This window comes from Pezoporus wallicus, unplaced genomic scaffold (assembly GCF_028554395.1).
Source record: "Pezoporus wallicus isolate ANWC-B61680 ecotype Strahan unplaced genomic scaffold, APGP_CSIRO_Pwel_v1 scaffold_3294, whole genome shotgun sequence".
Classification (NCBI taxonomy): Eukaryota; Metazoa; Chordata; class Aves; order Psittaciformes; family Psittacidae; genus Pezoporus; species Pezoporus wallicus.
This window is the reverse complement of record NW_026635478.1, coordinates 5,561,137-5,849,494: the sequence shown is the minus strand read 5'-3', so window position 1 is coordinate 5,849,494 and position 288,358 is coordinate 5,561,137. Positions and strand designations below refer to the sequence as shown.

The 288,358-nt window shown below is 38.1% G+C and overlaps 1 protein-coding gene across 4 annotated transcripts; it reads left to right on the top strand.

Moving 5' to 3' along the window:
* The first annotated feature begins 62,686 nt into the window (after positions 1-62,686).
* On the top strand, positions 62,687-183,981 carry CCDC91 (coiled-coil domain containing 91). Of its 4 annotated transcripts, none has more exons than XM_057426249.1 (13): positions 62,687-62,711; positions 95,062-95,122; positions 95,223-95,301; positions 105,084-105,241; positions 108,186-108,374; positions 112,100-112,204; positions 127,997-128,074; positions 137,352-137,459; positions 150,959-151,051; positions 151,245-151,313; positions 152,950-153,126; positions 164,296-164,409; positions 183,566-183,981. In XM_057426249.1, the coding sequence occupies exons 2-13, from the start codon at positions 95,093-95,095 to the stop codon at positions 183,686-183,688; spliced, it is 1,323 nt and encodes a 440-aa protein (XP_057282232.1). In that variant the 5' UTR covers positions 62,687-62,711; positions 95,062-95,092; the 3' UTR covers positions 183,689-183,981. The 4 variants fall into 4 exon arrangements, with proteins under 4 accessions (XP_057282232.1, XP_057282249.1, XP_057282241.1 ...); XM_057426266.1 differs by lacking the exon at positions 183,566-183,981 and adding an exon at positions 174,844-175,072; XM_057426258.1 differs by lacking the exon at positions 151,245-151,313.
* The last annotated feature ends 104,377 nt before the right edge of the window (positions 183,982-288,358 follow it).

Below are 288,358 nucleotides of genomic sequence, written 5' to 3'. Positions count from 1 at the left end.
ACTCAAAGACAAGCACATGAACAGAGAAAATCCACTTCCAGATGATGAAAAAAAAAGTGTTCTCTAAGTAATCCTGGTCAATTTGTACTGCATTTTTCCTTTTTCAGCCAATACAGAGGTGGTATTGCTTTGTTACATTACCCAGCTTGCAAGGCTGCCTCTTTAATTACTGCTGTACCTGCACAAGCATCAGGCTCTATAAATCTATAAGGTGATGACTGATACTTGGACATATCATCCTAATTAAGTGCTCGCTCTTCTCGTAGGGAGAGGTTAGATCGTTTCTAACGAATCTAGTTAGTCCTTCTGTCATAACAAACAGTGCCCAGTCTTGCACACAAATGTTGTAATACCTTATCATCACCCTCTCATTAATATATGAAAATCATAGAATGTAGAAAGGTTTATCAGGCTTCTGTTGTGTAACTCACCTCTGATGAGCAGAAGTGTGTTTCATCACCATTCCTTAGGGAGGGCAGCAGAGAGGAGCTGCTATTGAGATAGATGAATTTGGGCCATCTCTCCAGATGTAGTCTCCTCTGTTTTACATCAAGTAAACTATAAAAGTTTAACTCTTTCAATGAATAACTGAATGTTAGAAATGTAATCAGCAAAATGCAACACATAAGAACCAAAAGTTGGATGTTGCTACTTTTCAATGACCCAAAATAAAAGGCCTCAAAACGTATTACGAGACACAGACGGGTTCAAATGTAAAAGAGTAGAAGTACAGTGAACATAATTATTAGACATCCTTATGGCCTCTGAGGCAGTGTTTCCTGCTTTGACTAAGGTCAAGAAAGTTACAAGTTTGCATATGTATTATACATGCATATAATTGAAAGGGATGGTACTTGAAGAGTTACAATACAGAAAGAAAAGTCTTATGCAGCTGAGGGAGGATCTAGTCTCTTTCTCTTTGAAGTCTGCAGAATTCCCCTTTGATTCGAGTGGAAGCAGAATTTGGCTCTAACTACTAAAGCAAGACTGAGACATTTAAGAACCACAATATCACTTGGTGACACTCTTTATTATAATAATTATTGTGTTGCTTAAGGCCAACTGAATAATATTGACTCTTACAAAACAAGGGTTTTTTTGGAACCGTTCTTATTGTCATCCAGAAATGGGTTTGCAACAAATATCTGTCCCACAACTGTTTGTTAGAATTTTTTAAGCTTAGCAGTACTTTATTGTGCAGCATCAGTTTATAAAACTGTTCATAACTGTATGCATTATAAAACAATATGCACATTGACCATAAGTGTAATTGTGCAATAGGAAAAGACATTTACACATTCATCACAGTTTGCTTCAAATGAGAAAAAAAAACGTAAAAAGCTATCAATAAGCAGATAGGGTTTTTCACATGAATGAAGCAGATCTTCAGAGAGGAAATTCTTGAACCTGAACTTGTTAGCTGCAGTATACAATGGCTCTGTAAAGAAAGAGTTCTTGACACCTCCATATTGGGTGGTGGCCTGCAATATGAAGTGAGAGCAAGACTTCATGTATATGAAACACAGTATGAGATTGTTCTAGGAGCAAATTCACCTATTCCACTTGCCAAGCTGTTAGTAGCAACTAGAAAAGTAGTTTTCAAAGAAGGGACTGTCATGGACCATGTGACGTTGCCTTGCTGGTGGTTTCATCAGACCATGTATAGAAGTTTCATTGATTTGTGGAATTACTCCAACTCATTAAAGAATTAGACAACTGCTGAGAGAGATAAACCTGCTTCCCAACATCACAGCAACGGAGGGAGTATGGAGAAGCCTAGAGAAATTCGATGGAGGGAAGGAGTAGGAGAGAAAAGACTCTTGAGGTGAGGCAGAGCCAGGTTACAGGGTCATGACAGAAAGGTGGAGGCAAGCCCACCAGCACATACAGGACATGTTGCAAAACCTTTTCTTGAGCATACCTACATCTACTGGGGACAACATAGCTAGGGCCTCCACCTGTAGGGTAGAGGGTCTCCAAAGAACTCAAACTTCCAGTATTTGCTCAGGCTGGACAGTTTTGCTGCTATCTTCTTGTGGGTTACTGACAGAAGATAGAAGACATCACTGTGATCCTGCCAGTGTTCTTCATGCTGATGTCCAGCTGATTAAGTAGGAAGCAACAACTGTCCTTGAAGACTCCACAGAGGTCAACAGACAGAAGCTGAGGACCAAGCTGCACTACATGTTGTACTGCATGTAGCACAGGGTTGTTATGGTAAGCCCACAAGCAAAAAGTAGTGGGAGATTGACAGACATACACATGCTACTAACCTCAGGATTTAAAACTTGATATTGACAGTAGGGGCTGGATTTTCTTGTAAAATTGATATTGGATTTGAGAGGAAAATAAATACCGTATGAAAGGTGGCCCAACCTGATGTAATTAAGTAGCATAGATTGTTGAGATGTAGACTCTGACTCTGAAGTAAATTGGCATTGTTAAAGTCGTTAGAATAATTTGGAGACCGTTCTGACATACAGAATAATTTGGGGACCCTTCTGACATACAGCAAATATGTATTGTTTAAGGCTGCTGCAGAGCTGAGTGTGCTGAAGCCCAAGATGCTCTCTTGATTAGCAGACACTTACAGGCAGACCTGCCAGCATGTGACCACCAAGGTTTCTGCAACAATTACAGCAAAATGGACTGGCAAAGCCCAGCTGCCTTCTCTGATCTGTATGAGGATACCTGTGGGATTATATACATGTGTCAGATATTTAACCACAACTACTAGGACATGGTGAATGTTATCTTGGTGGTGGTAGTAGCTTGAACAATCTAGTTGTGCTTTTGACATATGAGAGAGTGGCCTTCTTGGAAGAGGCCAGGGCAGCACAGTATTTGGGATGCTTGTAGCCATGTTTGAGGCTCACTGGGGGACAGAGGCTACCAGAAGTAGGTTGGAAAAACAGTTCTAGCAGAGGAGGCCAGACAGAGTCACTATTTCTGGGCCAGAAATCAAAATCTATGCTGATAAATCAAATGGTTCAGAGAGGAGCCAGGAGAATGACAAACAATAACTAGAAGGGATCCCATATCCTCCGTTTAACAAAAAGAATGATATGGAAAGACTTGTTAGATTATATGCACCTACATGGAGTGAAGAAATTTGCTAATAGAGAACATGCTTCTGAAGATAGCATTTTAATGTGATGAAGCTGAATATGTATGAAGTCTGGAATTTGAGTGTGAATTTGGAAACAGTGTATTAGGGACTGCCATGGATGGAATTGTGTAATTCATCAGATAACAGTAAGTCAAAAGTCCTCACAAAGAAGAGAGGTGGATATTGCCCTCTCAGTCCTCATTTCACATGGCTGTTTGTGATCCCAATATTATAGCATTTCTATCCTCATCAGCCTCCAGGCTTCAATACAAAGAAGTAGAATCTGCTTGCTAAACTTGTCTAAAGATTTACATTCTTACTAACTTCACATAAGCAGTGCCAGTAGCGGGAAGAGAATGGCTTTTCCAGATACATTTCCTTCAGTACAACTCCTGTAGGAAATTTAAGTCTCTACTCCAAAAAAATTATAATTATAATTTATAGAAGAGACTGATTGCTTTACAGTATGAAACTGAAAGCTACATTTCATTAAAACAAGTTGGCTGTTCTGGGAATGGGGCTGTTACAGTTATAAATCATAACAAAGCCTTAGTAGCATTGGTCTGCTCTAACAGCTGTTAGGTTTTACAGTGTTTGCAGGTAACATTTGCCTGTGAATAAAACAGAGACTTTTATGATGCCAGAACTTTCAGTAATCTGACTGTTATCTTGAAAATTTTCATTACTCAGAACTATTTCAAAAGGCTTTCATTCTGTAACAGTGAAGAATTATGCCCTGGGATGGCTTTTCCATCAGAGTAACATTTATTAATCTTAAGAATGGTCCAAATAGCATCAAGATATATTCTTATGTTCCTTACCTTATCTATAGACTAGTGAGAAATGACATGAAAGACACTGGAAAATTGTCTTGCTTCTTAGATGAAGATCTGATCATACAATTGTATTCTTTTATAAAGAGAAAACTCTTTTATGAAGAATTTTCTTGGTCTGGAGAGCCATGTTATCTTGAATGGCAAAGCCAGTTTTTTAAAGTGTTTTTTTTATTTTCCCCATGGAGGCATATCAAGAGCACTTTACCACCTGCATAGGTCTAATTGTAGGATTGGGATCTTGGTTCAGCTACTTGTATTTACATTTTCACAAAATTGAAGGTTCACTATTTCAAATTCCAGAGTTTTCAAACTCTGTTAATAGGTATATCAGCCTGTAATCACTTCAGACAAGTTGCAAGGCTTACCCAGTTAAAAAAAGGAAATCTGTTAAGAAGAATGTTAGAAAGATCTGTTAGGAAGGAATTAAAGAAATATTCTTACCATTTTTACCATTCCTACAAAACTTCTGAAGAATTGTCATATGGGACATAAAAAAAAATCAAATACTAGTTTTCCCCTTGAGAACCTGACTTGGTTATGCTGACACATAAACTCAAGTGTTACTGTTACTGTTTGTGCTGTACTATATGGAGATGATTATATAATATATATTATAAGGATTCTATTAAATATTTCTGTTGCCCCAGATATGCTTAAAGCACAAGAAAGAACCAAAGCCTTTTCAGGTATATAATCTTTGCCAGTCTGTTGGTCTTTCAACCCATGTATATCTTGTTTCACAACAATAAGTGTAATTACTGGACCAAATTGTGGCTGGTATAGATGGCAGCCAGATGAGTTTAATATAAAAAAAAACAAAACATACAGATGAAAAGTAATGCCAAACTAATTAAACCTGAGAAAGATATAAATAAATACTACACAACCTTTTCCCTTTGACACAATTCTGATTCAGATTGCCTCCCAATACAAGACTGTACTTGTCCCAAATAAACAAAATCAATGCCATATGTAATAAACATTTTGAAAAAAAACTACTGCAACTGAAGGAAACTGAGAGTACACTGAAAGCTATTTCACTAAATAAATAATGTCTCAATTATGTGTATTAGCATCAAAAGAGAAAGCAAATTACTAATTTGAAACACAATCCTAATATTTTACCTTACATTATTTTGCAGTCATTTTAACAAGGAAAGCAAATAAGACCTTTACAAAAGAGGTTTAGTGTACAACTAAATAAGAAACAATTTAAAATAGCTTTTTAAGATATCTGATATGGTAACAGAAGTTTTTTATTTTCACTGCAGTTTGGGCCTATTTCTATTGTTTTGTCAGCATAGTGGCTTTTCATCCACTGATGGTCCGCATTCATTTCAGGACAATAAGAAGATAAGACCTTTATTAGTATAGATACATTCCCTGAAGACCAGTGGCTTTATCGTGTATTTCTACTAATGTTAAGCAAGAGTACTTTGGCATCTATGTTTTCTACAACATACAGGAGCTTAGTAGGCAACGCCACTAAATTACAAATTTAGATCCCCTGACCTCTCTATTCTGTCCATCTTCCTTCTACTTGTCTTTTTCTCTGTCTCCTCTTTATCTTTTATTTTACATTTAATCTATAAATGGAGGAAAAAAAGGATACCTCTTCACAACAGCTGAGTGCATTCAAGCAAGCTGAAAGAGCCTTCCTTACCCTGAAGATTTGGAACGAAGAAACTTGAAAATAGCCATGCGGTCAGGATTTCTAGCCAGGCGCTTCTGAAATGTTAGGCAAACAAATGCAATATCTAATGTCAGAGCTGATGTTGCATCACAAGTCATTGGGAAGCTATTTAGTGCCTTCTTTTTTCATTGTATTTGTTGTTAGAAGAGTGGTATTTACTGCTGCATCTTTGTGTATGCAAGTACACATAAACTCACCCTCTTTTTATTATCCTAATATTCCTATCATTCACAGTATGATTGAAAATTTCCTGGAAGGATAAATCTAGACTAAGGGAGGTGCCTTTTGTGGGTTCCAAAAATGTCGGTTTACATTTGGTTGATTTATAATTGTGGAACAAGCATTTTTCAGCCCACAGTTTGAACAGTATAGGAGGTTTGGGTTTTTTTTTAGGGGGGGATTGGAAACATGTCAAAACCATTCTGTGCTACATTCAGTAGCACTAAGCATGCCCTATTGTGGTGCTTCATATCCCCATCTTAGCAGAGTCCAGACTCTGTGGCTACATGAAAAATGGCCCCTTCTGTTTCCTTCTGTGTGTATGCACTGCAGAGTGCTGACAAGTATTCACCAGTAGAGATGACACTGAGTTTCCATCTTGGTGTGTGAGTGGAAGAGTGATGAGAGAAGTAGGCTGTGCTGGCACTTGGGCTCAGAAACCTCTTAAGAAGTTAATGGTGCTGCCTGCCTATCTCACCTTAATGAGCTGAGAGGAAAGAATGAGAATTTTACAGATGTATTTTCTGAGAAAAAAGCCCTTCTTTTAGCTGTGGTACATGGCCCAGAGAGAATGGAACAGCTGTTTGAAGGTGCTGAGAATCATGGAATGGTAGAAATAGTCCCAGAAGAGACAGGTTAGTAGGGAAAGGCCAGATGAGGTATACAGAAGCACATAATAAATTGTGAAGCCATGTAATAAATATTATTTAGTGCATGATTCCCCAGCTTATCTTATGATTCTAAGTTTACTGTGAGGTTAACATCATCTATATATTTATGCATATGCTGTATATATTTACATAGACACATAAAATACTTCTGTAAATAAGACCCCATTTATACATAAATATCCTGCTGTGTTTTGAAATACTCCTGACTTTTTGTTTTTTTTTATTAATATAAAAATAACAGTGACATGGATAAATGTTCCTTGGCATTGGCATAACTTCATCCTTGCGTGTTTACAACTTTTGCACACTTGTATAAACCAACTGGTATCAAGTTGAAAAGGATACCACACCAATGATTAAGCAAAATCAAAACAGATGATCCCTGCATTTGTCTAAGATAATATTAATCAAATCTGCCATATTTTGTGGACAATTTTTCTGACATTTGCAGAACAAAGCAAATACAGTTAATCCTCTACAGTGTTTAGTTTGTAGGTTAGATATGGCCTCTCAAGGTTATTGTGTTTGGGTTTAAAAAGCTTAAACTAAGTTTAAAAGCAAAAAAGCTGGGAATGTTGATTTTTGTGGCCTGAGATAATCATCCTTCCTGAATTTCAGTTATTCTAATTTCAGGTTTACACTTGGATGGAATAACCAGACTCGGCACAAATAATTCATATGCAGCTGGATGGGGGAAAGGGAACTCATGCAGGGAATTAATGAATTTAACTGTTACCTCCTGAGACAAGAGAGGAGCCTCTGCCTTGAATAGATCTGTCTCAGAAAAAAGACATGCCTATGTGTCTCCAGAGAAGGCATCTGTCTTTGTGGCTGTACAGTTTGGCTTGATTGGAGATACTGATACTTCTGCCATACAAGAGAAAGGTACACTGGCAGGTCGGTAACAATGCTCGCTATTATAGAATCATAGAATAGAATCATAGAATAGTTAGGGTTGGAAAGGACACTGAGATCATCTAGTTCCAACCCCCCTGCCATGGGCAGGGACACCTCACACTAGACCATGTCACCCAAGGCCTTGTCCAACCTGGTCTTGAGCACTGCCAGGGATGGAGCATTCACAACCTCCCTGGGCAACCCATTCCAGTGCCTCACCACCCTAACAGGAAAGAATTTCCTCCTTATATCCAATCTAAACTTCCCCTGTTTAAGTTTTAACCCGTTACCCCTTGTCCTATCACTACAGTCCCTAACGAAGAGTCCCTCCCAGCATCCCTATAGGGCCCATTCAGATACTGGAAGGCTGCTATGAGGTCTCCACACAGCCTTCTCTTCTCCAGGCTGAACAGCCCCAACTCTCTCAGCCTGTCTTCATACAGGAGGTGCTCCAGTCCCCTTATCATCCCCGTGGCCCTTCTCTGGACTTGTTCCAACAGTTCCATGTCCTTTTTATGTTGAGGACATCAGAACTGTACACAATACTCCAGGTGAGGTTTCACGAGAGTATAGTAGAGGGGCAGGATCACCTCCTTCAACCTGCTGGTCACGCTCCTTTTGATGCAGCCCAGGATACGGTTGGCTTTCTGGGCTGCAAGCACACACTGAAGCCAGCTCATGTTCATTTTCTCATCGACCAACGCTACCAAGTCCTTCTCTGCAGGGCTGCTCTGAATCACTTCTCTGCCCAACCTGTAGCTGTGCCTAGGATTGCTCCGACCCAGGTGTAGGACCTTGCACTTGGCATGGTTAAACTTCATGAGGTTGGCATCAGCCCGCTTCACAAGTGTGTCAAAGTGTGTCAAGGTCCCACTGGATGACATTCCTTCCCTCCAGGGCATCAACCAAACCACACAGCTTGGTGTCATCGGCAAACTTGCTGAGGGCACACTCAATCCCACTATCCATGTCAGCGACAAAGATGTTGAACAAGACTGGTCCCAACACCGATCCCTGAGGGGCACCACTTGTTACTGGTCTCCAGCTCGACATTGGGTCATTGACCACAATTTGTTATTCTTCATGTCTCAAATTTTCTGAGTAATAGGATAGCTCAAAGGTTTATCCTTTATTAGGTATCTAACCACACCCTCCCACTCCCATACCAAATCTGGTGTGGTATCACTGTGTTTGAAATCACACAGGGACCTCAAAAATGCTGAGATAAAACAACAGAAGATGAGACCTTGAATTTGATGAGACTTTCCCATAGAAAGCTTGCTAGTAAAATGCAGCAAGAAGTGACTGGATATGTAGACCACATGGTGGGAAAAAGCCTGCTTAGATTGTTATACTCAAACAGCAGTGGTGAGAGGTTTGAAGATCAGCTGGCAGCTGCTTACTGGGGCTGATACTGTTCCTTATCTTCACCAGCAACTAGGCTGACAGGATGGAGTTGCCCACAGAAAGTCCATAGATGGCACCAAACTGGAGGAGCGGGTAATGTGCTGGAGGGGACATCTGGAGAAAGTGGGACAGGATAACTCCATGCCTCAGTACATTTTGGGACTCACTGGCTGGAAAGCTGTTCTGCAGAAGAGGTCTGGGATGTCCTGGTGGTAAGTTGAATCTGAGTGAGCACCATGTTCTTGTGATGACAAAGGCCAAACACATCCAGGGCGTATTAGCAAGAGTATTGCCAGTGGACCAACAGAAGTGACTTCTCCCTTCTACCTAGCCCTTGCCAGTACCATGAGAAAGTACCATGTCCCATTACAGGCTTCCCATGCAAGAAAAGTGTTGGCATATGTCAGTTAGTCCATATGGTATGCAAGGGGCTACAAGAGTTGAATTTGTTCACTTTGGAGAAGAAAAGGCTAAGGGAAGGGCAGCAGGGAATCTTGCTTTTGTCTTCAGCTATCTAAAGGATGATTACAGAGAAAATAAAGTTAGACTCTTCTCAAACTTGTGCAGTGAAATGCAATGGATTTCAGCAACAGATGTTCTGGTTAGACAAATGTATTCACTTGAGAGAGGCGCAATACTGGAAAAGATACCCAAGAAGCTGTTGGATTTATTTAAACTTTTAAAATTCATTCATACAAGGCCCCAAGCAACTGGATCTAGCTTCAAAACAAGCCCTGTTTTGTGCAGGAGGTTAGTCTAGAGATTTCCAGAGGTTCCTTCCAACCTCAACTGTGCTACAACTCTATGGAATTTGCCCTGGGTTACCACCACATAGTTGTTTAGGAATTTCCCTATCTCCTCTTCTTTATCTTCACATCTCCCAGATCTGGAATCTTCCTCTCTCCCCTCTCCCACAGTTAAAACAATTTCACATTTGGAGAAGACAAATACAAATCAAGAGGCTAGAAGTCGGGTATTTTATGTCCTATTCAGATCCTAGAAATGGGAGATACATCTTTGACCTTATTCACAAATTGCTAACTCCTCATAGACTGTTACTGCAGCAACAAGTTACTCAGTCCTACACTCTATGAAGTTTCTTTAATCTTAAAAAAAAAACACAAACCTTCAAATCTGTAGTAACATGGACCAGATTGTGCTTCATTTTTTGTGGGGGGAAGGAAAGAAGTTGCTGTAAAGGATATAATCAGTGCAAGATTGTTTTCTGAGGAGTTAATATATTTGGGGGAAATCCATAGAGAGTCAGAAGACCGGTGGCTCTGATCGGGCTTATCTTGTGAGTCAGTCTGTGCAGCCTTTCCCATTAGAGTTTGACTATTAAGCTGCACAAGAAAAACAGAGCAGTGAACTTGTAATTCCCATGCATGCCTGGAAACTTGGGAAGGAATCCCCCTCCTTGGCTGGTAAGGCAGCATCAAGTGGAGTCCTCTAAACAGTTTTTGCTGTTATCCACATTTCCTTTCACTGTGTCATTGTCTGTGGGAATTTCAAGGAATTAATGCATGTACTTATAATGTGAAAGTTGATGATATAACTTGCTGATGGATCTGCTTGGGTAAACTCTTTTGTCTTACTGAATCTCTGGGTTGAATAGTATCATCCATTGTCAGAGGCTGTCAGGAGCATATAGTACCAATAAACCTTCAACATATTTGTTGATACCAATAAACCTGCAACATATATGAAGCTGAACAGACCATTAAGAGATTTTCTTTTGAAAGAAATATTAATGATTAAAAAAAATTATTTTCAATAAGGTAGATCTCCAATATAAAGTAAGTATAAAAATATCATTCTTTAGGTATAGTCTATGCTAGGTATGGAACATTGTTTCCTTTTTTTTATGGTACTTTTAGTTTTGAAACAGAATGGTTGGGGTTTATTGAATACACAGGCCTTCAGGGCTCTTTTCTGGTAATTAGGCAAATAACTAAAATCCATAAAAATGCTTTTTTGGAACTACTGTTCCTAAAGGGGTGACGATTTACTTTTGCGGTTGGCATGAGTCCTTCAAGCAATATATACCATTTTATTTCAGGATGTGTATAAACTACACATTATTGTCAACAGTAAAAACAACTATAACCAGACTTGCTTTTTCATGCTAACCCATAATATCATTACAGAATGTGTTGAGATTAAAGCTAAGAATATTAAAATAATACATTTTATTTTTATACAGAATCCATAATAAATACTGCTATAAAAATCTCTGCAGAGAGTTAATAGATTTAATAGGGAAGGTCAAATTTATGTGCGCAACCAGAAATATCAGGTTTGCTATATACTATGGTTTAAGAGGGAATGGTTATTTATAAGTTAGTTATACGAGAGTTATTTATAAGAGAGGAAAGACACCTTCTGATTACAAAGTTGTAATTAGCCCTACCGGCTGAAAGCTTCTACTACAGCTTCTCATGTCAGCCCTGACTTCCCCTTGTTAGAATGAACATAAGCAACAATTTTTCAAGAATAAGTGTGCCTCACCTCTCTCTGAGGCCATCTAGAAGATGGTTAGAAGATCATATTTTGAGGTAAAGCAAGGAGGATGTTACCTTTTGAACCAGAATTTTTATAAACTATGTATTGTACCTTGTAAATGGCAATGCGACATCATTCATGTAACATCTAAGTGCAAACAGACCTTGACTTCTAACTAGTTGCAGACCAGTTACACTCACACTTGGCCATTACCTAATATTGCATAAAGTACTTTACTCTTTTTTTTTCCCTAAGGCAGGTAAATAAAGAGACATCTGATTCAAATCAGTTTGCTGGAAGCTCATACAACCATTGAAAATATGCTGAGTACTGCACACTTAAAGAAGATATCTGAAGTATTTCAGATTTGGTCAATCTTATTTAGAATGTCAATCTAATTTAGAAACCAGCAGTGGGATCAGGAACTCAAGGAGTGAAGGAATCTAACTAGCATTTAATGGTGCCTATTAGAAAATGATGTATTATAATGTTTATCAAAAGACCAGAAAGCTTTCACCTCTGTTTTGGTACTTCCTTTCTCTTATCAAGTGCTGCTTTACGTCTATTTGAGAGCCTGCAAGAAGCTGTTCAAGTTCTAGTACAAGGTTGTCTGTACCATAAATAAAATGGTCCATACTGAAATTGACTACTTTCTCCACAGGCAGTCTCAGAAAAAAACATTTAATGAGCAAGGAAAATAAATGACTTTTTTACTCTTTGGATATGGTCTGTCACAACAAATTGCAGGTGCATTGTCAAAATAATGGTGAGAGAGTGTATGATTCTGCCCCCCGTGTCACACAGAAACACTTGTGCACAAATAGATATGTCCACTCTTGAGACTTCTCAGATTGTCTTCTTTCACTGGGAATCAGCTCCATTTTTCTACAGAGAAAACCATGGAAATACCAGCACTTAAATTGTCAATCTCTGTTCCATAAAGTGGGAAGTAGTGCTTCAATATTCTCCCTAAGGCACTCTGAGGCACAGTCCAACTGCTTCTCTGCACAAGAGACATCTGCCACTCAATAACAACATATCTTGAGCCTTTTGCCTCTGCTGTGTCAGACTGAAAATGAAGCAGGAATCAGAGAGCACCTAAGTCTGGTGTCAAAAGACAAAGACTGAAGTATAGGAGAAGCCAAAAGCTACAAATGAAGGCTTGAAGCACCAGCTAGCTAGGGAACAATGTGGGCTGCTCCAAAGGTTACATGTGGTTAGGCTGTGGATACCAAAGCTCAGGCTTGAAAGAGCAATTCTTTGATCCTGTCTAATGAACCAGAGCTAATGAGAAATGAGGCCAAATTCAGATACCTGAAAACAAACCACAGTAGAGCAGGCTCCTAATTTAAGGGCACAGCTTAATCCAGCATTTGAGGAAAACCACACTCTTTGAAAGGCTGCATCAATGGCTAGACAGTTGCAGTCTGTTTTGGTGCAGTATTCTGTTTAAGTATTTTGCTATTCTGTTTCCCCAGTAAGAACCAGATGTTGAAGAGAATGTGAATACCAGTTCAGAACTCCCTATCCAGCAAGTCATGGAAAGGATTTTGTTCCTTTCTATGGTCTTTGGATCAGGTTCACTAGGCCTTTGGGAACTCAGTTTTTTTGGGTGATCGTGAATCATTTTTTTTCTTATCCTACAGGTACATCCTCTAATTTGCAGACTGACTGCTTCTGCTTTTCAAAGATCTTGAGGAACTGAATTAAAGGAAGCAAGCATTAGACAAAGTAACTTTTCTGTGATCCATTAGGGCTGGGCATTCATTTTTCCTTTTGAGAAATCTTTAATCTGTTTTATATCTTAATTTTCCTTGATGGGAAACAAACTGAGCTTTCGTTATGTTGTCATGAGCAGGGTAATACCTGTAGCTTAAGTTGCTTACCTACTTCCAGTATGCTTAATGATCTTCTGTTTCCCTCAGACTCCTGAAAACTTCAGTAACTTGCTGTAAGGCAGGGAAAAGAGGGGAGCAAGAATAGTATAGATCAGCACTTTAGGCCATGTTATAAACTATGTGGTAATTAGGACTGCTGAATTTACAGCTAAATTCTACCAGATGACACATACTGAATGAATCATAACATATATCCTCCTCTTGCTATAGGGGAGGGACAAAATCACACAGAATGAGAGTTAGTTGAGAATTCACTGTTCCCTGACTGAAGTCAGCTTCAGGCACTGAGAAGATGGGTGGCATGTTTTACTGTAAGGTGTCTCTGCCCGTGGCAGGGGGGTTGGAACTAGATGATATTAAGGTCCTTTCCAACCCTAACTAGTCTATGATTCTATGATTCTATGACTAAATCTGCACACCCTTCTGAGTGCAGTGAGCTCAGGACAAGAAGGGGCAAAGGAATTAAGTACGGTGTTGTCTCCTTCCTCAAGAGGCCAAATCAAAGACCTGCCTGCTGCTTTATGAATCTCCATTTTTTTTGCCACAGATAAATTCAGTGTCAGTAGTTTTATATTTATTTCTTTACATAAGTATTACATATATTTACATATTTATACATACACACACAGTTTTAGAAGCAATACATACATTCTAACTTCCACGATTTCAGCATTGTTTGCATATGTCAGATGTGTGGCTAGTATTACAAGGAATACTGCCGGGGAGAGAGTTGCCATTGCTGCACATAAGCTGCTGGTGAAAGCTGCCTCTTCCCTCCCCAAAAGCTTATGTCACAAAATGATAGCAAGGAAGACAAAGCTCAGCAGACCTTTCTGAAATGACATTGTTGCCCTTTTGCTGACCTCTTTGTTGTTCTTGGGTGACTGGTAGTACTAAACTATTAAGAAACAGGGCATGAACATTGAACCCAAAAATCTTTCATAAACATGTCTATCATGGCTTCTTAGAAGGAAAATGTACTTTTGCCATTGTCCTGGCATCTTGGAACAATATCACACACCTTTTAGCTCTCTGACCTTATCAGCTTTCTCCTGTAGGTCTTGTTGAGACAGGAAGGTGAAAATAAACACCCTTTTGGTGGGTGAATGGATGTCTTGGGAATCTGTAGTAGGTTTAAAGAGATTTATTCTTTCTTCTTTCTTTTCAGTCCTCTCTAGACTTCTGTTGCATATGTAGCAATTGCCTTCTGCATAATGAGATGACATTAGTGTTCAAGAGTCATTTTTTATTTCACAGCCTACAGAACACACTTTGAATATTCTTTTGAAAACACTAATTTCAGTCTTCAAGTTACACCAAACCTAAACAAAAGCCTGAGAACAATGAGGTTTATTCTTTTCAGCTGAAAAGCAGCACTGGGGTGAAAAGCTTAAGTCTTGTTCTTAGCAAAAGTACCTCATGCACTCTGTGCGGGAGCTCCTTCCCCATTCTCTCTCTTCTCCCCTGCTACCACCAGCTATCATCAGATGACTGCTGCAGTGGGCAATTTTATAGCTTCTCATGGAGAATCAAAGGGTAATTCAGGGAATTCTGTGAGCTCAGTTTATACCCTTACATACGGTCAGTAAGGCCTGCCTGGGGCAGTTTTACAAGAGCTTACTTAGTCTAGCTCAGTGACAGCTATTTCTTTCATCATCTGTTTTTTTGTATGTTACATTTCTATTTAACATTGCTTTCTGTCAGGTCTAACAACTCTTTTGAGGGGCTGCTTTCTGAAAGGGGCTAAAGAATTTATTCTCCAGGCTAAAAAAAAAACCTGCATTGAAAAAGAGCTAAAGAGAAGTGTATTACCCTGAAAGCAAATTTTGTTTTGGCTTTAATGCCTGGAAATGGGGTAGCAGAAATAGAGGTAGATATCTTAGTGGAATTAGGCATTAGCCTCTCCACTTCCCCTCTTACAAGAAGACAGAAAGTTCAAGGCAAGTCCCTGGCAGCAGCTGCAAAGTTGGGTGGGGATTCCCTTCCATAACAGAAAGAGCAATTATTCACAATCATTACTTGATCCTTTTCAATTAGCCTTTGAACATCTATTTTACAACGCAGTTTCTCTACAATGGCGTGAAGTAGTGTTGGGGTCATGTGAGTGCCGCTGTTCCTTCTCTATTTTCTGTTCCTCAGAAAGCCCACTGACTCCCACACAGAGGATCATCAACCAGTAAAGATGAACTAATTCTCAAAAAAAGGAAAAAGTTAACCCTATTGACGTGTGTACTAAATTCGGAGGTAAAAATTTTACGCTGAAGTTGCAAGTCAGTACTTGAGCAGATTAGGTTCACATGCAAGAGTTTCTCACTGCTCAGTACTATTCAATTCTGTACCAAAAGAATGATACTCAATTTCTGTACCAACAGAAAAAACAGGAAAGCTGAGGAGAAAAACAAAAGGCCAGGAAATCTTCTGAGAGAAGTCAGGGGGGTGGCGGTAGCTAACAAGGAGATAAGAATCTAAGGCAAGGTTTTGCTAAGTTTTGATATATTGGTCTTATTTGTAAAAGCAGGCTAATTTGTGTCAGAATGACCCAGAATTACAGAGACTTTTCCATCTATGTACTAAAGGGCTTTATTTCATGCCATTTTTATGTATTAGAGTTCTTATATCTCATTTCACCACCCATCCACATAAATAAGCTTTATGCAAACAAATGCTTGAGATTTCTGAATTGCTTTGTTTTCAAAGGTCTGACAATGCACTAATCATTAAAAAAGGGTAATGATCTTATAAGAGATTTTCTATATCATCATTCAGAAAAAGACTTAGTAAACTTCACTTCAGATCTGACCTAATTAAAACCAGTATCAGACACCTCTTCAGCTCTGATTCAAAAACCAAATCAGATTCTAATTTCCAAACATAAATAAGAAGCTGGTTCTATAATTGTGGAGCACAAATATGAAAGGCTTCAGCCACCAAACATTTTTAATTTTTATTTAGGACAAGTTAATAAATCAGACTCCGACCTCAAAGTATAACTAGAAATATAACATGAAAGTAAATTATAAGGATATTCTGGAGTAATGTGAAGAACCAGATAGGTAAACAGAAATGTTTTAAAAATATCAGTATAAAATATTACTGCTAACTGATGAAAGCTTTTCACCTCCAGGGTGTTTTATTCCAGGACTTTTCCACAATTTTTTGCTTCACAGTAAAACAGATGTACTTATGCAATCTAGCAGGCTACAGTATTGTATCAGCAAATTAACTGAAAGTGTGTACCAGTTGCAAGAGTTTTCTTAAACCAGCATACAAAGATTTGAGGTCTAAATGCTGCTGACTGATAGAATCTGTGCTGAGTAAACAAACTGTAACTGAAGACCCATCTCAGCAGTGACATCATTATAAAAACTGCAGGATGATCTCTTATGGATGTAATCTTCTGTGATCTCCATGCACTTTGCCAAAACAGGTTTTTAATATGTTATTTAAGAATTCATTTCCAATCTTAGCTGAAGCAAGCAGAGTATCTTCATCTAGAACTCCCATCCTGGCATCTAAGGCATAGAATTCACCCTTGTTTTTCTGTTGTTCACTGACAATGAATAAAGCCCTGCTCTTTAACTTCATTTTTCCTGTACAGTTCTCCAAAGAGAAGGAAGAGTTTTGTGCCAAATATTGCTGTCAGTCTGACATAACCGTGGGCTTGATTACATGAAAATTGAAAGTGTTTCTCTTTTCAATTGATTAAATGACTGAGTACAGACTTCTTTAACAGGATAGTCAGCATAACTCATCCATAAACTCAGCGTGGAGCAGTGTGTTCACTGTGCTGTAAATTGCTGACAAACGGTTTATGGTTTGTCACATTTGGCAACCTCTGTGCAGAAACAAAGTCCAGTCCTAAGCTGAAATAAAAATAGGTGCTTTAACCAGAACTTGGAAAGAGCAAGGTCGTGCAAACACACATCAAAAGCGTTCAGCTTTTCATTTCTCACTTTACTAGCTTTAATTTTATATATCATCATAACTAACTGTCCTTTCTGGTCAAGTTACCATCTGCAAACCATGAAGCATAAGCAATGTTAAGATTTTCTCCTGTGTGCATTTCTAATAGACTCAGCTAATGTTGGGACTTAGTGAAATGTAACGGTCATGAAAGGTGCGAGGGTGAACTTGGAACATCTTGACTGTATTATCCTACTGCCATAAATCTTGTCTCAGGTGATACAGGCCTCAGAGCATTTTTAACACCTCTCCACCTTCTGGCAGCTTTTGAAAGTTGACAATTATGATTTCTTTTAGAAAAGTGTTTTGTTTTGACTTTCTGCAAACATCTACCATTTTTAATAAATATAAAATCATGGTAAACAATTTTAGCTACTTGGACAGATATGTGGTTCCATTTCCGTAACTCTGGGGCTTTGCACTGTTGTAGCTTCCAAAGAAGCTGTGTAGAACCAGGATGTCAAATTGTTACATGTTTTACAGACTTCCAGGAAGGTGCATCTTCAAGTAAACCTCTTACATACTTATCCGCCTCATTTCTTCTAAGATGGTCTAGGTGAACAGGTCTTCATGGCAACAAAAAACTGCTGAGATTAACGAAGCCACATCGGGGCATATGGAACCATCCACTTAAAGTAGTTCACTCAATCATAACTCAAATGGCAGCAAGCAGCAAAAACAAAGTGCAGGAAAAAGCAGTAGTAACACGGGGGAGATATGTATACACTTTGTGTATGGTTTTGAGTTGTAAGAAAAATGGAATCTGAGAATACATGGGTAATTGCTGACTTTTCAATGGCAGCTAATGTATCTATTGGTTAAAATTATGATGTTCTAGCAAAGCCATGTGAAGATTAAAGATTAAAATAGCAAAAGTGTCACACATCAGAATTCAGCATCTTCTTTATATACTAGACATACCTTTAAAAGCCAAAATAATCTTGACTTGATTATATCTGATCTTTAAAAAGCACTGAAAATCTGCACAGCATAAAAGTGCCCCAAGAATAATGTTTCTGGGAAGTCTTGTCTCTACTTAAGTAGAATACAGATTCAGGGCAGGATTACTGATTTTTTTTTTCCCCAGTTTATTTAAAGCAATTACTTTAGAGGTTATTGTAAACACTGCCTTTCAGTTTCTGTGGCCATATGACAAGGATTAAGAAGTATTATCAACACCAGAACATGGTCTGGCATTGCAGCATATCTAGCCGTTAGCTGATACAGGTGGCTCATAGACTGAAGTATGCCACCAGCTGACAGACATTTACAGCCCTACTCAGGATGAAAGCTGACAGATGAGGAAGTAAGGAGACAAGATAGGACAAGGAAAGGTCTTCAGCGTTTCTGCTAGCCTCTTAGCTGCCTTTAAATCCAGAGAAACTCTTTTGAAGGTATGACTGTCTTTTCAGCATTTAAATACATACCAGAAATCTGTGGATCTCTGAGGATAAGGGGTCTACAAAAGCTGCCTTTCTCTGCCTTCTGTTTTACTTTTGACATAAGAGTAGCTTTGCAGGAAGTCTTCTTCCTGCATCGGGAATATACAACATAACATGTAAAAAGCTGCAATATTTCTAGAGTCTGAATAGCACAAGTCATGTTTACAAAATGCTTCCTCTTTCAGAAGCTCCTATGATCCTGAAACATGCTGTAATGCGAGATTACAAAAGGTAATTAACCTAATTTTGCTGCTGTTCTTCATAGTGAATGATATTTATACCATTTAGTACAATTTGTCCATCCAGTCACAGAGAAACCACTTTCTGCACTGTAATCCCTGATTGCAGAATAATACAAATATGTTTTTTAAATCTTTACTTCCATCTGCCCTTCATGTCTGTTAATAAAACACTTCTTAGCATAGAAATACGTTATTTGCTTCTGACACAAAGAATGAAAAGAGCTCCATAACTGACCATTTTCCTTACATCATTTATTTTTAAAGGATTTTATAGATGCTAACAGAGTGTTGTGAGTGTCATCCAAATTTTAATGACATAAGTGAAAAATCTCCCACCATTTCAGTGACTTCAGTGAGTTTTGGATGTTATATGAGTAACATTCATTGCATAAATCTGGACAGATTTCATTCAGAGAGCAATTTTTTTATTTCAAACTTTATTTTTAACCAAGAATCACTTTGCAGTTGTTTCTGTTTCATGTAGGATTTTTGATGTTTAATATCTGATCCAAGTCGAAATGGTCAAATAGCTTTGATGATACTGACATTTTTGTCAATGTCTGATGTGTAGAACTACTAGACATCAAGAAATCAAGAAGCAAGTCTCTCCAAAACTCTACTTAAATTTGGCATTCTTTTATGCATTATGTGGATGACAGAAGAGCACATGAAAGTTGAGAGCTTTACCACATTTTATTTATTATGCAAATGAGCATGCACAAGCAGTACTTAGCTATTTGCAGGTAACTTCTTAGTTATGGCTCATTTGGAAACTAGGCATTCCCTTTAATGCAACAACTCAAGCACACAGATCACAGAGGGGGAAAGTTTTATTTGGTGTCTGTGCTTTTTCTGTTTTATATTTTATTTTTTCTAATGTTTCTTTTCTCCAAAATCTTCATCAGCTTTTACACTTCCAGAGCACTGGAGGGGCCCAGTGGACTAGATACTTGCCCATACTGTCCCACACACCCTGACACTCATGGCTGCCCAGCCTCGGGGAAAACCTCTTGGTCCCCTCCTATCGTTGTCTAATCCTAGACGAGGCCCAAACCCAACTCTGCTTAACTCTTGAGATCAAACAAAATGGTCGTGGGTAAAACACACTCTGTATGTGTGCCGACATGGTGATCCCCATCACAATCAGCAGGCAGGTCTCAAGGATACCCAAAGGCCATTCAAAACCTTCAGAACTCTCAAATGATGCTGCTGTACTTGTCACTGGGGCTGGTGTAGCTGCTGTGCTTGGAGCTGGGGTAGCTGCGCTGTCTGTTGTAGTCAGAGTTTGAGTAGCTGCTGTACTTGTCACAGGGGCTGGTGTAGCTGCTGTGCTTGGAGCTGGAATAGCTGCGCTGTCTACTGTGGTCGGAGTTTGAGTAGCTGCTGTACTTGTTGCAGGGGTGTGTGGGAATGTCTCCCTCCTTGGCTGACCACCCAAGGAGGGAAAAAAAGATGTGTAATTGCTGTACAATTCTATTATATACCTCCCAAAGTATAGAGGTGGTGACCACACTGGGAACGCAGGCCAGATCAGTTTCACAATCAATGATTCTATTGCATTACAAGTCATTACCATAAAGTACGATGAAACAAGAACCTTAGCCCAAAAGCCCCAGCCGATAAACACTAATACAGCAAATACTGGATGTAAGTAAGGTATAACATGCTGAAACTGTGAAATCAGGAACAACAACTTTGAGAGCCAATAAATCAGCATTGTGAAGAGTGACTATTAATCCAAACAATGAATGCTTATCACAAATACGATTAGACACACTCTGGTCAGATCTGTCGTTATCTCAACCTTCTGTGCCTCACGTTGGGCACCAAAAAGAACTGTCATGGTTTAAGCCCAGCTGTAACTCAGAACCACACAGACACTCTCTCCTGCCCCCCTTCCTCCCCCAGCTCCCAAAGGAATGGGGAGGAGAATCAAAAGAATGTAGCTCCCATGGGTTGAGATAAGAACAGCCCAGTAACTAAGGTATAACACAAAATCACTACTTCTACCACCAATAATAATAATGATAAGGGAAATAACAAGGGAGGAGAATAAAACCGCTCACCATCTGCAGACTGATACCCAGCCCGACCAAGCAATGAACTCGTCCTTCCAAGGTAACTGACCCCCGTTTATATACTGGGCATGACGTGCTGTGGTATGGAATACCTCTTTGTGTAGTTTGGGTCAGGTGTCCTGTCTCTACTTCCTCCCGGCTTTCCCTCCTCCCTGGCAGAGCATGAGACTCAGAAAATCCTTGGTTAAACGTTACTGAGCAGCAACTAAAACCATCGGTGTTCTCAGTGCTGTCCTCAGGCTGAGAGTCAAAAACACAGCACTGGACCAGCTGCTAGGAAGAAGAAGAAAAATGACTGCTACTGCTGAACCCAGGACACACATCAGGCTATTTAGGCTATATCAGGCTATATCAGTAGGTTCAGCTAACCTACTGCTTAGAGCAGAGTCATTGTGGGTGACATCATGAGATACCTTTATTTTTAGGCTTCACTATTCCTTGAGAGGAAAGAAGTTAAAGGAAATGAGAAGGGAGTGGCCAAATAAAAACTATGGCCATCCATCTGCTTTCTTACTATCCATCCTCAAGTGGCAGAGGAAGTAAATAATGAAAAACTTGTGGGTCCAGTTAAATACAGAGAGAGCACAAAATAACAATAATTTCCAGTTATTGTCAATAGGCAAAACAGACTTGATGGGGAAAACTAATTTAATTTATTGCAAATAAAAATTGAGTTGGATAGTGAGAAGTAAAGAAAGAAAATAAATACCCCACGTCCCCCTTTTTCTTTTCCTTGGCTTCAACTTCACTCCTTCAGTCCCAACTCCTCTGCATCCTCCCCTCATGAGCAGGGCAGAGCAAGCGGATGGGAAATGTGAGGTTATGGGTGAAATCCATAACAGTTCCTTTCTGCCACTCATTTCTCCTCACACTTTTCTCCTGCAGGTCACCTCCACAGTACTGTAGTCAGGATAAACCTGCATCAGCATGGCATCCTCGATGGGCTGCAGTGTGAATATCTGATCCAACATGGTCTTCTCCATTGGCTAACTGCAGGGAAATATCTGCTCCATTGTGGTCTCTTCCACATGCGGCAGGGGAATCTCTGCTCCAGCACTGAGCATCTTTTTCTCCCTCTTCCTCTCTGACCTTGGCATTCACAGTGTTGCTTTCACACTTATTTTCCTTACTTTCCACACTGCTGTGAGTGAATTTTGACCTTTTTAAAACGTTTTTCAAGAGATGCCACCAGCTTGGCTGGTATGCTCAGCTGTGTGCTGCAGCGGGCAGCCTCTGGTCTTTTCTCAGGCAACACTCCTGCAGTTCCCCTCTTGCCAAAACCTTGCCAAGCAAACCCAGTGCAATTACAAGGAAAGCTCACTGTAGCTTAGAAAATGTAGAGTTCCTCATTCAGCTCCACTTTTTCTGCTTCCAAACTGCACATGGGAATCTTCTTTCCAAGCCAGAGGTTACAGGTTGCCATCACAATGTACTTCCTCATTCCTCTGTATCATTGATGTGTTGCTCCAGAAGTGAAGTGCCAGAAAGAGAGAGACAGAAAGGCATAAGCCAACAGAGACCTTTTGGAAAGTGTCAGAGCTCAAGAAACTTCCAGCCAGAATCGTTATATGAAACATTTCTTTGCTGTTCATTAATATTCAGGAAAGTGAGAAAATCTAGTTGAAAATCACATAGGAATCAGACATTCTGGGGAGAGGAACAGCATGACCTGATTCTCTGCTCACCTGACCTTCCTCATATATCTCCAAAGAAAAAATGGAGCCACATGATACCATACTAAATATCTTATAACTTATAACTCAGACTCTCTTTAAGCAGAAAAAGCAATCCTGCTATATGTAAACAGAGTGTAACAGACAGAAGTGCTTTCTAAAGACTGATCTTAACCTTCTGTAACCATTTAAAGCATCCAGGTAAGAAGAGTCAAAGTACCTATGCTTGTTATGACTACTGCCATCTTGATACTCTGAACGGAGTTGAATACATTTTTCAACAGCTGTGACAAGAGGTCATTGTGCATCCTCTTACCTCATTTCAGATTCTTGTTCAGGTACTTGTTTTCCCCTTTTATACCTTCTTCTGCTTCATCTCTTTTTAGCTCTGGCTTCTTCTGGAGGCATTCTTCATCTCTCCACTTTACTGCTCATTCCAGCTGTTTCCTGGGTTCTTTTACCCGGTGTTGTCCCTGTTTATGCTCTGGCTTCTTCACAGGCATTGTTCTTCTCTATCTCTTATTTGACTTCTTTCTGGCAAATCTTTTCTCTTTTCCAGACCTTATCACGGTGCCTTCCAGCCTCCACTACCTGCTCGACTTGGCAGTGGCAGCAGCAGATGAAAAACAGGCATCAGATGTACTTACCCTTATATGGTATCCCTTGTGTGATGGTCATGATGTTTATCCCACTCTTGCTGTGGAGTGGTCAGCATATGTGTTTACCCTGGCCAGTTGGTATAAAATGAAAACAAAAACAAATCCCAGGCACTGTAAATCAGATTAATACAATAGAAGGGTTTCTAATCTTGTTTATGTCAGTTGTACAAAATTGACGTAAGTGCGGTCACTCCCGATTTACCTGGTTGTTTGTACAATAGGAGTAAATAGCTGTGAAAATGAACTGCCATGGAAGAATAAGGTGAATTTGGGCTTAATGCCCGACTCCATTATTACACCAGTGCAATGCCTCTGAAGTCGGTGTCATTGTTCTAGCATAAAACTGTAATAAGCTGCAGAGAATGAAATCCTTTTTTGTTGCCTCTGAGAATTTTCAGAGTCTGCCTGAAATGGCATGAGTCAAAAATATTTTGTTATTCACTGCTTTTTCTAATTATCAGATTTGTCTCCAGTCCATTTTGTGGTGCTGGCCAGGCACTTGATCTGAGTCAATTTTTCCATACAATCCACACTGCTTTATGTTTCGGTGGTTTTTTTCTTCTGCCTTACAACCAGAACAGAAGAGCTGTCTAAGCATGTACAAACCTGCCTGATGAAAAGACTTGTTTTTCCTTTTCGCTCACCCCTTCTTTTCCACTTAATGTTAGTACAAAGACAAAATACAGCTTAAGTAGCATAGTGGCTTTCAGAATTATGCATCAGGGAAAATGAGTAGCACATTATGAATCTGTTCACTTGTCAGTGGACCACTTCATTCACACAAGTCATCTTCATTAAAAAAAAAAAGTGTCTTGGAGATAGCATTGATTTTGATAATAAGGAGTTATGGTATATGTCTGATATTGTTTTGAGAACACTTGTTACAGCCTACTTTACTGCTGGGGTTAGTCTATGGAGAGTTACTTAGGGTTGAAAACCATCTCTAGTTGTTTAAAAGTGTGTGTGCAACACAAAAAACTGGAATGAAGAAGGAACAAATCCTCCTATTCCTCATTGCTGACAGGTCTCATCACTTGGCCCAAGATTACTTATATTCTTCCCATTATGTACTTGATGCTAGCATTGCTTTCCCCGCCCATTTCTGCATTTGGAAGAAGCATGCTCACTGTTGAAGTTCAGGTGAAATTTCATGTGCAAGTTGCTTGCTCTCAGTTTTATACACTACAGTCTGAAACTGTGACAGAAAATTTGGTAGAACAAAGCAATTATTTGGTCTGGCTAGCATGAGTGTCACTGAATTTTCTGAGTATGGGGTAGACCTAAGGTGCATCATTGCAAGCATTGATTCAGACAAACCTATTTCCTACTGAAGAGCACTTCTGCAGTTACATGGCTCCCAGGCTTACTATGCTGTCCTTTTTTGCAAAAATAAACATAGAAACCTGTTTTAGTGTACAAGCATGGCGGAAGGAGCTCCACACTGATGAAACTAGCTTTTGGGCAAAAAAGTAAATGGTCTTTTGCTTATGCATTATATTAAAAAATTCCCAGTGACGCTAGCTTTGGACATCAGAGACTATCAGAAGTCTGGTTTAAAACCCCTTTATTCTAAACCGGCTCATCCTGAAATCTCCATCTCACCAGAAATACAAGGACCCAGTAGCTGCTGTTGTGCTTCAGTTCCTTTTATTTTTCGGAGTGTGTCTTGAGTTGTGTGCTGCCTTTGTCTTCTCCAAGGTCAAAGACATCAAAACAAACCAAATGTTTCTGAAGCTGAAAAAAAATATTAAACTTCTGGTCCAGGTGGAACCTCATTTTTTTTCAAGACACCAAATAGATACAAGTGTTACATCCGGCCTTAAATGCTCTGGTTTAGCTTTACACTTTTGAACTAAAATCTTTTTCTTACCCTGACTGATGTCAGCTGAAAGGAAGTTCCAAGTAAAACGCCCTTTGCAGTGCTATTTTAGGGCTGAGGCCATTCTTTCTCTCCTCTCTTCATCTTTCCATTTTCCTGATGCAATCCTCAGTCTGGCCTTGGGCTCACCTCACAGCCATTAAAAAAGAAAACCAAAAACAAGTAAAACCAGAGGGACCCTTCAAACCTCAAAATTTTTCTTTCAGAGTAGGCTCAGAACACAGTGATTAGCTTCCTCTGAAATAGCTTTTCTGATTCCCAAGCTTAGAAAAATTGGAATCATCAAAAGGCCTGGTGGCAGATTTTGTTTTATTTTTTTCATTGGGCCTATAACTCAATCTGGCAATGGAGGAGTCTAGAAAAGAAACACTGCAGAGAGGGGAAGTAGTTCAGTAAGGCTTGGCAAATCCCTTCAAAGAATAACTGTTCCTCCAAGTCTGATCACTAAAATGCAAACAAACACATATTAGTGTAGTGCCTTACAGAGGATTTTTTTGATGGGCAGAGGGAGTGCTTAGGGGGTACTATCTTACCCCAACCACATTTGGCTTTACATTGCTTTACAGCTGGCCTCACCACAGTTCCAGAAGGTCAGACTGCTTGTCCAAGGTCCCCAAATGACTCAGTAGATTAAGTGAAAACTGAACTCAGAGGACCACCCTGCTTTCTTGCTTTTGTTTTAGGGATTCGACCGATACAATTTCTCTGGCATTTCATACATTCCATTAATCCCACTGGCTATCAGCCATAAATATATTGCAGAAATACTCAAAACATGTAAATGTGCACAGTGATATATAACTGTGAGATGATGGAAAATACACTGGACAAGCATGATTTAATTCCTCTGCATTTGAAATACCCTTTAGGCCTGTGGCTCAAAAGTAAAAAGAACATGAGAGAATACTATCTGTGGCTTTCCCTGCATTTATTAAGATGCATAAGATGAATCTTTCACCTTATTTCACTCTTACCAACCACACATTAAATATCCCATGTTTTTTATCCAACTTCTCAATTTACTCCTATCTGAAAGCATAATTAGTAGCTTGACTGTTATAACTATTCTTCTATTGGTATCCTCTGGATGCAGAATAAATTCCAAATTTCAGGATAAGGTATATATATATATAGTTTTCCCCTTTGTAATAACGGAGATCTAGAGACATGATGAAGTCCTCAGTCCATCAATAGAGCAAGCAAGGCAAACTTTCATCTAAGAACTTGTTCTGTAGCCAGTTGTGAAAGGCTTGTAAAAGTGAGAAATTCCCTCATCTCATTCTAAAGCACAACATATTCTAAAGAAACTGGATTTGTAAATGGATGACTTAAGAAGCAGCTACTTGTTATTACATTTAAGTAAACACCAACAGCAGTAACTGACCCTTGTGAAACTGTGTAAGAGGATAAAGCCCTGTGCTGCCATAGCATGGTCTGTCAGGGTTTCCTAGAGCATTGCAAGGTTGTTAATTAGCACGAAAAGGATCTTGCTATCATTTCCTTCTTTGTGACATCATCCTTTGACTTTTTATCATAAGCATTAAGTTCCCTGACCTGAAAGTTTGCGTAAACTCTCAAAATAGTCAATATATCATTTGGATTAAAGAAACCTGTTTCTTGCCTGAGGTTCTCTATGCTTCACTTCACACCTCCCTCTACAAAAACAAGTCCAACCTCATTGGTAAGCCTCATCCTTTTGGAAGCTTTGGTGAGAATTGCCCAAGATTGGGCTTTCTATTGCTATTTCCAGTATTTTAAACTTTTTTTGCTTTGGGTTCTGTGTGGAATAGATAAGTTGCCAGTAGATGGTGGTCAGGATTGGTAACAGAATTCCCAAATATTTTAGTACCATTAAAATGTATGTAAATTATTTCCTTCAATTTATGTATTAGTATATAGCATGCCCTCCTGGAAACCCCACTGCATCCCCTGTCTCCATGAAGAAACACTGCCATTTCCTCTACACTGAATATCTCTTCATATACTCCCAGCTTCATCTGTAAGCCATATTACCTAGAGGGCCATAGGCAAAGCTCTGGGGAGGAACAGACTTGCAGAAAATTCTGCAGTAAATTATGTGATCCTCCTTACTTATGGATCAAAATATACGTGCAGAAGTGCTGGGGGATTGTGGTGTGCTGTGAAAACCCCACTGTCAAAAGTCCACAGGGACTTGTGTAGATCTACCAGGCAACACTGCACCCATCAAACTTCTTTGTAGGAGTCAGGGTACAGCCTACCATGTGATGCCAGTCAATTAAAGAGGGCAAACTTGACTGTAGTTGCTGTCATGGAGCCCCCAGGAAGTGGGGTCAGAACCTCAATATTCAGTGCTCTGGATCACAGTTCTCTGCTCCATTCATTCTCTCTGCCACTTCTCATTCCTTCTGTCTTTTTTTAGCAGCTAGCTGGCTTGAGAGATGCTTGCATGATCATCTGCTTAGTACAAACATTTCTTTTTAAATGAAGCCAGTTACAAGATATAAAATGAATTACAGAGATTTTCTTGAGCAACAGAAATTAAAAGAATGTTTGCTTAGAGATTTTCTTTCCAGGACAGCTAAGTAAGAGCTTATTAGAAATAGCATGACTGAAAACTAGCCATGTGAGAAAAGATGGGTTTACCTGCATGTGGAGTTTCCATGTTTACTATGAAAGATTACCACAGCATTTATCCGTTCATGGCTTTACTTGACTTGTTTAGGTTTTATTTCTTGGTAGCTCTGGAAAAGTATTTTAATAGCCAAAAAATATGTACTTAATTAGTCATACAAAAAACCAGCAGACAGGATGTCTATTTCCTCACAGAGATACTGTCGTTTATATATTCTGCCCTAATATGAACAAGTCTACTATTATTTTCTGATGTCCCTCTTGTTTAAGATGCTTTGAGTAACATGAAAGCTCTTTTTTTGTACACCAATTGTGAAAGAAGACAAGATAGAGGCATGCTAGATGTTTCAGTACTGTATGATTCCTAATTCCATTTAAGAAAAACTTCTGTGTGGTTGTATAGAAGTTTATCTTGTTTAAAGGTATTTAAATGTAACTGTGGATATGTGTACAGGCTGAGGGGAAAAATCTGATAGCAACTTCGTACCAGTGCTCCCAGCCTGAATTTCACCAGTCTTCTAAATGATGGTTTTATTTTCTTGTTACTTGGGGTTAGTCCAAATACCTAGTGACTGGAAGCTGTTTAGGACAAGGGCTCTGTGATCATAAAGTATCTCACAGAAAGGGCCATCAGAGAGCTGCTGTAATAGAATAACTAATGAATAATAATTATATCTGCAACTAAAAATAAGGTGAAGTCTTAAGGGTTGTTGACTCTCCTCACTTAAATTTAGAAGCTGCGAGGGAAAAGTAAAATTTGTACCCAAAAAAATTTTTTAAGTTACCTTAGGACTGAAAGCAAGCGTCAGAAAATGTCTGAATTTTGCTATTGATTTTGATTTTGTTCAGAAAGTACCCAGATCTTCACTGAAGAGCGGCCATACAACACCCACCCCCTTCAAGCAAAGGAGAAATTATTGTGGGTTAGAAATTAGCACTACTTCTTAAATATTGAATGCAAATTAAAGGTATGAAGCATGACTTACATGGCATGACAGCTATAAACAACCTACTCTCACTGTGTTATTCATCCTTGTTTATTTTTGAGGCGGGGTTGGGTTTTTTGGTTTTGGTGGTGGTGGTGTTTGTTTGTCTGTTGTTCCTATTTGGCTTGTTTTTCTTGGGCTAATTATTAGAGCATCATTAGTTATGTCTTTGAATATTCCAAATTTGCTGACCTTTCAAGTCCCTTCTTGTGATTCCACAGACCTTCCCACTCTACTTTGAAGGTTTGTTGCATCAAACATTTTGCTCTACTTTTTCTCCTCAATGTCTCCTAGCTTTATGTCTTTGTTACTATACGCCTTCAGTCTTTAATCTGATTTCACTCTTCCTCCCACAGAGCTGAGACAGAGAGAGCAGTATATTCCATGATCATCATGAAGGGAAAACAAGGACTAAAAAAAAAAATAAATCCTGGAAGATGAGACCAGTGTTGACAGCTCTTCAACACAAACTCTTGAAAACCTGATCCATGCCAGGAGATGTGGAAATAAAGATGAGTCTATTACTCAGATATCATCCTACTCCATCACTATTATAAACATATCTGAATGAGACCTGAAGTTAAAAATAAACCTCTCTTCAATCACTTCATTGCATTGCTTGCATTGATTCTTCAGACCGGTCTCTTTCCTCTAACTAAAATCACCTATTCAGTATTTCCCATCTGAAATCACAGCCTTATCTAAGCCTAATGCAAGTCCTGTAGACCATATGAGACTTCTCTCTAAATATCATGTCTAAATGAACAAATACATTAATTTTCCAACTGATATTGGCTGTCTATGAGGTAGCCACATGGTTGGAAAACAGCCAAGACCTCGAGAATCTTGTGTTCATGGGTCCTCTGCAAGTCATCCTTTTGTTGGGGTAGCCAGTAAGACTACAACACAAATAATTAGTAAAGGTGATACAGTCCTGTGTCTCCTTTCATCTTACATCTGTCTGATGCAGCTAAGGGATGATGTCTACCAGATACAGAATAGAAAGGATGTGCATGTGGAAGAGTTCAGGTCTCTGAATGGTTCTTGTCAGATCCATTTGGGGTAGATGCCATAAATCCTCAGAGAGACTTATTCTTCTTAATATATACCACTTCAGGTAGGAAAAAAAAAAAATAGTTAAGCCCATTTACAAGTTACATTCATGTACCTGTGTAATGGCAACTGAAAACTTAAGAAGAAAAATAAGCCCTCGCTTATCAATGGTGATCTAGCCTTCTGCAAGGCAGCAGATAGTCTGGCAACGTTCAAGCTGAGTAATCCCCTCTCTCCATATGTTTTTTAGATTCAATGTGGGGTATGTCTGAGGAGACTTCCAGTACCAAAAAGTATTTAAGTTTCTTAACAACTCTAGTTTTCACTACCTTTCTTTTTCCAGAAGAGTTAATGCTTATTGATGGCTTATTAAAATACATGGCAGGTGGCCACTACCCTGCCTCACCACCCTAGATCCCCCAATGCTCTTTTATCATCAGTGAAGGAAAACTGGGAGAATGGTGGAACTTTTAACTATGTTGTTTTGGACAGAGAAGGAAAACATACAGCTATCAAAGTGCCAGTGAGCTGTACAGTCCTTAATTTGATAAAGGCAGCACAGATGGATGGTGCTTTCCTCCAAAAAGAAACATGCTCTAAAGTAATCACTCAAGCTTTCGTTGTGACTTAGTGTATTGCAAGCTGTTCTGAGAGACCTAACTCTGCAGTATGTCTGAATTCTAGTATATTCTTTGCTACAGGCAAGTTAAGTGACATGAAAAAAACAGACCCAGTGGTAACATTATTGGAAAGCAGATTCCTGTTCAAACAAGCTTAGAGATTAATAAGATAGATTTCTAGTGACTAGACTCATCCCTGGCTTTTGTCTTCCTTCAGTGTAAAATAGGAGACAGATAGTTTGATAGAGGGAAGTCTGGCAAAGGTAAATGGTAATGATGGAGCAAAGAAGTCATAACATTCTCATGACAAAGCCCGGGTGTCCAAACAGTGAAATACAGAGGAATGTTGATTAAGGTGACTGTTAAGCTTCCCATAGGCTGCCAGCAATAGCTATAGTATCCTCCCAAAAGCATACAGCGAAGTCAGTTCAAATCTTTCATTTCTACGCACAAAGTTTTCTAAAATGCAATTATCCTCTCTCATAGAGGGATATTCCATTCTAATTCCTCTTTGCTAGGTTGTGTGAATGTCATCTGCTTCCCCATGTTTTGCAAAGCAAAGCATGCAATTTGTTGTGGCTATTTCTTAAGGCTATTTTTTTTTAATATTTATTTCCATATTTCACAGTTCCTCTGGGAAATCTAAACCTATCTTTTAATGAAGATGCCTTTACAATTTACAAAAATTTTACAACTGTTTGTGTCTGTGCTTCACAATAAGCTGACAAAGTGTGTTATGTCTATTTTAAATAATCAGTAGATTGCTTCTTTCCAAACAAATATAATATAATATACAGTAATTGCAGGAATGTAGGCTGCACAGTTGTCTTTTCTAAGGATATCTTCCAGTACAGAGGCAAAGCACTAAAAAATGCAAAGCCAAATTGTTGTGCAGCTTCTACAGTTATAAAGAAAAGAAATTTAAAATTTATTACAGTATTTTCTGGAGAAAACAAAATGTACATTTAATATTGGATAGAATGTCAAAACAATGTAGGAAGAGATAATGATCTAGTAACACAGAATCCACTTTCAGTGGAAAAAAAAACAATACATTTGGAACATCTTGACTTGATCTCCAAATGACATATTAGGTGAACTTTTTTTTTCTTGTTGACAGACTTTTATAATGTTAACAGGAAGATATTTCCCTAGTCAAGCCATTTATATGAGCATAAGAGCCATCTTGCGCCATGGATTAGACTGACTCAGCACTAATATGGATTAAAAATGACATTTCTTCCTTGCTTCCTTGCTTCTTCATTCTAAAACTGACAATTATGTGGTAACTATTTTAATGCATTCAATTACCAGGAGACAAATATGGAGAATATTCCCTTCAGTCTGACTAGCAACTGGGTATGCCTCACCAAGTGACCTGTTACAGATACAAAGTAATACAACTAATTGCTTAACACTAAGCAGAAGCACAGAATGGCACAAGTTGTTACCTCTTTATGTAGAACTTTTGAATTCAAATCTGAACCCTGCTACACCAAAGGATGTTGCTTCTGTGTGTAAGAACCACATCACACTTTAAGACTGCAAATAAATCCATAACTCCTTTCTCCATCCCCCAGCCTCCCTAAATACTCTTTGATGTTTTGGAACATAAGACTTCTGACCTGCAAATATGCCTAAACCTCTGAGTTGTTAGATCTTGGATCAGGTAACATAAATGAATCAATGAATGTACTTAAAGCTGAGCATGTGCAGAAATATTTACAGCTGCAAAGTCTAAGATATCAGTGTTTCCTTTTTAGTCATGTAATTACCCCAAAATTCAGAGGCATGGGCTGGGGAGTACAAAAGGGAGCAAGGTTCCCAACTTCCACTGTAGCAAAGTGCTGGAATGCCTTTAAAAACAACAGTAAAGAGAAATTTCCTGATGTCTTTTACACTAAGCCATATATTATTTTGCAATAGTTCCTCTTACTTCACAACATGAGGGTTATAGCACATAGGCTAGAAAGCTCACATGGCTTTCTTTTCAGCACATCAGAAGAGAAAGAAACTAGGTTGACATCTTCATGCCCCTTGATGTAAATACTAACCTCTGCAAGAACATCTCTACTGGATGAATTCTCCATTATTCCGATTGGCCAGCATCAGGGAATTTGTAGTTCAGGTTCAAAAAAAATACTTAAACAAGCACACATTTCTTAAATTTCTTGGGTATGCAGTTTTGAAATTTTAGGGAAAAAAGAATACAGTAGTATTTCCAAACAAATCTGTATGATTTCCTCTAAGATGTTTCAGTATTTCTGCTTCTAATATTAGATGAAACCAGGATGCACAGATGATTGCAAAAATGGGGATCAACAAGAGAAACATGGAAATTAGTTTCTCAGAGCTCATAAGAGAGCTGAGGCTATGATCAAGTCTCACACCAATTGGTTGATACTCAAACTATGAGTCTCACACACGTGGCTCTTAGGATGTTTTCTACTGGAGTAAAAATAGTAGTGTGCTGAAAGGACACTTGTAAATTTTGATGCCATGCTAAAAGAAAGCTTTTGACTGCAACAAAAATTAAGCACCTCTGTATAAGACCTACCTTAAAATTGCACCAATTTTGCATGAGGTTTACCATTTGGCCTTAGCTTTCAGTGACCAGCATGGCTTTCTTTTCAGATATGCATCTGGTAGCTTACAAACGTGTTTGATGAGGTAAGAGGCAAGCTAATTTGTGAAAAGAAGAGAAACAGAAAACTCATAAAACAAAATAAAATGAAAACATCACCTGAAACAGATTCCCGTATATGCGTGTTACAACAGACCCCCTTTGGCATATATAACTTGTATGCATACAACAAAAGATAACTTAAACTGATGTTCAATTTGCCAGTTTATTGCAATGGTGCTATTTTGACTAATATTAAACAGTCTTGACTGATGACCCCTGTAATCTGTTTGGTGCAAACACTTTCTTTCAACATCAGACACTTATTTTTTTAACCATCTACTTATTTGAGAGAAAAAGCTACATGTGGCCTGTGCAGACAGTTCTGCTTTTTAATTGTCTTAAGCTTTTTCTGCATATGGTAGACAATGCATGAGAGCATTTAATGATGAGAGCATTGATTAACCTTGAAACATATAATATGGTTCCCAGGCTTGGTTCTAAAGAGTTTTTGGCTCTCCTTTCAAACATAATTAGCCAAAAAGCAATTACTAGGGAGCTGCAAAAAAACTCACCTTCTGGATTTAAAATTCACTTTCTTCTTTAATGTATTAGGAATCTGAGCATGCTGCCTCCTGCTTCTTATCAGTTAAATATATGCAGTGATACCAGAAAAAGAAACTGTGAATGCTGCAATTCTAGCTCATTAGAAGTAGTCATACAGGGAACATCTATAAAAGCAAACAGTGCCAAGCAAACAGCTAAGGCTGTTCATCAGCCCTGGATTTAATAATTACCTTATTTATATCCATCATGCTAGGAAAAATATTGTAATTGGGATGGATTATGTAGAACATGAGGAATGGAATAATTAATGGAATAATAATAATAATTTGGAAAAAAAAAAGCCAAGTCTGGTGTGGGGTTTTTTTTGGTTTTTTTTTTTGTTTGTTTGGGTTTTTTTGGTTGTTTTTTTTTGAGACTGGTTGATTCAGTGATATCAATGGAATACCATTAAGTTACCTAAATTCCTTTTGCTTTTCTGTGTGACATTAGTGTGCAGGTCTTTGTAAAGAGAGCTTTTCAATGGAGTACAACACTAGAAGATATTTTCTTCTGTCTTGCTTATAGTCAACAAGGCACCTGCGCAGCTTGCTGAAGATTCTTTTTTTTGTTGCAGAGTGCCTCCCTCAGCTGCTAGCTTGCAGCAGGGCAACCCAGAACATACACACTATCACTCGTGCTCCTTGTCAACGCCTTAAAACTCTCTGAGAGTATCTGTGCAGCAAAGCAGGACAGGAGGGTGATGTCCTGACTTCCACATTTCATCCTGTCTGGGTTTTGCAGATTAAGGGAATTTTGGTGTCCCTGACTGTCAGTGAGCCATCTTTTGTCAGCACTAATCAGCCCTGGAAACAATGGAAACAATAGTGTGTTAAGACTTGCACAGGTATCTGATGCAATCTACATGTCAGACAGTCCTATAGCATTACCTAATATGTCTAAATGAATGTCCCGTAACCCATATTTTTATGCTGGGGAACTGCTGATTGCAGTAGCTGTTCATTACATACACTTATATGTCTTCAGGTGATAATCCAGCAAATTCAGGACTATTTAAACCAAACAATTTAATATACTTCCTTCTTATTTAAGGACACCAAGAATATTGAGTGGTATTCTAGCAAAGGGGAACTTGCCCTGAAGTTCAAAGGGTGAACTTCAGAAAAGCGGGAATGATCCTTTGCCTTGTAAAAGTGCTCACACAGGTTTTAGTGTGAATGCAACTAAATCTTTGAGTATCAGCTGAGAAGGGCACAAAATTTCTGATAACCTTAAATAAAATTAATCAGAATATTTTACACATTTGGACTGGTTTTGTTGTTGGTTTGGGTTTGGTTTTTTTTTAATTTAGTTTTATTTTAAAAAGGAGAATGGTCATAGCAGATTAAAAAAAGCAACCAACCAACCAACCAAAACATGTGGAGATACATGCTTCTGCAATGAAATACTCAAAACATTCACTGACGTTTTATTAATATGTTTATTAAAGACCTACATTTTGTAATGTTCCTATCTGGATTCAGCTCTTTCTTTTTTGTTGTACATGGAGTATAAAAAATCCCCAACAAATTAGGTATTTGATCATGGAGACAAAAAAGCAGAGAAAGTAGTGTGTGTGCACATTACAATTATATTATCAAGGTTTTCTGTAATGTTATTATAGGCTGTTCCAAGTTACCATGTATGAAAACAAACCACACTGATTCCAAGCCCCAGAATGAGAGAAGTTAGGGAAATATAATCAGTGCAGCTGTGGCAACAATGCTATTGTTAAAGTACAGGGAAATTTCATAAACAGTGAGTAAGAAGTCAAGAAGGAAATAGTTGTAGACAAAATCATTGCTAGAAAACATGAAAGCAACTCTTTTTTTCCCATCCCATCCCATCCCCTCTCCACCCTGTGAAAAGATTATCCATGGAAGGGGAAAAAAGGGTGAGGTATTGGGTGGTGTCCTGCATAAGGCCATAACACACAAAAAGTATGCATGCTTTTTTTCTCTTGGAAGAAGATGAGGGAAAAAACTAGCCTGGAATTTCTTTTGGAACAGATACTGTACTTTCAGGTGCCATCTGTGGGCCATGATTTGTATGAAATAAGGCTGTGTTTAAACAAGAATAAAAGAGATAAAAGATTTGACAATCTATTGCAGCCATTGCTTGCAGCACGACATAGATGTTCCCAATCTGGTTTTAAAATGCCTAGCTGCAAGAACTGGTGGCACTTCAGATTTTGTGCCAGCAATGTGTAACACAGGGCTACAAATATTTCAACAAACACTAATTTATCCTGATTCTTACTGACAAAGCTACAGATACCTTAGTCAAAAAAAGAAATGCCACTGAGTCAACAGCTGTGCTTTGCAGTGGTTTTCATTCACTTCACTTTGGCATTGTTTTAAGAACGTCAGTGGAGCTGCTCCTGCTTGACATCACTGCAGAAGAATCACTCAAAGCCTGATCCCCTGATAAATACTGTTTCAAAAGAAATTGATGAAATATGCAACTCCCCTTAGCATAAGAGATGCCAGGATTTAACCCACACATTTTAAACTGCTTCCATGAGACATTCAAACCCAGAAGAGATGAAACTTGACTGGTGTATCACCAAAATTCACATTAAAGATAATTTTCCATCTTCAGGGAAAATTATTTGTCTGAAGTGCAAGCATAAGAAGCATGAGAGCAGGTGTTTCCTGATATCACCAAAACTACAGGCATATGAAAAGAGGTTCCCAGTCTAGCCAATTTTCACCATGCAGTTTTTAACAGTGTTTGGATCATACACTGCAGTTTAAAGCATTTCTGGATTGTATCTCAGGAGTATGGCAGTGTTATTCTTCTCTGCCAAAACAAGAGAGATTTTCACCATTTCTTTTGAAGTTAGGATCTATTAAGCACCAATATAACATTTTGGGAAAAAAAGGGTTCTTGTGAACTGGCAGGAAGCATAACGTGACTTTCTGGTAATTATTTCCATGACATCAAATTATTACCTTTTGAGATTTGTTTAGAATATATGTATTTGGTGCAGCTAGGAAAAATTATTGAACAATGTTCCTACAGATATGGGACAATAAAATTTTAAAAGCAAGAACTGGGTCTGTTGCTTCAGATCACTTTGATACATTGCTGGTATTCCAGGCCAGAACCCTGAGGTGAGATGTGCAGTGTCAATTCAATGCCAGAAGTTAAAAAGGCTGGATGGAACTTAATCCTTTAGATAGTACAGATATTCCCTGTAAAGATTGCTGTATTCCTTAGCGGTAAATATCATACCATTATCCTTATCTAGTGTCTTATCTTTTGTAGAATCAGGTTACTTTCCCTCCCTTTCCTCCTCCACAGTCAATTTACAGACTTCAATAAAATGATTTCAGCCCGTTTTGATTGTGCTTTCCCTTTACTACCTTCAGAATGTTCCCTGTCTTCTCCCTGCCAAAAATACTTCCTGTCTCCCAGATATATAAAACTGGCAGTGAAGAAGTTAGGTCAGCTGTGAGAGGATTTCCATGGAATCAATTAAAGCTTTCTGGCAGCAGGGAGGCAGACAGTGGGATGTGATGGGACTCATTTCACACAGTGTTTTGACCTCATCCAGTTTCTAAAAGTGCTCTTTAACCTCCAGCACAGCACCTCCATTGCTACTACTGCCCAGAACTTTTGAACACACAGTTCCCAGACAGACCAGGTGCGCAACGAGGGCTTTTTGCCTCCATTTGGTACCGGAAACTGTTTGGGGTTCAGTGGGATCCCAGAGCAGCAATTAACACTACTATTTTTTCTGACATGAATATAAATGGCTTAGGGCCAGACAGAGCATCAATACAGTTATTGCCAATTACTGCAAACAAATAAATCAACCACAATTTATTGAATTTTTCTGAATTAAATTAGTACATTTTGAGAGTTTTCAGAGAACACTTGAGAGAATTCAGCTGGACAAGAAACAAGGCTTGTTTTGCTGACATAATTTATCTGGATTTTTAAAGTGCTTTTGACAGTATATCTCACAAGAGGCTAGTAAGGAAACTACGAAGTGGGGAGGTGTAGATGTTTTGATCACAAAATGAATAAATAAAAACACAATAGAATAAATTGGTCAGTTTTCAATATGGCAGTGGTTAGCAGCAGAACACTAAGATTAACAGAACTTCACTATGTTCATTAATGTTCTGGAAAAGGGCTTAATCAGCATGGTGGCAAAATCTTCATGGAACTATTTTTTTTCTAAGAAGTAACAATTATTTAACTGGGCAGTTATTTAAGTTAGTCAAGACAAACTTAGGCAATTAGGCAGCACAATGGCAGAGGAAGTTCATGATGGAAAAGTCAAAATAAGGTGTGTTGGAAGGATATTACTAAGACACATTGTTGGGTTTTGAATTAACAGTAACCACCCAAGAAAATGACCTGTGTGTCACCTTGGAGAGCTTAATAAAAACATCTGTTTAATGTGGAAAGGCAATCAAAAGTAAATGAAATGTTACCATGAATAAAGGGGTGAGGTCCCACAGAACCTGCTCTGGCCAAGACTGCCCAGGATGTACAGTGAATCAGTGCACTTTCTCAGTGCTGCACAGTTTCTAGGATGAGTTGGCTGGTCCCCTGGAGGAGAGGAAAGTGTTGAGTACCTTTGACATTGCTTTCCGTTCTCTGCCCCCAGCTTTCTCCAAAAGGCCTTCCTGTTACTGGGAACCAGCTGTTCATAGATTTCTGCTGTTGGAAAGAAACTGAGTTCATAAAGCAAGACCACTGAAATGTATCTATTTAACAACATACAGCATTTCAAAACAGATGAATAACACTACATTCACTTAAAAATAAAAGAAAAAAGAAAAAACAGGTAAGGAGAGTTATTAAGTTCAATTGTGTTGAAAATTGGTCGAAATGCGATGACTAATGCTCCCAATTAGAGTCCAACAATCTCTTTTTGTCTGTTTTGTTTTAATTCTCAAATGAAACCAGAGTTAAGCAGTACAAAACCTCAAAAGCTAAGGATACTTACCATTTTGAAGAAAATTTCTTTGGGGAAAGATTATTTACCACAGGGCGGCAGGGTTTACTAATCTCTAAATGCCTAAATTAATAACATCAAGCACCCACAATGCCCAATTAATCACCAGGGTTTGTGTGTGGGAGTTCTTTGCACCTCTGTATAAACATAATCCCATAATGGCAAAACATTCCATTGCCTCTAAATTAACAGAATATTATTCAGCATGTAAAATCATATTCTCTTTGCAGTAAAGTGATACAGGGTGGGGACTAGGACTGATAGAACCAGCCCTGCTCAAACTTACAGCGTGAGGCAGAACTCAAATTCTGATTATATCTATTTAAGTGCATTTTTGTTCCTTATATAATCCACTTCACAGCATAGTGTGAGTGCTCTGTACATTTCTGAAGCCAAAATAGTGCTGAACTGTAGTAAAACAAGAAAGCAGCTGATCGAAATGCATATGGAGAGAACTCTAAGATTACCTAGTAACAGATCTTGTGAAACAGAGAGGCACTGGGAAGAAAACCAGTGGCCAGATTCTTTCATTTGCCAGGATTGCTTTGTGCTAGTGATACAGGTCAGCTCCAGGTATCTTGAGAGACACTCTGAAATATTTTGTCCCTTTAGCAAGCAAAGGCAGGGAGAAGTCAGGAGGGTACATGGGGAGGAGAAGAACAGGAGTTAAGTTGTGAGAGCTTGGAGAAGGAAGTAGAATTGAACTGGCCTTTGACAGGAAGATATTGAGAGATATTGGTGAGGTCTGGGCATAGGAGAAGTAGTAGATAAGCAGCCATTCTCATCACCTTGGAACTGGAACTGCCTGAGGCTGCAACTGAAATGCTTAGCAGGAAAACTGGGTTTATATATTCCCAGACTGCTGCATGTAGACAAGAGTGAGGGAAGAAAGATGAGCTGGACAACTCTACAGTGAGTATCAGCTGGGTCTTTCACGAGCCATACAGACAGGCAAAAAACAAGCAAACAAATCTGGGATAAAAAATATCACAGGGAAGGCAAAGAGACTGTGACTGGAAAGACAAAACTGCAGACCACAGTCATAAGTTGAACCAGGAATTACCAGGCATCATGCTGTTGCTTTGGTAGACAAATATATTATTTCTGGTTGTGCTGGTTCACCTAGAAAATGGTTAGTCATCCTGCAATCAACTACTCTGTCAGTTTATGTGGGACAAAGCTGTACAGTGGATCTAGATTCCAATCCTGCTGACATTTCACATGCTGCCAGAATACATTTTTTCCAGTTCTTTTCTTACAAAGCTAAAAAGAAATAAAATATTACATGACAATTATGCCTTATGGTCATAAAGTCAAATGTTAACATTTATGCAAAGCCCAAACTAGAATTATTTACGCAATCTTAATTTGGCCACCGCATACATACTCATAATATCATCTTTAATTACATAGTTGAAGAGTTATTTATACACAAGATCCCAGGGATTTTTTTTCGGCATAATGAAGGAAATTTTAGCTATAGCAGAAGACCAAGGCAAATGGAGTCATAAGGCAGAGAACACGGTGTCAGAGAAAGAATGTCTTCATGGTTATCGGATACTGATCTGGGGGATTCTCTTCTAGACTCTACAACTTCCCATGTAATACCAGGCACCTGACTTTATCAGATAATCAGTAAGCATGTTTTCAGTTTTCTAGGTATCTGCCTTAGGCATGATTTATAGAAATGCCTGAAGCTCAGGACCATATTTGACAGGTATCGGACCTATCCTTTGAGCACACTGACAGATAAATTCTTAAAATATTACTCCTAGGCATGCAAGATCTGACACAATCAGCAGAAACTTTTAACCTTGAGATCTTTGTGCTTCTGTTCTCTACGTATAATGCTGTTTTCCCCGAGGCTGCCTTGTGAAAATAATAACACAAATATTTGTGAAGCATTCATAAACTGTAGACATGAATATTAAAAGAAAATCCCAACCAACCAGCGAACACACACAAATAAAATACCAGAGATAAATGAGCAATTCTGGTTTTACATCATGTATCCAACAGTTTGCAGTAAACAGGACACAAAGTCACACACTGAAAAAAAACTCTATTACAGGTACTCCATGCCTGTTCATTAACTGAAGGCAGTCCACTATGTGTACTCATTGAGACAGATTCCCCCAGAGAAAATAAAAACCAATATGGTCTTTAATCTCATGATCTCAATGGATATACAAAATTCCAGCAGTTCCTCAGTTTGAATTCTTTATGATCTTGCAATCCTTCCTGATCTTTCAAGACATTTTACCCACTTTTACATGTGTAACATGCATGTAATAACTGGGTTTGTAACAAAGAACAACGGGAATTTGATGCTGAGTGTCATGATTAACCATTAACCTATTATTTGCATTAGATTTTTCATTAAAATCACAGCAGAGCCTGTGCTAAAAAATAAAAAAGAAATCCCAAATATCTACTCATCTCAGAGCTCCTTGATCCTTCTCAGTCCCTTTACTTGCACAGGTATGGGATGAAATGGCACTGATTCCACCAGTCTGAGGATACATTATGGTTGTATGCCTATGATAATAATGCTAGACTTCTCTTTCAAGTTTCCCTGACTTTTACATTACACAACTGTTGTGAACACTACTTTTGAATTGCTGCTTTCTCTCCAGATTTATTTTTCCCAGAATGTCTTCCATGAAAAACCCTGTCTTGAAGATCTGATTTGTCATCTTTCCTGTTTGATGTATATTTGAGATTGTTGGATGAGTGGGAGTAGAAGGATCCAAGTATTGTTTCTAACATGTTATCGCAATTTTATCACTCCTCTAACAGTCAGTGCAGTAGTGTCTTGCCAAAAGTCTGGGCAAGCTGCAGAGGGATAAATCTTGCTGATTCATCCGGTGCATCTGGAATTAAACTGATGGCATGGTTGGGCATAGTAACTGAGTTGTAAAACCACTAATTCCTTCTTTGTTTCACTATTTTTTACTTACATTTGCAAATCTGCAGTTATGTTGGATACCAGCTGCTCTTTGACCATGTAGCAGAAGTCCTGTATTGTCTGTGATTGAAACATTACCTTTGACTGAGAAATTTGCTGTTAGGATCCTTGTTTTTGTAATTCAGGACTGGATTACTTCAAAGTGAACTATATGGGGTACAATCCAAAATCCTACAAAACACAGAATACCAAAAGAAGAGCTGCTGGTTTTAGCAGCAGTATATGCCCTGGTGTTCCTTGCTGTGAAAAGGTGCCTAATTGGGATTTAAGAAGTAAGTTTTGGCTCTTAGACAGTGAGTCCTGGGTGCCTTGGTTCTTGTGGCCCGACTAAACACATTGTGCCAAGTCACCAGTGTCTCAGTGGAAATACTCTAATTAAATCCTTCGCTTGAAAAACAGAAAGCTAACCATAGTGTATCCTCTGTTAACATGCTTTGGCTTTGGTATGATCTATTTTCCTCTTCTGCTTTTCTGTCTTACTAAACAGAAATGTTAAAGATACCTGTGAAACAGAAGACTTCTGGCCTGTGCCACTACATGAGCATCCTTGGGCAATGAAAGGTCAAAACAGTTTCACATTGCAACCCTATGGATTAAAAAAAAAAAAAAAAAGTGGAAGAAATCCTTCTATAGAGAGAGAACACCACTACAGAGATTTATTTTCTTCTGTCATTTCTTTCTTTGAATCAATAAAACCCTGCAGAATTATGAGAACCTGCACTTGTTATTTCATCACTTTTGAGCAATGTAGTAATCCTGAACTCATGTTTATGAAACTGTTACATCCTTTCAACATCTGTTTCCAATATATATGAGAACTAGGTTTGTATTTGTTGTCTAGTGCAGTCTGGCAGTTTTACTTAGGATTAACATCTCTATTGAATATACCATTTTGTTGATCTGCTCTGAAATTTTGGACCAATACAATGAAGCTCACCTGGAAATAAAAGGTCTTTGTTTTACAGCTGAGGAAGATACACATCCTTTTGAACTTAGTAAAGTTCATTACATTGATTGAATAGAATATTTAATTATTGTCCTTTCCATCCCTTTTTCTTCTGCTGTCTTCCTGTATCATGATTACAGGGTCAGAATCCATTTTATGGTGGGAGAGTAAGGTGTCTTAGCCATATTTCCTACAACATTATGAGCCACCTGTTTTAACTACAAGTTGACCTTGTATAAATAAGTAAATACAGATTTGTCACTTCCTGTAGAATTATTTCAAAGTAATATGTTGTGGAAATTAATGCAGGCTGGATGATCTCTGAGGTAAATCAAACAGGTCTGATCATGTAAGATTTTATAAACTGAAAGTTAAAAGAAAAAAAAAAAAGCAAATTTGTCTTCAAATTCTGACAGTTTTCATTAAACTGATGGTTAGTATTTCCAAAAATGTTCAAAAATAGTGTTAAATTTAGCACTAGTTTCCTCTACCCAAGTACAGTTTTAAAATAATATATTCATATGGGTATATTCTTCCTTTCCTATAACATACTTTCTTTTTTCCTTATTCTCTTGACATCCACCTTGTTATTGTTTGTCACATTGGTCAGGCTTATGATCTCTATGGGGCAAACAAGCAGAAAGGAAAGAGCTTTTGCTTCAACATGACTTGTGCCTGCCAGCATAAATATAGGGCTGAGACTGAAAATATTATTTATGTTGTTTTTAAAAACCAGTCAAGAGCAGCCAACATATTAATTGATGAAGAAGCTCCAAAAAGTAGATGACCAGGGACAAAAGAAGCAGGACTAAATTTAACTCAATGTACTGTAACACACTGACATGACTACTTTTGTAACCACCTGGGATATGCTCTTACAGCTTTTCCTAGGTTTTATTCATTCCTGACTCAGGCAAAACTCTTACTAATTTCTCTCCCACGGTATTTTCTCTGACTAATATGTAAGTACAGTATATTTTTGTTGTCTTGTATGGTTCACACAGAACATCATCTTGCTCATTTAGCTTCAGGAGACAGTGTATTTCATTCAGAGACAGGCAGAGCCATTACAGTCTAAACGTGAAAAAGGATTAGAAACTTTATTACACTTATTACTACTTCACTGTGCAACTTTATACTTCCTTATGTAACAATTCTTCTTTTAAAAAGGAGAACTGCTTTCATTACACCTTTTTGACGAATAAGTATATAACCATATGATGGCAGCAATATGCTTAAATATGTGGCTTCCAATATGCAATATATTTTCCCGTGTCTAAAAAAAAAGAAAGATATGACTGAAAGCAGCATTCTGAAGAATAAGACTTGCAGCAGTAAAATGCCAAGTCCAAACTGCACCTTTCAAAATTTCTAAATAACCAGAAGACAAAGATCAGCTACAATTTTAGCTGCTGAATACAACTCTAATGACTCTGGTCATTCATTCCAAGGCCATTTTTACCTCTTCAAATGCAGAGATTAGCATTAAACATCAAAATGGGTCTTATATATATGCAGTTCCCAAAGATCTTCAGGAGAGTCATACACCCATGCAGGAAAGGATTAATAATTTTATTTCTTTAGTATTAGATGCACATTGTTATAGCAGTACATGTACTAGATGATACAGAATTACCTATGCACTTCCCCTTCCACAGTAACTGAAGGAGGATCATAATATATAATGGTATTAAACTGAGATGATCTAGAGTGAGAAGATGATGGATTGAATTTACACAGTTGGTCTAGACTAAAGGTTAGCGTAAATCAGAAGCTGAGCGGTCAATCCTCTCTAGCACCTGCTGCATACCTCCAAATAGACCTAAAGGGGGCTAACAGTGTTTAAACAACTTTAAGGAAACTAGGTTATATAGCTTTTACACCTTGTTTTTCTTTGTTCATTTTAGAGTGGTCTTTCAACATTTTTTGACTAATCCTGTACCAGTTTATGGTATTATTAAACAAAGAATAATACTATTTAAAGAACAAACCAAAACAAAATAAAATATACCTTCACTGACTTGATTTCTAGATAAAGAATTTTTGATTATATTAAATGGATTACAATAGATTTTAATAGTTTAAGAATGTTGAACACAATTTATCATCCAGGGATCCTCATAATTTCTGGAAATGGCTTTGTATCTAAGTTTCATCTATTGTGGTAGCAGAAGATCAAAGGTCAAAAAAAGACAAATGCATTTGGTCTGTATGGGTCTGTGAATTAAGAAAACCAAACACATAATTTTATAACAGATAGTTTCTTACAGATTATTTTGAGGATGCATCTGTATTGTCCACTTTCATGGCCATGAAAAAATTAAACTTATAAAGAGATGGAGAAGAAGAAAACTTTGTGGCTTAATAGATATACTTAAAGTCCAGAAAGATCCTGAAGACCATGTTCTGTCTTGTTCCTGACAAATATGTTTTTATGTATTTACCAGGAACTGAACACTGAGTGTATATCAAATGCTAAATATGTCCAACAACTGACCAGTCATAGAATAGTTAGGGTTGGAAAGGACCCTAAGATCATCTAGTTCCATCCCCCCTGCTACGGGCAGGGACACCTCACACTAGACCATGTCATCCAAGACTCCATCCAACCTGGCCCTGAACATTGCCAGGGATGAAGCATTTAACTGATACAACAATATCAGTAGGTGAAAAATAATAAAATATTATGATTTTCTTAAAAAGAAATTGTAGTGACTTTCAGAGAACCTAAATGATTTTCAGTATATCTTTCAAAATTTAAGTATTTGTACAGGTTTTACAAATCAATGTTCAGTATCAATGTGAGTTTACAAGCAAACAGAAAGTAAGTACAGTAAAATTTCTCATTGCACTAATCTCTTCTACATGAATGTTGTTGCGTATAATGGAGATATGTATGGATTTTTCACCTCCAATACTCCTTGTGCTACTTACTGATTTGATTCTGCAAGTTGCTGCTGAAAAGGTTGGAGTTCAAAGTCTTTCTAAATAAGTTGTACTTGCATAGAATAAGTACCTTGAGGGAAATGTGGACTTGTAGATTAATTCCCCAGTTATGCCTAAACCTCAACTATCGGCATCCTCACCTTTTTTTCATGAGTCTTACCCCTTCATTTGAAAAATACAGGCAGCATTTTCTTAGTTTATGGAATATTCTGGGAACAGATCTTGAACATAATCAGATCCTGTGGTGATGTGTGTTCTAAAAAAAAAAATGTAGTCTATAATCTGCACCTAAGTAATTTCTTGTCATTACAACAGTCCCATTTTATTAATATCTTAAAGCTACCAGCCTGAGTAGTTTCTGATCAACAAGTTCTTTATCCAAGAATACCATGAATGAAATAAAACTGAAAAATGCAGGACTGGGGAACCTGAAGAGAATCCAAGTGAGCAAATGGCAGCAATGCTTGGCTTGCTTCTTCCATGAGATCTTTGGTCTGTCATTTTTGATCATCAGGTAATACTCCCAGCTCCTCCAAGTTTTCACCTGTGTCCATTTAGAAATCACAGAATTGATAACTAGCCCATTGACATTGTTGGCCTTTGATTCTCGCATGTAAAGGAAATTTGTCTAAATAGATGTTAGTAATATCATCAGAACTGAATAACACCTATATAAGGTATAGCAACTCCACTGACGTTACTGAAAGCTCATTTCCACACCTAAGACTTAATAGATGCTGCCATTATATTTAGTTCTTTTTCCCCTTGTGTCTTGACCATTTCTCCTTAAACTATTACTTTTAATTTTCAGTCATTTACCATATGAGATAAAATCCACATAAAGTTCATAAAAGACTCAAATGGAGGTTCTGCTGCTTCTGTTTTCATTTTATTTAGGTTTATTTTTCTAAACCACATGTTACCTTATACCTTGCCAATGTAACTCATTTGGAAATAACGTATTAATTCAAACAGTGTTTGTTTGGAGGAACTCTCTGATAGCTTTCAGCTGGCTAAACACACGGCGATAGCATCCTGTTGGTTTCTAAGACAGAAGTGAAAGGCTGATATGCTTACCAAGTGACAGCTTTGATGCAGTATCTTTACAATATATGAGTACTTACAGTCCTATATCAGTAGTGATACTTTTTCTCAGGAGTCCTTCAAGTGCCAAAGTTCATGCAGTTCATGTTTATATTCAATTAAAACCTCAACTAAAATATTTGCAGACAAATGCTCCATTCTAAAGCTCTACGGAAGCCATTCAGACACATCTTCTACACAGATAACAGGGTGGGCTAAGTAGATAATTCTATGGCAAATTAGCTCTCCTGCTGTTTATTTTGGTAGAAAGTAGTTGCTAAAATTATTTGCATGCATCCAAACTGAAATGTAACTTGATAACACACCCACTGAAAATATAAAACATGTTCAGAAAATGAAACTGCAATTCAGATTTATTTTAAAACATTTCATAAACTGCCTGATTATTTTGCTTTCCAGGGGAACCAAAGAACTAAATGTGCCATATGCAAAACGCAGTGAAATTCAGTGTGCTTCTAAAATGAACTTGAAAACCTAGTAGTTACATATAATGATTCATAACCGTGTTTTGATAGTTTTTTTCTGGTTTACTGTGCCCTGAAAGACTTGTAGAAAAAATCAAGGAAAGTAATTGCATATAAATGAATGTTAAATTCTTTATGAAGAGCAGTATATCTCTTTAGTATAACAGCCTTTCCCCTCTTTTTGAAATAAGTGAACTTATTTTACTGATGTTGCAGCAGTATATTTTATTATCTATTTAAATTAAGTTTGAAACCCACCAAAGTTTAACTAGAGAATGGTCTGATAATATAAAATATCTTTACTATGTCACACCCACACATGAAATTGTTGCTTTTGTAGCTATGAGAATAGCACTTCTTTAAAGTCATTTGTAAGGGAAATATATCTAACAAAGAATTAATTTTTTAAAGTGTAAATACAATCATTATTGCAGCACTATGTTATTTGCTGCTAACCTGCTGATAGTTCAGGTTGATCAGTTACAAGCTAATTAGCTGGTAACTAATTAATCATAAATAATGTTATCTGGGTTCTACACTCTTACGACAAGTTAATCACAGACAAAGAGTAGTTCTAGCATCATTAGCCACCACTTTTCTGTCTCACAAATGTCCTATTTATAAATCTTTAAGAAAAAAGTACATAGGTAGTACAAATATAAAAGCTGAATGATTTGAAGAATCTTCAGTTTCAGTAGAGTAGGATCATCACTCATTTCTGGAAATTGCATGCAATTTCTTGCTAAAAAAAAAAATCTGTATCTGGGAATGTCCATAGTATGACTATCATAACTTGACATTTCCTCTTCTTTCAAAGCCCAGATAAGAAGCCATGATTGCCACTGACAATCCTTCACAACCAGACACTGTCTATACTTACAGATGATTCATGAGAGTTTTCTCATTTCATCTTTTGCTTCACAAAAGACTCATAACTGGCAGTGCTAATATAGTCTCATAATTTGTTTCAAAAAAATGTGCTTAATGAATGTCTTTTTTAGAAAATGCAAATTTTGACAGAAGAGAAGCTTCAGTCTAACCTCAGAATATTTATTGGAGAAAAGCCAAAACCAACCCACCCTAAACAAATGGAATCCCTGAGAAAAAATCCCTTCCCAAAACTAAGAACAGGTTTGGTCCTGTATTCCTGAAGCTGGTGAGATTCCATCAGGACCACATAATTACTCCCGTGGCTTATGACAATACCTGCTATAACAAAGCAATAGGCCTGAAATGTGTCAGTAGACTTCAGAATGACAGTCACCTCCTAAATAAAGGATGTTTTCTGTTGGTAGCCTCTGCTCTGGAGCATAAACTTTCCTGGTTCCTTGGGATACAACTGCACTGTCATGTTTGCACAATCTCAAGCTTAAAATTTAGTTCCTGTAACACCTTTATTATCTATCTCATTATTTATTATGAACATGTTAATACATGTACAATCTTAAATTTAGCATATGCTGATTTACTCACTGGCAGAGAAACTCTATGCTGGAGACGCATCAAGAACAAAGGATTGAGATCTGATTTATGCTTCAGCTCTATTGTTACAAAAGGTAATGTGCATGGCTGAATTAAGTTGCCCTGGCTCCAGTCCTCCAGAAGTGTGTCAGCTTGCTACGTCCTTCTGTCATGACTCAATATTAACATAATCTCAGTGTTCTATTAAAAATCTTTTAGGTGTGAAACAAACTTCTGCTTCTTGGGGAAGCCTTTATAAAATTATGTTACAGGTTAGTAAATAACAAGATAGAAGGGAACTACACGGGCCTAGAGAAAAACTGAATTTCTGGAAATAAAGAAAAAGTTTTCTTCTAACACACCTCTAACCAGCATACAAAGAAGACCAGAGGCAGTATGACTGTTATCTAGATGCAACAGGAGAATAGAACTATAAGACTAAAAATCAAAGAATTTATTCTTGCACATATGGAACCTGAACTAGCCCTGTAGGGACACACTTTTCTGGTCCATGACAAGCAGACTGGACGTAATCTACATGATGTAATTCTTGAGCATCTGTGATTCACTTGCATGACTGCAAGTGAAATAGGCAAGTTAGGCCAAAGCCTCCATGGTGCATTCAAGGTGTGAGGCCAGAGGGCATTGGTCCCTAACCTGCCAGCCAGGAGGTTGATTTTGGAAATCCCCTTCCCACAGATGTGTATCTTATACATGCTTCAGTTGCAGACCATTAATGAAGGTCTTTTAGATTAAACCTGGCTGACCACACAGGCATAATGTAGATGAACACAGATGGAGGGTCTGTCATGAAAAGTGCAGCACATATGGAGTAACTGTCAAGACCAAGTTCCTACTTGAAAATTCTCTGTTTCAGCCTAGGATGTGTTTACACATAGGCTATTGGGGCAGCCAGGGGCTGTACGTCTGCAGATCTTTCTGGTTTTGAGAAACACACAAAAATATAGAGATATTATAAGGGTAAAGTATAAACGAATAAGTATCCCATGATAGAAAACAGGTATTCAAACAACCATCTGATGAAAATTCCTATCTTACATATGTTTGTTGATTTCCTTGACATGTGGAAGAGAATGAGTTATCTATAATGCTGGTTAGAATTACTAAATACAAACACAAAGTAAATCTGAGTGAACAGAAAATGCACATAGAAATAGAAGTCACATTTTCCTTTATAAATAGGTGTTTAAGATTTGTTGAAAAACATTTATAATAACGTTTGCAGAATTTTAAAAAATTACAGGCATCTTTATTAGCGTGAATTATGTTTATCCAAACCATGTCTATGGAATGTGAAAAATTAGGTGGTGGCAAGTCTTACATCCTGTGGGGTCAGTCTTGCCCCTAGACATAAGTGTATTTGTCATTTATCTGCTACAATGCTCGCCAACACTTGCTGATTTTAGAAAGTATGTGCACACAACTGTGGGCAAGACTGAACAGTGATTTTTCAATTTGAAGTTTCTTCATAGAAATGCAAACACTTTTTGCAATCTGATTCTAATTAACAATAGAGTTATTCATTCATCTCTAACAAATGAGCAGAAATCCCCTTCTTTTAGCAGCACACAGACATTTGATAGTAACTAAATATATGCAGTGATTATGTGTTACAAGATCTGATTCTGTTGTACTTAATACTCAAGTATTTTGCATCTCAGTTATAGGCCACAAAACCACTACATTGTATTACTTGCTTAGGGGCACTGAAAGAAAAAATATCCCATCCACAGCTGCAAAGAAAGAAGTGGAGCCATTTTGTCACAGTCAAGAAAACTTCACAGCTGCTCTAATACTTGGCTCATAATCTACATAGCAGAAAAGTTCCTACTGGGTGTCAGAAGTGACAGGAGAATAGTCTTTTATGGTCTGAGTTCACTAAACAAATTTGTGTAAAACTGCCCCTCAATCTACTGGTAACACTCTTGCTAATACAGCCCAGTATGCAATTGGCCTTTTTCCCCATAAGAACCTACTGCTGGCTTAAGTTCAATTTGTTGCCTACCAGGACTCCCAGATCCTTTTCAGTATAACTGCTTCTATGAGACTCTTGTTTAAGAGTAGAAAGCAAAAGGCACAAAACCATGGGTTTGTTTTTTTTCGGAAAACTACTACCAGGGTGTCTGTGCTGTGTCCAAAGAAGAACAATGAATCTGGTGAAGGGTCTGGAGCCCAAGTCTTATGAAGAGCAGCTGAAGAAACTGGGGTTGTTTAGTCTGCAGAAAAGGAGGCTCATGGGGGACCTTATCACTCTCTACAACTACCTGAAAGGAGGTTGTAGAAAGGTGTGGGCTGGTCTTTCCTCCCAAGTAGTGAGTGATAGGGCAGGAGGAAATGGCCTCAAGTTGCACCAGGGGAGGTTTAGATTAGACGTCAGGAAAATTTTCTTCACCCCAAGGGTTGTCAAGTATTGGAACAGACTGCCCAGGGAAGTGGTTCAGTCACCATCCCTGGAGGTGTTTAAAAGACGTGTAGACATGGCACTTAGGGACATGGTTCAGTGATGGACTTGGTAGTGTTAGTTTAATGGCTGGACTCAACGATCTTGGGGGTCTTTTTCCACCTAAATAATTCTACTATTCTATGACTAGCTCTATCTGGTCTTATACACCAAACATTTATTAAAACTGCGGAGATTAGGTGCATTGCCTAATATCCCCAGCATCTTCCAGTTTAGTTTCATTCAAAATGAATACAGCTCATGTGTTTCAAGACTATTTTCAATTGCTGAGGTGAGCAGCTCGAGAGAGGACGCCTTCAACACCAGAGTGGGAGGGGGAGATCAGTGTCCAGCAGCCTCAACTCAGAGTGACAAGAGCCACCGAGGGAGCCTCAAGTGATCGACAGGACCTGCCCAGGAGCCGGCAGCTCAGCTGATGCGAGCAGCTGACTCACAGGGTTCAGAGCCAGGAGGAATGGCTGCAGATGGGCTGATGCTGACCTCATGAAGTTTAACCAAGCCAAGTGCAAGGTCCTGCACCTGGGTCGGAGCAATCCCAGGCACAGCTACAGGTTGGACAGGGAAGAGATTCAGAGCAGCCCTATGGAGAAGGACTTGGGGGTGCTGGTCGATGAGAAACTTAACATGAGCCGTCAGCGTGCGCTTGCAGCCCAGAAAGCCAAATGTATCCTGGGCTGCATCAAAAGGAGCGTGACCAGCAGGTCGAAGAAGGTGATGCTGCCCCTCTACTCTGCTCTCGTGACACCTCACCTGGAGTATTGTGTGCAGTTCTGGTGTCCTCAACATAAAAAGGACATGGAACTGTTGGAACAAGTCCATGAGGATGATCAGGGGACTGGAGCACCTCCCTTATGAAGATAGGCTGAGAAAGTTGGGGCTGTTCAACCTGAAGAAGAGAAGGCTGTGTGGAGATCTCATAGCAGCCTTTCAGTATCTGAAGGGGGCCTACAGGGATTCTGGGGAGGGACTCTTCATTAGGGACTGTAGCGATAGGACAAGGGGTAATGGGTTTAAACTTAAACAGGGGAAGTTTAGATTGGATATAAGGAGAAAATTCTTTCCTGTTAGGGTGGTGGGGCACTGGAATAGGTTGCCCAGGGAGGTTGTGAATGCTCCATCCCTGGCAGTATGCAAGACCAAGTTGGACGAAGCCTTGGGTAACATGGTTTAGTGTGAGGTGTCCCTGCCTATGGCAGGGGGGTTGGAACTAGATGATCTTAAGGTCCTTTCCAACCCTAACTAGCCTATGATTCTATTCTAGGATGTGACTTGAAGCACTGTAAGTGGTGAAAATTGAATCACTTTAAAAACACACTCCTCATCTAAATCAGAAAGCTAATATGGACACACCCATAGGATCCTTCTTAGAATAGGAATGGAAATTTGACCAGGTTATTGAAGCAAAAACCTTCATCTTGGAATACTTTCCCTGGGATTCATAAATCATAGAATCATAGAATAGGCTAGAAATTACCTTAAAGCTAGTATAGTTCCAAACCCTCTGCCACAGTCAGGGACATCTTGCATTAGACCAGGTTGCTCAAAGCCCTACCCAACCTATTCAGATGGGAAAACACTGAAAGATAGTACTGTCAGATATCAAAAAATGTCACTCAGCAGATACTTTGTACATGCGATTTCCACTTTATTATGTACCTTGTGATAATTTTTCACATAAATAAATTATACAAAGTGCAATATTTAAAAATTATAAGCATTTAATACAAATAAAAAAACATTTAAAACATGGTCTGGCTGAAATCTACATGGTGTGAGGGCTGCCATGACTAGTAGCAATCTGCTACTTCTGATCCAAGAAGTTAAAAAACTCTTTTCACCTCAATTTATTATTTCATCTTTGAAAAACATGCTATATGATAGAATCATAGAAACATTTAGGTTGGAAAAGAACTTTAAGATCATCTAGCTCAACTGTAAACCTAGCACTGCAAAATCTACCAGTAAAGCATGTCCCTAAGCATCACATCTACATGACTTTTGAATACTTCCAGGGATAGTGACTGAATCACTTCACTGGGCAGCCTGTTCCAATACTTGACAACCCTTGAGGTGAAGAAAATTTTCCTAATATCTAATCTAAACCTCCTCTGGTGCAACTTGAGGCTGTTTCCTCCTGCTCTATCACTAGTTGCTGTACAATAATACAAAACACTGAGATCTAACTTTCTGGTGCTGTGAACATATTGGCAATGTGAATGTTTCTCTTCTTATTACGGAAATGAAAAGTCTGGTTAATAAAAGTTGCCAAGAGTAGTGGCCATCCAGTTTAGGTAACTGAAACATCTCACCAGAAAGCCAATAGTCAATTTTTTTTTCAATTGCTTTGTTTTGGTAAAAAAAAATTATCAAGCATTTAAAGCACAATTGACAGATTATAAGTACAGATTTATTTCTAATTTTATATTGGCATTTTTTGAGGATAATATGCAAGCAGTCCTAGTGTACAGTGTAACAAACATTTTATTTTGTCTTCGTAATTAAAACACCTGCTAAATGGTCAACAGGATTTTTTTTTTTTTTTTTTTTTTTTTGAATGGCAAGAGCTTGGTAGTTGCATCAAAAGGAGCATGACCAGCAGGTTGGGAGAGGTGATTCTCTCTCTCTGCTCCACTGTCATAAGACCCCATCTGCAATCCTGCATCCAGCTTGTGGCCCCCAACACAAGAGGGATATGGAGCTGCTCAAGCAAGTCCACAGGAAGGCCACAAATATGATCAGAGGGCTGGAGCACCTCTGTTATGAAGACAGTCTGAGAGAGCTGGGTTTGGTCAGCCCAGAGAAGAGAAGGCTTCAGGGAGACTTTAGAGAAGCTAAAGGAGAACTACATGAAAGCTGGAGAGGGATGTTTTCCAAAGACATGTAGGGATAGTACAAGTGGTAATAGCCATGAACTGGAAGAGAGTAGATTTACATTAGATGTTAGGAAAAAATTCTTTACTGTGAGTTTGCTCAGACACAGGAACAGGTTGCCCAGAGAAGCTGCGGCTGCCCCGTCCCTGGAAGTGCTCAAGGCCAGATTGGACAGGCTTTGGCGACCCGGTCTAGTGGGAGGTGTCCCTGCCCATGGCAGAGGGGTTGGAACTGGATGACCTTTAAGGTCCCTTCTAACCCAAACCGTTCTCTGATTCTATTTTATGAGCCTATGATTTGAGGAAAAAAGCAAATCAATAAAAGAAAATTAACTACAGGATAATACCAGATCTTATTGTGTTTAACATCTGGTTGTTCCACTGGAAGCAGTGTAAGTGTAGAAGTTGGAAGCACTTGTAGCCTGCTCATCAACTTCCCAGGTTTGTCGAATGAACGTTTTTCTTTTTAAAGACAAATAAGGGGTGTCTTCTTGTAATAATTTCCCCAAGGTGATAACGCATTTCATGAATGTCAAAGGTATTCAGTGCTGCTTGTATTCCTTTGTTTGTCAGGCAGTTTCTTTGCTACACTTCCATATTAGCAAACATCTGATACTTTATCTATTTTCAACAAAAATATGTAGTCAAACTAACATTTTATGTTTTTATTTAGATTTTTGCATAGCAGCTGAATTATTTGGGCATGCTTCTAATAGAAAACAGGGCCCAGGAGACGGATAAATAATCAGGATTTGGATAGTAATCATCAATTTTCTTGATGATGATTACTACAATGTTATCCCAAAGAAGAGCTTATTACATGGATGTGCAGGGAGAAAATGCCATTTATACAAAACATTTGCTATGTGCATGTCATGGTCATGATTTTTTTGTATCAGACATTAATATAAGAAATTATTATTTCAAGTGTTCATTCCACAATTTTTGATTCCTTCCATAATAATACATAACTACATGGGCTATGTAAGTTCTTGGCTAGATGAATTCAATTAGCACTTAATTAACTAGAGATTAATTCACGTAGTACTGAAAGAGAAATGTAATTGCCCATCGCTACATTTCATCTATCTACACTTTAAATTATTCTGGACTCTAATATGAACGAATCCCTACTGTAGCTATTTTGCAAGTGGTCAATCACCAGAAATGATTGATTGCTTCTAATTCCAGAGGCAGACCCTCTGTCTCTTCATTAAAGAGATGGAAAAAAATATGTCTTCATTCAGAAAACAGGAGTGGAACAGAAATCTGTGTTCCTTTTACTATTGTAATTTCAAACTCAATCTTTGACTATATCAAGACATGGATACATAAAACCAGACTGAAATTCCTTGAGGGCTCCTACTTGGTGCAATTGTCTAACACTGTTGGATTACTGCTGAAGAAAGGAATGGTCAGTCCCCTCTGACTGCCCATGGAAAGAATGCCATTCCCTATGTAATAGCTGCTCAACAACAATGGGTGCAGCCACCACTGCTGACAAAGTCCAGAACTCAGGGAAGGATGCACACTTTTTACAAACAGAGCTAATTGAGGATTTTTTTTTTTTTTTTGTTCCAGAACATTTCTGGCTGTTTGTCTGCACCTGTGTCAAACATAACAAAGTCATAGTCAATTATTAGCAACTCCAGGATTGTGCAGAGGCTAGTCTGAAGATTTTAATGTTAGGTAGTAAGAAACTTGCTTGGAGTAATTTATGCAGTTCATCTGCAATAGAATTAGCAAGTTATTTTTAAGAGTGGATATTAAATTACTGAGAAGGAATGAGATGCTAATATCCTGAGCAACCTGGTGCTTGGTTCCAGCAAAGCTGGTGAGAGAGCATTGCAGGACTGACTGCATCTGGTTCAACTACTGTACTACAGTCGTGCTTTGCACTATAAGGGACACAGTTCCAAGTACCCATTCCAAAAAACAGTATATGTCCTTCTTTGCTGCTCAGGTGATGGATGTCTTTGATTACAGAATCCTGTGTTTGCACACTTGCAGCTTCCTAACTCAGCCCCTGACTTTGTAACTGGGACAGCTGTTCACTGAAGTTCTCTGATAAATTCTGCTCCTAGCTTTTAGCTGTTTGACCATCCATTCACCTGAGAGTTCTGAGATTCTGACGAAAATTTTATGAACTGTTTCTACGGCTGGGGGCAGGGGGCAGTGTGATGTAAAATCTTGCCAAAGATTCTAAGGTCATTAATGACTGTAGGCAAGATACACACATGTTACTGGGTATCATTTAAGAAAATGCTTGATGCTGTAAAGTGATCCTTGTACCATGTTATGTAAATGGTTGTGAAGGCTGTGTTTGTTTCATATTCTTCACTCCTAAGGCCAGAATTCAAATCTGTGGTAAAACTGAAAGTGAAACTTCAGTTTCACAGATGCCTCACAGGACACGCTTCTTTACACTGTCACATCTGGATTTCCATAGCTTAGAGAGAAATCTGTCAGTTCCTGCTTAAGGGAAGCTACTGCATGACTTCCTAGATTACTTGATGTATCAAGCAATTGCTATTAATACAGCAAACTTATCATTAGAAATTTTACCCATAATTTAGCAAAATATAAGTAAAAAAATTTTTATGATAAAGCTCTACTGTTCAGAAACTGGTACTCTGAGTAGAGGCACTACAAGTAAGTGAAGTGGCATGTTTTAACTGCTCTCTCATTCCTTGAGGTAGTCTCCACAAAATTGTACTAATGGCATAAATCCAAAAGTGCTGCAAAGCCTGTCCTTTTATGCATTTATTAAAAATTAAAATAAATACAATAAAACAACAACACAACAAAAACTTAGGAAGAGGACCAAAAAGGAAAACTTTTGCTCCATTGAATTTATCTCCTGCTGGGATTAACCTACAACATAAGCTTAATGTACTTTGGCAATACCGCAGAGAAGGTACAGATTACATTAGAAATAAAATTATGTTTCAGAATGACCCACAGAAGTCTTGAATACTGAAGTTCTAAGAAAGCCAAGTGGAAAAATAGAATTGTTTTCAAATGACAATACTTTTGTCCTCAGAAACTATTAGTTTTGGGTGACGTTCAGAGCTCTTCAACTTGGTGTTGAAAGAATTTATGGACCTTGTCTTTCAGATCCCCACAAAATGTGTGTACATTAGCTATCAGCTGAAGCATATAGCCCTAGTTCTTGCTGATGAGGATTGGTTGATTTAAAGCGCTGCAAGTGTGCCTGTATGGCTTTAAAAAGGACTACTTGGACATTTCCCTCACAGCTCAAGCAAACTCCCAGCACTTGTGCAGTTTTCCATGATTAACTAGGTGCTTTCTTTGCGCAATATTGTTTTGTCTAGAATTTCTATGAACTCAAATATTTATTTATTTTAACATTAAATAAGGGAAACTAAAATATTGTAGGAAAATACCACTTGAAGTAAGAGCACTGTTCATAAATTGTTCTTGCAGATGTACAAAAAAACTAATTTAAAAAGAGTTGCTCTTGTGAATCAAAAATTTGCCTTAAACCTTTTAACATGATTTCACAAAGAAGTCTCCAGTGTAGCATTGCTGCTTATACAAACGCACTTAACATACAAATCAAGTAAACCTGGAAAGAGGTAGCTGAAAAATAGATTACTGATTGCAAATTCAAAAGTACTTCCACAGGATTTAAAAAACAGCAGGACCGAATATTTAAAATAAAACCACCCAACCTAGGAAAACAAAGTCACCCAGTACAGTGTCTGTTTAGATACATAAAAGTTGCAACAACAAGGTTAGTAAAGTGGATACTATTAATTCCCTGCGTGCACAGGAATGCATGACTTGAGACAGCAGGAACAGTACAATACTTTCTCAGAATGCCTACTTGAGGAACCTGGAGAAAACTTTATATTTCTGCCTATAACTGCCTAAAGAGTTTGCCAATAGAGAGATTTCATAAATGAGAAAAAAAATACTTTAGAACTTGTCCTCCGGGTTCTCCTACTGTCATCCAAAAGGAGAAATATATGACAATAGGTTGGAGGAAAAAAAAAGTACTCAATAGCAGGATTTTTTGTATAACAGCAGGAGTTTTAAATATTTACTTTTTAATAAATTTTCCTGAAGGAAATCATAAGGATTTCTATACCATGATTTTTCCCATAAAACCTTAAAAGGCAAACAGGTACAGTATGCTTTGACTGTGTCTTTTTTTAAGCGGGCAGAAAATGGTTGCAGAATTTTTCTAAGCAGGTGGGTTGTGGTCTAAAAACAAGTATGCTTTTTGCTTTATTGCCAATTATGGTAACACCAATGACAACTGAACTAGGTGGTGATGGAAGCAGTGATCTCAAATGGGAAAAAATCAGAGATTTAAGTTGATGAAACAGGCTAATTATTATTCTATACCTGACAGCTAGTTTCAGGGCTGACAAAGTATTTTCTTCTCCTGCACATTCAAAGCTTAATTTTGGATCTTGCTCCTAATACTAACCACAAGAGTGAGGGAGTATGTTGGCTCTTATCATGGAAACAGTAGCTTGCTAGCAAGCTGAAATTGGTTCACTCTTTCCTGCTGATCACCAAAACACAGATTACAAGGACTTTAGATGCTGTAAGCCTTGACTCTATTTGAAAATGTTGAATGGTGCAGTATTAAAGTAGTGGTAATTTTTCATATAAAGTAACTTGTTGTCCTATGTCAGATTGTCTCAATCTGCTTCAGAATAAGAAAAGTGAATACTTAGTTTTGTTATCAGTTATATCACCAATTTCCCCCAGCAAGGAGGACAGCTTTTTAGGTTAATGATGGCACTTAATAGTGGTAAATCAATCCATGTCTACTTTATAAATCATGCTTGTTCAACAGAGTTTTTCTTATTTCTCTACAAAGATTTATCCAGTCCAGTAACATTACAAACATTGTTTGATTTGGAAGACCGACAAATATGACTGGCTTCATACCACACAAACTGCTATACTGAAGGGTGGTATTACCCACTTATTTATAACCACCTACTGTTACCATATAAAGCTGAATCAATTAAAAAAAAAAGTTCCAGAACTGACAGGAATCTCTATAAAATTTGCTCTCTAGGAGACATAACAATAACATTCAGCCCAAATTAAGAAGTGTTTGGTCTTAGATTGGTTCAAGTTATTTCGGGTTCAGTTATAGTGGACTTAATGTTTTTCAGTAATCTAAGTATTACAAGAGCGCTTTTTTTTTTTTTAAATGTTTCATAAAACACTAGAGAGAAGCATAGTTTGAAGTTGAGTACAGCTACCAAACATAAGCAGTCAACCTTTTGTTAATTGCTACCTTCAATCTTAAACCAAAATATGAGCCTCCTATACAGCTTCTACTTCCGAATTCCTTTAAAAAAAATGTAATTAGTGTATAGTTTGTAATGTGTTTCCTCCTCTAGCTTTTTCTTTATTTGCTGAATTTGCATTTATTAAATTATCTATTTCAGGCTGCAGGGAATGATTCTGATAGTGAGACAAATGGATTTGCTCGTTTCCTTTTGTTCCTTCATCCCTTAGTTTCTCAAAATATGGTAGCTGTCAAGAATCAGTACTACTTGGGAAGAATGACAACAAGTTATACTGGTGGTCTGTCCAAACTGGGGTATTCAATGAACTGCAGTGTTAGATAGGATTTTTTTCGTTTGTTGTATTTCCTCGAGGTGCATTACAATAGGAAATACTCCTAAAATATAAGGGGCATTATCCAGGGAGACTTCTAAAATTAACTGATGAGTGCCTTGAGACAGGTCAGCTGAAGTAAAAGTTGAAGTAGATTCACCACCAGCAGCATATTTCAAGGGCTACAGTGTGGCAACTCAGCAGGGAAGACGAGTATAAAAACAAAACCACATCAGACCCCAAGGAAACCATAAAATACAGATATTTAGAAAATTATAGACTTGAAGGACTTTTCCCACTTGAGTTAATTTGGGAGAAAAAAAAATAAACAACCGAAGATAGAAGCTTGTATTACAAAAATCTAAATTGTGCAGAATTGAAGTTGAAATTGATTTTTGGTCAAGCCAAACATTGTCGTATGTGAAAAGCCTTAATATTTGATTTCATTTTGGAACTGTTTTAGTGTACTAAGGACACTTTCTTATAATGCTGATACGTGAATTAAAGACAGAAGATACTTTGCATCCTGTTTCAACACATTTTTGACCACTTTACATCAAGGAAACATATTTAATAGTTGATTAGCTAATTTGGTTTTGGACCAGTATTATTTTACTGTACATGCATGCAGAAGTTGCATACCCAATTTTTAAAGACACTAAGAAAGTCTCAGAATATTAGTGACCTTTTAAATCATGGGCTTCAAGGAACTCTGTATGATCCTGTAATCTTACTGCATATCTACTTAATAAAATCACAGCATACTTTTTATCAGCCTTTTTCAGTTACTGACAGAAGGGCATTGGTGGTGTCATTTTCTTAGCACAGAGAAAATTTGGCAACTATATACCATCTTTCATTGATACTTATTACCTGTCAGTAAAATAGTATTGGAAAGTATTGAGATACAATATTAATGCAATGGTTTTAGCAGAAAATAAAAGTGATTTCATTTTTTTCTCATTAACCAAATTTTGACACAGAAAAAAGTACAAGACACTTGATAATGGTCAGTATAAAACATTAAAATTGGGGGAAGGGGGAAATTTATAATAAGCAATGCATTTCCTTATACTGATTTTCAAAATGGAGAAAATGAGTTAATTAAACAAAGTCTACATTTTGAAGAGACATTTTCCCTTACATAAGAAGAAAAGCATAAAGTTAAATATATTATATAGTAATTCTCATAACCCAAAAGATACAGCTGTGCTTTCAAAACACGGTGAAAATGTAATTACCTAATTTAGCTTGGTAAGAGCCACTTTTTCTTGGCTTTTTGCCCAGAATATGCTTATTCCTTCTACAAAAACAATATGGCAAACTCTAAAAAAGAAAAGGAACACGTTGCAGAGAGGCAAACCAGAACACATTCATTAAAAAATTTAACATACTTAAGGATTACTGCCTTCAGTAATCAGTAACTGAAACTTGCATTAATCTGTACAAGAGGAATAATGCTTAATAAAAGTGAAATCTTCTGTTTATTGACAAAACAGAAGGCAGGCCTGGCTGAAGAATGTTTTTGAACACCATTCTGGAAAAGATCACCTGAAGTCCCGAGAGCCTGAATTTTAACTTCTAGTATAGAAATCAATGAAATAACTACTGACTAAAACCTTATATAACTTCTTGAATGTCCACATATTAAAATATACAAACATTTCTCTTGAGAAGATTTTTCCACCCTTGTACATATTAGAAGGAACTCTACTATCTAACTGACCTATATTTATTTTACCTTTTTATTTATTTACAAAAAGTCATGTTCTACTGCCACCTTTGGGAACATTGCAGTCAGGTGTAATGGAACATATAGCCTAAACCAGATTATATTATGTTTCTTCATGTAGTATGGAATATGAAAATTGCTGCAGTACACTGTTCCGTGCCATAATCACAGTATCATAGAATGGTTTGGGTTGGAAAGGGCCTTGAAGCTCATCCAGTTCCAATCCCCTGCCACTGGCCCAGACACCTTCCACTAGACCAGGTTGCTCCAAACCCCGTCCAGCCTGGCCTTGAACACTGCCAGTGAAGGGGCAGCCACAGCTTCTCTGGGTAACCTGTGACAGTGCCTCACCACCCTCATAGTGAAGAATTTCTTCCTAATGTCTAATCAAAATATGTCCTCTGTCGGTTTAAAGCCATTCCCCATTGTCCTGTCACTACTTGCTCTTATTAAAGTCCTTCTCCAGATTTCTTGTAGACCACCTGTAGATATTGGAAGCTGTTCTAAGGCCTCCGCAGAGCTTTCTCTTCTCCAGGCTGAACAAGCTGAACTCTCTCAGCCTTTCTTCATACAAGGTGTGCTTCAGTCCCCTCATTATCTCACTCCAACTTGCCTGTGTTGCTCTTGCGTTGGGGACCCCAGAGCTGAATGCGGCATTCCTGGCGGGGTCTCACGAGGGCAGAGGGGGAGAACCACCTCCCTTGGGCTGATGCAGACCAAGATACAGCCAGCTTTCTGTGCTGCAAGTGCATACGGAGGGGTCATGTTGAGCTTCTCATCAATGAGCACTCCTTCTCCTCAGGGCTGTTCTCAATTCAACAATAATCTTATATCTTATTAAATCTATGTCTTTTAATACACTGTTCATTACACGTCTATTTTATTAGATATTGAAACTTTTGTCCACAGAATCAGTTCAGTCGTGATAACTGTTAAGTTTCCCCTGTGCATCACAATACGCTTTGTCATTCCCTACTTGGACACTCCTCACCTTAGGTTTTGCCACTTTACACCATGCTCATACCAGGGGATGGTTTGGTCTTCACAGTTCTTGATTCTTTTTCTGTGATGATGCAGGAGGGTGGCAATTGGTACTAACTAAGGGTGTCACTGCTGTTTCAGGACAACGAGCCTAAATTCACCACGCAGGTAGGGCGAGCAGCCGCGTTTTGACAGCAGAACCAAAGGCCGAGAGGATGCAGCGGTGTCGGATTTCCGTGCCGGGCCCGGTAAAGAACGATACGGAGCCGGGGAGCCCCCGAGGGTGACCAGCCGCTCTCCGGGGAACCCGGCGGAGGCGCCCCCTACCTCGCTCCCGGTTACCACAGCCCCCGGCGGTACAGCCCCTGCCGCCTCCTCCTCCCGCCCTCCCCGCGCGCGCACTCCCGCCGACACCCAATCAGCGATAGCTGGCTGCAAACGCGCGGGGCCGGCAGCACGTGACTCGCGGTGGGGCGGGGAAGCCGCGGGAAATCCACATCCGGGTGAGCCGGCGTGGGTTGGGTGTCGCGCGCGTGTCCGCTCGTTTTTCCCGCGGCGGGTGGTTGGGGGTTGTGCGGCGGCCGCGGAGAGGGCCCGGGTGTGGGGGGAGCCGCCGTCCGCGGAAAGGGCTGCCCGGCTAAGCCGAGCAAAGGGGCGGTAGGCGTTGCTCCACCGCCACCGGGGCGGCGGGGGGTGCGGCTGGCCTGGAACTGGCGGTGGCTGCAGGGTGTCTCGGCGAGGCCTGCCTTCATCTGTCTGGGTCCTTCTCCGGTGCGGCCTTTGTGCCACAGCTACGGCCCACCAGTGCTGATGCCCATGTGCTGTGGTGCCTGTTCTTAGTGATGTGACATAAGGGTTACTGCAGAAGTAGTTTAGAAAAACAGCAGGAACCTTCCTTGTCTGCCCCAGGAAATTCGTGTCCCTGTCCAAAGGAAGGAGAATGGTTTGAGTCGTTCTATAGCCCACAGGTTTGGGAATCTTGGCTGTGGCTTCTCCGGTTCTGAGGCCAAATTGTGCATGGCCAGATTTTCAAAGTAGTCTGGTTGTTCAGAGATGCCTATGTGCCTAATATCTGTTACTATAAATGGTGTTAGGTGTATTTCTGAAAATCTGCCTTAATCATCAGTCATCCAAAAATGTTTCTGTAAATCTGGGTTTTGTAAATCATTTTAGGTTTTGCATCATCTGGCATGCATAATGTAATAGAGTTAAACTCTGCAGCGTTAGTCCTTCTCAAGAGTCTGTAATTTATCATACTTTTCTTTTTGCTTATCAACTACACACTGCGAATGCATTTCTTGCCATCTTACTGCAGTATTTTAGCGTAGCTTTGTGTAGTTTTAGTCACAGTGCTTGAACAGCTGTTTCTGTAGATGTTCTTAACAGGTTTTTCTCAGTGTTTTCTGGCTGTTTCGCTTTCTCCTGTTCTCCAGATTTTGCTCTTTTGCGTACATTTAAAAAATTTACTTCTTCTGAGAGCCTGCACATCCATGGCTTGAATGTCTAAGTAATTGCTTGTGCTTATGTCTGTTAACAAGGGCAGTAGTGAACTCCAGAATGTGACACCAGTGTTCAAGCAGGTGATGCCTGTTCGGGCATATTCATACCTCAGTGAATAGCACATAATCCCAGTGTCTATTTCAGTCTTAAAGAGATTGAGAATCTGAGGCAAATTTATTTTATGCTGTTTTGAAAAGAAGATGATTAAATGCAGAAGACTAGGAGAGTAACCTACATGCTGTGTGCCTCAACCTGTCTTTGTGAGTAGCTTCACCAGTAGTGCCTTCTGCTGTGAGTGTGCAACATCAGTCTTCACATGCTGATTCCTTCTACCTTAAAGCTGAGCTGGTATGTTACTGTAGCTCACTAGAGAAGGGAGGTCAATTTTGTACACGCCGGATTGAGACAATGGATGTTAAATAGTCTGTCACCTTTGGATATGTTTTCATCCAAATCACTGTTTTGACTATTGCTATAATTAAGTCTTCCTTCCAGTTTAATACTACCTAGGGAGAGAAATGATTGAAAACCAAGGACATGTGTTGACACATTCACATCCGTGATGTTCATATAAAACCTCCATTTTGATCAGTCAGTGCCTCACGAGAGCTCTCAGTGGAGTTTAAGTACTTTTGCATTTAATTTCGTGGTCCTTGATTGTTTTCTGCATGTCTTTGAACACTATGGACTATTAGACCAGCTCCTTTACATTTATTTCCAAGTGACACAACTGCTGCCAGCTTGGTGAAGAATGTATGTTAGCTTTTTATGTGGTGTCAGGCTGATGTTCAGGGTGATGATAGCTACATATATTTGTAGGTGCCAAAATACAGTTAGACTATAATGCATATTTCTGGTCCAGAGGAACAATTGGATCATGATCTGAAGGGCAATAACTGGCATTCTCCAAATGTTTACAGAACTGCCAAGACATCTAAGTGTGGTGTGTATCTGAGCAGTTGGCTTGATTCCCCCTGGCTTACTGCAAACCAACTTCCAGGAAAGTTTGCAACACCAAATGGAAAAAAGTTTGTGGTACAGTGGAAATAGGTTTATTGTGGAACTTTACATTTACCGATTCAGAACATCTTCTTACACATCTTTATTTGGGACCATTCAGGTTCAGGAGGTGGTTGTTTCAGTCTCCAGTGGTCTTATACACTTGTATGTTTTGTAATCTGATATTGTCCATTTGTGCAGTTTTTGAGGCTTAAATGCCCTTACAAGAAAAGTTCTTTCTGCTTATGTAAATGAAGGAAAAAATTCAGTCCTGATACTTCTAGCTATGTTTTATTTCTTTCGCGTAGGGGCTTTGCCCTACGACACTAGAGGTTTTCGTCTGCAGTGTGTGTAAGTTTAAGTCACACAGGCAAAATGTATCTTTTAAGTGCAGGGTAAGTGGTAGATTATCTGAAGAATGTTGCAAAGTGACACATTGTATCTTGACAGCCAATTCATTGTATTTTAACATCCCAGTCATTGTACTTTAACATGTGATTCATTGTAGCTTAATATCTGACTGTATTTTAACATCTGTCACATTTCACTACTTAGTTACTCTGATATTTATAATCATAAGTATGCATTAGAAATTCAAGGCAGAGGTTATTTTTCCATTTTGGTTATCATACTTGTGAAGACTTAAGGCTACATGGAGACCTCATAGCAGCCTTCCAGTATCTGAAGGGGGCCTACAGGGATGCTGGGGAGGAATTCTTCATTAGAGACTGTAGTGATAGGACAAGGAGTAACGGGTTAAAACTTAAACAGGGGAAGTTTAGGTTGGATATAAGGAGGAAATTCTTTCCTGTTAGGGTGGTGAGGCACTGGAATAGGTTGCCCAGGGAGGTTGTGAATGCTCCATCCCTGGCAGTGTTCAAGACCAGGTTGGACAAGGCCTTGGGTGATATGGTTTAGTGTGAGGTGTCCCTGCCCATGGCAGGGGTGTTGGAACTAGATGATCTTAAGGTCCTTTCTAACCCTAACTATTCTATGATTCTATGTGGAAATAATCCTTGCTTCTCTTAGCAAAAATAAATACCTTTAAAATTAGAAAATGGATTTAGCTTTTAAATGAGGCTTATTGCAGCCTTAGTCTTCCTTTATCACTTTGTCTTTAAGCAATGATACCTGCTTTCCAGACTTAGTCTTCAGAAGTCATGCTATTTTTACAGAAAGGAATAAAGTGATTTGTAATTTTCTTAATGTAGAATAACATAGTATCTAGATTTTCTTAACATACAGTTAAGAATTCATATTCTTTCTTTCTGAAAAGTTTGGGATTGACCAGTATGAAGGATTCTGGTTTTCTCACATAGCAAGCTTTTTGTCTTTACACTGGTCAGCTGACAGTTTTATTTTTGGAGTGACTGAAAAGAATTCTGAGGGTTCTGTTCACTCTTATGATGAAGCCAAGGCTTAGAAATATAAGTTCTATTATAGGGTATGGTTGGTGAAGCAGAATTGCATACCCACAAATTTCTTCCTAAGCAATCACAGAGGACTTCTTGAATTAAAAGAAAATGAATTAAATTTATTACTTCACATATTTGAGAAAGTGTTGATGGATATTCCTAAAGAGATTTTTAGGGTATTTTTAGTTACAGAACTCTTCTGCAGTTTTTCAGCAGCTGGATGTGACATCTGTCTGCCTTTGTTTGCATACGTGAGGCTAATATTTTGTGTTGATCACACTGTTACAGATGCTGCCTATTCAAGTTCTTAAGCCCTTGAAACAGAGCTAGGGGAACGGACATAATATTTATAAAGGTGTTTTGGATCCTCGGAAAGAAAAATGTTTCTCATCCCTGTGTAAGAAGACAAAACATTTTTCCCATTTGACATTGAAGTGATCACAACTCCATTTATGTATGTCTTTCAGAGAAGAACCGGGAAATGACATTTGTTTAAGTGCCTCATTTCAGTTGATATAAAATATGTCTTCTGTTGTATTTGCACAAAGGTCTAAGTTTCATTTGTAAGAAAATCAAGCATATTCAAACTAAGGTGCTAACTTAGCAAAAAAAGATCTAAAATCTTGGGTAATTAATGCAACACTGACAAAATAATTGCACTGTTAGCAGGGGTGGTTCTAAATTGTGACTCTTGCTTCTATTCATCTTCCCTTTGGATTATCAGTATCAGTAGTAGATACTGCACAGGGGAAAACAATCTGTACTGGAATGTAGATGTCTGCTTCTCCATGGAATACAGTTGGAAACTGACACTAAAGACTGACAATATTAAAAACTGTTTTCTTTGGAAAGGAAGGGTATAGGGTGTGCAAGCACATGTTAAGGTACAAAACATCCAAACCCAAATTCTTCCAGTTGGAAAACTACTAATTTTAAGGCTACAGTTACAGTCTGTAAAGTCTATTTTTAGAGAACTAGAAATTGCTTGAGGATTGCCCTCTGCCTTCATTGGGCAAAGTATATCCTTAAAGATTATGGCATGTAGGTGCTTCCTACAGATGAAGAATTGGGCTCCTGATTTCTCTGTCTACATATATACAAGAGACATATCTTCTGTAATGCTGAAGAAACTGTAAAGCTTTGGAGATCTCAATGGATAAATGGGGTTTCTTGTGGTTTAAGGTCAGCACCTAAAGGGAATGGTAGAATAGAATCATAGAATCGTTAGGGTTGGAAAGGACCTTAAGATCATCTAGTTTTTGGTAACCATCTTTTGATGGTAACATCAAAGCCACATGTGGTATATAGTTATATGAACTGATGCCAGTTTGATTCAGACTATATAGTAAAGCATCACTTTAGGAAATTTATGAAAAATATAAAGCAGGCAAAATGTGTTTAATTTCTTCTTTTTTCTCCTTGTCGTGTCCCGTTGTCCCCTCCCCCCCTCCCAGTTCCAAGATGAGTTCGCTTCATTTTAAAAATGGGTTGTGGAGTGCCACAGAGTTGTTAGCTGTTCCTGAAAGTGTGGTGGATTTCAGTTTTCAGTTTATTATTGTAGAATTCGTACTTATTGTCACTGTTTCCAGAATGCTTTGCAATGATTTTGTGTCTCATTAATGTTACTAGTAATGAACTAACACAATGTAAAAAAAAAATTGATACATCTCCTTTTTTATTAAAATGCTTTTTTTTTAAACTAAATATTCAAAAATATATATGTTTTGGCAGTTGTCAATCTAATTTAACCTTAGAGGACCATTTGCACAGAAAAGCAGAGGATGTGGACTATAATTTGCATTTAACAGCCTGTGGAGAAAACATTAGGAGGATTATGTCGTCATGTGCTCATGCAGATTCTGTTCCTAAAAATAATTAAGGGACTCTGGACTTTCTAAGAGTCTTTCTAAATGTTTTATAAGTTGATTTTTTTGTATTTCTGATGCTCATTGAGTTCTTAGAATGCAGTTATCAGTATTTAAAACCAGATAAATATTACTGCAGAAGCTGTATCTCTCCATCAAATGGAAGTTCTTTTTTATGGAACGGAGTAAATAAGTTTATATTGGAATTTGGTAAATATATTTTGTTCATAAGGTGATAATTTCCAGGTTAGATTTCCAGGTTGGGTTTTATCTGCTGTTGAGACAAGTTTTTATCTCCTTGGTAGGTACACTTTTTTTTGCCTTGTTTGCTACAGCAGTCCTTGTATGGAATTCCGAAAGGCAGTGTTTTAATCTGTGGCCTGTGAAAGTCAGTTTTCATTCCTTTTCTACATTATATTTGCTATTACTGTATGAGTAGTAGCAAGAAAGTGGAAAGGGTTTGATATGTGTACACTTGTATGTGTTTTTCTAAAACTGTTTATAATGACCTTCTTAAGGGTGAGGGTAGGGCAGATCAGAACGCCTTGGGGACTTAGTGATGGGGGTTCAGAATCATCACTTTAGAATCAGTGGTCCAAATTCAGTCCAGTTTCAGTTAAGGAGCTGGCCAGGTCATACCTATGATTTCCATTTGTGTTGACAAAGCTGCTTTGTTAGTAACTGTAAGATAAATTTAAAATTTCAGGACTGTCTGTCAGTGTTCTTTATTTTTGAGGTTTTTTTATTTTATTTTTGGCCATTATTTAGTCACTTCTGTATGGTGGAGATGTTAGACTTTGGTACGCATTTAGTTGGGTGGAAGAGCAGCTGGGTCAAAGACTTGGTATTTTGAATGTCTTTTTGTGTGTATTTTTGAAGAACTCTAGGCACATCTGATATAGGACTTCAGATATAAAAGCAACTGACACTGCTAACAAAGAAAAGGAATATGAGTGAGCTGGTTTGAATGACTTTTTTTCAGAAAGGTAAAATCCTGGGTCCTCAAAACCTCTTTTAGTTAGGAGTTAAGGGAAGAAATAAATTGCATAGCCTTCTCTGATCAGGGAAAGCTAGAAGGACAATTGGTGTTCCTTTGAAATGTGTTTTATGCCTTTCTGTTTTCTAAGCAGCCATAGACTTCAGTTTTGGTATTTCAAAGACACTGTTACTCAGTAATATATAAACTTTTTAGGTGATGAGGAGATGAACAGTTCTGATTGTTTTCTAGAAGACATCCGTTGGTATGATGGTGTCCTGGATTCAGCAGTAGCAGTCAGTTTTTCTCCTTCTTAGTAGCTGGTGTAGTGCTGTGTTTTTGACTTTCAGCCTGGGAACAACGCTGATAACACTGATGTTTTTAGTTACTGCTCAGATGTTTACCCTGACCAAGGACTTTCTGTGTCTCATGCTCTGCCAGGGAGGAGGGGAAGCCAGGAGGAAACAGAGACAGGACACCTGACCCAAACTACACAAAGAGGTATTCCATACCATAGCACATCATGACCAGGATTTAACTGAGAGTTACCTGGAAGGACTGGTTCATTTCTCGGGTCGGGCTGGGTATTCTCTTCCCTTGTTATTTCCCTTATCATTATTATTATTGGTGGTAGCAGTTGTGATCTGTGTTATACCTTAGTTATGGGACTGCTCTTACCTCAACCCGTGGGAGTTACTTTCTTTCCATTCTCCTCCCCTTCCCTCTGGGAGTGACGAGGGTGGGGGTGGGGGGAGAGAGAAGGTGGGGAGAGTGAGTGAGAGGGCTGCATGGCTGACTTACGGCCTGGGCTTAAACCACAACAGTTCTTTTTGGTGCCCAACGTGGGGCACAGAGGGTTGAGATAATGACAGGTCTGACCAGAGTGTGTCTAATCGTATTTGTGATAAGCATTAACTGTTTTGGATTAATAGTCACTCTTCACAATGCTGATTTATTGGCTCTCAAAGTTGTTGTTCCTGATTTCACAGTTTCAGCATGTCATACCTTACTTACAGCCAGTATTTGCTGTGTTAATGTTTATCGGCTGGGGCTTTTGGGCTAAGGTTCTTGTCTCATTGTACTTTATGTTAATGATTTGTAATACAATAAAATTATAGCGCCCCCCCACCCCTTCCCGACCATTTACAGCATCGTTTTAGAGTTTTGAAGGTTTTGAATGACCTTTAAATACCCTTGAGACCTGTTTGCTGATTGTGATGGGGATCACCATGTTGGCACGCATACAGAGTGTGTTTTGCCCGTCACCATTTTACCGTTTTGTCTGGTCCCAAGAGTTAAGCAGAGTCGGGTTTGGGCCTTGTCTGTGGTTAGACAGACGATATAGGAGGACTAAGAGATTTTCCCTGAGGCTGGACAGTTATGAGTGGCAGGGTGTGTGGGATAGTATGGGCAAGTATCTAGTGCACTGGGCCCCTCCAGTGCTTTGGAATTTCACCACTGAACAAGTGCAAAATCCAGAAAAATTAGGAAAACACTTAAATGAGGTGTGTTGTCATTCTGGCCGTATCAGAGATGGACAAATCATGGCAACATGCTGGTGCTTGGCCTATGCTAACAGAGCTTTGTTCAACACTGTCCAGCACCTTCAAAAGGAAAAAAATGTCCCTGGATCTGATGGCAAAGCCACAGTCAGTGCAGCTACTCCAGCTCCAAGCACAGCAGCTACACCAGCCCCAGTGACAAGTACAGTTGCTACTCAGACTTTAGCTGCAACAGACAGCGTAGCTACTCCAGCAACAGTACAGCACCCACTCAAACTTCAACTGCAACAGACAGCACAACTACCCCAGCTCCAAGTACAGCAGCTACACCACCCCTAGCGACAAGTACAGTCGCTACTCAAACCACAGTGATAATTACTGCAGCCAAACCAGAGGACCAATTTGTACCAATATCGGTTGCCCCTGTATGCAAGAGGAAAAGCAAAAAAGAGGCAAGAAAGATGAAGCAAGATGAAGAAACAATGTACTCACCACCTGGGCCAGCATCTGATTAGGAGTCATCATCGCATGACGAAGAAGAAGAGGTGACTTCTCTACCTCAGACCTCAATTGAGCTATGGAATATGCAAAAAGATTTTACCTGTCAACCAGGGGAGCACATCATCACCTGCTTGCTCTGATGCTGGGACAATGGTGCCAACGGTCATAAACTAGAAGGTATAGAAGTGAAGCAGCTGGGATCATTCTCTAGAGAAGGGGGACTTGACAAAGCAATTGCAAGAGAGAAAAAGTCCCTCACCTTTGGAGGCAGCTCTTGGCAGCTGTGAAAGAAAGGTTTCCATACAAGGACGATGTTATCAATCGTTCAGCCAAGTGAACTACTTTAGACAAAGGCATCCAGTCTCTGAGGGAATCAGCCATCGTAGAGATGATCTATCACATCAAGCCAAGTAACGGGGATATACCCGTAGACCCAGATGAAGTCGAATGTACACGACCCATATGGCGAAAACTGACACGGAATGCACCGTCATCATATGCCCACTCATTAGCAACAGTGACCTGGAATGACATAGTACCACTAACAGTGGATGAAATGGTTCATAAACTCCGAGAGTCGAAGACAATCTTTCCCCTTCCATCATCTCAGCTGTGGAAAAACTGTCCCAGGATCTCAAACAACTGAGAGACGATCTATCTGATTTATCCAGCTCCTCACATGAGCTCCTCACCAACGCACGTCTCAGCTATTAACAAAAGGCGTTTGAGAGAGAAGATACAGAAGGTATACGCCATGGGCCACCCTGTGGTTTTACCTGTGGGATCACGGAGAAGACATGACGAAGTGGGATGGAAAACCTACTTCAGTTTTGGAGGAACAGGTACGTGAATTGGAGAACAAAGGTCAAGGCTGATCATCCCATGAAAGCTGCCGCTTCAGTCTCTGGTGAGCAGGTTCACAGATGGAGTGGAAGAGCTGATTTTACTCCAGCTCCTGTGATAAAGAAGAATAATCCCTTTCTACAAGACTTAAGTGTCCAACGTTGTGATGACTATTAGAGGGGCCCTGCCTCCAGCCAGGTGGAGGTAGGGGACAATAGGATTTACTGGACTGTGTGGATCAGATGGTCTGGCACATCATTCCCACAGAAGTATAAGGCTCTAGTAGATACCAGTGCACAATGTAACCTGATGCCATCAAGCCGTCAAGGGGTGGAACCCAGGAGGATCCCTCGAGTTGACTGTACTGGAGGCTGAAATCAACCTAACTGGGAGGAAATGGCAAAAGCACCCCATTGTCACTGGTCCAGAGGCTCCATGCATCCTCGGCAGAGACTACCTAAGGAGAGGGTACTTCAAAGACCGGAAAGGGTACTGATGGGCTTTTGGTATTGCTGCTTTGGAGACAGAGGAAATTGAGCAGCTGTCCACCTTGCCTGGTCACTTAGAAGGTCCTTCTGTTGTGTGGTTTCTGAAAGTCGAAGAACAAATGCCAGTCGCGACCACAACAGTGCACTGGCGGCAATATCACACCAACCGGGACTCCCTGGTTCCCATCCATAAGCTGATCCGTAGACTGGAGAGCAAAAGAGTGATCAGTAGGACCCGCTCACCCTTTAATAGCCCCATATGGCCAGTGCAAAAGTCTAACGGAGAATGGAGACTAACAGTAGACTATCGTGGCCTGAATGAAGTCACACCACCATTGAGTGCTGCCGTACCAGACATGCTAGAACTTCAGTATGAACTAGAGTCAAAGGCAGCCAAGTGGTATGCCACGATTGATATTGCCAATGCATTTTTCTCCATTCCTTTGGCAGCAGAGCGCAGGCCACAGTTTGCTTTTACTTGGAGGGGTGTCCTGTTCACTTGGAACCGACTGCCCCAGGGGTGGAAACACAGCCCTACCATCTGCCATGGACTGATCCAGACTGCACTGGAACAGGGGCAAGCTCCAGAACACCTGCAATACATTGATGACATTATTGTGTGGGGCGATACAGTGGAAGAAGTCTTTGAGAAAAGGAGGAAAATAATCCAAATCCTGCTGAAAGCTGGTTTTGCCATAAAACGGAGTAAGGTCAAGGGACCTGCACAGGAGATTCAATTTTTGGGAATAAAATGGCAAGATGGGCGTAGACGGATCCCCACAGATGTGATCAACAAGATAACAGCAATGTCTCCACCAACTAATAAGAAAGAAATGCAAGCTTTCTTGGGTGCAGTGGGGTTCTGGAGAATGCACATCTCAAATTGCAGTTTGATTGTAAGCCCTCTCTATCATGTGACCTGGAAGAAGAATGATTTTAAATGGGGCCCTGAGCAACAATCAGCCTTTGAGCAAATTAAACGCGAGATAGTTCATGCAGTAGCCCTTGGACCTCTCCGGACCGGGCCAGATGTAAAAAATGTACTGTACACTGCAGCTGGGGAGAACGGTCCTACCTGGAGCCTCTGGCAGAAAGCTCCAGGGGAGACTAGAGGTTGACCCCTCGGCTTTTGGAGTCAGGGATACAAAGGATCTGAGGCCAGCTCTACCCCAACTGAGAAGAGAGACTGGCAGCCTGTGAAGGGGCTTGAGCTGCTTTGGAAGTGATTAGCACTGAAGCACAGCTCCTCCTGGCACCCCAGTTGTCCATGCTGGGCTGGATGTTCAAAGGCAGGGTCTCCTCTACACATCATGCAACCAATACTACATGGAGTAAGTGGGCTGCACTAATTACACAATGAGCAGTGAAATTTATATTCAGAGACCATTTAGATCAGAGAAGGAAGTAAATTTGAATGTTAAATAAGTGATATCTGTGAGAATTAGTGTGTGGGAGAGGGTAGGTAATAACAGATGACACCAGCTAAGTGTGCTAGGCTGCAGTTAAAATTTGAAGATTCAAAATACCAAAGTTCCAAAGGTTTGGAAATGGTTTTGTGATGCCAGGTTGTTGTAGATAGTTGAGGGACCAAACTAATTTGAACTTCAGGTAGGGGACATTAAAATAGTACTTGTTTCATTGCTAGTCATTTGTTTTCCAGGCCAGCAAAAGTAATTCTTTATACAAAGGAAAATAGCACTGGTTGTGCTTTTCTGTTAATATTTCTGAAAAACCTCTGAGATGGTTATTTAGTGGGTGTGACAAATGAGTCCTTAGGTCAGTTTGCAGTGGTAATGGCAAACTTAGTCAAATTGAGCTGCAAAAGTGCTAAACCAAAACTGAACTGCTTTGGATATCGATTTAGAAGTCCATACTAAAAATACACTTTTGAAACAGTCTTGGTGTCTAAGTAAATATGAATAGATGCCCTTTGCAAGTAAAGACAAACAGCTAAATTCATTCTTAAGCCATCACTCTTCTGTTTTCTACTACAGGTTCTATGGAATGGTTCGTTTTCAAATGTTTCAGAGCCACAGAAGTCAACAGACTGCTGATATGTTTTGCTTGTTATTGATTGCATTTGCTTTAGTTTTATCTACAGTGTAATTTCTTGCAAGGAATGGATTGGTGAAGAAGGTGGTGTTGAATCATTTTGCCAGTGCAAGAGCCTGTGTTTAATCAGAAGAATGATTTGCTTGTAAATTAGTTTTGAACAAAACAGATTTTAAGGAGAAGAATAAGAAAGACCTGTCTTTTCCTTACTTTAAAAGTCTTCATAGAGTGGGAGACGCGAAGTACATATAACAAATAATTAGGAAAATATTGATGATAGTTTGATCTGTTTGAAACTTCTCATCTAGTAGCTTGAAAAACTTTTTTTTTTTTTTTGCTTACAGTGTTTTCTGTACATGCTCTAGAATCTGAAGTTCTGTTAGCTTGTAAAGAAATAAGTATAATAAAAAACTGCTAAATATACTAAGTAATGTACTACATAATGTTAAGCTCCTTCGATGTCTCCTTAAGGCTTTTGAATAAGCTGAATGTAGGTAAAAGCTATCTGGTATTCTGTGTACTATTGCCAATACTTGGCCTTGTAGTTCTTTACCGTTTATTTTTTCCTCATTAAATAGTTTGCCAGAACACACTGCCAGAATTCATTTCACTTGTCTTGAGTTTTAGAGAAAGATTGGAATTGCTTTGCATTGAATTTGTTTTAGTATCCTTTTATATTAAATATCTATGTTTTCATTTAAATATCTTTTCTTTCTCACAGAACAGTGATTTTTTTCTTTTTTTTTTTTTAAGAGAAAATTCCGAGGAAAAAGACCTACAGTCAACTTCTTTGCACTAGGCTTATTCTTTTTTCAAAACTTTAACAACACTTTCCTCTGTTACAGTTCTTGAGTTTAGTATGTGTGTATAAAGAGAAATAAACTGGAAATCCTGTCTCTGAGGATTGGAATTTAGTGTAGTTTTAGATGGAAAACAAAATATTTCAGCATGCACTTGCCAGTTAAGCTTTTAAAAGGACTTTCCATGGGGTGCAACTCCTGACATAAGGCAGAGCTTCTAAAGAGCTTTCCATGTGATATATATGCCACAGTCATCATGCTTTTAGTTTCTAAGCTGCTGGACTGAAAATCAGAATCTTGGCCTGATCAACTGTAGATTAAAGAGAAGTTGTACTTAGTTTGAAATGCTGGTTTCCAGAGAAGTCTTGTGGCCTGTGATATGTTCTGCTGGTGGGTTCTCAGGGTTTTCTCATGTTTCTATCTGTTGCGTGGGAAGCTGAATAGTTTGGTTTACTTCTCTTTTTCTGAACAAATTCTTGCACAGTTGATTAGCACTAATGTATGGTACTATGGTAACATAAAGTGACTGTGGAAAGGTTCGCAGAAACTGATTTTAAAAGTTACAGTCCACTTAAAAATTATTCATACAGAAATTGAATATTAATTATGGCATGATGAATGATAAAATGAGATACTGATACTCCAGGGTCGGATTCATTTTAATATTAGAATTTCATATGATTTCATAGAAATTCATAATTTGAATTTCATAGAAATTCATAATTCAATTTAATATTAGAAGATAAAAAATAGATTCTGTTTTAAGATTTCTGTGAATACATTTTTCCTAGTTTTTCCTAGTGTTTAATAAGTGTGTGATACAGCTATCTATTAATATTGAAGGTACCTGAGATTTGATGGAGTTATCCTTATAAAAGCATGCATGAATTGCCTTTAGCTTTTATAAAGGGGCCTGACTTGCCTTTTGTTAGGGTTGAGAGAGCAATAGTGGTTTAGAAACATATTTTCTTTAAAAGGATAAGAGACAGGAATTAATGTGCCTGAAAATTTTGAAAATAGAGGCAAATTATATTTATTTTTTGGAAACTTGTATTTAAATTGACTGGGGGCTTTGAAGACTTTGGCATGCATCGATACTTTTTGTTTTGATAGCTAAAAACAAGTGCATGTGCTCTCTCTGTCTGGTGATATAAATATATATATACATACGCAGGTATGTTGCTGGAGTGATAACACTCATGGTTAAGCAAAGATATGAGTTGTGTTTTTTATTTGTTGCTTTGTTGTTTGTTTTTTTTTTAATTATAGCAAATGGAAAATATGTAATATAAATCCTTCATACTTTCATTGCACACTTTCAGAAGTAAACCATCTTTGTCATGCGTTTGAAAGGGGCCAACGTAATACTGTCTAGAAAATGAATTTATCAGTAAAAGGTTGCAAAACTTTTTCACACTGATAACAATACTGTCCTCCCGATTGCCTTAATGTATTCCAGAGTGTGTTTAAGGATTTAGGAAGTTAATTAATCCGCTTATTGTGAACTGTATTAAAGACATGCTTTAGTAAAATGGATACATATCGAAGTTGCATAAAGAATACTGAGTAGCAGGAGTGCTCAAAAATAGTAAAAAAAAAAATCTAGGTCACTTTACTACAGTTGATTTATATGATACACATAAAACACACTCAGAAATGATTATATTTCTAACGTACCTGAATAATTTTTCTTTAAAAAAAAAAAGTTAACAAAGATGTAAAAACTAACACATTTGTATTTTAAATGATTGTCTTCATGTAGCAGGTATGGTTAAATTGTCCAAATTTCATCAAAGCATAAAATACAGTGGGATCTGATTACAGTATCTAATTTAGAAGTCTAGGTAATAAATAAGAGTCTTTATTTAAAAAAAAAAAATGAAATGTATTTATTTGTATGCCTCCACTGGATCCCGTGGAAAAATGTACATATCTGTATTTAACCTGCTTAAACTATAAATGACTATGGAACATCTGAAATTGGAAAAAACTCACGAAGTATAGAACACTGGAAGTATCTTAGTTACAGTAGAGGCTACTGTATAGTTTTTGTTTATTAATCCAATCCTGATTCCTCCATTTGGCTTGAATTACAAAACCACACGCTAAATACAAAAGTGAGGGAAGGGTGAAAGGAGACCAACAGTTTGCATAGTCAAATTTAGTTGTTTTCTGGCAGACTGCACCTCCCATTCAGCATTCTGGTGACAGACAGCCAGGCTTTCATTAAGTGCTCTAGGCTTGAATTTCTTAAAATTATTTTGGCATTTTGGATTAAAAGAAAAGAAAGTATTTTCTTTGTTCTTATTTAGTGAAATGTTTTATGATAATAATTTTCCATATAAGTTGTGCACTCAGCAGTATTTGTCCTGGGAAAACAGTGGTTTGACTGTAGAAGTAGCATAACGTACTACTCATCATGAGTGAAGAAAAATAGCTGTGATTTTTCTGTTAATATTTTTTTAACACTCTGATATTTTAAAAAATTACTGGATTAGCTGAAGTTGTTCATTGGCATAATTTTTTCTTAAAGTCTCTGCAAAAACTTATAGTAATTACCTGAAACTTTAAATTGTTAAAGGCATTGGGGTTTTTAGTGTTATTATTGAGTGTAGGTAGAGAGTACTAATGGTTATTATTCAAATATGCAAGCTTTTTCTTGCTGACTTTAGTCAAGCAAGCTTGTCTTCATTGAGAATTTTGCTGACTAAAGAATATGTAATTGCCCAGTAATTAATGTAGTTAAAAGATGTCTTACTTTTACACGTAGTTTACTCTTTAGGACCTGAATGTTCTGCCTGTTTTGTCAGTGTTGCCAGAAGGGATTGCTTCTGCATAGTAATTTTTGGATAAATTTCAGTAGTTCTCTTTAAACAGTGCTGGATTCAAAAGCTATTAAGCTATGTGACTACATAAGGTCCTTGTTAACTTAAATAATTCCATGAAATCTCAAGTATATTATATAGAAGCTCCCCACATACATATATAAATAAATATATGGCCACTATAGTCTGTTATAGGGAAGACCTTATAACACTCTTCCAGTACCTAAAGGGGGCCTACAAGAAATCTGGGGGAATAGCTTTAATCTGAAAGAGGGCAGATTTGGATTAGATATTGGGAAGAAATTCTTTGCTGTGAGAGTGGTGAAGCACTACAACAGGTTGCCCAGAGAAGGCTGGGTTGGATGGGTTTTTGGGCAACCTAGTCTAATGGGAGGTGTCCCTGCCCATGGCAGGGGGTTGAACTAGATGAGCTTTAAGGTCTGTTCCAGCCCAAACTGTTCTATGCTTCTTTGATTTGATGATTAGTTTGTTCTGGTATATGTATTCTACATGCACGGTCATTTTATCCTTCAGAATAAATACCCCTTAGGCATGCATGTATTTCCAGTTCACGAAGGTCATCGAGGTTAGACAAAATTACGATTTAAAATAAATTACATGGGAGAAAGAGCAGTTAGTTTCTGTTAGACTAGGAAGATGTGGAGCATTTTGGATTAGGTAGAAATTGTGATGAATGGAGGTTTGGCAGCATATATTACCTATGCTTCATAAATTTTATGCATGCAGTTTATTCTGCATCTTAGCTGTGAGGCAGTGTATGTTTTATGAATTATCTGGGGCTTGTGTGTGTGCATGCTAGTGTAATTTGGATATTCTTACTCCTCTAATACCACATTGCCATCAATGCCATCATTGCTGCAGAGAGAAGTACTGCAGAAGGCAGAGACATTTTGAAGGTGATCAATGTTGTCTTAGTGGCATAGCAAAATATGTGTTGGTTTTTTGGTTGTGGTTTGTTGGGTTTGTTTTTTATTTTTTTTCTTGTATTTCTGCTTGCTTAGCCTTGTTATATGATGTTATTTAACTGCTAAGCAGAAGTGCAGATCTCGGGAAATAAAATCGTTGGGTTTGTGCTTCTAAGGCATGCTTCGCGTGTTTCCTGCCTAGCTTTGTAGGTTATCTGGGGAAGGAGACAAAACTGAATGGATTATAGGATGGGTGGAGGATCTGGTTGGTATGTTGTTGTCTGTTTGTTTGGGGGTAGAGGGAATTTAACTCCTCTTGAATGAGAAACAGTTGTTACTTAATTGTTAAGTGATAAGTAATGTTCTTGATATCAATGCCCTCATCATGATACTTAAATTACTTATATTTTCCTGGTAACTTGCTGAATATGGGAACTCTTGGAAAATACCTTCCTCTTTATGAAATGGGCACAGAGGTGCCTACCCATCGTGGTCAAAAGCTTTGGTACTGGAGGAGTATTTTAGAAATTTGTAGTAAGTATAAAGAATCAACTTGGTGAAATTATTTTCAAGCATTATGTTCTGATTGAAAAGGACTTAGATGTTGAGCCCTAATTCCATTTTCATTCTAGCCTGATCTATGATTTCTGTTCTCAGCTTCGTCATCATATTATAAAGACATCAGTGGCAATCAACTTCTTTCACAAGGAGTAAATATGTTTTTCTTGATTGCAACAGATAACATAATAATTATATGTTATTATTATTAACATATAATTATTATAATATCCACTTGGTCATGTGATAAAAGTATTGTGTTATCTGCTTAGGAGTAGACCAAAAAGGAAGAAGAAAAAAGTAAAAATGCGCAGATGTTCTGGCAGCAATGTTTTTTGTTGGAAAGCAAATTTACATTTTAGTTTTACTTGTTTAAGGATTGGGAGTTGGACAATGTGAAACCTTTGCAGTTTGTTTTGCAAGAGTCATATGAAAATTAATTTAAAATCACATCTTGGGTTGCTTCTCCATGAATTGAGCCATCTCTTTAGGAAAGCATGAAAAATCAACTTCATCTGCTTGATTTCTGAAAAAAAAAGTCATCAAGTCTTCAAGTGTTAGTGAACGAAGAAAAAGGTCCAATGATGACGCATTATTTTTTGTGTGAGGGAGCAATGCCTGGTCTTTTCTGACTGTAATAGTATATCCAGAGCTTGCAAAACAAGGGACTTCTCTTGTGTCAGAGAAATAGATTGGTATCTTTTTTTTTTGCCTCAAATTAGTACCCTTTCCCTATGAGAAGTATAGCACTTACAGGGTTTGGAGGAAGATGAGGGGGAGGAGTTCTATTAATTGGAAAAGTGAGTTTTCCTATGTATTAGGAGGCGTACAGCAAAAATTAAGAAATGATATTTATTTTTACTTAGTACAGTTGGTATCACATCCTATTTTCCATTATTGAGTTACCATATGTATGTATCCATGGTCACTTGTCAGCTTTTCTATCATAAAGGTAAAATAATTTTATCTAAATTCTGACATTTTACAGTTTTTGCAAACTGTAAATACACAAGTTAAAGGAAAGCAATATCCCTGTCATAATATTTAACTAGGAGATTTACTGAGCATTCTTTACAATTTTATTTTTCATTAGGGGAAAAAGCCTCATTTTAACTATGTATCAAGTGATGTACTGAATTTTAAGATTTTTATTGTTTGTTTATTTGTCTGTTTGTTTTTACATGAAAGATTCTTTTTCCAGTAGAAGTAGTGCTGCTTCTTAGAACTGGTGATTCACGCGACACCTCACTTTCTGAGGCAGAGCATCATGCCAAAAATCGAGTATTGTCCTGGTTATCATTTAAAAAAAAAAACAAACAACAAACCTTTTTTTCTATAAGGGATATGTTGCTGCTTAATACATAGGGACTTGAGCATTCTTTTATTAATGACATTTATTTGTGCAGGTTTCCACACATCCATATGAGCATGTATTCAAAAATTTATGTTTATGCTTTCATATTGTGTTGCTATGATGCTCCAACTGTTACTAAGATTGTGCCAAACCTATTTTCAGGTACCCAATTCTATTACAAAGTTCCCTTGAGACAGAACTTGGTGGGTTTTACTTTTTGAAGGCTTCTCCATACATACAGACACCTCTTTCTAAATTCTAGTAGAACACATTAGTTTGATTTGCAAGTAAAAGGAACAGATTGCATTTATGAACTGTGGATATTAACAGAAAAGAATAGAGAAGTAGAGTATTTCAGCTGTTAGTCTATTGAAACTTAATGATATTTTAAGTGGAAGTGCATTTGAAATAACTATGATCCTTCTGTTTTACTTTTAAACCCTTTATTTCTTCAGCTATCCAATATGGACCATAGAAGAAAGACCGCTGTTTGTCCTAGCATTCCCAAGCCCTTAACAATGGATGTTTCTGTACCATTCATTTCTTCTAAATAAAAAGATTGTGTTACATCAATAAGCACTATGTAAAAATCAAGCATATAAAAGATCAAGCAGTTCAGTTGTATGAACTGTATGGAATGGATATCCAACACTTCTCTTGAGTACTAAATAGCAGATCAAGGCCAAGAGATACTGGCTGAGATTAATAAAACTGGCTCAAGAAACTATGAAACGTTAGAGCTTTCTGTTTTGCCGTATTCACAGTCAAATCATGAAATGTAATGATTTTTAGGAAGGGTTTTGAACAAATTAATGAATTAGCAATTTTCTACTAGTTCTAGGAAAGCATCCCAATGCAATCTTTCTTTTTTGTCAAGATTTTTTTAATGCTGAAAGTGCACCACAGCCTTGTTCAAGAAGCATCTTCAAGAAGCATCTTCAAGAAGCATCTTCAAGAAGCATCTTCAAGAAGCATCTTCAAGAAGCATCTTCAAGAAGCATCTTCAAGAAGCATCTTCAAGAAGCATCTTCAAGAAGCATCTTCAAGAAGCATCTTCAAGAAGCATCTTCAAGAAGCATCTTCAAGAAGCATCTTCAAGAAGCATCTTCAAGAAGCATCTTCAAGAAGCATCTTCAAGAAGCATCTTCAAGAAGCATCTTCAAGAAGCATCTTCAAGAAGCATCTTCAAGAAGCATCTTCAAGAAGCATCTTCAAGAAGCATCTTCAAGAAGCATCTTCAAGAAGCATCTTCAAGAAGCATCTTCAAGAAGCATCTTCAAGAAGCATCTTCAAGAAGCATCTTCAAGAAGCATCTTCAAGAAGCATCTTCAAGAAGCATCTTCAAGAAGCATCTTCAAGAAGCATCTTCAAGAAGCATCTTCAAGAAGCATCTTCAAGAAGCATCTTCAAGAAGCATCTTCAAGAAGCATCTTCAAGAAGCATCTTCAAGAAGCATCTTCAAGAAGCATCTTCAAGAAGCATCTTCAAGAAGCATCTTCAAGAAGCATCTTCAAGAAGCATCTTCAAGAAGCATCTTCAAGAAGCATCTTCAAGAAGCATCTTCAAGAAGCATCTTCAAGAAACAGAGATTTATGTAAGTCATGTTTTCTTTGAACTCATGATGAAAATATTTCATTGGTTTTTTGCTGATTTTGTCCCTCCTGCAACAGGAAGATTTCTGGAGGTACTTTTCATGCTTCTCTCTTGAAGTTGATTCATTTGTCATTAGCAAGCCTAAAATGATCCTGGACAGATGTTGGTAATTATTAGTACAGTTCAACTGAAGAACAGTCTCAAAGTTGGATTCACTTTTTACAACCTCTACTACTAAGATTCCAGAGTTTGTGGTTCATTTGGTTTAGGGTTTTTTGTTCTTTTGGTTTTGCTTTGTTTGGGTTTTTTACTATTCTGGATAAAACTGAAATCGTTGAATCATAGACCATGCATGGAAGGGGCAGCTGGAGGTTTTCTAATCCAAACCTCTGCGTGGAGCAGGTCTGACTAGAGCAGGTGGCTCAGAGCCCTTTCTAGTTGAGTTCTGAATATCTTCAGGGATGAGAAGTCTGTAGTGTTCCAGTATTTGATCAAAATTTTCACTATTCCAACTTTTGTTCAATGGATCTTGCCCTAATTGCTGTGCAACTCTGAGACCTGTCAGAGTTCTGGCTCTGTCTTTTGGAAAACAGCATCCAGTTTTATGGTCTCTCGTTCAATTAATGATACATTAAGAATGAGAATTTTTAGCCTACTGGAGTCACTTTTGCTTGAGCATTAGCAGATGCATTGGTGTCTTATGTTTGTGACCTAGTTAATGGATGAGAAATCCTGCTTTTCTAAACTCTTGTTGAACACACACTGATGATAAACAGAACCCTGGAAATGAATCTTCTGAATCAGAGTTGCAGAGATTTTTGGTCTGGACTTGATACTGATAATTATAGGGGGCAAATGGGGAAGGGAGAAGGCTTGGTGAAGAGAGTTTTTCTCCAGAAAGCATGTTTGAATTCTATCAGATTTGTCAGCCTTCTCACAGCAGTTTATGTATGTTTTGTGAAAGTGTGTGGCTTTTGAAGTAGAAAGATATCTGTGATAGAGGCATTACAGAAACTTAAAAATTAACTGTGATCCTTTATTTTTATAATGGAACAAAAGCTAATCTGTCCATATTGTGATTATGAGAAACCAGTCATGGTGAAGACTAAAGGCTTTGGGAGGACCTTCTGTAAAATCTAGAGTTACGGAAGTTGTTAGAATTAAGTCTATAGATACTGCTGACAGAAAAGGAAGTTGAATAATATGCATAATTGTGCTGGGCTTGGTAAGGTTTTATTTTAGTTCGTCTTTGAAGATCTAGAATGGAAAAAAAAAGGTATTTCTAAATTAAATTTAATTTAATTCTTTAATTCTTAAATTTTTAAAGTTGGGAGTCACTGACAAAGAATCATGGGCAAAAATGTAGAAAATATCCTCAGTCAAGAAGTGTGTGTGTTAATATAATTCTAGAAGTTTACCAATTGGGTTGAGTAATTAAATCCATGTTTGTCTTGTTAGAGATTTATTTTCTTTTTCATGGTCATAGATAGATCTTGGCGACCAAGATACTTGGAAGCCAAAGTATACAGACCTTTTAATTGAAAACATGTGCTAAAAGTACCACTGTGATACTTTGCAAAGTCTTTCCTTCTGAATGATGCTATCCTCTAAGTACTTATGGTTACACATGGAATCCTCATGTGGTCCATGGGTTGTGGCCTGGTATAGAGACAAAAATGGTTCATGCATGTGGTAGATTTCTACCTCAGGAAATACTTGGTAGTCAACCTCTGCAATTATTTTTGAATCACAAGCAGAGTAGTATTTTAGGTGTTGACCTAAGGGTCACACCTTTTTATTGATCTAGGAGAAAGCATGTCTCTCCCAATTTATATTCATTCTTTCTTATACATAAATGCAGACTACGTGTTCGGTGATCTTACATGTGTGTAGAGTTTAGTAACAATGAGTGAAAGGTAGTTTCTGCTTTTTCCTGCTGTAAGCACGGTCTAGGAAAGCTAAAAGTATATGCTGAAAGGGAGGGGCTAAACCACAAATTTTTGTGGAATTGATTTTACAGATTATTTCCATACTTACTTTTGTGGAATTTTGGAGATTTTTGCTCATATTAGTTCAATACTATTCAGATGATGATATGATTTGTAAAGAATATATTTGTTATAATTATTTTTTAAATAAAGACTATATCCAGCTGAAGGTTTGTTTTGTGATTTTATGCAGTTCCTGAAAATCTTGCCAGCTTTATGATGCTTATAAAAGGTATGTTAGTGTCTAATCATATGCTATAATTGTTCTTCTAAAAATGCTTTTTTTAAATCAAAGTGGGAAAATATTGTATCATAGGATATAGAATCTTACATCCTGCTTAAAGGACCTGGATCCTACATGTCTTTTAGATACCTCTAGGGATGGTGACTCAGCCACTTCACTGGGCAGCCTGTTCCAATACTTGGCAACCTTTTTGATGAAGAAATGTTCACTAATATCCAGTCTAAACTTCCCTGGTGCAACTTGAGGTCGTTTCTTCTGCCCTAGCACTTGCTACTTGGGAGAAGAGATCGACACCCACCTTCCTGCAACCTGTTTTCATAGAATCATAGAATCATAGAATAGTTAGGGTTGGAAAGGACCTCAAGGTCATCTAGTTCCAGCACCCCTGCCATGGGGAGGGACACTTCATGCTAAAGCATGCCACGCAAGGCTTCGTCCAACCTGGCCTTGAACGCTGCCAGGGATGGAGCATTCACAGCTTCCCTGGGCAACCTATTCCAGTGCCCCACCACCCTAACAGGAAAGAATTTCTTCTTTATATTTAATCTAAACCTCCCCTGTTTAAGTTTGAATCCGTTACCCCTTGTCCTGTCACTACAGTCCCTAACGAAGAGTCCCTCCCCAGCATCCCTATAGGCCCCCTTCAGATACTGGAAGGCTGCTATGAGGTCTCCACGCAGCCTTCTGCAGTTTAAACAGCCCCAACTTTCTCAGCTTGCCTTCATACGGGAGGTGCTCCAGTCCCCTGATCAGCCTCATGGCCCTCCTCTGGACTTGTTCCAACAGTTCCATGTCCTTTTTATGTTGAGGACACCAGAACTGCACACAATACTCCAAGTGAGGTCTCACAAGAGCAGAGTAGAGGGGCAGGATCACCTCCTTCAACCTGCTGGTCACGCTCCTTTTGATGCAGCCCAGGATACGGTTGGCTTTCTGGGCTGCAAGTGCACACTGAAGCCTGCTCATGTTCATTTTCTCATTGACCAACACCCACAAGTCCTTCTCTGCAGGACTGCTCTGAATCTCTTCTCTGCCCAACCTGTAGCTGTGCCTGGGATTCCTCTGACCCAGGTGTAAAACCTTACACTTGGCATGGTTAAACTTCATAAGACTGGCATCAGCCCACCTCACAAGTGTGTCAAGGTCCCTCTGGATGGCATTCCTTCCCTCCAGGGTATCAACCTAACGACACAGCTTGGTGTCATCGGCAAACTTGCTGAGGGCACACTCAATCCCACTGTCCTTGTCACCAACAAAGATGTTGAACAACACTGATCCCTGAGGGACACCACTCATTACTGGTCTCCATCTGGACATTAAGCCATTGACCACAACTCTTTGCGTGCGGCCATCCAGCCAGTTCTTTATCCACCGAGTGGTTCACCTATTAAATTGATGTCTCTCCAATTTAGAGACAGGGATGTCAGTGTCGATCGCTTTGCATATGTCCAGGAAGATGACAACAGCTGCTCTACCCCTGTCCATCCATTCTGTAGCCCCATCGTAGAAGACCACCAGATTGGTCAGGCAGGATTTCCCCTTAGTGAAGCCATGCTGGCTGTCACCAAGCACCTTGTTGTTTTCATGTGCCTTAGCATGCCTTCCTGGAGAATCTGCTCCAAGATTTTGCCAGGTACAGAGATGAGAGCGACTGGTCTGTAATTCCCTGGGTCATCCATTTTCCCCTTCTTGAAAATGGGGGTTATATTTCCCGTTTTCCAATCATCGGGAACTTGGCCTTACTGCCTTGATTTTTCAAATATGATGGCCGGTGTTTTAGCAACTTCATTCGCCAGCTCCTTCAGGACCTGCGGCTGGATTTCATCAGGTCCCATGGATTTGTGCACGTTCAGGTTTTTAAGATGATCTCATACCAGGTCCTCTTCTACAGTGGACCCAAGGTCTTCATTCTCACAGTCCCTGCACCTGCCTTCCAAGACTTGGGTGGTGCAGTCAGAGCCTCTGCCAGTGAAGGCCAAGGCAAAGAAGTCATTAAGAACCTCAGCCTTCTCCAAATCCAGGGTATCCAGTTCTCCTGATATCTTCTGGAGAGGGCCCACGTTGTCTCTAGTCTGTCTTTTGTTTGTTATGTACCTATAGGATCCTTCTCTGTTACCTTTTACATCCCTAGCCAAGTTTAATTCTAACTGGGCCTTAGCTTTCCTAACCTGGTCCCTAGCTTCCCGGACAACATCTCCAGGCCGCCTGTCCTTGCTTCCACTTATTATAAACCTCTTTTTTCCTTTGAATTTTTCTCAGCAGTTCCTTATCCATCCAAGGAGGTCTCCTGGCCCTCCTGCTGCACTTCCTTCTAGTTGGGATGCAACACTCCTGAGCTTGTAGCAGGTGATCCTTGAATATCAACCGTCTTGTGCTCCCCTACCCTCTAGGGCCGTATCCCATGGAACCTTACTAGGCAGGTTCCTGAAGCGGCCAAAGTCTGCTCTTTTGAAGTCCAGCGCAGTGAGCTTGCTGCACGCTCTTCTCACTGTCTTGAGGATATCTAATTTGACCATCTCATGATCACTGCATCCAAGGCTGCCCTGGAGCATCACGTTTACAACAAGCCCTTCCCTGTTGGTGAGCACGAGGTCAAGCACGGCACCTCTCCTTATCAGCTCCTCTATTACTTGCAGAAGGAAGTTGTCTTCCACACAATCGAGGAACCTCCTGGATTGCTTGTGCCAGGCCGTACCGTCCTTCCAACAGATGTCAGGGTGGTTGAAGTCCCCCATGAGAGCAAGGGCCTGTGAGCATGATGAGGCTTTTCCTATCTGTCTGTAGAGCACTTCATCCACAGGTTCCTGTTGATCAGGCGGTCTGTAACAGATCCCCACAGTAATGTCTCCGATAGTTGTGTTCCCTTTAACCCTGATCCACAAACTCTGTGTTAACTGATCACCTGTCCCCAGACAGAGTTCCCTACTCTCCAGCCTTGTTTTCAGATAGTTGTAGAGAGCATTAAGGTCTCACCCGAGCCCCTGTTTCTCCATACTAAACAAGCCAGCCTCACTTTCCAGGACAAAATTACTATGATGTGTTCTGTGTTCTTTTTCTTTTTCACTATAACCTTGAAGTCTCTTCTTTAATGTGTGATTGGGCTTGCTGTTTTTGTTCAAATACAGGTGCTAACTAACTGCCATATTGTTCTTTTCATTATGTGAGCTGAAAGGCATACTGCTTCATGGTGGTAGGTATTTCCACATGTTCAGTTATATGACTGAATACACACTGTAATGTGATGGAGAACATGGGCATTTTGGTGATGCCTCCTGATAGAAGTAGGGCTTATAGCCCTTGAATGACTGGGGTGGTATTGTCTTCTACAAGTTCTTAGATGGTCTGCTTCAAGGAAAAAAATAAAAGTAGGCTTTCTTTTTTTCTGATGTAGCATAAAGTCAAAGTTTGCATCTCCTCATATGGAGAGATGTGGACGCTATATGCATTTCGCAAAACTTCATTTGTTCAAATAATATTAAATAGAACAATGTTTTCCAAAGTAGTTAATTTTCTCCTTTTTCTTAGAATTTTGAAGCTGTGTTTGCCTATTATTGTGGTTAAAAATTACTTTAACTCCAGTCACCCCAGTACAACTCAAACCAAAAATTAAGAATCATAATGTACCCCTCTCACCTTCTAATAGTGGAAAACTTAATTCAATTTCATTCTCTGAAATAATAAAAAGTTGGTATTTCTATTCTTAAAAGGTCTGTATATTGTTTACCTTTGGTTCCTGCCAGAGGTCTTATAGATGGCTCATCAAAAAAGTATAGCTTATCCAATGTTCATTAATGAGCACTCCACGTCAAGTAGCGTATTTATTAATATTTGAGGCATCTCTGGGGAAAAAAATTAGCCTTATTTCTTCCTATGTAACTAATTTATTATGGCTTTGGCAGAAACTGTTTCTTATGAAAGTCTTGTGTTAATTTTGTTACTTCAAAGATATATTTTTAAGATCATGTTTATTGTAATTACTAGTGCAGTCTAATTTTCCAAACTGAAAGACAGTCCTAAATTTCCCTCTGATTTCATGTCTTCATGGTCTTGTGATGTTAGCCTTTGCTCAATTACATACATTCCTTGTTAGATACAGGTGATAAATGCTGTAAATTTAATGCAGAATTTAGGAGCTGTTAAGAGCTTTCGTATTGAAAACTAATACAGAATAGTTTTTCTGTTACAAATGTCAAGACTTCTCGTTAAATAACAAACCACTAAGTGAATGTGAACCACATGGGTCATGCTATCTTTGTAGGAAAATTCTGCATTCAATTTTATTGAGTTGTCAGCTGCTTTAATAATAATAATAATAATAATAAAGAAAAAAAGTCTGTAGAAGATGTTCATTGCGAACAAGATACTGCTATGAGGGAAATTGCAGAATTGGAAGTTACAATAATAAAACACTAAAAGGATTGAACTCTCCATTGGTTTGAAGGATTGAGAATTACTACATCATATTTTTTCACAGTTTTGGAGGGAAAAAAAAAAAAAAAGAAAAGCACCTACATTTCAGTACCTCATTATAGCTACCATTTTTCAAGTTAATACCTGACAGATACAGTAGAAGAATTTAGATTTACTGCTGGGAAGGGAAGTTAGAATTCCTGAATCTCAAAAAAAAAAACCAAAAAAAACCCCCAAACAAGCAAAATCCAAACCAAAACCTGTACCTATTGTTTACTTTTGTTTTAACAGTGATCTTCAGTAATGTTTATATAGTTTTTCTTGCCACTGAATTCTTGGCCATAATGATGAAAAGTATTCCTCTGTCATCTATGCGTTATTAAACAGGATACTTTTAGTGCTGAGATCTCAACAAGGGGTGAAGTGAGAAATGCAAGTTGTTTGTTTGTGTTGCTGGGTTTTGTTTTTTTTGGGGGTTTGTTTGTTTGTTTTTTTTTAATCTTACAGATGCTCAAATTTATTTTAGTTTCCATTATGCTGTACATTCATATTCTTGTCTTTCTTTGGGTTATGTATTTTATAAGATATGCGTATTCTGTAATCAACAATTTTTAATAAACTACTTAGCTGGTTAGAACTTTGTGATAAAGAAATTTATCATCAGTTCTGCTCTTTTTCACTGATATTCCCAGTATATATGCTTCTTAAATGGTGACTTTTATGTTATTGTTGTGTTTTATTTTTAAAACTGATAGTTATCTTGGCTTTTTGGAGCCTACAGTTTTGACAAAAGATCTTGGTATGTCCGTTGGGTAGGTGCATTTCACAAAAGTTCTTGTGGCCTATGTTAAGCTGGCGTTCAGGGTTTGGTGACTGTTTTCTGTAGGAAAGCTTGCAGGCATCTTAGATATGCACAACTGTCTGTGTTTCAATACATTCATCATGCGTTATCGCCAGTCATAGAGAAGAAAGGCCTGAGTAACCTGATATGAATGCAGTGCTGAACCTGCTTTGAGCTTGGATTGAATGACCTGCTGCCCTGAATTCTGGCTTAAATTATTCTGTGCTCTGAAGAATACAAACTTGTTGATAAGATCTACTGAAAATGCAGTGGCTTACATATTCATAACCCATGAGAAGTTTCCTTCTTTTCACAAGAATGTGACTGGGGAGCTTCTCTAGCATTTTAGGACACGGATGTCTTGAGAACTATAGTGTTTTGGAAATGGGCTGGGCTTGATGACCTACTGTGTCTTTTCCAACCATAACTTTGTAATTTTGAGGTTGACTTCTTGTTGCCCAATTTTACAGTTACTTAATTTTAGTATCAGGCATATTTTAAGAGACCACATTTAGTCATAGTAAGACTGTGTGGATTGTTTTGTCTTCTTGTGTTATTTCTTAAATCCTTCTGAGGATTGTCAGCACTTAATGTATTCTTTCCTGTTCTGATACTACAAATAATGTTGCTAGTCTGTGAGGAAAAAAGTCTGATTATCTGTTTTGGAATAGATGAGTGATTAAAAAATGCTGCTTCCAAAATTGTTGCAGTGCTGTCTGAGGTGTTAAGCTAGTGCTGCTGTTTTCGAATACCAGAGCTGCATCCATCACCAGAATAAAGGGTGGAATTTGGCATTGTTACCAATTAAGTTTATAATAAATTATTCAAACATTTTTTAGAGATGAATGCACACGTACTTCTGAGGGCTGTGAAAGACTCCTAACTGAAAATAAACTTGATCAATTTCTTTCTAAATGCATCGGTGTGGCCCTGTTCCCTTATCCCTGCAGAAAGCTCCCTTTTTATCCAAGAAGAGATATCTTTTGGGAAAGACATCTAGTAAGAGCTCTTGCACTAATACTCTTTGAAGAGAACACCTCAGCCTTTGAGTTTTGACTGCATCCCTCAGTACTTAAACAGGCTTTCTATCCTAATTTGCTGCCTGTTTACTTGTGATACATGTATTTGCCAGCTTACAGCAAACAAAGCATGCAAACCAGTCAGGATTTCTTTTTGATGGACTGGAAACATAGCTTTGTCTTTGAAAACAGAGGTATGTGTGCATGTATGAACATATATTATACATAAACAAATAGCAAATATTTCTTCCTAGCTGGTTGACAATCACTTAGCCGAAGAACTGGAAATAAAAGGATTAGCAGTTAGACAAGAAAACATTATAGATACTACTGAGTGTTAACTTGGAGTCTGTTTCTCTTGTTCTATTTAAATGATGTATGAAATAATTCATAGATTAATCATGTTATTACAGCCATGAAAGGTATTAAAATTTGTAAAGTAATCTTAGGTCAAAATACTTTAGTGGTCATTATCAGACAGAAAACGTATATGCAATGTAATAACAAAGATGATGGAATCAGTAGCAGGCTCTTCTCCAGTTTTATTTCTGCCCTACACACTTTTTTTCTATTAAAAGTTACTTCTATTTCATGTATACATGGGTTCTTATAAATTTTCTTGCAGGATTTCCTGGAAATCCTTACTAGTATTTAACATACATTTTGCCTACAGAGGCTTCTGTCTTTTACTGCCTTCTGTCAGTGCTGCATTTGACAAATGAAATGAATTAATCACTTCTTAGAATATTGTTTTTCATATTTCATCAATGTTGTTATTAAAAAGTCTCTCCATTTAAAGGTCTTTTCCAACCTAGCTGATTCATAGAATCATAGAATAGATGCACACAATACTCCAGGTGAGGTCTCACAAGAGCAGAGTAGAGGGGCAGGATCACCTCCTTCAACCTGCCGGTCACGCTCCTTTTGATGCAGCCCAGGATACAGTTGGCTTTCTGGGCTGCAAGCGCACACTGAAGCTGTCTCATGTTCACTTTCTCATTGACCAACACCCACAAGTCCTCCTTCTCCGCAGGGCTGCTCTGAATCTCTTCTCTGCCCAGCCTGTAGCTGTGCCTGGGATTGCTCCGACCCAGGTGTAGGACCTTGCACTTGGCATGGTTAAACTTCATAAGACTGGCATCAGCCCACCTCACAAATGTGTCAAGGTCCCTCTGGATGGCATTCCTTCCTTCCAGGATATCAGCCGAACCACACAGCTTGGTGTCATCGGCAAACTTGGTCCCAACACCGATGCCTGAGGGACACCACTCGTTACTGGTCTCCATCTGGACATTGAGCCATTGACCACAACTCTTTGCGTGCGGCCATCCAGCCAGTTCTTTATCCCCCGAGTGGTCTATCCATCAAATTGATGTCTCTCCAATTTAGAGACAAGGATGTCGTGTGGGACAGTGTCGAATGCTTTGCACAAGTCCAAGTAGATGACATCAACTGCTCTACCCCTGTCCATCAGTTCTGTAGCCCCATCATAGAAGGCCACCAAACAGGTCAGGCAGGATTTCCCTTTAGTGAAGCCATGCTGGCTGTCACCAAGCACCTTGTTGTTTTTCATGTGCCTTAGCATGCCTTCCAGGAGAATCTGCTCCAAGATTTTGCCAGGCACAGAGATGAGAGCGACTGGTCTGTAATTCCCTGGGTCATCCATTTTCCCCTTCTTGAAAATGGGGGTTATATTTCCCTTTTTCCAGTCATCGGGAACTTCACCTGACTGCCATGATTTTTCAAATATGTCATAGTTGATTTTTCTAATATGTCATATTTGATTCTATTATTCTGTGATTTTTAACATGCCTTTCCAAAATTGCTTTAAATCCTGTTGCACTCCACTGAACTTGTTCCAGTTTGTTTTTCAAAGCACAGTGCTGAATATGGAATATACTTTCTCTGGCTGAGGCATAACCAGTTCTGAGATAATGGGAATAATGTCTTGCTTTTGGGAAAGAAAATCTGCTGCAGTCCTTTGAAGGAGCTTTGTGTAAAGTCGGTAGGAGCTGTTGATGTGATATATAGTGTATAGTTTAAATATCTTTTTGCCTTTCGAAAGCCTGCCTTTCTCCAACTGACTGCTCTGATTGGTACTTAAATGCTACAATTTATATAGCTACAATTGCAGTAGCTATATAAATCACCTGTCTGTTATGAATGGCATTTAATAGTAGGGAGCATGAATATGTTGAGTTCTTGCTTGTTTGCACACTGCTGTCTGCAATGTTCTATCTATACAAATTCCATTGCTATTGATTGTGTTCTCATGTGGGTTTTTCTTGAGTTGTATATTAAAGTGCTGAATGTTGATGGAATGCATGAATGTTTGACTGGTTAAGGTTGACATTGATACTATAAATACAAAAGATGCCCAACTATATTATTTCTTTCTTAAGAAATAAAACAGCACAAACCCTCTTGCAGTAAAAAGATATTTAGTTCTTTTACCACATACGAATATTGGACAATAATTTATCCAGATTTGTGTGCTTACATTGTGATAGTGGCAGTTTAAACTAGAGTCACCAGTAAGAACTTGGAAATTAATTTGTTAAATTTTGGAAGATGTGATTGAAGTATTTCTTGGGGGTGATTTTCAGCACTGGATATCAGATGAAGTGTCTCCTTCTGAGATTCTAATACTTGACTTTGGAGATTTCCTCCAAACCCTTTGAATTCTTTCTCTGAGTAAGTGCTTTCACAGTAATAAAATTTTCTCTAGCCTAAAGTTTATTTTAACTGAAGTCAATTAACTTTATGAACATTTTCACATTCTGTAAAACTTAAAGGTTTTTTTTGATCATCCTTCACTTGTATATCAGAAAGATATTTTTCTTTTTAAATACAATATAATATCTTTGTTTAAACAGCCATGTGTATCTTGAATTACTTTCATTAGCTAAGTAACTTATCCTGCATTTTTGTAAAAGGAACTGCAGTTTAACTATAAATATATGAAAATGCCACAGAATTCGGGGCTACAACTCAAAAATGCTGATCAGTTTGTAAAATCTAAATCAGTCCTTCCATGAAACCTAGGGAAGGACCTCTGTGGTAGCAGAAAAATTTCCAGAAATTCACCACAGTCTTTTTCTAAGTTGCAGTTTGTGCTGATGTTGCCAGACAGCTGAGAGATGGGAAAAGCAGGAAATCTTCTGATTTAATCACAGTGCTGATTTGCAAAAGCAGTTTAACAATGGAAAATATTTTTATATTTTAAATCATAAAGACAGAACTATGAAGTACATGGTAGATTGCAACTGCATTAAATTGGATTGTTTTCATTACTAATGAAGTCTTCATTTTTGAATCTGATGGTCAGAAATCCTACTTCCTTGACTACTTTGTGTGTTTGCTTTTATTTTGTCTGTTTGGTTTTTTATTTGTTTTTTTCCTTGTTTGTTTCATACTTGAGGGCAATAAATACAGCTTTTAAAGTACAATCTTTCTGGTTTCCTGTCTTGGAAAGCTATTTCTACATTTTTTCTTTCAAAAGATTTTTGACAATACTGGCGGGCAGTGCTTATCTTTTCCCTTGAAGATATTAAAATTCTATCATAAAACACCCAATGTTTTCAATTATATTGATAAATAAAAATTGCTTTTTAAGAGACATCTTGTAGTCCTAGCCCTTGCATCTTCCTTGTGAAAAAGTTTTTATTTAGGTTCCTTGATCTTTTGAAGAACTTGCAAATTAGGAAGACTTCAGGTAACTTATGAAGAGGAGTACTTGAATGAAAGACTGAATACTCATTTCCAAATGAGTAGGTGATGAGGTTAAGAAGAGCACATAGATGAGCTATATAGCAGTTGTAATCAAGCAAAAGGTCTCTACTCATCTATAATTTAACTGAAGAACATAATACATGAGTCATTTTGTCATTTGACTTCTAGTTGATCATAATATCATCACATTCCTCTTATGAGACTGACCAATGAAATATAGCCATATTCCTGCAGTGTAGAGCATTGTATTACTTCGTACTGCTGGGCTTTTATGATGTGACAACAATGAGTTCTTTTACCTTGCTTTGCCTTTTAAAGCTAACAACATACCTTTGGTTTTGCAGGTTTTGTTGGTATTTTATGAGTAAATAGGATATAACAATTTAATGGTTTTTCTTTTTTTTTTTTTTTTTTTAATCAAGATTTCTGCTATATTCTGATTCCAGTTGAAAAATGGATGACGATGACTTTGGAGGATTTGAGGTATGCTGCTTGGATGACTTACTTTTTAAATATAACTATTTTTAAAGATATTTATAGCGTGTTATAAAATACGTATTTTTCTTTTCGTGTGTGCTTCTAGGCAGCAGAGAGTTATGAGTTTGGAAATGGTGAAAAGCAGACTACTTCCCCTGCTATTGCTTGGGCAGCATTTCCTACAGGTATTGATAAAATCACTATAAAAAACTCTTAATAATGTATTGCTGTCTTTCTGTATTCACTGTAAATATTAGTATTCAGAAGGGTGAAAGAATAATTAAACAATGAAAGAATAGGAAGTGGTGAAAACCTAGCATAGTAATGTTTCTGGGTAATTATTTTGGGAAGCTGCACAGAGTTAAACTTTCTTGAGCAATGAAAGAGAAGTACATTTTATCCAGTTCAAAGGCTGATTGGCATCTCATGGGAAGAAGAAACAGAACTTTGTCACTCAAATGGTATTTCTGCTTTTGAGTATGGAAAGTCTGTTGCAAATGAATGGAAAACATACAAAAAGTAAACTTAAAAGTAGGGTTTGAACATGTTTCTTCCTCCATTATGTTTCTTTGATTGTGCTGAAGTCTTTTAGTTGGTTGGGGGGGAGGATCATCTTCTTTTATTTAAATTTTTAAAGTTACAAAATATATTAGACATCCTTTATCTTACGCAGAAGCTGAAACATTATGGAGCTATTTTTTTAATTTATGGAAATGCCCAGTGCATGTCTGGATTTTAAGAAATTAATAAAAGGTCATAGATAGTGGATAAATGTACAGTATCAGCAGCACTAAAAGACTGAGGAGGTGTTAATTGCCAGTTGATCTTTGTTCTGAGAATTTAGTCTCAGTTTCACTACTTTTGCAGAAAGAAGCATTGCTTTAGTAGCATTGAATAAAAAAGCCCCACACATTTTATTCTTTGGTCAGGAACTAAAGATTTCTAACTCTTATTATATAATTATGCTGAATAAATTAAGCAAAATAATTATAATTTTAAAAATAAGACAAGGGTTTGTGTCAATACGAAATCCCCATAAATCAGAATCTTCAAATGGTTTGTTTATTTCTGGTGCTACTGGCTTTCATCCATTCCAGAATAGTTTTATTTGTTGCCAAAATAAAAGAAAACTAATAAAAAGCAAGTAAGATTTGCAAGAGGTAGCAGGATCGATGCCTGCATTCTCCAACCTAGCTGATTCTATGATTCTATGAAAATAAGGAAACTGTATTTTCCCAAATAACTTTATTATTCAGTTTTGTCATTTTGACTGTCAATACTCAAAAATCCGTAAATCCATTATCATATTTGAATGTGTTTAAATTAAATCCAATATAGCTGTGTGGTGCCTTATAATGAAGTCTAATTTATATCTAGTGAGGCACGTACAATTTAAATTATTTGGAAGTAACGTGGAAGTTTTTTGTATGATTTGTGAGTGACACAGAAGTCTTGGCTTAAGTTGTACCAAGATATTTAAAAGAAAACGCCTTGCATTCAGAGTATCTTACTAATGTGAAACCGTTTATGTGATTTTTCCATGCAAATGTTGCTGTGAATAATTTAACTTATTGCAAGGGGCAAGAAATTAATAGCATCAATCAAAATGCTTGTTAGGCATTGACTTGTAAGTTAATGTTTGTCTGCCCAATGTTATTTATATTTATATATAAATTGTTCTTGTCTTACCCTAGCAATTTTTCAGTCAGTAAAGTTTGCTGAAAAATGTAAGAAACTCAAATGTATTACGGTGCTATCAAGTGTGATACCATTATATACACTCAAGATACGGTGAACTTTATGGAGTCATAAATTTTCTGCATCCTTAATATTTGTAAAATGTAGAGTTACAAAGCAACACTTTAACCTGTTGCAGTATTTCTCAGCATGAAAGAAAAAATCAGATATTATTTCTAGAGCCCCAGTGTTGATTACAGTGAGGAATTTTGCCCTTTAATTTTGTCTTGAGATTCTTGCTATCTATTTGAAAGTTGATTTCACTTTTTCAATAAGCTTAAAGCATGATAGAATGTTTATTGGTATGTGCAAATATTTTTTTTTCTGTGCATTTTTCTGTGCACTCCAAATCGAAAAATGTTTTTTAATTGTGGTTGGTGCTTCACAAGGCGAGAAAAATTAGAATTTATACAGCAGAAATATACCGTTCTTTCCCCTTCTACTAGGACAACTACCAGAAAGCATGCACCTCTATTCCATTATGTTTATCTAGCAATGTCACCTAATAGAAAAATTTTATTCGGGTTTTATTCTAAATGATAAAAGTGAGAAAAAAAATCTGTTTACTTTTTAATCTTTTCAGGGTTTCAAGTTTTAATTGGAACCCATTATATAAAATGCTGTATAAACATTGAAACAGAGAGTAGGGCTGGTCCAAACACATCAGCTCTGTGAGATAGTATGCATTATGAGTATGGAGGAATGAGGAAGTAGTGAAAGAAAAAAACACATGTGTAGTGGGGTTACTTAGATGTCTTTGCTACTACTGTTAGCAAAGTCCAAAGAACCAGCTGTTATTTTGGATCTATTCCTTCTGATTGCTTATCTGCGATAGAAATGAGCAATCCTTCTTACTTAGTGTCATTATCTTTGTGATGGATTTCCTTTTTTCTGTCCAGCCTTAATATGAGGAAGTGCTAAGAAGAATCACTGTTGTACACCCATCATCTGGACTTTGGAGAGATGTGAGGGACCTACTCAGACATCACTGTTTTCTTAGTTTGTGTTTGTAAAGTTCAAAGAGAGCCAACCAACAAAACACTTTGAGAATAAAAAGTTGATCTTTGGAAAGATGAGATCTGTCTATGAACAGTGACAGAGTACGAAGCCATATGTTTAATCCTCAGATTTAAACATCATTCAGAACAAAAATAAGTTTTTAAGAATTCTAAAATAAATTATGGAATATTCTAGTGTCTTATCACTGGTCCTCCTGGATAGCAGAAGAATTTAAGAGGCTCTCTGTATTAATTATTATGAGTGATGTCAGTTCTCATTTCAATAAGCATGCACTGGAGTATTGAAGTGCCTGTTTTTATTTTTAATTTGCATGGCTTGAAAGGTGCTGTTTTCAGCTGTTTTATTGAAATAGTTGTTTTCAGTTCTTTTCATATTTTTTTTTTTTTCTGCAGAATACTAACATCTTGATTTGGGAGGGGTAATGGAGGGGTGGAAAATAGTAGGAAACTAAAATATCCATAAGGAGATGGAGGAAACTCGTTTCATTCTTTGCCATGATTGGACAGGTACAGAGGTCTTTGTTGAGAATGAAATACAGCCTCATTTAACTCTGGAAAGGTCATTTTCTTTTGCTAACATTTGCATTACTTGGGGTATACGGCTTTTCAAATGAGTTGGGTAACTTTTCAGATTTGACGATCTGAAATAGTTAAAAGATTGTCTTGTTGCATGTTTATTAGAATACATATCACCTCCCTCTCTCTCTTCGTTACAGCTGCCAAACTGCTTTAAAAGACAGTTATATTGCCTGAATATTTTGGCAGTTTTATGGAAACCCAAGTCTTAAAAAAACCAATACATGGCTGATGAGAATGAGTTCTCAGTTTTGTTTGTCTCTGTTATGTTGTGTAGTCATTGAATACTGAAAGATTTGTTTTTGAGGTTCAACTAGATGGTTGCTGTGTTGTAAACTTTTGGTAGCTGTATATAAGTTCTACTTTAATAAGAAGTTAGGAAATAAAATTAGTATTTCCATATGGCCTTCGATTTATGTTGTTGCAATATTGAATGTAATTACTTATTTTCTGGAGTAGTTTGGCTTTGGAAGATTCAAATATGGGGAAGAGCTTTCTGCTGTGAACTACAACAAATCGTCTTGAAAGTACATTAAAGTGTTGTTTCTTTCCTTTCTGTATATTGTTGTAAACTGGTGTGTGTAAAGAAGCAGCCAAATGTTTCCTGTTGGTAGGAGGACATTCATGCTTGTTGAAGTCAACAGAGAACTTGTTGTCACCTTATGTAGGCATGTACTTGTTGATTCTAATGCCATAACAGATGTGGAAATGTGCTTCATTCTGGTAAATCAGTGATCTGCAAATACAGTGATTGAAAGTGTTGGTTTTGGAAAGGGAAAGATTGGGAAATTTGCTTAAGAGAAAAAAAGGGAAAATCGCTAAGGAAACTACTAAAGCTCCTACAGCTTTGCAGATACTATGCATGCCATCTGAGACACATTTATTATTGGCATATTGGGTGTCAACTGATATCTATTAATGTATCCCTCTACTCATTCTTCAAGCAATTTAACCCTTTCTAGTAGTTCTCCATTTACATTGAGCGAAAAGCAGTGTAAGTACTGAAAATACTTTGTCTAATTGGGATTATATTTATTAGTTGATGCTTTTTCGTTTCATAGGAAAAGAAGAATTTTTAACAGAATCTGCTGCTCTTCCTTCATAAATTGTTTTTCACTGATTTTAATGATTAATTTTAATGAGTGTTACGTATGTCTTTTAGAATGCACGTGACATATTCTGTTTTGTGCTATTTTGCTGTGTATTGGCAAAGTAAATTGGTTGATATTTGTAAACCTGGTAATTTTCAGTTTATTTTTCCCTAAGATGTTTATTCAGCATTATGCAGGCTGTAGATCCCTGTGTTCTAGCTCTGACATTACAGCTGACAGAAATTCCTGCCTTGTAGAATACGGTTTTCTGTCTCTTACGGTTGTGCTTGAGCAACTGTGTGGCCCTGGGATTTAAGCAGATCAGTGAAATTTGGATACACAAACCCAGTCTATATGAATGTTAGTTTTAACTGAAAATGTTCAGTGGTACAATTTACAGTGTGTACAGTATAATTTAAAGGCTCATTGAATTCTGTCATCAAAGACATGGGTAGTTGAGGATGGAAATACAGTTTTTGTCTCCAGTGTTTTTTTATTTTTAACAGCTGAAACCTGCATGTGGGAGAAGTGTACTACAAGTAGTTTGCAACGTTCCACAAAAGTATGTGAAAGAATTATTATATGGTCTGTTGCTCATGCCTCTGATGACATATCATCTGTTAATTGCTGGATATAAATAACATCCAATCAGTAAACGTTACTCATGTTTATTTGTTCAGTGGTAGATTTCATATCTAATGCCTTCAGTCTGAAGCTCAGTATGAAGTATGGAATGTGATCTAATAGTTCATGTTCATCTGTATTTTGTTTTCAGAATTTCTGATTCCCCATGATTTTAGTAATTGTTTGAGCTTCGTTACTAAGATAAAGATACAGATTTTTTTCTTGTGTGAGCAAGATTCCAGGCTGTTACTGATCTCTTCTATTGGTTCGGTCAGTTCTTACATACAAACCTATTATAGAGTATTCTTAATACTGGGAAATCAATAGTGTATGACTGTGTATCATAGCAGGTGGTGCAGCAGTTGGAGAGGATTTGTAAGTGGTGCTGAGAAGCCAATATTCATACTACATGTGCTTCAGGAGTTTTATTTCAGACTAGTGTTATCTTGGTGCTGTGGACTTGAATGTCCATTAGTTGTTGGAGTCCAGTCAGACATTTTTATCAGAGGCAAGTTTTCATTTTGGGAGTTCTGAAACTGTTCCATTATGATAACTAAAGCATGGCAAGCAAGAAATGATGGAGGGGTCATCTTCAAAGCCAAGTTTTGAGTTGAACTAAAATGCTAATGCAATTTCACCAATATATACACAAGAGGAATGAATTAAGTGAGCTTGAATTACAGACATAGAATTGCATGTAATTCTAGGAATGTCTAATTTATGAATCCTGAGCACTGCTGAAAGTGAAAAGAAGGTTTTGTGAAAAAGATGTTTGAATGATACCTTGGAGAGTTGCTGCCTTTTCTTGTCTTCTGCAAGATCATGTATTTAGCTGAGTAATTTTAAACCATGGCATTCAGAGGTGGTCACCAATTGTTGCTCTTCATTTCCCAGACTTTATTTTGCCAACTTCAGAGGTGGGTTTTTGTTTCTGCTTTTTCTTCCCCCTCAAAATGTGAAGCATTCATTACAATAACTGGAATCACTGAAAACTTGATTCCACATAAAACTGTACTATCTAAAAAATAAAGTCTTATATCTAGTATGGATGCCGCTGAATATATGAATACCTTAAGTTTTAGTCTCTGTGAGTCTCCATTCCTCATCTGTATCCAGACTCAGTTTCTAGTTTTATTTCTGTGATAAATTATTTAAATGTGAACTATGTTATGGTCATCATCACCAAAGGATGAATGCTAACACCACAAAGATCAGTGTCATGCTAGTTTTGTCACGGTGAGTTGATGGTTTTAGGAAAAGGAACAGCTTGTCTGCTCAGTCAGAATTGCCTGGTGCATTATTTTAGTTGGTTTTACCTCTGTTGGAAATTGATTTCAAACTAAAATTCAGTATATTAAATGATAGGATAGAACAGAGACATAATTGGTGTTTCTAGAAGCAAAAAGGTTATCTTCTCTATCATCTCACTGCTATTTGAACTATCAGAGTATGTAATGGTTAGAGGAAGCTGCTTTGTAGGGGGAGGAGGGGAGCACAGCCTCAGATGTCCAATTTCCAATTCTGGAGAAGAGTTTGCTGTTAAAGATACAGTTGTGTCACCATACTTAGTTTTGTCCTGTTTACCTAAACTGGTTCCTGTTCTGTTTGCTGAAATACTGCCCTATAGGATTTTCATCCAAGTATCCAGAATCTGCTCAAATGTGTTTTTCCTCACCTGTTTTCTCCATGTTCGAATCTACTATTGCTGCAATTAGCACACTGTCTTGTGGTCTATTTCCTTTCTTCTTTTTCTTAGATGAGGTTTGTGTGTTCCTCTCTGTTAATTTGAATACCAGAACTGGGAGATAAAGAAGATGGGACTCAGAGCATCTGGATTCAAGGATTAGTGTGTCCTTCTGAATGCTTTTAGGTCAACATACACACTTATTTGCACTGTGTTATGCATACTTCTGCAGTATTAAAGAGATATTGACAGGTTCAGCCTTGCTTCAGGCTAATGGAATCTCTTATGTTTTACCAGATTTGTAACAATAATGTGAACTGCTTTTTCTAAAGCAATTGGACATACCTATTTGTCTACTGCGAGTAGCTATATATGAAAAGTTGCAGGGCATTGATATTAAATTAAAAATGTAGATTCATAGAATCACAAAATAGTTAGGGCTGGAAAGGAACTTAAGATCATCCAGTTCCAACCCCCTTACCATGGGCAGGGATACCTCACATTAAACCACCTCACCCAAGGCTTTGTCTACCCCACCAGGGATGGAGCATTCACAGCTTCCTTGGACAACCCATTCCAATGCCTCACCACCCTCACAGTAAAGAACTTCTTCCTTATATCCAATCTAAACTTCCCCTGTTTAAGTTTTAACCCATTACCCCTTGTCCTATCACTACAGTCCCTAATGAAGAGTCCCTCCCCAGCATCCTTATAGGCCCACTTCAGACACTGGAAGGCTGCTATGAGGTCTCCACACAGTCTTCTCTTCCCTCAGGCTTCCCCAACTTTCTCACCCTGTCTTCATACAGGAGGTACTCCAGTCCCCTGATCATCCTCGTGGCCCTCCTCTGGACTTGTTCCAACAGTTCCATGTCCTTTCAATGTTGAGGACACCAGAACTGCACACAATACTCCAAGTGAGGTCTCACGAGAGCAGAGTAAAGGGGCAGGATCACCTCCTTCGACCTGCTGGTCACGCTCCTTTTGATGCAGCCCAGGATACATTTGGCTTTCTGGGCTGCAAGCGCACACTGTCGGCTCATGTTCATTTTCTCATTGACCAACACCTCCAAGTCCTTCTCCGCAGGGCTGCTCTGAATCTCTTCTCTGCCCAACCTGTAGTTGTGCCTGGGATTATCCCGACCCAGGTATCAGACTTTGCACTTGTTATGGTTAAATTTCATGAGGTTGGCATCAGCCCGCCTCACAAGCGTGTCGAGGTCCCTCTGGATGGCATTCCTTCCCTCCAGGGTATCAACTGAACAACACAACTTGATGTCATCGGCAAACTTGCTGAGGGCGCACTCAATCCCAGTGTCCATGTCACTGACCAGTCATGTTAAACAAGACTGGTGCCTACACCAACCCCTGAGGGACACCACTCGTTACTGGTCTCCATCTGGACATTAAGCCATTGACCACAACTCTTTGCATGCGGCCATCCAGCCAGTTCTTTATCCACTGAGTGCTTCACCTATCAAATTGATGTCTCTCCAATTTAGAGACAAGGATGTCAGCGTCAATCGCTTTGCATACGTCCAGGAAGATGACATCAGCTGCTCTACCCCTGTCCATCAGTTCCATAGCCCCATCATAGAAGACCCCCAAATTGGTCAGGCAGGATTTCCCCTTAGTGAAGCCATGCTGGCTGTCACCAAGCACCTTGTTGTTTTTCATGTGCCTTAGCATGCCTTCCTGGAGAATCTGCTCCAAGATTTTGCCAGGTACAGAGATGAGAGCGACTGGTCTGTAATTCCCTGGGTCATCCATTTTCCCCTTCTTGAAAATGGGGGTTATATTTCCCGTTTTCCAATCATCGGGAACTTGACCTGACTGCCAAGAATTTTCAGATATGATGGACAGGGGCTGAGCAACTTCATTCGCCAGCTCCTTCAGGGCCCGCGGATGGATCTCATCAGGACCCATGGACTTGTGCACGTTCAGGTTCTTAAGATGGTCTTGAACCAGATCCTCTCCTACAGTGGGCTCATTCTCACAGTCCCTGCACCTGCTTTCCAAGACTTGGGCGGTGTGGTCAGTGGGTGGCATTTGTCAGTGAAGACTGAGGCAAAGAAGTCATTAAGAAACTCAGCCTTCTTCAAATCAAGGGTATCCAATTCCTCTGATATCTTCTGGAGAGGCCCACATTGCCTCTATTCTGTCTTTTGTTTGCTATGTACCTGTAGAATCCCTTCCTGTTATCCTTCAGATCCCTAGCCAAGTTTAATTCTAACTGGGCCTTAACTTTCCTAACCTGGTCCCTAGCTTCCCGGACAACATCCCTGTATTCTTCTCAGGCCGCCTGTCCTTGCTTCCATGTTTTATAAGCCTCTTTTTTTCCCTCTGAATTTCCTCAGGAGCTCCTTATCTATCCAAGGAGGTCTCCTGGCCCTTCTGCTGCACTTTCTTCCAGTTGGGGCGCAACACTCCTGATCTTGTAGCAGGTCATCCTGGAATATCAACTAACACTCTTGGGCCCTCCGGCCCTCTAGGATGTATCGCATGGAACCTTACTAAGCAGGTCCCTGAAGAGGCCCAAATGTGTGCAAAGTTTTCTCTTCTCTTTCGTTTTTATTTATTTTATGTCTGAATCTTTTATAAAAGTGCTAAAGTTTCTGTTGTGCTGAGTTGTTAATTATGATTGACTATTCAGGATTTTTATGGCATAACTGGAAATTGCTGTGGAAGAGCTCTCACTTCAGTATTAATTACACTTACGTTTTATTAGCTAGAGAGTTATTTACTTTATCTTTTGAGCTCTTATAAAAGGTAAATCTGCTTTTATCATGTGTCTTGGTAAGCTGTTTGTATGTGTCTTCAAAGACAGTTGAGGTTTTTTACCTTTAAAATTTCAAACCTTAGGAAATTTTAAGTACCTTTTTGCAGTTGATCTAAACTGATCAAAGATTGTGCCTAAGCTGAAAGGTTATGTGAATGCAAAAAGACAAAAGTTAAAATTGATGCTTTTGATGGCAGTTGTTTTGTGAAACCTCTGCGTAAGTTACAAATCTAAATTTAGTGTGACTGTACAGTTTCAAATGTCCTTAAGTTGATGGTTCTCAAAATTATATGAACTGTGCAAGTAGATTGTAAGAGGTACATAACCTTATATTAATATGACTATACTTGTTGCTAGTGTGATGGATTTTGGTAAGTATAGGTTTCAGAGCCAGAAGTATTTTTTTTAATGCTTCTTTGTATTTTGTTCTGTGTTCTGTTTTTATTTCTTGCATTAGTATCTGAAGTCCATATATCTCCTGATGTTCTCCTGGAGCACTCGGTGCTGTCTTCCTGTCTGGTTCCTACTGACTCATTCAGTTTATCGAGTGATAATGTGGCAAAAGCTATTAAAACAGCCACCAGTGTTACAAACCCTGCTGTTCCTGAAGAACAGGTAAAACCACAATTTTTGTGTTTCAGTAGAGGAACAGTATGTATTAAATATCTTAGCACTGTATCTTTTCTGTGCAAGAGTTGCCCTTTAAGAGCATGAGGTCTTTGGTGTCTTGTAGTACAGACTTTGAAGTAAAATAATTTTAGATTATGTTTAAATCCTATAACTGCAAGGCACCATAGTAATTTGGTATAGACTGCAAGAGGATCTGTGTTAAAGTTACTAAAAGTTAAAGGCATGCTGATACTGCTAGACGTGGAATTAGGAAACAATAGCAGGAAGGGTCTCTAAAAAGACTACGTTATTGGTAAAGCTGTAATGATTATGCCTGTACATATATGTCATACTTTCTCAAGTGGTTTTAGGTCTAAAGAATTAACTTTTAATATTTACTTAATTATTATGAAATTAATTTTATTTATATTACTATATTTTACTTCTCTTCCTCCCCCATTACATTTAAAGGGTGTTTTTTGTGATCTGACAGTCCTAGTTATGTGATCTTGATCTCTCTTAGTGGATGCAATACTGCTGAAAACTGATCTTAGCTTCTTTGGTGGGGGTGAAAGTGTTTTATTTTTAACTAAACAGATGAGCAAGGGAGGGAAAATACTTTCTGTGTGGAGATTAGCACACAAAAGCTAGATTTCCATGGATGAGAATTAAATAGATTTACCCTTCCAAGTGAATTTTTATTGCCACTGATTTCAGTGACACCTATTTAAACAAGTTTATTGATTGTAAAATTCCTTGCTTCGGGATGCATAGTAGTATATACTTGAGTTAGAAAGTGCTCTTGTCTTTCTCTGAAACAATCAATATTTTTGGCAGTTTGCAACCCTCTCATTATCAGCACTTACTTGGTTTCTTATTCTTCACAATTAAGTCAGATTTCCGTAGTCTGACCATTTACAAGCATTTGTCTAGTGCTATTCTAAAAACTTGTACAAATACTTCTTTTGATTGAACTGACTCTTACTTGTTTTCTTTTGAGCAGTATCTGTGTGTTTGCGCCTTCGGAAAGACTGTGGTTAGTACAGCTCCAGTAGTTCAGTCTTAGTAATGAATTAGTTACTGGTTTGTATCTGTTCCCAGCCTAATGTTGTGGGGAAAGCCTATAAAAAGTGAAGAGAATATGTGCCCAAATGCAAATGATACCAGAGGAAATTTCTTAGAAACCTGAAAGTTGGGTTGTTTTTCTCTTGAGAGGGAGGGAGTGTTTGTTTTCTTTCTTGACTGATGCCAGACAGGGTCATTTTCTGTGTTGAAAGCTCTTCATCTGCCTCTCTGACAATGTTTTGATAAGTAAATTTCTATTACTGGCAGGATGATCAAAATATGCTTTTCTTCAGCAGCAACAGATCCTATCCTTGATTTTGGCTAACAGTGAAATGTGAATAACCTGTACACTTTCTTGTTTGAGCTAGGCCAGCTACTTTAGCTTGTGTGTTCTCTGGAAAGAGCACTTTGGATATTCCAGAATACTAAGGCCTAAGTGTATTTTTTTAAAGCGAAAAATAATTTGGTTAGGTAGTCTTACTAAAAATAAGACATACATTTTATTACTTCTAAATAAGTATATGTGCAAATTCTAATTGTAGGCTGTGTTTCAATTTTTCTCATCCTGTTCTGGTCAGCTACTGACAGACAGACCCATAGTTCCATAAACTCTCTTCTTAACGCAGGAGGTAAAGGGAGTTGAGAGGAGGTCCTTTAACATCATTTTAAAATGGAGATCACACTTTCCACTTTTGGATAAAACTAAAGGAAAACAGTGGATGTAAAATTAAAATATTTAAACCTGTTACAGGAGGATGTTAGAACTGTGTTCTAATTGTATCTCCAGAGCCTCTTGAGGTTTTCTGTTATAAAAAACATCAATGTTTCAGGTTCAAACATGACAGGTTTTGGCAGTGCCCAACTCTGATCTTCAGTAGTTCTCCAAAGTAGAATTGGCACATCTAGTTTCTCTGCTTCTTACAGAATGGGATTTCAGAGCAGAAATTGCAGTTTTCTTTATGGCTGTTTTGCCTACTGGATCTTGTATGTCCATGGACAGTCAAGATCTCAGCTGTTTTTGTTTGGGCTTTTTTCAATCTATTGTTTGAGTGTCTGTTTGAAATAAAAGGTGTTAAGGTAACGGAGTTAAACCTCTTTTAATAAATACATTGAGATGTTCCTTTCACCACCACCTTCCAAATCTCAAAAGCTTTTGGTTTTCAAACTGATGTTAAAAAAAGTGTTTATTTTTGTGCTTTGCAGAAGATACGGGCTTATTACTGATGTTTCGTCTCTTTAGGGTTGCGTATTCTAGAAGCCTCCATTTCAGTTTTACTACTCTACAGTTCACTGAAATAGCTTTAAATAAATGTTGTAGCTGTGTCCCAGTTATTCTTATTCTGTTGGTCTAGCTTCAAGATGAGATTTGTTTTAGTACAAAAAGTTTCTATTCCCTTTCTATGACTACTATTTGCAGTCTGCACTGGGTGAAAACATGGAGTGACTAATCCAAGGAGAGTTTATTTCCACGTTAGCGTGATGCTTTGAAACAGGTGATCCAATTTCACTTCTGTCTCTTTTCACCTCTTTTGAGTGTTTTGGCCTCATTGGAAAGTGAGGTATCTGTGCCATCCTCCTTCTTAAAGCCTTCTCCTGAAGTCTGATTAAAAAGCAGTTGAGGATATTGAAAGGATTGATGTGAATCCATCTAGAATTACTAGCTACTGTTCCATTGCTGGAGCTTTCTTCTTGGCTGCCACATCCTACATAAAAAAGAGTGCGTGGCCAATTTCAGAACAGTGTGGTTTTAAAAAAGTAACCCTAGTATTTTCAGTTTTTAAGTTCTGTAATGTCATCTGGGAATGAAATTTGACTTGACTGGAATGTTAAGTTTCCTTTATAATTTCCTTTACATTTTTTTTTCTTTTTTTCTTGTGTGAATTAGATTCAAGCAGATATTCCAGTTGTGTCTTTGAATGTAATCGAAGACAACACTTCAGTTACATCAACAACTGCTTTAGTTGATGCCGAGACACAGAGACCAAATGAACCAAAGAGCTACCTTCATCAAGCTCTTGCAAACCTAAAAATCAAGCTCTGCACTGCTGAAGAAGAAAAATTAAAAATCAAAAAGGTATGAATAGTTTTTTAATAAAAAATGGTTAGCATTTATATAGGATTTAAATATATATGTAGATGGTAAAGATTCACAGTGCATTTTTTGTAGAAATTATCCCAATTCCAGAGAAATCATCCAAATTTAGCCAAAATACTCTCCCCTCCCCCTCCTACTCCCATATCTGGTGTCTAGTTTAGGCTGAAATTTTCTAAAGTTTCAAGTTCTCCTTTAGAAACTTTTTCAGGGGGAGGGGGGGACGAAAGAAGGAAGGGAAGGGAAGGGGAAGGGAGGAAAGGAGATATATTTTTATCATGGAGACAAGTGGTTAGAAGGTATAGTGATTCCCCATGTTTTGGAAGTATATGGTCACTGAAGCTCATAGTGTCTTTTCCTATCGTTATGAATATAACACCGGACACTTTCTTAATTCTTTTTTCTTTCCTGGGAGCTCTGGTAAAGAAATTCTACATACTCCTTCTGACATTAATATAAGAGTACTAGACAGGGCTATGCCTGTAGTTATGTGTCCAAAGATCACTGAGGCATTGGAAAGTAAGTTTAATCTCTGCTGTTCTTAATACTGCTCCTTCATAGCTATCAAGGTGTGCTAGGAAATAAAAATGAGGGTGAGTAACAAGTCAATGATGAGGAGGTCTGGAATGAATTGATTTTATTAGGAATTAACTGTATAGAGGAGATCTGGAAGGGAAGCATGAATGGACTGTAAGAGGACTAGAATTAAACTTGTCTAGGGATGTGAAAGGTAACAGAGGGGGATCCTATAGGTACATAGCAAACAAAAGACAGACTAGAGACAACGTGGGCCCTCTCCAGAAGATATCAGGAGAACTGGATACCCTGGATTTGGAGAAGGCTGAGGTTCTTAATGACTTCTTTGCCTCAGTCTTCACTGGACAAGGCTCTGACCACACCACCCAAGTCTTGGAAGGCAGATGCAGGGACTGTGAGAATGAAGACCTTGGGCCCACTGTAGGAGAGGATCTGGTTCGAGACCATCTTAAAAATCTGAACATGCACAAGTCCATGGGTCCTGATGAAATCCATCACAGGTCCTGAAGGAGCTGGCGAATGAAGTTGCTCAGCCATTGGCCATCATATTTGAAAATTCTTGGCAGTCAGGTGAAGTTCCTGATGACTGGAAAAAGGGAAATATAACCCCCATTTTCAAGAAGGGGAAAATGGATGACCCAGGGAATTACAGACCAGTCAGTCTCATCTCTGTACCTGGTAAAATCTTGGAGCAGATTCTCCTGGAAGCATGCCAAGGCACATGAAAAACAACAAGGTGCTTGGTGACAGCCAGCATGGCTTCACTAAGGGGAAATCCTGCCTGACCAATTTGGTGGCCTTCTATGATGGGGCTACGGAACTGATGGACAGGGTAGAGCAGCTGATGTCATCTTCCTGGACGTATGCAAAGCATTCGACACTGTCCCACACGACATCCTTGTCTCTAAATTGGAGAGACATCAATTTGATGGATGGACCACTCGGTGGATACAGAACTGGCTGTACAGAACAGAGTTGTGGTCAATGGCTTAATGTCCGGCTGGAGATCAGTAACGAGTGGTGTCCCTCAGGGATCGGTGTTGGGACCGGTCTTGTTTAACATCTTTGTCAGTGACATGGACAGTTGGATTGAGTGCGCCCTCAGCAAGTTTGCCGATGACACCAAGCTGTGTGTTTCGGTTGATACCCTGGAAGGAAGGAATGCCATCCAGAGGGACCTTGACACTCTTGTGAGGTGGGCTGATGCCAACCTCATGAAGTTTAACCGTGATAGGTGCAAAGTCTGATACTGGGGTTGGGGCAACCCCAGGTACAGCCTGAGCTGGGAAGAGAATAGATTCAGAGCAGCCCTGCAGAGAAGGACTTGGGGGTGTTGTATCCTGTATCCTGGACTGCATCAAAAGGAGCATGACCAGCAGGTCGAAGGAGGTGATCCTGCCCCTTTACTTTGCTCTTGTGAGACCTCACCTGGAGTATTGTGTGCAGTTCTGGTGTCCTCAACATTGAAAGGACATGGAACTGTTGGAACAAGTCCAGAGGAGGGCCACAAGGATGATCAGGGGACTGGAGCACCTCCCGTATGAAGACAGGCTGAGAAAGTTTGGGCTGTTTAAACTGGAGAAGGGAAGGCTGTGTGGAGACCTCATAGCAGCCTTCCAGTATCTGAAGGGGACCTATAGGGATGCTGGGGAGGGACTCTTCGTTAGGGACTGTAGTGATAGTACAAGGGGTAATGAGTTAAAACTTAAACAGGGGAAGTTTAGATTAGATATAAGAAAAAGTTCTTTCCTGTTAGGGTGTTGAGGCACTGGAATAGGTTGCCCAGGGAAGTTTTGAGTTCTCCATCCCTGGTGGTGTTCAAGGGCAGGTTGGACAGAGCCTTGGTTGACATGGCTTAGTGTGAGGTGTCCCTGCCCATGGCAGGGGATTGGAACTTGATCTCAGTGTCCTTTCCAACCCTAACTATTCTATGATTCTGTAGGATATAGGTTGAGAGCTAGGCTCTGAATTGAAATGTTGCACCATCAGTTTCTGTCTCTGCAGTAGAGTCAAAGACTTTGAATCTCTAGAATTGTTTTTAACTTTTTGTCCAGAAGGAAGATTACTAAGTAGATGTGCTGTGTCTGTCCGCCTTATGATCATCTCTGTTGTTACTTTGTATAGCTGTACAACGATCTTGCTAGTCATTTGTTTCTATGCTGACTTCCTGCATGGCTGCAGAAATAGTCGTTCTTGAGCAACTTAAAGGGTGCTAACAGCTTATGTATAGTAGGTATCAGTTTGGCAGGAGAACAGCTGCATTGAGTTAAAAATAAAAATCTTCAGCAGTTTGTATAGCAAACAATTTTGAAGTTTGTTGTCAGTGTTGTTCTCCTTCCTCTCTCTTGGTTCATGGTGGGCAGGTTTCTAGACTGACTCTCTGCAAGATCACAGAGTATATTTAAAATTGTTATCATTTGGAGATATAGGTAGAGATCATTGGGGCTGTATGTAATGGGATTTCTGTTGTTCCAGTGAACTGTTTGCTAACAGTATATTTAATATGCTGTTCTTCAAATGCAGAAAGAGAGAGCAAGCTATTCAGAATATTGAAATAATTAGAACAGAATAGTTCCAGCTGGAAGGGACTTACAACAATTATCTGATTCAACTGAGCGCTTTAGTGCTGACCAAAAGTTAAAGCATGGCATTAAGCATGGCATCCTGATGCTTCTTAAACACTGACAGGCTTGGGGCATCGACCACCTCTCTAGGAAGCCTGCTCCTGTTTTTGACCACCCTCTCAGTAAAGAAATGTTTCCTAATGTCATGTCTGAACTTCCCCTGTCACAGCTTTGAACTACGTCCGTCTGTCCGGGCACTGCATCCTAGGGAAAAGAGACCAGCATCTCCCTCTGCGCTTACCCTCCTCAGGAAACTGCAGAGAATGCTGAGGCCAGCCCTCAATCTCTTTTTCTCCACACTAGACAAACCCAGTGACCTTAGTTGCTTCTTACAGAATGTGCCTTTGATTTTGTGTACTTTGTACTTCTTGAAAACATTGCCTCCATTTAAAACCTGCAGAGTTTTCTTCCACAACCCTTTATCTCTGTGTATATTATGATAACAAATACTATAGTCTTCAGAAATGAAATTAGTTGGAATGATCAACTGGTTCTCACAATTCACATGTGTTAGTAACTTCACATTTTATTTTGTAAACTTTACAGGAATTAGAACATTTATTGGAAAAACACAGTATTCTAGAAATGGATTTCTTGAAGGAAAAAAAAGAAAAAGTAATTTCACATCAAGATCACTACAATATGCTCCAGGTAATTTATTTCTTGTAGTATATTTTTTTTTCAGGAGGATTTTGTATAGAGTATACTTATATCTGACAAATACTCTTAAGTATCTACACATCTGCTCCAAAGACTTTTCTATTTAAAAAATTTCTAAGGTCTTTAGATCAGAGGCTGACTTTTGACATTAGCAGGAACATAGGTTTAACAGCCCACTTGTAAGTACATTATTGTAACTCAAATCACTCATCTTTATTATGACCCATTTTGCATACCAGATGAAAAAAACACTGTACAGGAGATATGTGTTTAACAGTGTGACAGAGCATGTTCTAGTATAGCTATGTTATATATAGGTAAAACCAGGCAGATATTTGTAAAGTATTATCTGAGTCAAATATGGAATAGTTTGTATTGCATAATAAAAACTGTAAAGTATAACTAGATGCTAGACAATGGAATTAACACTGCTTCCATTACACACCCCAATGCTGTTCATTGAATATGTGTGTGAAGTCCCACATACAAGACAGATTTTTCACTGAAGTTTCCTGTCTTCATCCAGTGTTATAGCAGGACAAACTAAATATTATAGATTAACAATGTTTCAGAAGTTTCTTGCTGGTAATTCACCTTCACTTAATTTTGTTGCAGCAGTGAATGGTTGGGGTTTTCTGTGTAGCTACTCATTGTTTCCCATTTGTACTTAAGGCTTGCTATGATAATTTGCATTGAATTCCTGCCTGCTGTACTTCCTAGAATTTATGCTCATCTAATTTTTTTTCTTATGTGTGTAACATCCTACTCAGTGAAAGAAGTGTTTGCTTAGCTATGTTATAAAAATAAGTTTTGCTTAAAAACTTTCTGATTCATGAAATATCATACTGGCTAAAGTTAATGATCATCATAAACTCTTGACAATAGATTTGATGGATATTATTTTTTACCACTTTCACAATGCTCTTCAAGTGGAAGTATTTAAGTAGTGAATATGTTACTGAGGCTTGCAAGGATCAGTCTGCCTGAATCATACCTCTTTGTGTCAGGTACTGCAGTTTTCAGGAATGGCAATGAAAAGGTCATAACCTTGAACTTACTTTGTAGAAAAGCTCATGTACTTCCTCTTGTTGTCTTCTGGATATAGCCAGAATCAAGTCAGAGAAGAAAGTGAGTTACCATTCACTTTCTTCTGTAATCTGAGTAAGCAGAGAAAAAGTGAGTCTTCTGAGAGCTGACAGTCAAAATTACTTTCATGAAATTTGAATATTAGATACCTTTTATTAGTACTGTTTTTCTGCAATTCCTAAGGCTTTGAAAAAGGAATGTTAAATAATGTGACTTAATGTGTTGATGCCTGATTTAATGTGCATGGATCCTTTTGATTTCTTTTTTTCCTCTTTTAGTATTTAACAGTGTGTCCTAACTGCTACCCGCACCTCCATTTAGTTTCTTGTTTTCAGAATTTATTTAAGTCTTTTAATATTTCATAATGTACCTTAAGAGCTTGTATTTTAGATTCAATGTCATAGTTATCTCGATATTAAGTAAATAAATGGCTGAATAAGTAAATACTAGCTCTAGTTGTTACAAGCTGAACTTCCTATAATTAAAAATCTTGGAGAAGAGTTAGCATTACAGTTTTGCAATTCCAAGAACAAGAAGCAAGCTAACTAATTTTGTCTTGACGATGACAAAATTCAGTTTTGCAATGATGACATAAATTGTTCTGGAAGTAAGTAGGGGTGTTAGTTACTGAGAAGGATAAAGCAGCTTTGGAGAGCTGTGGTTCTGAGGACTGAAAGTTCAGTAGGGTTCCAGGAAGGGGAAGAGTACAGCACTTAAAAGTGAATAGAAGGTACTAATACAGATTAAGGAGTGGAAATAATCATAGGTATCACCCTTCCCCACTATTCCCAATGTGATTTTGTCTAAGGGCTCATACTTCTTGTAAGGGATCTTGTTCTATAACAGTGATACGATATGGCACTGATCTGGACACAGAATGGATGGTGAGCATAAGGCACAGCTGATTATGAGTAAGGGGTAACTCTTCTGGTTTGAGCCTTTTCTAAGGAACCTCTTCCTTCCTAGTTCCCTGCATCTCTATTTCCCCACTAACCTTGCTTACCTAACAGGTAAACTCAGCCCTTCTGTGCCTTCCATCTATCTTCACCTCTTCCTTTCTTACAGTGCTGACTCCTGGGGAATACAATTTTGCCTGTAATATGGATACTTCCCAGTGTTTGAGAACACACTGGGATCTCTAACTTCCCCAGCTTCTGTTTTGTAGTTTGTACAGGAACACTGTCCATCTCTAGCCAGCACCAGATCTACAATGTGTGATCCATCAGCTGTCCATATTGTGAGAAGTCTCAGTGGCTGAGGACATGAGAGAAATCTGAAATGCACATCTTCCTTAGACAATAGGCCTGTTCATGTTGACAGTAGGGAGGTGTCAAAGTTTGCGTACTTGGAATGAGCACAGATGATCCTAGAGAGAAAGCTTCCTGTTTTGGAAGACCCCTGTATTGTGCTTTTAATATACATAAGCAACAGCTTTGTATAAACATTTATTTTCAAAAGTAATTTCAAGAAGCAGTCTTGCAGTTGAATGTCTAGCAAAACAAGCTCTTGGAAGCACTTGCAGTTAAAGTGACAGGGTGAAATGGTCATGTTTCCTAATACTAGTTAACCATATGGTTACTAAACTTTGTATCCTGTATTGGTAGATATAACTTTATCTGGAAGAAATGTTCCTGTGTGTTAGTACTTAAGTAAATACAGCATACCCCCATATAAACAGCTATATCTTTAGCCTGCTTTGATAAAAAGCCCAATTTTTCTATTGGAGGAGGCAGATCTTGGGGGGAAAAATAATGAGTGGTGGAATAACATCCAAGAATTTGTCTTTTGCCATTATACTGAACCTTAAATAAAGTACAACATGAATAATCTTTCTTTCTTCAAACTGTAGTTCACCTTTGAAATTAATTTTGTATCATTTTGGCTGCAAAAGTTATCTCCATTCCAGAGAAGCTGATGAAACAAGGGCTGACAGATTTATTTCTAATTGCAGGTTAAGTATACCTTAATGTGTTTATTACCCCAAATCTGTGAACTTGCTAAGTGAAAGGAAGGAATAATTTATGCCTTTCTGAGATACTTCTCCCCCAGCATCTCTATATAAATGTAAGGAAAAAATTACTGTTTTCCTTTACTGAAACTTCATAGTGCGCAAGAATGCTTATAGCAAAAAAACCCACAACCTTATAGCTGTAGCTTGTTTTATGCTACAATTTCAATTTTTAAACAATTTCACCTTAAGACTGCGGAAGGAGGGTTGAAAGCCTGGACTCAAACATAGGTTGAGACCAATTTTTCTCTTCTTGTGCTGGCCCTGGAGATATAGGGATGACTGACATATCTGGATTGCATAAACAGCAAAAATGCATAGTCTATATGCAAGGTTTTCCTAACTGCATCCCTACACACTTGGAGAGCAGCTCTGTGGTCCTCCTGGGTCGCCTGCTTTGGCTTCCACCTCCTGTACACTTCTTTATTGCCAGAGTTTAGTGAGGAGCTTTTTGTTCATTCATGCAGGATTCCTGCTGCATTTGTTTGATTTCCTGCTTGTCACTCTTGAGCTTGGCAGCGTTAATCCTTGAATAGCAATCAGCTTTTTTGGATCCCTCTTTCTAGGGATCACCTATGAAATTCTTCCAAGCAGACTCCCAAAGAGACTGGAGTCTCCTCATTGAGTCCAGCACTGTGATCCTGCTTTTTGCACCAGTCCTTCCCTGTCCTGAACCCCACCATCTCACGATCAATGGAGCCAAGGCAGAATGCCACTGATCTTCACATTCCCAGACAGCTCTTTCATGTTTTTAAGTATCAGGTCCAACAGAGTACCTCAGAGATTGCTCCTGCATGTGCTAGGACATTGTTGTCAGTGTGCCCCAGGAATCTCCTGGATTGCTGTATTGTTCCTCAAAAAAATACTGGGGTGGATAGCACCCCTCATGAGCACCAGGGCCTGCGAATGTGAGGCTTCTTCCTGTTGTCTGAAGATGGCCTCATCTACATCACCTTCCTGTAGACCATCTGGTCTACAGTCGGCAGACGCAACGATGTCCGCTGTGCTGGTCTGCTTGTTAATCCTGAGCTGTAGGTTCTTTACTGATCACCTACCCCAAAGCAGAGCTCCATGTATTCCAAATCCTCTCTCACATAAATTGCAACACCTTGTCATTGCCTTCCTGGCCTTTCCTTCCAGAAGCGTGCATTTATATTCTAGAAAAGGTGTGCTACAAAAGATTGAAAACGGGTCTTGGAGGTAGGTGCTTTTTGTGGCTGCAGTACTAGAACATGTATGTTTTCTTGCAAAACTAATATATGACTTACATCCTGTTAAATCTTCTAAGAAAATATTTAGGTTGGTTTTAGATGCAGACATAGAGGAGACAGAATGCTAATAACGAAAAATAGGTGTGAAAAAAAGTTACCTACAGTACCTGCAACTAAATTTATAAATGAATTTCCCAAAAAACTTCACAGGTCAGGGTTTAAAATTATGGAACACTGAAAACAGGGGATTTCAGGAAAGGCACTTTCACAGATAGCAATGCATCTTTTTGCTGAATTAAAGGCATTTATGGATGTGTCAACAGTCCCTTGCCCACCTCTTTTTCAAGTATGTGCCAGATACCTCACGTTGATTTCTTCACCTTTTAAATTTTTTTTAATGTTACTCTATGTATTCTTCTTTCAGACACTCCTTCTTATTCGAGTCTCTATTTTATTAATAATTTCACAGCTGTTTATCTTTTTGCCTATTTTTCCCCCAGTTTTGATGTCATCTTTTCTCTAAATTATTTTTCCACAGTATGAGGAAAAATAACTTCTTTTTTTTTTTCTAAGAAAAAGAAGAAAAAGATCGTGGTCCTTTGCATTTATGTTTTCTTCTTAAAATCTTTTTTAATGAATTTATTGTCTTTTTTCAGAATGATTGATTAGAAGATTAAGTATGACATGCTAATTTTGTTTTAAAAACATGCTCTATTCAAGCATACCTCTATTGCATTATCGTGCTGTTACTTAACAGCTTTCAATGTCTAACTTGCTTTGTAATATAGTATTCAGTTACAGTCGTGTAGTGTGCCTAGAATTTATTCTTTTACAGTTATGTGCCTCCTTTGGCTCTCTGATTTTAAGGGTATGCCAGAAATTGTGCTTAGACAACTTTCATTTTTATAGTGTGTGTGTGGAAGTAAAAATATTTTTTGGCACCGACATTCCTGTCCTGACTACTTTTAACTGGCCTGACCTGTCTTATGCCAGTATATCCTAGATTTACTTGAATGTATTGACTAATTTGTGTTCGGTGTGTCACAAGTCCATCACAACTACTGCTCATCTCCATTTGTGTATTCACAGTGTGTTCAGGATGATACATTGTCTTTTTTCCATTTAAGATGGAAATTCTATGTGGGATGGTTGTGAAATCCCAAATATGTGTAACACTGATAAACTGGAGTTCTTTACCACCAAGATTGTCAATCCTCAAGATTTTCACTAGATCCAGCTTTTGTAGAAGCGGTATCTTGTTGGACTCTTGGAGGGGAAATGGAAGTGTGCAAAATCTACTCTACATGGTTTTCTTAATTTTTAGTACAGCTTGCATAATTGTACTGTTAAGGCAATGCTTCTAAATCGGTTACTTGTTACTTGGCATGCACTTTCTTAAAAAATATGGGAAACAGTGCTAAGGCAACTCCATGTCTCTGGATCTATTTAAGTCTTATTTGTGTTCAATGTAAGGCATCTGTGAGAGCGTAAGTATTGAGTACTTGACCATTGCTATCAAAATACTTAATCTTAGCTAATATTAGAATTATTCAATCCCTTTAACAGCATTTTTGTATTTCATGCTTATATACATGGGAGAAATAATACACATAGAAAGTGTTAGGATGATATTTTGGTAACAGTTTTGAAGAATTATCCCTTCATTGCCCTTTAAGCGCTGTATCATCTTATTTGGTTCATAGTTCATTAATAAACTACAAATAGTTGCAGAATACAGATGAAATACACATTGGTGAAAATTTTATTGTTTAAGTATCCTGTTACTTAAACACCTTTTGATTTACTTCTTCAATCTGTAATAATTTTATTTAATAAAGTCTATGCTAGGTGTTAGAACAGTCTGATCAGTCGAAATGTATAATTTGTCAAGTATTGAACAACTTTATTTGTACAAATGTTTCTAATCTAATTCATAGAGTGGAACTTAATATAACTAAGAAAAACTGTGACTTACATGTCAAAGTTAAATTTATTCATTAATTCTCTGTTAACTCAGAAACATCCTTATTAATTATTCCTTTAAGATGTAGGCATTTTTTTGCCTGAGTAAACTGCCCAAATTTCATATGTAGGCAAAATGCATAGCATCTTAATTTCAACAAATAACTAGTGTCGTAAACTAATGGAAAGGTGTGTAACAGGTCATTCTGATATATTTCCTGATAGTGGGAAAGCAGTTACAGTGGTAACATATTAGTTATTGCGGTGTTCACAATAGGATATATATATATAGCAAGTTTATATCAGCAAGGCTTTGAAAACTACCATCTGATTAGGAGAAACTTTAAGGGATAAAATAATGTTTGGGGGATGGAAGAGAAAAGGGAAGGTAAAAGCTCTAATTATAGAACAACATAACTAGATTGCTGTTCCCTCTTTTTTTCTTTGAAATAAAATATGTTTATAAGGTCAGCACAGTTTTCTAGTGTATAATATGACATTGATTGTCTTTGATTCTGCTTATAGATAACCACAGTGACACTAATTGCTTTTAGTTATTTCACTGTTACTGTAAAAAAAAGCCCAGCCAAATAAAAAAAGTTTTCCTGCTGAGACTTTTATCATTTTTTTCCTCATCAAAGACTTTAAAGGTCCAGAACAGCATGTGACATTTAAAATAATCAGGTACTTAAACTACTGAGAACTCTTTTTTACTTTTCTTGGCTAGTTTTATCATTTAAAGAAAACTGATACTAATGCAAACTAGAACATCTGTTCTTAAACCCAAAGGATGTTGAGATAAAACGGACTTTACTAGTCCTATGCTGTTCCTTAAAAACAAACCTATTGCTTAAATATATTTCTAGACAGATAATATTTTGGTTCTGATATGTTATTGTTTTAAGCTTGTTTAAGCAGGTCTTAGATATCCTATACTGTTATTTAATAAAAATACAATGACAATGTTAACTGAGGGAAAATATTCAGGGCTTTATTATTCAGCTAAAAATGCACTAGACCTCTCACATGCAGGGAGAAGGAGGAGATTGTAGCTATTCTGTAACAATGACTACAGAAGTAGTCTGAAGATTTCTGGTATTTTGCACAATATTTTCATGAGATGGTTCTCATGTGTGAGAGTCTTGTGGCACTTTCCCCCCTTCTTCCATCAAGGCTGTCTGTCCTTACTTGCACATTCTTTTAAGAACTGAATGTTTATTAAATAAAAATAGCAACTCTTCGAAACATGTTGCAATTTCTATGACAGTATGTAAAAAACTTTCAACACATTCCAATTCTGTCACCACCAATTAAATTATCATGTACCAATCACTGCCACAGCTGATGAATCCTCCATTGCACAACAGAAATCCAACGGTATTTATTTAAGGAAGAATCAATTCTTTATTGTTTTGGTTTTTTTTGATATGTTGTATTTTTAATCTTCTGCTGCATTACTTTAACTTTCCAATGTGGCCTCCGGTGCTTTAAATACCTTTTACATATGCTTAATAAACCTGTATGTATCCAGCTGAGGAAGGCTATTTTCCAGCAGGATTTGCTTTCACTTTTTGAACAGACTTTCAGCCAAGAGCCTTACTGTAAGCAATGTTTGTGCCCCTTTGAAGAGGGGAGCTGCTCAGAACAAGAACGTGTCTTAATCATGATTTTTCTCATTTGGATTAGCCAATCTGTGGGAGGTCTGACGTAGTGTACGATCCCAAGAAGTTTCAAACAAAGTTAAAATACATCTACAGCTTTCAGTCAAATTCAGTCCTAATGCTACAGCCTTTCAAAAAAATTATTTACATTTTAATTTGTCTTATACAACAGAGTGTGAGCTTGTTTCCTCACCCCTGCCAGCTGGCTTGTAGAAAAGAACCGAGGGACTCTCCAAGGAGTGGCATATGTATGGTCTTAGTTTGTAGACTTAGAGGAAGTGATATTTGTGTCCAATTTCAAATTCCTTTGATTCTCCCTCTCACTTTTTCAGCAACAGGAAGGTATATACACTGTTACTATTTTGTCCTAGTCTTGATTTTGTGAGGAAAAAAGTGTGATCTCTGTTCGTTCTTCCCATCCTCTCCTGTGGGGTTTTTGGTGTTTTGTTTTTGTTTAGTTGATGTTGTTTTCTTGTTCTTGGGTTTTGCTTGGTTTGGGGTTTTTTTGACTGCAACATGTTGAATAGATTAAAAAAAAATGAGCTGTGGAGTAACTGTTGTCCAGAGAAAAAAAGTTGAAAGATGAGAACCATGGTTTTAACATCATTAAAGGGAAGATGAGGTGTGAAGAGGGAAATAGGGTATTCTAGAAACAAATTAATGGCAAATTCAAAAAGATTTTGAGAGTGAATGAGTGTTAGGTGGAAAAATCAGTCGGGGCCTCAAAGGTGTGCATGTGCAACTCTTGGGCTGCAATGCAGTTTTCAGACAAAGTGAAAAGGAAAGACTCAAAGAAAACAAAAACCTTAATTTCATGTATATTAAAACTCTGTTTCTTGTTTGGGCAGGAGAGAAGTTGCTAGCAGGTTTCTTTTTTCAGTTGTTGATGACTTTCTACAGCGAGAATGTTGTTCTTTACATATCCACGTACAGCTTCAGCTGAAGGAAATAGAAGTTTCAGCTGAAGGACAGATTTGACTTAAATATTTTTTTCTAACATTGTCCCCAGCTTCATGTTTCATTTTTCAATTAGTACTCTGTTCTTTTGCTTCCAAAAAGACTGACCCTGTTACAAAGTTCATGGTTGGTTTCTCAAAGAATATTTCTCGTAATTTCTTTTCTTAAGTGTTGATCCATCTAGATCAGAAAGTGAATGGACAAAACAAATAACAAAAAAAAAAGCTCAAGAAACTCCCAAACAAGAAAAAACCCTCAAAAAACCCACCAACCAACCAACCCACCCGTGCTGTCTCCAAAAAGAAGCGAAAAATACTGAGTTTTCTCCCTTTTAGAGTTTCTTTAGAAAAGCACAGGTATAAGTCTATTTTTGTCGGTTTCACTACAGATTGAGAACTTTGAATATTTATCTGTATGAATCCATTTGCCTTTTGTGGTCAGTTTGTACAATTGTACCAATTTTTTAGAAATTGATTAGATGACATAGCTTAATGATCTGTAATTTTTGAAATCTACCAGGTCTATGTGTTTTTCAATTTGCAATTAAATTAAAAAAAAACAAAACAAACCAGCAACAAGAAATTTAAATGCCAACATAGCTTTTCATTATGTATAAGTAACTTAAGGTGGTATCAAACATTGCTGACTTTTCCAGAATGTTACATCTGAAGTGTTCTAGCTTAAAGATAGTTGCTTCTTGCTGATTTAAAAGACTGCTTAGAGAAAATGAATTGATTAAATAGATCATCCTTCTAATAGACTATTTAGATTTTCCATCCACCCTAGCCCCTGAATTGTAACTTTTCTTCTCTGTAAGTAGTTTTGCTTTTAGTTCGATGACGTCAGTCTTTCACGGTAAGTAAAATAGAGAATAAATAATGCATGCTACAGTTTACACATGGCAGTGCTCTTTAGATGTCCAGGTCTGTATCTAGACTCCAAAGTTTAAGGGGGCTTTTGTGTGAAGGCAGGAGGAGTGGGGGTTTTCTTTGTTCTTTCTTACAAAAACTGTACTACTGGAACTTAAATTGATGACAGACAACTAAGAGGTTATCATCTTCTTTGCTAATCGAGCCAAAGTTCTTAAACACAGAATTAAGAAGATAATACTGTCATCTTTTTGCTCATCTTACCTGTTGCTTGCAAAGGAGGAAAGCAACCTGACTGGGTTTAAACCACGACAACTATCTTGTGTTGGGTGGCTGGATATCCAGTATGGATGATGAATATCAGCTCATTAGAAAGGCAAGGAAGAAGAAAAGGTGATGCTGTTATTTATAAAAACAAGCAGCTTCACACCACAGAATTCAGGAGAGAGCTGAATGGTTCCAACTGGTTTAGTTGGGTGATGAGAGAGCTGTCTGTCACCAGGAGAGAGTTCTGTGTCAACCTGGAAACTGAGGAAAGTCTCTGATTCTTGGAAAAAGAGAAGGATAATGTAAGGATGTAGGCATGCTAGCCTTTTGGTCCTTGGGAAAATGACACGAGTCCTCTTGGCAGCCATTTCTGGGCACATGATTTTCATGTGCCCAGAAGAAGGTGAAGAAGGTGACTGTAAATAGCCAACACGTATTTACCAAAAAGATAAATTATACCTGACCAACCTGATTTCTTTCTGTGATGAAAGACCTAGCTTATGGATGAGAGGAATGCAGTGGACATTGTGTATCTTGACATCAATCTGGAGAAAAGAAGGCTTAGGGGGAATGTAATAGCAAAAGTTCAATGCCTACAGAATTGCCAGAAAAATAGAGCTAGACGAGCTCTGCAAAGATGCCTTGAAGGAGGACAAGTGGAAATGGTGATAAATTGAAACATGGGAAGTTACAGTTTAGCATAAGGAAAAAAATACTTTTGGGATGAAGTTAAGCATTGGGATGTTTTAGCCACTGAGGTTATGAAATCCCCATCCTTGGAGGTTTTCAGGGTCTGACTGGACAAGAATCTGAGCAATCTGGTCTGAATTCACTGTTGACCTTGATTTCAGCAGGAGGTTCAACTAGGATGACCTCCAGCGGTCTCTTCCAACCGGAATGATTGTGTGATTTTTTTTGTGATTTAATACTTTGGTCATAAACTGAGAAAAAAAATAGCCCACTCCCAGTCACTAAAGTCACAACTCAAATCCAGAGGATACTCCCCAGGCTGAATTATTTGGAATATTTCACTACAATCTGGCCTACCTCACTGCCAGCAAAAAGACTTTAGCAATCAAGGGCAGGGCCAGGAATGCCTGAACCAAAAATATGATTAATGCAATATTTCAAATGTTAAACTAATCAGAATATCAGTTACTGTAACCTTAAATCACTGTTGTATGGAATATAACATTTTTGGTGGTTTGAAATATATCTGTCTATGTTCTGTGTGAGGTTTTACAGTAAGCAAAATGTAGTCATTCAGAGTGTGGAATGGCATGACTACTTTCCTAAGATACGCAACAAGAAGTGAGAAGGACTTCTTATAAAATCTGTGTGTCTGTGATTTGGGAAGCTTTTTCTGAACTGTGGGAGATGCTTCCTTCTAGGAATTTTCTTGGAAATTCCTTCTTGGAATTTTTCTGAGACTTCAAACTTTTTCCTTCAGAAACTGTAGTAGTTCTGTTGTGTCTTAAAATAAGGGAGAAGTTAGTTCTCCTGCTTTCTCATTGTACTTTTTTGTTGCCTCTGACAAAGGTGTAGCTTGTATCTCTTTGATTGTTTTTTGTTTGGCTTGAGGTTTTTTTGTCTGTGTGGGGTTTTTGTGCAGGTTTTTTTGTTTGTTTGTTTGGATTTGAGTTAATTTTTTCCTACATGTTTAGATTATTTATTAGTCAGGTGAGTAAAACAAATAACCAACAACTTAATCTAGAAGCTTACAATTCAGTAGCAGTTCTTTGGATGCAAGGATAATGTTGGAGTAGGTTGCAGATGCAGTTTGCGTTCTGAGTTGGGCAATACAGTCTAGCTAACAAGTGTTTGTTTCTCTTGAAAAAAGTCAAGAGAAGCTCGGTTTTGTCCCTTTACATTCTGCAGGTCAGTTTCCTATCTAAAAAAGAAGAAAAACTTTCCTTGTGTAGTTTTTTCATGCATATTTCTATGTAGTAATATAGTAAAGTAGAGTAATACATAAATACTAATATATTTTTAAATATGTCATATATGACATTGTTTTGGGTACTATAAGTGGCTTCAGTATCAGCTGTTGATGACAGCTGGCAACCCTTTCCAAGTTAATATTCTGTTCTTTAGGAACAGTGATGGAATTTAAATTTAGACTGATGCTCTTGAGATAAAAGACCTAAGGATGTCTTAAAGAACAGAAGAATTCATTTCGTGCTTACTGTGTTGCATAACAAAAGCATTTTCTTTTGTCAGCTTCATTGGGATTGTTCTCCTGTTTGCTCTTTCTTCTTTGCTTTCTTTTGCTATAATGTCCCATCATTAAGATTATGTGGGCAAGTAGGTAAACGTCAGTACCAGGAGATGGTTGTAGCTCTATCCTAAAGAAGTAACTATTTACATCATGATTTAAAACCCTGAAGGCAGTCAGAAAAGGCTTTCAATACCAAATGTACTGTGGTATTTACCATAATACAGTTTTGATAGCAAAATATATATTAATACCAAGAACTCTTACTATTAAGAGATTGTTCTGCATGTGTGTTAGGTCTTGGTTTTTATGCTTAATATTCTCATCAGTGGAGAGTTTCTACTCAGTGGAGAGGTTTTGTTCTTCACACAATATTAATGTCTTAAACACGACAGGCTGGAGATCCATGTTATACACTGCAAATACTTGAAGAGTTTAGTTACGTGTGGTATAGGAGCTATGTTTCTTTTTCTTTCTTTCCTTTTTTTTTTTTTTTTTTTTATGTGTGTGTGTAGGCTCTTCTAGACTATTTCCTTAACATAGTTTTTCACATTTAATCAGTCATAAAGTCTCCCAGCAGACTGGTCCATTCACACTCACTCAGTTCTGCATCAGCTCAGTTCTGACTCTGCAGGAAATGTCCTCATCACTATATTAGGAAGCTGCTGTCCTGGGTTCAGCTGTAATTGCTATTTTTCTCCTTCTTAATAGCCGGTGCAGGGCTGTTTTCAACTTTAGTCTGAGAATGGTGCTGATAGCACACCAATGTGGCTCATGAAAATTTTTTCGCTATCTCACTTTGTACTTCACTTTTATTGTCTATTCCAGCAATGTCATTTACTTGTATAAAATAAATTATAATACCTCCTTGATTCCTATGGAAAGCTTAAGATATCCAGACATCATGTTGTTTTGGTTATATAGGGAAATCTGAAATCTTTCTTTCCTTCCTTCCTCTAAAAATATTTGTCCATATCTTTCAGTTCTCAGCTGTATCTTCCACTAGGATATTGGTTATGTGACCACAATGAAAATCCTTAAATTCCTATAAACCTGGATGCACTCCAGTGTCTTAGTGTTTTGGAGAGCTCACATTCCTGTTTCACGAAAATAGAAATAGTGACCAATCTGTATTTTATATACAATAGCACACTCTAGTGTGTATATTAATTAGCCATTATGGACTGGTTCTCATCATGTTTAACTTAAATTTTCAGTCTTTTAGTTCTGTTGTATTCAGTGAATCTATTTTTTCTTTATACTTTGGTTTATTGGAGGAGATATGTTTCCTCAAATGAGAAATCACCAGTTTCTTAACAGAATCATTTTGATACTGTTATTATTTTTTTTTTAATGTTTCTTTGAAAGAAAGAGCTGATAATTTTTGTAACAAGGAAAATCTTGATGTAATGGAAGAATTGAGTCCAATATAAAGAGTCTTAATGCTGTAATTATATACAGCAAATGTGTGTAAAATGGATTTGAAATTTGTCTTCTAATTGAGTTGCCTGCAGGGAATTACAATTTGCCTTTTTGCATTAGTACAGAAACGAGTACGTCACTTTCTAAGGTGTCAGCTCACACTTGCGGCTAATTCTGAAGATATCACAGCCTTAGAGAAGATAGGCAGCCAGCATCAACTCAGATAACTAGCTTCCATGTTATGTATAGTACGAGACTCTTAACTCTGTCACAGAAACATTTGTACAGCTTTGTGTTAACTTACTATCTTATTAGCATTTTTTTCCTGACTTTTTTTTTTTTAAGCCAGGTTTATGAATAGTAATGCAAAATGTAAAAAGCAAATAATATCAGTTGACCCCAAAATATGAGTGAGAGATTGACTTCTGGTGAGGGTCCAGAGAAGGGCAACAAAGCTGGTGAAGGGCCTGGAGCACAAGTCTGATGAGGAACAGCTGAGGGAACTGGGATTGTTTAGTCTGGAGAAGAGAAGGCTCAGGGGGGACCTTTTCGCTCTCTACAAGTACCTTAAGGAGGATGGAGCGAGGAGGTGGCTGACCTCTTCTCCCAAGTAACAAATGATAGGACAAGAGGTAATGGCCCCAAGCTACATCAGGGGAGGCTTAGACTGGGTATTAGGAACAATTTCTTCACAGAGAGGGTAATCAGATATTGGAAAAGGCTGCCCAGGGCAGTGGTGGAATCACTGTCCCTGGAAGTGTTCAAACCCTGTGTGGACAAGGCCCTTAGTGACATGGTTTAGTGATAGTCTTGGCAGTCCTGGGGTAACGGTTGGACTTGATGACCTTAATGTTTTTTTCCAACCTAGTTGATTCTACTATCCTATCATTCTATGAATCTTGCAGAGCTTCACAAAAAAAAAAAAAATCAGTTCTAATCAAGAACTCATATTTGGGCCAACGATATGAAGTTTTTATAGCTATCGTTTCAAACCATTTTTCTAAGCCCTTTCAGGAGAAAGGAACTGAATGGCAGAGCAGAAACCACTAATCAAATATAGAGTTACAGACAGATTAATTTATTTTTAATGGTATTGCATTACCTTCCATAATTAAAGTGAACATGATTTGTTAGACACTAGGTTTTTCTTGTTCAAATATACAGATCTTGGAAAATATAGAATTGTATTAATTAATTTTTAACTTGAATGCCATCCAAAAAGCAATAAGTATGTAGTGAAAGCTCTGTATGATTTTTGCCCTGTAATCACTGCAAGCTAATGTTTGTGATGAATGCCCTTCTGCTTTCTGCAGCAGTTTTCCAAGGTGATTTAAAGCACCCATGACCTGTTGTACTAGTTTGTCTAAGAACAAATCCCTGAAGCAAAGAGTGAGGGAGGAGGGAAAGTTTTTCATCTTCTTACTAACTGGTAATTTGAAAAAGTGGTGCTATTTGTTGATAAGTCTGAAATGCTGAGGAGAATCTAATGAGTTGTTCAAATTGCAGACTTACATAGTAAACCACAGGAAAGCAGTTTTAAGAAAAGGCAAATTATTAGAATATTCCGGTCCATGTTATTTTTAGACAATACTGTGAATTAAATAAACAGTAAACAGAGCTGTATTTGAAAATGTATTCAGGATGTCTCATACAAGAATACTTTCCTGGGACCCTTAAGGATAAAAAATAAATCAAAAAGATTTAAAAGCTATGTAATGAGTAGGAGAAGGGTGTGCTCTTCTGAGGAAAATGAGTCTGATTCTAGTAATTTTCAACATTTTTGTTAATATAAGCAGTAAAAAATGTTTATGAGGAGAGTGATTCGGAGCTCCTGCCATCCACAGGTACCAAGAAACTAGAAAAATCAGAGTAACAAAGAAAATTTAAAAAAAAAAAAAAAAATGAGGACCATTTAGAATTATCTGGGCACTAATCAAGTAAAAGGAATAAAACAAGTTTAATACTAGGGCCATCTTGAATTGAACATATATGTAATATCTAAAGAGCCAAGAGCGTATCTTCATGGAAAATACAAAAAATTATGAAAATAATTGGTTTTTACTCTCCTTATTAAAGTTATGTCAGGTGCCTATGTTGTATATAATCTTTCCGTGTTTTTGTACAGGAAAAGCATAAGCAGGAATTAGAAGACATGAGAAAAGCTGGACATGAAGCCTTGGGTGTTATTGTTGAAGAATTCAAGGTAAATCAGTTGCTGAGATTATGAAGTTTCCAAATAGTATCATTGTAATAGTTTATAACAATTAGGCACTACACGCAGTCTTCTTTAGGAGTTAAGACTGTGTTAAACTAATAATATCATTTATATGCAGAAGTGACTTCCATTTTCAATAGATTTTGTAAGTAGTGTCTAATTAGTCCCCAAATTACCTCAAGTGTGGAAATTCACCTAAGCAATTCTACTGAATTGTTTAAAAGGCGTAGAAAGGAGAATCTTTATTACAATGAATACAGTCCTATTTTGCATTCCTTGGGTTTTAATAAAACGAACTGATGCAGATTATTCCCATCAAATGGATTGGACATAGCCCAAATTAGTATCTCTTGCAGTCATGACTGTTGGAATTGTGACTAATCCTCTCTGATACCAGCCAGTTATAATTGAGTGATGCCACTCCAGGGAAAGTTGTATGTAGCGTGACTGAATATAAAGCTTAACATTGTTTTTTTAACAATAGCTGTGTAAAAATATACACCATTGATCATACGCCCCAGAAAATAATTCCCAGAATCCCTCCAGCCCCAAATCCTCTAAACTAGTTATTGAGACTCTGGGTTGAACAATAATGGAAAAGAGTTGACTACTTGCCTTTTCTGTATTCTCAGCAAAGATGAGTCTTCCTACCTTGTGAAAGTGCCTTTCTTTTGGCATACAAAGGAAAAAGAGTTACCATTTTTTCAGTTCTATCTACAAGCTTGCCATGTTTGTAGCCAGAAGCTCACATTTTTCTTACATTCAGTGCTAATTATTACTCCTTGCAGGCTTACTACAGCAGATTTTTTTTTTTCTCTTTTTTTTTTTTTTGTCTGTGCTTAAAATGGGGTACATTTTCTGATAATCACTGTCTGGTATTTGGGAGGAATTGTTTGCTATACAAGGGACACACTGATCTTCCATTAGTTATCCCTGGCAGACGAGGTACTCATGTTTAAGACCAAACCCTCTAAATTCCTACCCTTGTTGCGACACGTTTTTTTTAAAATGGCAACAGTGTCAAAAATGGAGCTTACACGAGAAGTCAGATACTGAATGATTTAATTTCAAGGATCTGAATATACCAAAGCCCTTAGAATTATTGCAGTTGTCTTTGGAATATTAGCTTGCAAAATGTGCTGGGAAATCCATTAACTGAGACCATTAGACACTTTGTAGCACAAGCCCTCAAAAACCTTAGCTGTTTTTAAGCATCTCACATTCTTATCTTTCTTTCAACAAATAAACCATCTACAACACAGTCATGAAATTCACATTAAAAAACATGGTAAAGCAAATCAAAAATCAACTTAGTGTTTGGTGTAGGCCAAGTTTCCCTTCTCATGTTTACTTAATTTGGTTTAATTTCTGTCTTTCGTGTTGTTATTTTTTTAAACTTTTATCCCTGGTAATTAACTACAGTAAAGAAAAGTAAATGTAGAGCTTGGAAATTGTACTAGTGGGATCATGTCATATTGGAAGATATTTACCACAAGCAACATAAGAATTTTTCCTCTGCTTGTTTAATCAAGCTTTTGTTCTGAAATTTTCATAGTTCTGTAAACAGACAAGTTAAGATTTTTAATCTATTTTGTTTATATTTCTCACCACATAAAATATCTTCTAATGTAACCTTTAAAGAATATGAGGTTACAGGCAGGTGTGTTTATTCGATGGTATTTATTTACTTAGATTATTTTATGCAATTATTAGTCTTCTAAAAGAGAGCTTACATGAATCAGATGTGTTTCCTTTTATGGAAATTACCTTCAAGATGCTGAGTCCTTTCCAGCTCTTCGTACAGTGAGAGTTTTGTCTATCACTTTTCAGTGTTAGGTGGCTGGGTTTTTTCAGCTTTCCAGAATATAAAAAGATATATTTGCAAAATACGGAATACGTGGGAGCTTTCAGATTGTCTTTCAAAAGTACTTGTATCAATAGCAGACCTGTGAACTGAAAGGTTACCCTCTAATAAACAAAGCAAAATTTAAGAGATGTCATTACAAAATAAGTTAGTCTAGAATCAGAGTATCTTTTTTTAGACATAGTTTATCCCTGCTGAAGAGGAAAAGCTCTTGAAATGTGGCAAGTTCTCAGCTCTTTAAAACATCAGCTTAGGCTGTTAAGTCTCCAAGTTGACAATACCAGCTCAGAAAGGCCTGACACAAGAATAAAAGGATAAATTCAAAAGTTGTTGCAAGGGCTTCTATTTCATTGCTGACTTCTATACTTGTCCATGTGTGAGTTGCACAGGAATTCAATCAGGCCTTGAGAATAATACAATATTGGGTTTCGTCATGAAGAGGTGATGGCTGGAAAAGGAGATATTCCTTGTCATTTTTACAGTATGGGAGTACTCATGCAACAATGATGCCACTATAAAAATCTTTATATGGAATCCTGATAAAATCAAGGTCTTTAATCAAGACAATCAAGTCTTAATCTTCTGAAGATCTGGCTATCAAAAATATTGTATTATTGATTAAAACATCTTGTTTTCTTAAAAGTAATTGTAAAAATTACTAGATATTTCTCCGTCCCTTTTCAGTTAGGATTTCTTTTCATATGTGTTTCGCACTATAAAACAATAAATATGGTGTGAAATATTGTAATAACTGAAAGGCTTGAAAAATAAGTAATTTAAACTCACATGCCAATAAAACTGAGATACGTAGATAAACTGAGCATAGTGTTTGAACTGTAAGCTGTTCATCATTACTGGTAAACCAGATGTTGAAAATGAAACTGAAGTTGTTATGCCACTTTGCAAAAACCACCTTGCCCTATTCTTGCATTGGATTCAAATGTATTTTATGTTATGTCTTTGAAACACTGGTATAAAATTCAGTTCACACTCTAAGAGGACAGTTAGTGAAACCATAAAGTTCCTTCATGCCTTGATGCACATCAAAATGTGTTGACCTTTTGTAAAGAATAACTTGAGAGAATATTTTTCCACAGGAAATACTTTCTAACTTAACATGTAAAATATCACATCATGAGCTCTGTTGTAAGCTTTGGTCGCATGGTATGACTGTCAGTGGAAACAATTCAGGAAATTCAGCTCAACAAAAAAACATATATATTCCATAGCATGTAAATGCACACATTTTAATTTTCTGGAGGTTTACCTGAAAATAGCCCTTTCATGAAAATATGCAGTATTTTGGGCTAAAGTGGTTAAGTTGGATTCTGTTGAAAAAGATATTTTCAAAAATCTTTTAAATAGTTTTATTTATATAGTATGTGTACTAGCTAATAACTGAGTTATAACATAACCAGTCAAATAGAATATTTTACTGAGGTGGTGTACCTTTTCCAAGGGTCAGGAAAGAGTTTTGATGGTGTCTTCTGCTCTGTTTCATCCTTCAACAATTGTTTAATTATATTTTGCCCATAAAGTTGTAGAAATTAATGGTGGAGACAGGATGCTGAATTAAACGAATCACTGTCTAATACTATGAAACATAGAAATTCTTATGTAAAGTTACTGAAATTAATGGTATTTAGTATGATTATATGTTTAAAATAGTACAGTAGTTTTACTCTTCACTAGGTAACTTTATTTTTGAGGATGACTCCTTCTGGCCATTCTGACTTACCAATTTTGAAGTAAAGAAGGTGTTTGGTGTAAATACATTTTGTATTTGGTTACTTAAGCAAATAATGGTACTTGAGCGGGGCAAAGAAACCAGTGAGGGTATTCTTTTGGACCAAGGACTTTGATGCAGTGCTTTTAAATAACGTTATAGACTGGAGTGCATCAGCCCATACATCATGATATATCATGATGCATGTTTCATACTGATGTTTCAAGTGAGTTTGTATAACATTTTCAAACAGTGCTACAAACCTAAAAGTCTGGGCTTTGCACAGATTGGAATTGCTTTTATACCGGTTTTCAGGAGAGATGAGAGGAGATGATAAATCCTGCCCTATCTCTTGCCTCCCCCACCCCCCATTTGTTTGGGGGTTTTTTTTCCTTACTAGTTTTTTCCTCCTATTAAAAATGTGAGTTGAGAGAAAGAGATTTGGCAATTTGACACTGTTAGTGAATTGGATTAATTTGGGAGTAGCAGTCTATAATTTCAATTTGTAATTCAAGAAGACTTCTCATAAATTCTAGCTTTTGGCCATACAATAATTATTGTTTTGGGCAAGCAGCTGTGGTTTCGGTTGCCAGTAGAATAAAGACACTAGGGCTGGGCAAATAGGCTTGTATTAGAAATGGACTGGAGTGTCTGTGCTTTGATTTTGGCAAAGCCAAAGTTCTTTAAACTTTTCTTCTTAGAGTACATTACAGTTTTTCAGTCTCTAGTCTTTATTCAGTGATGCAGTTCTCTAGTGTTTCTACCATACATGTATTGTGCTGTCAATTACATTCCAGGACTACTTAATTCTTTGACCATTGCTAAAGCATATACTAGGGTAATTAAGATGTGTATTCCCTTAAAGACACACCAAGGTGATTATGGATAAAGTTAGTAAAATGATTTTTCTATCTGGTTTCAACTCAGGGTCTTCCAAAATTATTTTCATGTTTGAAACTTAAAGATGTTAGCTCTTTATTTAAACTCAAACAGGGGTTTGGATTGATTTATTTAGCTAAGTTTTATAACCCATCCTATCCGAAATGGATATGAAGACACTTTACAGAGAATGTTCTTGAGGGGTTTCATTCTCTTTGTTCTGTCAGAAGCCACCAAGCTTTGGTTAGTGAAGGAAAAGCAGGATTAATTCCCTAATGGATTTTTTGGGTAAGGAGAGAAATCAGAAAAGAGGGAAGAAGCAGGATTTCTTGAATAGTTTGAAATGTTTCTAGTAGTTTATACTTTAGAGTAAGACTTGTTTTGCTGTCATTGTCATCCTGCAAGTCCTATTATTTGGAGCAACCACACTTTATAGAATTACTGTTAAATGTGAACATGCATGTTACTCCTTAGCTTTCCTGTGAACAATGTGAATTTGTTCTTTAAAAATCTTTCCAAAGTTGTTCCTGCGTATGTTTCCAGAAACAATGAGCAGAAAACAAAAGACAGTTCGGCAATGGACTATAATGTGAATTTGCATTTGGAATATTAATTATTTCCAAGTAGCAAAATAGCAAGTAGGAGTTAGAATTTCACCCAAGTGAATTCTAGTGTTTAAACTACCTTATCACAGAATTAAACCATATAGTGTACAGTAACCAGAATGTGTTCTGCCTCCCTTCTACCTCCAAGGATCTACAAGGTTCTAGTGCATTCTACAGTTATGCTATTATTTTGTTATTTATTGCACTGTAATGGCTGCTTTACTAACAGGAATCAATAGATACGGGTGTTAGAGTAAGAACTACAATCAACAAATCTGTGAAAGTTTAGAACTTGGAAAAATTTGGCTTTATCTCTAGGGGTTCAAGAGCTATTGCCCTATTCTCTTGGAAAGGAAAATCATGACTGAGGAAGTGTGCAGACTCCTTATTTTTGTGAAATTCCACTGGTTTTAGTCCTGATAACAGGACCATATATGATTTCTTTCATTTGTTTTTGAAAGGAAGAAAATACAACTATACATCAGACTGGAAAGTCTCTGATACCTGGCAGGTTTTGTAAACGGAACAAAGGTTTGCTATTCCATATCTCACTCTGATAGCTTCTTGTCACTTCTTTGAGTCATCTTAAGTTCCTATACTGAAACTGAGAATACCAAGCTAGATTAGTTGTTAAAATATGAGGTATTTTATTCCTGGACCATAACAATGTTCTCAGTGCTACTTTTTATTACCATGTTCTTTTATAAGCCAGAACAGCTAGCTATAGATTCAAGTCCAAGGCTGAAACCTTGACCAACTTTCAGCTTTGATTAGCTAAGAAGATATGCCAAGTTGAAAATGAATTATAACTGAACCAAATATAGTAAAATAGTGTCAGTATAGACATTAATTCTTGGTTTTCTCAGTTAATGGGATTTTAGCCAGTTTAGTAATGGCTAAAATGTAATATGAAATGTGAGGTAGAAGGAAATGTTAAAAGACCATGTATATCTATGTTTTTCTTATCACTTGGAGCTGTGGTGATACTTTTTGTTTTCTTTTCAGGAATCAGAGGAAAGATGTTACTGTTGTTATTTATTATACCTAAATATACTTTGATCATTTAGTACATAAACTTTGTAAATTCTGGAGGTTTTTTATTAGCGGAAGGGCATCAGTTCAATTGATGATGTGCTTGTGATCGTAACTATGGTTATACAGCTGCTGTTGTGGCTGCAGTTTGTTCTTATATTCATGCATGGCTTTGTACTGGTATTTTAAGCAAACTGCTTTAAGTAGTTTATCTAAAGTACCACATTTCTTTAAACTGTTCCTTCATACAGTGACTTACATAAGAAGTTTGGAGGCAGAGTTTTGAAAGCTGAGGAAATTACAAATGGGAAAAGAAGATCTAGCAACTGCCTGAAAAGAGGACTGTTTATTTGGCTCTACTGAAGACCTAAAAGGCGACCTCACTTTTGGTTAAAGGCAGATGTAGTTTGGGCTTGTGAAGTGTGTTGTGCTGAAGAAGGAGAGGAAGAATTAAAAAACAAAAAGGGTGGGGGGAAAAAGCCATGAAGCAATAAGGACTAGTTGCTAAATGTAAAGAAATTCCAAAAATCTGAATCCATCAATTTCTTTGTGACAATAACAAGTATAGTCTCAGGCAACAAATATGATAGGGGTGTAGAAACAGATCTACAAGACTGACACCTCTTGACGTCACAGTCCTGAAACTGTCTGTTGGGTACAGGGTGAGCCTTTCTAGCCTGTTTCAAGGAACTTCATAGCACACTATATGAAAGAAGAAATTAATTACCAATAGCACTCATATTGAAATCCTACCCCATGAACTTCATGCAACAGATGCCATAGACTACATTCTGCTATAAACTTACTTGAAATGATTCAGTGAGCTATTAAAACAAGACTGCTTCAAAAATGCCAGCTTGATATTAGGTCAGTGGCTACAGATTTATGGAACATCAGCCCACCAAGATAATTGTGTAATTAATTAAGGAAGAAAGTGGTGTTTCAGCAGTGATAAGCAGTTACCCAGAGTAGCAATTAGTCAAAAGACTTTTAGTGTCATTGTACTGAGGGAAGTATGTAACTAAAAGTTTGAGATGCCTATCATCAAGTAGCTAAAAATATGTTTTAGTTTAGAAACTTAGTTAATTAGTAAATTAGGGGTTTAATTAGTAATTCAAATAGTTGGATATCTTAAAATTTGCAAACACTTTGAATGAATATTATGCATCTCTGCTGTATTTACCCCATCAAGAAATCTTAACTGGTAGCTGTGATCAAAGAAAGTGACCTCATTTTTTAACTTCATGGGTGTTTATCTTTTTTTTTTTTTTTTTAACAGTCTTGTAAAGACATTGTTTTATGACATCTTCATGTTCATATTTGATTTTTATAGTCATCTGGAGCCAGGCATACGTAGGATACCCACAGTGAATGTAGTAATGTTCTGGGCAGCAACTGCATGTTAGATATGAAATAAAAGGAAATTGTCAAGTTTGGCTTCTATTTTATATTTTAAATTGTCTTACTTCGGGTGATTTATTAAATATAATTTTCAATAGCAAGAAGCTATCTGAGAAAAAGCATTGCAACTCAGCGACCATTCTGTTATTGTTTTCCCTATGATCAGAATTAGATTTTTTTTTTCCCAATTATATGAAAAAAATTATTGCCACAATAGTTTAAGCAGAAAAACCTGCCATACCTCAGACATAATTTTTGACAATGATGTTTGGCAATTCTAATTTGTACACAGTAGGATTTAGCATATGAAGTTTCACATACAGAAGTTATACTTCTCTGTTTTTTTTTTTTTTTATTTCCGGAATTTATATCAATAAAAGAACTAAACGTAGTTGAGAAGAAATTGGCTTTTTTGAAAATAAACTTATGGCAAGCTATATTCTCTGCAAACACCAGTAAATGTATTTTTACTCTTTGATTAAAATGTGTTAAGCACCATCTTTTACCTTTTAAATCTCTGAACGTGTGCTGAAAACCACTACCATACTATAGCATTACTGAAGAACACTGATTTAGCTTAAGAAGCTAGTTTCTGGAAAATTTGGAAATGTAGTTCAAAAATTGTCAGAAGATGTAAAAAAAAAAAAAAAAACACTTTTTCTTTGCTTTCTTTGGTGTTTTAGGTTTGTTTTTTTTTTAAGTATTCAACATTTATTAAACTTGTGTTTTATGTTCGATAAAGTAAATATATCTCTAAAATAAAGATTGTTTGAAAGATGGATTTTTTCTTTGTTTTTATTTGGGCCAAAGGTCTGTTTTTTATAAAACGTATCTGTTTTAACTTACATAGTGATTTCAACTACTTCACTATTTTGATTACTAGTTAAAAATAGTTTGCTACATTGTGTATGAATAGCCCAATGAATATTTGGAAAGTGACATAAATATTTTATAATGTTAGGGAAAAAGACTTGCATGTCATAAGTTAAGTAAATCCTGCATTAAAATACCATCATTGTTTAAGGAAGCCTGAGTGTAATTTCTCAAACAGTAATTTATTTTTTCACATATCTTGAATTTTTTTTATTTCTCTTTTTGCCTCCAGATGCTGGAAATTCTTCAGAGTTCAGTCAAGTGCATGTGAATGCACACACATGTGCATGCACGTGTGCTCACACGCAGGGAGTTGCTAATTTTATCATCTTTTCATCTTTTTGTTACTGTCTCAGTACTTTGACTTTCCACACTTTGACTTCCAATGCTTCATATTTAAGTGTGAACTTCCTGGGGGAGCATTCTTCTATGTTTTAAATTACTCAAAATTTCCATCTGCTTTTACTTGACTTGTGGTTGTGAAGATCATGCTTGGCCCATGGGATCTTACACTGTGCCGAGAGGATGTGGAGTTTTGTCAGCCAGGGAAATATGTCTGACTTTTTTTTTTCCTTCAGCAGCTTTCATACACTTCTCTTCTTGTGTGGTCCCACTAAACTGGGTATATTTAAAAGAAATACTCTCTATCTTCTGTGTGCTGCTCTCTTTTAAGCAGACTGTGTGTAAGAGATCTGAGATCCAAAAAATTTTAATCCTGACTGAAAACAAGGTAGTGTTACATAGAAAGGTACTTTAATAGTGGCACATTCCAATTTTATAGCAGCCTTCCACATTCTGGTTATACAAAAGTATTAGCAGATCTGCAGTTACCAATAAACATCCCAGTCGTATCTTTGTTGAGTATTTTATGCTTTCTTATTGCAGGCGCTGCTACAATCTACAGTTCAACAGCAAGAAGCAGCTATTGAAAAACAGTATATTCTAGCAATTGAAAAACATTCACACAAATGTGAAGAACTTCTTAATACTCAGGTATGGATGTGCACATACAAAAATCTGTGATTTTCTTTTAGTTTCAGCTCTTTTCTGTATGAAAAAGTATTAACATATATGATCACCAAAGAAAATAATCTTTCACCTTGTGCCCTCAGCATAACAGTAAGCACAAATATTTAAAAATGCAAAATAAATAATGACTCTTCATCTGTTGGGATCAAAGGTGGTTTTGAACATTTAAACCTCCTTAAAAACAGATTCAAGAAGAGCATAACACTGAGAAAAAAGGCTCAGAGCAGTGCTTACTTCTTTAACAGCTACCATTTTATGCAGTCTTGGAGAAAATATGAGATTATTTTTTAATTTACATAGTTAAATGCAGGATTTCATTTATTGGGATTTGAAAAATGTTTGGTCCAAATTTTTTGATGATTCTTAGGTGTTAGACACAAACATCTGTTGCCCAGTCCTATTGTTATATCATAGAAAGCTGATATAAAAATAAAAAAACTATGAGGAATTACATAATATTCAGAAATATATACATGAGTAGGTCTATATTGGCTCATTTAACATAATTTGAGTCAAAGCACACCATATAGCAAATATTTGGAATTGCATCAATTACTGATGAATGTCTGAACAGTGTAAACCTGTTTTGTTACTGAATATATCTTGGTTTGAGTTAAGTACAGCTATTGAATCAAAATAATAAAGAACAATAGTATATAAATTAAAAAAAAAGCTAATTTGCTAGTGGCATCCTGTTGTGTACACTCACTGCAATCAACAGTATAAACAGTTACCTTTTATACTGTTAGCAACAGTTCTACTAAAAATATAAAGGATTATAGTTTATTTAATTTTCTTGGGGTATATTAGCCCTAAATACATCAAAAGTCCACACCATTTCCAGCAGTGTGTTTTATGACCATTTCACTGTTCTGACCATATCAATTAACACTTAGTGCAAACATATATTAAATATATAAGCAACTGTATAAACAGTATGAAGGAAAGATGTAATAGTTCGGAGAAATCAACCCTTGAATGAAAACTACAGTTATTTAATGCTTTCCATAAAGCTCTGCCCAAAAAGCAAATAAGAATGGATTTTAAGAAAATATTTTGTGTTTCTGAAATGAACATAGTGTTTACTGACTTGATATCATTTTCTGAATGTTGAAAGGAGTGAACCTCCTAAATATGGAAGCATTATAGGATGATGTTTTGAGGGTGTGCTTACAGATTGAGCAAAAATATTGCTCCCACGTTCTATTACATTTGAATTGCAAACCAAAAGTTTGTGATAGAAATCTGAAAAGCATGTTTAAGAGGTTCAGATTTACCTAGGGAAAGCACAACAATGCAAGGTACTACCTATTCTTCGTCATAGGACAGGAGATAACACAATGCCCAGTTCACATCATATGTATGTTTAATTCAATTTAACACCCTCTTTTGGATCCCAGAAAATATTTATATTTTGTTCACAAACTTCCAAGTAATTCCTTATTTATTTCAATCAAGGTTTATCGTCTTGATTTTAATGCAAAACTGGGATTTTGAAGCTTAATCAAGTAAAAAATTATGAGTGCTTATGGTAGCGCTACCAGGTTTAATAAAATAGGATTTATACTGGCAAATTTTGTTCACTCATAAATCTTTGTTGGAATAGATCTGAGAAAAGTGTAGTATGTTTTTACTTCTTTTGAATATATATCTATTAAATGCATGCTTTGGTGTTTAGCATCCATTCTCATTCAAATTATTTTGTTCTGTGCTAACAAGATTCCTGAAATGATTACTAAGGACTATATGCCAAGTCGATGAATATTCTTTGTTAAAGGGTTGCACACCATGCATATTTACCTTTACCTGGAGAGTTATGAGTATCTACATAACTGTAAAGGGTTTTTTTTGGCCTAGCAGTGCAAGTATGTTCTATACACAAACACAGCTGCTTTTTGTTTTGTTTTGGGGGTATTTTTGTTGTTTTTTTGTTTGGTTTTTTGTTCCCTTCTAATACTCCTGCCTTACAAGCACTATTTGATTTTCAAAATTTTAAGATCACGTTCTGCTGTTTTATTTTCAGTTCCACAAAATTAAGATTATCTCATGTTAAAAACTCCTTTCTCATGCTTTCTCCTAATCCAATTTTCTCCCTAAATTCCTGTACACCTTTCTTCCAGAAGTGCCTCTTTGAGAAGGCCTTAGGGCTGTTTTTCTGTGCTTGTCTTTAACCTACCAGAGTTTATTTCAGTTTCTGATTTTGAAGCTGTATTTTATCAAGATGTTGTGCCTGCGATGGAGATGCATGTTGAAAGTCTGTCTAGAAAGTTACCGTAGTGCTGATACCGTCACTGTGCAAGACTGTATTTTCCAGGGTAGGGGAGGATGTGAAAGGCCTAGTTCTATGATTCTGTTTCTTTCCTGCTAGACAAATTTCTGCAATTCATCTTCGATTGCTACATGTGAGGTTTTGCAGCATACTTGACTAGCTTATAGGTAGCATCATCTTCTGCTGGAGGGAACCATCAGCCCACCAACACAAACTGTCTTCTATTGTATATCTTATTTCAGGTCAGTCTGCTAGCTTTTCACTGTACTTTTCTACTAGATCTAACTCCTTAAATCTGTGCTAAAATTGCAGACATTTCTCCAAAATAAAATTCTGACCCATTTTCTATTCTGGCTCTTCTAACAGATGCCTTCCCCACCCATCCTAAAGTAAGAAGGTTGTGGTCTATTTTCTAGTTTAGTTTCTTCTGCTCAAAGTTCACAGACACACTATACTGAACTGTATCTCAGTGAACTTTTCCTCTGTATTAATCACTATCACTACCCATTGCTTTTGAAGCAAACACTTGAGAGATGAGCTGGTGTTATCAGATACTGTATATGCCTTGTATTTCTTCATCTAGCCTTTTCTTAGTCCATTGATGTCACTTCTCTTGAGTATCAGATCTCAAATGTCCCCTAGGTCTGAAGCTTATGGGTTTTCTTCCCCCTTTCCTGGAATGTGTTAAAAGGACTAGTTCCCTCAAAGAAATGGATGATCACTGTAATGTATGCTTCCTGGGGAGCAATTTCTAAGGCTGCTTTTTCCGATTTTTTCTGCCTTTTTCCTTTTTTTTTTTTTTATTTTATTTCAAGGAAATACACTCTCATATCAACACTTCAGAAAGGAAACCAGGCATTCCTCTGGGATATTCAGGGGCACCAAGTTCATGGTTTCATCACTGAAATGTTGTAGCTAAGCAGCTGTCTGGGCTGGATGCCGCTAGGAGAGGCATGTGGCAATAATCTTCTGTTCCATACTTCAGTATATGGACTATAGAGTGTCTTTTAGCTTTCCCTGTTTTCCAGTGCTGGGGTAGAAATACTTTGTTCAAACATCAAAGTAGGTTTTTCTTCTGAACACAGAGAAGACCTAGAGATTGAGTAACTTTAATAAGCCTGAACCAGAAGAGGCAACATAAAAAGATGGACTAAGTAAGCATCTGTTATTTGTAAGTATTTATTATGTAGGACTAGGGTATTCTAAGGAATTTTCTCATTAAGGTTGCTGGACCCATAAGCATGATAGTGTCAAAGGAATTACATGTTTTCACTGGAAGCCCTAGAAATGATGTACCATAATTTTTTCTTGCTATTCAATCAAAGTAGATAGTGTTAGAAATGTAAACAATATTGTGGTTGATTTTTATATTCTTTTTTAAATGGACAGTGTGTATTAAGGTGAAATAAAATCTTAAATACTTGCAGCAAATCACTTCTTACTTATTAGAAATCATTTTCCTTCTATTTATGTATCTCTCACTTATCTTGATGGTCTCCTTCCTTACTGTCTTCTAAACAGTTTGAAACAGGCATTCTTGGATGGGAAGGGGCTAAAGTGTATGTGAAGTGAGACTCAGATCACACATTTCAATCTCTAAATTACGACTTGACAATATTCCTATTTTTCTCTATCATCCTGAGGAAAAAGTATGAGACACAAGTGGACATTCTGTGTAGTATTTTCATGCTTGGATGTAATTAGGGGGGCTATATTTTATATGGTATTTAATTATGTTGGTCTGCATGTTTTCCATTTTGTTTAGTATAAAGAAGAATAAGGGAAGACAAGGAATAGAAGTATTTAATTCTGTAGTTCAGTTGCATGCATATTCCTTTTCTGAGCTGAACTTCTTTTCTTCTACTCAGTAAACACTTAAGGATGTGTCTTAAGAATGAGTGGCCTGCAGTTTTCCTTTGTATAGAGTACATTATGCTGAAATTGTTTCCATAGTTTAAGAAGCCAAAGGAGCTTCTGGTTTAATTGCTGAGACAAAACAGTACTGGAAGTGTCACATAAAAAGGAAAGAACTCAGTTAAATGCCTCGGCTGCACTTTTGCGTGTTGATATTTTTCATGATGATTTTATGTGAAACAATGAAACAAATCTACAGATTTGTAGATGGAACATTTGAAATAAGTAGAGCAAGCCCCATGTCTTTAATTCTTTTTCCACTTTATCATGATGTTGGTTGTCATTTGTATGATAAATAACAGCTTGATATCTGTTGAATGATGCATGAAATCTTTTACCGTTTTTTGACACACACAGGGAAGTGCTGGTTTAGCTTCAGTTTTGAAACAATGTGCTGAAAGAACAGTCAGGCTAGAAGTTCCATTTGCTAGACCTCAGTTTTTTGAAGTGTGCAAGGCTTCCAAGAACAGCTTGCGGACAAGCAGAAGACTAGTGTGACAACAGAAATGAGCTGCAGGAATGTGTTAAGATCCTTTACCTTCTCCAGTATTTGGATGATGCATTTTGATGTGTTTTGCATAGCCTTCTGTGAAGAGTACCTGTAAGTCTCCTGACAATTTCTAAAATGTCAAATGTGAAAAGTACTTGTCTTACATAGCAAGTGATTGTTTTGTATGCCAAAGAAAACATTTATTCCACTGTCAGGAAGTATAATTTTCTGTGATTTCAAATCTTGTCTTTGTATCTACTCATACTATGCAACATGTTTGTATACTAATGCTTTTTTTATGAACTTTGATTATTTATGATTCCCCCTTTTGTAAGGGGAATAGAGGTTTGATGTTCTTCCTGTTGTAATTGTGAAATCTATTTAATGCCTAATCTTGAAGGGAACATATGCAGACTAGACTCTAAGGGAATCTTGAGTATCTGCATTTTCAGGAGGCATTAGCCATATTTTCCAGTGAGAATAGTATGTACTTGAATAATCTGAAGACTTGCAGACTGAGAAAATGAAGACTGCAGTGGACATGATCTTTCTGGTTCATTAATTGCAAGCATGATAGATTTTTCATTCTTGAGAGTATTTATCATGGCCCTTTGGGCAAGTCCTCTCACTTCTCAGAAGTCTTGCTGTTTGCTGCTGTGGGAGTAGTTTATTCATTCTGTCTAAAACAAAGTACTTGCTATCAGTCGTTCCCATTAGGTTTTTATCTAATTCACTTTGCAGCTAACCTCTCATCCTTATCTAGATGTGTCTTTTCAGGTCTGGCAGTCTTCTGCCAAGAGTGAAGTTAAACTTTCTCAGAACTTCTTTATTCTCTTGAATATATAAAAGGGAAAAAAAAGTATTGATTAGAATCCTGTTTATTCCTAAATTTATAATATCTCTTTGATCTCTGCCTACATAGAGCGAATTAGAGTGAAAAGATCAAGAATCAGCTCTTCCTGTGCTGGAAGACTTTTAGTTGTTGCTTGTTGCTTGTTTCCTTAAATCCTGAAAACGTTTGATTTATCCTCACTTTGTGTTTTGGTTTTCTACATGTGGACTTTGCATACAGTCTTCACCTCCCAAAGTAAAAGTTACATTGCTAAGATCCAAAAAGGCTTTGAAAAAAATGTAAATCCTTACCCCATAGTCTTCTACATAATTTGAATCTGCCTACTATTGCAAGCTAGTTAGAGGATGATTTTGCAGTCCCTTTTCACTGTTAATTCAGTCAGGATGTTTTCAGAGTACCAAGCAGAAATCTTATTTGAAAATTTGCCTTCCTTTGTCAAGTTCTACTTGAAAGTAGCTCTTTAGTGTGATTTTTGCTTTCTGCCTTTCGCTTATATTACAAGTTTCCTTAAAATCATCATTGCTTGTTACAAATTTATATCAATACTTGTCAGTGCTGATCAACAAAATAATACAGTATGATTTTTCTCCTCAATTACTTTTCTGTTGAAGTTTTTTTGATATTTTCTTTTTTCTCTCAGATTTTTGCCAAAGTTCTTTATCTCTGTATCCTTAGGATCTTGATGTTTGTAGGTTTATTAACAGTCTCATTACTATGTATGCTTTCTGACAATTTTCATTATTAAATGTCTTTGTGTAACTTCTAACTTCTTTTATGAAAACAGTGAAGCACATATGCAACAAAATGTTTTAATCTTAATTTCAGCTTCTGATGTGCCTTAAATTGTGCAGTTTACATACTGTCTGTATACTGCTGAGGGGAACCCTGAGTATGATTATAAGCTTATTTATTAAGCCTATTATATTTTTCCTTTATATTTTAATTGTTTTAACTTTTCTGGTTTAATAATGTTTTGCTGATTCCTAAGCTTTCTCTTAGAAAAGTTTTGCTTCTTTGTTAGCCACTTGGACCTCAAACTGGCAAAAAGATACAGTCCAACCAAGCAGTAATAAGTTATAATTTGAGGAAGTGGAAATATGTAACAGATGTTGGAATTCTTCAGACAGATTTTTCCACCTTGCGCTGCCAAACACTCAGATGCCACAGATAGTGAGGACAGTGTAGGAAACCAGTTATGATTACCAGATCTTGTCATTTGACTTAGGCATAGTTTAGCAGTGGTGAAGAAAACGTGCAGTGTTAAATGCTGTTATGCTGTGAAATATAGCTAGCCTTTTACAGGAGCAGAAAACTATTAGTAGTGTTTTGATAAAGTTGCCTTTTTCCTCAGAATAATATTTTAGATGGGATGTAGAAAGGGACATATTTTGATAACATTATAAAATCATGATGCTATAGCTGTGTATTTTTGTTATGTCATCTCCTTGTCACATAGAGATAATGTTTCCCATGACCTGTGTTATTCCTTTCTGCTGTTAGATTCTTTCATGAGAAACAGAAATAAAAGTAGAACTCTGTGGGTTAAGAAAGTTTCTTGTTGAATAGGTGAGCAAATTTGAATTGGTGAATTCTTACAAAGCCTCATCCAGTGGTTAATTATTCCTATTGATCAATGAAGTACTGAAACATTTGCTAAATGTTTCTGAAGATAATTTTTCCCAAATCTTGTGAGTCAGGGATTGTTCTGTGTCCATATGTAATGAAAGTACAAAAAAAAAACAAAAACCCAAGAGACATAAAGTCTTATTATTCCTGGTTGGGGTTTTTTTTTTTGTTTTTTTTTTTTTTGGTTAAACTACAAAGTAGTTTTATTAGATTTTAAAATTCAATAGATTTTTGTTACAGGAAAAACTGAAAACAGAGGATGAAGTAGACATACATATGTCCGTCTTTCTGTTTTTCTGTTTTTCAGAATGATGCCATTAAAAGAAGGTTCCGGTGTCATTTCATTAGTGTGTGAAAACTTTTCCTCAGATGGAAGATCAGTCAAAGTGTGAAATATCATTATTTTGTTGCAGTGATGCAACAAATAATGCAAGCTTATTTTTTCTGTTAAGTATTTGGATATTCATATTAACTTTGTTCTATGATGTTGTTTGCTTTTGTTTTTGAATGGTTATCTGACTGCTTTTCCATAAGCTGTGAATAGCAGATAGCAAAATTAATTTATCCATACTGAATTTGGTGCCCATTATAGCAAAAGAATTGTATCCTCATTTGTGGATGAAATCCTGGGGTAGTTTCCCTTTAAATGAAATAATACAGGGCCCAGGAAGAAACTACATTTTAAAGAAGCATTTCACCCTATTTTCCATTTTTCTTTATATTTGCAGTTTAGAATTAGTAGGAATATGTGAGGAATTGTAACTGTATTAAATTAGAATTGGTTATTAATAGCTTTAATGCAGTGTTTTAGCTGTAAAATAGTTCATATCCTGCATTATTTTATTCACTGCATGAATAATTATTATAATATATATTATGTAATCCTTCAAAGGATGATTACCTGAAAGAAAATGTCATGATTCCTCAGAAATAAATTTAATATATAAAAATAACAGAAGAGACTGGCTAGTTGCTATTGTGATTAAATCTGTTTACAATGTCTTCTGTGACTCACATTCCAGGAAAAAAAGAAAGATTTTTTTGATTTCTTTTTTACAGGAATCAAGAAAAACCACAGGACCTCTGTATTTATATTTGAATCTACATCAAACGATTTTCATTTGGAACCATTGCCTAGAGAACTTCTTTCAGGGAAGAAAACATTATAACCTATTTTTGAATGCCTTTTGTTTTAAGTTAATTTTCAGAAGACTCTTCATGACCCTCTTTTGCTACTTTCCAGAGAGTAGGATAGAAAGACTGGTAGTTCTCTCTACCCTGGAGAGAACTTTTCTACAAATGTTCTTTTTCCACGCTTTTCTGAAAATGTTTGGGTTTCCCTTTCCATAGAAAACTCTTGTGTCTCACCAGGCCATCAATTTTCTCTTCAGAATTCTTACACATCAGAATTCTGCACTCAACCCTATATTTTCTATCTAAAGAATAAGACGAAGCAAGGTTCAGGCAAAGTGATGCATGAAAGAGCTATACTATTTATCGTACCTAAGCCAAAGCTTTTCAGATCTTGCTGAGTATCTCTGCATAGTCTTCTACTGTCTGCTGTGCCTTGGAGATAGCATGCGTAATGTGGATTTGAAGCCTAGCAAACTTATACTGCCTGAAAACTCCCTTGTTGAACTGAAGTGAAATTTTCACTAATACTTATTTTGGCCTCATACTGATTCATCCACCATATTTCCAGTTCAGAATATCAATTTTTTTCTTTAATATCATCTGTAGGAATAACTCTTCATCAATTTCCATTTTTGCACTTTTAGTCCAGAGACTCAGTGTTCTATAGTTGTTTAATAACAGATGGATAAGTGGATTCAAAGCCCCAGCATGTTAAGAACTTTCTTACCTGTTTTCTAGTTCTTGGCTTGTTGCTAAGTAAAGGAAACCCTCACTCTAACTTTTCAACTTCTGTTTAAAAACTTCATAGATACTGTCTTTTAGTCTACATGGGTTAGATGTTTTTTTCCCAAACGTAAGAGTCCATAAGTAGGTCTTCATCGTAACTTTCCCAGGAAAGCTGAGATAGACTTCATTTTCTTCATAGGACTGTTAGGTCTGATGAACTCATTAGCCTACTTACAGAGGGCTGATCTGTCCTTTAAAGCATGGGCAATATCATCTTGACAGGTACAATTACCAGACTTCCAGCTTTGATGCCCAGATAGGGCTAAGAAAAAGTGGCCTCTACAATGAATGGGAATCAGAATTTGGTGTATAGGTAGCTCAAAGTGGTGCCTTCAGTCTCAGTGTTCTTCCTTTAATCCTTCAAAACTGTCCAAAGAGAGAGAAACACATTCGCAATTCTTATCTGTGGAAACTGGAAATGCTGGAAGAGACTCATTCAACTCATGCTTTCTATAGCTTTTATTCCTGTTGAGAAGGGGATGGGTTATGAGCTATGTTTGCCTAGCTGTAGGCATTTATCTCAGCACATATAATCTTTTAATTCAGCAATTGTCTGTATTGTTAATTTACAAGCCAAGTAAATGAACCTAAATAATCCTGTTATTTCCTGTTGGGTAAAAACTCAAGAGGTCTTGAAAGCTCTCAAAGGTATCGGTGCTAAAGTGAGGCTATCACCTTTTATATGCTTTTAAACTTAACTGCCTTTATTGACTTAATCTGAAAGACCAACTGAAGAAGTACTGACTGTATGTAAAGTTCATCGTGGCTGTTTAGTGCTAGAGTCCAAAGTCATTCCATCTGGAAAATTTATGTTACCTAATGCTTCTATGTAATAGCTTTTACTTCGAAGGTATATGGATTATTTTTAAGTCTGAAGTGCAAAACTAGTTGCCCTAATTTAAAGACTAGTTCCAGAGGATTTACAATAGCTTGCTGTGCAGAGACACTTAAACTAACAGTTTGGAATTCTAGTCATACAATCCTTAATCATTTCCTTTGCATTATTGCTTTTTTTCAAAGTCTGTTTCCTTGCCTGCTGTCAGAAAAGGGAATGCAGAGAAACCCTTACTATCCATAACATCCCACAACTGGAATTTCTGCTCAAGTGTTACGCATAATGTAGCTCTCTGATTGTGCCTTTGAAAGATTTGCGTTTCTGTAAAAAGGAATTCAGATGACAAGGTGGTGCATTCTGTTCTATAAAATGAATGCATAATACCACTGAGCTCACTTTACGTGACTTTAAGAAGCACAGCTTTCAAGGAGATTCCATGGCTCTTTACCATGTGGCACAATACATTGGAGAAACTGAAAGTTTGCGATAAATAATTCAATTGCTTATTAATTACATGCAGAATGTCAGTTTGGGGGGTTGTGGTTTTTTTTTTGTTTTGGTGGGGTTTTTTTGTGTGTGTCTATGCTAACTGCAATCTGGGCTTTCTGGAAACACAACCTGTTTTGGGAAGAAGCATTTCATATAATCTGCTTTGTCTTTTTCCAGTTACTTATTTCTAAATTATGTAATTTAGCAGCTTAAAGTACATTCTCTCTCTGAAAAAGAAAACTTGGTCAAATACAAATTCTGAAGCTGAATAAACAGTTCTTAAACTGTAGTCCTAAGACTAGTACAAGACAACTTGTTTTAGTGGGTTGTATGAATAGTTGTTGCAACATTTGTGATGATACATGAACTTTTGGAAATCCAGATATGAGGGTAACCATTTATGGAAGGATTATTCCACATGAATAAACATTTACCTTATAATAGGAAAGGACATGCCAAGCTATTCACAAGAGGCTTACAATCTTGAAATTATAAATGTTATGTTTCCATGAGAAATGGGGATGCTATATAATGTAAAAGAAGGTGCACTGGAGTATGCCAGAAGTCATTAGCTTTCATTTTGAAAGCATTCTAAATGTGCTCACAAATAGTTACCTCTAATATCTTGGCAAATAGGAGCTAGTGTTTTTTTATACCCAGATACAATTCTTAATACAGTTCTTACTAAATTTCTGCGGATTCCATAAAGCTCAAAATGTAATTCCATATAGATTTTTCTAATCTACCAAGGTAATGGGAGATTCTAAACTTAATCAAAGTAATCATCCTTCAAATAGCAAAGCAGACTTCATTTTTTATGGTAATTACAAATATATTGTGTTTTGAATATTTTCCTTTCTGCTTCCAGAAGCAGCAAACCTATTTATCTTATACTACTGTCTGTATTTCCATTTGTTAAGTATGTGTGAAACTGATGTCCAAGTGCGGTTAAACTCCTTATTACAGTAACAACCAACTGGAGTAACATTTGATTGTTTTGTACAAGGAGTTGATCTATGGATTTAGTTGTGTACTCTTTTTTGCAGTGAAGGAGGTACAAAACCACTATGTAGTATGGTTAGGGTCATGCAGAAGGCTATAGTCATGAAATTATTTCATCTGCAGGGAGACTAGATGTTAGTTGTTCTCACTGATCATGTATACGTGTTCTGTGTTGGATTAATGCACATGTCTGCATTATTTCAGGACTTCCAGGATAGCCTTGAATGTCATCTTATACATATATGTAAAAGAAAATTTCTTAAACTGTCCTGAATTTTAAAAGCTGAAAATTTTAGTCCCATGGAGAATGTTGTAAAATGTATCTGGTAGCTGGCCCGTGGTGGCAACTTGAAACATGCATACACAGTCTTCACATGTAACCTAGAAATCTGATGGTCAGAGTCAAATTGGAATTAACTGCCTGCAAGTTTTACACTAGAAGTTCCAATCTTACTGAACAACTTAACTGCCATTCTGTTGTAGGTGGTTTAAAGATAGAGGTGATTTCGTTTAAAAAGCTCTCCTTAGAAAGTCCCTTGATGTTTCTTGACTAAAGCAGATAAAGTTTCGGTCTTTTAACTGACATTAGTAGACTGCAGATTTGTGACATATGTCTGATAAAATATTTGCATATGTTTGTCTTCTATTGTGTCATTCATTTAAATTAAAGTGAAATAACAGATTTGTAGTCTGTGCAGTCAGCCAAGTGAGGAGTCATAGAGATAATTTAACAAAATCCATTTGTTGTTTTATCTTTGAGTTACTGGGGAAAAATAATTTCTCAAAGTGCCCTGATAGTTAAAGCTAACATCTGAAAACACTGAGTCCACAAGAAAAGTTAGTTACACATCATTAAGTATAACCATGATGTGAATTTCAACACTCCTTCCACAGGTGTTTTCCATTAGAATATGTCTGCTCCATTCAGACCTATTTTAAGTAAATTCACTAGGAAATGCCTCTTTACATGTTTATCCTGGAAGGGCAGATAGGTGTTTTATTTTATAAAGCAGTCTAAAAGTTTTCTATTCTTCAAATGAAAAAATATTTTTCAGAACATACTATTGCAGTTTGGTAATGTATTTCTAGCTGCCATTAGAGACACTTATAATTAAAACATAATAAAATTCATGAAGCAGAAATGACCGTTTCTTAGAAATGCTGGTGAAAGGGGTATTTGCCTACATAAGTGTTTGTGTAAAAATTTTATGTTTGTTATATACACTTTTATTAATATAAAACTTTCCTTTTGGTGATCTTGTGAAATATTGTTATGTATTGATTATATACTTCAAGCTTAGAGTATATAATCTCTTAAATAACATGTAAAAAATGTACTGACTTGCTAGCAATTATTTCATGACAAATACCCAATATCAATAATTTCCAGTAATAATTTTTTAGTTTTGGGAAACAGTTTAGCTCTTACAGACAAAACCCACATCTTTCAAATGCTTTAATTGGCTTACTGAAAAGAGATACATGGGATGTAACTAAGAACAGCAACAGATTATATGTCTATGTATAGATTACATGGCCACTTCAGTGTTCGTTTTCTCCCTGAAAAAATTATTTGGATTACAAAAAAATTAGAAAAAAACAGCATTCGGTTTTGCTCCCTTTTCTTCACTTTCAAAATTCGTAGTATCACAAAGAGTTGGAAAAAAATACATTTTGATTTTGCCCTCTATATGTATAACTGAGGGGTAGTAGAGGAGTGATTTAAATTCTGCAGCTTTTAAAATGAAATATTTGAACTGTGTTGTTGCTTAAACCATCTTTATAAGTTTTCTAAGTGTTGCTTTTATATAACATTGGTTTTTTTCAACTTCTTTCCTAATACTCTTCACACTGAGAAGAAATATTAGATAATCGGGGTGGTAAACATTTCTTATTGCAATATTTTTTTACAACATGAAATCAGTTAAAGGGGTGCTATATATGCCATTTGCTTATATTTTAAGTCATTTTATAAATAGTGAACAAAGTGTCTCAGATGAGGGGTTTTTTGTCTGTTTTGCTAGCTGGCCATGGTTACAATAATACAAACGTTTTCTCCCAATAGCATCAGCGACTTCTCGACATTTTGGAAGCAGAGAAGGAAGTATTATCAGAAAAGATAGAAGACGCTTTGATGCAGCAGTCACAAAAACACAAGGTATTGTGTTTCTTTTTTTTATTTACCTAAAAAAAAAAAGGGGGTCTGATCAGCACCAGGGGGTTCATTGACTATGATCCTGTCACAATTACTGATGAGAAGAAGAAGCTTTCTCAAGCACTTTAAGTGTTTAAAATGACTTTTTGCTGCTCCTCTATTGTGTATTGCAGTTTAATTTTTCATAACATTTCAGGAAGTACTTGACAAATGTTTGGATGAAGAAAGACAAAGAAGTAAGGAGGCTCTGGCAGCTGCTGCAAAGGTATCTTTTGTTAAGTAATAGACGTGCAATGTGGATTCCATGTGTGTCATAAATGCCAAGTTCAGCAACTCATTCGTTTTCATAACTAAATTTGTCGAACTCTATGTTCTCATCTGTTTGAAAGAAGCTAGTTCTGTAAATCATGAACGTATCTGCTGTATCCTGTGCCTCAGTACAGGCAGTCTGTGTAACTTCTATCTAAGATAGCCTCTGAATTAGTTTATAACAAGAAGTCACAATATTGCAGATTTTTTTGTGTTACCTGTCTGTTTTTTTGGTCTCCCAGTTAACATCAGTGCATCTTGATTTGAAGAGCTAGGTAGCAGGGTCAACTGTTGATCTTAATAAGACAGTTAGCATCCTGTCCTATTTAACTTTTGTTAAATATGGTAATTTTCAATGAGGACAGAACTATCTTGTAAATGATTTACAAATTTGAACATTTAACAGATTTTAAATTTATTTAAGTTAATGTTTGACTAAAAGTGTTCACTTTTTAAAATACGGTTTCTTCTGCCTATATTATGATTGAATGCACTGGGGTTTGGACAGTAATTTTGTAAATGTTAAGCTACCTTTCATTTCTAATACTGATGTAGAATCCAGTACAAAAGTTCAGTTCCATGTAGTGATCTGGGAAATCTAGGGATGTATGTTGCTTATCACAGTTGGTTAGGCTATATTATCATTTCCTGTACGTCTTCATATGTAGTATATGCACATTAGCTTACCACCTGAGTGACATTCAGTAACACCAGAAACGTCTGTTATATGGTTGATTTCTACAGGAAAATGTGTGTATAATAAAATATCATCATTTAATAGGGCATTTTTTAACTTATGTTTTTATTATATTTTAGAAATGTCTAAATAAAACATCACATTCCAGTGAATTTCAAGAAACAGCTTTATTTACAAGTGTAGTGCAAGAGGAACCCAGTATTTTTTTTGGCATTCATAACTTTACTTGACCAGGTCCATAATCACCCCCAAAGGGCATTGAAATGACCAGTAATTTTACTAAAATTGGAGGGGGGGGGGGTGGTTTATCAGCAGTTGTTTGTTTATTTTGTACTTCAGCCATTATTTATATGTAGACGTTATGTAATGAAATGGAGGGACACCTTCCACTAGACCAGGTTGCTCAAAAAAGTGCTTCTTGTAGAGCTTTGGGAGGAAAGATGCGTTTGTTTTATGTATGTATTGGTTACTTTGCCACAGAAAGCACTCTTGACTGTTTTTGGACTTTAGGTGCTTGTAGATAAGAGTAGGAATATCTTGTATATGGTAATATCAGGCAGTGTTGGGGAGCCCATTATGTACCTGCTCTTACAGGGTTTCTGCTGCATGTTTTTGTGTTAGCATTAACCAAACCAGTTATGATATATTGTATTTTCAGTAGGTGGGAATTTAAGATTCTTGTAACTTTGTTTTTCTTTCTGTAACTACAGTCATTGTCCACTGGTAATACCTGCCTGGTAGTACCTCAAGGTAAATTTAAGCTCATACTTCAGGTGTGAAAATATTGATCTACCATCTTTTGTCAGAGACATGTCATTAGAATAAGTAATATAAATGAGTTAGGCACCCATGCTGGGTACTTTGGTCATTTATTTGTGCTTGATTTATTTCAAAGGCTGAAAAAGAAGTAGTGCAGGCAGCTATTCTGAAAGCAGTAGAGGAGGAGAGGAGAAATATGGAGAAGATTCATGCAGAAGAAAGAAAAATGTGGGAAGCAGAACGTGACAAAGATAAAGAGAAGATTGCCCAGGCTGTTCGGGAAGCCATGCAAGAGCAAAAAAAGCAAAATCAAGTTAGTATATTTTACCCTTCCATGCATCTGCTTTGTGTATTTTATTTTTTATTTTGAATGTCATCCTAATGTTGTATTACGTTTTCTTGTGACATCTTTCATTTGTCACTGCACCTAGTTGATATTTGCAGTGCATAGCTACCTTGTTGATTTATCTTCATCTACACTATGTGTATGGAGAGAAGTTGGCACACACAGAATAAAATTCCTGCAAACTTTTCAGGTACATATATTAAAATGAGATGAATTGTGTGCCATAACTGCATGGTTTTGTCCTCTGATTTCTAAAGGAGCCCAAAATGACTAGCTCAGATAGTGGCATTTATGTTGTAGACTGTTAAGGTGACTTTTTTTTTTTGTACTGATGAAAGTGAAAAGATATTACGTTTATTTCTCTTAATAAAAATGTGCTTTTAGAATAGGTACAAAATAGAGTTAGAGAAATTGGAAACCTAAACCAGTAATGAACCAGAAATGTTTTTAGAGTTACTTTGTAGAGAGGTGCTTCTGTAAGGATAATTGTGTATCACTTAACATAATTTGGGAGGGACATTCCCAGAATTGCTTTTAACAACTGTAGGAATTACAATTTAATTACATTATAATAGCAGTTACATTACCTTCCAGAAGTTGAATTATGTACTTTCTGATGCTGGACATATCTGGGGGCACACCCTGTAAATTCACTGATTTCTTGGTGGCATTCTTGAATGTTATGATCTGAAAAGTTTTAAACAAGATACATTTCATTTTGCTGTTGGAATTTGATATTACTGTATATTTTTAATGTCCAGAGCAACAACAACAACAACAAAAAAGACCTTTAGAATTTTAAAATAGCATATCACAGAAGTTTAAAAATCAACTTTTTGGTAACAGACCCCATTTCCCTTGCCAGTGCTAAATGGAATTACACAAAAAGTTGGGTTTTGATGCTAAGCTATTATTATACTGTCTTCTTATTTTTTCTAGTGTAAATAGAATGATACTACTTTGTAAATGGGTTGTTTACTTCTTCTGACTGTAAAAATATCAAGTTTTCAAGACTGCAATTTTACTATACTGATAAGCCTTCAGGCATTCAAACTCATCTTTGCAACAAAAAGCAGCTGACTTCAAGGCTAAAGTCAAGCTGAGAACAATTGCTTGGGATTTAGTTAGGTACAAATCATTTAGACTAGCCAGAACAAGAACTGGTAGTGGTAGCGTAGAATAGAAGGGAAAGCAATAAAGTAGTTGTTACAGTAAATACAGCAATTTCACAGTTCATGGAACATGATGAGAGTTTTGATGAATCCTGAAGATTTTTGGTGAAGGAGTCCTCTAGCTGGATGCAATTATTACATTTATGGATCTGAGGAGCATGTAAAATGTCCCGGGGTAGGAGAGTGGTGGATTAAGTTGATGTAATGACGCAGGGTGGAATATACTGACAGTTTCTGTTCTTGATACTGCCTTTGAAGTTGTCACAAGACAGTATGGTATTAGAAGTTTAATACTGATGGATGTATTTTTTCAGAGAAGGTGTTAAATATGCTGAGATGTCAGTGCTTTTCTGAGGAAGAAATTCAGATCTTTCAAAAGGACAGGCTTTTTCAGCTCAAGGTGCTTGTTGAAAATGTTGGGGTATCTAGTGGTGTATTTGTGATGGTGAGTAGCACTGAGTTATTGGAGACTGCTGTGATTAGTTCTCCTGTAAATATCTTGCTCTTGATGTTGTCATGTAACATTAGTTAATTACATTTTTTTTTAATGCTGAATAGAGCACTGACAACTTTGACAGTTATAGAAATACTTTATCTTATTCAGTTATAATATATGTCCTTCAGAGCTAATGTGCCAACTGATAGCTTATATATGGTGTCAGATGTGACTTTGATTTAGCAGTTAAAGATATTTTGGACTACAGGCAGTTTGTGTGTGGATATTAGTTTTTCAGGGTAGAGCCTTCCACTCAGAGATGTTTCTTATTTATATTTTTTTTACTATAAGATTTCTCTTTCAAGAGCCATAACTGCACTATTGACTTTCTTGCAGTGGTTGTTTAGACAGCATGATCTATCAAGTCAGCTCTGTAACGGCCAAAAGTAAAACATACATTCTAACATTTTAGACAATGAAATGTAAAATTGTGGCCATATAGCACTTGCCTCATTTAATGCTTTAGCTGTGCTGTGTATTTCTTTATGCTTCCTGCTTCAAAATTGTCACTCAATACTTATTATTATGCTTAGTCCCATGAAATGAGAGTATAGTTGAATCTAAGTAAGCATTCAAAAGAATCTTCTGGTATAAGACATATTAAAAAAGCTTTAAGAGCAGTGCTGTTATTTTCAAGAAAGAGAACTAACTTGCTGACTAACATGATTTTCTAACATAATACTTGACTTGTTTTTAACAAAACCTCTCTTCATTTACTTTATCTTCATCAACTTCTCACCAGAGGAAGTAATCTGTGTGTGAGAAAGAAAAGACGTTTTTACATTTACTTCTCTTTTTCTTTTTTATCACATTAGTAATTGTCATAAACACTGGATTAAAATTTAATCTTAATTTTAAGAGATTTGCGTTACTGATTTGAATGAAAACAAATTCAGCATAGTATTAGTGAGGAGTTTTCCTTCACTAATAATGAAGTCTGCAAAACTGAAAGATCAGGAAGGGACAGTGTAGTCTTATGCAAATAGATGAGACAGAATGGCTTCTGGTCATGGCACCCATAAGTAACTATAGGAATAATTAATGGAAAAAAATTGAAGACATTAAAAATTTCGTAGTTTTCTTTGTTACAAACCCGCTTTAGAATCTGTGCAGTTTAAATATATTTTGGTCTGTGTCAGAGTTGGATAAGAACAAAAGAAAAGAAATTGAGACCACAAATTTGACAGCCAAACAGGTCCTCAAGAGAATTGTGAATCTAGTAGTAGGGTACCATGTTGCAGAGTGGCCAGGAAGGAGAGCAATGTTCGATGCAAATCTGGATGGTTTATGTCGAGTGTTTCAACTTGTTAGATATTCATGCTTGACAAAACTTTCTCCTAAAAAATTGTTTGTCCTCAGTCAGATAGGTGTTGAGTCTGCAGTTACTTCCATATAAGATTTATTTTATTAATTTAACATTGCCAGAGAAAAATCTGGGGACTTGAAGGCAGTTTAATAAATAATTCATGATTAATATAAAATAATAAACATAGTGAAAGTAGCAACTAAGACATACAAAGTTAACATTTCAGCTTGATGGAAAAACTTTGACATATCTCTTTTTTTTTTTTTTTTTTTAAGAAATGAAAGGATTAAAGTAACATGAATGTTGCATTTGTTTTCATTAAAGCTTTGACTGTTCTAGTGACCTGGAGTCATTACTTAGAGGCGTTATTTAATTAAATTGAAGGTATTATTCTTTGAAGCCTTATAAGTCTGAAGGGATAAATGAGATATATTATATGATCAAGGAAATAATGGTAAGAGTTTTTCTGGAGCACTGTGTGAAGAGTCTGTAAGGTATTAGAAGTCCAGAAGACTTTTCTTTAGATTGACACTAGCAGAATCTTTGGGTGTTATACACGTTATCAAGGTGCTTAGTGCTTTTATAAAAAAAAAAAATAATAATATTATTATTGTTGTTGTTGTTCAGAGGTTTCTTAGTTTTGGAAAGGGTGGGCTTGCATTTTAATTCAAGGAAAATAAGTTCTCCTTGAAATAAATGAGCAGTCTTTTGATTAAAGTTTATGTTCATTTGTACAGTAACTTCATGACCCTTTTACAACACATTGCAAAGTCATTATAGATGAGGACCTCATATATTCAGCAGGCTAGATGTAGCGTGGCGCATCTTAGTATTTTCTTTTCTATTTTTGATGCATTTTATAGCTTTTTTTACAGTGACAACTTCCCTGCAAGGACAGTTTATTATGTGTGGTAGTTGTCAGTTTTGAGAGGAATGCTTGCGTAAATCCTTCCACTGGGATGATTTTTCTACAACACTTACTTTAATAAATAAGTGGTTACCCTCTAGATAAGGAGAAACTGTAACAAGTATTTTGGTTGAAGTAGAAGCTTTTTCCTTAGGATTTAAAATTGCACTGAAACTGCTGGGGTACACCTAAGCTTCAGTGAAAAAAAAAACAATGTGGACCATGCTCCATATTATCATGTTCTTTCTGCTTACTTTCACTTCTCAGGGAAAAAAAAAAAAAGAAAATCCAAAAATTGTTTGGGGATATAGGATGATTAGATCCATACAATTTTGCATAAAATAGGATGATATACTGTATTTATAATTAGTGGGCAATGTAGAGTAGCTATAGCAGTAGTTGCCATAACCATACTGCTGTTATGCACAGAGCTCCCTGCGTGGTAGTTGTTACCATTTTAGAAAGCTAAATACTCAAATACATAAATAAGGTAAAACTAGGGAGTGGTGGAGAGAAGTAGCAAAGAATGTTTATGCACCACAATTTCTGTTTTAGAGAAAATTCATTCAAAGTAAAATGAAAGCTGGTAGCTGCAGGGTGAGCCCTGCAAATTTAGATCCATGTCATAGCTTGAAATTAATCACTCTCCTAAAGTGCTTGAAGCAAAGAATCACCTTTGTCATTTCCTGAAGGCTTAAATTTAAAATACTGTGCACAATCAACTGTAGTTTACCCTAATTCCCAAGGAAAAAAGAGCCTGAGTTCATCATTGCCATAATCCACAGAGCAGATACCTTAGACTGAAGTGTTCTGAATGTTGAAAATAATTAGGGAAATCAAAAACCTTTAGTTTATTAAAAGAACTAGCATAACCTCTGCTTCCTCTTGAACATGAGCAAAAGCACTAAGGCAATATGATCTTACCAAAGGGAAAGTATTTCAGGAAAACTGAGGCTGCCGTGTTTCATTCAGCCCAGCCACAACTGAGGTATACTGAGATACACAACAAAAATATTTTTGCAAGAAAATTGCAAGTGAATGCCTCTTTCCTGATTTTGAAATGGGTGAATGAATTTCATGTTGTGAATCTACTCATCTATTTTCTTTATTTGTCATACACAGTAATTTTCAGGGTTGTCCTTGCAGAACTTTTTTTCTTTGATCCCCTGTAATCTCTTTCTACCCTGTAGTAAGTCTTTCATACTTACACTTTCTCCTGAACCGCTTATGTGTAAACATGCAATTAACTCTTCTTCCCATGATGATGATCTAAAACTCTGCTGCTTCTATCACTTTAAGTGTTGATGTACATGGCATTATGATATTCCCTACATTGCTATTTTGAAATCATCGTAACTGTTTGTAAGATAGAGCAGTTTTCCAATGATCTGTCCCTCCTGTAACTTGCAGAACTTAGATCTTGTTTCTGTGTGTGATGCAACAGGTGATCTGGTAATTTTGGCAAGGCAGAAGACAGTTTGGGAAACCCTATGCTGTGGAGAGGCAAGATACCACTGGGTAGCTGCTTGGCAGTAGTTTCCTATGGTACTCTATGATATTATGCTTCCTTAGCAGGATCAGGAACTCTTGCCTTTTGCGGTTTAGACAGTTGATTTATGCTTTCTGTACAAGATTGCCTCCTGGCTTCTGATGAAGCCAAATGCCCTGGGTTCAGCAGTAGCAGTCATTTTTTCCTTCTTAGTAGCTGGTACAGTGCTGTGGCTTTGACTTTCAGCCTGGAAACAGTGCTGATAACACCGATGTTTTCAGCTGCTGCTCAGTAATGTTTACTCTGACCAAGGACTTGCTGAGTCTCATGCTCTGACAGGGAGGAGGGGAAGCTGAGAGGAAGCACAGACAGGACACCTGACCCAGACTAGCCAAAGATGTATTCCATACCACAGCATGTCATGACCACTATATAAACTGGGGGCAGTTACCCGGAAGGGCTAGATCACTGCTCGGGTCGGGCTGGGTATCGGTCGGCGGGTGGTGAGCGGTTGTATTCTCTTCCCTTGTTATTTCCCTTATCATTATTATTATTGGTGGTAGCAGCAGTGGTTTGTGTTATACCTTTGTTACTGGACTGTTCTTAACCCATGGGAGTTACATTATTTTGATTCTCCTCCATATCCCTCCAGGAGCAGTAGGAGGAAGAGGAGAGGGGGAGGAGTGAGAAGGCAGCTGCGTGATTCTGAGTTACCAGGTCTGCTTAAACCATGACACCAAACTCACTTCATTCTCTATGCCTAGTTTGAGTGCTATTTCCATTTGTCCTTCCACAGTATTGCTGTAATGATCACTTTCCATCCCTTTACTTTGGGCTTTCCACAAATCCTTCTTTGTTAAATAGGCTATAAACTGCTTTTTGTCTCTGTGTCAGAGTTTGGTTTTGTCTCTTTCTTCTCATTATTTACTCTATTTACAGTATTTGTTACTTGGAGATCAACTTTTACCTAAAAAAAAATCATGATAGTGGCATTTCTTTCCCTCTTTTATGATGCTCTTGTATATGGGAGGATTTCCATGTGACATATAATATTAATGTAATTTCTTTAAATATATCCTCAAATCTCTTCTTATCTCTGATTTACAGAGCATTGCCAGTTAAGGGAATACAAAACAGTACCAGTTTATCAGTCTTTCTTTGCCCATTTGTTATTTGTTTCATCATATACATAGGTTTTAGAGTCCTGTGGGAGAGGTAGAGTTTTAAATACTCCATTTATTCTGTGCTTTTGAAGTACCCAGCAAAATGGCATATTTGGTATTGCAATTACAGGAGCAACTTTGTTAGATTTTGTAGGATTTTGATCCAGAGGGAGTGTGTTAATCTTTGGAAGAAAAAAAGATGTTTTCACCAAAAAGCTTGGACTACTGTAACATTGCTGTTCATGTTCAGTATCTTGTTGATTTATACAAGAAGTTAATGTATTTCTGTCTCAATATCATGATCCATTCCCAAACAGGCTGTTGATGATACAGTATCATGTAAAGTGCTGGAGAACTTGTCCTTCAAAGGACATCTTCTCCAATTTCTTTTGTGCTTACCATATTGTGAGAGCATTTGCTTACATTTCTCTCAAGAGGATACCCAACCATTATTTTCAGTCTCACTTTATTTTTTTTCCACCTTTTTGCAGAAACATTAGTGTATTCAGTGTTTCTGGAGACCATGGTGATTTTATAAGGACACAGAAAATCATTTTTCATTAAAAGGAAATGTTGTGTAATCTCGAGTGTGTGAGGAAGCACACAACTTAGCAGGACTGAGTGGAAAGAGATCCCTGCCACAAGATCACTTTGTTTTTAATAGGCTTGCAAAGTCTGGAAAGGGAGTGCTCCACTGCATGCGGACTTTAACCATGTCTGACTTCAGAAGTAGTTTGTAGTAATTTAAACCACAGACGTTATAATTTGAGGGTTACTATTTTCTGAAAAACCACTAACATTGCAGCCTGTGGTTGCACTTCCTAGATAAAATTTAGTATTGCCACCTGATCCTTGTGTGGAAACAGAAGAATTTTCCTATAAAATCGCAAACCATCGTACGGCTTCCTTGGCATTTTTTGTTGTTTTTTTCTTTTATACTGACTAGAGTTCTCTGATATATCCCATACACTGTTTTTCTTTTGGTTTTCCTGCAGATATATATATATTGTGATTACATGGTTATGATTCCTAACATGTGGTTGAATATGATTTGTCAACTGAGTAATTGAATAACTTTGTTTTTCGTTAGGTATTCTAATCTTCTAACTGATGTCCAGCACATGTGTATAAAGCCCCGTAATTTTGTGACTGCAATGTAGTACTCCAGCCTCTAATCAGATAGTTGAAAAGTAAAATGAAATTTAAAAAAAGTTACACCTCAAGTGCATTTTGTGGAGTGCTCTTCCTCAGCTTCCTATAGCAAAATGGGCTTTCCCATTTTCTTGAATCTTAAAATAGCACTAAGAGCCTCAAATATGCTGTACCCTTTACTAAAGATGAAATAATGCCAATTTTTACCTCTGCAACTAAAATCTAAGTTACGATAAAATCAAAAGGTACATATAGTAGATGATCTAAAGGTCCTTTCCAACCCTAACCATTCTATTATTCTATGATATAGCAGGAAAGAGCAAAGAAAAAGATGAAAGATTGAAGTAAGTGCATATGCTGATAGGATGTACATGCAGCTAAGCCTTTGTTAAATACTAGTCATAGGTAATAGTTTTAAATAAACTTTGTATCAGTTGATAATTTGCTGTAATGACTGACAGAAATAGTGTGAAGACAGACAATGACTTTGAGAGAGAGAATGACTTTTAGAGGAGAGCACTTTGTGAAAGCCAGCCATCCGGCCAGTATTCAATCCACCAAAAAGTACCCCCATCCAAGCCATTAGCAGCCAGTTTCTCCAGGAGAATACTTTGTGAAACGGTGTCAAAGGCTTTTCTAAAGTAAAGCTCTGTTTGCTATGTTCACTTAAAATTAAACTTAGTATGTGGTATGGCAGTTGTTCTTACTCAAATTTTGAGTCATCCACTGTGTAATTAAAAGATCTATATAAAACTAAAGAAAGCACAGGGATTAAAGAAATTGGAGTAGCTGTTCCACATACTAGATATTCCCAGAACCTTTGGGAGTAGGTATTTGCTTTTTGAAATATTAGTATTTTGGAATATCCACTGATTCAGGATTATTCATATTTTTCTGAACTGCTGACTTCCGGGAATATATAGAAAAGCTAACATTTTATATAGAAAAGCTAACATTTATGCGCTAGAGTTGAGGCACTGAAAAGCAATGAGGGACTTGGCTTGAATTCTTAAATCTTCCTTTTTTGGAAGATCTAGGGAAGCTAAGAGGATCCTTGGATCTCCTTAGTATGAAACTCTTACTTCATAAATACTATGACAAAGAGGGAAGGGGGAGAAAGTAAAAAGTTAAGGTAACAACTTTAATAGCGTAGAAGTAACCAGTAATTTTTTGTTCCTTCTGGGGAACTATATGATCTTAAGGTCCTTTCCAACCCTAACTATTTTATGATTCTATGTTAGAAAATAACTTATTTTTTAGGTTAACTTGTTGCTCTTGAAATAACAAACAGTAAAAACTAGTATGATTATATGCTTTGCTTCAACAGGATGTTATACAACTTTGCTTTCACTGTTATCCGTAACTATATTCTTCAGAGAATTAATACTAGTCTAAATTTTGGGAACATGCCACTGTAAATGGAAAAGAATTCTTTCCAATTTTCTGTTTTCTGGTTTAATACTGGTGTAATGAAACAGTCTTCCATAAAGGTATTACTAGTGTTTTCTGGTTTGTTTTGTTTTTTCTTAATAGACTTGTAGAGTTTAGTTGTATTTTTTGTTTAGACTTCCACTCATGTAGTGTTTCAAGTAGCATATCAAGGGAAGTTAACATACTTTAATTGATTGTAAGTATTTTCTTGATGATATATTTTCTACATACTAAGATATAGCACCTTATTAATTCTATAATTTGCTTTAAGGGTTTAATGGGGTAGATAATGGTCTTTTTTCCATTCTAAGACAGTATTTTGGTACCTTTTGACAAATTAAACTGCCATGAGAATATAATTATGAAAACAGTGTATTTCTATAATATATATCTTTCTTCTACTTTTTCTATTAGTGTTCTGTTAGTTCTGTAATGAAAGAGACCTTTGTCTCAGGATTTTTTTATATTTTTTTTGTAAACTGAATTAAAATCAAAAAGAATGATCATCACTTTTCACAACTATGGTTTTCATATTTGCTGTATTCCAGAATAGAGGGGACTACATTGTTGCACGTTTGTAATTTGGGATTTTAGACTTTTCTGTGTTAAATATGGCAGAAGTATAGTTTTGCAGAAAATATTCAGTTTAGGCTGAAGAGGAGTAAACAGCTAAAGGTAAGAAATAACACTTCCCGCTGAAACACTTCCACTGAAGAGTCATTAAAAGGAAATGTGGTTTGGTACAATTCATTTGGTACACTAACAACATATGGTAAAATGCCACTCTGTATGTACAGTTGAATTATGTAATTTCAGAAATATCTTCTACTTTCAAAGCCTTAGAATTCCACCTTTCTTCAGAATGAATCCACTCAATACCATTGAGTTCCTGAAAAAATACTTCCTGCGAAGAAGACAGGATTTTAAGGCATCAAGAATGCATACCTCAGCATTTTGACATTCTGTATTTAAAGAAGATGTCACTATAGCTTGACAAATGTTTCTTAAATCAGTAAAGAAAGCAATAAAATGTTGTCATTCTATCTCACAAACACTTGTAAAGTTGTATATTTCTCCTTTAATTTCTGCTTTAAATTGAGTACTTTAAGTAGTGCAGCAAAGTAATTGATTTCTTCGAAGGGGGACAGTGCATGTATAAGGTAGACTCAGTCATTTTGACAGGACCCTAAAAGCCTGTGAACAATTAAATTTGAAAGAAAAAGTTAAGCTATCCTTGATTATTTATTTTTTTTTTACTGACATGGTGAAAAAGGATGTTAAGTTTTACTTTCTGTGTACAAACCGCGTTGCTTAGAAGGCATTATTCTTGTTTAATATTTAGTTAATAATGGATGATGGGTCATATCTGATAGTGCAGCATATAGCAAAAGGAAGAGTTTGAACTTGGTTTAGATCTTTGGTCCTTGGCCAGAAGAGATTGGAGGGTGGGAACAAAGGAAGGGGTTAAAAAAAGGGGGGGTTAAAAACAAAGAATAGGCCAACCTGCCACACTTTCACAAATCTAAATTACAGATTTGTGTCATAAAATGTCTGTCTTTCTTACTCTGCAGTGAGGAAAACCTGTAGATAATGTTTTGTGTTGCCTACTAGTAACAGAGTATTAATGTCTAATCAGCAAACAGTAATAGGGAAATGGTTCATGTATATTTACTTTTAATTTTTAGAAAGTTTTGATGTGAAAAAAAATCATGTATGTGAATAATTACACTAGAAGCCCTAGTGAATGTCTGCACTTAATTCCATGTGCTGTCCTCCAAATCCTCCCTCAGAGCATCTGCAATACATCTTTAAAGTGATTATTTTGCTCTTCTCAGGGCTTTTAATTATTGAAGTACTGAATTTAAAAAATACTTGTAAAGATATCACATGCCTTTAAGATAACTGTTATTGAGAAAGGAGTGTGTTCATGATACAATTTCAGTAGGAAGGAAATGGATGACCTGTTATTACATATGTGAAATACTTTAATATTTACTCCTACATATTTTCTTTCAAAAAGGAACTTGTCAAGGAAGCACTAATGGAGGAGCAAAAACGAAATGAAAGGGCAGTTGAAGAAGCAGTGAAAAGGACAAGAGAGGAACTGATGGAATATATTAAAGAGCAGAAAAGGGTGAGTTACCACTGGCTGTGGGCTTCACTTCATGCATTGAGAAACAGATAAAGCTTATTAATCCTTAAAACTGTCTTAAAATGCACAAGAAAACAGAATCAAGAGTTATGTCTTCAGATTTGTCACTCTTTTTTAAAACAATTTGTTACTATGATATATTTCTTCATACATATTTATAGAATTTTAAGTTCATCACAGGCAGAAAAGCATAAATCAATACACTGATAAATTTAAAGTATTACTACAGTAACTTAAAGATAGGACATAAATGCAGTCTATCAAATTCAAGTTGTGATCTGAGTTCAGTTCATTGAAAGCACTTCAGTATCAATAATAGATGCTATTTGATGTTCAGAGATTACCTTTGTGTGCAGTTTGCATGCACACAAAGGTCATTAATAATCCTCTCAACTCATATGGCAGCCTGAAAATGTAATGGTATTCTCTTGAGCATCATTTATAACCAGTGCACGGTTCCTGTTACAAAATGTTGCAATGTTCTGAAGCTCAGTTTCAGCTACTCTGTTAATGCTGTATACTTGCAGTTTAATGATTGTGTATAAACAGTAAAATGTCACTTAAAAGACAGTTTGATTTTGTTCCAGAGAACAAAGTTAGGAGCCTCCCCTTCAAGGCTCTTATAAAAAGAAAACAAACAAAAAACCCTCTTTCAAACTGTAAGATCAAATTCAGTGATTTAAGTATTCTCAATAAATAAAATCACTAAGCTTGAACCTAATTAGTAATGTTGTCCTGGAAGGAGAAGGAAGAAGAGATAATGTTTGGCCTCTTGTGTTCCCTGCTTTTGTGGGCTATATGGTATTATAGGAAGTATGATTTATCTTCAGATGTTGCACTCTACTACTAGTTAAAATTAGTACTGGATGAGCTCTCTCTTCCATTATGCTGTGAATGGAGAAGCTTCCATTTACTAGTATGGGTCATACTGACAAAGACATTTAAACAGACATCCAGGGCAAAAAATAATCCATAACAATGTTTGAGTTTGTTTAGATCTGAAGCTGGTCATTTGCAAAGGATAATCTGTGGGGAAAATGAAAATGGGTTTTCTATTAAATTAGCTTGTATCATAAATAGGACCACTAATGCAGATCATCTAGTCCCTCTAATGCAGAATCCTCACTGTTGACAGCTACATCACACCAATTTGACTTGACGGTAATTTAGTGCAGGGACTTCAATAGCAGCTGTGGGTCCTTAATCTCTTAGATTTCCATTTTCATTAGAAATGGAGACTTTGTTTCATTTTCTTTCCATCTACACATAGTTGGAGCTCAGTGTCATTATTCCCTTGTCTGACTACTGTTAATCTGTCTTGTGCTTGTGAAGTTTTTACAAATCAGTGAAACAATGAAAATCTCATCTTCAAAGAAACAAAATCCTTATTGGTTTACGTATAAGGAGCATAATTTTCATTCATTTTGTAGAGTTCTTGAATATATATGAAATATATTGAATACGCTATATTTCCGTCAATTTCTTGCCCTAACTGATCAACTGACACATTTCTCCAGAGAAAATACATCACGGTATGTCCAGAAAGTTATCTTTATTAATTGTGTGAAGGTACATTTGACCATATAGTAATGATATGTCAGCAGGAGATGGACCCAAGGAATATTTATTCTCCCAAAGGATATCTGGAGAGCAGTTGCTCAAAGAACCTGCTTGTCTAAGCTCCTAACATGGGACAACAGATCATTTAAATGTTATGAGTTTCAAGATGCTGTTGTATTTCTTTGTCAGAGGAGACATCTATATAGACTAAAATGCCACCCAGAGAATTCAGGCTGGGTTTTAGTTCCTCCTGATGTCTACCACTCTCAGTTGCATGAGAGAATTCAAGAATAACGCAGTCATACTTGCTTCCTACCTGTTTTGTGTTTGCCTGCCTCCCTGCCAGTGACTATCTCAGAGTATGGTCTCACAACTTCTAAAATACCTGCCTCATCAGTGAAGATGTAGAGCCAGGTTCTGTATGGTGCAGCAGTTAGCCATTCTTTTGCCTCATGCTGAACTGAGGGATGTAAGACAGTTCACTTTTCGGTCTCCTTCCTTCACTTTTGTTTAGCAAGTGAAAACTAGGCAAACTGAGAGACATAGCATAGTGTTTTGAGTTGTTTTCACAAATGCACTTATTTTCTTGTCACCTTAGGAGCTAGTTACAAATAGATATGAAACTTTCAGACAGAAATATAATTTTTCATGTTGACAGTGTCATTTTAAATTGTCCAGAAACTGAGTAAGGCCAAAAAATAATAGTAAAACCCAAAATATTTCCAGGTGTCTTATAAAAATTCTAATGATCAAAGCAGTTAATTGGTCACTACTGCACTTCAAACTAAGATCTGTTTCCAATTATTTGTTGGTAGCAAGGTCAGGAAATTCTTTGCTTCCTATTTTTTTCAAACATAACATTCAGTCTCCTACATAATCTGCAAATGTTTCCTTTTTGTTAAATGTTAAATGTTGCCTTTTGCTAAAAACTAGGCATTGTTAACTCTTGAAATCACACCAGTGTTAGGAAGTTCCATGGAATGGAGGTCTGCAAAAATATTCTCTTGTCCAGTTCCAGTGTTTTTATTGTCCATGCTACAGATTGAAAGTTATTTATAAGTGCCTTCGTTCAGTGATTCGCTATCTATGCATTGCTATTGAGTGCTTCAAAAAATGTTCAGTATGTTATAGTTTGCATGTTTATAGCAGACTAAAATTGAGTACTCTAATATTGTGGCTATTATTTATGTACTTTTTAATTTTTGTGATTAGCAGCTGCGCAGACTTAAAAGTGAATTCTTCTAGTTGGCACATGTAGGAGAATGGAAGCCGTAAAAGGGAAAGCTTTCTACCAAATAAATGTAATGCTGAATAGGTTATTTACAGAAATTTTCTGAATGACAAAGATTTACTTCATGATATAAGTATTTAAAGTAAGCATTTCTTATATTTGTAGTTAGTGAACTAATACCCACACAGCCAGCCAACAAGCAAATTGTAATTTTTCCTATTTACATTGTCATTCATTTTCCTTCAGGAAAATTTGCTGCTTGTTTTCTTACAAAAACCTGAACTATATTAATCAGTTACATGTTGTCTGCTACATTGTACACTGCTCTCATTGACTCTGAAGGGCATATTTTAGCCAACTGGGGAAAGCTTATGTGCTAGGAGTTGAGTAATAATTTGAATGACAGACTTGTTTTCATTCCCTGAAAGGCACAGGCTCTTGTTGCAGATGCACTGCCCTTCCGATTTCAGGGACAGAAGTTGGGAGTGAAGATATGAGCAATGTAATGAAATTCACTGTACTACAATGTGTTCCCGTATGATTTGTGCAGCTGTGTCTCATAACCTTTAGAAGAAAGCATAACTAACCACTGCATTTCTCTGAGTAATATTTACCAATATTGCACATTTCAGAGTTGCGAATATCCAAATGAGATTTTTGGGGGGTTTAGTATGTAATAGATCATTTTTTCCGGTATTGTGGAAACTAAGGATAACAGTATTTTATTTCTATTTAAGAATCACTGGCTAGCTGGTATGAGCCATTTCTGTCTTACCGTAACATGAAGAAAAATTTGGCAACTTTCTCTTCTGGCTTTGTATAGAGAAATTATTCCTTTAGTTTGGTAATAATACAAATAAATTAGGAGACTAGAATTCCAGCCCATTTCTTGCTTCCCTGACCAGGTGTTTTCTGAGCAGTTTTGTCCAGCTGGTAGGATGTGTGGGAGGTTACCCCTATGAGGTCTTGGTATGTGCTCGGACAGTCAGCATAGCTATTTACCATGTAACTAGAAGAACTGGAAATATTTTAGCTCTTTTCTGAAAAATACTTGGAATATTTGGAAAATACTAGAACTTATCCTAATAACACCCATTTCTAGAGGGTCAGCTCATCTTGGACCATACCTTAAAGTACAAGTCATACGTTTTCCAAGTTTCAGTACAGTAGAAAAGTAATAAGATGCCTGCCTGGTAGCTGAAACTGTCTGTGATTGTAAAAAGTAACCTGAAAACAATGTTATTACCAGAAAGCACCTCCAAATCATAACCCTGTTACTGCAACATTGCGTACCAGCATCTGTTTAAATTCTCTGTAGTATTCCTTCTTTTTTTCCTGAATACACTGCATTCAAGTTGGGAATGTGCTGCTCCAGCTATTAGTTTTTCCTCTCTCTTTTCTGAGACTTCAGCAGTAGCCTTCTGTACTGTCACAATGTATATGTTATTAGTGTGAATAGGAAGGACACTGACTTGTGTTACAGATTGGTGACTGTCATTTATTGATCTGTTTGTGTTAAGTCACTTGCAAAATCACTTGTCAAACTCAGAGAATCTTTATTTTAATTCTTGAAGGTAAAACTTATGCCCTTCAGAGTTAGACAGTTACAAGTGTGCTTAATTTCACACATCAAGCACAGCTTTCCTCTGAAGGTTTATTTGAAGACAAGTGCAAGTGGGAGAGGTTATAAAAATCAGTTTCTTTTAAGTTATTAATCCAAATAAGTGATTTTTTTTTTTTTAATATTCGCTATATTTTAATATGACTTAAAACAAAATAGGGTGTCATTACCATTCTTGTTCTTGAATGTTTGGCTTGGCATTTGATGCAAGGCCTCAATTGCAGGCTGACGTGCCAGCAGCTGAAGCTGAAAACAAGACTGCGGTGGGCAAACTGGAGATTTAATTTCAGAAAGAGTGTTTATATTTTCCCTGGGGCCACATTAATGAGAGTCCAAACCCTAAATGTTACCACCAACACATTTTAACAGACCAGTTTCCCAGTTTTTTAACGTGTGGTGTCACTTTGAGTGTTTTTTCTTTTAACTTTTTCCTCTTCTTCTGACTTTAAAAGAAAAGCAATAAAGCTGTATCATTTTTGGCTGAATTTAGTGTCATGTTTGGGGAACATAAAGTTCTGTGTAATTCAACAAAGTCACATTGAAAAACATTTAATCCTGTCTTTTATTTCTATATCAACTATTTTAATAATGCAGCTTTAAATTACCGTGCAAAACTTCATGTCACTACAAAACACATCACAATCTGGTATGTACATACATGATACAGGGGTCCACATTGATGTCCTGAATCAGCCTCATGTCAGAACATCTGTGCCATACCTAGGATGAACTTGTGACCAACAGGTCAATGCCAAGAGAGACAGTAGTTATGGGGTCACTCAGAGTTCCTCAGTTTCCTGCTCCTTCAGCTGGGCCTGTTTTGTGGCTTTAATAAGATTAAAGAAACATTTACATTGAGGCTTTAAGAGCATTTTCACACTGCTCCTTTACCCAACTCAAAGAGCAGTATAAATCCAATGGATTAAGTAAGGGATTTATGTAAAATTGTAGTGTAAGATGAGTTGGTGCACCTGGCTTTTCTTTTTCTCTTCTGTGAATAAGGCATACTGGAGCAATGTTCCGCATGTGATGCAGAAGCAGCATTACAGAAGAAGCTTAGCATTTTTTCCTGTACTTTAAGTCTTTATAAGCTTTGAAATTATTGTTTCTAGATATTAAACTGTAGTTTCTGATGGAGGAATACAGTATTCCAATCTACAGATCCTTATAGATTTTCCACAGTTTTCTGCCACTTTTCAATACTGAAACATCATGCATTTAAGAGAATTTTTAATTTCCTGTAAATTATAGTCTTTATAATTATAGTCTTTAAAACTGCAAAGGGGGGTGGGGGAAGTACAGTTCTCTGTCAATTACTTAGGTTTATTAAAATCTAAAGAAAATTGTTAAATAACCAAAATTATAATTTTCGAACTCCCTGAATAATCATTTATGCTGCTGAAAGCAATTTAATTGAAACTACATGTGTAATCTATTGTATCATTTTTGCAGTTACTTTAGAGTAAAATTGCCAGAGTTTGAAGTTCTTTACTTTAAACTGTTTCATATATCCTTTTGTGCCTCACTGTGTAAATCTACAAAGACCAAGATTAGTCAGGTGAGATTCCATTTGAAACTGAAATCAAGTGGTGTTATTGCTGAGAAAATATTGTGCTATCAAAGCCAAAAGGGAAAAAAAATAACAGGATGAATTACAATGTTCAGCAGTGCGATGACCAGTTAGTACACTATTTCAAAACTACTCTTGTGATTTAGATGTATTGAGTTTTTAATCCAGTGCACATCATTCTAATTACTGTAACAGGTATATTGACTTTGGATTTGGTCTGCAATCACATAATCATTCAACTTGCTCTGTGGATATAGACTGTTCACGTTAATAAAGATTTGCAGTGTACACTGTACTAATGTCACCCAGATGTATCCAACAGTGGATACTGGTGTTGTTTTTCACATCATGAGGTGATGAAGCTGCACCTGAGGTCCAGGGAAATGCAACATCTGTAACCAGGGTCCCTCTGTTCTGCAAGTATTTGATAAGAAAACAGAAGACTTCCATATTTCTTTACATTGTCCGTTAGGAAGTCTTGGTTTGACAGGAGGAAGTGATGCATCCTTAGACACCTTCTGTCCCCTGTAAGTGAGGCTTTCCTGAATTGTTCCTGACTCATCCTTCAGTGTCACAATTGAACAGTGTTTTATACTGTACTTCTGGAAATCTGAGAATTCTAAACAGATCATTTGTCTTTAGATTGGTTATTTTGCATTCTCTTAAACTTTCACAAAAGCTGTTTTGAGATTAAATAGAGAAAAAAAAGTCAAAGTTCTTAATTACATGTGTGGAATTGCTCATTTTTAAAGCAACTTCTGACTCTTGCCCACAGGCATCTTCATTAGATTGACTAAGGAAAGAAAAAAGAAAAAAACAGCAACAAACCAGACAAAACTATGGATCTTTGTGTGTGAATGAACATGAATACCCTTATTTTACTATCCTAGTGAGAAAGTTAAGTCAGCTGGACTTTGAAGGTTAAACATGTATTATTCTATTAGACTGAAGAAGTGAATGCTTTGAGGAGTACTTGAGGATTTTGTCATTCGTGTTCAAATAAAAAGTTTATTCATTTTCAGTCTTTTTCTTTGAAACTCATCTGTATTCTAATAAACAAATTTGTATTCCTATGATTTGTATTGCACTGACACTTCCTAATTGAGAAATTTAGGGTACGTATAATTAGGTATTTTGGTAACACAGCAGCAGTTATAAATTTTTAAGTTGGTGTAATCCACATTACTGTGTACTACATTGTCCTGGATTCAGCAGTAGCAGTCATTTTTCTCCTTCTTAGTAGCTGGTGCAGCGCTGTGGTTTTGACTTTCAGCCTGGAAACAGTGCTGATAACACTGGTGTTTTTAGTTGTTGCTCAGTTATGTTTACTCTGACCAAGGACTTTCTGAGTCTGATGCTCTGCCAGGGGGGAGGGGAAGCCAGGAAGAAGTAGAGACAGGACACCTGACCCAAACTACAGAAAGAGGTATTCCATACCACAGCACGTCATGCCCACTATATAAACTGGGGGCAGTTACCCAGAAGGGGCAAGATCACTGCTTGGGTCGGGCTGGGTGTCAGTCAGCAGGTGGTGAGCAATTGTATTCTCTTCCCTTGTGATTTCCTTTATCATTATTATTGGTGGTGGTAGCAGCAGTGATTTGCATTATAACTTAGTTACTAAACTGTTCTTATCTCAACCCATGGGAGCTGCATTCTTTCGATTCTCCTCCCCATCCCTCCGGGAGCGGGGGGAGAAAGGAGGGGGAGTGAGCGAACAGCTGTGTGGTTTCTGAGTGACAGGCGGGCCTTAAACCGTGACACACATGCGAAGTTTAATCAGTTCAATATGATCAACTTGCATTAATTAAATCTAAACAATCATCTGCAATTTTATTTTCTTAGTCATAGGCCAGCTTTTTGGCTTTTTGCAAGTCCCTGCTGTACTATTCTCTTGGCACCAAGGGGATCCTAAAGAGTCTTGGAAAGTTAATGATGGATATGCTCAGTAAAGGCATTTTGGCATGCACGTGCAAAGCTGTCATATTGCAAGAGAGAAGAGGCAATTGTTTCACTCTGACATTATTGTGAGTCCTCAGTGCAAAGATCAGAAGCTGGGAAAAGACCTTTTCCATCCCTAGATTTCTGTGATACCATTTTAATTGCAATATAACTGGAGCCCCAAAGAGAAAAGAACAGAACACAGAGCTCTCTTTTCCATTGTGTTTCCATGACAAGTAAGGACAATCTTGTGGTCTCCAGATCTATGTTGTGAAGATCCAGAACTTACAGCATCTTAATTGAGAATGAAAAACAAGTTGTGGTCTGTAGAGTTTCTCTGTCTGTGTGTAAGAATAGGGTAAGCCTAGAGTAATTGCAGGGACACCACAAAGTCCCATTACTCAAAAGATTCTCTTGGCTGTTCAGTTTTGATAGGGTGTTAATTTTTTTCTTTTGTTCACTGCACAAATGAGTAGATAACTTTGTGCCTAAGGATGGTTTATTCTGTTTTATCTGCTTACATTTTTGTTGGATTTTTAGCTGGGCAATTATTTGAAACTTTTCAGAACTGGTTATATGCAGATTTTTTCAAGCTGTTTTTATACCAAATCTTGTAGCTTCTTTGCTCTATTTCTCAGATATGTCTTTTTGTTTTACTGGTTTTATCCTTCCACTGAATTTTGATTTAAAAAATTAAACTGGAAAGTTGCACTTACCAGATGGGTTCTGATGAATCGTTCTTATGATTATGTCCTGCAGTTAGATTCCTACAGCAAAGCCAGTGGAATCAAAGTTTGAGACTTAATCAAGTTGTCTGTGAAGCTACAGAAGCATGCAAAGAAGCAAATTTTCTTACCTACAGCAATAGTAAGAGTAAATAGTTGAGGCAACACGATGCGATTTCCTGTTTACTTTTCATATTCAAATTATCATGAATGATAAAAAGACTAAGCCGCCTTTACCTATGAGTTGGAAATTTAGCAAGATGCTTCAATTACTTTTATATATATAGTTAATATGTACGTAAGTTCTTTTTCTGCCTTGGATGCAGACTACTGACTCATATAATTTGTCAAGTGTGGTTTTCCCTCCCTTGCGCCCCACCCCACCCCTTAGCAACAACTTCTTATCTTTTCTTTTTTTTTTTAATAATATAATATAAGATATTATTAAAAGCAAAAAACTACTCTTTTATTTGTGGTTGTTATGTCCTTGTTGGTGTTATTTCACTGCAAAGCCTTAATGCAAACCTGCATCTGGAAAAAAAGCAGAATAGCTAATCTAGTAACCAAAGGAAGCTACTTTGGGCAATATACTATGCTCATGTTTTTCTGGGTGGCACTAATTTGGAATTGTGTAGAACATAAAACCTGCAGATTATCATGTTTTTCTGGTGACTTCTTTAGAATCTTCTGCTTGTGGTGTTGTGAAGACCTGCTGAGAGCCGTGGGTACTCAGTCTGTGTATGTTTTGAAACAAGGAGATCTTGTCTTTGATGATATTGTTGCAGTTGCAGCTTTATGAAGTGCTTCTCCAGCAGCTGTCCTGAATTTTGCTGCAGAAGTTTGGCTTCAAATTCCAAACTGAGGTTTCCAGTAAAATGTGTCTGTAAAAAATATCAGCAAAAGCTACAATCCTCTCAGTGCTGAAGGAGAAGTCCAGTAGTAAGTGTGGTCTCAAAAATGCATGTCTGAATAGCAGTAAACTAATTTTCTGTTCCCAGAATCTTAATGCTTAATTATTTATTTTAATGCATATATGCCTAGCACTGACTTAACACTAGATTCACTACAGTCTGATTTTCCTTGTTGAATTTCTTTGTATGAATCCATCAACTTTAATATACAGTGGTGATTTTAGAAAGATAGCTGTATTTCATGTAAATATCATCTTTGCCTATACCTTCAAGAATATGCTGTTTCATCCTGTCACATCTTAAAGTTTCTTTAAAATGAAAACTAGAAACATGACTGTTATATCAAGTGTTCCTCAAAACTAAGATATTTCTCATGCTTGTTTGGTATGTACCAAACTCCGGTGTGTTGTTATGGAACGCTTTTCTTTAGAGATAGCTAGTGGGATGTAGTGTCACAATTTCACAAGAATCTTCAGATAATCATGATATAATCCAGTCTCCTTCATATCTAAATATCTAAACTATGATCTGATTCCTTATGTTGCCTGTAGTTTCAGGTTTGTATATAATATTGTTTTTCACTTCCCAGTCTAAAATAGTGATTCTCTGCGATGTGTATTATTAACCAACCATTGTATTTCTTCTTAGAGGTAAGGAAATCGTTCTCATGGTGAATCTTCTATTAAGGAAGAATCATTTTAGATATAATTATTTAGACATCACCCATGACAATGGAATAGTAGTCATACTGCTTTTAACCAAACATGGTTAGCCTGGATTAATTTGGAACATGTATACATACTAACAAATGAAGCAGATCTTTGGTACTCAGGCTACCACCCAGTCCTGCTTTTCAGGAAGCAGTCTGATTGACAGTTTTCAAGCACTTTCCTGGAAAGATGGTAATTTGTGGTTATGAAGCTCCACAGAAGCCCTTTATAATCTCTGCCAAGTCATTGGTAGCCATATTAAAGCAGCATGTGATGGTGCCTAAGAGGGACTTGGGTACTTAAAACAAGATTAAAACCAAAACCCAAACAAACCAAACCTATTAAGGACTTCTGCTGTCTATGAGGACTTGGGATCTGACAAGCTTGGCTCGAAAGCAGTCTTAGTCACTTACAAATCCTTTATTTAGGTGCTGTGGTATATTTCTAGTTCCTTCTTCCATATCAGAAGAGTTGATCTGATGAATTTTGCCCTTAGTTACACTCTAATTAGTCTTCTGCCCTTAGTTACACTCTAATAGTCTTCTGGAGACTGGAATCTAGTGTGTGTCAGAAGCTATACAGATACTTTCCAGAACCAAATGCTAACCAGATACCTTTTAGAGATTTTGCAGACACTGATGAGTTCCATGCTGGGTTAGAATCAGATCTTGCTCAGGAAGACATACAGCACAGATTCACTTGCATGGCTCCATTTGCTAAACAATTATAATAGCATTCACAGAAATATAATGAGACTTAAGATGATGAGTGTCGACAGAGATAACCTTATTTTGAACAAATTAGGGATGATCAGTGTCTGTGATTTGTGTCCATCTCAAGTAATTTCTTGCCGTTTGCTTTTTGTGGGTTTTTTTCATTCTCACAACCAGTTCAAAATATTTTGCCCAGTGGAAAATATTAATTGGTCCTGTCTGGCATAACACATGGGAAGCTAGGTTTATTTGAAAACAGCCCAGTGTAAGCCAATGTTACTGAGCCTGTAGTCTATAAATCATTAAAAGCAGTCTGCAAAATAATTCCCCGTTTTAATCTTGTATTAATTCAAATATATACATTTTTCATTTCATGTACAGGTACCAGATTTAATTGTGTTGTTGTTTATTTTAGTAGTGGAACTGATCTTTGCTTTCCTAGTTTTTAAGAAGTCTATTTAATCCTCTTCAATCATCAAAAAAGAGAAGGATGAAATGTGGTAGGTGATATACCTAGGTGATTTAAGTAGGTGATATAGGTTTGGAGTTTTGTTTGTTTGGGTTCTTTTTTTTTTTTTTGCTTTTGTTTTGTTGTTGGTTTGTTTGTTTTTTAATTAGAAGGAGAAGCAGGACATATTGACACACAGTGGGGGGGGGGGGGGGGGGGGAAGGGTGTTTGTTTGTTAGTTTTTAGTGGAGGTTTCCTTATAAGAAGGAAGCAGAAATGGCAGAGTGTACTTTGTTCCAATGCCTGTAAATAGAAGTGAATTTTAGTAACTTCACGATTCCCTGTAGCTTTCCTGTCAGCATTATAAAATCCTATGATCTTGGAAAGAGGAGTCATAGGCAGTGAATGTTGATAGATGTACAGTGGAATGTTACTCCTCAACAGTGAGAAGTAAAGATCAGTATTAAAAAAATGTGACTTTGTACTTACAGTTCATCAGCATTTGCCATTCATCTGATATTATGACATAAGGAAGACACTTGCTTTCTACAAGTTCAACAAGTTCTACAAGTTCAACAAGTTCAAAAATTTTGCAAAATTTTTTATTTTGGAAAATGTAAAAAATAAATAAGATTTCTTATCACACCTGACTTCTATCTGACTTTAATAGTGGGAGAGGCCCTATTGTGGTCGGTTTTGCCTGCATCCAAAAGTTTGCAGCTTCAGGGCCTCATCTGTAAGATTACATAAGTGCATTTCATTGTATGAGATATTCAGATGCCTAAGTACTGTTTGAATATATTTCTGTATGTGTCTCTTAGAGTGTGTTGAATCTGATTGTTAGACCAATCAGGATTATAGTAGCAATTATGGTAACTCTACATATTTAGTGTATGACAGTAGTCTTTAAATAGCTTGGTCAAGGAATCCTGTGTTCTGAATCTGTTAAGTAGGTGGGTCACCCCAGAGATTATTCGTGTGTTTCTACACATAAATATTTCCATTGTTATTTTTGTATGTCTGGATAATGTCCATTTTTCACCTTCTACAGTAGTGTGAGCAGGTGCTGAAAACATTTTTAGTTCCTTTACACACTCAATCTCATTTCCTTGATTGAAAGCAAATTTCCTTCTCTTATGTATATGAAGGAAAATTAGTATTTTCTTACATTTCTGTGTTCAGCTGGGAGACAGTAGAGATTCTGAGAGGGTTGACAGGGTGTTTTCCTACCCCCCTTCAGCAAACTAGGCAAATCTGTTTTAAAGATGTGTCCAACATATGGTATTATTTTAATGGTTTCACTGATCAGGTTCAGAGCATAAAATCCTTAAGGTTTAGAAGTTGCAGCATTGTTTATTTAAAGAGAAAGAAAGATTTTCACATGGCAATATAATTTATTAAACATCACTCTTTCCTGGAGGTTCAGTCTTGAACACTGATGGCTTTCTAATGTGTAGCAGATACTGTATAAATTACAGCCATGAAGAACCTTGTTTTAATATACTTAGTAAGTGTTATCAATAGTAGAAATTCACAGGTGGACAGACAAAAATGTGCTGTTCTGGGATTAACTCTAAAATAAGCTCTGTTACACATATGTACCATATGGATCTGTTTTCCTTCGCATCCATTATAGAAATGAGAGGAAGTAGTTCATTGTTTCCTCATCCAACTCTCAGATTTGCAGGTTCCTCAAGGTAATAATTTTTTTATATGGTCTATTTAATGTGCTAGGGAAATTTTTTTAAGCCTTCTGTTGAATCTCTGGGGAAAAGTTCATGTTAGTGCACCAGGGAAGTGTTCTGAACCCCTAGTTTAACTAGAAAATGTAATCACATAACTGAACTTCTACAACTACAGAATTTTTCAAAATCACATCAGCCTCATTCACTAGTTTGAGTAAGTTGGGGGGGGGAATTTAGCAAACTCTAAACATGATAAAAATTGTACCAAACAAACCCCTCGTCTTTGATTTTTCCTCAAAGAGGGGCGTCTACCATTCAAAATAGGATATAACATTTAGGAATCTGTACTTACACCGTAACATTCTGCTGACCACTAGGTTTGTTAGCCAATATCCAGCGTAGAATCCTAACACTAAGTTGCATTAGCCTATTTCAGTGGATTTTTTTGCACCATGAATGGTGCACAAATATTATGACAAAATCATGATAGCTTTTACCTACAGTGTTAAAATGTTCCCTTTCTTCTGAAACAATGGGACAGGAAATATGTGGGTTTGCTACTAGTCCTTTGCAAAAAATGTAATGGTGCCATGATGATGTGTATAAACAATTATTTGTGGTGAATCAATATTCAACTTCAAAGAATTACATTGGCAATGAAACCTATGCAACAACTAACAAGTAGCTACTTATAACACTAAATAAACGGAAAGCCTTTATATCAGCCTCACTAATCCAGAGGTGCCAAACTCAGTCTTTGAACACATTTTCTTACATATCAAACTCTGTTTTCAATTCCTCAAAACATACATTTTGCATTTGAATTTCCTGTCTTTGCATGAACATGATTTTCTTTGAGTGACAAGGATACTTTCCAGGATTTTAAGTCCTCCACCACTGACACCCCTCTTTTATAGATGAATATAAACATACTGTGATAGAATGTTTTCTTGATGCACTTCTTTGCATGAGTTTCATGAGAAATCAGTAGCACTCAAAAGCTGGTTTCTGATTTTACAGTCTTTGTGGGAAACTGCTTCATAATTTTAAAATGACATGATTATTTTGTACTTATTTTGCAGTGTACATGTGTGTGATCAACCATTAAAAATACCAGTAATAGAAGTAAAATCAAGAACTTTTTACTAAACAAATTTGCAATTTTTTTAATCTCTGGTCATTTTTTTTATTGAATCTCATGATAAAAAGAAGATTGCAACTTTTACTCATGTTAGTACTGCGGAGCCAGAATAGTGAGCTGAACTGCATTTGAATACATTACTCATCAGATTATCACTTGAAGTACAGGTAAATAGTTCAGTATGTATTCGTATAAATGTAGCTACCATTTTCTACATTGGAAACTTACATAAGAAATAGTTTTCAAAAATACACTTTCACACATCTTAATGTTTATACAAAAGTGAAAATTGAAAAGCCGTATGTAACATGAATTTTGCTTTCTTCACTTTTCTGGGTGAACTTCAGGCCACCGTGAGATTAATAGCAAAACATATCTTTAGTATAGTGAGATCACAGTTTCAGCCGTAAATATTCAGCTAAACCTAAAATTATATTTTCCATAAAATATTTTATTAGTTACTAGTAATGGATAATATAATTCTGACATATAGTAGTTATTTATAGAGTTCTGACTGGGTTTCTCTTCTAGCAATTTGAAATGTCTAATGGGTTGGACAATATTCAATAGAGGAACTATTTTCTACTTTAGACACCAGCTGTGTAGACTTCCATTCCAATTTATGGAAAATATAAGCTGTATGATAAAAGCTAAGAAAACATAGAGCTAAGAATAATTACTAACTTTTGTTTGAGCTATGAGTTTATGAAGCTATACCAGGCAAGATGGATTGACTTAAAGTAAAATAGAGCAGCCTGGGAGGAAGGGAGTCACCTGGTGGCAGTATTCTGCACAATTATGTGTAGTTTTTCATTTCCCAAGTCAAATTCTTTATTCAGAGATATGAGTTTTGCTGAGGCCCATGCCTCCCTTCAGGGCATGCCTTGCGTTGCTCAAAGGCACACTATTCTGGGTGGTCTAGGGATGTGACTGAGGTAGGACCCCAGACGGAGTCTTATCCGGTCATCTTGGGGCAGAAAGATGGTGGAATAACACTTAGACCTCAAAAATCAACTGAAGGTTTAATCAGAAGGGAAAATACAGCAGTGAATGTGTTAGAATACCCTTCAAGAATCAGCTCATTTTTGGAAAATGAGTCTCAATGACTGTGGGAATTTCATTTCTTAATAAACAAATCTGTACAGAGTTAAAAAGATACTGTTCAGTAACTTAAAATAATTTAAAGTCAGGAACATGTAAAGCTGGGGGAAGAATAAGGAAGAGGGGACGTTCAAATTGATGGCGTTTGTCTGCCTAAGTAACTGCCCCGTGTGATGGAGCCCTGGTGCCCTGGAGATGACTGAACACCTGCCTGCCCATAGGAAGTCACGAATAATATTTTGGGTTTAAAGAATTATTTATCAGCTCTTTTTGAAGAGCTGGCACAGGTTACCCAGAGAGGTGGTGAATGGGCCATCATTGGAAATACTCAAGGCCAGGCTGAGTGTGGTTCTGGGCAACCTGATCTAGTTGAAGATGTCCCTGCTCATTGCAGAGGGGGTTGGACTAGATGACCTTTGAAAATCCCTTCCAACCCAAACCATTCTATGATCCTGTAACATTAAAACTTTGAGCTAATTAAAGCTGTGCCAGTAGGACACAATATACAGAACTGGGAACTTTCAGCTGGGTAGGCTTCATATGATGAAAGAAAAACGTTGATTAGCAATAACAACAGTGGTGGTGTGATGTAGAAAATTCCCTCCTCGTGGTAGATCTGGGCCAGCACAGTGTATTTTTTAGTATTTTTAGAACTAGAACAGTTAGGTTGATTTGGTTGTGTGAATGCTTCATCCCTAAAATGTTATTCATACAGATTACATTTGCATATGAGTCACATTCAGTTGGAATTTGCCAGATGTCCATTTATGTTTGTTTAAATAATGAGATCATTCCATGAAGTGAACAGGACCTAAAAATATAGAGGGAAGACTGTTCAGAAAAACAAGATGTAAAATGCCTTACTTTACATATTTTCACATCTCATGGTATATTATGCAAGCAGAAGCACAGCAATGTTGAGGCACTGGTAAAAAAAAAATGTGTCCACTCCTACCACTTCATTAAACAATATATTATATAACAAAGCTTCATTAGATTTGTTTGTATTTCCCAGCTAATCTGTCCATTAATAGGAATGTTCTCATGAATACATTTGCATGTACAATTTTCAAAGCCAGCATCATTTTGCTGCTTCTCTTTTTGTGTTATGTGACAATCCCGAATCCTTTCAGTGTTTTGTCATTTACTGTAGCATGGAAGAATGTTAAGATGCACAGCTCAAGGCAAAGCTTATACATAAATAGAGTAGACAAGGGGCAACTGAATTCCAAATTTGCATGTTGTTGAACTTACATAAACTCTTTACAGCCAATAAACTTTTCTTATGCACAAAGGGAGACTACCAACTAACCACTTGAGTTCAGCAAAGACTCCTCAAATGCATACTGAATTCGAGACTTTTAAAATGTTTCTCAAGCCTCAAGAAATTCTGTTTTGTTCATATTGCAGCCAATCACTGCACACATTAAACATTTATGTTAGTACATGGTAAAATAAATTTAGCCATACACAACTGAGATTGCTGCCTTGGTAAACCGAGTTAATGGCAGCATATCAGAACACACATCTGGCAAGCTACTTTGATCTTTTCAAAGCAGAATATGCAAGGAAAGGCTGCAAGATAAGAAAACAGTTTAACCAAAGCTCTTGGTCAAAGCTCAGTAAAAAGCTATCTAGGCGTATAGATGATATAACATGCAATAAAAAGAAACCATTGAAAATCAGTCTCATGCTCAGGTACTCCAACTGATATATCTACCAAAAGCAACAGAATTTGATGACATAATATGTTTAGAGAGAGAGGTTTCTCATGTTCTTTGCTAAAATGTAACAGATGATAACGTGTGAATTACACTATATCTGCCCATTCCTCAAGAGGAATATGGATCATGAGCACAAAAACATCTGCAAGCTTCTCCATGCAAAATGCGCTTTATATTTTGGACCAGAGGGAAGAAAGGAGACAAGATACCTTTCAAATCAGAAGAAATGTATCACCACAGCAGTGCCTTTATGTTGTTCATTTGTTCTACACTGTCTTTTCTAGATACAGCTTCTTTAGAGCTTAGTTTGCTGTTTCCAAGTCTTTTCATCCTCTCGTCAGTAGCAGCTATTATATACTATTATATACTTAAATACATCGAGAGCAGACTTTTCTGAAATTTATTTGAACTAGATTTGCTTGAAAATCTGTTGTAAATCAGTGGGCTAGGTTCACATGGGGCTATGTATGAGACTAATGTCTGCTTTTGCTAAGAGATGTAAAAATTTGCACAACAGCTGGAATTGTGCGGAAGTACATGCAAACATGTTACTAAAGGAGAGTTTTATGATTGTGTGGTTTCTAGAAAATATATGTGTATTCTGCTTGTGACTAGATTTGACACATTCATCTCTGTTGAAGCAAAATACCAAAATACACAAACTACTGGAGCCTGGTTTTCCATGTTAGAACTTAAAGAGCAGTGAAGGACAGGGTCATAAAAATGTTTCCCTTTGTGTATTCAGTCACAGCATTACAGCTATACTCTGAGTGCATATTCAAAGTAAAGTGGGAAGGTAACACTAACTTTGCCTTGCATTCTGTAATAATATTTTTCTAGAGGATATCTGTTATAAAACAAGATCTCCGTTCAAGTGACTGTTTGATCAGCTGCTGAATGATGCGTGTACATGTGCAGAATGATACTATGGGATCAGAGGTTTTGTTGAAACCTGTAATTAAAGCTGTCAGTGCTAGATACGTGAGGCATGATATATTTATTTTTTTTTAATGCATCACTTGCGTAGAATTGCCACTAGACTGCTAGACTAGTTGCTCTAGTCTGCCAGGGCCACGTGCCTTCACATTGGCATTTTCCTTGTGTTAGAGTTTGATGCATTGTTTATGGACCTGTGCACAACAGTTTGACAGAAGTACAGAGCTGAACTTCTTCTGAATTCCATTACTTCCTTTCTCTTGAGTGGTGTTATTTTTTCATCTTACCATCCTTGTACCACTACTTTCACTCTAACCCTATGTCATTTAGTTGAGTTTGCAGCTGGTTAAAGGATAGTAAAGTTGAAAACATCTCTCAATTATGTTATTGTTTAACATTTGAACTTTAAAATTCAGATCAAAGGGATTCTGAAGTGCATTTTATTTATTGATGTTATGATAGTAATAAAATTCAAATACCTTTTGGTAAGCTATGTTTTTATGTTATTTCTATGACGTAATCCCCCAAATCTTGTTCTTTTATTCCTGTCTTTTTGGTGGGGAAGAAAGGGCTATTGTCTTTGCTGCAGGTATATAGTTCACACTGTTTGACAATAGGGGATTCTAGTAAACTGCTGGAATATACAAAGTAGGCAGAAAATATTGCCACTTTTCCTCTGGGAACTATTTGAACATGCTGCCATCTATATTAACAGTACACTTTGAATTTCTGAATATGCGGTTATATGTAGTGTTCATTTCAAAGCAGAAGCAGCATTTTTCATAAAAGCAACAGCTGTAATTTTAAAAGATGCTGTGGAGATCTATCTAGTTCAGCAGCTAGGCTGTTGAGGTTTTCCACACTTCTTGTGTAGAATTTGACAGCTGTTGGAAGGTTACTTTTAGCCTTATGTGCATTTCATCCTGAAGAAACTCAAATATTTCATTAAAAAATTGTTGTTGAATTGCCCACATAGAAGTTACTCCGGTTCTTTGTTGTTGTTGCATTTGGTTATTGAATTTGGGGGTTTGAATATGGTTGAATTCTTGCTGACAAACGCTGTCATTTGTTTCCAGGTTTACTTAAAATTGATATGTCTTTTTTTTTTTTTATCCCAACAGCTTGATCAAGTTGTCCGTCAGAGAAACCTGCATAGTTTGGAACTTTTCCTCTCATGTGCACAAAAACAGTTAGGTGTTTTATTAAATGAAGAACCAGCCACTACAGAGGAAAACAGAGACTGACATTCTCAGTACTGCTGATACAGTGTGATTGTGAAGTTGCAAATCTCAATACAGCAGATGATGAATACATTCTAATCTTTTGGGATTGTATCATTGATTCAAGATTGATCTGAAACTATGCTTGATAGAAATATTTGTGGATTATATTCTTTATTTATTTATTTTGCTACTATTATTAGATTGCAAATATGGGAAGGAAAAATTCCCTAGAAAAAAAATGGATTTATTTATGACTTTTCTTCCATTATGTTTTCTACTAGCCCATGATTGAAGTTCTAGATAACTGCAGTAATGATGAAACATTTCTGTTTCAAATTTGGCATTGTGTTGATGTAGTTTATCAGCATTTTTGATATTTTAAAAAATGATGAAAAACATTTAACTGACTTGATACAAATACATCTCACTTTCCAAATTATATGCCCAAGTGCAGTTCTTCAGGTGAGCCTGAGGAGCTTCTTATTTCTTCCTAACTTTGATGTATAACAGAAGAATCAGTCCTGAAACATAAGAGTGTTTGTGGGCACTTCTTTTGTCGTTTATAAACAATTCCAGCTCTAGTAGTAGAAAAGTTTAAAAAGTGCATCTCTTTGGAATAGTTCAAAACATTGCTATAACCAATGCATAATATGTATTTTATTTCTGTTTTACAAAGCTAGTTTGATTCCAAAAGTCATTTTCTCATGAAAGTACGATTAATGTGACTGACCTCAGTTTCAGGAAGAAGATGTATGTAATTATGTGGAGACTGATACTGTACTGCCTCAGTGGAATTTCTGACAGAATAAGAAGTGCAGCTTGCTGACCTGAGATGCCCTTTCTAAAACCACTGAAGGAAGCAGAAAAACTCCTCAATGACATTATTGGACTTTGAATCAAGTTTTGTAGGTCTTTCTAGGCTTGCTAATTGCAGCATGGGGGGAAATTTCTGTGCCTACACTCTATTGATTGCAGATTTGGCACCTTAGTTATAAAAGATTTCTGAATGAAATAAGGAAATGTTTGTGCTTAGGAATGTAAATAAACTGAGAATTATATCTCTTATGGTGAGCTTCTGATTCAATGGGAAACTTATGGGCATTTTTAGTGTGGTTCATGTTATTCAGTGGTGTTTGGGTTCTTTTTTGTTTGGCTGGGTTTTTTTGCATCAGCAGTCACTTTTTGTAAATCGCTTTTTTATAACAACAAGGAAACACCAAATGGTTGCGTGTGTATTTGGCAGTATGAAATATGTATTGCAGAGAGTTTTTTTTTTGCATATAAATGTTTTCTGTTCTTCGTCATGAAAACCAAAAGTTTTATCTTCTGTATGCAGAGGTTCACTGAAGAAGTAAATAATGGTTTTAAAAGCTGATGGCCTCACCCTACAAATGGATGAAAATCCAGGCTTCTCTCTGATATTTTTTGGTTGGCTGATAAGTTTCCATTACTTTTGGCAGACCAAAAACTACTTTAGTGCTAATGAGTCAAGTCCTTATTTATTTCACTAAGTCAGTGAAAATTTTGTCATTATCAGCTGCAGCTAAGGTAGCACATATGTCTCAATGGGGCATTGTGGAAAGTAAAGGCAGCGTAAAATGAAATTGATTATCTAATGCTGTCTCACAGTCTATGTCTGATTGTGGAAATGTGGCATGAGCAGATTCCTAGATGAGCTTCATTCTTGTTTTGACTTCTAGGCCTGTACAGTATTCCTTTTTACTGAAGACCTCAAAGTGTTCCTTATCAAATCCAGATCCTTAGGGGTATATCAGCATTCCCCAGCTAAAGAGCTTGTATTCTGACTTGTAACAGTATATAAAAGCACTTTTTGGAGAAGCTTATGATTGGAGTCAGAAAGATTTCACTGGCAAACTGCGGTGTATCTTTCCCATTAGAGCATCACATATTGTTTAATCTCGGCCTTTGAATGTTGTGATTGTTACTGCAGGTATTTTTTTCTAACATTTTGATAGTTTTAGTGCTTTAGTCTGTCTCTCCACCCTGCAAACAAAACTGCAGAATTAGACCACAGACATGCAAGATCAGGTTAGGATCTTGGATTACATTCAAAACTGCCGTGTGTCAGGGGAGAAATTTAGTTATCCAGCAGAAAAAAGACCTATCCACTATGCAAGCTTTATAACATGCAATAACCTCCACCTTCCCCACATAGCATCCAAAGATCTAAAGCTTAGTTTTATTTTCCATTATTTCTACATAGCAATAGAAGAATACAGTTTGTGGAAATCTGAGAGGAGATGAAGGCAGGGGGAACACAGTCTAGCTCCTGGAAGTTTTACTTTTTTTATTTCTACATACAGACAGAAGAACAATATATGAGAACATGGTCAAGACCTACAGGGTAGAACTTTGTGTGCCTTTTAGGTGTGTAACAATTTTGGCAAGGCTGATGGGAGAAACAAGAATCCTAGAACTAATCCTTATAATCAAAATGCAAGGACTAAAATGTTCAAGCTAGTGAGTCTGCTGTCTAGAACATCGCCAAAGCTCATATAATGCACGTTTTATATATATATATATATATATATATATATATATATATATGATTACATACTTATATTGAAAGACAGGGTAACAGTAGATGCATTCTATATAATGTCTTTGTGTATATGTATACACACACATAATATATATGTGTGTATATATATATACACACACATATATGTGTATATGCATGTCTTTTATTGGTGTCAGTCAGGCCCTTTCTATTTTAAAACTTCTACTTGATGGTCTAGAACAGAGAAGAGCAAAACAGTGGGATTTGTAACTAATAGTTTAATAAGTTAATATCAAACATTGTGATATTTTACAGTCCTACACATTTATGCTATATTTCTGTATCTTTCTGTTCTCTCCCTCTCTGCTTCCCTTTTAGAATTCCAGATTAGCTCTGAGACTATGTGTGTACAAGTCATTAACAAAGAAAGAATCAATGGCCACACAATTTTTGTATGTTGTCTATAGTTAAGATATGGGAATATTTGACTTTTTGCTTTGTTCTGAGAATCTCATTGACAAATGTCGCTTGAATTCCTTGAAGCACTGAATTCCTTCACTCCATCATAAGAAGGCAGAACAAAGAAAAGCAGTAGTCATTCCAGAGTCTGAGATTGCATTAGTATTTTTCTGAGATTTTTCTGCATCTTTACGTTGGCTTCTGATCAAAAATTGACTCATGTCCTGTCAGCTCAGTAAATTACTATGTTAATTCCTGACTGTCTAAAACTGTCCATGCAGACATGACCTTAAAGAGCCTAATTCCTGTTCCCACTGAAACTCCTTTATAGCACTTTAGACCCTCCCCTTCCACTCTGTATTTTCTATGTCCACATGATTGAAGTTACGTATTTTCCCACCCTTTGGATGGATGGAATATGTGATAAGGTTCCATCTTGTTTCCTAGCAGGAAACAGCCACCAATAAAAATTGTTCAGCAAGGAGACAGATATACTTTATGCTCACTTTTGGATCATGTATGATACAGTGTCAGTACAGTTATCAGATGCACTTAGTGCAAATGTAAAATGAGCTGAATTGGGGCATACCAAATCTAGCTTCCAGCTAGTTAGCTTTCTTGATGCCAGGTGTGTAGGTGTTAAAGCACAGAGCACAGTATGATCTAACTAGCCATTCACTATCTTCCTGATTACCCAGCTGCATTGCAGCCTACACTGAGCAACCTGAAACAGCTTCCTCTAACTAGTTTAGGTATTGTAAACTCTGTTGCAGGAGTGAGTAACTTCTGGATGAGAGTGTCTTAAATTTTGCATGGCCATTCTGAGTACTGTATAGAAAGATTTTATAACATCTGTGGCATGCATTTATGTGTGGATAATATATGGATTATAAGTGCCAGAGAAGCAGTGTTCTAGAAAATGCTTTTTACATGGGTATAATTTGGACCATTGATTCAATTCAATATGGTTGCAGGAACTAATGAAGCAAATGTTTTCTGTGATCTGCCCAAAAATACTGTTCTAAGGCTTCAGGAATTGATGGCTCTTCTCCTAGTATGTCTTAAGCACAGTTTTCTTCATTAATTTTTAAGCCTACATAGAATTAATAACGCTGCTGCTGAATCTGGGTCACATTTGAAAGGCTGAACATCATGGGGAAACCATCCGAATTGCACTCTCTTTGGATCAAGTTTTGTATTTGCCTTTGAAAGTGTATGCTTCGTTAGCTAAAGGAAAGCCCTGAGGTGTGTAGACTTCTCACTGTAGACGTTACCTAAGCAGTTCACTCGCCATGGTGATGTCGTAGCTAACAATACCCTCACCAGGGCTCCCTTATGCATGGAGCAAAAAGTCAGTCTTGTTTTATGCCATTTGCCATGTGGTAGGTTATAGTGTTCACATTTCTGTGTGAGCATTGCTATTGTTACATTATAAAGACCTATAGTAATATTCTGAAAGTGGGGAGAGGTAACTGTAGGTGCTAGTGATAACATAGTATTTAGCAACACAAAATAAAAATTATATTTTCTTATTGATCTTCTTTATTGTACAGTGTGTATTTTAAACTTGTTCTATCACCTTTCAGTGATACAACATTCCTATGATTATTATTATTGCTGTTATTATCCTCATCATCGATGATAATAATAATAATATCCTGTGATAGAGGTGGTATCAGTATTTTATCCATGGTTTATAAACCGTGTAATTATAATAATTTTAATACGCATCAGAGATTCTCATTTGTTTACATTCTCTGTAACTCTTCACATTTCAGACTTACTGACAAAACCAGCACTTTTTAGGTGCTTTCCATTGTCCAGCATGGATAATACAATGCACAAAGTATTATTGGATAAACAGAGCATTCCGCTTTTCTTCAGATGACATTTTTAAACAGTTTGACAGTGAACATTAGTAAAAATAATGAGATTTTCATTAATACACATATCCTAAAGATACAGTTAACAACAAAATGCTACAAATTTATCTTTCTCTGTTTTTTTGCAGGTTTGGTAATAAATCCATATCAATAGGTATAGATCACCATCAGATGGCAAGCCATTGACATTCATTTTCTTTCTGGAATTTAAAATATTTTGGCTTCTCACAAAAGCCAAAGGGATTTGCACCTCTCTGAGTTTAAAAAGAAGCTTGTCTTAACTGATCCCCTCTACAGTGTAACAGTAGGAGGCCCCTTAGCCAAGAGAGAAACAGAATAGTTTTTGCTGAGTGAACTTTGAAGGACATTTCCGTTCTTGTACTTTTACCAAATTAGGGCGTCAGTTAAGACTTCATGTTGGTCTTACTACATAAATTCTCTGAAAAGTGTCTGGTCATGATGATACAGGGCCAGTCCCTATTTTTGTGGCAATAATTTCAAAAATTCCATTACTTAAACATCCTGCTCTTTTATTGTGACCATAGACTATGCATTTAAAGAGGGATTGTGAAGCTCTGGCTTCCAGGAAGCCATCAGGAATTCTGCTGTTGGCTCTTTCCAACTGAAAATTTCATCTTTCCTCTCATTTTTTGTAATTGCAACTGCAAGGAATGTAAAGCACACAGCTTTATATGGTTCTGGAAATGTGCTGAGAAATTATTTCAAGAGCAGATTCCAGACATAATGTCAGCATTTTTTCTGTTCATGGTGTGGTGGGCAAGGGGGATAAGCTGTTGGCTAAAACGTTGGTGAGGGGACATGTGGGCCTTCTTATTGTTATATTACTGCTAAGAATGTATTTTCATATTCTCATCAAATAAGTTGCTTCTCCCTTAGCACATCAGAACTAATAGTGATTTATTGTTATTCTCTACTGAAATAACTAGAAAAAACACATTCAGTTATATATTAAAAAATAATAACTGTCATAAAGATATTAATCAGTCCATTTTAGTATGAAGTTTGACAGTAACAGAAATATGAAGGTAAATGTAAAGTACTGCTATTTGTTGTATATCCCTTTGACTAATAGTTTTACTTGACAAAGAAAATGGGGTCATCATGAAATGCTCTATCTCCTGCAAATTCAACTGACTGATGAAGCTCACAGCTGGATAGTATTTTCATAAAAAGATGGATGAATCTTAATAGCTTGTCAAGGTTAAAGAGTCATACAAATGAAAGCGTCTTCTGGGGTTTTTATGGATTATTGTTAGAATGAATCAAAATCTGTCCCAGAGTGTCAGTGGCCAAGGATTTCAGCAGTTGCTGAAATGTACAACAGAAATGTACTTGGTCTGAAACAAAAACATTGACATTGGGAAGCATAGTTATTTCAGAAAACTGCCCATATACAATTTTCCAACTCTGTGTCTGTAAGGGTTTTTCACATGTTTCTTGCCCTAGGGAAAGGGGAACATTCTTAAACATTTACAAGTATGATGGTGGAAAAAAAAAGGAGTTGTAAGCTAAGTGGAATTTATTTTCTCCATACCCTGTTGGTAGTGAGGGCAAGGTTGTTTGAAAGAACAAGATCTTTAGATGCAGGAAACCCAAAATAATAATATTATGGTTTATAAATTGAGAAGGTCTTTGTGACAAGGAAGAGATAAAGAGGTGCTCTTTTATAATGTGAACTTTTTGGTATATTAAAGAGTAAGAAAAGATGTGATTTCTCAGAATAAAGAGGTGTGACAGGTTCAAATGGAAAGTGCAGACAGGAGCTTCTGAATCATTTAGAAAGTACTCATCTGAACCTACAAACTTTTCAGATGTAAACAGAAAGCAAGTCAAGAAAAAAGAATGGTGAAGATTCACATATTACCTATGAAGTTTAATGAGAAATTGGTTTCACAGCTCAGAACATCTTAAGCTTAACAGTGGTTCCTGTCAGGACCTAGACAATTTAACCAGGAGGTCTCATCTCTCAGAAAATGCCACTACATGCGAATCTATACTTCAAAATGATATCAAAATAAAATAACTTTATGCTTTTTAAAGCTTAAAAGCATTGCAAGGCTGACATGTTGAGACCCAAATACATTAGTCTCACAGATGTCAATAAAAATTCCTGGCCATGATGGACAGAATGTTTTGAGAGCTTCTCTGGAGAGAAGCTGGAGGTACTACTGTATCAGGATGATGAACATATTCTTGCTTGATTGTTGCAAGAATATTAAAAACAAACTTATATGCACAATGGAGAAGTCTTTAAATGTCTGCCAAATAAAACAGAAAGGGATCCAGGTCTTTTGTTTAAAGATAATATATCACCTATTCATCTTCTTAGGAATAAGAAATGTGTTCAGGTCTCAGACAAAATACTTTTTAATGTGCAGAGTTTGTAAAAAAATTCCTATTAGCTCAAGATAGCAGTGGAGAAGGTCTACAGAAGACTGGTAGTTATACAGTTCATGAATTACAAGACCACCCAGAAGAATACAATAACTACAAGCAGGATCAACATCAAATTGCACTGTTTGATTATAGAAAGGTTTGGGTTGGAAGGGTCCTTAAAGCTCATCTAGTTCCAACTCCCTGCCAGGGGCAGCGACACCTTTCACTAGACCAGGTTGCTCCAAGGCCCGTCCAACCTGGCCTTGAACATTGCCAAGGAAGGGGCAGCTACAGCTTCTCTGGTCAGCCTGTTCCAGTGTTTCACCACCCTCATGGTAAAGAACTTCAAATATCTAACCTAAATCTCCCCTCTCAGTTTAAAGTTTAAAGCCATTCTGCTTTTCCTATCCTACATGGCCTTATAAAAAGTCCCTCCAGCCTTTTTGTAGGCCCCCTTAAGCTGTTCTAAGGTCTCTCCAGAACCTTGTCTTCTCCAGGCTGAAAAAGCCCAACTCTCTCAACCTGTCTCCACAGGAGAGGTGCTCCAGCCCTCTGGTCATCTTTGTGGCCCTTCTCTGAACTCTCTCGAGCAGATCCATAAATATTATAGTCATATGTGCATGCACAGTTTTCAAGCTAATTTTTCTTCAACATACTCTATAAAGAACAAGTGAGTTGAAGATGGGGGTGACAAGGTCATCCTCCACTGTATTTAAGAAGGATTCACATGGATAGTTGACTGCTTTATCGCATGTCGGGGCCAAATGTTAATACCTGTTCCAGTGCACAATCATCCAAAAGTGCATGCTGTTTTCACAAAGTAATCACACAGCACAACTGTATGGAACAATTAGATGTTTTAGTATTTTTATTGCCTGTGCTTCAATCAAAAAAATCAGTAAGTGGATTAAAGTCTTTCACGTGCCTTGTCTACTGCTGGTGTTGTGAATAATTTAATTACAGCTGCCTCCAGAACAAAGCTCCGAAATGTCAATTAACGAGTTAAAAAATGTTTTCTACATTATGCTTTCTAAACTTTCTGTTGTGGAGCCCAGTGAAACGCATAATATTTTTCTTTAAAGAAGACAAAACTGGGGTGCCAATTTGCTTGATTTTATTAATTAGGCTTCTTGGTCAGTGATGGTTTTTATAGTGCTCTGAAAAATACTTCTTATTATGAAAATCAAACCAAAACAGAGGTTTTCTTTGCTGACTTGCAAGTCAAAGTTTGCTAGTGGATTTTAGTCCTGCTGTCAATCAACAGGGCCAGGATTTTGCTCATTGTTACTAATGTCTTGCCTTCTTGACAATGGAGCTTTGGGTGAAAATCAACTATACTGCATTTTAAAAAGGATTTTCTGATAAGGAAAAAGACTGAAAAGCATTCCAGCCTTGAGTCCAGCTGAGAATGTGGTCCTTCCATCTTCAAAGTTGTCAACCTGCCAATTTCTGTCACCAGATTTGTCAGCCTACTCAAAATTTGCAAGAAGAACTCCCTTACTTACATGGACTATAATGTGTTCTGAGTCTTAGAGGGAAATGTTTTATCACCCCTGCACAGTGACAATTCATCTTATACTCAGCAGTGGCTCCTGACATGCTGTGCTACTGTATTGGCCTTTTAATGCTGAATTTTACTTTGCTGCCTGTTGTGCATTATATTAAAGGCACTACAGATATTACACTGAAAGGGAACAGACTGTATGGAAAGATCTTGAGTTTTATTTTCGGTTTCATAAGCAAAAATTGCTGATATGTTTTTGCACATATTTTTTGATATTTGTTTTTTGGCTGATGAGACAGAATTACTCATAAAACTGGTTTTCATCCTCCTTCTAAATTTAGAGATTTTTTTAATTTCAAAGGCAACTTTGATTATCTCTAGAGCATGTGAAATAAGTTCATGTTAAAAAGAGCAAGGTCCAGACAGAGGAGATCGTGAAGTAGTCTCATTCCTTTTGCTGTGGAAGTCCCAAGGATCAATTTTATCCTGAGCTATAAAAGTAAGTAAATTAAGGGCCTTTGCTCACCTTTGCATAAGCAGGTATAATGCAATCCCTATATAACCCAGTTCCCCTCCCTTCACACTTTCCCATGCACATTGTTCCAGATTCCTATAAACAAGGAGCAGAATGCTAAATATTAGTTGCTGTCATCACTACCAAATTTTGGTCACTTTTTTCTGTTAGCATATCTTGCAGAAACAGCATTATGTATCATTCAGCTTTAGGTTTAGCTGTGGTAGAGGTGATGTATGCAGTTCTTTTGCCATATTTGAGGATCTGACTACTTTCTACCCTTGTGTTTGCCTCATTAAATGACCAGGAAGATAGTGCGCCAACATGTATGTGCTGGACAATGCTATAAAATCCTAAATAGTCAAACTTTATTATCAAATATTCCAAGATCTCCAGATATTTTTAAAAGACATAGAGTGGCTTTTAGTCATTTTAATAATAAATTATTGTGCTTTTATAGTGTGCCTTACAGTTTTGAACTCCTTAATAGTCAAGCCTTCCCCTGAAACTGCAAGTGCTAGGAAACCTTTTTTCCCCTTTATGAGATCTATTTATTGAATCCCAGGAGGTAAAATGTTAAGGAAAATAACAAATAACTACATAACCCAAATGATCTCTTAACTTAGCTCTTTTTGTCTATGACTGGACTCGTGGGTCTTAGTATGAGGATTCTGAGACAGGAGTATCCCCCAGATAAGGAGCATTTGGCCTTTCATTGTACAAGACTTCTGCACGCAGGGAGCTACAAGAATAATGAGTCAACACCAGCTAGCACACTTGGTTTTGATTTCTCTTTATTTGTTGCTATAAAAGAATTGTACCTTCTCAGTTTGTACCCAGTGGAGAGAGTGATAAGGAATTTAAACACTTCCCTGAAAAACTTTCTTGCATAAGGTTCAAAGTATCTTGCAATGTAAATCTAAACCCTTGTCTTAGGATGCTGGGTTATTGTTATAACGAAGGTGGTGAAACATTGACGCAGGTTGCCCAGAGAGGTGGTAGGTGCTCTATCCCTGGAAAGATTCAAGGTCAAGCTGAGCAACCTGATCTACTTGAAGGTGCCCCTGCTAGATGAGTTTTAAAGATCCCTTCTAACCTAAACCATTCCGTGATTCTATGACTCTAAATGCTATATATTTTGTGATAAAATCACCAGGGGAGCAGCTATGGCAATGATGGGTTAGTGGTTGACCTGAAGGAGGGTGTCACACTTCTGCCCTGCTTTTTCCATCCCATTGTTAACCTCCATTACATGGTCAGAACTTTGCTTGTCCCTCAAGGTAAAGGTCTGTGGTTAGTTCTCAGGCTGGCTTTAAACTAATGCTGTCTTCATCTGTGATCTCACAATCTTCTGTTACTAACAAAAAAACTTAAACATCATGCCATTATATGGGGTTGCCCTACATTATGTAACCTTGAAACTCTTAAACATTCTTTTATTTAGATTATTTGGAAGAAAAGGGATTGCCCTCCTTCCTTGAACAAATGTCACTCCTTTAGGATATTCTAGAAAACAGAGTGTAAAAAACATTGTGTAAAAAATTATCAATCCTAATGTAATCTGAGTTGGTAGACTGCTTCTGATGTAGCTACCAGATCTGTAACCTCTGCGTTTAAAGAGAGCATAATCCTCACTAGCTTTTGTTGACAGTCTGCCACAAATGTGAAGAAAATTACACAGACCCTGAATTAATCAATCCCACATTATTTGGCTTATTACATACCAAACTGAGAGGCTGCTGGGCACCTTGGATACAGATAAGGCAAAAATGTGGAAACCAACAACTACTCCATGTGTCAAATTTCTGTCAATGGTCCTGTTTACAGGGAAATTTCTTCACATTAGGCAATCCAAGTCTTACCTCATTCTGATACACAATAAAACACGATAAAATGTGCAGAGCTGATACATTCAAAACATACATTTGCATCACCTGTGACTTAAATCTCAGCAATTGTGTTTTAAATATGGTTGCCAACAAGTAGAGGAGTGCTTGGTAGTACTTAGGAAAATTGATTACCGTGTGGGTATAGCTAAACTAAGCTTAAAGCTAAAGAACATAAAACTGGCTAACCACAGGTTCTTAGTAGAGATAGACATTTTCTAAGTATATTGGGTCCTCATTGAAGTTCATTAGACCAAAGACAATGCAATGAACTTTGACACATCAATGGACTTTCACACTTTCTCTCAGTTGACTGGAAAACTAGTAGGAAATTGCTGGTTCTCATTGTTCAAATGACCAAAAGGCAGCTTGTGTCTGGGAATGGAAAAAGGGAAAATCTGAGGAATAATGATCCATCAGCATTGTAAGACGTTCTCATTTAATACTGTAAATAAATCATGGTTTAATACTGGAATAAGACTGAGTTAATAATATAAAGTATGAGGGTGTCTTTTCCCCAACCTTACGATGTTTGACATGTAAGACATTGCAAACTAATGAATGGCCATGCTGTAGTCTTTCTCACTGTCATGTCAAAAAGCTCTGTTGCAATGCATTTCCCAAGGGAAGCAGTGTTGCAGAGAGCAGAAGGAAGGCAGTGCAAATAGTTCATCATCATTAGCGATCTTACAGGGACATTAAAAGAAATCTGGATAAACTTGCTAAGAACAATCAGGCTTTCAGTGTCTCTTGGGAAAGGCCTGCCTTCACCACTTCCAGATCAGACCATGGACCAACCAGAAAGTAGCATTAAGCAGAAAAGAGAAATTAAGAGAATCCAAGAAAAAAATCTGCCTAGACAAAGACAATCCAAGACCGAACAAAAGGCACAAAGGCCAAAACTGCAAAAAATGTGAAATAAAAATAGCAAGGTCAGACAGTTGTAGCCAAGATAAGAAACATGCTGCCAGGCTTCCAAAAACAAAAGCAAGAAAAAAGCCCTTGATACTTTGCAATTTTCTAAATTCTCCTTAGTTTGTTTAATAACATTCAGAGAAACAGATCAGTGAATCCACCTGCAGGAAACACAGCTGGTGATTCAGAAAAAAACCCAAAACAGTGAACTTCCAGACATGGGAACTTAGGGCTTTGTAATAATAAAATAGCAACTGCAAACTGTATTGGGTGGTAGGTGCCTCGTGGAAAGCCAGTATGAAGCTCCCACAGGTCTTTCCTCATCTGACAACGTCGTCGCATTGTCAGCAAGATAAGAACAGGAAAAAAAGGGAGAAAGACCATAGTCTAGAGGACACCACTTTGCCAGTGGTGAGGAGAGACTGCTCTCAGTACAGAGGAAGTCCTTCCCTCCTAAGCATGAATTTCCTTATGAGCATCCTGGCTGTGCAAGAGAATGGCAAACAGAAATTTGAGTGATCTCAGCTAGTACTGAGATACTCCAACCTGAAGGTTAGAGGACAGGATGAGGGAAGATAAATAAGCGAGTAGGAAAGCAGCTGATGAGAGAGAAATGAGTAGCATGGGAGCCGACACCAGAGAAGTCAGCAAAGCAGGGACCAAAGTAAACACAAGGGTGCAAGGGTGTGATAATGAAGATCACAGACAGAGAAATCTGACTGAGCAATAGTGAAAAGAATGAAAATGGTCCTCAGTGAGAGAAAGTAGAAACAAATAGTGACCACTCAGATGCAGAACTAGGGTTGGTGCAGGAGCAGGGAGGCAGGGGACCAGGAGAGGAGGATGAACTTCTGTTTAATATTTGCTTCCACACACGCACTATCAAAGTTGGAGAGTGGTGCTGAAAGAGATTTAAATAGAGTTCATTTCCTGAGCTTGTAATGAGTCCACGCACTTTGGGTTTGGCTGATTTTTATTCCATTTTTTGTTTCTTTTTTCTTTTTTTTTTTCTTTTTTCCACAGGAGGAAGTAATAACATTTTCAAAAAGGCTGTAGCTCTGATCAAAATCAGTTTTAAGATTCTAGTTTGGGAATGACAGGATCAAATTCTCACAAGCCCTCTCAGGAGATTATGGCCCAGCAAAGATTAAGATATTTCTGCTGTCTTGATCCAAATCCAGAAATTTTGTCCACTTCTGAGTCTGCTTTCCAATGACTGCTGCTAAGGTGTATTTTAATCAGAAGATCAGACTCCAAGCAGTTGTTTTTCTCTCTCCTTTGTCCTCTTCTCTCCTCCCATGTCCTAACCCCTACCACTTGCCAAAATTTCACTCCCTCCTGTCTCTACCTTGCTGCCAAAAAAAAAGGAAAACAAAGACCTCACAGCTCACCCTCCTTTTTTTTAATAGGATCAGATTTTGAGGCTTTGGGTTTGACTCATGCCTATATGAGGTAAAAAACACTCAGCTTTTTTTTTTTCCCCAGTCTTAAAGCCTGATGTTGCTTTGGGTTTGTGGTAAAAAGGAGCTGAATGTCCTCGTGTATTCCCAATAACAAACACTTTCTTTTTTATTTTCTTTTTCTTTTGCATTTATTTTTTTGCCTCGATTCTGCAGAATCACACAGCGTACTGGGCTAGATTGATAGCTAGTCTTAAGCCAACATGGGTTTTTTCCTATGTTCTTAAGTGTTCCTCTGACTTCTGTTTCCTGATGTGTTTTTGGATTGCTATGGTACGATGTTGTCAAGCAGAAATATAATTGTCTGAATTTTTCTCATCTCCTGTCAAAATACTTCACAAGGTGCCCCTCAACTTTAGAGGCAGGAAGCACAAATACACACACACACACACACACACACACACAGAGATACACACTCATCTGTCACCAATGTTGTCACATTGAGCTAATCGAGCTGTTCATTTCAGAAGCTGTAGTTGAAGGCAGAGGAGGAGTTTTGCAAATCAAAGCTTGACTGCAGAGTGGCTTCAGCAGTGACTCACTGAGTAGTCACTGTAAACAAATTAATTTGTGCCTCAGTTTACTGCGCTGTAAAAACTGCGTTATTGAAGTGTTTAGAAGAAGCTGAAACAGTATTCGAAGAACATCCTGAAGTGCTTTCTAATTCAGGTGACTATTGATAAGTTTCATTTTGACTGTATCTCCCCTGAGAAATAAACATATTAGCATTTGGAAAGCTGCCATTCCAGGCAGCCATGCACTCAGAACATTCCTCCTTCACCACCGTCTCTGTTTGTTTGTAAGGGACTTTTTGGTTGTTGTCTTTACACTGGAAAATTTGAAACACAAAACAAGCATGAAGCAAAAAATGTGTTAATGAATGCTAAGAAAGGTAAGAGTGTTAGAATCTTTTTTATGAAACAATTCATCCACCAAAAAATCTGTGCCTTCTTTATATAGGGAAAGGTAAAAAGCAAGGAGTTGGGGGGGGGGGGGGGGGGGGGGGCAGCTGGGGAGGTTGTATATGGATGTAATGATTAAATGTTAGCTTTCTGTTTTCTTTTTTGGCCTGCTAGGAGCTATGTACCATGGTGATACATAAATAAGAAGTGACCAATTATTCATGTGAAAAGAGGTTTCACAAATCACAGGAAAACAGTAAATTATGTGGAAATGCACATTTCACACTCTTTTTAGGATATAATTATGACAACATAGAATCACTATAACAATACACATTCTTGTAAATAAGATTTGGGAGTGGGTGGGAGAAGGGGTTCTGATAGTATTGGACTGATTTGCAACAAACTGTTTCTTCTCTTTTTGAGAAGCAAAAAAACCTACTTTAGCTGCCTGCTCCTGTATGGCTCATTGAAGTGTGTGCCAAGTGTGTAAACGAAACCCTGCCAGAACTGGCAAGCCTGCAGAAGGTCAAGCCCTGAAATGCGTGTTGTTTGTTAGCAGAAGCTCTAGCAGAACACCAAGGGTGCAGTGCCACCAGTTAACTGGAGGTGAAATAGCTTTTTAAGCAATACAGCATCTTTGTCCACAGGACTGCATTTTTTCTTCTTTGGTGGTACATTGTAAGGGAGGAGTTTTTCCAAGTCCAGAGGAATCTACTCCTATTAGACAACTTGCATTGCATGAGTTGTTCCTTGCTTGAAGGACTTAAGTTCCAACCTCCTGCACTGGAAATCCACTGGCATAAACACCCTCCCACACCTTTGGCCTGATCTTGCAATTGGCTTTACCCGAGAACAGAGTTGTGCTGAAGTACAGTCCGTTTAACTTCACTCAGTCTAAGATGGCACGTATATCTGCTAGCTTCAGAGGAGGCAGTAGGGCTGGCAAATAGCTTTTAGGTAGCAAGTAAACATTTTTTTTCCTTCTGATTTTAATGAAATCACATCCATTAAAATCCATATTTGCCTTCACTGCCCAGGGCTGCTTGACTTCATGATCCACTACAGAAACCCATTATCTATTCCATTTCATGAACCTATAGCTAGTAGCAGCAGGTAGCCTCACCAAATTGTGCAGCATCTCCAGCAGCATCAGAGCTGTTTGGTTCTCGGGTACTTTGCTGGTTTAGTGTTGTGCTATCCACAGGGATTGCTGTGCCTGCCTAAAACACTCTGTTACAGAACGCAGTGTCTGAGGAGTGTTATTTATTTGCCACTTGGAAAGCCAAGCAGCAAATCTGAGTTTGTGATTCTGAAGGTGTCACTCCACTGACTTGTTGACGAAAAACATACCCCACTGCAAAGGCTTAAATAATACCTTTACATTAGCACCTAAAATATGCAAGCATGAGGTCAGAATGGACATGGAATATATAAGAATTGAATCCTATCACTTGACATAAAAAAGGAAAGAGAAAAGGAATTATTTTAGTCTTAAATCAGCATGTCATGAGTTAGAACGTTTCTGGATCTGGGAGCTCCTCCCAGTGGAAAAATCATGTGTAGAGATGAAGGCACAGGGAACTACATGTAGACAGGATAACTGGAAAGCATCTAAAATACATGGGTTCTACTTTCAGAAGCTGCATTTTTTTTCTTATTCTCTGTGCATTAGATGGCCAGCCACGATTTTGAACAGAGGAGATGAAGTTCCTCCTATCAAAAGAAATTGCGAGTTCTAATTGATTTTGGTTTATAGCAGGTTTGCCCAGGATGAAATAATTGCACAGAGTGTTACTGATTAGACTAAAGAACCAGCCCTGTGACATGACCTCCTTTGAGCTGAGAGTGGGTAATGAAGAGTGAGAGGAAGGGCTGGCTGAAAACACTCCTCTCATCAGTGGTGGTGGCCATTATGTCGTGTCACAAGTAGCATAAAATAGAGCCAAGATGCCCAGCAGTCCCTACTTTACTTTTTGTTCTTTATCACCACTCATCAGGTGCCATGTCACATTTAGTATTTTCCATGTGCTTTCAGCCAATATGGTCTGGTACCGCTCAGCAGCAGAGACCTGTTGATTCTGGACTGCTAACTACTACTGGCTGGCACACCAAACTGCAGGGTGACTTAACTGTGGTGGAAGACAGACAGAATTGTTTCCAATGTACACCTAAGGAGGCCCTCAGTAAAGCAAACATTGATTTTGGAGAAGGGTTTTTTTATTTTTTTTACCTATCTGCTGCCAGCAGGCTGTAAATAGGATCCCTATATTTTTCCCTGTTGATACTAACCCACATTGGAGCTCATCAGCAACCTTTAAGCCAACAGAAGTTGCTGAGCATTGCTAGAAGCCACAGAACAGATGAGGTCCGTACCAGTTGTCATGGACCAGTTACAAGGAGAGAAGGGACTGCAATCAACACTGCAGCCCATGAGTGGCCTGTGACTGCTGGGTTCATTGGGTTCATCTTGCCTTCATGGACTAACTCCCACCATTATAAATCATACAGGTATGAGTTTCTTCCTGGAGCAACTTGTTTGCTTTATTTATTTGGAAAATTTCAGCAACTACACTTACCACAGCTTCTTTTTCTGCTTCTGTATTTGCCATAACTGAGGCTCACTCAAGAATGCTTAGTCTTAACAGTGTGTGATTTCCCCTCGTGATTTCTGAACCACATACTGAATAGATGTGCTGGTGAAGTGTGGTAAATACATTTCCAGATAATCTAATGGTATCTCAGAAATGACCCACTTCTCAAGAGACAGAATGCCACAGTTTTGAGGCACCCTCAGACAAAAAAAAGACCTGGATATCCTGTCCCATTCCCCTCCACCACCAATTTTAAGATCAGTGAAACATTTAGAACAAAAAGCAATCTATTTTTAGCCCAATCACACAGTCACTCTGGATATTATTTATAAAAACCAACTTTTAGACCTTCAGCTAACTCAGAATACTAATGTTACTTAAGGGGGGGGGGGGGGATTAAAGGTTTAAAACAGCTAAATAATTAATTAGAACTTGGCATCACATACTGAGAGGAAACAATAGCACCCTGTGATGGCTACTGGCTTTAGAAAGTTAGTGAAAATACGGTCAGATGTGTTATGCATTTATACAAAAGTGGCTGCAAGGACATGGGTTACAGAAGTCACGTGTATGCTTTGTGGCAAAGGAATAGTTAAAACATTGCTTAGGCTGAGTCAGATGTCCAGAGGTGCCTGTTTGGAACATTTTCCTTTGAGTCACTTTGTTTGAAATGTAATAGATGGCTGGTCAATCTGTTGTTAGAGCCTCTGTAGTTGTTGCCTGGAATATTATTCCAAAACGTTTACTCCACAGAGGTGTCTCATGAGCGGTACCTCTTACTCATATCTGTCACTTTTTTAGGAGGGGTAATTTGAACTTGCTCTGTTTTTTTGCTCACATCTTGCAGATGTTCAGACAAGCAAGAATGTTTCCTTCGGTCATCCTGTCACTGCACGTGGCTCCAAGTGAATTCAAGACCAGACTTAGAAGTGACAAAAGTCAAGTATGTTTACAACAAGAAAAATATTTCCAGTGCAACCAAACGGTCCATGAAAAAGTGAAAGAATCAATGTTTCTGCTGACCACAGGAAGGGGGTTTGTGACAGGCGCATATCTGTTGGAGGAGATTTTGTTGTGGAAGGGGGTGACTGAAGAGCCTTGACATAACCATCTATAATATTCCCAAAATCCCAGATTCACAAGGTGTAAATATGTTTCAGTGGAGTTTTGGAAACACCTGAGGTAAAAGATGCTCTGTGTAATTTATCACTTGCTAGATCTTCATACACCCGTACACTGTGGTCCTTAAACAGCCAATGTACTCCTGCCACAAACTCCATGCAATCTGAAACCATAGGGGAGCCAGAAGGAACATGAGGATGGTGTGTTTGACCTCAAACTTCAGAGTGCATGAGCTGCAAAATCCCTTTAGTAAGTGATGGTAAACTGGGGCTTGTGCTGGTGTATAGTGCCTGTTCAAACTGAGGAAGAGAAGAGCTTCAGGAGCATGGGAGACGTCAAGACCTGGGATGCTGTTTGACATACACAGACATAGGTATTATCTTGAGTTAGCTGGCATCTCTGAGACTCAGATTTCTCCAGTAAAGGCTAAGATACATACCTCGCTGCTTGTTGGACAGGCTTTAGAACTGAAAAGCTGGCTGCTGTAGTCCTACCAGATCTCCATTATTTCTGCCTTCAGAGTGAGGCTGGATTTGTGTTTTCTTGTTCAGTGTCTGGATTTGTGTCTGGTAGCTGTTTTGGAAACAAGACCAATTGTCTACAAGACTGTGCAGGGGACTTTGAGGGAATGTACTACATGGCTATCATTTGTGGCATAAATATCACTTGATTCTTCCAATTTCTTCAGATTCACTTTTGTGAAGACCCCCAGTATGGAAGGAGTGGAGGAGAATGTGATCCAAGCTTTCCTGCCCAAAGGCAGTTGATGATGCTAAGCAATGATACTGCAAAGATTTTTCCAAGATTACACGCTATATGTGCAAAGCAATGGGGTAGAAAACCCTCTCTCTACAACAGCATTCCCCAAAATCTCATCTGGTTGGATTGACTTGGATCAGCTGGTCATCAAATTAGTTTGTGGTATTTCCATGCATTTTCTGGTGTAAGCAGTTTTCACCGCTTTGATTTGCGCTTTGTACCAGCAGTTGAGTTTGATTAACTGTCCTTTTCAGATAGTAATGTGTTAGGGCAAAAAAAGTTCCCTCTCCCAGAGAAAATTATATCAATTGCTCTAAAGGATTAATTTTTCTTCTGCCTCCTAAAAAGGATATTTCTCTATACCGTTGATTAGGATCTCATCTTGGTGGCTCAGATAAATATTTTAAAGCACTGTGTCAACCTTTGCAGGTGTAGCAGATGCCAATATCACACTTAACCTAGTCTGTCAGAGTTACAGCATGGGCTTGACAGGGGATATCAACTGGTTCAGCTGGCAAATGCTCTCATACTGTTTGCTCCGAGGCCTGTTAGAGTTATGAGCTGCCTGTATTACAGGAGATCATGAGTTAGTGTTGGTTTACACGGGGACTCTGGAGAATAAACAGAAGGTCCTCACGTGAAAAGATCCCAGAAAGTATCAGTGGGAAAATGCAGGGATATCTCCTGACATCCACTCTGAGAGTAATGGGGTGCTGCAGTCTTGCCAGGAAGGGGAGATATGAGTCCCCTGACAGTATTCCAGGGTCACACCATGAGGCTATATGTGCAGCTCAGGATTACAACCTTTCTCATACTTTGCCTCTATGCATAAAGTTGGGAATTACAGGGAGTTTGATACTAGGCAAAGAACATGTGGGAAGCCGGCACTGTGGCAAGGCCTGTCATTGATGGTAAAGCAACCTGACATCCAGAAAAACCCACATCTGAAATGAAAGTGTTGTCTGCCTGGGAGGATGGAGTGGCTGAAATTGTCTCGTGCTGGAGGGACAGCTTAGAGGATGACTGTTTTCCAGTCTCTTGGTCAATGCTCCCCTGGCTCTCCCTCTCACACACACACTTACCTCTTTTTAAAACAAACAATTAAACAAACAACAGAAGGCATGTGTGCTGTCAATACTGCATTTCAGTAAGATGCCTGAATTAATCCTGCAATTAACAGGAAGCAGCTGTGACCTCATCTGGCAACATATAAAAGCCAGTTCTAAAAACGTGTTTTGAACAGTGACGTTTACTTGGTAGTTGCCAGAGAAGGATGCACACACATTTTGTTCAAGTGTAACCTGATTTTCAGCATGAAGGAATCTGGAGATGTTTTGACATATTTACATTATGTAATGGAATTGCTAAATAGGAAGTGAGAAATCAAAATTTTTCTAAAGGAAACCTATTTATGTTTACATACCCAGACACAATTTAACTCTACAAGTAATGCCCTACTCTTCCTTTCCATAGTTTTGTTCCATGTCTCTGTTGTTTACATTCCAGTCAATTTGAGCTAGCTGACACTTGAAGTCAATTACCTCATTGTCCTTTTTTTTTGTGTAAAAGCAGCAGTATAATTGTAAATTACAGATTTATTACAGATTTATTAATGAAACATCTAAAGCTTCCAAGAGTCATTAGCTAGGATGTATCCTACGCATGCTGCAGGGTTACTTACTGTCTTGTGTATACTTGGGGAAAAATGTCAGAAAACATGGGCAGCATCATTTAAAGGATAAATCTGACATTCTGAAAGAATATGCAGTGGAGATAACAGCTTGGGGGTCAGCTGAGCTATACTCAAGGTTGAGCTTGAGTTGTGAGAGTGGGGAGAAGGTGGCTTTTTATCTTTATGTGCCCCAGCTTTAACAGGTGCTTACTCAGAGGTAGGAATGAGTTTGGGTGACATTTACAGCAGTTTAAATAAACGCTTTGCTAAATTATTCTGGCCAAATGCTTTTTTGAGCTGTTGCCTTCACTGAGCATAATGAGACACCAAAGCACTTCTAACGCTTTTAGGTTTCTAGTCTTATCCGCTGCTGTCTCAACATGACTCCACCTAGGTGGCATGTCCAATAGGTCTCCATTAATTGAGTTTGTATTTGGGAAGTGGTTCCTTAGAGCAACCGTTGCCCATCTGGTCCCACAACAGGGAAAAGTGAAAAGGGATTGTTCTGGTATGTTGTTTAGTAAAGGTTCAAGGTCTGATATCAGTTTGAAATCAGCAAGGGTAAAAAACAACAGTAAAAGCTTACTTTATTTTCCTCTCAGTTGTATCTGACAAGTATCTCCGTAACTCATTTATGATATATGCATTGTTATAACTGGATTTCAAGATGGCAATGTAAATAATGATCTCCTGTGCAGAGACAAATTCGGATCTCTTTGTCTTATGGTTCCCAAAGTGTGGGCAGGAGTCGGTTCAAAGAGACATAGAAAGTTGATGAAGCCTCATAGCCCTAATGCTGTAGAAAATATGGAAACAAATGAAGAGCTGTCAGTTGTCCTAAAATCTCAGCAAGAGATAAAATGGTTGAGGCAGTGGCAAGGGCAAGGGGGAAAGCCATTCTTGGAAGCAGAGAAAGAATCCTTAACATACAAGAGAGTGAGGTAGAAAAAGAAATTAAGGCACCTGTGTAACTCCCATTTACTTCTAGGGAACAGGCTTTAACTTCTGATCTTTTCATCATTAGAAGAAATTAGGAAAATTCATAATTAGACAAAATACACTCCATCTTACAGGGAACAATTTAATAAGAAATTTGATTCTAAGGACTTTACTGCAGATTTTTCTCCAGGTTACAAATTAATACAATCAACCAAAGAAAGATAGAAAATGCAAATATGACAGGGCACTGCCATATACAGATTATAGTATGGAATGGTGCCCAAAAACTGCCTCCCAAAATATCTTCCTGCTTTGTATAAATGTGTTTTCAGCTTCAACTTTCCACTGAAGTGTACAGTGGTGAATATGACTGTAGGGTTATAAAAGTGTCTAAAGTCATTCCCTGCTTCATTGCATCTCTGTTCCTAGGTTTTGTTAAAAAAAATTCTCTCTTGGAAGCTGTTTGAGGATAGAACTTTACAAAGCAGGTAGATATTTTTCAGCAACTGCTGTGGAGAGGTTTTCTGGCAGTTTTTTTGAAAGAAGGGTGGGTGTTGAGGAAGAATCATATATTTGCCCATAGAAATAGTGAAGGGATTATGAAACTTGCAAATTATTCTTCTTTTTTTTTTACACAGGACTCGAGTCTTTACTCAGTCTGATTAAACAATGCTGTTATGGAGAGGATAAAGAATCTCCTACAAACATCAAAATGTAAACATCCAGTCAGAGCATGACACACACTTAGTAAAAAATAAATGTTGATTAAACCCTGGCAGTTAGATTTCAAAGGCTTCTTTCCATTTTGCCTGAAAGAACCTGGAAAATGGCATGCCACTATTTGACCTCTCTTACGGTAAAAATATTGTTTTCTAATTTCTGTTTGGAATTTCCCGCAGTCTAGTTTGTGCCCATTGCTCTTGTCTTGTCACTATGCACCTCCAAGAAAAGCATCTCCATCTTCTCTAAACCTATGATCAGATAGTTACACACAGCAATAAGGTCTTCTCTTCCCTTTTTCTTCTCCAGGCTAGACAGACTCAGATCTCTAGCCATGTGTTCCAGCCCTGTTGCTGACTTTGTGGTCCCCAATGAACTTGAGCTTATATGTCAACGTCCTTCTTGTACTGGGGATCCCAAAACTGAACACAGTAGTCCAGATGTGGTCTTACATGTGTCAAATAGAGGGAAAGGATTTCTCTGGACCTCCTGGCTACATTCCTCCGAATAAAGCCCAGGATGCTACTGACTTTCTTTGCCTCAAGGGCACAATGCTCCTCCATGTTCAATCTGCTGTGTGCTATGACCCTCTGCTATTTGTAACACTCAGCCACCAGTGTGCATCATTGCACAAAGCTATTCATTCCATTCAAGATGCAATACCTTGATTTTTCTGGCTGAACCTTATCTGCATCTTGTCAGCTCATTCCTACTATTCCAGTCCCTTTGAATAGAGGTCCTGCTCCCCAGAAGTTGACAACCTTCAATAAAAACCGTCTTGTGGCCTGCAGTCTACAGTTCATTGTCCCTTGCAGTCTGGTTCCGAGTGAGTCAAACAAAGAGGAATTCCCTGTTATGGTGGGAGTCCTGCTTTGAAACAGCTTGATAAAGAATTAGAAAAGGACATGGATCAATGTGGTCTTTCTCGGAAGGAGGGAGCTGCTATACAGAACAAGGAACTGGCTAGGAATAGCAGATGAAAGGATATTATGATGTGTCAGTAAGGTAAAGGAGACCCTAGGCAGCTCTGATTTAGGCTCAGCTGTTAATCAAAAATTCTGGAGGAAATCCAAGTCTCCAGAGCTTGAAACAAAATAGAAAAGGCTGTTTCATATTATACAAGCACATAAAGCCATGTTAAAAGGGAAATCCAACCGGAAAAGGGATTTTCTCCACTGTAGCTTATGCTAAAGCAGTAAGAGGCACAGAGTGCCAGGCACACCTCTGGAGTAACCTACAGATTAACCTGCATTGTGAGGATAGAGACAGAAATACTCTGTGAGTATTCTGCTTGGAAATCCCTTTACATGATAGTAATTTTCAAATTACTTTTTATAAGTAATGCTCAGCTCATTGTCACTTAAGACTCCCCCATATCCATAGGCCTCATCCAAAACCTATCAAAGATAATGTAAAGATTCTCTTTGGCTTTAATGGTCTTTGAATCAAGCCTGTAAAACAACTTGACATCTGCAGTACATACTCAGGCCTCAATGACCCCTTTTCCTTAGGGCTCCTGAACATCATTCCAACATCTGGGAACCTTCCCTTTCCTGGTGTTTCCCATCTGATATATGCTTTTTAACAGATTAAAAAGCATAAGATGCAGGCTCATTGGATCCTCACTTACTGGATTAGTTCAGGTTCTGCTGTAAATCAGAACGTCAAATAATTCTTTCCAGACCTTACTATTATGCTGAGAAACTGGGATAGACTGCAAGGGATGGATAAGTTAGGTCTTTTATGGTAGAAGGGAGCAGTATTGGATATTATGGAGAATAGAGAAAGAAAGGAAGATATCATTATTATCTTTCAAAGGGTAATTGCAGCTTATCTCTTTGAGCAAATAAGGAAAAAAGTCCATTTCTCAGTCAATGCACCTGAAACCAACAAAAGGGTTGAGATGGTTTTTGCCTACCATAAACACTGCATTTTGGGCTTTCATCCGCTTTGCTCTGCACTCCAACAACTAAGAATAGGAAACCACCACTTTTGTCCACAAAAGCCTGACCACACATGGTCACAGCAGAAATTTTACAGGGTTTGTCTTTCAGGGAAGTGGCAAATGCTGCCTCCCTTACATAACAGCAGTAGTGAAAGGGGAAGAAAGGAGTCTCAACCACTTGGACAAACCTGGGCTGAATCTCACGGACTGAAATTGACCACTGAAACATAAAATATTCACTTGAAGAAGAAGATGGAAGGCTGAGAGTGTTGTCAGTAGCATCAGGGAGGGCACAGAGGGAGGAAGATGCAAAAAGAAAGAGAGATTCCGCAGCCTAGAAACCGCAATGATTGAGGCTAAGAAAAATTGAAAGATAATTGCAAGGCAAGTTTAAAGCTTAGGGAGACAAGAATACCTATATAGCCCTCTCCTTTGTTAATGCTGTAGTTTGCATGGCAGGAACCTTTTGGTGAAGTGAGATTAGCTTGTTTTTTTAATTCAATGGTCCTCACATGTCTTAGGAAAATGGCATGCAGGTTGGAAAATGGGATCACTATCATGAAATCATGAGCAGCACCAAAATATTTGGTCCTTAAGTTTCCATTCATGGTCTCTAAGACAGCACTCAAGCCACAGCGAAAAAAGATCTGAAGTGTGGCTTACCACAAACACTCCTTGAAATCCCAGCTAGCAATCTGGCACTTTCTCTAGCTCACTTCTCACATCTCCAAGCCACTCATCTATCTGCTGATCATGTTAGACATGAACAGTCTCCAGAACTCTTTCCATCTGGATTCTTGCATATGATTTTTAGAAAGGCTCCAACACAGACTCTGTTTCTTTTCTTTGTTTTTGTTTCTGTTTGGTCATTTTTTTTCCATGTCCAGATTCAGAGTTTGGGTGTTACTGTGGTTGCCTTTCTCACAATACCACTTCCTTAATTAATCCTTACACTGTAGAAGAATCAGTGCCTAGTTTAGGATACATCAAGATCTCAGGCTTAGAATATTTATATGCAAAAATGTGCCTTCAATTAAGGAAGCAGCATAGAAATCCCTGTCCTAAACTTCTCTTTATACAAGGATTTGCACAGAGTGCCAAGCCAGAATCAAATGAGTTTAAGACTTAGATTTTCCCATGTTTTCTGTTACTGAAAGGTCATGATGTTTTTTAAAGGTCTCTGCTGTTCCTGGGTTAGTTTCTTCTTCTGCAGCAACCTGTAGGGAGGTCGTAATGCAGTGTTTATGATGACATCCCTTTCGTGCTGTGGAAAGAATTTTAATGTCATGAATTCCACCTTGTAACTGGAGAGATGGGTTTGAACTGGAATCTCACAATCACACAACCCCAAACTAGTCAGAAGTTGAATCCCCAGATGAACTTAGACTTTAGGAGCCAAAATTCTGTTTTCATCCCTCATCTTCCAGTCTTTGAAGAAGTTTAAATCTGGGATTTTCTAGCTCAAATGCCTGTCTAATGGTGGCTTCAATGCCAGAACAAATGGGAAGGAGAAGGCAGGAAACATGGAGATAAATAGAACCCCCTAAATGGAAAAAGTGGTAAGAAAAACTATGAAATAACATTCAACAATGAAGAAGCTGGTTTTCTATTTGTCTGACCTATCCAAGAACCTCCCTCTGCAAATTTCATTTGCAAAGAGTTTGCTTTCTATGTAGACTGCCATTTTACCTACCCACTTGGGTCATGCTTCTTGACATAACTTTTAACCCCTCACCATGCTATTCTTTAGACTAAAAAAGTAAATCAAACCCCAAAAAGAACTGTGTGAGTAAAGGAAGGACTGTAACATCTCCCCTTTACAAATAGGAAAACTACAGTGTGGAGAAACTGAACAGGAGGCATAAGGTCACACTAGAAAACTGTTGCAGAGGAGGGACTCAATCTACCAGTCCCTCTGTAGAGATGTCTAAGCAATGATGCCAACTTTTGTTGCTAAATGATTTTCATATGGTAGGCTAAATGTTCACCTCTAAAGGCACAGGTGAGCTAGTTGCAGTTCTTTCACTGAAGGAGCCAAACAGCAGTGTTCAGATTTCCTAGTAATGTTCATTATCCAGAATCTGGTGTGGTCTGATCTGGCCTGCAAGACTCATCAGATCACTGGATAATGTCCCTACAGTCACACTTACTTTTCTGAGTACTTCTGCACATCTCCTTTCACACAGTCTTCCATTAGAGTCCATGGTCAAGCTCTTCATTTACTGATTACTCCAGCAAATTAAGTGTTTTCCTTATCAAGCCTCTTGAATCATTTAGATTAGGTTTTAACTCTGTTAGAGGAAAGATACTTTGCTACTAACAGGGAATGCAGACCTTGCTTCTCACCATAAGAAGCACAAGGCTGTCCTGAGAGATAGTTAGTTACATAATGGAAAATTATAGTGTACCACACTGAGAGAGAAAATATTTTTTCGGACTTTAGGTAGTTAAAGGTTGAGTTTTACACCTTGAAGACTGAAACTCTGCAGTATTAATACCTTGTTCTTTTTATTTTGGGCTTTTTGGCAGTTGCTTGTCCTCAGCAATACACTTGACTGAGCTTCCTGAGGAAGCATGTTGCATTTAGCAGCAAAAGCTTTCATTTAACATTCAATGAATGCTGTGCTGCCTCACCTGCTGTCATGTGTCTCTGTTTCTTCAGGTGTATGGAGATGTGCCACTGATGGGCTGATGACTCCTGGGAGTCATTAATAACCATGTCAGGGTATTAGCTGGATTCCCTTACTTACCTTTGCCTTTCTGTGCACCTTACTGTGAGTGGATATAAGCTGGTATCACATAAACCAGCAACATGATTTAAACATATGTAGTGTTACCGCTAGGAGCTAATGGCTCTAATGTGTGAAATGCTTCCCTGACTTTACACCCTGTTCTGTCCCTTGAGCAGCTTTGTCTCTTTGCCCAGTGTTATGGAGGCCATCATACTTTACATAGCTAAATTGATGATAACTTGTGCCAGGGGAAGGCCATTACAGAGAGAGACAGCACTGTCTCTCCTCTGGTGTTTCTCTCTTAAACACAAGTGATGGCTCTCCAGCCCAGACATTATCAGCAGTGTTACTCCATGTCTCTGAATTCGTTCATCACAACATAGTGATACAGCTGGTACAGGGCGAAGTGTGTACAGTGTTTGCACTTCACTCATCTCCCAGGGATATGTGCTGCTTCAAGGTCAAAGATATATGGAGAGACTCACCCTGACGTGTCTCTCACCCTGTGCATGTCTCTCACAATGAAAACATGTTTTGGCGTACATCATTGGTTTATCCCACCTAAGTCTTTTGCATTGCTGGAATGGGGCATTGGGACCCTGTTCTTCAGTCTCCCAATGTGCCTGCACTGTAGGGTAGTTTTCTGATTCACAGGTACTAAAGACTGTTAACAGTGGGGTTAACATTCTATCATGCTCATGCTGAAATTACTTTCATGTTGTGTTAACTTTAAATTTTTACCTTCCCTGTTTTGCTTTTCTAGGAGATGTATACGTATCCTATATGTATATATAGGATATATACACACACATATATACACGCATTTCTAGGAGATGTATATGTATCCTATATGTATCCTATAGGACTTAAGTGACCTTTTCTTAATTAGGGTTCTGTTTTTTTTTAACTGTCAAATGTCACACAAATTTCTGGTTTATTCAACCATTTTTAGAAAAGTAGATGATATATTCTGGTGTCCCGGGCATTTTGCATTAGTTTAAGATCGGAGCACAAAGACTCCATTTTGCAAAAATAAATGCATTCTCTTTCAACTCACGTCCATAGGATATCCCAAATGTGCGGTACTGTAGTGTTTACTGTGGACTAATATAAAATGTAGCTGTGCAACCCATAGTAAAACATTAATGCTTAACACACGTTGTTGATGCATCAATTAACTTCATTAGAGTTGGCCCCTCAAATGATTGTGAGTGCTTCCTTGTACAGAATGTTCCTTGCCTGCCTTTGGCGAGGGAGGCCAGCCAGAGGAACTTGCTGTTTATTTTTGAACCAGTGTAAAAGTAGACCAGCAGCAGACACCTCCTGCTGCAGGCTAGACCTGACAAAGAGGTCATCTTTGTTGCACATGGCTAAGGAATCACATCCCCTGCTGAAGATGGGAGCTATTTTTAGAAACAGGCTAGAACTCTTCATTCTTGAAATTGTTTTAATTTCCATCTGAAGAGTCAGATGGCATGGCTAGGGAAAAGGGGAAAAAATTAAAGTCTAGTAGGCTGAAGGGCCAATGTGAGCCGCAAGCCTGTGTAACAAGAAACCTGATGAAATTGCTTCTTGTGGTGCTGACAGAATTTTGTCCTGGCAGCACCAATGTGCTAATCACTATAGGCTGACAAAGAGCCATTGCCCAAGAGCAGCCCGTAATGATCATGTAAATTTTACTTAAGTATATATGATTACAAGAAATTGCCAGAATTTTAACAGACATTGTGCTGCCCTGTTTATAGAGCAGTATAGATTTACTGGCTCCATTTTTCTACTGTAAATGAAAGCCTTAGGGCTTGGGAGAGGGGAGGTGGAGGAAAGGAAACATTTTGGCTTCACAGTATATAACTGCCTACAGAATAATTTTCATGTATATTAAAACCTCATTCAGGTCTGCCACAGATATAGTGACATTAAACAATCCAGTAGGGCACTTCCCTCACCCAGCTCTTCCACATCTCTTAGTCTGCAGACTGCACTTCAGTGGATGGCCATATTTCTTCTGGAGGCACAAGACCTCTGGGCCTGTTTTCCACAAGTAAATTGAGTGTTTTCAGAGGTTTCAAAAACCTCATGGGAACATTATAAACTACTCTGACTCTTACATAGAGCACCCTACTGCATCTTGTTCAACATCCTTGTCGGTGACATGGACAGTGGGATTGAGCACGCCTTCAGCAAGTTTGCCGATGACACCAACCTGTGTGGTTTGGTTGATGCCCTGGAGGGAAGGAATGCCATCCAGAGGGACCTCGACACGCTTGTGAGGTGGGCTGATGCCAACCTCATGAAGTTTAACCATGCCAAGTGCAAAGTCCTACACCTGGGTTGGAGCAATCCCAGGCACAGCTACAGGTTGGGCAGAGAAGAGATTCAGAGCAGCCCTGTGGAGAAGGATTTGGGGGTGCTGGTCAATGAGAAAATGAACATAAACCACCTTCAGTGTGCGCTCGCAGCCCAGAAAGCCAACTGTATCCTGGCCTGCATCAAAAGGAGCGTGACCAGCAGGTCGAAGGAGGTGATCCTGCCCCTCTACTCTGCTCTCATGAGACCTCACCTGGAGTATTGTGTGCAGTTCTGGTGTCCTCAACATAAAAAGGACATGGAACTGTTGGAACAAGTCCAGATGAGGGCCATGAGGGTGATCAAGGGGACTGAAGCACCTCCTGTATGAAGACAGATTGAGAAAGTTGGGGCTGTTCAGCCTGGAGAAGAGAAGGCTGTGTGGAGACCTCATAGCAGCCTTTCAGTATCTGAAGAGGGGCCTATAGGGATGCTGGGGAGGGACTCTTCATTAGGGACTGTAGTGATAGGACAAGGGGTAACGGGTTCAAACAAACAGGGGAAGTTTAGATTAGATATAAGGAGGAAATTCTTTACTGTGAGGGTGTTGAGGCACTGGAATGGGTTTCCCAGGGAAGCTGTGAATGCTCCATCCCTGGTGGTGTTCAAGCCCAGGCTGGACAGAGCCTTGGTTGACATGGTTTAGTGTGAGGTGTCCCAGCCCATGGCAGGGCGGTTGGAGCTAGATGATCCTTTCCAACCCTAACTATTCTATGATTCTATGATTTTATCTTACCCAGAAATTTCTACCTCAAACCCAGAGCTCTGGCTTACTGGTCCCATGTGTCCAGGTCTGGGTTTGTTTTCAAGTTCCCAGCTGAGAGGCAAAACACCATAATCCCAATGGCTGATTTGTCACCCTGTTAAAAAGGTGGACTCCTAGCATGGATTATGTCTAACTGCGTCTTCTAGTCACTGAATCTTATCTGTATCTTCTTCTGCTAGATTAGAAAGCTATTATCTGAAATTACTTTCAGACTTTGATATCCCCAAACCAGTCTCACACTGTGAGATGCACGTTTGTAATCTCAGGTCATTCTCATAGCTCTTTCTGACCACTTTCCAGGTTTTCTACATTCTTTTGGTGGGTAGACATCAAACTTGATCAATGACTCCCAAAAAGCTCTCCCTGATGCCAGCTGTAGGCATCACAGTCACATCATTTCACCATGACTCACAGATGATAATTTGCTAGAATCCTCTTGTTTTTCAGAGCTACTAACTTGCAGTACTCACCTATTTTAAAGGCACAATCTCTATTCTTTATTCATGGGTTTTAAAATGCATGTGTCTTAAGTAAGCCCACTTCACTATATGATCTGTGTTAATTTGTATCCTGGATAATATGTTATCTTTTTGATATCACTTGCAATTCTAATAGCTTTTAATGTACCTATTTTTTAATTTTGCTGCCAGTCTTTGAGATCTCTGATAAAGACACTGAGTAGAATTCAGATAGAAAAAGTAATCTATGGGATACCAGTAAAAACAGCACCATAAGATGATACACTTTTTTTACAAAACATGGTATAATCTGTTAACATGAGCTATTCCAATGTTCACTTTTTCTAGCATTATTTATTCATTTCCAGATGAAAAAGGAAGTCACACAGGACTGTATCAAATGCTTTATAGAGTAAAAAATATTACGCCTACACAACTATCTCTAACCATCAACTCTGTAGTCTTGAGAGTAAAGGAAATAATCAGAAAACACAAGGCTTTTATGACAGGATATCTTTCATCTTGATGTTACAATTTCTTCATTCCTTTTGGATCGTGTTGCACACTAGCCACTCTGTGATTTTGCCAAAGATCATTGTCAGGTTGATCTTGTACTTGCCATGATTCCCCAGCTGAATTTTTAACTATTATTAGTGGTTACTTCCTTATCAAGCCTCTAGAATTTCTTGGTGTTCTAGTCTTTCTTAAAAATCAAGATTAGTAATGCTTCTGAGATCTACTTGGACAATTGTTTTAATAACCTTTGGTGTGAGCTTTCTGTTCCTGCAAGTAAAAAATCTGGTTTGCTTCCATTGCCACAGTTTAATGTCCATTGTCTAAAGAAATGGCACATACTGTATTTTCACTGAAAAGGAGAATTTCATAAACCTGTTGTTTTCCTAATGAAGAAAAAACAGGGGCATTGTATCTACTGCACACATCTACTTTTTCTTCACTGGGCTTGATAGTTTACCTGTCCCATTCTGACTAGAATGTTTTGGTTTCATCTCTGAGTGACCCATAGTACTGCAGATCAAACAGCAGAGTGTTATTACTTTGGTTTACTCCAAATGACCCTCTAATGGAGTAGGAAGTGCTTTCATATAGTTATATGAGAGTGCTATGCTGAATTAGCAAGAGGTAGATGGTATCTGGGAGACAGGCTGGACAAGAATAGCAGGCATAAGAGATGAGCTGGGACTGAGGTATGCTGCAAAGGCAAAAGCAGATATTGTCAAAGTAACTTATGGAGAGGTCTTAGAGAAAGAATGGAAGATCAGAGATTGAAGTAACTCTGGACTAGGTTACCCTGGCACAGCCTGGAGGGAATTGGTACTTAGCAGCAAGCCCAAATCACTGTATGACGTTAATTGGACATCTCAGCCATCACTTTCACTAGCAAATGTTGAATCTATTTTTAAGCAGGGTTCCTGTTTCATCTTTGTGCAAAAAAAAAGCAAGCTCTGCTCTTATGCTGCCAGAATGGGATCCTGAGACTGGAGAACATTTTGGGGCCAACAGCTTGACTGGTGAGTTCACCAGAAGCAGCATGGATAGCCCAATGGCTCCCAGTGCTGCTCACATACAAAAACCTGCACTAGTCCAGTAACAAAAGAACATAAACCAATGTAAGCAGTGTAAAAATATAGGCAGGAAGAGCGCTGTAGGAGAATAGGTTTAATGCAAAATGAAAAACTAATAGCAAAGAACAATGTGAGTATTCTACAGTTACACACTCACTGTGGGAAAAGTATGATTTTTTTCAGTTTTAAACTGGAAGAATAGTAGTCCTCCTCAATGCATTTCTGCAGAAGTTCCCTTAAAGATTAATTTTTGGTTCATGCAAAAAACAAGAACACTTTCAAAACAGGAATGAGAGTCCTAATGTTGCAGGATATAAACTGTTTTTTGATGTTGCAGCTGTTAGGCTTTTGCACCGCAGGTACTGCTGCCAGTTATGTTTGTAATTTACTTTATGTTTGTAGACTTTGCTTATTCTTTTGCTACATGTGTACATGCATGCTGCCGCTTCATGAACCTTGTATACTTTTAGCTTGGTTTTCCTGCATCATGTGTTCTATGATTATATATATATGAATGCAATTCTCATAATTTGATTGGAAGGGTTTCTAAATTAGGGAGGAATTCTAACTCAAAGGAGAAGTAAATCTTTATTTTCTTGGGTTTATTTAAAAAAATCATGCAAAGGTAGCACTCAGAAATATCCAGGTGCTGTTGTGATAGACATTAGACAGTCTAAGGGTAAAATATTCCTTCTCTAATCATGCAGCTGAAAAAATAAAGTGAAAAAGGTTCTAAATAGATACCTTAAAAAGGTGATGTTCACTGAAAGCTGACCTGAGGATAAAAGAAATTACTGAGAAGGGAACAGAAATTCGATGAAACTGCTTCCTTTCACTTACCCTAAAGAACTCTTTTACATTAGAAACTGTTGGACACTGATGTTCTGGCAAAAGGATGTAACACCTCATCTATTTACAAGTTTTGTTTTTCTTTCTCTATATTCGCAAGTGACAAACAGGAATTTCTGGAGAATGAAAAGGTTCTACAACACAATGTCTTTTCAAGGAGGATTTAGATTTTACTTTATGTTTATCAGTTTCCTTCATTAGCTGGCTGAAGAATAAATGCAACTAAGTGATTCTAAAGATTTAATTTTTATGAGAAATTTTACCTGTACATAGATTCAAGAATTTATATTTCTCTGTACAAAAATGTCTCCTGCATACTCTAAAAGATTTTGGAAGCCCCTTCATGATCTTTTGCAAAGCTTAGGCAATATAGACAGATGCAAATCAGAACAAAGAGATCGGAAGCTGCCTTAACTACTTTACCCATGTTTTAGGAAAAGCTTTGTAACTGGCACACACATATGAGAAAAAATGTTTGGGTTTTCTCTCATGTCAAAATCATGTATGTACTGTAAACTCCTCTACAGTCAGTGAAGGGAGACAGGAGCATCTAGAAAATGATTCATCGCACTTATTTTAGAAAACTATCTCAGGAGGACTGAATCAGCATCTGGAAGGGTCCAGTTCTCCCCTTTGATTAGAGAGATCATAGAGACAAAATGACTCATTTATGTATACCCAACAGATGATTTCTTGCCAAAAGTGAGTTATTTGAAGTGATTAAACCCATTTGTCTTGGGTTTTCTGTCTTTCCATTTATTAATTTGATACCAGCTCCTCTTTCTTTGCATTGGCCAAGGTCATTCACAGGCGCACAAGACACTGACTGTTGCAGCTGGCTTCTTGTGTGTTGTTTTGGAAGGGGCAACAATTATATTCCTAAAATAAAAGGGCACGATTTATAAGCCAGAACACACAAGGGAAATCCACTTTCCTTGAAAAGCTTGGCTGCTGTCTGTGTTTCCTCTTAACACAATTACATAAAAGACCTACTTTATTTTTCCACTTTCTGAGTCAGACGAGCTTTGGAGAAAATTCACAGTGGCCTTACTAAAGGTATGGAGCTGGACTCCCAGTGAAACCTGAAGTACACCCAGAAATTTAAATTCTAGCAGAAGATTTGTTTTGAGGGGTAATAACAGTGGCTAAGATAGTAGCCAAGGATTCAGGAGATGTGGATTCATTTTCTTACTCTTTCACAGACTTCCTATATGACTTTGGGGAAGTCATTTAACTTCTGCATATCAGTTTTCTGTGGAAAACTTTCTGGATGCCTGTAAAGATAAACACATCAAGACAGATGCTCTGAAACCAGAGCCCATATGTCTGCTGAAGAAAAGCAGACAGTTTCTAATCAAATGCTATTTCCAGATACAAATATTTGATTTATGACAAATCGATTTAAAAGGATGCCTCTCCCAGACTGCCAATGCCATCTCACTTAAACACTGATCCCTGCACACCAATAGTTCCAGCTGCCATGGGTCACTAGAACAGAAAAAAAGCATACAACAAATCCTCCCTCTCCCTCACCTTCTCCCCAACAGAGAAGACCAAATTATCTCACCTGTATCCTGTGAGCAATATCCCATCATCACGAAAAACTTTCTTGAAAGATGGCTGTTGCAATAAATCCGGGAGGCAGACAAATGTTAACTAGTCTGAATCAAAAGGACTAAATATTTCCCAAGCAAAATAGTCATTGCATAATACTGTACCACCACTTCCCTTTCTTCTGGGCCAATGAACCTCGCAGTCAGGAGTTTATGCTGATTTCAACAGCCTGGGGATGTAGCAGAAAGATGCTGTCTCTCCTGTGGGGAAGTACAGGGCTGAATAGGATCTGGTTAGCTCATTATGCTGAACAGAAACCCCTGGATACAGCCCAAAATCTGATCAGATCTACTGAAATACCCCATTAGTTTTCACTCTCTTTCAACTCATATATGAGGTGGATTCACTATATTTAAACCATTTTAATGGCATTAGCTCTCCCTAACATAATATACATTTTTTACTGATTTTGTTTCTTTGTTTTTTTTTTAAATAATAAGAGACAAATACTGACTCTATCATTTAGTTGGCTTTTTTCCTTTTCCAAATACTAACAATACATTATCCTCTGCAGAATAAAATTGATTATATGCTTGAAGGTGAAATCAACTATTCTTTGTTGGTCTTTCAAATTACAAGTTTGTGGGAGTAAATATGAATCTAAATCAAACCTATTCTTTTCCAAAACTTCCAAAAGTTCACTTCTCTAAAATAAACTCCCTCCATACAAAAATACGTATCTCTCTCTTCTTCAGGTGACTGATTTCATTGAAACAATTAGGATAGGTCCATGTCATAGGAGCCAGGGGTACTGGCAAACCTACAGACTAACAGACAAATCCCTTCTGATACGGCCTCCTACCTGAGTGTGAAAACTCAATAATCTAGTCAAGTGACATGGATTATGTGACTGAAGCTTTCACACTTTTTTGTTCAAGTTTTAATTAAACTTGAAGGTTGAGCTAGAACGAGATTGTTTTCCATCTCAATGAAGGGCAGAGGTGGGGGAAGACCCAGAATGATTGGAGCCCTGATGGAAAAGCTATCTGTAGCAATATTTGAATTCAGCAGAATCAGCACTAAGGATGAAATGAATCTTGTCTCAGGAAAATGTGTAGAATTGAAGGGTGTATTCTCACTGGATTATCAACTGGTTAGGGTACGGTGAGAGTGGGACAAGGTCTGTGAGGCATCAGGAACTGCGCATCTCACACAGAAAGGTCAGGGCCTGAAGAAGCAGCGCAGGGAGAACTGTTGCTGGCCTAACACTGCTGGTGTTAGTGCTGGGGTGCAGCAGTACACCTTATTTCCAAGCCACTGATTTCCAAATGAGATGTGGTTTTAAAAAACTGTTTAGACCAAAATAAACCACTCTATTTTCAACAAAATGTGGGTAAATATGGAGTTAAAATACTTCTCCAAAAACTGGGAAGCTGGTTTCTGTTTCCTAATTTGGCTCAGATTCTGTCTATATTATATGGTGTGTCATAGGTTATTTTTATGTGGTTTTCTAAATGGGCATTAATTATGTTTTCCTCCCATAGAGAGATGTAATAGGCTGAATCTATGAAATCAGGAGGAGTTCAAAGGAGTAACCTGCTTAAGCAGTAATGAAATTAACTATTATTGCTAAATACCAGGAAAAAAACCCAAACATTGAGACACTGTGAACTATTAATTATGATACAGTTTCTGAAGAGAAGTAATCAGGGTTTTACTAACTGGGGAATTAACAGCTGTCTTGCCTAGTTTAGAGGCCACAGAGTGGGAGAAAAGTCCTCAGCTGGCAAACAGAAAGATCTGAGACATTTTAGTGTCTCTTTATATGTCTAACCTCTTTGACCTAATCCTGTAATTTATTAGGTATGGCAGAATGGGCATGGATACAACAAGGATTGACCTTCCCATAATTTCCCGTGAATCCAAAGGCTTTTCACAGAATTCTGGTTAACTGTTTCCCCTCTTATTTTCATTTCCCACGCCTTTTGACTTCCAGGCTATGCTTGTGACCGGAAGCCAAAATGCCATGAGAAAAAGGTCTTCCTGTGGTAATTTTAACACTGCCAAGCATAAGGGCTACAAAACACATGGGAAAGCTTGTTCTCATTCAATTCACTGCCCAAAAACATCCAAAAAGTTTGGGATAAGAGTCCAAACTTTAAACATTAACACAAACCAAACTGCTCAAATATTTCAGAGTCAGCTTTTTTAGTAGCTTTTATCCAGAAGTAAAAAGCATTTGCATTAACCATTTAAAACATTTATTTGGGATGCCAAAGCCATGAACCAAATAATTTGTTAAATTTATTTATCTGCTTAGTGTAGTTCAGAAACTTAAGGGTGTTGAGCAGTGTATTTTTATCTATTTTGCACAGGACTGTGGTAAACTAGTGAAGTTCCTTGATGCTAATGAGATCCTGCTGCTTTACATGATCTGAGAACTGCTCCTGCATGAACTCCATTCAGTCTCAAACCAATCCCATATTCTTGGGCACTGCCTATATAACGTTAGATCTTCCTTTCCAGAGAACCCAAGTTGCTTTTCAAGTTTGTCTGATCATTTAATGGCTCTACAAAAGGTCATTTGAGACAGCCCAGCAAGGTCCGATTGTGGTCCAATAGGATGCCAAAATGTAACCAATGTCAAATTGTACTATACTTTCTCCAAATGCTCTTCCAAATAGCTCCTGAGTTAGATGCATATTGTCCAGTTAGCTACAGGGTTTCTAGTTAGTTACAGAGTTCTCCTTTGTATACTTGTCCAGTCTTTTGAACTTATGAAATTCAAGTTTATTTGAGCTCTACATCAATGAAGCACTTTGACAGGGACTTCCACATGTCTATCACTTCCAGAACGGGGACTATCACAGAAAGTAGCACTGACTCTCCACAGAAACAGGCTACTGCGACTTGACCAAGCCTATTGTCTGTTCTTAAAGCTTCCTGTGCATTTGCAGTCGTATTCAAAGAAATTAGTATTGAGGGGACCGACTAAAAGACATTCACTTCAAAGAATGCACTTATTATAGATGCACTTAACTAGTCAGCATGCATGCTGCTACCAGGGCATCTGCAGTGGCAAGGGTTTGTAGCACAGAGTAGGAAAAGTTAAAAAGAAAACCCAATTTTGTTTAAATATGAGCTGATAGTTCATAAGGGGCTCTGGCATGCTAGGACTATGTGACTAGCTGTTCTCAAACTAACTAGTTACAGCTAGGTTACAGATATATCAGAAGTAATACTGGTAGCACCTGTTCAGCAGTTCTGCTCTGAAATAGCTGGTTTAAGAAAGTGATGGAGTTTTCTTGGAGCATACCCCAAGCCAGTGGATTAATCGTCAGGTGAACCAAAGAACATGATTAACTTGATTGTATCCTAGTTCAAGTGCAAAGTCCCCTGCTTTCATCTTTCTCCTCTAACAGCATCTCTGTTCTGAAAACAAAAAGACAGAAAGTCCATAAGATATTTAACTTTGCCTGTTCCTTGCTGGAGGAGCACTGCCCTTAAGAAGGGCTTCTTCCTCATTACCTTGCACAAGATTATGTCAAGTGCCTATCAGATTTATTTTTTATTTTTTATTTTTTTTTTACAAGCCTAGGAAATATACCCTCAACCTCATGTATCCCTATGCCTTAACTGATTCTTTGGTTGCATAAATACCAAAGGTTTCTCTTGAACACAGAGTTACCTGGATTTCCGTGAAGGTGATGTGCTTTGACTTGTCACATTTGCACTAGTTCCCAGTTTTAGGCAACATGCAGCTGTTCCAAGATGCTGACTAGTTTGGGAAACCTTCTGAGAGCATTGCTGAGATAATCCCCTTCCTTTGCTGGGATTGGCATGTCTTTTCCCCTCTGTCCCCTCTTTTCTCCTTCATGTTCTTTTACCAAAGAGATTTCAAATTTAGAAACATGGAACATTTATTCCAATTGCAGCTTTAAAGATTTAGGTTTCATTTCCTAGATATCCGGGACAATGCTTCTCATCCTAGCCCAAAACCACTCTTTGAGAATGTCCAGAACATTGACTTCCATCCTAAAGAATCATAGAATCATAGAATAGTTAGGGTTGGAAAGGACCTTAAGATCATCTAGCTCCAACCCCCTGCCATGGGCAGGGACACCTCACACTAAACCATGTCAACCAAGGCTCTGTCCAACCTGACCTTGATCACCGCCAGGGATGGAGCATTCACAACTTCCCTGGGAAACCCATTCCAGTGCCTCACCACCCTCACAGGAAAGTATTTCTTTCTTATATCCAAACTAAACTTCCCCTGTTTAAGTTTTAACCCGTTACCCCTTGTCCTATCACTACAGTCCCTAATGAAGAGTCCATCCCCAGCATGCTTATAGGCCCCTTGCAGATACTGAAAGGGTGCTGTGAGATCTCCACGCAGCCTTCTCTTCTTCAGGCTGAACAGCCCCAACTTTCTCAATCTGTCTTCATACAGGAGGTGCTCCAGTCCCCTGATCATCCTCGTGGCCCTCCTCTGGACTTGTTCCAACAGTTCCATGTCCTTTTTATGTTGAGGACACCAGAACTGCACACAATACTCCAAGTGAGGTCTCACAAGAGCAGAGTAGAGGGGCAGGATCACCTCCTTCGACCTGCTGGTCACACTCCTGTTGATGCAGGCCAGGATATGCTTGGCTTTCTGGGCTGCAAGTGCACACTGAAGCCAGCTCACGTTCATTTTCTCATCGACCAGCACCCCCAAATCCTTCTCTGCAGGGCTGTTCTGAATCTCTTTTCTGCCCAACCTGTAGCTGTGCCTGGGATTGCTGTGACCCAGGTGTAGGACCTTGCACTTGTCACAGTTAAACTTCATGAGGTTGACATCAGCCCACCTCACAAGCGTGTCGAGGTCCCTCTGGATAGCATTCCTTCCCTCCAGGGCATAAACCAAACCACACAGCTTGGTGTCATCGACAAACTTGCTGAAGGCGTGCTCAATCCCACTGTCCATGTCAGCGACAAAGATATTGAACAAGACCTGTCCCAACACCAGTTCCTGAGGGACACCACTTGTTACTGGTCTCCAGGTGGACATTGAGCCATTGACCACAACTCTTTGCATGCAGCCATCCAGCCAGTTCTCTATCCACTGAGTGGTCCATCTATCAAATTAATGTCTCTCCAATTTCTTCTATTCCTTTCTCTCCTCTTCCTTAATCTATGCATTTTTTTTTCTGGTTCAAACTTTTCAAGATTTTCACCATAATTTAAAATTCATACATCACATTCACTATTCATATTGTTGGATTCTAAATCTTCAGTATGTTGTGAGACTTCCACAGGGAAAACACGTGACATATTTGATATCTACAGTATTTATTCTAAATAATTCCGCTTCCTCGTCTCTCTTCTCTCCATTACCACCTTATGTCAGGTTTTGGCACATATGTGTGTGTCAATACTGAGAAATTACCACTATAGGAAGAGTAAGAATGTATGTAAAAATATTTGATTTGTAATATTACTGAAATCAGTGAATTTTCATGAAGAGTCTACCCAATTGCAGTCAACATGAATGCAAAATCCAGAAGCATGTAGCAAAGAACATCTTATGAAGTTAAAGGCAAGCTGTGATGCAGCCAAAATGTCAGGACAAGTGCACCTAGCTGCAGCCTTTAATGGCATGTAGCCTTACAGTAGCACGTGAGTCTGTAGATAGAAAGAGTAGGCTACCATTGGCCAAATGCAGCAACAAAAATTTTGATTTTCCAAAGAGTGTATTCCTGAGGTTTCATATTTGCAGCTTTAAAATGAAAAAAAAAAAAAAAAAAGGAATTTGACATAATGAAAGAATAAGACACCTGGATTGGCTTTTGTCACTTCAGTAGTTACGGCAAAAGCAGGCAATGTTCCTGGGAGACTGTAACAGCGAAGAACTTCTTCAGTCAGGCTGTCTGCATTCTTGAATGAGAAAAGCAATGTAATTAGGTATTACAGCTTTATCTGTGATTGAGATCAGAAAGGGAGGCAAATCCCAATTTGCTAATTGTCATGATCTCTGTGTACCTTTAAAACGTCTGAAAACACCATGCATCGTAGGCTGACAACACCAGGCCTACATGTGCTATGCTGACCTTGGTGCCTGAGAACTGAATAAGGAAGGGAATGGTGCCACCTGTTGAATGGCTAACCCTGCTCCTTGCCTCATCTTGACTAATCTGTTTGATGAAGGTCAAGTACCAGCCTAGTCCAACTCTGCTGCAAAGGTCTTAAAAAGATCTCTGTACCACACTGAATGCTTGAAACAGAAGAAAGCCCATAATTTCTAACATTCTATAGAGAGGAGGGAAGAGGAACAGATCACCAGCAGATCCCAGAGATCTGTCACTTCTGTTCAAATGGAGCAATCAGAGTTTCCTATCTGTCTGATCTTTCCGTAGCTGTCATTACTAGGAGTTTTGGAGCACTGGCCAGTTTGGAGTGAATTTCTGGTTGCAATACCTTTTGCAATAATGAAGACTTGTGGTCCTGTTTGAGGATGGGATCTGAGGCTCTTGAGACCTGGCCTGAAGTGCAAGCTATTGCTTCATTTTTCTAACACCTCCACATCAACTCTCAGCTTCCTTCAAGGAAGAGTCCTGCTCAGTAAGCAGTGACCATGCCAAAAATTAAACCTGAGCTTGCCTGGCCCTGCTCCTCATTACTATATGTTTTTTTTGATTGGGTTTTGGACTTTTTTGACTGCTTGTACTCATAGTCAACAGGGGCTTAGAAGTCAGGGATAAGGTAGAAGGGTTAATTGCTGCAGCAATGACAGGTCCTTCCTGCTTTTTGTTTTGTTTTGCTTTAGTTTGTTGGGGTTTCTTTTTAACACTGCTTGGGGCTTTCTTTTTTAGTCTACTTTCTAAAATGTCTAGTGCTGAGAGATGTATTTATTCATAATGATGAACACATGGTTTATGCTGCCTAGGTATTATATATCCATGCATTTCACAGGGACATATTGTTTTAGGTAAGTGATGCTTTTATTTTTATTATTTTTTTTCAGTTTGGGGGAGTTTCCTGAATTAAATACCCATGTCTCCAAGGGGTTTTGCTTACGGCCACATACACTAAAAGAAGGCCACATATCTAAAAGCATTTCTGGCTATATGCCCTCTAACTGGATCATTGTGAGAGCTCCATTTGAAGTAGCATGTTTTGTTAATATTTAATGATGGTAAGCTACCCTTTGTGACAGCCTATGCTCTAACATGTGCTAACATGTGCCAGGTTTTTCCTGTTTTACCTATGGACCACTTCTCAATATTGTAAAAGGAGTCAGCCAACAACACACCTTATTTTCTGGTAGAGTATTGTGTATTGATGCAAGAAAGGTGGTTCCTAAAATGAGGGGTAAACCAGATAGGCAGGTAAATTAATCAGGTGATTTCATATTTGCTGCACTGTCAACATTAAAGTGGTACAGTCAGGCCCTTGAAAGCAAGGCTTTGGTTTGACCAGCTCAGTAGCTAGTTTGTTCCTTGCAAAACCCATCAAGTATTTTAATGGGTCATCCTCTGAAAGTAATTATATCCTCTAAAACAGTCCACATTCTGTTAAGGTCTTATCAGCCAAAGTGTGGACTTTCATGGTGGCAAATGGAGAAAAACTATGGTAAACTGTAAACAGCAATGTGCATTCTAGCCAAGAGTAACACAAAGCCCCTTCACCCAACCAAGAAATAAAAACCTACTTCAATGAAATTAATAGCATTGGTAAATTCAGTATGCACAGAATGGTTAAAAGTGAGGGAAAGCTTTACTCTTCTGGGTAGTCAGGTCTGTTTTGAGAAGGTGTTAAGAAGGTATTGCTCTAAATTACTTGGCAGCTGTCAGAAGTATTCTTGAATAATTTGAACTGGTGTCTAAAAGGGAGTATTTCAATTTGTGTAGGTAAGCATGGAAAAATAAATGAAAAGCTTAACAGTGATACCACAGAGTGTATCTCCAAGCCCACATCAGAAGAGAGAAAGAACTGCTAAGGTGGGAAAAAAATCCACCATGGATGTTGCTGACTGTGATTTTTGTCATGTGTTTGAACGGCTTAGAGCTGTAGAACAAGGCTGCAGTTGTCAGGGTATGAGGTCCTGCTGCTTCAGAGGTGTCAAATTATTACTCCTCAGCTGGAAGAAACAGGGCCACAGTGCCAGATGCCTGTAGACTTTGGCCCGTGTCTTATCCACTGCTGGCACATGTTCTTTGTTGTTCTTACAATTAAAAAAGAAATGTAAAATTTTTAATTCTGATTTGAAGAGCTGATTTGTTGCTGATGTTATTAATATCAAAGGAGTGAAAACAGACTGGGATCACATAAGTCATGAGACTTATGTGATAAGGAGTCTTATGAGATAAGGAGCTTGTTACCTCTAGCCTGCCTAGTTTTAACCTGTTTCAACTGGAAGTTGCTTCCATCTGATCGATAGGGCTGGCCTGTCATCTTTGAAATGTCTCCATTCAGGTCATCGGTAAAGTGTACTGAAACAGAAGAAATGACTTGCACAAATGTTGACCCTGCTTTCCCATTTCTGTAGGTAAGAGGAGTTGGCTGTCCAGTTCAGCAAGATGTATATTCAAACTGAAATATCTTTTCTGAGCTCAACACTGGAATTGTCACTGTTTTAAACTTATGGTGAAAGGAAGACTTCTGCACTGAATATTGTCATTCATGAGTCAGCTCTGAGGTCTTCTAATAGCATTAATGACATCTATGTAAAAAAGTCATAGTCATACTCACAAATCCACAGGCAGATGAACCTCTGATTAAATGAGCCCAGGTACTGCTAAAGCACCTTATGGTCTATGCAATTTAGCTCACCGCCTCACCTATCCTTAAATCAACAAGAGGCCGGATAAAAGTTTTACGCATCCAACTCATTCAGTATCATTAAGAGAAGCTTTTATGAGCCTCCCGTTTTGCGGTGCATTGACCCTGTCTGGCTCTAAGCCCCTACCCAGTTGCTCTCTCACTCCTCCACAGCAGGATGAGAGAAAGGGAAGGCCAAAAGTGAGAAAAAAACCTTGTAGGTCAAGACAAAAGCAATTCAATACCTAAAGGGAGGAAAAAAATGGAAAAAGAAACAAGTGGTGTAGAAGCAGTCGCTCACCACCAGCACACAGTGCTCCCTCTCAGGCTGCTGCCCATCACTCAGGCTCCTTGCTTGAGGGTGGAGAGTGAGAAAGAAACATGGCCCTTGAGGCTGTGCAAAGGCCAAAGCAACAGCTATAACACTGCTGTGTTACTCACACTGTTTGGTCACCAGTCTCAAACACAGCACCATACAGACTGCTAGGAAGAAAATTAACTCCATCCCAACCATATCCAGTACATATTTCTAACAATATGTCCAGATATCAGTCGAGAGCACCTAATTGGGTGGCAAACTTATGGCATTGCTCCCTTTCACTGGGCTTTCCACATGAAGAGCTTTCCAAAGAAAGGATTTGTCTGGGAGCTTTACGCTTTGGCTCTTTGCTTCAGCCTGGAAATTCAGAGCTATGGAGTCCAACTTTCAGGCTAAGGTTCAAGCCTTTTCTTTTATTAAGCAAACGGACATACTTCTTCCCAGATACACTGAATAAAACAAGATGTCTTTCTTTTAATCAAATCCAAGGGCCAGTAGGCAGCAGACTGTCTCTGTAACGCCTGCCACCCAGGCATTCATGGCATTTACCCCATTTTAAGAAGTTGCTTTGTCATACCAGCTGCAGGAGGGGGAGGGAATTCTCCACTGCAATGCATTGGTTTTACTGTAGGGAAGGCAAATTAATTTAAAATTCCTTTCAGGTAGGTCTGCTAGAGTCTTGAAGCTAATACCATTTTATTATAGTGAAATTTTTGAGGTTTTTGCCTAAGTTTTACTCAGCGTGCCCTGTTCCAGCTCTTAAAGTCCAAGAATCATCCAAGAGAGGCAATATTCCAGGAGAGAAGGTAAGGGGATTTTTACTGTTTGACCTCATCTGAGCCAAAGTTTTACTTAGAGAGTTTTGCCATTCTAGACTCGCCTTTGGAAGTGGAGCGGAGAATGGGAAATTCTCTCAATTTATTGCATCTCTTCCCTCCAGCTTCCATTCTTAATGAGATTTGGTCTTGAAAACAGGTGCTTAGGTCATAATTCCAACTTCCAAATTCAGGCTTCTTGTTTCTGAAAGTTATGAATTCATTCCTCCTCATTCAGGAAATTCTTTGCTACTTCTGTTCATCTGTCCCTCTCTGAAAACTGGCTAGAGGGACCCCAATTGTTCTCATTGCTGGCATTCCACAGCTGGAAGACAGACAAGTCAATTTGTAATGAAAGGGAGATTTTTCACATCCTGTCCTTTTCTTAGAGGCTGCCTATGCCAACTCAATTTCATGCTCAGTATAAGCCATAAATCCAGAGGGAAAGCCTTTTTTAGATGATAATCAACTGTGTTTTGTATTTACTTGGAAATGTGCTATTATTAAAAAAAAGTTTAAGAAATGTAGATAGTGGAGGCAGTGTTTCACTTGAAGTTACACAGAGCACAGTTTCTACAGCTCCAAGTGACAGACGACTACTAAAGAGACATTAATAAATACAAAAGCACAGGCAGGGTAAAGTTTATTAAAAATTATATCATCCACACATGAGCTTGATATGAGTCAATGGTGTTTTCACAGCTTGGTTTGTATCTTGACCATGGTGGTGGTCCGTTAAGGAAAGATATAAATAATTAACATGTCCCTCTAGGTTGCAAAAAAGAAGGTCTGCTTTGTGTCATGCATTGGCTCTGTGGCCAAAGAAAGAGACCCGTTACAGTGTGTTCTATGAGCAGGATCTTCTAGCTATATAACCCTGAACGTCTGCAGCGTTGACTCTTTTGTCTATAAAAATAGGATTAGTTTAGAAAAGCACTAAAAAAGTTATCCATTGGGTTCACAGCCAAGACTTTTTTGATTTTTTTAATATGCACAACTAAAAAATCAGGTCTGAAACAAGACTTTTCTGAATTCATTTGGACAATTCTGATTTGAAGAATGCATCTTGCTACCAGACTGAATTGGCTTATAGTTGAGCAAAGGATTGGGTCATTTTAAAAATTATACTATTTCTCAAGACCAATTACACCAAAAGCGGGAGCAGGGGAGGTTGAGAAGGTTGGTTCCAGGAGTAATCCACATGTTTCCAAGCACATAAGTAAAATTCTGAGGCTGCATGTTGATGGTTGTAGAATGAGAGCTGGTTTCCTTGGAGATCATGTAAGATATCCCAAACTACACACCTAAAGTGTTGGCTTTGGTTCTCTAAGCATCTGCTTCAAAATAAAAGGTTGCTTGCAAGAAATAGGTGCCAATCCCACCAGGATTGCCTCAACATTTCATCTTACTAGAGTGAGAGAGAAAGTGAGAGAAAAGAAATAATCTGTTCAGTTGGACACATAATAATAAAAAAAAAATATTCTTTTTTTATTCTTTTTTTTTCACTGAAGTACAGAAAGCAAATATCCAACAGTAATCCATACAAGCATTAAAAACCTCTGTATATTAAAAACAATTTTACAGCTGTGTCTGTGTCAAAAAAACTACCAGCTAATACAGATACTCTGTCATCTCTTTGTTTGCTTATTTGTTGCCCTCCCATCCCAGAGGCTATTTCATTTCAATAAACTAATTATTGCATAGTTCTAGTTGGAATAAGGAAACTTTTTGTCTGGGAACTTTATAGCCCCTGTAACAAGAATATCATTCTTATACCTGAGTACCCAACCAAAAAGCCTCATGCAAATATGACTGTGTGACACATATTACTTGATGCCTGCTGGGAGCAAGGCAGGACTCTATTGCTCCATAGCTATGCAAACTCAACATACAGGACTACTTCAGGCACAGCACAGATGGGCTCCAGATGATGTGTTCTGTAGCAGAATTGGCTGGAGACGTTGCTATTTTGCATAGGAAGGGTGCTATCAGCAGAAAAATAAGGAGGCTTATTTTGTAAAGGTACTATCTATATCTGATTGATCATTTCCTTATTACAGCTAATAACTTACTCTATACTTACAAGAAAAAGCTAGAAAAGTGTGTTTGACCTGCTGTTCACATTACAGTAAATTTGGTGGGGTGCAGTATTGCTTGCCTGACCCTAAACTGTTGGGAGAAATGAATAGTAGCTCTTGTGAATTACAGATATTTCTCATTATCAGTAAGCAATTGTTTTCTTCTCCTCAGACACATGAAATGTGAACAACCCTGATCCAAGCTAGCCACCCATGCTTTGGAGTGCAAAAAAAGCATCTTCATATAACACTTGGCCTGGTGTTAGACTAAATAGGAAGATAGGGCATTTATCATAAAATCCATTTCATATTTTTTGTTTCCAAAGCTAGACTTTAGATCCTGTTTACAATGCAAATGAGTAAGAGGTATTATAAGTTGTAGGCACTGATCTTACATTGAACAGAATATGAGTGGAGCTGGGTCTGTGTTTCACTGTGGCTTAAACCATATCTTCTTACATGCTCAAAGACAAACAGGAAAACAACAAAAAAGCATTTGAGTTTATCACAGTACCTACTTAAATTAGCCAACATGACCACCTAAAAGGCTGCTTACTTTTCCATGGTTTTTTTACTGAGATTTTACTTCCTTTGTGTCTCCATAGATCTGAGTGAAAACTATCAACTCAATTGGTTTTGTAATAGCTTGAGGCCATTTCGCTTTGATTTCTCAATACTACAAGGTCTGGATTTCAAATATTAGAAAGTAATTTTTTTTTTTAACCACTGCTGAAGTAAAATCAAAATCCAAAAAATACTCCACTAGCTTTGTGAAAATAAAATAATCTTCTTAAAAATAAAAAATTATTTTTGGTCATGTTTTGAGGCTGACAGCTTCCAGCTGTTCCATTTATTCACTGTGCAGTCTGTTGTCAGTCTACAATAAAACCTGAGCAAATGGACATTACATTGGTTCAAACAAAATTGATAATTTTACTGCATTATTATTCTTCTTCCCCAAAAAAGACTGTAAGACGGTTTTGGGCCTCAAACATTCATAGCAATACATGGAGCAGTATCAGAAACACACAGAGGATTAATTGCTTTCTTTGGAAAGAAGCTTCTTCTGTAACCATGACTTGCCAGACTACCAGGCTAACTAACGTTAGTCCATAGTTCATACCAGAGTCCAGACTGAAATACAGCCCCAGTTCTTAAAAGACCAGTCACCTGGCCCTCAGTCTGCTGGCAGTGCAGATCCCCACCGAAAGCATTCATGGCTGGAAGAAGCAGACCTCAGGCTGCTCATGAGACAGCAAGCATTCTGTTGTCTATGACTCAGTGGGAGAAAGCATCCCAATTCAACAGATGGAACCAGAGTGTACATAGAACACCTGGAGGTACCACCCAGGAGGACATTGACTGCAGTCATCCATAGTTGCAAGCCACTGGATAACAGATAGATAGCCACAAAAACTTCCCTCAGTACTGGGCTTGTATGGCAAGGTTTTGGTAGTGGGAGAGCTACAGGGATGGCTTCTGTGAGAAGCTGCTAGAAGCTTTTCCTTTGTCCAATAGACCCAACATCAGCTGGCTCCAAGACAGACCAGCTGCTGGCCAACTCAGCATCACTGATGGTGGTAATGCCTCTCGAATAATGTGTTTAAGAAGGGGGAAAAGTTGCTCTGTGACAGCAATTGCAGCCAGAGAGAGGGATGAGAATGTGTGAGAGAAATAGCCCTGCAGAAACCAAGGCCAGTGTAGAATGAGGGGAGAAGGCTCTCCAGGCACCAGAGCAGAGATTCCCCTGCAGGCTGTGGTGCAGACCGTGGTGAGACAGGCTGCACCTCTGCAGCCCATAATGGTGCGTGGTGTAGTGGATATCCACCTGCAGCCCTTGAAGGACCCCACAAAAGAGCAGTGGGGTGCCCAAAGTAGGCTGTGAGCCTGTGGGAAGTGCGTGCTAGAGCAGGCTTCCAGCAGGACCTGTGGCTCCGTGGAGAAAAGAACCCAATGCTGGAGCAGGTTTGCTGCAGGACTGGTGACCCCATGGGGTATTCATGCTGGAGCAGCCTGCTCCTGAAAGACTGCACCCGTGGAAGGAGCCCTCACTGAAGCAGTTTGTGAAGAACTGCAGCGCCATGGGAAGGATTCACATTGGAGAAGTTCATGGTTGACTGTTTCCTGTGGAAAGAATCCCACGCTGGAGCAGGAAAGAAGTGTGAAGAGACCTCCCTTGGGGAGGAAGGAGCAGCAGAGGCAGTGTTTGACAGACTAACTGCAATCCCCATTCCCTGTTTCCCTCTGCCGCTGCAAAGCAGAAGGTAAAGTTGAGAGTAAAGTTAAGCCCAAGTAGAAGGGAATGGTGGGATGAAGGTGTTTTTAATATTTGTTTTTATTTCTTATTTCCTTACTTTGATTTGATTGGCAATTATTTAAACTAATTTCCCCAAGCTGAGTTGATTTTGCCTGTGACAGTAATTGGTGAGTGATATTTCCCTGCCCTTTCCTTGACCCACAAACCTTTGGAGCCTTTCGTGATATTTTCTCTCCCCTGTCCGGTTGAGGAGGAGTGATAGAACAACTCTGATGGGCACCTGGTGCCCTGTCAGGGTCAACCCACCACACTTTTCTTCCAGATTATAAGGTCTCCCATTCACATTTATGTAGTCAATGACTCAGTTATCTCTGGTGGTCCTCCAGGAACATACTGAAGAGCAATTGGGTGCCCAATGGATTGCACTTTCATACTTGCTTTGGCATGCACCATTATAACTACACACACGTGCATGCTTGTTTTCGTTCTCATAATTAGCTAGCTGTAGCCATTGATCAAGAGGTACAGATTCTCTTCAGATGCCTGTGGCAATTTAGGAGCCACAGAAAGCATACATTGAGATGCAGTGTCCCATACCAATATAATGTAATTCAATATGGCAATATACAGGCACTTTTTCTTATTTTCATTGTGGCCCAATATAAATGTCCGAACAATCAGAAGTCCATACTCCCAGAATCCAGTCCATATCCAGATAAGGATATGAATCATAAAATTAAAAAAATATTTTATTGTTCTTTCATGTTCTTTGACCTTTAGTATTAATATATCTTCAAATAACAGTGGAGAGCAGCAGCAGTTCTAATGCAATAATCACAAAGCATCTCCCATGGCTGCAGAAGCTAAACTGCATTATAAAATTAGGCACCATTGTGTGCTCATAATCTTCAGCAAAAAGTCAAAAGCATGAACACTAAGGACCTATTTATCCATGCCTATGACACAAATTAACATGCAAGACCTAGATGTATTTCCATTCTTAAAATCTATTTTAACGCTCTCTCAACATATTCTACTGGGAAAACATGTAAAATCTGGACTCATATAATCGAAGTCGCCTCAGGATTCTATTGCTTTGGAAATCCACGCTTCAGTTTGAAAAGCCAGCACATGATATCAGCCAATTGCATTCAGTGGCACCTTTTCAGAAGAGAGCAAGCTATAGAATAATATTTGTTGGGCAGCATAAGTAGCATAGGCAAATTGTGTCCCTTCCTGTTTGTACAGTATGTTACACAATGGCATTCCCATATTGGTTAGACCCAATCAAACTAATACTATTGCTTGTACTTTTATTGCCACCAATACACACAATAAAGAGAAAAGTATTGTATTGTGAACTGCATCAACTAATTATTCCATTCCAATCTGTTTAATATTATGGTCAGTACTTTAGGTTTCTTCTAGTAATAATGTCATTTTTTTTTGCTTTCTATTTTGAAGAAACTGGAATTTTGGTAAGTAACTTGTTAGACTCCAGCATTAAACTCTAGATTTTCAGATAACTTGGTCTTTCAATCCATTCTGATTTATTTCTTTATCCCGTTAAATGAAGGGATTGAAGAAGTGATGAAAACCACAAACTGAATCCATGAGATTCCAAGCAAATAACAGCAATTCCCCAGCCTCTTAGGCATCCTCGTTGATAGCAGAGCCGAGACTTTTCATATCTGAGGAACAGAGATGTGAATTTCACAATGAAGTTACGAAATATGCTTTTTTTTATAGTTTGCTTCTTTGCAAATCCCACTTCTGTGAAAACTGCTAAAGAAAAGCAAACACAAAGACTTGCAGTGTTTGCATCTACCTAGCATCTAATGTTACATTTACTACAAGCTTGATTTTTTAAAATGTCAGATATTTCCTTACTTTTCTCATCTTTTATTCCTTATTTCCAAGATATCTAAATAACATGTTGTTACAGAAAGAAAAAAAAAACAGCTTGACAGCAAATCTTACAATGCAGTTCACAATTAGAATGTTTACACATTTGAATCAGGTCGCCTAGAAAATGACCTAACAATGAGCTCATCCTTTAGTTATTTACCCCTCAGAAAAAAAATATGTTTGTTTCCTTAAGGCTTCTTCTCATTTTATTATACTTACTGTTAAATTATTTTATTATACTTACTGTTAAATTATAAATAACCAGTAAACACCTAATGCACAGAATTATTCAGTTTAATCAACCAACAGAATACTGATTTATAGCTACAAGTAATATTAATGGTTCAAATCATCACGGATCAAGAGACTATGGTGGAAATAAGAGTTATATCTGAAGAAATTACTTGGGTTTATGTTTAGTGAATGAGAGCAAAAAAGGATTTAGTCAGTACATGATAATTTTTTATAGTCTATACTATGTAAATAAGGCAAATTTCAAAAGTGAAGTTGAAATATTTGGAATCTAAACCCTTTCTATAACTTCCAAAAAATTGAGGCAGAATATATCAAGAAAATGTAAACCACAATAGAATCACAGAATTGTTTGGATTGGAAGGCTCCCTAAAGCTCATCCAGATCCAACCCCCTGCCATGGGCAGGGACACCTTCCACTAGATCAGGTTGCTCAAAGCCCCATACAACCTGGCCTTGAACACTGCCAGGGGTGGGGCAGCCACAGATTCTCTGAGGAACTGAAACTAAGAGTCTTTTAATGCTTCTTTCAAATCCTCATTGACTGAAAATTCATGTTTGCCGTCACTTTTATGAAGAAGGTTCATCAAAGCTGTATTAAGACTACGGGTGTAGGCTTTTTAAATACAAGCAGTTGCACTGTAACACAATGAAAATCTTTCTTAGGCCTTGCTCAGATTTTACATTTAAAATTGTAGTATGGGTACTGCACATCCTTCATTGTAGTCTATCTCTTTTTTTTTTTTTTTTTCCCTAGCAAATTACCTGCCATTCTGAAAAACGCTGAGTAAAATCAGGATGATTTGGAAAGTTAGAGGACATTGTAAGTAAGACATGAATTGCCTCATTATTGAAAAAGTATGCTGTGAAGATCTGAGTATTGTGCTGCTGCCTAGCAGATGGTTTTGAAAGGCACAAGTTTTTTTCAGTATTCTGCAGAAAATATTTTTCAGCATGTTCAGTATTCTATACTAAAGAATAAAAAACTTCAAGCTCTTTTCCCCTTTGAAAAAACCTGAGTTGTAAGGAGCCTTGTCTGTATAGTCCAAACTCCAACCTTTCTTATGTTTTAGCACTTCAATGTTCCAGTCTCATTAGCATCTTTTTATAAACATCTCTTCCTTAAAGTATAGCAAGGTACACATTAACCTGCCTGTCTCATTTACTGTAGTAGTTACGCAGTGTGTAATCAATGACGCAGATAATCAGGTATTTAGTTTTGTTGCCAGGTATTAAATACAGGCTAAATGTCTAGTTCTAGTCACTCAACACTGATTTCTCCACAGCAACAATCTCTGTTTATTTCATATGGATACTGGAACATTTCACATGGATAGTGGAAAGTATGTCAAGAAACTGGAATTCCTGAGTGCAAAGTATTTTGTTTATAAGCAGGCTGAATATTTGAAGATAGGAAAGGATTAATGGACTTTGGTAAATTTTAGGGTTAATCAATACACAAATTTTTGTAGTTTTACTTGGTTCTGGTAAGCATCTGCACGCTCAGATTTTTTGAGTTTTAAATGGAGTTGAAAATATTCTTTCCTAATTCTGCTATATTACACCCACTGGTATCATGGACTCTCATAATATTTGTAAATAAATTAGCTTCTGCCTCTTCCACTTTTGACCACTGTGTGAGACAGTGTGTTCCCTTGGCAATGCAGCTTTCAAGTTCTTGCTGGAAAAAGACTGGGAAAACACATTTACACAGAAAGTGAAAAAAGGGAGATGATTGGCTCAAATTTACTGCTACAGATCTGTAAGGGGTTGGGGATGGAACCAGAGCCACCCTGAAAACACGTCAAAATCAACTAAATGGTTTACAGTTCATAGTGTACTGTTAACATTCCTATGAAGGGAGGTGGCCTGCATTCATTACAGCAGAGGTAACTAAAACCTGGTTTGCTTCACTAGAAACTGCATATGCTACAGTAAAGCCTTTCTATTCCAGAATAAAGTGTACGAGGCTGAAGAGCTGTTCTAATGTAGCCTTCTGAATATACTTATTTTTCTGACTGATATGATGGGTCTTTTGCCCCACTACCCGCTGCACAAAAAAAAAAGCATCTCCCATTAATTTCTCTCTTTGCCAATGACAGGGGGACAAAGTGTTCCCAATAGGCTGTAAGGAGCGATTGGTATAGATCAAAGAATGTGTTTCCTTAACCCAGCAAACAAGACAGCAGAAAAGCAAAAGATCCCCCACTTCCAACTGAGTTGAACTTCCTCTCTCCCTGGGCTACTTGCCCTATGATACATAATCGTCAACATCTTCATGCAAGTCTCTTGCACTGTTTTCAATCAGATTTCCATACCTTTTTTTTAAAAAACATGATATGGCCCAGTTCCAGCACTACTGCACTCCTTAAAAGAAAATATGAACACAAATTTAAAGCTTAAATAAATACAATTTTTCATGAAGAACAAGAATCTCATTGTCTATGTTCAGAAATTTACCCGAAGCTGTTTTTTTGATCCTTAATTGAAAAACTGAGCCTCCAGTGGCCAAAACATACACTGAAATGCTAAAGACATAGGGGCATTGGCATCTTCAGGAACCCAGCAGTGGTTATTCCAGCCATGTTTTTTTTTGCTGAAAGCCTTCTTTTGATTTATTTCCATAATACAGAGAAAGTAACTGTAGCATCATAATGATTTGAGATTTGTTTCTAGCTAACTGGCCTCTGGTGGCCTTATAAATTTGTTATGTAAGTACATATGAAAGAAAATGGAACCTGTCTGACAGGATACCCATCATGACTCTAGTAAGTGGTAGAAAATATGCTCATAATCATCTCTATGAGCAAAACTGCTCCTGCACACCTCTCCCTCTCTAAAGCTATAGTCTTACAACCTTTCCATCATGCCTGTTCTTCCCCATGCTTTTACAGGGAAGTCTTTGGATGAATTCTGTAACTTTTCATCTGGTAACACCCAGACGGAGCATCCTGGCTGGCTGGAGACAGCTCTACAGGATGATGAGAGGAAGAGGGGGAACTTGGAGATGAGGGAGGGATTAACTGCCCTCCCAAGAAGCAACCAACCTAATGAATAGCTATGAAAGACTCTCCTGCCTGGAGCATTAATGCTTAGAAATACCCAACAGAAAAATCAACACTCTATCATCTCAAGAGCAGTAATATCTCATTCCCAGGGTTGTGGCCATGCCAGCGCAGAGTTCAGATCCATAAATTTGTCTGTGTGAAATATATATTTTTTATACCTTAATTCATCTCTTTCTTAGAATGAGTTGTACTTCTCAAAAACAAATGTGTGGAGGTTTCATGGATGACTGTATGTTAGCAAAAATGAGAACTGGGTCAACCAAATGCAGCGCAGCTGAAGTCTGTCTTGGCCTTAAGCATCCCTGAGAGGAACACCCTTTTAACCAGGTCTCTCCTATTCTATGCACTATTCATTGGTGTGTTTGAGTCCAGCTGCAAATGTGTGTTTATTTTTGTCCATTGCACTTGCAGTGCTCTTTTAATTCAGCTGAGAAATCATGAGCTGAGGATAGACACGGAGTAGCAGCCTTAACCGTATGAATTCTGCAGAGTTTCTTGATGATGGTTAGAAAAAGCCTCACTGGAAAAAGGGATCCATTATGAGCTCCTTCCTCTTTAAATACTAAGTAATTCAATCACTGATCCTGTTTACCATCTTTGTCGCTGACATGGACAGTGGGATTGAGTGCACCCTCAGCATGTTTGCCGATGACACCAAGCTGTGTGGTTCAGTTGATATGCTGGAGGGAAGGAATGTCATGCAGAGGGACCTCGACATGCTTGTGAGGTGGGCTGATGCCAACCTCATGAAGTTTAATCATGCCACGTGCAAGGTCCTACACCTAGGTCGAAGCAATCCTAGGCACAACTACAGGTTGGGCAAAGAAGAGATTCAGAGCAGCCCTGCAGAGAAGGACTTGGGGGTGTTGGTCTATGAGAAAATGAACATGAGCCACCTTCAGAGTGTGCTCACAGACCAGAAAGCCAACCATATCCTGGGCTGCATCAAAGGAGCGTGACCAGCAGGTCGAAGGAGGTGACCCTGCCCCTCTGCTCTTGTGAGACCTCACTTGGAGCACTGTGTGCAGTTCTGGTGTCGTCAACATAAAAACGACATGGAACTGTTGGAACAAGTCCAGAGGAGGGCCACAAGGATGATCAGGGGACTGGAGCACCTCCCATAGGAAGACAGGCTGAGAAAGTTGGGGCTGTTCATCCTGGAGAAGAGAAGGCTGCGTGAAGACCTCATAGCAGCCTTCCAGTATCTGAAGAGGGGCCTATGGGGATGCTGGGGAGGGACTCTTCATTAGGGACTGTAGTGACAGCACAAGGGGTAACGGGTTCAAACTTAAACAGGGGAAGTTTAGGTTGGATATAAGGAGGAAATTCTTTCCTGTGAAGGTGGTGAGGCACTGGAATGGGTTGCCCAGGGAAGTTGTGAATGCTCCATCCTTGGCAGTGTTCAAGGCCAGGCTGGACAAGGCCTTGGTTGACGTGGTTTAGTGTGAGGTGTCCCTGCCCATGGCATGGGGGTTGGACCTAGATCACCTTAAGGACCTTTCTAACCCTAACTATTCTATTATTCTATGATTCAATTCATTTATTGCTTGCTTGTTCTGAAAAGCTACATCTATAAATGATTTAGATAGTTGCTCCCTGTTAAAAATTGAAATTTGATCTTTGTTCTCCAATTTTAATTTGATGCATTAGTCATAGGGTATTGTTTGTCTCAGGTAGGTCTGTAATGAATGAGCAATCTGAATTCTTTATTTATTCATTCAGCCTCTCTGAATGAGGAGTTTGTTTCTTCTGAATACTCAAAGTTCCTTAAAATTTATTGAAAATGTTCCTGGCAGCAAATTATGTTCAAAAGGATACTCATGTGAAAGGAACAAAAATGGACAGCCCTACACACAATACAAATAATTTTATCTTCATAAATAACTACTTGCTTCAGATTTCAACCACCAAAATGTTTCATTACAAACCAAAAGTGTTAGACAATGAAAAGATTTTTGCTCCAGAAATGTTAAATGTCTAACACATGCCTGTCAATCTGTTTTATTGCCATCCTGGATTCAGCAGTAGCAGTCATTTTTTTCTCCTTCTTAGTAGCTGGTTCAGCACTGTGTTTTTGACTTTCAGCCTGGGAACAGCACTGATAACACTGATGTTTTTAGTTGCTGCTCAGTAATTTTTACTCTGACCAAAGACTTTGTGAGTCTCATGCTCTGCCAGGGAGGAGGGGAAGCCAAGAGGAAGCACAGACAGGACACCTGACCCAAACTAGTCAAAGAGATATTCCATACCACAGCATGTCATGACCACTATATAAACTGGGGGCAGTTACCCGGGGGCAGTTGCTCAGGTCGGGCTGGGTATCGGTCGGCAGGTGGTGAGTGGTTGCATTCTCTTCCCTTGTTATTTCCCTTATCATTATTATTATTGGTGGTAGCAGTAGTGGTTTTTGTTACAGTTTAGTTACTGGGCTGTTCTTGTCTCAACCCATGGGAGTTATTTCTTTCGATTCTCCTCCCCATGCCTCTGGGAGCTGGGGGGAGGAAGGGGGGGAGTGAGAGAGCAGCTGCGTGGTTCTAAGTTACAGCTGGGTTTAAACGACAACAATTGCTTTTAGACCACAGAAACCCTGAGTCTCTACAACCATACTGTTGTAAAAGAATAAGGAATCTGTCCAAGAAAGTTAGGAACAAAAATCTGTGCTTATGTAGCATGCTGGAGACACAACTCTTACTTACTGAAGAACTTAACTTTATAGTACATTGGCTGGAATACAGCAGAAAAAATGCTTCTTCAAATACCATTTTTGAGGCATTACGGCTTTTTGTCCTTTCTTTCAAATAAAGATTGATAGGCACTCTAAAACAAGGCTGATCCTCCTCTCATTAAGAGTAAAGATGTAGATTAGGGTTTGTATCTTGGGGCCCCAAATGCTACAATTGACAATTGTATTGTGGCCATGTAAAAGAATAGGTTACCTTGATACCCACCAGGAGGGGTACAGAACTGCTTATTTTGCAAGAAAAGACAAAAGGTTTTAATAAAGGTCCTCAGGCAGAGAGGTGACTATAACTTCGGGTCTAATAACGTCAGGTCAAATTACAGAATGCAGCACAAAGCAGTTTCAGTTGGCTCTGAACTCTTTAGAAAACAGAGAAAAACATAAACAGAGACTAAGCACCTAAAATATCACACTAACATCTCTAGGTGTTCCATCTTTTGTCTAAAGTTAGCATTAGGAATGTGACCTGAATCCCAAACTCTTTCTTTGTATTACTGGATCCCTTCCATCCCAAGACAAAGAAGGAAATTAAGTTCTTAAAAAGTAACTTTAACTCTATTCTCCCAAGCATCTTTATTTCACATAAAAGTTCTGTTACAATTCTGCATGAGCCATGAAAATCAGGGGTTAAGACTAACATGCCAGCCTTTAAAATTCAGTATTATGCAAATGAGGAAAAAGTTGAAAAAAAAGAATGAGATCTTCAGAATGGCAAAAGGCAAGCTGTTGGCCTGAGCTGGGAGCTTTGTAGCTTTTGTTGTTCATGTTTGAGTTTTTATCACGTTGAAGGAAAAGAGAGTTTGATTCTCAGGCTTTTCATGCTGGTATTTGGAACTTGGAAAATTTGTTTTCCTCCTCATTCTGGCAGGCTAATAAGGAAGAAGAATAAGGTGGTGTGTGCTACTTATTTGTTGGCAAAATATCTCAAGTATGTTACATGAAACTACCACATTTTTCTGAATATCTTGCTTTAGCATGTAGAGCTTGATTTGTTCAGATGCGGGGATACAGAAGGTTAGACTGAGCACTGCCACTAAAATGCTATCATGCTACACAATCAAATTTGTGTTTCAACTCTACTATTGAAATACATTTTGTTATCAAAGCACTCAGCCCAAATTGAGAACAATTGCCAATCATCTCATGCACTGCAAGCATCAAATATATATATATTGATAACAGTGTCAGAGTAATTAAGGTTGATTATCTGCAGCTACAGAGGTCTGCTACTTTCTATGTTTTGAAAGCATGGGTAATTTAGCTTTTCTCATGGCCAGAGCCAGGGGAGTAAAAGATTTTACAGTTTTCAATTAAATAAAAACTGTGAATACCTGGTGGACTTCCATCAGAAATTTTGCATTTGGACTGCTGTGGCTCAAAAAACTTTTACAAGTGGCAAAATTATTAGGATTTCTTATTGGAAGAAATTATGTGGGTTTCTTGTTATTCTTCAGGCACAGTAATTAACTCTATTCCACTCAGGGGAGGGATAACAGTGGATTTTTGGGCTCTAGGCCAGACATTCAGTAGAAGCACAAAAATGAACCAGGTGTAGCAACTGACAATAAAAGAGAGCAAAGCAGTCTTGGACATCATCTCTGGAAAGGCTATATCGATGCTTAAGCGAAACATGCCAGTTTCAAAACAAGACAGGGAAAAAAACCTGAAAGGGGTAAATGTAAAATTGGGTAGAAAGTGGTATTTCTATCCTGGCAAAATGCTTGAGATTTCCAAAGTATTCCTAAGGGAGACAAAATCTCTGGGATTTTTGTTTGTTTGGGGGTTTTTGTTTATTTGTTTGTTTTATTAACAATATTATTATTATTATCACTTGATATGAGAGGACAAAAGCTTAATAATCAAGGGGATAAAGAAATCCACCAGCAGGTAGAAAAATTCAGATGAAATGCCAGCTCCACTCTAAAAAGCTCTGCATGGCAGGCATCTTCACCACCACAGTCTCAGCTGTCATGAGTGGAGACAGCCACAATATGCTCACAGTATTTGAAGTAATTGTATTCTGGTCCTGTCAAAGGGATGATTATATCCATCTACAAGCACAAGGAATCACATACATAACTGGCTGAAGTTCTAAATTATTGCAACCCATGCATCACCAATTCTGCAACTTTTTTTTTTTTTTTTGCTATAATTGGCTGTAAGAAGGTTTAAAAACCAATAGGGTTATAGTTTTTATTCTTTTCCTTAAATTGTTGGTATATGTGGGGTGTTTTTGTTGAATCAAGATGGAACTTGAGTGGGCAGACCTATTCTAAGGAGGGAATGTACCTGTCTTCCCTCAGAGGAAAAAGAATAGATAAAGTCACAGCTTGATGATGCTTAGAAATAGCACAAAAGGTCCATCAGTGTTTCCTTTCGAAACAGCCACAGGTGGACTTCTGAGTACTCATAGAGACACATAGGTATTGCACAATTACAGGGTAGGAGATATCTCCTTAATGTATGGAAGAGTTTCGGCAACCTGATTAAATTCTGTATCCAAATTGATAAACATGTTAAGTCACAACTTTGAAATTACACCAGCTGCAACAGTTCTTGAGAAAAAAAAACATTATTTAAATAAATAAATAAATACAATTAATGAACAAATCATCAATTTTTTCCCCACACAATATCAATATTCTCATAGCAGAAGAGATCTGCCAAATCACCTCAGAGTTATATAAATGTTTGCTAGATAGAATCACTTTGGAAAAGAAAATCTATTTTAGCATTTTATCCATAGTCAGTTCCTAGAGGGTCTTAAGTTCAGAAAAAGGGAAAGAAGCTTTTCACAAATCGAGCGTCTAAAAATGAGCTTGGAAAAGATGCCTAAACTGGAGCAATAGATCAGGCAGGGTCCAGGTACTTATAACTTCAGCTTGAAAGCAGAACCTGAATCTGAGCTTGTGTCTCCTAAACATAGGCTTGTTTCATTCACTTAGTTATTTTGGCCAGAAATTCTATTCTAGACACTGAAAATTTTCACCAAAGCTGATGTATAGATATTTGTCAATGAAAAAATTACTTCATTGTCAGATTCATTGATAGTATTGCTTCAGGTATCTCTGAGAGGAGATTTTGAGGTCCTGTCTCATTTCAAGAGCAGCTTTTTGCTTTTTGCCTTGTAGTCATGAGGTTAATCAGGAGTCACACATCTTGTGTTGCTATTAAATCTGGTTGCAGTATGGTGTTCCAGATGATGTAACATCTATGATCCACTTCAGCAAGGTGAAACATAGTTCCTTCCAGCCAATCTAAAATAAATATTTCAGGGGCATTTTACATGATGGCTGAGCTCCAGCTGTATAGATCTGTATTCATGTCCTTAGGCTGGTACATATAATCCTTTCCAGGAGCTACAAATGGATGCAAACTTACTATTCTTCATTAAATGTCTTCAGATTTGCTTTTTACACACAAAAAAAAACTTTTTGCAGTCTTGAAGGCAGCATGTATCCTTTAATTCAGCTTTCCTGAGTTATACCTTCAATAATTTTATATCAATATTGTATAGCAAGAATGGCTAAGAGATTATTCTTCTCCTTCTCATTGCTCATTTGATTTAGATGTCTTTGTTTGAAAGTACTGCAGTCACCTTCCAGCAGGAGTTTATGTGACATTCTCCATTTGCCTGAAATACATACTGTGATGACTTTGTCTTTTAGAAGGACAAACCTTTCTCATTCACATTCAAGTGACTCTTAAACTTGATAACTATACCATGAGATAGCATTCAAGTTTTATTCAATAATAAATTAACTTAAGGTGCACCTAAAAATAGTGATGATGAAGGTGCAGCCTACTTTTCTGTCATCTGTAGAAAAATTAATGCCTGTTCATAAGCAAAAGAAAAACTTCCTTTCGGATCTAAGTGATAGAAATGGTTATGAAGTTTCATCAAATTAATATTTCATTAAGCTCTACATCATTTTAGTTTTATAAAAGGAAAAATGTACTCAGCACTAGAAGCTCGGACTAAATGTCCATCATGGTTTAAGTCCAGTCAGCCATGCATCTCGCTTGCTCACACTCCCCAGCTTCCTCCCCCCAGCTCCCAGAGGGATGGGGAGGAGAATCGAAAGAATGTAACTCCCATGGGTTGAGATAAGAACAGCCCAGTAACTAAGACAAACCACTACTGCTACCACCAGCAATAATAATGATAAGGGAAATAACATGTTGCTTCATGCCATTTATGTGCTGACTGCCTTGGGACTGTGGCATACAGATGAAAACAAGTGGTTTTAGCTGTGCCTACAATTTTCAAACTAACAATTTTTTTGGTGTTGAGTTTTTCTAAACTGCCTCTTTCATCAAACTTAGGAGCAAAACATCATGCTTTTTCTAGACAGACAAATTCTTAGAAGCATATTTTTGCTGGTTTGCTTTCTGCTTGTGTCACAGTTTCATATAAAGGTTTGCCTAATGTTGTTCGCCTACTTGTCCATGCCCTGAGGGCACCAAAATACCTTAATTTCCCTGAGCAGCCGCACCTAGGTCCTCCATCTTTCACCTTGCTGCCCATTGCCCCAGCAGGTCTATCTAAACTCTTAGCCCTGTTGTGTGTCCAGTTCTGCCTGTGCTTACTCATGGGACTTTCTTGAAGGACTCTAAATAAATACTGTAAGTAGCTTAATCTCCACTCGTGCTTCTGACATTATCTTGCCATTTTTGACAGACCTTGTCTGTCTTTGTCTTAGGCTGTTGATGTACCCTGTTATCAGCACACTGTTCTGGCTTGGTTGTTCAGATCCTCTGGAACTGTGCCCTGGTTGGTGAGAGCACCATCACTGTCTGTTCTGGGGCTATCACTGTCTCTGGGCTTGTTCTGCCTTGCAGAGCTGCCCTAGTCTTGCTGATCCCTGAGACTAAGGGCTCAGACTCTGCTGGCAATGTTTGGTGGTAGAGGCAGAAGCAAACAGCTGGCTGGTGGAGGTCTGTCCATTTGAGGGGGAGTATGTATTTACTAGCTGTGCGCTACATAGAGAGGTCTATTATTCATTGTAGCATGGTATAACACGTCAGCTTGGTCTTTTAGATCTTTTATGTTCTGAGACTATGTCAACATATGATCTCACCTTGTTAGTGGGAAGTCTTTTTCTTGTGTACTCCTTGAAAACCCACTGGGCTCCTGCACACCTGGTATAAATGAGGTAGCTCCACCAGAGTTATTGGGGCTGTGCCAACCTGTGCCACTTAAGAATATGACCCAATGTAAGGACAAATTCCTTTTATGCCAGATGCTTCTGTGAAAAATACTTACCAAGAGATCCATAGCAGATACTGAAGACTAAACTGGAAGGTTTCTAGATTGCCAGAGATACATTGAGACTCTGAGTCTTCTCTGTAATAATTTGTACTCAGTGCAGAACAAGTGTAAGATATTGTAACCATAAGAATGTGTTCAAAGTTCCCTTTCCAGCATTATAAAATATTGCATCAGAAGGAGAGCAACTGCAGCTAATAAAATTAGTGCTGGCGTGATGCAGAAGGTTAGAATAGACAATAAAGAAGCAGAAACAAACAAGCAGACTATTCTTTTGCAAATGATTCATTTGTTTCTTAGACACGAGTGATATGGGTCAGGAAAGTGTTTGTAAGCAGTTAAAACTACCACCCCTTTCTGAACAGACTTTACAAGCTGCAAGTTGAGGCATACCTCCCACTGGCTTCTGGTTTTTCAATAGCCACAGTAAGGACAAAGCCCAACTATTCTTCTCAAGCTTAACTGTTCCTGGTGCTTTCTCAGGAGGATTCCTCTATTGCAGCTGCAAGTCTCCTCTGTTCCAACAACACACTACAAAATCCTCTGGTATCATGCTTGGAATAAATAACGTCTGTCTGCCAGCATGAGTCAGCAGTAAACACCATCCCTGTACAATTTTGTGAGCAGCTGAGTGGAGGGTGGCATGCCGCAAATCCTCTCTATCTATCTGTGTGTAGGGTCCCAGAAACTACCATGCTTTTAGCAATTCAGGTAATTCCCAATAGTATCTGGAGTTTGTTATTGCTGTTTTTGATTTGCTGTGTGCTTCTGGGTTGAGAAACTGCCAAAATACCATGAGTAGCAACCCTCATAGCTCTGTTCTCATGAGATTTCCTTTTTTCTCCCCTGATTTCATGCAATTCCCCACCCAGTTTTTCCATGCCAAGTGATCCAGACAACTTGGACAAGAACTGACAGTTCTGAATGCTTATCCAGAATCCCAAGACAATGATTTTCATACCCATCCTTTATTATAATATCATGTATGTTTACAAACTTGAGTGAATAAAACCATTGTATGTCATATAGCTAGCTATTCATTTAACTTCAAAAGTGTATTTCAGTTCCCTCATTGTACACTTTTATGAATGTTTGAGCACAATCCTTATGGAATTCTTTTTATCATAGTTTGAATTCTGAACCATCCACCAGAATCTTTATCTGCACAGCCAAAAGCAATGTGACTTTTCAATTCCCATTCAACCATGTAGTTTGTAGTGTCTAATGTCACTAATAAGTGCACACGGAAGCAATGTACATTGCATACAAAACTCCACAGCAATAACAGTCTACTGATGATATTCAGAATGTTTTGATTTAAAGCAGAGATGAGGATTTTGTAAGTTGTTCTAAGGCATCTTGAAAAATGGAAAGAGGGAAATTGACTATTTAAGCGTTTAATGCAATTTGCATAGTGAGATCAAATGCACATCTTCTGTGACAACAGTAACTTTTCCGACCCCCTTAAGAAAGCTAGGAGCTGTAGCTTTACCTTGAAAACGGTGGCTGAATTCACAAGCTTTGAAGAAGTCAGTGATGCTTAGGCTCTTGTGTCACAGTTCCACAGGCATTTTTCTCAATGACAAAATCAGTTTAAGCTGTTCTTGCCCTTCCTTCCAATGCCCCACCATGAAAAACTGAGCTGCTCATTTCCACTCTCTGACTACACTCACAATTGTGCTGGTAAGATTGCCTGTGGACTTTCTTGACTGATCCTTTTTAGTCAGATACTTTTTTCATAGTGGATTATTTTCAATCCTCAGTTTTTCCCTAATCTAGTTCCTCTGTTTCGTTATACTCTACAGTAGTGGAATGGTGGCTTTGAGGTGCCAGTGTAAAGGCAGAATAAAGAGTGAAGAAGAGCTGAGCAAGAGCTTGGCTTTGCTCCTGAGAAAAAGCCTGATGTGATGATAGTTTAAGTCCAGCAGTGTGCGCTCGTAGCCCAGAAAGCCAACTGTATCCTGGGCTGCATCAAAAGGAGCATGACCAGCAGGTCGAAGGAGGTGATCCTGCCCCTCTACTCTGCTCTCGTGAGACCTCACTTGGAGTATTGTGTGCAGTTCTGGTGTCGTCAACATAAAAAGGACATGGAACTGTTGGAACAAGTCCAGAGGAGGGCCACAAGGATGATCAGGGGACTGGAGCACCTCCCATAGGAAGACAGGCTGAGAAAGTTGGGGCTGTTCAGCCTGGAGAAGAGAAGGCTGCGTGGAGACCTCATAGCAGCCTTTCAGTATCTGAAGGGGGCCTATAAGGATGCTGTGGAGGGGCTATTCATTGGGGACTGTAGTGACAGCACAAGGGGTAACGGGTTCAAACTTAAACAGTGGAAGTTTAGATTGGATATAAGGAAGAAATTCTTTCCTGTGAGGGTGGTGAAGCACTGGAATGGGTTGCCCAGGGAAGCTGTGAATGCTCCATCCCTGGTGGTGTTCAAGGACAAGTTGGACAGAGCCTTGGTTGACATGGTTTAGCGTGAGGTGTCCCTGCCCATGGCATGGGGGATTGGAACTAGATGATCTTAAGGTCCTTTCCAACTCTAACTATTCTAAGGCACTAGAACTAATCTTTGGTCATTTCTAGACCCTTTGTGGGAAGGGTAAGTGCAATTCTAATATTCATCTGTATAAAATCACTGCTAAATTCATATTTTAAATTTGGATACCACTTCTCATTATAAAGAAGGCAGTGAAAAGCAATGCTGCGTTGAGTGGACTTTTTGTAGAAGAACATAATTTCAGTATTAAGTGCTTTAGACCTAACTCAGACATAGATTGCTTCTGACACACCATAAGTCTAACTCATGCTTGCTGCAAATGGCTCATGATACTCAATCATATCCAATCCTGCACCTAGTGTCAAAATGTTAGATGACTACTCTGGAATACAGACAAGGATAAATTAAGAAATGCTGACAAGAACATACTTCTACATTCACCAGTTCTTAGTCAAGTCTATGGCAAAATTCCTTTTGGCTTTGGTATTAAAGGAAATAGAATTAATGTTTTTCGTTGCTTTCTGCTGGATTTTGGTGAGGCTTTCTTTTTTTTCTTTTTTTTTTTACAGTTTTTTCTTTCGTTGACTGAGCTCTTTCAGCTTTTCCTCATCTGACCCAGCCTTCAGAGTCCTGAACTATCTGCCCAGCACAAAAGAGTCTTCTTTAGGGTCCAGAAGACAAGTGAAATATTTCAAGTTTGCATTGTGGAGGAATGTTGTGGGTAGGAGTAATTCCCTTAGGATGAAGGTAACTATCTAGTGTATCTGCCTAATAGAATACTGGGTTGTGAATGTTTTCTGATTATAAGATTCCCACTGAATCAGTAATATTTATTTATTTAAGGTTGCAGAATACCATATACTCTCACAGCAGCAATTTATAATAATGGTGATGAAAGAATGAAGTGGTGCAACGCATCATGGAGCAGCAAAGACAAGCTGCTCTTTAGGGAGCCAAGAGTCCTAGCAAGTTAGGCCGGGGCACAGATCTCACCAACAAGGAAGCTGCCCCATTCTACCCAAATAGGTCTAGCGACAACAACTATGACCAGGCAACAGTGCTGATCAGAAAGTCCATAGTGATGAGACAGGTCTGAGATCAGGTTAGAAAATCAAATCAGTGGGCTCGGATAAGGGCCAAAATTAAGATAAGGGCCAAAATTAGGAAGGTGTTAAACCAGGCACAGGCATACAAGCAACATAACTCAGGTGAGTGACAAGGGCCTAAGCGTAAAAATAGCCCCCAAGCAAAGGAGGGACACAGGCCAACAATGGCAGACAGCTGTTTTTCCAAATACACTCCTTCACAACCATCTGAGCCAGGGGATAATATGGCTGTGTTGTATTAGAGAGATGGCTGTGGACCCAGGCAACAAAACTCTTTAGGATGGGGAGATGAACTCAGGGACCTGCTGCGTGGTTTACTGGAAGGTGTGGCCCTCTTTTACCAAGCCAAGTGATGATACAAAGAGAAAAAGAGCACAGGCTTTTGGGTTTGTCAGCTTTTGTGTCCACACACTGCATCTCACATCACCTCATCTCACATCTTCTTACTCATGTGGTTGAGAATGGCAAAGTGAAATGTTTCCCACAGTCACTGAAGTGAGAGCTAGCAGACTTTGAATTTAAAAGCCCCAGTATTGTTGTAATGTTGCTTATTGAATATCATTTTAGTTCCTTAACAATGAGTGAGATTATTCCAGTACGAGGTTATTATGATATTTTGAAAAGAATATTAAGATATTATGAGATCATAAAACATTTTGTGTTGGAGCCAGTGTTTTGATCAAGAACCAAGAGATTGCTAATCCTGTAGAAGATTTTACATGTGAAAAGAATAAAGAAAATCATTCATCTCTCCCTTTCTCAATTAAAGGGTGTAATCAACAGGGAACATACCAGTTGCCCAGTTGAAAGATACAACATTCCTATTTATGATGGCAGGAGAGACATAAAAATCTTCACAGTCCTTGGCATAAATTCCATGTGGGTCTTGGCACTCGGGTCAATGCCATTTCACCCAGAAAACTGCTGTCTGTTTCACTGTGGTAACCACGCACACTAGCCAGGGATAATTTCAGAATAAATCCTTTTTTCTTTCTCTTAAAAAAAAAAAAAAAAAAGAAAAAAAAATCTTTAAAAAGAGAGATAGATTTCTTTTTTTTTGTCAAATTAAAAAATGAAGATGTACTTCTTCACAGTGTGAATTCTCTGGGAAGCACAGAGTTCTAATTGTTGGAGTGGAAAAATCAACTATTTAAGAAATGTAAAAACCCACTTTTTACTTCAGGTTTGAAACATAGTGGTTCTCTGAGCCAGGACACACAAAATCTAGCTTTACCTTCTAGGGTTTGGCATCTCACGTATCCTGGCAATTAGCTTGGCCTCTACAGTAAAATTCAGGGTCTGGGCTTGATTAAGAGAACATTTATGAATAACATCCTCAGAAATATTAAGGCTATGGCCAGGACCAGGCCACAGTGGCAGTGAAGTAGGTATGCTCTATGGCTAAGCTGTTCCATAAAACAGAAGAACCAGGCAGCTCATAACTCTTTACATCGATAGCAGTCATCACTCTTCTTTCACAACTTGCTAAGCCCAATTGGAAATTCCTGAAATTTTCGTTTCACTTCTTTCTAAGTGAATTTGCCAATTTCAGTGGAAAACACCAGACACGGTGGTATATTTATGAATATGATGCTGTTGACATGATGGATGAATCACAGTTTTACATAGAGAAAGACCAACCTACTTAATCCCTCTAAAAAAAAAAAAAAATATTGGAAATTAAAAGGTCTATTACCCACACAGGGCCAGACCCTGCAGCCCTTACTCCCACTGATATGATTAAGATGAAAAGAAGACTACCAGTCTTGTAAGTATTTGGATCTTTTCAAACTTTGATAGCCATTTACTGCACATGCTTTTCAGTTGCCAGTACTCTTTTTAATTGCTCACCAGTCTGACTGCTAAGCTGGTTACCTTGATGGTAGGCAGGTTGAACTGACTTCCACCTTAAGAAGTTGGCTTATTGGATGAAAACTTCCCTGTGGGGCACTCCCTGCACTCTGCACCAGCCCTCACATCAGCACAACTGCGGAGTGTGGTAAGGGTGATAATGCCCACAAAATCCACATACTTAGAAGGTCATGGTCACCTTAAATCAGGTACACTACTAAATACCTTCCAGAGAGGCAGTAGCAAGTTCACTATTTCCACTCATTAGCTTCCTCCTCCACTTCGAGGGGCCTTTCTACATCAGAGCTGAGGGAGGCCTTTTCAGGCACTATTGAATAATTAACTTTGGTGACTGTTCTCATTCTGTGCCCTGTACAGCTGGTCCTTCTACCCTCTGGTCAGAGGTGCTCTGGCAGAAGGCAAAACAGGTCTTGATAATGCCCTCTTGGCAGCATAAAACCTACCTAGAAAAGAAAGCTAGTTGTGCAAAAAATGCCACAGCCTATTCCACCAGGAGATGGACTGTATTGTAATATATATTACACAGGCAACACTACACACTGAAGACATTATTTGTATGACCTAACTTTGGCCATTTTTATATGAGAAATCTTTTCTAAAGTAGCTGTCTAGAGTCTTTCTATGCTCATTGAAGAGAAATGATCATTCTCAAGAGGTTCTTAGAATCCATCTCTGAGCTAAGAGAACTCTGGTTTGTACACGTCAGCTGACACAAAGGCATGGTGCTTTGACTAAGCATCTTGCTTTTAAAACCTTATGAAAAGAATCCCACCTTTACTATGAAAGGTGGAATGAAGTCACAAGTATCAGAATATATCTGTATACCAAACTGTACGGATTAGGATTTTCATCTCTCGTGCCAGTATCCCACAGAAAGGAAAGGTGGTATGTCCATATCATATTAAGCAGGAGGTGCAACTTTGTTTGTGAGGATCCTCTATCACGTAATATGCAGAAGGTTCATTTTCTTAGCCAAAGGGCCAAAAATATCCCAGGGGCATTCATGAGGTTTCACAAACTCATAGGTGAACCTTGTCTGACAGAACTTCTTCTTTTCTTCAGAAACACTGTTTTAGACTTCAAAGGATGGTTCACGTAATACTGTGGTCAAATCCCTTTAATTTAATTCTCTCATTGTCCTGTGACCACTTGCAAGAGGAGTGAGAGGTAATGTTGCTGCAAGTGGAACACACATCTCTGTATTTGTCAACAAGGCAAAACTTTCTAGAAGCAAATAAGTTCTTAGCTTTCAAGTTAACACTTCTGAGGTGTGGCTGAATCCTGATCTTGTGGATCTCTAACTCTCTATTGGCCGCCAAAGGAAAGAGAGATGGCTTTTCTGTTCCAGATGGAATAGTTGACAAAGTTAGGACAGGCAGTACAGGTGGAGCGTGTCAAAAATAAGGGACATTTTCAAGCTCTCTAGAAGACAAAATTGATAAGGGGCCTTAACCACAGCTCATTACTAGACTGCCTACCAGCATTTCAAGGGGAGCAATACAGCCATTGTACACTGCAAAATTGCTTAGGCAGATTCTCAGAGAAGGATGATTTCAGAGTGTCACAAAGTCATAATGTATGTCAACAGGAAAAATAGGTAAGCCTTGCTGCAAATCTTTTGTTGTATACAATGGGGTAACAATACCTTTCCCAACACTGTGACATGGCTATGAGCATCATATTAAGAATGCTGCAAACACAGAGAAAATGGTTTTTGGATGGTTGACCTTGGCTAGACACCAGGTACACACTTAAACTGCTCCATCACTCCCATCCTCAACTGGACAGAGCTGGGGAGAGAATATATAATGAAGTCTCATGGGTCAAGAAAAGAACATAGATCACTCACCAATTACCAGCATGGGCAAAACAGACTCGTCTTGTGAAAAAAGGATCTATGTACTTTATTACCAATCAAATCAGAGAAAGGTAAAGAGAAATAAAACAAAATCTTAAGAACACATTCCTCCCACCTGTCTCTTCCTCCTGGGCTTTACTTTACTTCTGATTCTCTCTATCTCCTCCCCCTAAGCAGCACTGGGAGACAGGGAATCAGGGTTGTGGTCAGTTCATCACGTTTCTTCCACTCCATTCTCCGTAGAGGAGGACTCTTCATACTCTTCCCCTGCTCCAGTTTCCTCTACCCTGAAGAAACTTCTAGCTTCTTCAGAGCAGAAATCTGAGATCAAACATACTAGGTACATCAGTTTTTGCCACCTATATAAACTGAGACTTGTTTAAGTACAACTCCGGTGCTATAAATTCAGCAGAAAATTTGGTCTCATTCTTAAGAACACTTACTGAAGTTGTTTCACACACAAGCTGTGTTTAGCAAGATTTCCTTGATAGATAGGAAGGGCTTTGCTCTCTGAAGAAGCCAGTGCAGTGTCAGACACTCAGAAAGTAATTCCTCTTTTAGAGTAATTCCTCTTTTAGAGTAATTCCTTTAGAGTAATTCCTTTAGAGTAATTCCTCTAGAGTAATTCCTCTTTTAGAGGAATTAGACAAGAATGCTACTTGCAGCATCACCTGGGGTTTGTTGTGGTTTTGGTCATGAGGTTTTTTTTCTTCATAAAAAAAAAAACCAAACAAACAAAAAACAAACTTGAAAAAATTAATTCAGAAGGATCAAATAGAACAAGCAGTAATATTGACCCGCAAATATGCTATAAAAAGACCTTTTGGGAGCTAATTGTTTTTCAGACAGGCTTGGGATTTTGGAGTCTGTCTCAAGTTGTTAACCTTTGGTATCAGCTGCTATGGCATGCTACCTCCTAACGCATTTGGATGTTAATTTGTTCCCAAACCAGTCCCTAACTTTGTTTGTAGTTTGAAGGTTAATAATAATTATAAAATAATAATGTTATAAAAGCTCTATCTTGAAATGAAGGCATATTAATAAATAATGACTTACTCTTATCTAAACTTTGACAGCAATATATAGAATAAAATTATTTTCAGTTAAAGTCACATCCCCAAAGTGAGATTTGTCACTTGTATGCCTAGAGGACAAGCCAGTTCCTTATAAATGCTAGTTTTGTGATACTATAGAGAAGGATTTATTTGCCCTTCTGGGATTAAAAGCTTATAAATATAAAGCATATAACTCAGGTCCAGTCCAACCCAGTCTGTTGCTGACAGTAAACATAACACTTTTTTTGTACACCTGTGCTCTCTTCTCTGAAAGGACAACTTGGTCTAGTGGAAGGTGTCCCTCCCCACAGCAAGAGGTGTGGATTAGATGATCTTTAAACATCCCTTCCAACCCAAGCTATTCTATGATTTTATTCCTACATGGACACAGCTTTTTATGCATCACCTTGAGTTGCATCTTAGCATGGTTGCAATAGTGCACGCAAAACTCATTCAGGTGGCAGACAATGCTCTAGTGTCAACTACCCAGTTTTCCTCATTGCTATCTTCAGTAAATACTTTTTGAGAGGTTTATGAGAGGTATTTTATGTTTGCTTGGGTTTTTTTGGTTTGGGTTTGGTTTTTCTTTTAAGTAAAAGAGGCATCAAGGATAAAATAATGACATACGAAGGGTATAAAAATAACTGGTCAAAAGCAACAACCATAATCTTCAGCAGTTCTGCAGATCACAGATTAGATTAGTATGAGATCATGGTATTTGCAAACATTTCTCTCCCTGCCTGTGAGAGACAGCTGGGCCTTGTCCCAGGTTCTGAAGGGTGGTGCCATTTGTGCCACATCTGGCTAGGGACATAAGGAAATGTCTGCAGTGGGGGATGCTGTTTTCAAGTACTTAAATTTTTCACCTGCGTCAAGCTTGGATGGGAAAGAGGGATGAGAAGTTACTTTATGCAAATGCCTTAATTTCCATGGAACATGAAATGACAGAAGTACAGAATGAGAATAAAGAAAAGAATGTTGTTGCTCCTTTTCCACAGCCTGGCACCAGATTTTTTTAGTTTCCTTCTTAAATGTAGTGAAAAACTTTGGAGACTACCTTCTCTAGCTACAGCTTTTCTTCCAGCTAAAGTACTATTTCACCTTCTATTCCAGGGATAGGTGCTCTATTTCCAAAAGCAAAAAGAAGTGGTTTGAAAAACTGGAATTTGAAGTGGAAATTTGAGTAGAGAATTTGGACAATGCATGCTGGAAAATTGTTTGAATAGCTTCTTCTATAGAGATCGGCCCCTATGGCCATGTTTCTCATGAACACAGACTGATTAGATGTTTCTACTTATGACTTGTGACTTTGCCTGTTCCATTTGTGCATTGCAGTTGCAATCCTAGAATTGTTCGGACTGGAAAGGAATCCGGAGGTCACTAAATCAAACCATATCAAAGCTTCTCTACAAAAAAATATAAAGTAAAAGTCAGGAAAAGGCAAGTGTCCCCAAGACTGTGAGTGAGAGAAATATTTGTGAAATTCAGTACGAGAGCGTGAAGGCTGAGAACTCTAAAATCCTTTATGAAAGGCAGCTCTTCCTGGGTGAATTTAATCACATTAATTTCATCTTAAATATTTGCAAAGCCTATGTCATGAAGCTCTAGAAAAAAGGTTAAAGTTCTTTGCGTTCATCAACTGGTAGCAAAGGGGAAGAACAGGCACAGAGAGCACTTTGTATGGGTAAAGTTTCTGCCTGGAATTTCTCTGGTGACTCAGAGTCACTGCAACTTGACCAAAGTTTAGAGTTGCTTGGGTGTTAAAACAGTGAAAATGAGAGCTTTTCAGTCTTTCTCTGTCTTTTATTACTTGAGTTAAAATTTGTGGATTTCTTTTTTTTGTCATTTTTATATTTTTTTTTTAATTAAAAAGAAGACGTGTCTTGAAGAACCTAGGATATTTATTTCTTAAGGTAAAGGCTGCAACTCTAGGCTGCAAAGTCATGCACCTAAGCTCTGGTAAGAGACCTCAATACACAGTCCGTACTAAGCATTTCTTGCCTGGAATCTCTAGGTAGCACCCCACCTTCTTCAGGGGTGAAGTAAGGACAAGCTTTCAGTCAGATCTCACCATGTTTCTCAGCTTTTGTGGGTTTCAGTCAAGCATTTGTAGTCTACTGGAGAGGATTTTATGTTTTTTTCATTGTGGTTTGAATACTTAAAGAATATACTGTACAACATCATTGTAATTTCAATTAGTTTTCATGTTAGCCTCATTGTATAAACCTCTTTTCTTTCCTTCTAAATGCAAGGAAGTCCATTACAGCATGTAAGATTCACCCCCTTGGTCTCATTCTTAGCCGTAGGGAGAATGGGGAGTGGGAAGAAACTATTATGCAAAGAAATGAGAGATTCTCAGTGAAATGTGATGCATGTCACATTGTTGGACAGAAGCAATGTGAGCCTGGGTCTGACGCACATGAAAATCACACACAAGACCCTTCTGCACCCTTTGTTCATGCAGGAGCCTGCAGTGGCAGCCTTTGCACTTGAAACCCTGGGCTTTGCAGGGCAGTTTGGCTGTGATATTTTTGAATACCAGTGCTTTGTTCCAGCTGTCTATCTAACTGTGAATAGCATCAGTCAGCTCCTCTCTGGTGTTAGCACACTGTTGCAGCTTGACAATACAATTGTGCCTGCACTTCTATGAGGCACAAATGAGGCCATTACAGGGTAGATTGCTCACTGCCCTGATGGTGCAAATATTGTTGTGGCAGAATGTACACAAATGTGCTGGTTTTGGCTAGGATAGGGTTAATTTAATTGCCAGCACCATCACACCTTGCAGCACTGAGACTCCCAAGTGAGTGTGTGTAGCTCTAGCTGCTTCCATGGCTTTGTGGAGATACACAAAAGTTGAGGATCTAACCCAGAAATACCACCTTTCCTACCCCTTGCCTTCCCCATGATGACACACAAAATACCTTTTTTATTTTTATTTTAGGATGAAGCACTTCTCAGGGTCCCCTTCCTTTATAAAATGAAACAATCATTTTTCTATTATACTGATAGATTTCTCTGTGGGAACTGCAATGGAAAGAGTTATGCCAAATATATTCTGCTTTGTCTTCTTTTTTTTAACATATGTTGTCTTGAATCAGTGAGAGGTCTCCTATGCCCAAACATGATTAAAAACTGTATAAGTTAAGTCTTTTTGAGCTGAGTGCATGTTATAAAAGCCGCTGTGAGTCAACAGCAATTTTACAGTCTTAGTTTTGTGTGGTCCTTTTTGGAAGAGTATTAGGCATAAAGTTGCCATACTGCAGCTCTAATGGGTACACTCAGTCGGTGTGATTTATGGGACACGTTGCCTTGTGAGAATGAAGTCATGTAGTGTATCAGGGTTGCCCTGCAAACGAAGCAATTAAATGCTGTCATTTTTCTTCCAAAGGTTTCCTGAGGAGGGGTAAGAATAAGCATGGGGGAATGTAAAATAGGGGGTGGTATAAAATGGTGATTACATTCCATCTGTTGATGAGCACTTACAACACTTTTGCTAAAGTCTTTAATTGAATTTCATTTGCTGAAGCCTAGTGCCACATCTGGAGGCAAGCAGCACATCTTTTACTTGCCAGTTCTATTTATATGCCTGTGAAGTAGATCATTGTAATGAATACAGATGGGCAATAACTACAAAGTTATTGCATAATTTTTCAAAATTTTATGATTGCCTTTCCTACTTCCTCTTAGAATAATGGCCCCACTGTACAGCCTGCAGACCATTCACTATATCTTTCGTACATTTTACCACTTCAGCAGATTTTAATTTATTGGAGACACACTAGAAGTGGTAGGTAAACAATCTACAGAAAGAATCCGATTTATAAGACAAGGAAGACTTGAAGTAGTATTAAGTTGCTTTAGAAATCACTTGGTGAATGCAAGTATAAATGATTTTTCATCTTTCTGACTTCGCAGCAAATACCAGTAAGCGTGTGTGTGTGAGGAGGAAGTCAACTGAAAGCCACCCACCGCCAGCTTTATAGAATATAGAACAGGTTTGTAATAGGCTGTCTAGTCAGACGGAAAGTGTTTTTGTATAATTTGCAGGTTTAAACCTGCCTCAGGGAAAGTTTCAGATCTGCTATGAGAAATTCAATTCTCTTTCACAAGGATGAAGCAGGCTTGGGTTTGCCACCCTGGTGCTAGCTAGAGTAGTTTTGACCAGTGAATGTCATTCTGCTTTCTTCCCTCCTGTCCAATACATTTTACTTCCACTTCGGAACTGATTAAGTGGATTACTTTTTTCTGAGCTCTAATTACAAGTAAACTGACTTCTGAGAGTATGATCCATCTCCCATGTAAGTCAATGGAAATCTTTGAGTTGATAAAATGAGCATTGGATATGTCCCTAAAAAAGGGTTTAGATCCTGGCCACACTGAAGCCAATGGCAAAGAGAAATTGGAAATTCTCCCCAGTGCCTATGCATCATCTTCTGTATTGGCAAAGATTATCACAAAGTCTGCTTCCCCTTGAAGGCAGAGTTTGCTTTTGAACCACACGCAGCTTTTCTTAGTCTCACTTTTGAAATCAGTCCCAACTCAAGTCTGCAATCCTCAGGACCACCAATACTGACCTGTATGAAAGCCAGCTAAACTGGTCTTTGAACCCCATTTCGGCACTGGATGATGATTACATAATCAATTCTCAAAATCAAAGAACTTTGACCTAAATATTCAGAAAGATGTTACATTTTGAGTGCCCAGATAGAAGTCTGTCAGAAACACTTGAGTTTCAGAAGGCCCCCTCTATCTACAAATCTTGACTTCTCAAATTGCTTCATAGTAAAAAATTTTGATACCTCAGTCACTTTTGGTAACTGAAACATCCTTTCATTTATCAAATAACTACAACACCAAAGAATTCTTACACTGCAGAAGTATGATGTGGGGTTGAATTCCTGTTCATCTTTCTTTGATGATCTTTCTAAAGAAAACTACCAAGACTGATAACTGATTATGGTGGCAAAAGTGGTTCTGTAAGCTGTTTTTTCCAGCACAGTGAACGCTATATCCCCATTCAGCAATAATGAATTTTTGTCATTGTTGTCTGCTTTTTATTCAAAACTTTGATACAAAAGACCCTTTCTCATTGGGATTTTTTTTCCATAATTTCATGGTATTTAATTTACTATCTACTATCATAAGGAATTTGAACCTTGCTACACATTGTGAATAAAGGGCATCTGGTGTGCTTTTTTCGCCTTCCCTGGAGCATAAGGACTCTGACTTTGCTAGATGAATTGTCTCAAGAAACCACAAGCACGTACTTAGTACTGTGCCAGCAACTTCATAATACTATTGTGAACAAAGCTGAAATGCTTCTGGTGTGTTGGGGTTTTCTTTCATTCTGATCAACAGTTTAAACTTGGAAGAAGAACTGAAGCCATCAGTTTCATGGTGTCTCAGCAGCCTTCTGTCCTCCAACTGGAATCTTTCAGCCTTCAGCCTGAATCATGCATAGAGCAGAGGAAGGTAAATCTGTCTAACTCTCACTCCTGCTTCAAGCACCGAAACCTATTATCAGCAATTCAAATCATAAGTTTCTCTTTCACATAACGACAACTGTTCTGTTCATGTGAGGTTACAAGCATTTTAGATTACCAGTCTCCTCAAAAGATTTTACTCTTGGTTTTCCCTCATTCTGCATTTTTTTAGTACTTTGGCATAGTCAGTTCTCTCACCATATGGAACCACTTCTACGTCCTTATCCCCTGTACACGCTTTTCCACTCAACATGATGACATGTGACCACTCAACTCATAAACAGGAGTTAGGGAAACAGAGGTTAAACCACGGGCACCAAAAGTGGTTTTGAGAATGCAAATGTGGAAAAAGTGGGATAATCCACAAGCATGTGGTTTGTTACCATCTGCCTCACGCTCTGAATGCATAAGCACTTTCACCCAGAGTTTACAATTGAAGGGATGCAATGTTTTTTTTTCCTGGTAAAATACTGTGCATTTTGGCTTGAAAAGTGTTCTTGCTTCCTTTCCCGTGGTGAAAGTACAGGTGCTGCACGCTGCTATTGTGGCTGATCTCTTTCAGTAAAGACTCCACGCAGGCCAGGATACTAAACATGCAAATTGGCTTGATCCTGATGGATTGCCTACAATCTCACATCTATCTTTTTCCTCCAGTAGCCCCATCTAGCGGTTGCTAATATGTACATCCGCCATATCGCCTGTCTACTCAGCTCTGTGAGTGAGCAATGTGTAAAGAGAGGCATAAAACTGCGTAGAAATACACCTAAGCAAATGCATATCTTCACATACATGTGCACAGTATGGATTGGCATCACTTGGTACTCTGCTCTTATGAGGCCCCACTTGCTGTATTGTGTACAGTTCTGATGTCCCCAACATAAGAAGGGCATGGAGCTGTTGGAGAAAGTCCAGAGGAGGCCATCAGGATGACCAGGGACTGGAGCACCTCCCCTGTGAAGACAGGCTGAGAAAGTTGGGGCTGTTCAGCCTGGAGAAGAGAAGGCTGTGTGGAGACCTCATAGCAGCCTTCCAGTATCTGATGGGGGCTTGCAAGGGTGCTGGGGAGGGACTCTTCGTCAGGGACTGTAGTGAGAGGACAAGGGGTAATGGGTTTAAACTTAAACAGGGTAAGTTCAGGCTAGATATAAGGAAGGAATTCCTCACTATGAGGGTGGTGAGGCACTGGCACAGGTTGTCCAGAGAATCTGTGGCTGCCCCATCCCTGGCAGTGCTCAAGGCCAGTCTGGATGGGGCTTGGAACAACCTGGTCTAGTGTGAGGCATCCCTGCCCATGTCAGGGGGATTGGAACTGGATGATCTTAAGGTCCTTTCCAATCCAAACCATTCTGTGATTCTATGAATATTTAGGTGGCTGGCAGTTGTCATGCACAGACAACAAAGGAGATAGGGAAGGTTATAGCTAAGGTAGCATAGCCTATGAGGTACATGTAAAATGCCATCCTCTGGGTGTACATACTGGGCACAGCTCCAGGCTGATTGAGAAGTGCTGTCACCAGCCAGGGCTGCCTCAGAGCTGACAGCTTAGAGGCTGTCTGCACCACTGCTTTATAGTCTTGCCTCAGAAAGGAGCTGACTGTTCAGAAAGCTCATGCCCAGTAGATCACAAGTGACTTCAAGGTGCCCCAGGGGTTATATGTCTCTTAAAAAGAGTGAAAACTAATATGTACCAAAATGGTATCATGCACGCCAACAGGGGAAAAGAGAGGAGGTTGAATATGAAAGTAGCTCCCCATCTTTTGCTCTTTGACTTTTGCACTTTGATGTAAATGTTCATCCCACAAATGAACACACAAAGCTGATGCTTCATTCTTAAATTTTCTTTTTCATTCATTCTTTCATTAATTTAGAGTTTCCATTTACAACAGTCTTAAGGTGATTAAAGAAAGGAAGAACGCTGGTCAAGATGGTGGGACAATATAGGAACTAATGGAGCATCTGATAGAAGATGAGGTGTCTAAGGCAAGGCTCAAAAACAAATAATGAGAGCTGGATCTTATGAAAAGCCAGTGAAACATCCCTGCTCCCCAGGTTCTGCTTTGGGGAAGCGGTGTTTGGCACTTCTTTCTGAAGAGTCAGTCTTCAGCTTTGGACTTCACCTCCTTCAGATGGGACTCACTGACCAGCATAAGTAGTCCCCAGAGCATCTCTCAGCGTCAACCCTGTGTGCCTCAGCTTCTGGCACTCAGAGACTATTTCAGCTGAGACGCTTCACCAGGCCATTTATTCAGAAGGAGGGGCTAACTGGAAGCAGCAGGGCAAAGGCTGAAACAAGTAGAGCCATTTCAGTGAAACACTAGACCCAAGAATTTGTCAGAAGCACAAATCTGGCATCAGAGGTGTTAGCAACAGAGTATCTGGGCAGACCAGAATCAGTGCTGTAATTAACTACAGAGCTGCAATTAGTCAAGAGCTGCTCCAGGGTCTGAGGGGCACATGACATAAGCCTGTGTTAGTGGCACGGTCCTGGGAATTGTTCTTCCTGCAGGCCATGCTTCTGTCATATGGGTGATATGCTGCACAGTATCTGGATCAACTGTTCCAATTTTTACATGCCTCTTCACAATACAAAGGTGGAATGAAACGGGGAGCTGCTGACCTGAAATCTATGGGTTCGGGGCTCAGATCTGCTGCTGACAGACTTCATAGAGGTCATTTCACCCTCTGTGTCATAGTTTCCCAACTGCAGAAAACGGTGATAATAATATTTAACTACCTCATGGTACTAAATTGCAGCCTAATTAATGGCTTGCAAAGCACGTTGAAATGCTCGCTTGAAAAAGGCAAAGGATAATTAACATCATCTATTTATTTAGTGAACTTTCCTTGCCAGGCACAATCTTCCTAAAATTGCCCTTGCAATAACTGTTTGCACTGCTCTAGGAAAAACAAAGCGGTTCAGCCAGTATGTTTTCTGTGGGGAGACTTTTTGCTGCATGAATCAGATGGTTGAAACTTGAAGAGAGTGGCTGCCAAGATGAGGGGCAGACATGTTCCTGAAGGGGGGGGGGGGAGATGAACAGATGCACAAGTGTTCATGCTCCCTCAAAGGCATGTGCATTGTACCAAGCAACCTTAATGAGACAACTACAAGCCTGTTGTTCATTTATGACATTGGCCAAGACAGGCGCTCCCTCATTCTTTGCTTCTCCGTGGGTAAATGCAGGTGTCGTGGTTTAAACCCAGTCAGGCAACTTGTTCACTCACTCCCAGTGAGTGGTGCCAGGCTGACAGCAATCGAGGCCCCCCCCCCCCCCACACCAGGGCTCTCCCCTTCCCCACTCCCAGAGGAATGGGGAGGAGGATCGAACGAGTGCTACTCCTACGGGTTGAGACAAGAACAGTCCAGCAACCAATGTACAACACAAATCACCACCACTACTACCAACGACAACAATGATAATGGAAAACAACAAGGGAAGAGAATACGATACCACCGGCCAAGAAACGAGTCCCACCCAGAAGCCCCTGTCCTTCCGGCTAACTCCCAGTTACCCCCCACCCCGGGCATGACGTGCTGTGGTATGGAATACCTCCCTGGCTAGCCTAGGTCAGGCACCCCGTCTCTGCTTCCTCATGGGTTCCCCTCCTCCCTGGCAGAGCATGAGGCTCACAAAGTCCTTGGTCAGGGTAAACATCACCTAGCAGCAACCGAAAACATCGGTATCACCAGCACTGTTTCCAGGCTGGAAGTCAAAACACAGCACTGCACCAGCTACCACGAAGGAGAAACATGACTGCTACTGCTGAACCCAGGACAGCAGGCAACAGCTTGACAGCAAAGTCTTCAGAGCTGACCTATTTCTATGAGAGATTTCATATGTCCCCTTCACTGTGCTTTCCAAATTCTGCTAAATGTGGAACTATACTTTCAAGACCAGGGCAGGGAAAATCTTAAATCTGAATCACTCTTGCCGCAGTGAAGCTTGTACCTCTGCCCAGGAAAAGTCACAGATTTGCATAGCTGTCACACCAACTTGCTCTCTTTGTTCATGCAATGGATGCGGCAGCAGTGATAGAAGGTGGAATGCGGCCCCTGACAGCAAATGAGGCAGCAAACAAGAAAACACAGCCTACCTGCAAGTCTTTGCAGTGTTAGACAGAAGGTTTAGCTTTAAGTTTGACTTGCATGATGAACAAATAATTTCCAGTAAGTAGCTACTTATTCTTGGAATGGACTGTGCAAACTGAATTTTAAGCCTAAATTTTGAGTTGACCATGGAGAGGTTCTGGTCACTCGCTCCAGAAAGGAACAACTGACATTTTCATGATGCCCTGCTCTGTCTTTTCTCGCTTCCTTGCCCCTGAGGTGAGACTGGGAGAAAACACTCCAGCAGTTCCTACAGCCTTCCCCTGGAGTTATGAGTGACAAACGAGAGGTTCAAAGCAATCAGGTGAATTTGACGCCTAAACCAGGCAAGCTTTGCCTAGTTACTCTGTACAATAATAACACTGAAGATTGTTCTTGAGTCTTATTGTGAAATGGGATAGAGGCTTAGGATGAATTGCAACTGAATTTCACTGGTAGTTCAGGTTGAGGACCTTGGTTCTATAGGTCAGGCCTTGAAGAATGGTAAATAGGAAAATAAGCCCAGTGAGCCCTCTGTGCATGTGCTGTAATGTTGTGCGACTCTCTCAAAGAGATCATGTCACTGAAGAAAAGCACATATTGAGAATACTGCTTAGAGGTTTTCAGTTAAACTAAGAGCTATTTAATTACTTTGAAGATTTTTGTGTCTTTATGTCAGCATTATTGAACTGAAACTTCAACAAAATGGAAGTCAGAACCCTCAAAACAAGAAAATCAGTTTTAAAACAGTGGCATTTCTAAAATAAATAAATAAATGAACATTGAGTTTTTACTTTCCCTCCCACTGACCTTCTGATTTTTAAGTTTTCAGATCTCCTTTTAAAGCTTTCCTCTAACACACCGACTGGAAAGGTATTTTTCCAGTGAAAGCAGAGGTTATAAATTAACCACATGCCTTTGTCAACTGAAGCTGTGAAAGCATCAAACATGGAAAGACTCAAAACTAAATCAGTGATACTGTCAAAGCTGTAACATCCACCCACTGCACCCAGCTTTGCAGATCTCACACCCACCTGTGATCCAGCACCCTCAGCCTTGGGAGGGAGCCCACAAGTGCAGGGTCACTTCAGTGCAGAGGCATAGGAATATGTGGCAGGATGCAGCCCTATGTCTCAGCCTCACCTTCCTGATCACTGACCTACTTACAAAGCACCAGGTCCCACCCCACCTTCTCTCACACAGGTCATGCCTTACTCCAGCATCAGCTTTGATGAGAACAAAAAGGCTGCCTGCAGAAAAAGTTATTAGTTCTGGTAAGGTTAGAACAGACCTCTGGCTCCCTCTGAATTCAAGCAGTAAGATCAGGCTTGTCCCTTTCTTTGACTTAAGCCTACCACAATGCAGAAGTGCCTTCTAATGTTGTTCATGAAACAGAAAGCCTGCCTGCTCAAGCAAAGCTCCTGATAGCTGCAGGTGTATTTTTCTTGGGAAACTAAATTGCTAGAGAAACAAAAGTTTTGGTTAGTTTGATTTGGCAAGACAAAAATGCCGTCCTAGGGGAAGACTTTATTTAGAAACTTTATTTTTCCCCTGTTAACTTAGATATTTCTTTTGGAAAAAAAAAAAAAAAAAAAAAGGTTCAACAGTTCACAAGAGACTTTTTTTTCTGTTGTATTAAAATAAAACCAACCCAGCTGGGAAGGACTTCCCATATATTTATTTGTTGTTACAGAACATGTCGAACCCAAAGGTAACATTTCATTAGGTTTTGTGCTATAGTTTTAAATCTTTTTCTGTGTAAGTAATTTGCTTAATATGAGAGTCTAGCCCCGGTGCAAAAGGAAACGGGACTGCATGTGTCTAACAAGAATCCTAGCTTTGCTAGGATGAAGTAACATGTAATTCTGCAAACCATTCTTTTTCCTTCATGGAATGAGGTCTAATCATTTTAATTGCTGACATTTCCTCACTCTAATTAAGAAATACTCTTCATCATCGGAAGCCTGATCATGACATGAATGATTCTTCTCTGGACAAAGCCAAGAATGTTCAGCCAACCTCAAGGTCAGCTACTAGGTGACAGCTGCCACTTGAAACCAGGAGATAAAAATAGAATTATACAGTCTTCACGTGTGCCCAATGGGCGATGTGGCTGTAGCTGAGTTTGGTGGGGGAAATAGAGAGGTCACCATGGAGTGAAATATTAATTTGATCTTTTTTCTATACAGCCTGAGATCACAGGAGTAAAAAATTGCTGCATGCAGGGCCTTTTAATAGTATACTAAATACAGGATACACTTGTCAAACACAGTATGTCTCATATATGGTACTTTGGCTTTAAGAACACTGCAACACAGGCTTTGATAACCAAGAGAAGGCTCAGAAAAATAAAAAAAAAATAAGGTCTTAGAGAAAGAAAGAAGCCAGAGAGGAGCCATCATCATCTAACTACCTGGAAAAAAAAAAAGAAATGAAGCATGGAGGAAAGATGCAAGAACATAACACAGGATAATTAAAAAAGAATTCCAAAGCAAGCCCACCTCTTAGGACTCGATAAATATAGCACAGTGTGCTGCATGTGCCTGCTAGGATGAGTGAAAATGCCATGTCAGAACTTGATGCTTCTGGTCTCTGGATGGTTCGTTCTGGGCACAGAGAACAGCAAGATTTGTCAGAGCATCCAAAAAATGAACCTGTGTATAAAAATTTAGTGCTTCCAATGGCAGTTATGGGTAGTGTGGGGTAAGACTATTGGCTTATTGCACTCATTGCACACATATGTGCCTCCTGTGATCAAACCAGGCAAATGCTAGCAGAAGGGTTGCATGCCATCAGGTGCATGGGAAGCTGCTTATCTGTGACTTGGGAGAGCCAGGAGCTCTCTCAGAGGGAGCCTTGACCTTTGGAGGGCATCTGGGAGGTATTACTGTGGGTGGTTTCTTAGTTTATATTTCCTCAGAGAATCCTCAGGCACTTCCAAGCAGCTACAGCCAGATTAGATGACCAGTCAGCTGTTTCAATTCCCACTGTACAGCAGGTGAAACAATAAAAAAAGTATCAAGTAAGGAACATGAATCTGTATTTGGAGCTTTTTAATAAATTGTAAATAAATATATCTGCTTCATTCCTTTGAATTCTACTCGCTGGTGTTTAGCTATGTGTTTTGAGTGGCAACACAATCTCTGTGAGCTGTAGGCCCAACAAAATCATGAGCTATTTTTAAAAAAATAAAAACAATCTGAGCTGGGATTTAACATGGGGTGTGGTGGAACGAAAAGTCTGACAGCTTATCAATAGGCAGTTGGGACCACCTGGCAATCTCTTCACTTCCTTTTCAGTGAACAAAGATTTTCACAGAGGTGCATTTTTGCTGCCACATTTTTGCAGCTTCCCATTTCAGCCCTGGTTTATGCATTCCCCAGCAAGAAATCAAAAGCTATCACATGTTACCTCTCATCCCCTGAACAAACTTTTTCTTTCAGGTGCTCTGGCTGAAGCAGACAGATTGCCACAGAATTTAAAATTGAAAATTGAAGTGTTCCCTTTAACATTATGTTTAACTCCTTGTGGGAGGGGCTGGGAGGCTATTTCCAAAGTAGTTTCTGGCCTGCCTGAAGCACAAGCTAGAGGAGACATGTACACTCAGGAAGGCAGGAGGAAGTAAATGGCAGAGGAAGTTGGGGGTGCTCATCGATGAGAAAATGAACATGAGCTGGCAGCGTGTGCTCGCAGCCCAGAAAGCCAACCATATCCTGGGCTGCATCAAAAAGAGCGTGACCAGCAGGTCGAAGGAGGTGATCCTGCCCCTCTACTCTGCTCTCTTGAGACCTCACCTGGAGTATTGTGTGCAGTTCTGGTGTCCTGAACATAAAAAGGACATGGAACTGTTGGAACAAGTCCAGAGGAGGGCCACGAGGATGATCAGGGGACTGGAGCACCTCCCGTATGAAGATAGGCTGAGAAAGTTGGGGCTGTTCAACCTGGAGAAGAGAAGGCTGCGTGGAGACCTCATAGCAGCCTTCCAGTATCTGAAGGGGGCCTATAGGGATGCTGGGAAGGGATTCTTCATTAGGGACTGCAGTGACAGGACAAGAGGTAATGGGTTAAAAGTTAAACAGGGGAAGTTTAGGTTGGATATAAGGAAGAAATTCTTTCCTGTGAAGGTGTTGAGGCACTGGAATGGGTTGCCCAGGGAGGTTGTGAATGCTCCATCCCTGGCAGTGTTCAAGAACAGGTTGGACGAGTCCTTGAGTGATATGGTTTAGCGTAAGGTGTCCCTGCCCATGGCAGGGGGGTTGGAACTAGATGATCTTAAGGTCCTTTCCAACCCTAACTATTCTATGATTCTATGATTCTAAATTGTTATAGAAATTAATTAAAGTGAAAGCTACAAGGAGAGAAGATGGGATAGGGCAAGGAACAGAAGATAGAGGATCCAGGCTGGCTGTCCTTCCATCCCATGAGGAGGAGTGCAGTCTATCTTCCCTGTCCCCTCCCTTACCCCTTTTTACTTCCTTTTTTTTCTTGAGACGCATTTGTGAAGATGTAGGTTCATATCTAGGCATGGCAAAGTGCAAAACAGAGGCAAGAAGAGTGATTGATAGAACAACAACATTTTATGGCTGAGAAAGGTAGAATTAAATGTTCATTTCTATTTCATTGTTGTTGTGGGGAAGTAACTTATTTTTATTTATGAAGCATTCTTAATAAACTTAGGTTGTCTGTGTTGGCTGGCATTGTCATCAGTGAAATCTAATGCTGTTGATTAAAACACTTTGTTTCTTTTTTGGTGAATTGGGCATCATTATAGTTTTAGGAAAAAAAGCAATAGTGGTTCCAGGCAGCTAGTTTTCCTGTATTCCCTGTAGCAGATTCTTTTTCTCTAGGCAGGAAACTCTAACGACTCTAGGTGAATGGGCCAAAGGAAAGTAGTGGTTTTGTACACTTCCCTAACATTCATGTGGCTTGGGTCGTTCCAGAGGCTTGGAAGTCTTGCCTGGGGACTCTGAAACTTGCATTTTCAGAGTATTCGACAGACATTTTGGACAGATGACAACCACCTCTTTTCCCTATAGTCCTCCTTTCTAACTTTTCCATTAATGTTTATTTTTTCCAGTCACCACATCTCACAGAAGAGTTGGGGATTTTCATTCACTGTTAAAACTGTCAGTCAGTATTTCTAGTTTTCGTTTCTTTCTTTAGGTTGTCTCTAAAGTTTACCTTCCCATCTCCATACACAGAATTAAAGTTGGTGACAAAGCTCATACCATCCACTGTGTCTTTCTTCCATGCAGTCTTTCTGATACTAACATCCCCCCTCACAACTGTGAGATCTTTACGTCACCTTCATCATTTTTTGCCTTCCTCATCTAATTAGAGCTCATTGTCTTATTTTTCACGCTCCTAAGGAAGATAAGTGCTAACTTACTTAAATCTGGGTTGAAACAAAAAACACCAACAGCCTGTTGCCACCTTGAAAAGGAAGATCCTGAAGTAGCAGGACAGATCAAAATGAACAGGAAGTTCTTACTGAATACATCTGAGTGCTATTCCATGTCTCCCTCTCATAATGTAAAACTAATGTACACTTTTTCCCAGGTTTTCACCTCATTCCTGCTATCCTGCAAGCAACATTTCTTTCTTATGAAACTGGTGATTTACAGAAAATATATTTGAGAACTTATTTTTTAGGGTTGTAATCCAATTAAGGATGCCTCCAGGATTTCTCTACTTTATTAAGGTGTTGTGCTCTGAAGAGAACTCTTTTCAGGTCAATTCAAGATTATAATAAGAAAACAGGTTGGTGAGAACTGGGACTTTAAGTAAAACTTCTATGAACACAGTGTCTTAGGAGAGCTACCAGGTTTGACTATGAGTTCTCCTTCACTTTGATTAACCCATTTAGTCACCTGGGCACCACACTTCATGGGTAATCATCTTCTCCAGCATCTCTTTCAACCATATCCCCAGTGCACATTCTTAAAAGCTGCTTTTGATGTCAGAATCTTCTTTTTATAATAAAAACAAGAATAAATTAGAATTGTCAACACATGAAGCACTTCAAAAGGTGTGACTAACACACCAAAATTATTAGTCTTACTTCTGCCACGGTGCTTCACTCAGCTGTACTTGTGGTTGTCAGCTGGCACAATGTAACCTGTCTGGATTTTGAGTAACATTCACTTCAGCACAACAGTAAAGTCTGTCTATTAAGTGACCCCACCTTTGTTGAATGTGCTAATCCCTGAAAGGCCAGGGGATTGTGTAAAAGAGTGGAAAATCAAGGATCATCTTAAGACCAGCTCACAAAGTTACACTTATATTGTCCAGGGAAAGTCTTACCTTCTTTCTGAAAATTATTCTAATGCAGATGTGTGGGAATACTTAAGCCACATGTGGCATCTGGTGAAAATAAAGATTTATTTTGGCTGAACTGGCTATATTAGCAGATAGAGATCCGGCTTTGAACTAGATCTTAGTTCATAGCCTGCTGCTGCCTTGGGATTAATTTCAGAATTTCTGCTTGTTTTTAATATGGAGAAATTACTTGCAGCTGATTTTTCAAGGTCTTCAAACAGGAAAACTACTGAAAAGAGATGGAAAAGTCAGAAAAGACTAAAAATTACAGTAACTTTAGATAACATCAACTGCAGCCTTTTCATTTAAGAGTTAGAGAATGGTTATCCAAATCTTGCAGAAATTAGCAGCCATCTTGATAAGAACTGGTGTTTCATACATTTACTCTTACCATGCTGTGCCTTCACTAGAGAATGCTCTCTTGCTCTGCGGACATGTTTGGGCTGCACCACTGCCTTCTGTTCAAAAGCTTCACTGCAACACTGCACAAATACATTTTCAGTGTGTGTTCCCACTGTCTTTCACTGTGACTCTGTTTTCGCAAGACTTTCTTTGGACTGTTGAACCATCTTTGCCTGGTTTTGTCCAGGAGGTTAAGGGAATGGTTGCAAAGGCAGACAGATATGTAGTGTTGCCATTAATTCCTGCTGTTTTATTCTAAGCATGTCTTGATTCCAGTGCCAAAGTAGAAAACATAGTGTGTGACAGTGGAGGTTAGCAGGGGGAATTAGCACAGCAGACATGGGGAGTGCAGCAGAGTTCTTTTATTGGCAGAATTCAGACTATACAGGTTTCAGAGATGGAAAGTGAGTCTCAAACAAGCTTTTACAGTCTCACATGAATAGGCCTGTAATTGCCCAGTTACTTCTGTAGCACCCCTCACTCTGTGATGTAGCTGGTTGCCTCATCTGTAACTTCCCTGCATCTTGCACACAAGGTTGCAAAGTGTGAAAGGGGCCCCAAAGGGTGTTGTTAGTTAGGCATGCCTACATTGAAAGTAGTGTAACTAACAATGTCCAAATGCAACCCAGCAGTGTTGTTTGTCCCCACATGAAGTCTCCCTACTCTTCCGCCCCACCCTTTCACACCTCCAAATAACCCAATGCACATCACTGGATTAAAAAAAAACTCCAAGCTTTAAAGCTGTGAGAATGCCGCTGCATATTGGTAACATACATTCTCACCATCAGTCTGAGTTTCTGTTCCTCAAAGTTACCGTCTTACCAGCACATCTGCTGTCTTGCAAGCAAGACAAGATGAGCTTCTGTCATAGAAAAAACAAACCTGTTCTCCTTCCCTGACTAGAAGAGGGGATTGTGGGTGGGCAGATGAGGTGGGCAGTGAAAGATATTTCTATATCTTCACTTCATATATAATACTCAAACTGGAGTTGATTTTCTTCTGTGATTCAAGTAGAAGATTTAGAAGTAGCTTATTATGCATCCCACTTCACTGTGGGATCTCTTCAGATCTAACGAACCAAGTCTGCGTAACCATTTGGCCTTTTAGGCAAACCACAGCGTACTGCAGAGAGGGTTTTGCGTGGGCAGTACTTACCACTATCATTAATGCCATGGGATGTTATTAAGAGAATAAGTTTCCTGGGGGTTTATTCTTTTGATTAAAATGTAACATTTCAAATACTGACTACAATTTATAATATCTCTTCATCAAAGAGACCAGGATTGTAACTGTTATTTGCCTATTCAGATCTCACTCAAAGTTTTAACTGAACTTGGTTTGTTCTGAATTTTATGAGATAGTTTTCTGTAATGCATGTACTCCGACTGAATTAACTTCTCTACCACAAAAGTTTAAATAGGATACCTTTAAGATTTGCATAGATATGTCTGAATTTATGCCATCATGTCTGATAGTGAAAATTGGCCTATACAGAAGCAGCTTGCTACTCCAGTCTATCAACAGAAACTGGACCAAGTGATCTCGCCTGAAAGTCTATATCCTAGAGTGGTCCAGCACCCCACAAAAGAAAAGGCAAAATGTGGAAGACATCGTAATCCAGGATAGGGTTTTTTTTAACCACTTTGCATACTTCTTCCAGTTTTCCAGGCAAAGATAATTGACTGCTGATGCAACAGTCAGTCACGTATTTCAGTCTGAAAAAATATAACTACCAACTTTCAGACCTGTATCCACCCAAAACCAGACTCTTGCCTCTTCTTGTATGTTCTTCTAGTTCCTGAGAATTTATTTATGCACCTCGTTTCTCACCACTGTGACTTTACCAGTCCACACAATCTCATCCATACTGTAGCTCGCTCACAACTGGGCTACTCAGGAGAGCAAGACTTACTTTCACTTTGGTGTTGGGCTTTTCACCTTTCATCTTTACTTGAGATCCTGTTTATATTGTTCAAATGTTACTGACAATCTGATGACTAGTCTGTCTGAATGAAGCCTTATCTCTCTGTTCTATGTGAACTTAATTGGTAACTTCAAACTAGTTCCATATGAACAAATGCAGTTACCTTCAGGCCACTGTCATAGATGGCTTTGATTGAAGAAATCAGAGGAATGATCAAACCCCTTCTTCAAAGAAGAAGTGTTTACAAGTACAAAGCCACCTTTTGGGAAGCATGCATCAAGGTTATAATCTAGCGGTTATCCTCAGCTGTGGAAACATTGTCCGCCCCTTTTCAGGGCATTTGCTGAGGGGACAAAAAAGGTTAAAGGATTTATGTGATGAAGAATGAGAGAAGGGAGGTATAATCAGGCTATAATTTCAGAATATCATCCTGAAATGCAAAACTAGACTTAGTCTTGCTAGACAACTGCTTCACCTGTTCATCTTTCCTGACTTGGCATAATGTATTAATAGCACATTAATTTTAAAAAGACATCAAAGAAGGAAACTGGACACTAATGATTTAAAAAAAAAGGCTTTCTATTATACATAGTACTTAAATAGCACTGTAGAGTCAGGCAAGGTGAAGAACTTTGGGGAAGGTCAGGCTTTAAAAGATGTGGGTAGGATGGATAATGTTTTGCTGCTTTAGATTCTTGGCTGTTCTGCTGCCCACCAGTTATTTCTAGATGGAGAATACCATGTAGTCTGGAAAGGCAGAGAGGTATCTTTATTTTTCATTTAAATCTTAATATGTAAAGTAAGACATTTACCATGGTCTTTTTCCCACTGAAAGAAATATCACTGGCAAATATTCAAAGCGATGAAACAGACAAAATAGTCTCATCTCGGACTGAAAATCACAGTAGTTCATAATTTTTAGAACCAAACACAAGACAGCTATGGGACTTAACAATTTACTTTTTTATTCTCACTCCTAAAATGCTGAATCCATTTCAATCACAGCTGGGGACATGGACAGCCAACAACAACACATCACTCCTAGCATGATACCTTTTTATGTCCTCTTCTGGGATGCATCAAATGTTGATGACCAAATTATGACCCTTTCCACATCCCTTCCTGAAAGCATAGCATTTTTGCCAAAAGCCACCAGCCAAGACTATAAAAAATATGAAGCATAGAACTATGCCTAAAATATTAAAGCACTTTTGATACTATCAAAAATGTTGGTTCTTAAGCAGAAGCTGCTGACCTCAAAGCTCCAAGTACTTGGCACCTTAAGGCAGTTAAGTATTGGTACAGGTTGAGTACCTCACTGTCAGCTTCCTTCTTTCTGAAAACTTCAGCTTGGTGGCCTTAACCCTAACTATGATTTTCCGCACAGGGAAGTAGTGGCTTTTTTTAATAAGTAACCCCTGTTTTCTACAACAGTAAATCCTTAGAGAGTAAATCTGTACAGTAAATCTGTGCAAAGCCAAATTTTAATGTTGTTATTGTATGGAGAAAATTTGAAGCACTCCTGTTTATTTTGCAAAATCATGGGGTACTTGTGGCTTATACAGTGATACATTCAATATTCCCTGAATGAAAATGAGACAGAACGTGTCACTAAGGTTCACGTAATTTCGATGGGGCACTGGGACCTGTTTCATTTTATTATCATAAGTGGGCAAACAGTGACAATGAATGACCTGACAAAGATGTAGGAGTAGAGCTTAAAGAATCACTGAAACATTTGTTTCAACAACTTTACGGTTTATTCAAGGATTTCAGCCTTTCTGGTTCCACAGAATTGAGTGGGACGGTGGGAATAAAATTCTTTGTGAGGTTAGGATCAAATTCTGCTTTAGCTACTCCAGAAAAATCTTCAAACTTTCTTCCCTCCACTTTCAGAAACAGTCTGGGCTAAGGAGCAAGGCAATGGTGGAAGCATATAACACAAAAAATAGAAGGCAAAAGAGATTTGGTTCAGTGTTCTTCATTCTCTCACTTGTTCTACTCCAGTTAGTGATGAGAGCATCTGTCTACAACCAGAAATGTAGTTTTATTTTCTCAAAAAGTAGATCTAAGAAGTTGTATTGAACATGTGATGTGTGACCACTGACATAGACAGAAGGTCTATCTAGGGATAGGGACCTATAGGATTGGCTAGGGGTGTTAACAGGAAGGGATTCTATTTTTATGTGGTGAATAGAAGACAGACTAGAGACAATGTAAGCCCCCTCCAGAAGCTATCCGTAGACCTGGATACCCTGGACTTGGAGAAGGCTGAGGTTCTTAATGACTTCTTTGCCTCAGTCTTCGCTGGCAAATGCTCTGACCACACCACCCAAGTCTTGGAAGGCAGACGCAGGGACTGTGAAAATGAAGACCTAAGGCCCACTGTAGGAGAGGAAGGATCTTAAGGTCCTTTCTAACCCTAACTATTCTGTGATTCTATGATTCTCTAAGGTCTTTGAAGGCCTTCTGAGGAGTATGATTTCGGTCATGTGCAAAACCTGGAGTCCAGCGAAGCCAATATGTTCTTTAACTTCAATGAAGTTTCACACTTTTGTCTGCCAATGTGATACACTTTCCCTTTTCTTCAGACATTCCCAGAACGAAATACAAAAGAAACTGTATTTCCCACTCAAGAAACCTTTTATAACCATCCAATAAGGATTAAAAAGGAAACAAGAGTGTTTAGTGTCTGGGTAATGCATAAACCGTTTTTAAATTAGAAGTTAGCATAGGCTGGTGTTTTCATTTTTGACACTTCAGAGTCTGAACAAAACCAGTAATGATGTGGGCAAAATTTCATCAGCCAGTGCCAGGAGATGAATTTCCATGAATACTAGTGGTGTTTTGGCTACAAAACTTTTAGTCATCAGTCATGCATGGAATCATTCAAAGTTTTTTCTAATTTATTCTTGTTGACATAGTTAATAATTTTTTTCACTTTAAGCTGATCTATAACAGCTCTTGGGAATCCTAAAGCTGAAAAATCTGTGTCTTTATAAACACTACTTTTTTCAGTAGGGCATACATGTTAGTCTATCATTGCAGTGCTGTTCCAGAAACAGCTGTTCCCAGCTTATGTGCTGTTCAAGGGCTGTTGTACACGGTTTGTGTTTGCTAGAGTGGGAAGATCAATTTGCTTTAGGGAATGGTTGCATGTGCTGAGATACATGACACATTGGCTGGCATTGGTTTTGATTTAAAAATCATAACAGAGAAACCACTAACAACCTTTAAGCAATGCCTCAACTATTTAGAGTGCATAATAAGAAATTGCAGAAAATTTGTAAACTACACAAAACCCAACTAAAATGTCAAAAATTATTACAGCTGTGTGACTGACAGTCAACTAGTTGAACTGAAAGGACATAAATTACAACATTTTAGTTAAGTTCAGGTAAACTAATGACTCAAAAGCAGCCAGCTATGATGGCTGTTCAGTAAACTGTCTGAAATAAATGTTGGCACAATCACCTTAGAGACAGGCTTCTTCCTTAGCATTAGTATCATTAGTAGAACAGATTGCACTGTCATATGAAATCTGAAGAGAAAGTGAAAGATCTTGGCTACAATCTTACCACTGGAGGAAGACTCACTGCTAACAGAGGAGGTAAATTTGCCAGCAGCATTCCTGACACAGGTGAAAGATTAATGTCTGATAACTTGCTCTGTTAGTCAGATGCCCATCATTTGGCCATCAATGCAACTTCTTTATCAAGCACTAAACCACTTTCTTGAAGTTGATTTTTTTAATATAATTTGACACTTTATATCCCTTTCATGAGCCCTCACTTTGAATGTGGCATGTAGTTCTTTGCTTTCCATGGTCAGACACACTTGTTTCTTCAATACATGCAGAGATGAATGAGATTGATCTTGTGTTACTTCAGTACAGTGAAAATGATTAAAAAGAGCAACAGAACTGGATTCAGCTGACATCATCTCCAGCTCTGCAGCAGAACAACATAATATCAAATAAATTTATGAGCATATATCATAGAATCATAGAATGGTTTCAATTGGAAAGGACCTGAAAGATCATCTAGTTCCAATGCCCTGCTACAGGCAGGGGGACCTTCCACTAGACCAGGTTGCTCAAAGCCCCGGCCAGATTCAAGGAAGTCAAAGAATAGGCCATGGTCTTAAAGCAGCACAGTCTCCTGTAGGCAGAGGGGAAGAGCAGCACAGAGCAGTGGATCACTCCTCTGTCTGGAGCATTTTATGGAAAACTATGCCACATTCCATTACTTTCTGTAGGAGCTCACACAGACATGAGAAGTGAATGTCTTCAGGGAAACTTTTGGACAGCTGAGCTATTAGACTCATTACATAAATATTTCTGCCCCACCCCCCTTCTCCTGCAGTCTCCTCCTCTCCTTTACTCAACTTCCTCATTTTCAAAATTGCATGCTGAACCACCTTCTAAAATGAAAGGTTACCTCTGATTGAAACACAGCAAAAGTGGGCAAGATCCGTGCAGATTCAGATGTACTTTAAAATATTCCAGGCTGCTGCCGCCTGATTCATTTTGTTTGCTTAGAAGGTGGTGCAAACACTTGTAAGCTTTTCCTCAGGTGTAAACAGAAGGAAAATAACTGTTCACTCAAAATCTGATTAAGGATATAAAGTCATCCAGTCATCCCACGCTAGGCTGACTCAGCCTGGTCTGTAAAATCTGTGTATGAGCTTAAGGAAGCCACAGAGTTGCTAACACCCTAGTCTAAAAGCTTTATCTGTAGAGAATGCTGTTTGGTTAAAACTGCTTCATTTTTTTTCCTATTCCTTGTGAAATATGAATTCTAGAGGAGATGAAGATATTTCAGCGTAAGTGCTTCACCGAAAGGCCAGATCTAAAAGTCCCCTAGCATGCATTTGAATACTTTGTTTCTACTGGGAAATTACTATTATGCATGCTATGAGTGGCATATTAACAGGAATACAGTACAAGAATCTCAAGTGGCTTTTATGCGCACAGTTAGAACCTTATATTGTTGTTTGTGTTTTGGGTTTCTTTTGCTAAGCCAAACTTCAGTAGTCAGCTTCCTTTCCTCCTAATCTGAGCTGCTTCATTGGCTATCCATCATCTTCATTAGTGTCATTTCTATACGTCATTCTCTTACACTAATCAGAAACAGACCACATGGGAAAGGAATTGCTCTACAGGGATGACGCCTGTTGCTGTAAACAATATGTTGAATAAGAGTGGAATTCAATGCAAAAGACACTATGCTTGTTTACACATGTTGAGCTGATGTCTGTTTTCTGTAGGACACACTACAGCTCTTTGTTGTGGTCATTTATGGACATAATCCAATAGCGCTCTGCAGAAAGCCTGTAAGCAGCGAGGCAGTCTTACTGTTTCCACTATCGTCATTATGTTGCATAAAGCCAGTCACCCACCACAGAGCTGTGATGAACTTAGACCCAGCAGCTTGAAAACAGAAGTTGGTTTACGAGCACTGAGACGGCCAAAGCCTAGTTTCTTATGAATGCATATTCTGCATCCCCTATATACTCACACTACAGTAACTCCAGTCTTCTCTGCCACACTGAAGAACTTTTCCAAATGTGACAGTAATATGTTCCACCTTGCCGAAACCACCCACTCCCATGACATCTTCAGCCCTCTTCATCTCCTATATACTGCTGGGAGCTTTGCTAGCTCAGCAGGAGATGGCCAGTACTGTGAAAAGTCAGACTATGGCTTTCTTGTTTGCTTGACTGACTGCTACTTCTCACTTGTTACATGCAGCGAAGGCAGCAAGTAAAGGTTGAGCCCTTCCTTCAGGGCTTTGCCAGGGTGTCTTTCTTCCTCCTGCCCCCCAGGATACCTATTTTCACAGGCAATAGTAGCTTACTGTCTTTAAGACCACTATTCCTTTGTCAGGTTTACTTGATGGATTCAGCCGGTGGGTTCAAAACTGATTAGAAAGATGCAGATGGTCAAACAGGTATCATGAGAGAAGTCCCATTTCCTTAGAAAACCAGGATAGTTTGTATTCTTCACTTAAAACAGACTTCTCTCTACTTGTTTCTTTCTTGTTCCATCATTTTTTCCTTCAGAACAAATTTTGTCATCTTATCAAATGCCTATTTTGTAGGGCAGGTATTATTAATGCAAGTGCTTGAAATAAGTAGTTATGCTGAACAGCAATACTTGGGATTTTAGGAACTTAATTTCTTCAGTTTTAAGTCAAAGTATGGGTAAAAGCAAGGATCAGCATGAACAGGTAAGACATTAGTGGAGAGCTGGAAAGAAGGCTCAATAAGGATAAGGAAGTAAAAAATAAAGTTAAAAAAAAAAAAAACAAAAAGACAACTTTGGGGGGAAAAAAATTCCTTAGATTGTGGTTTATGCCTTGAGGCCATTACTGGACACTGTCACTTGGAGAGGTTTTAAATATTATTAAGAATATTAATAATAATTAGGAGCTTAATATATATAAACCCCAAGTGTACATTTTCTTCATGGTTTGCATGCAACTGTCCACTGCACACTAAATACAATGGTGATGTTTTCAGTGGGTCCCTCAGGGGTCTAAATCAAAGTTGTTGTCTATAAACTTCCAGATGGTATTGGAAGTATCTTTTGCATCTTTACCAACTAGTGTGTGACTTCAAGAGTGCAGCAGCAGTTATGAGAAACTCTTAGTCACATCTGTAAAAAAATGTGTGTAATTATACATAATTATACTATCTAATTTATATAGCTATAAATACACATAAACATGGAGAAAATACATAATCAAACACATTATTCAATGCTGCTGAAAGGCATGTTGTGATCTATGAATTAATTACATATGTTTTGCTACCCACTACTAATGCCAAATCTTTGAAGTCTTCTTCTTACATAGTAAGGTTTTAATATTTCAGTAACAACTCAGCTGTTAAATGCAGATCTTGCATTCAATTAAGTCCACTGGAAACCTGGACTGCTGATGCAGTTCAGCTGTTTAGTCCTTAAAATCTGGATGCATTGGCAGCGATGTCACTAAGATGTTCTCACTTCTTTGAAAGGATATGATTTTATAAGTCAATTGCCTAGCAGAACTGCAGATAAATAGGAAGACATTGGAAGCAGAAAAGAACACAGCAACAACAGAACAAAACAAAAAATAAAAAAAAAGAAGAAAAAGAAAGAAACTACTTTTTCGATTCTCTGAAGTCATAGCTTTTTCTTTGATATGGATGATAATCACATCCAAGATCATATTGCACACTCTGTCCAGCTTTCTGTTCTCTTCCAGGAGCAAAAGTAAGTGAAGAGGAACTGTTTACACATCTGCAGAAGGAAGGAGATTCTTCCTTAAGCCTGAGAAGTACCATGCCCTGAAGCCTGAGAAGCATGACATTAGGCTTCTCACAGTGAAAAAAAGAGGAAATTATGTGTGTGAAGTTCAGTAAAGTAATCTAAAAGAAAAGGGAGGGAGGATTTTCCCTCTTCCCATTCAGGTGATTCTGTCTTGTTTGTTTCAGAATCTGGGTAGATTTCTAGACATTTCCAAACCCATCTTACTCTTAAACACTGACATCCTAAAACATCCTTTCTGCAATTAGTCCCAATATATGAGGCTTTGAGCTATCTAAAATATATTGACAAAACTTAGTTCCCTTAGGAAGCTGAACAAAATCCCCAGGATGCCATAGGCCCAATTTCTATAACCTTATTTGAAGCTTTTCTTCATTTTGGTACAGCAGTACTCATGCTGAATTTCACAAATCCACAACAGACTCTTCTAAGGACTAGGTGACCTCTGTAGGTCCCATTTTCCTAGCAAATGCCAAGCTGTTGTCTATGGAGGCCACATCTTTTATGAAAGATACAAAGGTATCTGAGCCGCAGCACAACAAACTTGTCCTCTTCTCCTCCTCACTTCCGTCCCCAAATTCTCACCAAGTGACTCTCCTAAACCAGTGAGAGTGAGCATCAGTCCTTGTAATGCAGCTGCCAAGAAGCCTGTGAATGGTGCTTGTGGTTTTTGTAATGTGGACACCTACCCCATAAGGTCTGGCCTGAGACCACCAGCTAATTCTGTGTTGGCCACCTGACTGTAATGCACAGCCATTCGTCTTCCTTTCAAAGTGTGTGCATGTGAAAGGGTGTATTTCTTCTCTTTTATTGGTCTTTTTTTCACCTGCTGCCAGATAAACAGCATGGGATAAGAGTCTGCTTCATGCCTGACATAATTTTGAATTTATTAACATGCCATTCTTCTTACTCTTGATAGAACTTGACAGGCAAGCAGACAAGCACCTAAATTAACTTAGCTCCCAGCCGGCACCTAGACAGGCCAAGAATAACACAGAGATAAACTGGAGGGGTTGAGGATGGTGATGGAGTCAAAAAGGAGGGAGGGGAGAGAGCATGAGAGAAGGGAAAAAAGTGAACTTTGGACTGGAGAAGTTTTAAGAAAATAATTATTCAAAGCATAACAACATGACAGAAGGCTGCCAGAAAAACCTCATCTGTGTGAGGAGGGCAGCGCATACACAGTGGGAAAAACCCAGACACACATTTGCCTCTGGGACAGCATGGACTTAAGCACAAGACAACTTCGTAAATGGAAATGAATGCAATGACCTCAGCTCAGGTCACAAGAGAGGAGAAGCCCACCAGGTTATGAAACTACTGCAGAATTAGGCATGTTTGGCAGCATGAGTATTTGGGAGAGACCCAAGGATGAGCAAGTTCTGTGGATTTGATTTCATTTTGAAGGAGGGTGGTCTATCCATTTCAAGGTCAGCAGCAGGACAGTTTAGTGGGTGTAGAGGTGGAAAGGGAAGCACACAATTTGGCTGACTGTCATGACCTCTGGATAATTGGAGATTTAACTTTCCATGTCTCAACACTCCCTAAATCTTCCCACACATGCCAAGTCACCAAAAAAATAGATGGAGGAAAATCTTTCTAGGTGGAGGAAAGTACGTAATAGATGTGTTATGACATTCTTCCTCATCGGCTCTCCTGTCACAACAGACACCAGTTATTAAAGCATATAATACAAGGAGTGAGGTGGCAGGAAGGGGGAGTTATTCACAATTGAAACTGTAAGATAACATGTCAAACTGGAACTACTTGGAGCGTGTAGGAAGAGAGTATTGGTTAGACTTGTAAAGAACAGTGAGTTATGTCTGGAGCAAAGGGGTGTGTGCACACACACACATACTTGGAGCTACAAGTTGTGTTTCAGATGCATCACATCTTCTTTAGAGTGATCTTTGTGACTTTGTCCCATGCCCATTCATGGCAAGGCAAGGCAAAAGCAGTGAAGCAAGGCATAATCAGTTGCACGGTGATAATCACGGGGTGCATGCACCTACATATATTTCAGAGAGAATGAAAAGTTAGTCATGCTGATCAGAAGCAAAATTCCTCAAAGGCTGCAGAGGTTTGACAAACAGGTTCAAAGTTGGGATTAAAAGAGGGCTTCAGAACTGCTCTCTTTGCTATACAAAATATGTAATTTGGTAAGGTGTCTAGTGAAAAGCAGTAAACTTCAAAAAGGTAGATATGTGTGAAATAAGAGGTGGAACTTTTAATTTTTATAAAGAATGAGAGAAAAATGTCCCAGTCAAGCTTGTGAGTTTGCATTTGCAGGAATCTTATAAAGTACTGCCACTTTAAATGTTTTCTCAGGAGAAGTAAATATTTAATGTTATACTTAAATATCCTTAGTAATTACCCATGTTCCTCTAAAAAAGTGCCCCACAAGGTGTTTCAAGACTGTCTCTTTCTGATAGACAGTAGCTCTGCAGAGAGGCACCTCACGCTGACATCCTGTTTCAGGATCTGCCAGTGAGCTGAAGGGTGGAGCATGATTGCTACAGCAACAGCACGTCCAGCTGCAAATGTACGTGCTACTAGAAGTTTAAGCAGAGGACACATAGGTAGGCAAAAATACCTGTGGTGATAAATTACGCATGAAAAAATAAGTGGCCTCCTTCCTGCGGATGCTATCAAACCTGCTTCACTTGTGCCAGTGACATATCGTGTACTTTAACATGCACAGAAGCAAAGAATTTACCAGTTCGATGCAAGGTACTTGGCCTTGGTTACTTGCCTAACTGTGGGACCAGTCTTAAAAGACTTCATTGTGCTGTGTCAATGCTTCATGTCCTTGAAAAGTAAACCAGTGGTATCAGCATAAAGATAGAATTCGTAGTAAACTAAGCATTTTCCAAAAGAAGTATCCTGTTTTGCATTAACTGTATTTTTGGCTATTTCCTTCCCCCTTCTTCTCTGTCCTTCTTCCCCTATAAAAAAAAAAAAAAAAATCAACAGCTTCCTTTACAGAACTCTTTGCAAATTCATTCAGTGTACTGAAGCCTGAGAGAGCCATCAATGTTACATGGTGCCGTAGCTGCGATGGTAGAAGGTAATCCATAAGAGAGTATTTGCTTGCTTATCTTATCTTCTGTCTGCCCATTTCCACAACATGGCTGAGTCTCAGAAATACATTGCCAGTCAGTGTTACACAGTTATTTCTTATTCTAGGGACAATGCTGACAATATATTCCTTTCTAATTCCTGAATGTGATTTTGATAAATCCAAAAAATTATTGCCTCTCAAAAGAAGTCCTCTCAAGTTTTCTACTAATTAAGGTCAAAACTTGCTTGGGCAGGTCTTTAAGAGTTTAATCAGGGCAATGTAAGAAATTATACAGTGCACACAGAATAATTTAATGTTTAAGATGAAGTACCTCATATTGAATATATGAGTTTCGATTTAAAGAGCTCTGAATAATCTGGGATGTATATAGTGCATGAGGTTTGGGGAATTTTCTTTACACTGCAACACCAAAATTACTTACTTACTTACTCATTTGGATATGGGGGAGGCACCGATAATCTGCACTTTGGCAGGTTCATAATTATATATTGAACATTAGAAACAATGGCTGATAATTCTTTGCCTATTATATGGAAAACTTCAATAACATTGCTTCTTTATTGTCTATATCTGGCTAAATAATTTTGTGGAAAGAAGACATATTACATAGAAGTGGTATGTCCATCTTCTAAAACAAAAGGTCTGCATAGATAGTAGATGCAGCTTTAGGTCTTTAACTTCTGGCCTGTACAACAGGTAAGAAAATGTCATTGATTCATTGTGTTGTTTCCTACTGTCTAAACTTTTCTTTCTGAGAAAAGTTTCAAGAAAGCAACAAGTTTTAGGGGGTAATGCTTAGTGAGTGGGACTGATATAGCCATTGTATCATGACGTGTATGTCCATCAGTTTAAAGACAGTGAAAAGATACTTGCAGTGATGATTGAGTGGTACTGAGCTTGGCTTGAGTAAGAGATGAGGTCCAACCAGCCAACCAGCAGATGACAGAGAGTTTGGCCATTCAGGCAATGTCACCTTAAGGTGTTGTATGAAGGTGAGTGACCCAACATAGAACAGCGGCAAATGTTTGTGTGCATCCAAGTTCCTATAACTGCTTCTTGGGAAGCCTAAGATCCTGTTAGGTATTATTTGATTATTGAGCAGCAGGAGCCAAAGTGTTCTTGGCACAGTAGGAATAAGAAGACATTCCCCTTGCCCTCCTTAAACCTACCATCTGGATCTATTTATGTTTGCTGTAAAGTTCCTAGGAAATGACTCAGTACGACTGGAGGTTGAATTCACCCTCCCAAAGCCAATGTAGACAGAAACAAGTGATAATAAGTTTGACTGCTCCTTTTCTTTTTTATTTTTTTGTTTCAGCAATTGATATCTTAAAATGTCCTGAGTAAAGTCATGGGTAAATTAAATTCTATATTAAATCTGACTCTGCATCCTAGGCTGAAGCATTAGCTTTCTGCTGTTTGCCTTGCTAAAACTTTTGCCCCACACTTGACAGGCACCTCAGCCAGACCCTGAAAACTACTCACCCCAGATCAGGACAGAGCACTGTCTATCTCGGTCTTGGCTTCATCTCGAGTATACTCAGTTTCAAGCTGCTGCAGTCTGATTTTATGAGGATTTTTTTCCACACCAAGTAGATTTGTAGGAGAATATCTAGTTCTCCTCAATGATACTCACCTGACACTTCTCACATTGTCAAATGCTCACTCAACTGCAGAAAAACAGAGTCTACATATAGTTAGATTTTAATGTGATTAAATTGTTTGGAAATATCTGGAAATTAGGAAAAACCTCTCTGGCCTAGGGGATTTAACACTTTATTAAAATTATTAAGGAGGTCTGAAACTGTTGCTAGTTTCTCTTCTGCTTTTTCTAGCCATGGCTGGCTGAACTTCTGAGCTCAAGGCACAGTCTACTAACATAAGAAATAGATGAGTCCCATAGACCTGTGTTAGGATACGAGCAGCATTTCTCAGGTACCTGTGACTATTTCTCTTAATTTACAAGAGGTTTACTCCAGATAATGACTTTTTCAGTTTCAATATAGACACATAACAAGTGCAGCTTGAGACATGAAACAACTTTGTCACATAACTGGTGATTTAGGGCTAGAGTTTTGTCATGGATTGTTCAGGCAGCCTGGGTTTGAAAGTTTCCGTGACTGCTTTTGCTACATGGAGCCAAAAGTTTATAGTTGAAGAAGATGGACCCATTCAAGGTTCCACTTTGTAATTCAGCTGGGTGACACTTCATTTGCCACACAGGCACACTGTATTGTTTGCAAAAGAAAATAGAAAATTTGTACTGTTCTGTGAAACTGTGAAATAGAGAAAATGACATGAAGCAGATAAAGCAATGTTTAGGCAGGGAGAATGAAGCTTAATTCTTGTGTGCTTAAAATATATGAATATACTTCCTCTTACATGTGGAGGGATGGGAAATAAAGCATAAAATCCAGAATAGTTGCAGAAAATCAATTACTGTGTGCGTGAATATGTTCAAATTTTAAGCATCTTGTGGTAGAAATAAGGAATGCAAATAGGCTCAAACATTTTCACATCTTTTCTCCTCATCTGCCTCCCAAATTGTTTTTATTTTATTTTCTTTAGGGAAAGACATCTGTTTGTCTTTCTCACTTCACTCACTGCTCACTTCCATTAGAGTGCCTGAGGAGCTGTCGTGAATCACTGTCATTTCTTCTGGTAGTCTCTACAGGAGAAGCCGTGAGCATTTGCCACTGTTTCTGGCTCGGGAAACCTCTGTGCTGCAGATTGCTGGAGACATGGGGCAGTATCCTAAGGAAGTGTCACTGTATTTGTGCTGTTATACCCTTCCTCAGGCATCCAGTTTGATTGCTGATTGACACAAGATACCAAATCAGTTGGTTAAGCTGTTTTGTTCACCCAGAGTTTAAAACTCCACTAGAAACTCTGGGTTAATTTTGGTACTGCACAGAGGAATGAACAAAAGGGCAGGATCCCCTGACCACCAACATATTCATCAATATGCATTCAAGAAGTAGGGCACACATCCCCTGAGATCCTTCCTGTGCTCTTCCAGAAGGGCTAAAAAAGGGACAGCAGCAGCTGTAAGAGCCCAGCTCCCTACCTGAAAAGGGGCTGTGACACAGACAGACAGATTACAAAACCCGTGGGCAAGCCTGGGACAAGCAGAAGAGCAGTAATGCAGGGCACTTACTCCATGTCTCATGCATGTTTGAAAACATCTAGACCACAGAGCCTTTACTGTGAGAGGTAAAAGATGGATGCTAGCCAGTATTTTTCAATAGATGGATTAACAGGCAAATATGCCACGTGCAAAGACTGGATGATGAAGCAAAGCTGGATGATGTAGCAATCGTGCAACTGTAAGACACTAGTTTGGCTGTGAGAAAGAAAGAGGCCTTGAATCTCTCCATTTCAACATTCGTCTCCACAATCAGAATAAAAGCTATACAACAAAATCAGGCAATCTATTTAAACTTGCTTCATGCTGTACATTTACTGTTGCTTTTGTCCAGAGCAGTTTGTAAATGTCATTTTAGTGACAAGAATGCTTTCCTTATTTCACATCAATTTTTCCCAGCTGGATTTAATCCTATTACTCCACAGTGTAAACCCTCTAAGTAATTTCTTTCCCTTCTAGTGTTTATATTTTTCAAGCTTCTGTAGATTCTTCCCTTTTTCCCCTGGTCTCCCTCCTTCCTCTGTCTTAGTTATTACTAAGCCAGGCTACAGATAAATGGTTGGTTGAATCCCTGAAGCAAGTTATGACAGACACGCATAAAACAAATACATGTATACACACCCTCAACCGCCCAGAGCGTAGACAGGATGCAGTCAAAGCTCAGCAATTACTGCTTCTCACTACTTCAGACTTTGACACATAATAACATGCTCTGACCTAGATGGGAGTGTCCCACTAATCCTAGAAATTTCTTAGTCTTTAAATTGCACAAACGCAAGAAGCTGACACATCTCGAGACAGTATTAAAATCTGGAGAAAAAAACTTTGAAACTATAATAATATACATGTTTGGAAATTTATTTGGTCTGATTAATTCCTTATGAAACCTCCATCAGTCAGATTCATAAAGTATAGCAGAGATGTATTTGATTAAGTACTTTCTGAACAAGATTTTAGAAACCTAGGTTACTAACATAGACAGATAAAAGCAGATAGATACACATACACATGAGTTTTTAAATGTTCTGGTTTTTTTTGTCAGATACGACGACAGGAAAGAAGACAACTTGTGGACTTGGGAGATTCCCTGTTTTGTTTGCCTTGTCCTGCTAAAGATTTTCTGTACAATAGCAGTCAATTCATTTCAAACCAAGTTATTTATTGTATCATATCCAGCCCAATAAATATGCAGACTGCCCAGAAACATTTTCAAAAGTGCCCATCTATGTAACTTTCAAAGCTGAGCACTTCTGAAAGATCCTATTCAAAATTTGGTCTGGATCTCTTTTAGGGAATTCTTCTTCCTCTCAGCTAGAAGATAGGAATCATAAATTCTTTCTTCAGAGTGCAGGAAGGATGATGTAGAAGTTACATAAGAAAGCTCACTGAGTCTTGGATCAAAAAGAGCAGCTTCTGATAATGAGTTGGGATGGAGAGATCTTGTCACATTCTTGAGAGATTCTTGTCATATTGGGACCATCACAGAGTGCTTTTATTTTGTTTTCATTTTTAGTTAATCTTTATGCAATTATACCAATGTGTTTGTTTTTTTTGACTACAGAGGCTCTCATTTCTTCAGCTGCAAGAATAATTCATAACAACAGAGAAAGCCACCAGTGAAAGTTAACAGTAATGTACATGATCCAACGCTCTGCTAAGTAAGAGTAAGAATTGCACAGGGAATTGGTTCTGGGGATGTACTTGTGGAATAAGAAAACATTTCTCACCATGACTATCCTTCCTGTTTGAACTGGAAACCTCTGTATTGAACCATTCCCTGCACAATCTCTTGTCTATTTCTGAGACCATTCCCCTTTCTCTTTTCTGACTCCCATCTGCTTAGAGTTGGGAAGACAGCTGTCCCTGTATAAATACAAAACCAGGTTAACCTTAGACCATTCATCCCCTGTGACAAACGGGCTTTGAATGAATTACAGCACGTTAAAATTGCTAGATTGCTAAATAGCCTTGTTAGGACCTGCCTTTCTGGCTTCAGTCCTCAGAACTGCTAATAGTATTAATAAATCAACAGGGAATGTTTGGGCTTTCTCAGCAAGAAGAGATTTTAATAAGTCGTATTCATCTACAAGGTTTGATGCAGGTTCTAGGTTTTAAGAAAATTCTCATATCAAACACAGATAAAGCACAGAAGCAACTGGAATAAAAACTATTTTTCAGTTACTCATCCCTGTAAAACTATAAAAACCTTTATAGAAAAGATGCCTACAAAGAAGCCTTCAGATAGATTTCACTTGCCTGCAAATACGTAGAGACGCTTTTGTTGTGTGACTGCTTGTTTGATTTTCCCTTTGCTGCATATTTATTTCATAGCATCTGGGCACACTCTTTTCAATAATGCAAGTAGGACCCACACCAAAAAGAAAAAAAAAATAAAATCAGAGTCAAGGTACTCCAAGCACCATTTAAAGTCTAGATGAGAAAGACATTTCTATCTATCTGCTCTAAACACAGGTTTGTAGGTATCCTGGAGGAAGTTTCTAAGGTAAACATTTTACTGAAGAGGTTCATCAGCGAAAGTGTCAGCAAACACCACACCGT

Excerpts from the sequence above, each read along its gene's own strand:
- CCDC91 (XM_057426249.1), top strand. The coding sequence starts at position 95,093 with ATGGATGACGATGACTTTGGAGGATTTGAG. Across the intron at positions 95,123-95,222 it reads ATGACTTTGGAGGATTTGAG|GCAGCAGAGAGTTATGAGTT; the intron begins GTATGCTGCTTG and ends GTGTGCTTCTAG. Across the intron at positions 137,460-150,958 it reads AAGAACTTCTTAATACTCAG|CATCAGCGACTTCTCGACAT; the intron begins GTATGGATGTGC and ends TTCTCCCAATAG.